The 258,519-nt window shown below is 42.8% G+C and overlaps 2 protein-coding genes and 1 pseudogene across 3 annotated transcripts; 1 reads left to right on the plus strand and 2 right to left on the minus strand.

The window, feature by feature from the left end:
* Positions 1-8,613: 8,613 nt before the first annotated feature.
* Positions 8,614-42,091, plus strand: DPYSL4 (dihydropyrimidinase like 4). Its single transcript, XM_069980068.1, has 14 exons — positions 8,614-8,901; positions 16,016-16,104; positions 17,618-17,802; positions 19,338-19,502; positions 20,270-20,331; positions 20,416-20,496; positions 22,105-22,173; positions 22,264-22,384; positions 26,679-26,835; positions 30,155-30,296; positions 31,592-31,762; positions 34,232-34,411; positions 39,379-39,544; positions 40,224-42,091. The coding sequence occupies exons 1-14, from the start codon at positions 8,863-8,865 to the stop codon at positions 40,313-40,315; spliced, it is 1,719 nt and encodes a 572-aa protein (XP_069836169.1). The 5' UTR covers positions 8,614-8,862; the 3' UTR covers positions 40,316-42,091.
* A 5,298-nt stretch (positions 42,092-47,389) lies between these two features.
* On the minus strand, positions 47,390-230,640 carry STK32C (serine/threonine kinase 32C). 2 transcript variants are annotated; one of them, XM_069978945.1, is made up of 12 exons: positions 230,264-230,640; positions 145,104-145,159; positions 75,478-75,629; positions 70,947-71,120; positions 69,415-69,452; positions 66,248-66,337; positions 65,559-65,662; positions 63,754-63,870; positions 58,559-58,684; positions 56,161-56,292; positions 55,341-55,405; positions 47,390-48,168 (listed from the first exon to the last, which is right to left on the minus strand). In XM_069978945.1, the coding sequence occupies exons 1-12, from the start codon at positions 230,343-230,345 to the stop codon at positions 48,021-48,023; spliced, it is 1,284 nt and encodes a 427-aa protein (XP_069835046.1). In that variant the 5' UTR covers positions 230,346-230,640; the 3' UTR covers positions 47,390-48,020. The 2 variants fall into 2 exon arrangements, with proteins under 2 accessions (XP_069835046.1, XP_069835047.1); XM_069978946.1 differs by lacking the exon at positions 230,264-230,640 and adding an exon at positions 75,740-75,797 and having other exon boundaries at positions 145,104-145,121.
* Positions 211,615-211,692, minus strand: LOC138800256 (U2 spliceosomal RNA; annotated as a pseudogene).
* Positions 230,641-258,519: the final 27,879 nt, after the last annotated feature.

The raw sequence follows: 258,519 nt of genomic DNA on the forward strand, positions 1-258,519 counted from the left end.
ACTACCTGCTGTGTATAGTACATGGGGATGACTACCTGCTGTGTATAGTACATTGGGGATCACTACCTGCTCCTGTGTATAGTACATGGGGATCACTACCTGCTGTGTATAGTACATGGGGATCACTACCTGCCCCTGTGTATAGTACATGGGGATCACTACCTGCTGTGTATAGTACATGGGGATCACTACCTGCTGTGTATAGTACATGGGGATCACTACCTGTTCCTCTGTATAGTACATGGGGATCACTACCTGCTGTGTATAGTACATGGGGATCACTACCTGCTCCTCTGTATAGTACATGGGGATCACTACTTGCTCCTGTGTATAGTACATGGGGATCACTACCTGCTGTGTATAGTACATGGGGATCACTACCTGCTCCTGTGTATAGTACATGGGGATCACTACCTGCTGTGTATAGTACATGGGGATCACTACCTGCTGTGTATAGTACATGGGGATCACTACCTGCTGTGTATAGTACATGGGGATCACTACCTGCTGTGTATAGTACATGGGGATCACTACCTGCTGTGTATAGTACATGGGGATCACTACCTGCTCCTGTGTATAGTACATGGGGATCACTACCTGCTGTGTATAGTACATGGGGATCACTACCTGCTCCTGTGTATAGTACATGGGGATCACTACCTGCTGTGTATAGTACATGAGGATCACTACCTGCTGTGTATAGTACATGGGGATCACTACCTGCTCCTGTGTATAGTACATGGGGATCACTACCTGCCCCTGTGTATAGTATATGGGGATCACTACCTGCTGTGTATAGTATATGGGGATCACTACCTGCTGTGTATAGTATATGGGGATCACTACCTGCTGTGTATAGTACATGGGGATCACTACCTGCTCCTGTGTATAGTACATGGGGATCACTACCTGCTGTGTATAGTACATGGGGATCACTACCTGCTGTGTATAGTACATGGGGATCACTACCTGCTCCTGTGTATAGTACATGGGGATCACTACCTGCTCCTGTGTATAGTACATGGGGATCACTACCTGCTCCTGTGTATAGTATATGGGGATCACTACCTGCTGTGTATAGTACATGGGGATCACTACCTGCTGTGTATAGTACATGGGGATCACTACCTGCTCCTGTGTATAGTATATGGGGATCACTACCTGCTGTGTATAGTACATGGGGATCACTACCTGCTGTGTATAGTACATGGGGATCACTACCTGCTCCTGTGTATAGTACATGGGGATCACTACCTGCTGTGTATAGTACATGGGGATCACTACCTGCTCCTGTGTATAGTACATGGGGATCACTACCTGCTGTGTATAGTACATGGGGATCACTACCTGCTCCTGTGTATAGTACATGGGGATCACTACCTGCTCCTGTGTATAGTACATGGGGATCACTACCTGCTGTGTATAGTACACGGGGATCACTATCTGCTCCTGTGTATAGTACATGGGGATCACTACCTGCTGTGTATAGTACATGGGGATCACTACCTGCTGTGTATAGTACATGGGGATCACTACCTGCTGTATATAGTACATGGGGATCACTACCTGCTGTGTATAGTACATGGGGATCACTACCTGCCCCTGTGTATAGTACATGGGGATCACTACCTGCTCCTGTGTATAGTACATGGGGATCACTACCTGCTGTGTATAGTACATGGGGATCACTACCTGCTGTGTATAGTACATGGGGATCACTACCTGCCCCTGTGTATAGTACATGGGGATCACTACCTGCTCCTGTGTATAGTACACGGGGATCACTACCTGCTCCTGTGTATAGTACATGGGGATCACTACCTGCTGTGTATAGTACATGGGGATCACTACCTGCTCCTGTGTATAGTACATGGGGATCACTACCTGCTGTATATAGTACATGGGGATCACTACCTGCTGTGTATAGTACATGGGGATCACTACCTGCTGTGTATAGTACATGGGGATCACTACCTGCTGTGTATAGTACATGGGGATCACTACCTGCTGTATATAGTACATGGGGATCACTACCTGCCCCTGTGTATAGTACATGGGGATCACTACCTGCTGTGTATAGTACATGGGGATCACTACCTGCTGTGTATAGTACATGGGGATCACTACCTGCTGTGTATAGTAAATGGGGATCACTACCTGTTGTGTATAGTACATGGGGATCACTACCTGCTCCTGTGTATAGTACATGGGGATCACTACCTGCTGTGTATAGTACATGGGGATCACTACCTGCTCCTCTGTATAGTACATGGGGATCACTACCTGCTGTGTATAGTACAAGGGGATGACTACCTGCTCCTGTGTAAAGTACATGGGGATGACTACCTGCTCCTGTGTATAGTATATGGGGATCACTGCCTGCTGTGTATAGTACACGGGGATCACTACCTGCTGTGTATAGTACATGGGGATCACTACCTGCTCCTGTGTATAGTACATAAGGATCACTACCTGCTGTGTATAGTACATGGGGATCACTACCTGCTGTGTATAGTACATGGGGATCACTACCTGCTGTGTATAGTAAATGGGGATCACTACCTGCTCCTGTGTATAGTACATGGGGATCACTACCTGCTCCTGTGTATAGTACATGGGGATCACTACCTGCTCCTGTGTATAGTACATGGGGATCACTACCTGCTGTGTATAGTACAAGGGGATGACTACCTGCTCCTGTGTATAGTACATGGGGATGACTACCTGCTCCTGTGTATAGTATATGGGGATCACTGCCTGCTGTGTATAGTACACGGGGATCAATACCTGCTGTGTATAGTACATGGGGATCACTACCTGCTCCTGTGTATAGTACATAAGGATCACTACCTGCTGTGTATAGTACATGGGGATCACTACCTGCTGTGTATAGTACATGGGCAGGGGCGTAGCTAAAGGCTGATGGGCCCTGGTGCAAAATGTTAGCTTGGGGCCCCCCATCTCACCCGATCAGGCAAAGTCCTATCTAACGTTATATCCAATTACTCTAATGTGCCACCATGTTCTAATGCACTGTCACTGCCTCCACCTCATGTACTGCACTACTGCCCCCTATAATTAATGGGCTCTACTGTGTCATTGTCTAATCATTGTATTCCAATCTTTGACTCTCCAGCTGAAAAACTACAACTCTCATCATGAACTGCCAGTTGGATATGATGGGGGTTGTAGTGCTGCAACCTGAAGAGCCAAATGCTGTAAAACTCCCATAATAAACTGTCAGCAGGGCACAATGAAGTTTGAACTTCTGCAACCTGGAGAAGTCACCTGATATCACCTGCAGTCCTATGTAACACCACAGATAACAGTGATATCCCTCTGAGTACAGATAATGTAGTGGTCACCTGCAGTCCTATGTAACACCACAGATAACACAGTGATATCTCTGAGTACAGATAATGTAGTAGCTGTCACCTGCAGTCCTATGTAACACCACAGATAACACAGTGATATCTCTGAGTACAGATAATGTAGTAGATGTCACCTGCAGTCCTATGTAACACCACAGATAACACAGTGATATCCCTCTGAGTACAGATAATGTAGTAGCTGTCACCTGCAGTCCTATGTAACACCACAGATAACACAGTGATATCTCTGAGTACAGATAATGTAGTAGATGTCACCTGCAGTCCTATGTAACACCACAGATAACACAGTGATATCCCTCTGAGTACAGATAATGTAGTAGCTGTCACCTGCAGTCCTATGTAACACCACAGATAACACAGTGATATCTCTGAGTACAGATAATGTAGTAGCTGTCACCTGCAGTCCTATGTAACACCACAGATAACACAGTGATATCTCTGAGTACAGATAATGTAGTAGATGTCACCTGCAGTCCTATGTAACACCACAGATAACACAGTGATATCCCTCTGAGCACAGATAATGTAGTAGTCACCTGCAGTCCTATGTAACACCACAGATAACACAGTGATATCTCTGAGTACAGATAATGTAGTAGTCACCTGCAGTCCTATGTAACACCACAGATAACAGTGATATCTCTGAGTACAGATAATGTAGTAGTCACCTGCAGTCCTATGTAACAGCACAGATAACACAGTGATATCTCTGAGTACAGATAATGTAGTAGCTGTCACCTGCAGTCCTATGTAACACCACAGATAACACAGTGATATCTCTGAGTACAGATAATGTAGTAGATGTCACCTGCAGTCCTATGTAACACCACAGATAACACAGTGATATCCCTCTGAGCACAGATAATGTAGTAGTCACCTGCAGTCCTATGTAACACCACAGATAACACAGTGATATCTCTGAGTACAGATAATGTAGTAGTCACCTGCAGTCCTATGTAACACCACAGATAACAGTGATATCTCTGAGTACAGATAATGTAGTAGTCACCTGCAGTCCTATGTAACAGCACAGACAACACAAAGATATCTCTGAGTACAGATAATGTAGATATAGACCCCTGTGTAGCCCCCCCATAGTATAGACCCCCTGTGTAGCCCCCCCACAGTATAGACCCCCTGTGTAGCCCCCCCACAGTATAGACCCCCTGTGTAGCCCCCCACAGTATAGACCCCCTGTGTAGCCCCCCCACACAGTATAGACCCCCTGTGTAGATCCCCCACAGTACAGACCCCTGTGTAACCCTCTAATAGTATAGACCCCCTGTGTACCCCCCTCCCATAGTATAGACCCCTTGTGCAGCCCCCCCAGTATAGATCCCTTGTGCAGCCCCCCCGTATAGACCCCTTGTGCAGCCCCCCCAGTATAGACCTCTTGTGAAGCCCCCCCCAGTATAGACCCCTTGTGCAGCCCCCCAGTATAGACTCCTTGTGCAGCCCCCCCAGTATAGACCCCTTGTGCAGCCCCCCCAGTATAGACTCCTTGTGCAGCCCAACCAGTATAGACCCCTTGTGCAGCCCCCCCCAGTATAGACCCCTTGTGCAGCCCCCCCAGTATAGATCCCTTGTGCAGCCCCCCCAGTATAGACCCCTTGTGCAGCCCCCCCAGTATAGACTCCTTGTGCAGCCCCCCCCAGTATAGACCCCTTGTGCAGCCCCCCCAGTATAGACCCCTTGTGCAGCCCCCCCAGTATAGATCCCTTGTGCAGCCCCTCCAGTATAGACCCCTTGTGCAGCCCCCCCCCATATAGACCTCTTGTGAAGCCCCCCAGTATAGACCCCTTGTGCAGCCCCCCCAGTATAGACCCCTTGTGCAGCCCCCCCAGTATAGACCCCTTGTGCAGCCCCCCCAGTATAGACCCCTTGTGCAGCCCCCCAGTATAGACCCCTTGTGCAGCCCCCCCAGTATAGACCCCTTGTGCAGCCCCCCCCAGTATAGACCCCTTGTGCAGCCCCCCCCCCAGTATAGACCCCTTGTGCAGCCCCCCACATCGCAACATTTATGTAAAAATGAAAAAATAAATAAACTCACCTCACCTGGATCCTTGATCTCCCTGCCAGCTTCTCTTCAGTTCAGTGAGCTTCCGGGTTGCCGGCCCTGGCCGGAAGCTCACTGATGCAGGATCGCGGCGCCCGGATTTCTCCTCTATACTGCACGGCGGCTGACATGTGACGTGATGACGTCACATGTCAGCTGCCGAGGAGGAGTCCCGGCGCCGCGGTCCTGCATCAGTGAGCTTCCGGCCAGGGCCGGCAACCCGGAAGCTCACTGAACTTAAAGAGGTCAGGCGGCCGCGGCCATTTAACTGCACGGGGGGACCGGGCCGGGGGGCATATGCCCCCCGGCCCAGCCCGCCCCTGCCGCGGCCCCCCCGGATTGGGGGAGCACAGGAGGAAGTGGCAAGGGGGGCCGTGCGGGCCCCCCTAGCGTAGGGGCCCGGTCGCCATGGCAACCCCTGCGACCCCTATAGCTACGCCACTGTACATGGGGATCACTACCTGCTCCTGTGTATAGTACATGGGGATCACTACCTGCTCCTGTGTATAGTAAATGGGGATCACTACCTGCTCCTGTGTATAGTATATGTGATCACTACCTGCTCCTGTGTATAGTACATGGGGATGACTACCTGCTGTGTATAGTACATGGGGATCACTACCTGCTGTGTATAGTACATGGGGATCACTACCTGCTGTGTATAGTATATGGGGATCACTACCTGCTGCGTATAGTACATAGGGGTTCACTACCTGCTGTGTATAGTACATGGGGATCACTACCTGCTGTGTATAGTACATGTGATCACTACCTGCTCCTGTGTATAGTACATGGGGATCACTACCTGCTCCTGTGTATAGTACATGGGGATCACTACCTGCTCCTGTGTATAGTACATGGGGATCACTACCTGCTCCTGTGTATAGTACATGGGGATCACTACCTGCTCCTGTGTATAGTACATGGGGATCACTACCTGCTTCCCCTCACAGATGTTTGTTTTTATACTGTATAATTGTATAGTGTATAGTATACAGTATACACTGAACATACCTGTCTATCCTTCCACCTCCCATCTCATCCCATCTACCTCTCTCATCTATCCTCAATGTATAGTTCTATGTTTTTATTTTTACATCCATATCTCTTTCTTCTACCTCTTGTCATCTATATATCTATCTCCTATCTATCTATCTATCTATCTATCTCCTATCTATCTATCTCCTATCTATCTATCTCCTATCTATCTATCTATCTATCTATCTATCTATCTCCTATCTATCTATCTATCTATCTATCTATTATCTATCTATCTATCTATCTATCTATCTATCTATCTATCTTCTATCTATCTATCTATCTATCTATCTATCTATCTATCTATCTATCGATCTCCTATCTATTATATATCTATCTATCTATCTTCTATCTATCTATCTATCTATCGATCTCCTATCTATTATATATCTATCTTCTATTTATCTATCTATCTATCTATCTCCTATCTATCTATCTATCTATCTATCTCCTATCTATCTATCTATCTATCTCCTATCTATCTATCTATCTATCTATCTATCTATCTATCTATCTATCTATCTCCTATCTATCTATCTATCTATTATCTATCTATCTATCTTTCTATTATATATCTATCTATCTATCTATCTATCTATCTATCTATCTATCTATCTATCTATCTATCGATCTCCTATCTATTATATATCTATCTATCTATCTTCTATCTATCTATCTATCTATCTATCTATCTATCTATCTATCGATCTCCTATCTATTATATATCTATCTATTATCTATCTATCTATCTATCTATCTCCTATCTATCTATCTATCTATCTATCTATCTATCTCCTATCTATCTATCTATCTATCTATCTATCTATCTATCTATCTCCTATCTATCTATCTATCTATCTATCTATCTATCTATCTATCTATCTCCTATCTATCTATCTATCTATCTATCTATTATCTATCTATCTACTATCTATCTATCTATCTATCTATCTATCTATCTATCGATCTCCTATCTATTATATATCTATCTATCTATCTTCTATCTATCTATCTATCGATCTCCTATCTATTATATATCTATCTTCTATTTATCTATCTATCTATCTATCTATCTATCTATCTATCTCTTTCTTTCTTTCTTTCTTTCTATCTATCTATCTATCTATCTATCTATCTATCTATCTATTATCTATCTATCTATCTATCTATCTATCTATCTTTCTATCTATCTATCTATCTATCTAGATACAGGAGAAAGCCGCACATCCAAATCCTCATGAAGCGGGTGCTGTACAAAGTCAGTCCCCCGGCTTGGAGATCCCCAATAATATGCAAAGATATTCTGCAGCACGCCAGCATACGTGAAAAAAAGTGGTTGTTTACTACAAAGAGTGCAAAAAATAGAGAGATGCGACGTTTCGACCCTCTCACAGGGTCATTATCAAGCATCTATCTATCTATTGGTGCGTTTACACAGGCAGATATATCTGACAGATTTTGGAAGCCAAAGCCAGGAATGGATTTGAAGAGAGGAGAAACCTCAGTCTTTCCTTTATGACCTGTTCCCTGTTTATAGTCTGTTCCTGGTTTTGGCTTCAAAGATCTGTCAGATAAATCTGCCTGTGTAAACGCACCATATCTCCTATCTATTATCTATCTATCTATCTATCTATCTATCTATCTATCTATCTATCTATCTAGCCATCTCACATCTCTCTCTCTCCCTCTTGCTCTTTTACATATTTCTTAAGTATCTTCATCTGACGCCTAGAAAGAATATAAATCCAGGAAACTCAGATCAGAAACCTCCTTAAAAAAAATAAATAAATAAATAATAATAATAAAAGTATATATATATATATATATATATATATATATATATATATATATATATATCTTTAATTCCTACATAGTAACTGAGAATAATGGTGAGTGACCTGGTGAGGATCAGGAGGAGCAGATGAGGACTGTAGTAACCCCTTCCCTGCCAGGCTGGAGCATGGTATCTGGCAGTGAGATAGTGAGGCGGTGGGGGCTCTGGGTGTGAGTTGGTGCTCTGGCCGCTCGGGGGCGCTGTGCTTCCAGCAGAAGGCTGAGGGTGGCTGCCATCCTCCTCCTCCTCCTCTTCTCCGTCCCTGCTCCCTGTCTTTTGTTTGCCCTCTGGAGGGGGAGGTGGGCTGCTCCCGGCCCGAGGAGAGGCCCCTGGCTGCAGCTTGCACCATGAGGCTGGCATTGTAATCCTGGATTCGCTGCTTGCAGTGCAGGGGGAGCCACAGAGCAGGCACAACAAAACGCAGTAGGGGCAGCACCTCCCCCACCCCATCTGACCAGCAGCCAAGCAGCACAATACACAGCAGCACTGCCTGCACCGGGGACCCCTCATCTGCTGGGAAGTTGGGCTCTCAAGCAGCCAGGATGTCTTACCAAGGGAAGAAGAACATCCCCAGGATTACTGTAAGAAGGGGGGGAGGGGGCAGGTGTAAGGATCCATTGCAGAGCTCAGATAAGACAGCCATGGTATCAGCCCTGGCAATGCCATCAGCAATATACACAGGGTGACCCCCCCAGCATTGCTTTCTATGTGGGGGCTATGTGTATGTATGCACTATATGGGGGGAGGGGGCTGAGAATCATCCTATGCATACAGATAGGCTGCATGTATCATCAGCTTCACTATATGGGTCACATCTTGGGCTTGTTTTCCTCCTTCTCACTGTTGTTTTGGTCATGTCTTGCAGGATATCCCTTATAGACCCATGTACCGCTATGTATATAAGTGACTACAGGGCATGGATCCCTTTGGCATTGATTGTAAATTAGCATCTCTAATGGAGAAGTATTCAATCTGGGTCAATGATTATTTTCTCATGAACGGGAATAAATCTGTTCTGTCTGCGCTTTATTATGAGGATCCACCAGATTATTTGGCAATGATGGAACTAAATAAGAGGAAGCCACTATGAGAGGGCACAGGACTCTGTATCATTGTACTGGGGAAGTGAGGGGAAGCCATGGACCCTGATGGTGATGAGGAAGATGAAGTCACCATTACCAGAGCAGGGATGCTTGTTTACCCTCCTCTATAACAATGTTTGTAGATTTCTGGTAGTGGTATTGATTTGTAGTATATGGTATATAATGGCACATTGACCTTCCTCAGGGTGGCATGGACTGGTTTGGCTTAATAGGATGTTGTCCTTTAATGGTAAATTGTATAGTGAAGAATGAATGGTGTGGGGGTATAATATCTCTTTAAATATATAGTGTGAATAGATAGATAGATAGATAGATAGATAGATAGATAGATAGATAGATAGATAGATAGATAGATGGATGGATGGATGGATAGATAGATAGATAGATAGATAGATAGATAATAGATAGATAGATAGATAATAGATAGATAGATAGATAGATAGATGATAGATAGATAGATAGATAGATAGATAGATAGATAGATAGGAGATAGATGATAGATAGATAGATAGATAGATAGATAGATAGATAGGAGATAGATAGATAGGAGAGAGATAGATAGATAGATAGATAGATAGATAGATAGATAGATAGATAGATAGATAGATAGATAACATATCAACCACAACACTATATTTGTTTACTAGATGTTGTGGTGGATACTGAGTAAGGTCCTTGACCTGATAGTTAAATAGATAGATAGATAGTTAAGCTAATAGGTAGATGATTGATTGATTGATTAGTAAATGGATGGATAGGTTGATAGATAATAGATAGATAGATAGATAGATAGATAGATAGATAGAAGTTAGGGTCCATTCACACAGAAAGATTATCTGCCAAAGAAAGCCAGCAATGGATTTGAAAAGAGGAACAATCCCAGATTTTCCTTTTATGACCTGATCTCTGTTTATAGTCTGTTTCTGGCTTTGGCTTAAAACCTTTGGCAGATAATCTTTCTGTTTAAATGGACCCACAGATAGATAGATAGATAGATAGATAGACATATAGAAAGATAGATAGATAGATAGATAGATAGACATATAGATAGATAGATAGATAGATAGATAGATAGATAGATAGATAGATAGGAGATAGATAGATAGATAGATAGATAGATAGATAGATAGATAGATAGATACATAGATACATAGGAGATAGATAGGAGATAGATAGATAGATAGGAGATAGATAGATAGATAGATAGATAGATAGATAGATAGATAGATACATAGATAGATAGGAGATAGATAGATAGATAGATAGATAGATAGATAGATACATAGATAGATAGATAGGAGATAGATAGATAGATAGGAAATAGATAGATAGGATATTGATAGATAGATAGATAGATAGATATATATATAGGAGATAGATAGATAGGAAATAGATAGATAGGATATAGATAGATGGATAGGAAATAGATAGATAGATAGATAGATAGATAGATAGATAGATAGATAGGAAATAGATAGATAGATAGATAGATAGGAAATAGATAGATAGATAGATAGATAGATAGATAGATAGATAGATAGGAAATAGATAGAACACAGTACAGAGATACAAATCGGATAGATACTGTAGATAGAATGTTCCCGTGTTAAAATGTCAGCAGCTACTTCTCTGGGCCACATAAGGGTTTGGGTCCACACCATTATTGCCTCTGTAATGTAATTTACATCTTGACAGCCAGTAAGGGAGTGGCGAGCCTCCATGACATGTGGATAGCTCTGATCAGAGTGACCGGAATAAGTAATGTATAGTCAGCATGGCGTCATAGATCTGCCACATACCAAGACATTATCTGCAAATGTGCTTCTCCCTCCAGCACTGGGGATTGTGGGGATTGATCCCTACGGAGACCCCTCTGTAATAGGAGTGCACACTATTACACTCTCTGAGTAATATGGTGTTATCTGCTCCATGTCATTCATCTACCTTTATAATTTTATTTTAATGTGGTTCTTCTCTTGATCAGGTCCCTTTCTCCCTCTGCATAGCTCGGGGGGTATCTAAGGTCCTATTAGTTTTCCTATAATGATAAGTAGTTTGTTATTATCATCAGTATTTTCTTAAGCGTATCAGCAATCCCCTGCCGCAGCGCTTATGTGCCATACATACTAGTAACCATTGATTGACAGCGGTGATCACATGAATGTGTATGGCATGTGCCCACTCCAGGGAAAGTAAACAAAGACCACCAGGGACCACCAGAGTAACAGGTCTGGCGCAAAGAGGCGAAAAATGTTTGGTTTAAATCGACTCTGTACCCACGATCTGCAGCCCCCCCCCCCCAACTGCTTGTACCATCAGATAGCTGCTTTTAATCCTATATCTTTTCTGGGGTCAACTTTTAAACCTGGGGACAACTTTTAAACTTGCAGCCCTGTGTCAAATTGGTGTAGCCTAGAGTACCCGTGCCTAATTTGACACAGGGCTGTCAAAAGTAGTTTTTTAGGACAATAACTGCTGAACGGACCCCAGGACAGATCTTGGATTAAAAGCAGCTATCTGATCCGGTTTGGGGGGGGGGGGCAGATTGTGAGTACAGAGTCGCTTTAACTCTCAGACAACCCTTTTAATGTGATCAATGTCTTGAGGAAATATATCAAGAAGACAACGCCCTACATGAACATGGCCCCCACTGATCAGCTGACAAGTCCTGGAACTTCCCAGAATGCTGTTAGTACCTGGAGAAGTTTTTATGTGCTACATAAAAGTATTAGGGAACATTCATAGGTAGATAGTAGAGATGAGCGAACCTGGAGCATGCTCTAGTCCATCCGAACCCGAACTTTCGGCATTTGATTAGCGGTAGCTGCTGAAGTTGGATAAAGCCCTAAGGCTATGTGGAAATCATGGATATAGTCATTAGCTGTATCCATGTTTTCCAGACAACCTTAGAGCTTTATCCAAGTTCTGCAGCCCCCGCTAATCAAATACCGAATCGGGTTCGAGTCGATCCGAACCCGGTTCGCTCATCTCTAGTAGATAGGCTTTCCTTTTCCAATGAGAAAGATTAAATTCCTTACCCTTACTTTGTGCCTATATTATCTAACCTGGGGGACCTGGTCGGTTGGCATCACCTGCCACCCAACAACCAATAACTACAACACTGATTAAGAAATGGTCACATGTGCCAGGTTTATTGCAGAGATTTCAGTGATTGTTCCATGTATCCGAATAAGGTATATAATGCACTCCATTCAGATGGAATAGACTTTATAATCTGACCCACATTAACATGAACCCAGTTTTTGCCACCAATATTAAATATAAGTAAACAAGAGAGTTTGTGCAAATTGGACACAGTATTGCTAAATAGGCTTTGTAAACTGTTAGACTTTATGCATATGGCAGAACTATATGTACAGTATGGAGCCTATATGGCCACAAGCATAGTAATTGTGAGTTCTTATTATGAACTTACAGACACTTCGGGGGAGATTTATGAAACATGGTGTAAAGTGAAACTGGCTCAGTTGTCCCTAGCAACCAATCAGATTCCACCTTTCATTTTCCAAAGAGTCTGTGAGGAATGAAAGGTGGAATCTGATTGGTTGCTAGGGGCAACTGAGCCAGTTTCACTTTACACCATGTTAAATACAGTAAATGCCCCCTTTCATGTTGAACTCTATTCTCCTTTAGATACATGAAGAAGAAAAACCCTGAATGGAGCATTAAGCAAAGTGTCATATATGAAATCGGAGGATTATGTAGCTACAGTATAGGTGCCATACTATGTCTATTCAGAACCTAGCTCAATAATATCTAAGGCCATGTTCACATGGCGTTAGACAAGGAACAGCCGGTGTCAGAGAAGATCATCCCAGACGGTACTGCAGAACTTGATGAATTGGGATGCGGGCGCATCCTTGCGTGCCGGCATCCCAATTCGCTGTTGCACACAATAGAGTGCGCACTTCATTGTGCGCACTGACAGGTTTTCTGCAGCCGCTATTTCTCTCTGATAACTCTCTTCTTGACCCTCTACAGTCTGGCTTCCGACCCCTTCACTCCACCGAAACTGCTCTCACAAAGGTGTCAAACGATCTGCTGAAGGCCAAGTCACAAGGAAACTACTCCTTGCTGATTCTCCTGGATCTCTCAGCAGCATTTGACACTGTGGACCACCAGCTTCTCCTCTCCATGCTCAGCTCTCTTGGTCTTAAGGACTCTGTTCTCTCCTGGTTCTCTTCCTACCTCTCTGACCGCTCCTTCAGTGTATCCTTCTCGGGCTCTACTTCTTCTCCCTTACCTCTCTCTGTTGGGGTTCCCCAGGGATCAGTCCTGGGTCCCCTCCTCTTCTCCCTCTATACAGCCCCCATCGGACAGACCATCAGCAGGTTTGGTTTCTAATACCATCTTTATGCTGATGACACCCAGTTATACACCTCTTCCCACGACATCTCCCCTGCCTTCCTGCAAAATACAAGTGGCTGCCTATCTGCTCTCTCTAACACTATGACCTCTCTGTTCCTCAAACTTAATCTCTCTAAAACTGAACTTCTTGTATTTCCTCCCTCTAACAAACCTAAACCCGACATTTCCCTCTCAGTCTGTGGTACTAGCATAACTCCTGTGCATCAGGCTCGATGTCTGGGGGTCATGCTAGACTCTGATCTATCCTTTACTCCCTACATCCAAGCTCTTACACGCTCCTGTCATCTACATCTCAAAAACATCTCTAGAATCCGTCCATTTCTCACCACTGACACTGCTCAGACTCTGACTGTCGCCTTGATCCATTCCCGTCTTGACTACTGTAACTCACTACTAATCGGTCTTCCTTTCTCTAAGCTCTCCCCTCTCCAGTCTATCCTGAACGCAGCAGCCAGGCTCATCTTCCTCTCCAGCCGCTATACCGACGTCTCCTTTCTGTGCCAGTCACTGCACTGGTTACCCATTAAATATAGAACACAGTTCAAACTCCTCACCCTCACCCATAAAGCTCTCCACAACTCTGCCCCTCCATACATCTCCTCCCTCATCTCCACCTACCATCCTTCCCGTGCTCTGCGCTCTGCAAATGACCTCACACTAACCTCTTCTTTAATCCGAACTTCTCATTCCCGCCTCCAAGACTTCTCTCGTGCTGCACCAGTTCTCTGGAACTCTTTACCCAAAGACCTCAGACTTATTTCCAACATCCCCAGTTTTAAGCGTGCCCTAAAGACCCATCTCTTCAGGCGTGCTTATAACATTTCGTAATCTCGTCTCCCTTTGCTATCCCTTCTCCATCCTCTCTATAACTTCTTCGGTGCTAGGTACACTGTCCTTGTCATCTGAGCTTAGAAAATGGCTTGTGACTGGCTTGCCCAGCCGCCTATAGGCACTTAGAGAATTCATGTACAATGACTGGAACATTGACAAATAAAGCACTTGTTGCCTCTCGTGTTACTCCCAGTCATCCTAGCCTGTAAGCTCTTGAGAGCAGGTCTCTAATTTGTTGTTGTAATTTATTCATTGTATAATTTAATATATAACCTGTAATGTATTTATATATATTTAAATAAGCGCTGCGGAATCTGTTGGCGCTATACAAATAAATATTATTATTATTATTATTATTATTATAGCGGCCGCAGATAACTGACATGTCAGTTTTTACGGCGCCGCTTGGCTTCCCGGCCGGAGTGTATACTTGTGTATACTTTCCGGCCGGGATTCCATAGAAGGCAGCACTACGTAAGTTCCATAGTGATCACAGCCATTGTTTCTGCCACAATGGCCGTGATTACTACGGAACTACTTACGTAGTGTGAACATAGCCTTATAGTGCATAACATCCTAGGCCCACAACTATCCAGATCACTCTGACTTATCCTGTTCCCCAAGGGTTAAATAGAAACAGAAAATTGTCGGCAGAAAAAGACCACCTGGTCAATCTAGTCTAATTTTTCCTTCTTATTACCTTAAGATATGCTGCGTTTACAAGGAACAATTATCGTTCGAATTTGCACGATAACGATCAAATTAGAACTATAATCGCACGTGTAATCGCAGCGGACGATCAAAAACGACGAGCGAGAAATCGTTCATTTTGATCTTACAACATGTTCTTAAATCGTTGTTCGCAAAAAATTTGCAGATTGTTCCGTGTAAACAGTCGTTCACCGTTTTAACCTATGTGGGAGATAGGCTTAAGCGATCGCAAAACGATTTTTCCGTACGATATATCGTTCCGTCTAAACGCTGATCTTTATAAAAAAAATTGTTACTTTGAAAACGTTAATCGTACGATCGGGCGAATTATTGCTCCGTGTAAATGCAGCAATAGATATATGTGTATACCAGGCAGGTTTACATTCTGTTATACTGGATTTACCTACCACATCTGCTGGAAGTTTGTTCCGATCATCTCCTACTCTTTCAGTAAAGTAATATTTTCTCACGTTGCTTCTGATCTTTCTTCCAACTAACCTCTCACTGTGTCCTCTTGTTCTTGAGTTCAGTTTTTTATTTAAAAAAAAAACCCCCCAAAAAAAACCTTATTTAGTGCTTTTACAATATTTAAATGTGTCTCTGGATAATGTTGGCAACCACTGGCAACCGTCCTGCATAATATATCTGTTTTCTTTCGTAGAGCGACAGACTTCTTATCAAAGGAGGGAGGATTGTAAATGATGACCAGTCGTTCTGCGCAGACATATACCTCGAAGATGGCTTAATAAAGTAAGTTGTGTCATACAGGTAAAGTGGTTGCCCAGTACATAGTATATATGCAGATCAGAAGACTGATGGGAGTTTTTGCTATAGTTAGTGGCTCCATTTGTTATGGACATGGTTTTAACATGAGGTCCTTTCTTTTGAGGAAGATCTATCGTAGGAACTCCTCTTTGGAATGTAACGTCTATTAGATGTCCTACTCAACAGGTGCCTGTTGGCTCTACACATGAAAGGTGTCGGAAGGCTAGTCACGTGATTTCTTTGGACCAATCAACTTCATAGCTTTGAAGTATAGAAGCCCCACTGGCACCATTTAAGTAGAGCTGTAGTAGCACCTATGGGCACTGGTCACACACATCAGATCAACAGAGGCTAGATTTAGCAGTATCTTCTTATGATGTAATATCTGTGGAGACAGTGTCAAAATAGCAGATACTGTATTGTTAAAAAGACGGATCAGCCAGGTCTCAGAGAGTAGTGTTTCTCATTGTGGAGACTGACATTCGGTGTAGGGATTCTTTTAGGTAATGCTCCTTGGCAAAAAAAAATAACTATAAAAAGAAATGCGCCACTTTACATACATTGTATTTAAAGGGAATCTGTCACTAGGTGCTGCCTTAAATGAGGGCAACATAAACTAGTGACAGAAATGCTGAACAGATCAGTGTATTACATCCATCATTCTTTTCAGCTGTTCTCCTAATATGCAGGAGAAAAGGATTTTTGCCACACCCCTCCAGCTGCTGATTGACAGGTGACTGCCTATACACAGCATGGATAGATAACTGCCAATCAGCAGCTAGTGGGTGGAGTTTTCTGCTTCTCATGAATATCCAGGACTACTGGGCTCATGCACATAATGGAGAGGACTACTTATTGTCCATGTTATTCAGGAGGAGATCTGGATCAGCTGCACAGAACAATGTACAGTAAGTGATACCTCATTCTGTTCAGCTTCTCTGTCACTACTTTATGCTACCCTGAGATAGGACAGCATACACCTACTGACAGAGTCTCTTTAATGTGCATCCTTGGCCACGTATATTTGGTCGGCCTGTATATAATATCTGGTAATCACAGGTTTTCATCCACAGGAAAATATCTTTGAGAAAAACTAAAATAGTTTTTCAAAGATTAAAACTAATGGCAGTGACCCTGTAATTACGAGAATGGAGGTCCCTTGTCCTTTGAGTGAATGGGATGGCACCGCACATGCTCAGCTATTTACTCTGTATGGGGGAGCGGCATACTGCTGCTCTATCCAAATCAGGGACAATGGACCTCCATTATAATGGTCAGTGGGTGGTCAGCAGGTCCATCCTGTGGATAGAGGCTATGTGATAACCCCTGATGCTTCTTACATGCCCTGGACCATCCATGGTGATTGTAGCTGGTCCAGGTTATGTTATGTGGGATTAATAAGAATACTGGACTGGTGATATAAGAAAGTGTTATGGACTGCTTTTGTTCTTCTTTATTATATTAGGAATGTTGTTTAATTGTTAATTGTTTTGTGCAGGCAAATTGGGGAGAATCTCATTGTTCCTGGTGGAGTGAAGACCATTGATGCTCATGGCTTGCTGGTTATACCTGGAGGAATAGATGTTAACACCAGACTACAGATGCCCATCATGGGAATGACAAGCGCCGATGATTTCTTCCAAGGAACTAAAGCAGCGCTGGCAGGGGGCACTACAATGATAAGTGAGTACACCGGCAGAAAATTGTATGACTGGACAGGTATTATCTCTATATACTGAGATGTGAACTTCTCTCATTAAATCCAATGCATCTGAGCTGCACAAGAGATTTATCATATCTTGTGTAAAGGATTAGTGGAGCAGTCGCTCATAGCAATCAATGAGATTCCAACTTTTTACTTAAAGGAGAAGTCTGGGCTCTGACTTCTTTGTTCCAAAAAAGCTGGGGAGGAGGTGGGTGAACATAACAGCATGCACTTACCTCCCCGGCTCCAGCACTGTCATCCGTTCCAATTCCCGATACACGGACGATTCTAGGTCTGAGTGGGACCTGAGATGTCAGCGTCGCTTAACCAGTCAGCGGAAGTGGTGCGTCCTGCCACCACTATGTGGAATTTATTAAGGCCTGTGTACCTGTACATCGATCTTAAATGGTCACTGTCGTTTTAAAAAACTTTTGACATGTCATAGAGACGTGAAAAGTTGTGATTGGTCCCAGTCTGAGTGTTCAGTACTGGTCAGGAGAACGAGTCAGGAGAACACCACTTCAGTGCGGCCTGCTCCTGCTCTGTGTTTGAAAAAAAGAGTTGAGCCCATAATGTAAGGGCCCTATTCCACCGGACGATTATCGTTCGCATAATCGTTAACGATTAACAATCTCAAACAACCGCTATTGCGAAAGACCTGAAATCGTTCACTCATTTCCATGGAACGATAATCGTTACTTATGATCGTATTTGCGATAGTTTTTTCTTTGCTATTTCTTCGCTATTGCGTTCGTATCAACTGCGAACGACCGAACGTCTTATTCAATGCGAACGATTTGCGAACGAGCAACGATAAAAGTAGATCCAGGTCTTATAAAGTCATCAATGATTTCTCGTTCGGTCGTTAATCGTTAACTGCATTTCAACCGAACGATTATCGTTTAGATTCGAACGATTTAACGAAAATCTGAACGATAATTGTCCGGTGGAATAGGGCCCTTAGTCTATGGAGCCCACTCTTTTTTTCTTACACAGAGCGGGAAGAGGATGCCCTGCAGTGTGCTCCTCTCCCAGCTTGTTTTTCTGATTGGTACTGGCCTGAACATTCCTCCTTGGGGCCGTGTGCTGCAGCTTCTTAGCAATCTGTCAGCTCAGACAGGCCACTCTAAAGCTGCAACGTGTAGGACCGGGGATGAAGGAGAGGGCAGGAGGAGCCCTGGACAGTGGACAGATAATGTAAACTGGGCAAGGCCTGCATGGACATCACTAATGATGTCCATGCAACCCTTGCTAAACGATTATTAGGCCGCATTTATCTAGCATATCGGCGCTCGTTTACAGCATTGATCGGGCTGCCATCGGCCTGTGTAATAGGACCCTAAGGCTGACGCATGGCAGGGGAGGAAATCTACACCAGATTGTGCCATGATTTACACCTGCTATCAGCTCTAAATCATGATATATCGGGTGCACTGGTGAGCAGGGCGTACATAGGTGAAAAGGCGCTAAAATAATAATGCTATGACTAATAGAATTCTACATGTTTTTCCAGTTGACCATGTCTTTCCTGAGGCTGGAATGAATTTGGTCTCAGCTTATGAGCAATGGAGAGAATGGGCTGATGGGAAAGTGTGCTGTGACTACTCTCTACATATGGACATCACATACTGGCATGAGAGTCTCAAAGAGGAGATGGAGGCGTTGGTGAAGGACAAGGGTAAGTATGAAGGCCTGCTGGTCTAAACTAGTGGTGGATTGCTAAAAAGTCTTATCAATCGGTTTTATAAGAGGAGCGATAACATCCATAGCCTTTCCCACCATGGATATGTATGACATATGTACGATATGCAACTGATATCTTTAGGGTGGGATCTTAATCTGCTTCCAGAATAACATGGATTTCTTCACCGATGTCTACAGGAGTTATGGAAATAGCCAAGAAAAGATTGTTAGGCTATTTCCATATCTTACATAGGACTTATATGTCCTACAGTACATATGTCTGCCCATGTAGTGTGAGCATCTGGATGTGACTGCCATTGGCACGTCAGAAGTTAGAGGAACCATGATGGACCAATTGGTGGTGGTCCCAATGATGGAATATACAATCTGCCATTTATTTAATTTGGCGCTTAAAGGGCTACTGTGTAAGAACAGTCTATGTGGTCTTTGCAGTAACTTATCATACACCCTCTTCTGTTTCTATAAAAAACCACTATTACAGTAATTGTGATCTATGGAATGTATAAGCTCCATCCCATTTATGCAATATAATAGACAATAGGTATATGCTTATAAGGCAGAAGTGGCCCCTTTTGCTTACCAGGCCACACAGGTTGCACGTATAGTACATCTGTCTTGGTTATACTTGTATATCACCATCCAATAACCCAGAATATGTGACCATTGGGTCCCATTAATGTGAGATTTAGGGAATGTTACACTTCAGAATTGCCTGAAATCCTTTGTTTCATTCTTTTAAAGGTGTGAACTCCTTTCTTGTCTTTATGGCGTACAAGGATAGATACCAGTGCACAGATGCTCAGGTAGAGTACAATAAAAGCAACAACATAGCTAAAATGCTACGTATTCTCAATGTACTCTAAGTAGAACATGTCTTCTGTTTGTAGATGTATGAGATTTTCAGCATTATTCGAGAACTAGGAGCCATAGCGCAGGTTCATGCGGAGAACGGCGACATTATTGAAGAGGTACTGTAACCTATATGTATCTAATGCCTATTATAAGCCTGGGGTGGGCAGCAATGTAGCTTTAGAGAGTCAGTAGGTTTAGGCTTTCCTATCTAAGGGTAGTATACAGTAGTGACAGAGAAGCTGAACAGAATGATGTATCACTTACATTGTTCTGTTCAGCCTATTCTTAGGGTACTATTACATGGAACGATAATCGGCCCTATCCGGCTGATTATCGTTCCGTGTAATAAACACAACGATCAGCCGATGATCAATGTCATCGGCTGATCGTTGATATAGGTTCTGACCTATAATTGTCGGCCACCGACCGCACACCGCTACGTGTAATAGCGGTGCGCGGACGGTGGCTAACTAATGCAAAAAAAAATACATTACCTATCCATGGTCCAGGGCTCCTCCTGCTCCTGCTCCTTAGCTGACTGGACGCTCAGCCAATCACAGGCCGTACCACCGCTGCCAGTGATTGGCTGAGTGGCCTGTCAGCCAAGACAGGCCGCTCTGGAGCTGCAGCGCGCGGGACCTGGAGAGAAGAGGAGCAGGAGGAGCCCTGGACCCGGGATAGGTAATGTATACAAGTTTTGCAAGGGCTGCAAGGACATCGGTAACGATGTCCCTGCAGCCCTTGTTAAACAATTATCGGGCTGTGTAATAGGCCCTGTAATCGAGCGTCAATCTAGCAGATCGACACTCGTTTACATTTATTATCGGGCCCCTATCGGCCCATCTAATAGTACCCTTAGATATCCTCCTGAATAACATGGACAATAAATAGTCCTCTCCATTATGTGCATGAGCCAAGTAGTTCTGGATATTCATGAGAAGCAGAAAACTCCGCCCACCAGCTGCTGATTGGCAGTTATCTATCCATGCTGTGTATAGGCAGTTAACTGTCAGTCAGAAGCTGGAGGGCGGGGATAGGGGTGCGGCAAGAATTCTATTCTCCTGCATATTAGGAGGACAGCTAAAATTATGTAAGTAATACACCAATCTGTTCAGCCTTTATATCACTAGTTTATGCTGCCCTCATGTAAGGCCACATAAACCTAGTGGCAGATTCCCTTTAAGGTTTTGACTTTACATGTGGTTATATGCAATAAAAAAATTTTATATATAGAAAAAAGCCTACACATTTCAATCACTTTAAACTGTGATGTTCATGTTGTCTGATGAAGGTTAATTTGTGTTTGGAGGACAGGTTTATCTATGATTAGACCAAAGGCCTGTTTTTTTTTCCGGAAGCATCACCACTGTATTCTATGGCTATTATATGGTATTAGAAACATAGAAGATTGTTGGCAGAAAAAGACCACCTGGTCCCATCTAGTCCGCCCTTTTTGTAGTTCTTTTCTTATTATCTCAGGATAGATATATGTTTATCCCAGGCAGGTTTACATTCTGTTATTGTAGATTTACCTACCACATCTGCTGGAAGTTTGTTCCAAGCATCTACTACTCTTCTATGTTGGGCTCCAGGAAGCCTGTGTGATATGTCATTGACCATATAGTGCATTAGTTCCTAGCTTGATTATATTAAATATGTACTATAACTGTGAAGCTGATCTCTTCTAAGTAATTTATGGCTATTCTATAATTTATGATGTTTAGGAACAAAAGCGTCTGCTAGAACTTGGCATCACTGGACCTGAAGGCCATGTCCTCAGCCACCCGGAGGAGGTAAAGAGTTCATTGCGCATGGTGTTAGGAAACTTTCTTCAGCTTTAGTTAAGGATTTATTCCAGATGACATGAATGCTATCCCCCCTAGGTTGAGGCGGAGGCAGTTTACCGTGCCATAACCATCGCCAAGCAAGCCAACTGCCCCCTGTACATCACAAAAGTCATGAGCAGGGGGGCCGCAGATGTGATTGCTCAAGCAAAGCGGAAAGGTAAGAAAAATTTACGGGTTCCGTCGTGGACATTTCCATAGACATTTTATTATGTTCTATTTTCTGTGTTCGTTGTAGCAGAAAAATCTAATTTTCTGGTGGCTGCAGAGGTTCTGGAAAGTGTTCAAGAGCAACTTATCACTAAGCCTATATAGGTCTATCTGTATTTGGTCCCCTTGCTTAGAAAGAAAGAGGTAGGGCTTATGCATATGACTATTATGGCTCAGTATAGCCTCAGAAAGAGTATGGATATCTGATACAGCCCCTTCATGCTCCATGTTGTCTTATAGGTATTGTATGTGCCTGTGGGTCCTTAGAACCAAAGCCATAGAAACATATGTGTGCCGCATACAGGTGCCATGTGCATGTACATTAGGAAAACTCTTGTGAAGTGTTAGTTCTTAAAGGGGTTATCCTGGTTTAGAAAAGCATGGCTGTTTTCCTCCAGAAACAGCACCTCTACAGTCCTGGATGTGGTTTTGCAGCTCAGTTCCATTGAAGTAAATGGAGCTGAATTGTAATACCACACTCAACCTGAAGACAGGGGTGGCACTGTTTTTGCAGGAAAGTAGCTGTGCTTTTTTTAATCCTGGATAACCCCCTTTAACCCTTTGAGGACCAGGCCCAAAATGACCCAGTGGACCGCGCAAATTTTGATCTTAGTGTTTTCGTTTTTCCCTCCTCCCCTTCTAAGAGCTCTAGCACTCTCAGTTTTCTATCTACAAGCCATGTAAGTGCTTGTTTTTTACAGGAATAGTTGTACTGTGTAATGGCGTCATTCATTTTACCATAACATGTATGACGGAAACCCAAATATATTATTTATGAAGATATAAATAGGTGAAATCGTAAATAAGAATGCAATATGGTAACGTTTGGGAAGTTCCTGTGTCTACGTAATGCACTATATGGTAACAGCGACATGACACTATTATTCTATAGGTCAGTCCGAACACAACCATATGCAGGTTACACAGATTCTCTAATGTTATATATGTATTTTTTTATGAAATCCTTTTTTTTGGCAATTAAATATTAATAAAATGGGCCTATTGTGACGCTTATAACGGTTTTATTTTTCACCTACGGGGCTGTATGGGGTGTCATTTTTTCCGCCATGATCTCTAGTTTTTATTAATACCATATTTGTGAAGATCGGACGTTTTGATCACTTTTTATTGATTTTTTTAAATATATAATGTAACATAAAATCGGTAATCTGCGCACTTTTTCCCCTCTTTTCGTGTACGCCGTTTACCGATCACAATGACGCTTGTTATATTTTAATAGATCGGACAATTACGCACGCTACGGTATATTATATGTTTATCTATTTATTTATTTTTATATGTTTTATTTATATAATGGGAAAGGGGGGTGATTTAGACTTTTATTGGGGGAGGGGTTTTGGGGTAGTGTAATAGTGTTTTGAACTTTTTTTTTTTTACACTTTTGAAGTCCCTTTGGGGGACTTTTACATACAGTACTTTGATTTATACACTGACCATTGGTATGCCATAGGCATAGCATTGATCAGTGTTATCGGCGATCTGCTCATTGAGCCTGCCTGTGCAGGCTCAGTGTAGCAGATCGCCGATCGGACCGCACGGAGGCAGGTAAGAGACCTCTGGCAGTCCGTTTCAACTATCGGGACCCCCGCAGTCACACTGCGGGGGTCCCGATCGGTAAGTGACAGGGGACTCCCCCTGTCACTTACACTTAAACGCCGCGGTCGCGCCGCGATCGCGGCGTTTAAGGGGTTAATGACACGCGGCAGCGCGATCGCTGCAGCGTGTCATTACCGGTGAGGTCCCGGCCGCTGTTTGCAGCCGGCCCCCACCTGCTATGAAGCACGCTCCGCTCCGGAGCACGCTTCATAGCGGGAGAAACACCCAGGACGTAAGGTTACGTCATGGGTTGTCTGGGGACAGACTTCCATGACGTAACCCTACGTCCAGGGTCGTCTAGGGGTTAAGAGTTTTTACTGACATTGTCTATTAAGTACAATCCACAATAAATTTACTACAACAGCTCTTCTGCCGTCTACAACGATATACCCACCACCCTACCCCACCATTTATTTCACTTATCTCATGACTCACTTTAATGTTCTATGTGTCTACATATATAAAAGGGGAATCAATATTCTACGATTCCTTTTTATTAGAATGCTCCGATTGTCTGGGATCTTGAGAGATCGGCTGTAATCTGCAGGTGATCACTGCAATAGGTGTTCCGTTTTCCTGCAGCACCTCCGCAGGAAATATAGAGAATTACACTTGTTTCCATGAAATCAATAACCAAGCTCTTTAAATTCTGATTTTCTGAATAATAAATTATTATTGTATTTTATATAGCATCAACATATTCTGCAGAATATTCCTTTCCCTCCTGGCTTTTGGATGCCTTGTAACCTTCAAAAACCCAATACAGTATATGGTATATGACTAGAACAGAGTACAATCCAGTATGGATGCAGAATTATGAAAATTAGGTCATTTCTTCAAGAAGCCATAATTTATTCACTGTCGTGCTGCTGCTGCTACATCCCTAGGCTATCCTCCTTCATACAACAATGACTACATTGTCACCGTGCAAGGAGCTTTCTATTCTTTTATATCAGGGTAGTCATTCGCTTCATGATGCTTGTGATATATTGGCTTTGTATTATGATATGATCATGATGATGATGATGATGATGATGAAATCTTTCAATCATGTTTAATTTTGCGTTAGACCAAATGGCAGGTAATAGGTTAGGAGAGATGCCAAGATGCCTGCAGTTCTCTGTCTCTGCTTTGTGGCAGACAGGGCGGCTGGCAGGGGTCCATTCTACATCAGAGGAAATAAAGATTTGGGGCCATTGGGATATTATAGTGTATTGGTTTATAGTAACCAGAGACGTTTCTTGAAGCTCATGGGCCCCAGTGCAAAAGCTGTAAAAATTGTACGCTCCTAGTATACTGATATGTAGTATTAGTATAGGAAATAGACTGAAAGATTGGAGTTAGATCAAGGAGTGTATGAATGTAGGGAGGCAAAGAAATCATTAAGACTGCACACCTATTTGTTAGCAGTTAAAAGGGTATTCCGGTGATTAAAAATATAATAATAATAATAATAATAATTACATTTGAGGAGTGCAGGGCTGCTCAAGCCCTGGTCCTGACACAGTGACATGCAGCTATAGCAATACTAAACCCCCTTAGAATAGATATAACATTTGGGGAAGGAGCCTGAGTCACTAGCGCTGCAGCTTATTCTGCTACACCGTGCTGATCCTGCAATGATACAGGCATCAGGGTAGGTTCAGTATCTCTAGAACTGTATGTAACAGTACCTGGGCCTGTTCAGCCATTGTCATTGTCATAGTGTTGAGTGGAATTGCAGAACTGTTCAGGTTCAGGAACATTCTCCGAATCTGAACACTCAGCATTTGACTTCCGGTGGCTGGAGAAGTTGGATGTCGCCCTAGGGCTGCCAGGAAGACATGGACACAGCCTATGGCCTATGGCTGTATTCATGTTTTCCAAGACTCCCTTGGATGACATCCAACTTAGATGCCAGGAGACAAATGCCTGGCGTTTGGATTCGGGGAACATTGTCGAACTAGAACAGTCCAGCAACTCCGCTCAATAGTACAACCCAGCCATTGGTGGCAGCAGAAGGGCTATATCGAGCCTTACTGTCTGCCAGGAGAGTACATTCGCGTAATTTTTTCTCAAAAAGCACCCATGCAAAATAGGAAGAGATAACATTACAGCTGTATAGTTTTGTGCAGGCATGGGGAGCCTTCAGCCCTCCAGCTGTTGCAAAACTACTATTCCCATGATGGGAATTGTAGTTTTGCAACAGCTGGAGGGCCGAAGGTTCCCCATTCCTGGTTTAGTGGGTGGATTATAAGGGGGCTCACAAAGGCCCACATACCCCTGGAGCCGACCCTTTTCCATTACATGGACAGCCAGTTATATTTAATTGGTCTGCTGTAATGCTTCATTCCCCCTGTGGTGGTGCAGCAGGGGCATTGAGCACTAGCTGCAGGGTTTCTGCACATGGTACGGCTGATCACTGGGGTTGTAGCAGCAGGATGCCCTGTGATCCGATTACTTATATAAAGAAAGATTTGGATCAAGGCAGACAACCCCTTATATTATCCCACAAATGCCTAAAGCATCTATCAGTCTCTTTTATGTCATTCATATTGGAGTGATTACAAGACGATAGACCTAGTAGGAGACATCTGGACATGTATTAGGCCTACGAGTACTTGCTGAACAATCTTTCTCTTCTATAGGCACAGTGGTGTACGGCGAGACAATAACAGCAGGTCTGGGCACCGATGGATCCCACTACTGGAGCAAAAACTGGGCAAAGGCGGCAGCTTTCGTTACCTCCCCACCTATCAGTCCTGACCCTGCAACCCCCGAGTATCTCAGCTCTTTACTATCCTGGTATGTACAGATCAATTCTAATTCTGCAATCTGCTATATACTTGAATCATTGCTCATCTGTATATATTACTATTCAATTGTACAAGTTAAAGTGTACCTGTCGTTTAATTTTTTTATTTTTTTGCAGAAATCAATAGTACAGGCGAGTTTAAGAAACTTTGTAATTGGGTTTATTAGCCAAAAAATGCATTTTTATCATGAGAAAGCAGTTGGAAGCTCTCCCAACTCTTCATTGTTCTCCTATGGAGAGGGGAGGGGTGGAGGGAGATGAGATACCAAAACAGGACAACAAAGAGTTAATTTACAGCTACATCACTTGGCTATCTCCTCTTAAGTCAGCACTGATCTCTCTGACCTCTGAATAGAGGCTTTTACAAAGCTCCCGCTGTGTAATCCTTTGTTCTCTGCTCTCTGCTGCTGACTGATCTCCCTCCTTCCTCCACCCCCTCCCCTCTCCATAGAACAGACAGGGGCATATCTGATGCAACAAGATGAGATGAGAGAGAGGAGGGGGGGGGGGGGACCTGGGAAAAGTCTTTTTGAATGCAGATAATGGAATATTTGCCTAATGAACTCAAATACAAAGTTTCTTTAAATCGCCTGGAACGACAAAAAGAAAAACAATACTTTAAAACCATTGCTTGCAACCAGTGACGGTAATTCTTATATCTGCAGTAGAACTGGTGCTATCATAGGGTGCTCAATAACATTATATTTATGATGTTGTCTCTCAGTGCTTCTATTAAACTAGTACTGTTTATATACAGTGAATATACGGTAATTATAAATCCATCGCTACTAAATCTGATGTAGATGGGTCTGATATAGACTGATCTTCTCACAAAGGTCGTCTTATGGAGCGTTTTCCGGCTAGGTCTGTGCTCTGCACTATATGGCATGGTGGAAGACGGGAAGACGTCATTCTGTAGGTCAGGTGGTGCACCTGTTAGGAGTAGTCCCAGAATAATAGGATAGAAGAAACCCGGCACTCACCTAATGAAGAAATTCTTATTTATTGGTTCTAATCAAGCAGGTACATGGAGGACGCCTTTCGGCTAACATAGTCTTCATCAGCTGATCATTAGCTGATGAAGGAAAGGCTATGTAAGCTGAAACACGTCCTCCATGTACATGCTTGATTTGCACCAATAAATAAGCATTTCTTCATTAGGTGAGTGCCGGGATTCTTCTCTTCTACTATTCAGTATTCTGCACTGGGCTGTCTTTTATTGGTAATGTCCAACTGCTCAGGAATAAGAAAAAAAATAGTTTAGGGTCTTCAGATGAGATCTTTGGACCTCTTCTTCTGGGTGGACCATGATTCTTTGGGTACTTGGTGTAATTATCTATAGTGGTACATATGGCCTCCCTGCAGTGCATTAAAGGGGTTATCTGGGCAGCGGAAGACAGTTATCTATAGCTGCCCCCACAGAACGTGGGCACCAGGAAGGCATCTCTACCTCTTACGTACACATGTGATGCATTCTGCTACGTTACCTATAAATACAACTAGTAAAATGCAGAAAGTGCCTCTAATAGGATGCATGCAAATTAATCCCTTAAAGGGAATCCGTCACCATGAAAATGCCATGTAATCTATCAAGAAAGAAAGCATATGTAAAATAGCTCCCACACCACATAAGAAGAGGCAGTATTCCTTCAAGTCAGTGTTTTACTCCATCTAGGAGTCTTAGAACATTGACTATACGGTAAACAGATCACTGATCTCAGGGAGACCAGCCAAGGAAGATACTGCCGGCTGCCTCATTTAAAGGAAATGTGTCATTAAAATATTATTTATAGTTTAAATAATGTTTTTACGTTAAACATATTTTTAAAGAATTTTGGGGATTTTATTTTCTAATATTTATAGTTTAAATAATGTTTTTTTATTTTAAACATATTTTTTTATGAATTTTTGGTGTTTTTTTTCTAATATTTATAGTTTAAATAATGTTTTTTTATGTTAAACATTTTTTAATGAATTTTTGGTGTTTTTTTATATTTATAGTTTAAATAATGTTTTTTATGTTAAACATATTTTTTAAGAATTTTTGGTCGTTTTTTTCTAATATTTATAGTTTAAATAATGTTTTTGTTTTTTTTTAAACATATTTTTAAAGAATTTTTGGTGTTTTTTTCTAATATTTATAGTTTAAGTAATGTTTTTTATGTTTATTATAAAATAATCCTGATATCTTGCAATTTTATTCTCACCACTGGGGCAAAAACTAAGCTGAGACTACCTGTTCTGTCTGTGGTGATGAGGAGGAGGGTGCTGTAAAGTGATCTGTAAAGCATTGCTGCGCCATGTGACACTGGTAGATATAGGAGACAATAGCAGCTCCCTTTGCAATGACCTCTTCAAAGGTCACAGAGCGTGCTCAGTAATACTTTACATTTATCTCAAGGGGACAGACTCTGTCTATTGTGGTCTATGTCCATGAGTCTTGCTGTAAAGCATGTCACTAAATGCTGTTAAAAACAAACCAGGCAAGATCGCAGCCCCCATAACAATGTACAAATAGTAAAATAAAAAAATACAGATTATAATAAAAGAAGAACTTTTAGTATCCGACTCTTATGAGTAAAAGAAAATTTAGGCAATACATGCCCTTTAAGAGTCTCGAAACACAGGACTAGCCAGATATCCCTCCAGGAAAGGGCCTGGCCAAGGGGTGGCTCCAGTAAGGTTGGCTGGGCCCTTCCCTGGAGGACATTTTTTTTGCAGACTATTGACTAACGATATATGCCAAGCCAATAGTCTATCCAATGGGTCTGACAGATTATTAAGCATTTTTATGGTGACTGGTTCCCTTTAAAAGAGCTGAGCAACCGTGAATATTTTATTGAAAAGCCTATGCAAATTTAGATCCAACCTGTTAATAACAGCAGCTGTTCTTAGCAGATATCCTCAGCCAGAAGCCTTGTCTGTGTGCTGGTTACAAGGTAAAGCAGAATACTCCTATCATGGGGTTCAATGTAACAACAGCCTAGGTATTGGAGTAGTATGGATATAGATAAGTGATGGATAGGGGCAGATCCAGTGCAGGTGCATTATATAGATATTTTACTAAGGACTGATTGTAGCCCTTCAGAAACAAAGGACTTATTCAGACAATGGAAGCCAGAGAGTCTCTCCTGAGTCATTAGTTTCTGTGTGTCCGGGGGAAGAATTTTGTTACAATAGACGGTGTTTTATGTTCATCGTAGTAGAATCACAATGTGCCTTTAAGAAAGTAGAGCAATGATGGGAAATATAATCCCTGACCTGATGGAATATTCACCTAGTCTAATACTTGGCTGTGTTTTCTTACAGTTCGGATCTTCAGGTAACCGGCAGTGCGCACTGCACCTTCACCACCGCCCAGAAAGCTGTAGGGAAGGATAACTTCACATTAATACCCGAGGGGACGAATGGAATAGAGGAAAGAATGTCCATTATATGGGAGAAATGCGTGGTAAGGATAGAAAGGGCTTATATAACTACTCATACGTTCAAGATATTGAAAATGTCACCAGAGTTATGCCAGAGTGCCATTGTATGGCCGATAACAAAACATCCCTGCAGTAAATCTAGTTCTGGGCTGAGATATTGGAGTCTATGCCACTTAATTGTAGGTGCACTCCAGAGAAAAAAAAATGTTCTCGGATCAACTGGTGTCTTAAAATTACAGAGATTTGTAAATTCTATTTAAAAATGTCAAGTCTTCCAGTACTTATCAGCTATTGTAAGCCCTGCAGTAGGTGGTGGATTATCTCCAGTCTGACACAGTTCTCTCTGCTGCCACCTCTGTCCATGTCAGGAACTGTCCAGAGCAGGAGATGTTTTTATGGGGATTTGCTGCTCTGGACAGTTTCTGCCTCAAACAGAGGTGGCAGCAGAGAGCACTGTGTCAGACTGCACCACATCCTGCAGGACTTACAGTAGCTGGTAAGTACTAGAAGACTTGAGATTTTTACATAGATGTAAATTACAAATCATTATAACTTTCTGACCCCAGTAGCCCTTTAATTTTACCAGCCAGATAAATTACAGGCATAAACTATTAGATATAGATATTTTTATGGCCCCAAAATGGACAAGAAGTGTGTGTGGCCATGACCATATTATATGTAGATCCAGTATTATAGACAGCATAGTGGTGGATGGAGGCTGCCAGAATTTTATCATTGACTGTAAAGAGAATTTTAGCTTTGTAAGAAAAACAGAATAGAAAAATTAATTAAAGGGGTAGCGCACCAAAAAAATTTTTCTTTCAAATCAACTGCTGCCATGAAGTGCCAGAGATTTGTAATTTACTTGTATTAAAAAATCTCAAGCCTTCCAGTACTTATCAGCTGCTGTATACCCAGCAGGAAGTGGTATTATTTCCAGTCTGGAGAGCAGGAGAGGTTTTCTATGGGGATTTGCTCCTTCTCTGGACAGTTCGTGACATGGACAGAGGAGGCAACAGAGAGCACTGTGTCAGACAGGAAAGAAAACACCACTTCCTGCTGGACACACAGCAGCTGATAAGTACTGGAAGGCTTGAGATTTTTAAATAGAAGTAAATTACAAATCTCTGGCACTTCATGGCAGCAGTTGATATGAAAGAAAAATTTTTTTGGTGCACTACCCCTTTAAAGAAATAAAAGAAAATTATTCAAGTGTTTTAAGGTGGAACAGAAAGAGAAAGGGTTAACCCTATGTAGCGGGTTATATAATAGCTTCTACTAGACTGATTTATACTTACAGATTTTATCCTAATTTCAGAACCCGGGTAAAATGGATGAGAATGAGTTTGTTGCCGTGACCAGCACGAACGCAGCCAAGATATTCAACTTGTATCCTCGGAAGGGAAGGATTGCCATCGGCTCAGACGCTGACCTAGTTATCTGGAATCCCAAAACTCCGAAAATCATTTCAGCGAAGACCCATAACCTGGTAAGCGGCAGAGCTATACACAGTATTTCTGTCGATTATCTATGTCATTTTGTCATTTACACAGATTTTCTTGACACCAGGTCCTGGTGGGTGTGTATGTGTGCAGGGGTTGTGTGAGGTCGGAGTAGGAAAGGTCTGACAAGTTCCAGAAATAACAGTTCTTTTTTCTATTGGCTGTGTATGAACTATTATCTCATATTATTAATTATATGTGTGATTCAAAGGGTTAGACCTTGAACAACATATCCACATAATTTTTTACTGTCCTCTAAAGTTTAAAGGGGTACTCCAGTCCTTTAAAGGGAACCAATCAGCCCGTTTGGGCTGATATGGTTCCCTTGAGCATAGTATAAAGCACCTGGAGCGGCTCCAGCACGTACCGGCCGCGGCCGCAGCAGGTACTTTATAACGGAGAAAATGACTTTTATTCCCCGGCTCGTGACTAGATACAAGCGGGAAGTAGTCATGGTGGGCAGCTCCCCGCTCGTATCTAGTCACTGCGCTCTGCCTGTCAGCGCGCTCGGCGGGATGATTGACAGGCAGAGAGGTCCGCTACTTCCCCGCTCGTATCTAGTCACGAGCCGGGGAATAAAAGTCATTTTCTCCGTTATAAAGTACCTGCTGCGGCTGCGGCCGGTACGTGCCGGGGGCCGCTACAGGTGCTTTATACAATGCTCAAGGGAACCATATCAGCCCAAACGGGCTAATTGGTTCCCTTTAAAATGTGTTATATGTTGCTGCTATTACATGTAAAATAATAAATATGCTAGTCTTACCTCTCTATGCTGCCTTCGTGTTCCCCTGCGGTGTCCTCGGGTTCCCAGCTGAATGATCCTGCCACCACTTTCGAGACTGGTCAGTAACGGTTCACCCAGCCAATCACTGGTCTCTGTGCTGTCCCGCCTAGCCAGTGATTGGCTGGGGGAGCTTTTACTGTCTCCATCGTTTAGTGGGGAACCTGATGACACTGAGGAGCACAGAGAGGTAAGCATAATATGTTTGTTGTATTGTCCACCAGGGCAGATAGTATGTGCACCTCTATAGAACTAATAGAGATAGCTGAGGAACACATGCTTAATCGTATCTTCATTTAGACTACACACTCAGGACCCAAGAAATATGATCTTGAGGATCCCAGCAGTTGCACCTTTAACAGACATATATCCCCATCCCTAACGGTCCAATGCCTTTAAGGCAGAGCTGTCAGCAGCCTTATGCCGACTAAATTTAAAGCAGTGTACAATGGGGCTTCTTACCCTTAAAGTATGTCCACACTACGGAGTCACTGGTCGCAGATTTCGCAGCTCACCCCTGCTCGCGGCAGCACGCATCTCCGCTGGTCACATAGGCTTCATTCCACGGTTTGGCAGATTTCACCGTCTGCCCGAAGAATGAACCCGCTCATTCTTCGGGCGGATGGTGGAATCTGCCAAACCATAGAATGCGACAAGCCAAACCATAGAAAGCCTATGGGGCGAGCGGTGGTGAGCTGTGGATTCCGTAGTGTGGACATACCCTTGATCAGGAGATATAACTCTTATCTCAATCCATCGCTCCAGTGCTGAGAAATAAGCTTTAGAAGTTTAAAGATACGACCCCCGTTAGATCCCCCTATACATACCTCATCCCGCCGGGTCCCGCTTCCTGAGCCGGTCGGGTGACTGAGATTTCAGCGCCCGAAGCCCGGCGCGCGCGCTCACAGGAGAGTCCAATGCTTTCCCATCTTGGTAAGTAATTGGCTGAGTGGCCTGTCACTTTTGAGATGGCTTGTGCAGTGCCAGTGATGGCTGTGGTCAGAGGGGAATGCTTGGGTTAGGCAGGAGGACACTGGGTAACCTGGAAAGGTAAGTATATTTATTATTTTACAATTATTAAACACTTATTAAACACTGTCAACAGCAAGGGCTTCACAATCATTGCTAATGATATTTATACAGCCCTAGCTGCACAATTTTCGCTAATAATATATATATATACAGCCCTTGCTGCACAATCATCGAGCCAACTCGGTAAGCAAGTGCCAATCTAGCAGATCTGCACTCACTTACACAGTGCATCTTAGTTAGGAGAGAAGGGTCTGAACATTGGATTTTATCTACTAATCTGTATAAATCTACTAAAGCTTATAACATGCACAATAAGTAGTCCTCTCCATTATGTGCATGAGCCCAGCAGTCCTGGATATTCATGAGAAGCAGAAAACTCCACCCACCAGCTGCTGATTGGCAGTGATCTATGCATGCTGTGTATACGCAGTCAACTGTCAATCAGCAGCTGGAGGGGGGGGGGGGGGGATTGTGACAAGGATCCCAAAGGTAATGAAAACATTTCCTAGACTGCAAAATCTTTGGTTGTTGTTTTATGTAAAAGCTTTTTGAAAATCTCTTCTGAGCTATCCTGGCTCCCTGCATGGGTCAAAACATCATAAGTGCTTTACAATACACATTGAAATACCGATTTCTCCATCAGGCTGTGGAACTGAATATATTTGAGGGCATGGAGTGTCATGGAGCACCAGAGCTGGTCATAAGTCAAGGACGAATCGTGCTGGAGAATGAAACCCTCCATGTCAGCCAAGGGGCCGGGCGCTTCATTCCTAGGAAAAACTTCCCGGATTTTGTATACAAAAGAATCAAAGCCAGAAACAGGGTGAGTGATATACAGGCTATACAGGATATACAGGCTACTCTGTATCTAGTGCATTTATATTACTGGATCTTCCCATTGATTTAGAGACAGCAAATCTGGGCAAAGGCCATCATGTTCCTTAGACCCGTGTGGGGTCAGTTATTTCAGATTGGCTTTTAAAATCCATACAGATACATGTAGTAGATAGATAGATAGATAGATAGATAGATGATAGATCGATAGATAGGAGATAGATAGGAGATAGATAGATAGGAGGATAGATAGATAGGAGGATAGATAGATAGATAGATAGATAGATAGATAGATAGATAGATAGGAGATAGATAGATAGATAGATAGATAGATAGATAGATAGATAGATAAATAGATAGGAGATAGATAGATAGATAGATAGATAGATAGATAGATAGATAGATAGATAGAAGATAGATAGAAGATAGATAGATAGGAGATAGATAGATAGGAGATAGATAGATAGATAGATAGATAGATAGATAGATAGATAGATAGATAGATAGATAGATGGATAGATAGATAGATAGATAGATAGATAGATAGATAGAGCAACAAGAGTTCGCAGCACACCAGCATAAAGTGAATAGTGGTTTATTCCATCAATAAGGTGCAGGATACAACATTTCAATTCACTCCACATTCTGGAGTGAATTGAAACGTTGTATCCTGCACCTTATTGATGGAATAAACCACTATTCACTTTATGCTGGTGTGCTGCGAACTCTTGTTGCTCTGTATTTTCGGGATCCTCCGCCAAAGGACTTTCTCTGCTCAGCACCCTCCACTTCAGCCTTGGATGTGCGGCTGTTACCCTGCTATAGATAGATAGATAGATAGATAGATAGATAGATAGATAGATAGATAGATAGATAGATAGGAGATAGATGAGATATAGAAGATAGATAGATAGATAATAGATAGATAGATGCGATATAGAAGATAGATAGATAGATAGATAGATAGATAGATAGATATCCAAAAGCAATATAGAGCAGCACACGAGTAGTCAGCTTGTGGTGCCAGCGGGTAATCCAGACCAAGGATTCAGATAGCTAGTTCAATAATAAATATCCCGCAGCACACAGGATTAAGTGAAAAAAAAATCTTTGTGAGTTTATTCCATCAGTGAAGTAACAAAACACGGCATAAGAAGTGACGTCACTTCTTATGCCGTGTTTTGTTACTTCACTGATGGAATAAACTCACAAAGATTTTTTTTTCACTTAATCCTGTGTGCTGCGGGATATTTATTATTGAACTAGATAGATAGATAGATAGATAGATAGATAGATAGATAGATAGATAGATAGATGAGATATAGAATATAGATAGATAATGGATATATATTTAGAGAGATGATAGATAGATAACAGATAGATAGGAGATAGATAGGTAGATAGATAGATAGATAGATAGATAGATAGATAGATAGATAGATAGATAGATAACAGATGATAGGAGATAGATAGATAGATAGATAGATAGATAGATAGATAGATAGATAGATAGATAGATAACAGATAGATAGATGATAGATAGATAGATAACAGATAGACAGATGATAGATAGATAGATAGATAGATAGATAGATAATTTAGCAGTTTTGTTTCTCTTTATTGTATACCAGTGCTAGCTGTTGTCTGTGCATCTCTGAGATATTTCCCACCCCCTTTAAACAATTTGCTACATGATGAATTGGATGTGATAGTTACTACAGCCCTGCAGCTCTACTAGTCTCTGCATATCACTATGAATTAATGTTACTCTTAGAGATAGAAACAATTTCATGTTTTCTTCCCTTAAAGTTACAGTCCTCACTAGTAAAATACATGTGTGCACAGGAACACAGACCCATTACATTATTTATTTATGGACAAGCGATGCAATAATAGTTTGTCTCATCTGTCGGCTGATCACATCTTATGTGCGGCCAATAGACTTATTATCCACCCTGTGTAAACAAGGGGTGTGCGGTAAATACCATGAAGATGTGTAAAGACTCAGTACACGAGCGTCCAGAACTCGTTATTCTTCCTCCCGTTTGCCCATCTACAAGGACCTAGAGGCCGGAGTCCATATACTGATACATAGCTGTGGTCCGGATATAACAGCTATGATAGGGGAAACCTCTGGTATCCATTTTTAACCCCTTGAATACTAAAAACAACGCAAAGTAGGATCCCCTTTGATAGCATCACAGGGATATTCCATACCCAGACGGCCCAGAGTCCTTTGTTGTAGTGTAGTCTCTTCATGATTCCTCTTGTAAGCTGTCCCTTAATAACAAACTGATTACTAAGTACAAAGACTAATGTGCTTGCATATAGGGACGAATGCAAATAGAGTATTGTGTTAAATTAAAAATAATAAAAATTTAGTTAAAAAATCAGTTTAAAAAAGTAAAAAACAACAACTGTAAAACACTTAAATAAATCTATTACATTGTTTTAATCTTCAACATAAATGTACCCACACGTAATACCAGAAGAAATAACAATTGGTCCCACAAAATAAATAAGAAAAAAAAAGCCCATATATAATCCATAGGTCACCGTAAAATTAAAAAATAAAAGTGATGACAACTTATATACCCCCTCTAGTGGTAAAAGCTGATATGACATTTTCGCAGTCGGTCACATAAAATTTTAGATTAAGGGCCAAATAAAATGTATGTTAATGTCTCTGAATTAGGGATATATATATATATATATATATAGCAAATGGAAAGTCCACGGCACTCACAAGGTTAACAGTGAAAAATCGGTGATTTATTGCATACAGCACTCCAAAATAAGACACGACGTTTCGGTAACCTCACGTTACCATCCTCACTTGAGGATGGTAACGTGAGGTTACCAAAACGTTGTGTCTTATTTTGGAGTGCTGTATGCAATAAATCACCGATTTTTCACTGTTAACCTTGTGAGTGCCGTGGACTTTCCATTTGCTATTTAAACAACGATCTATGGTCAAGATCCAGGACTGCAGGCACCCGAAAGTTCTTTGTGTGCAGTGCTGCTTATATTTTCTGTCTTATGTATATATGCATCAATCCAGGTTACCTTTCTGGGTAGGGCGTCATGGCATGAGGAGTACCACTATTCCTGGCCATTAGATACTTTGCATATGGTATTTTTCACCAGTTTTCAGTTTTTTCGGTTGTCCCTGAACTAGTGGATGGAAACTAGCTGCTATATTGTGTGGGGTCCTTCTGCCATGTATCTTTATAGCACACCCTCAGAAGCAGCAGCATTGAGGACACTATAGAGTAGTTCTGAGCAGTGGAAGTTGAGAATGCAGCTCTGGGGTGAGATCTACTAACTAAAAATTTTACGGATTTCCCTGCAGTCTTTTTGTCTCTTTCTAGCCACACCCCGTGTATCTCCCTCATGCCCCTACTCTCTTCATAGACGTCTATGTAACCTAATCCCCTAGTAAACTAATAGTCCGTCAGCTTCCCCAAAAAGGACTTGAGCTGGGTTCCAGAGGAAATAATGAGTTTAGGAGAGGAGGGTTTAGAAAAGGAGCCTTATAAGAGGACTATTTTCTCTGATAAGATATATTACACATTCTCTATTAGTTAATATTCCCTTTTACTATATTTTTTCTCTAAGTTTTTTTAAATGTCAACATTTGATCAGGAAAAAATACAATATAGTCCAGGATAATCAATAATATTAACTTTTTAAGGCATGATGTTTGCTATCCATATTATCAATGCCAAGTACGTAGTATAACATATATGATATGATTCATATACATTATAATTATAGAACTCCTATTGTAATGATCTTGCTAATAAGTATGTCTCTTTTTTTTAATAAAGACTGCACTCTACCCATTGCTTAGATCTAAAGCCACTTATGGCACAATCAGGAATGAGGACTATACATACAACTGCCTGAACAAGCACTAATGTGGGTGGACCAAAAAGTAGAGGAAATTACCTGAAAGTGAGCTCTCAGTATTACGTGCAGAGCGCTTCCAGGGGGCGGGCAGAACAGTCTATGAGGAGCAGCTTTAAAGGGGTACTCCGGCGAAAAATGTTTTCTTTTAAATTAATTGGTGTTATATTGTTATTAAGATTTATAATGTACTTTCCAGTACTTTTCAGCTGCTGTATATCCTGCAGGAAGTGGTCTGACACAGTGCTCTCTGCTACCTTTACAGGAACTGTCCAGAGGAGGAGAGGTTTTCTATGGGGATTTGCTACTGCTCTGGACAGTTCCTGACATGGCAGCAGAGAGCGCTGTGTTAGACTGGAAAGAATACACCACTTCCTGTAGAACATACAACAGCTGATAAGTACTAGAAGACTGGAGATTTTTAAATAGAAGTCAATTACAAATCTCTATAACTTTTTGACATCAGTTGATTTAAAAGAAAAAACATTTTTTCACTGGCGTTCCCCTTTAAGTCAATAGGTGGCAGTAAAGAGCAAACTCTTGCATGGAGTATTGCATGGCCTACAAACTTAAATCTCTCCCCCAAAGTCACACATGACCCTAAATTGGGGAATTTCAATAAGAGATCAGACACATCAGAAGACTATTCTTGGCTGGATTCCCCTTTAAGGAAGCAGGCTTATTTTCTAAGAGATGAAAACACATCCCCCAAAAAAGCAGCAGTTTTTCCCCCCTGAGAATTGCACCTTCGGGGGGTTAGATGATAGCGTGTTGAGCATAAGTATTTTCACGTTGTATCCAGTATTATGCATTTATACAGCGTTCTGGAGCCGGAGAGAATTAGGTCACTTCATTTACGTTGTAATTATGATATATTCTCACCCGCTCCTGGGGGATTCGGAGGCTAGAACCGCATCCCGGAGGTTACAGCCGCCTAGCGCTCCACTTATTAATGCCATGAAATTGCCTTAGTTCTCAGAAATGGAAATCATCTTTATTACCAATGACTTACCATAAGGATGTTGCTTCTGTATCTTCTTCTTACAGATGGCAGAGGTCCGAGGAGTTCCCAGGGGTTTGTATGACGGACCTGTTCATGAGGTCACAATAACTGCAAAAACAGCAGCACCCGCGCCAAGGACAGCAGCCTGCCCGGGAAAGGTCCAGATGGCGCCAGTCCGGAATCTGCACGCCTCTGGGTTCAGTTTATCAGGTGAATTTTTTTAAGAGATAAAGGAATTAAAGGGATTCTCTGTGATTTCATAGCATAGGCCCTCAATATTGGATTGGTGGGGGGCCCAGTCTTGGCATCCCTAACAGTCAGAAGGAGCAGACAGTATCACCGCTTGCTTCTGGATGGCTGCACATGTTCTGGACCAGAGAATGTGGACTGAGCAGCTAGGCATATAGGGGGAGATTTATCAAGTATGGTGTAAAGTAAAACTGGCTCAGTCGCCCCTAGCAACCAATCAGATTCCACCTTTCATTTTCCAAAGAGTCTGTGAGGAATGAAAGGTGGAATCTGATTGGTTGCTAGGGGCAACTGAGCCAGTTTCACTTTACACCATGTTTGATAAATCTCCCCCATAATGTATACCCCACTGCTCAATATATATAGGGGCAGGGACCATAGGAGAGAAAAACAGTACAATGTAACGTACTGTAAGTAACTTTACTAAAAACAGCATATTTGTCCTCCTTTACATATATGTATGTGGTACACAGCTGAAATATAAATTATAATCAAAGTTTTACTTTTGCTTTCAGCCACAATACATTCTATCGCTGTAATTATCTGTGTGTATAAATGTAGCCCTTGTTATACACTGTATCACATAAAGAAAACTTTTATCTCGGCCTCTAGATTTAACCATTTTAACATTTTCTTTCAGGATCTCAAATGGATGATCATATACCAAGACGCACAACACAAAAAATTGTAGCACCCCCTGGTGGTCGTTCTAATATTACATCACTCTCATAGTACCGCACCAGTGTATGTATAGTTTTGAAAGTTGTGTAACGGCGGAGAAGGGATCACAGGATTCAGCATGATAATTTTGTGAAAATGAAAAAAAAAAATGAATATCTTGAAACACAGTTCCCTCCTGAATGTCATCCACAATTGTGTATGAAGTCTACGTGAGGAGTAATTTCATACTATAGAAGGCACTACGCACTGTATTGTTATGGTACTAGGTATTATATAGTGAAACTGATGAGATATTACAGTTAAGTAGGACCTGCCAGCTCTCCTGATATGTCCATTGTTGTGAATACTATGAAATACTATTGGTGGTCCTGAAAATATAGGAAAAGATCTTGGGCTACACAGCGGCACAGGTCACATGACCAGATATTTCTAGGTTGCGTTGCCCTTATAGTGGCTAATAAAAGTGAATGCAGCTGCTTTGAGGGGTTTGATCCCAGGACCTTGGCAGTGTAACTTAATGGTACTGAGCTACTGTACCCACCTAGGTGACCACATTCACTTCTATTAGCTATGATGGATGCAGGGTGACACATAAATCTCCAATGCCGCAGCTTCAGTCATGGTCAGTGTCACCGTTTAGCCCTAACCTAAATTGACAATCGGAGTCACCATTCTATTAGTCAATATAATGTATCTTTATACAGTCTGAGACTATAAAATTTGTGCCGAAAATGTCAGAGTGTGAATAGACACATCCAATAGACAAGGAGGATGGCTGGAGGAAATTGTCCATTTTTTCATATAATTCCAGCAGGAATAACAGATGAACGCCACAACACAAAAAGCTAAGAAAGATACCCCCAAATTGATATTTCATAGGAAATACTAAAAGTGACATGGCGAAGAGCTGACAGGTCCTCAAAAGTCCACTTATCTGCTACAACCAGCATAGGCAGTCATTGAGTCAGCCGAGACAGAACTGATAAGACTGTAGCCTATTGTCTTATTAGTAACTACTTGGCGCAGCTAACTTTATTGCAGCGACTGTTAGGGGGCTCCTCCACATGGTGGGAAGAACCTGCAGCTGCCATGCTCTTTGATCATTGTTATCGGCACCTGAATTATTGGGGTGCTAATGGTTAGCCGTTGTCCACTAGTGTTCAAGATTCCCTGATACTTGCAGATGGAAAGGCCTATACAGCCCTTAGTGAAAGGCCGGTGTGAAGAGCACCATCTTGGCTGACATCCTTTAAACAGATATACAAACCATTTACTGTCCATTGGCCACACATCACCCTATGCTTTAGGGGCCTTGGGGCCTACAATGAATCAAGGAATCCAGTGATCATTTGTGTGTCCCAGCTCGCATGATAATCAAGACATGTAATAGGCCTCCTAAATGGGCACCGCTGTACGTGATTGGTGCATGAAGCACAAGTCTACCTGTGTAATATTACAAGACCTTGGCATCATGTTAGGCCTATTCCTTCTGTAAACTGGGTGGATACCATTGGTAATGTATAGAAAACGAAAATAGGTATTCCTATTTTCTGAAAGGAAATATGAAGCATGGGGATTAGAGATGAATGAACCTCTAGTAGCTGCAGAAGTTGGATGCTTGCAGTATTTGATTACCGGTGGCTGAAGAAGTTGGATACAGCACTAAGGCTGCCTGGAAAACATGGATACAGTCATAGGCCATAGGCTGTATCCATGATCTCCTGCGTAGAGATGATCGAACAGCGGAAAATCGTAGGTTCTATAGAGCTTGAAACTTGTTGAACCTTCCGCATTTGATTCCCGATCCATGGGGAAGGAGGAGACAGCTCGGGTACCGCCCAGAATTCCGGGATTCAGCCTAGGTAATAGGCTGTATCCCGGGAATTCAAGGCGGTACCCAGGCTGTCTCCTCCTTCCTCATGGACCATCTCTACTCCTGGGCTCCCTAGGGCTGCATCCAAGTTCCTCAGCCACCAGTAATCAAATGCCACACATTTGAGTTTGCTTAAATCTAATGGGGATGTGGATTTAGCTGTGTGCAGGAACAGTGACCATGGATATAATAGGTAAGAGTTCCACCTATGGGACTCCAAGCTATCTTATTTTAAACCATTGTCAGCATCTACTGTCACTACTTAAGTCAATAGAAACTTGTGATTGTCCCTTTCCATTGAAGCCTATGGGAGTTACAAAGAATGCAAATGAATGTGGACCCCTGTAAGCTATGTACTATGGGCATCACCTCCACTATCTTTCATGAACCTATTTGGCAATGCACTTTTAGTGAATACACAGAAACGCGTTTCAAAGTGTTCTGTCTCGGCTCACACAGTGGCTGCCTCAAACTTTGGAGCAACAAGTGTACTTTAAAGTAATTGCACTGAATTATGTTGTTTTATGGTTATATATTGCCAACAACAAAAAAAAGTATTGTATAGTCATAGCTGGTTTAAGAAGAAGAAAAACAATTCAGGTTTACTACATTCCAAGACTGGGACTAGTGATTTAGTCAAAAGCTTTTATGTTGGTGAATTGTAACCAAAGTTCAGTTCTGGAAAGTAGAGATGAGAGGACGGTCAGACTTTTGGTCCGATGGCATCGGTGCTCTCTCATCATGCCTTTGATCCCGGCCGCATACTTGCGCTTGTGCGGGCCGCATATTCCCGTGAGCGCAAGTATGCGGCCGGGATCAAAGGCATGACGAGAGAGCAAACTGCTTTCGGACCAAAAGTCCGAGCAGTTCGCTCATCTCTACTGGAAAGTCAATGATATTCCTTAAAGGACTCCACCTATAACTCTGCTATAAAACATATCATTAGCTCTATACTTTTCTTGCATGTGTCTAACCTAGCGACAACTATGCCATACTCAACAACCTGAAGTATACAGATAGGAATAAGCTGCTTCCTTTATTTTCTGACAACCCTTGGAAATAGAAAACACTAATGAATCTTGTTGGATTGGAAAAAAAATAAGTATTAAACCTTCAAGTCAGGGTCACATCCGAAGCTGCATGGTGTAAAGGTCACAGAGAAGCCGGTCATCCATGATGAAGGTGCCCATTGGCATCGGTGCCAGGCTGATAGAGAAGAACCTTCTGTGAAAGATACATTTCTTTGTCTATTTTGTAAGAATAAACAATGTTGATTCTTAGTGGAAAATCCATATCTTTTTTAGTAGGACTATTATATTAAGAATCCTTAGTGGTCTATTTTTTCTATATGTTTATCAAATGACAGATATAAATTTCATTTAACAGCAAAAAAAAAAAGAGGTAAAACTAAGTTTCAAAAATCACCATTAAAATCACAGTATCTGTACATTGTCATTGCCATTCACTGTATATGACCATTACTATGTAGAGAAGGTGGTCTAGATTTTACTTGTGGCCATGCATTTGTAATTTTCCTAGGGGTAATGTTTTTTTTTTTATTATTATTTTGCTAGTATTTGATAAGGATTTAGTTATGATGACACTTTCTGTATTCTTTACTACTGATATATTTTCTGAAGCACAACCGGACTGGATATCTTCCACTGTTAGCAATGACTCATATATTGTTATTATATTGATACGCTATGCATGTTAGTATTCATTTTTTGTTACAGTATTTGTTATGAATAAAGTTTGTTAAACATTCAATAGTGTGTGATATTATTATTTAGTAAAGGTTGCATAGGAGCAGTATTTGCCCCTAGTGTTATAAGGGAATGATCACATGGGCACTGGCATGGTTTTTGACGGATTTCACAGCAAAACATATCACATTAGTACTGTAGAGGGCCTGAAAACTCAGACCCAGACCGATCACCATTTCAAAAGAAGTCAAAAGTTTTTTTTTTAAGTGACAATTCCAATTTAAAGATTTCTTAAGAAAAGGTTGTCCAGGGAGAGAAATTTCTTCTATTTGGCTGGATGTGTCTTAAATATTAAAAAGAAGCTATACTTACCTACCCCAACCCCCTGCAGCTGCCAGTCTGAGATATCCAGTGCCTGATCTCACTGCTACTTTCTGGTTCCTGTCGATAGATCACCTTAATGGGAAGTGCCTGCTCAGCCACTCACTAACTGCGGCAGGAAACACTGTGGGATTGGGGTAGGTGGGTATTGCTTTTTTATGTTTAACATGATCCCAGAACAACATAAAAAAAAACTTCCCAGATAACCCCATTTAACTAAACTGTTTGCTATATGTGAAAATTAGCACTGCGGTCCCTTAAACACCAGACATGAATTTCATTGCAAACACCCCTCTGACTTTAATTGGGTCTTTTGAGTTCCAGCTTGGTGTCCAGCATTTTACTGAAAAAACAAATAGCACCAACAGAACCTAAATTTGTTGAGTTCAAATGCAAAATGCTTACAACCAGAGCCCACAAACCATCACCTGACATTAATACTTCTTACCAAGAATACCCCCTATAATAACAGCCTTGCTGTAAAAACCAGGGAGGAGGTGTTGGGTGGTGGGGCTCAGTTGTCCCTAGCAACCAATCAGATTCCACCTTTAATTTTCCAAAGAGTCTGTGAAGAATGAAAGGTGGAATCTGATTGGTTGCTAGGGGCAACTGAGCCAGTTTCACTTTACACCATGTTTGATAAATCTCCCCCCAGGCGTCCAGTGTAGAAAGTTAGGCATTCATTCAATTAAACCATTCAAAGTTGTTAATTTTGCAGCAAGAACATTTGTCAGTAAATACAAGGACGATATGTATGTCAACAATTTGAGGCTGTGACATCATGGATTCCTCTAGCATTTCCACGAATTCCTAGTGAAGCATGGTCTAGTTAGTGTCTATATGTCTTTACAAACATTCTCTTCAAAGAGAAATATTACCCCTTTGTTCCCACAGTGATAGGCCTCTCAACAGCCTGCACCCTGCTCGGTACTGACCAGGAGCAAACAGCCGTCTACCGATGAGTAACAACTCCTTCTGGAGAGATTTCCGCCTTTGCATGTATCCCCAGTCAAGTTCTAAGCCTTTTAGTTGGAGTGAAACACTGACTTTAAAGGAGAAGTCTGGAGAAACTTTTTATTAAAGTATTTTGTTGCCCCCCAAAAGTTATACAAATCACCAATATACACTTATTTTACGAAATGCTTATAAAGTGTTTTTTTTTTCCCTACACTTACTACTGCATCAAGGCTTCACTTCTTGGATAACATGATGATGTCACAACCCGACTCCCAGAGCTGTGCGGGCTGTGGCTGCTGGAGAGGATAATGGCGGAGGGATGCTCAGTGTCCCCCCAGTGCCCTGTGTCCCTCAGTGTCCCCCCTGCCATCATCCTCTCCAGCAGCCACAGCCCGCACAGCTCTGGGAGTTGGGTCGTGATATAACCATGTTATCCAGGAAGTGACATCACCATATTATCCAGGAAGTGACATCACCATATTATCCAGGAAGTGACATCACCATGTTATTCAGGAAGTGACATCACCATGTTATCCAGGAAGTGAAGCCTTGATGCAGTAGTAAGTGTAGTGAAAAAAACACTTTATAAGCTTTTCCTAGTGTATATTGGTGATTTGTATAACTTTTGGGGGACAATACAATCTTTTAATAAAACATTTTGCCGGACTTGTCCTTTAAGGAAAAGCTACGTCTAAAAGGTTGCATCACAAAGCTGCTTTGTATATTCTTCTTCCCAGTGGAGCAAGATTGGCCTATAAGTCTCCATAGGTCTTTATGGCTCCTCAAGGTTGAAACATTACCCCTTTGATCCCTCTTTCGATTCAAGCAAACGTTATATACCATCCATGGCCAAGACTATACAGACAGTTCAGAATTCTACTTGACATAATAGAGATGAACCATTAAAATTGAGTTCACCTCTGACTTTTGCTTTTAAGGTCTTATTCACACGTTCAGTGATTTTTCAGTTCCCTCTATTTTTACTCCATAATCCATGACAAATGGTCCATAATCGCATCCGTAGTGCATCCACATGCGCTTCTGCTGAGATTCTACAGTTCTAGTTAATAAAGTTGAACTGGTAACAAAAAAAAAATTAACTAGCTTGCCCATGTGTGATTTTTTCATGGACGTCACACAAAAAACTCGGATCTCACAGACTTCTATTGTCTAACCCATACCGAAATGTTCTGTTTTTGCCATGGAACAGATTACAGATCCTTGAAAAAGCAGAATGTGTTAATAGAACAATAGAAAGCAAAAGATTCTGAGTTGATCTATGTATGTGCATCCGCGATCACGGACAACTTTGTAGGATGTGCGAATAAGGTCTAGGATGTCTTTGCTGAGGCAGCTCCCTGTTCCTACAAACCATTTATTTCCCAGGATGGTGGTGAGTTACTTGCTTGGCAATAAAAAAATCTAAACAAAAAATAAATAAATAAAAAAAAAGGAAAAATTCAATAAAAAAGACTAAATATGCAAATTTATGATATGTTGTGCTTGGATATTGGATAGGGATCTTCAGGGGGTTGTGGGGTTTCCTGGTAGGAAAATATTTCCAAACCAGTGATTTCTAGGGATATAATGTAACTACAAACCCTTCGAATATGAATATCACGCAACTGTCATGTCAATGTTGGATCATGGCGCATTTCACTGAGCTTTAGCCTAAGGCTACATGGAAACATGGGTCGTACAATAGCAAATCACATTTTGCTGTTTGAGTTTACTACAGTCGTGACTCGCTGTTTTACAGAGATGTTGCAGGCATTTGGCAGTCACACGTGACCTGTAACAAAAAACACAAATTTTGTGCAGCCGTCATGTATCATCACGACCCCACTGACCATCGATGTGAAATCACGCTCATCAGGTCACGCACCCAATGTCGCCATGCAGCCCTAGGCTTATTGTGATTGATATGCAGTAGAGTAACTGAATCTTTGCAGACACTAGATGGCAGTATTTTACCAAGTAATTTTTGAGCCACCCCGTAGATCGTTCTACTGTATTTACAATCTATTTCTTTGCTTATCATGTACAGTATATGGTATATATATATATATATATATATATATATATACCGTATATATATATATATATATATATATATATATATATCAAGAAAGAACAGGGGGGACATGCCATCGAAAAACCCATGAAGTCCACACCGTAAAAAGCAGAACTGCAATTTCTGATACTTTATTCAATATTTTAATTAAAAATGTCATTTTGTTTAACAATGTCTTCTCGGAATATACAAGCCAAAAAAAAATGGAGTTAGGGATGAATTAATGCAATTCATGAAAGACCAGAAGGATCGAGAAGATCTTAGATGGGGGTGCAGGGTAGAGTACCTGCTTGTATTACTTATATAAGTAGATGCAAACCTTAGAGATGGGAACGCTTTACAGCCATGTTTCCCGGGCGATCCTGCTGACTCATGACTAGTCCTTTCTGAATGGCTGCACCAGCTAATAACTATGTCCACTCTATTCCTCTAATGCCAGTACATTGCCTGGCTGTATGTCATATTACCCACAGTCTCTTTACAAGACATGCAGCCACAGACATCTCACATGAGGTGCTTGATGGAGTAACAAGGCATTGTTAGTTGTAACGTGACCATATCTGAGGACCGCGACACCCCCGTAAAAATCACGACCGATGTATATAAAGAGTTCAGAATGAAAGAAGCATCAAGGAATTGGATCGGAATCTCTAAGTGCACCTTGTATTTTCAGTTCTTCTGCAGCAATGTTTCGGTGGACTCCACTTATGCAACCTGAGAATGACCTCTGAAGCTTTCCAGATCATGTTCCCAGGAGCTGGAGGACTAGTTGACGCTGCCGGTGGAGGAGCAAACAGAGACGCACATATTGATGGTGGAATTTTCTGCTTCAGTCTCTGCCTCTGCCTCGACCGGTGCCTCTGCCTCGTCCGTGGACTCCACGCGAGCCCCCAGTCCTGGAGTCTTCTTTAGCCTGGAAAGTAAAATATTAATTTTCAATTGTACGTATTAATAACTAGAGATGAGCACAATTCAAACATGCTCGAGTAAGATCATTCAGCATTTGAATACCAGTGGCTGAAGAAGTTAGATGCAGCCCTAGGGAGTCCAGGAAAACATGGATACAGCCATAGGCCATAGGCTGCATCCAACTTCTTCAGCCACCGGTATTCAAATGTCAAACAATCGGACATGAGCAAACTCGAGTTGTGCTCATCTCTATTGATAACACAATAAAGAAACGGTAGAAGATTCTGGACTAAGGAAAGCCCTCAAAGTCTCATGTATTATCCTGTGATAGTGGTGATCTGCTCTCCAATTCTAGGTTTTGGCCTTTGGTTCTAAAGGGGTCATCCAGGATTAGGAAAATATAGTTTTTCCTCCATAAACAGCGCCACTCTTATTCTTAGTTTGCACATGGTATTGTAGTTTGGTTCCTTTTTAAGTTGTAATACTAATAGCTCAATATCAGATTGTTGGGACTCCTACTGGAATAGTGTGAGATGCAATACCAGATACGGCCACTACTACATGTATGGAGCTAAGATTACTCATGGTGATCTTATTCATGGTCATACTACTATTACACCTTGTGCTCTATTTAAAGGGGTAGTGATCACCTTTAATGTCTGAAGCATCAATGCAAAGTGTTTCCAGTTCTGACCTATCATTTAAAGGTCATGGGGTCAATGAAGTCAGTGATGTGTAGCAGATAGTATTATTTATGGCTATGCCCTTGAACATGCCACCTCTCCAGGATTCTGCAAATCTGCCACTTGAGGCAATTAACTCATTTGGCCTAATGGCAGGAACAGCCCTGTTTGTATCCATGTTTTCCAGGACTCCCAAGGGATGCATCCAACTTTATCAGCCACCAGTATTCAAATACCAAACAATCTGCTCGAGTTGCGGTTATCTCTAATATGGACCCCTGTTTTGGAGTATACATTAGTATACTGGCAGAACAGTCACATGTATCAAAACATACCATACCTGTGCTGGGTCCATTGAGTTCAATGGACAAATATAGTCTATTATTAGCTACATCTGATCCAATTCTTGTGCATACTTTTTCAGTACCGCACATGTACAGGGTAAGGTGAGAATTGCAATTTATATAATAAGTAAGTTGGCTTCCCTTTACATTATACCAACATATCCAAAGTGTTTATAAACAATAGTCCCAGTAAGTAACGTATAGAATTACTGTATACAGCCCTGTACAGACCAGTGCTGTAAGTGAGCAGACTACCATCACAGCAAGTCAGTTACTGCAGCCTCCACTATGCTGATAATGTTATTAACATGTCATGCTCGCCAGCACCAGAAACACTGATTAAATTTCCAGGAAACTTGATTTTATTACCAGGAAACATTATTCTATTACCATCCCATTATGAAAGAGAAAGTAGCAGGCAGCCCCGGATACTCATCATTTACATGCAGAACCATTGTAACTAAGAGGCGCTGTAGTCTCAGAGCTGGAAAATAAGAAGCGCTACAGCAGAGCCAGAGACACCCCACTATAATGATCACAGACGGCGGAGTCAGAGAGACCCCACTATAGTGATCACAGACAGCAGAGAGAGACCCCACTATAGTGATCACAGACAGCGGAGAGAGACCCCACTATAGTGATCACAGACAGCGGAGAGAGACCCCACTATAGTGATCACAGACAGCGGAGTCAGAGAGACCCCACTATAGTGATCACAGAAAGCGGAGACAGAGAGACCCCACTATAGTGATCACAGACAGCGGAGAGAGACCCCACTATAGTGATCACAGACAGTGGAGAGAGACCCCACTATAGTGATCACAGACAGCGGAGAGAGACCCCATTATAGTGATCACAGACAGCGGAGAGAGACCCCACTACAGTGATCACAGACAGCGGAGAGAGACCCCACTATAGTGATCACAGACAGCGGAGAGAGACCCCACTATAGTGATCACAGACAGCGGAGAGAGACCCCACTATAGTGATCACAGACAGCGGAGTCAGAGAGACCCCACTATAGTGATCTCAAACAGCTGAGAGAGACCCCACTATAGTGATCACAGACAGCGGAGAGAGACCCCACTATAGTGATCACAGACAGCGGAGAGAGACCCCACTATAGTGATCACAGACAGCGGAGTCAGAGAGACCCCACTATAGTGATCTCAAACAGCTGAGAGAGACCCCACTATAGTGATCACAGATAGCGGAGAGAGACCACACTATAGTGTGCACAGACAGCGGAGAGAGACCCCACTATAGTGATCACAGACAGCGGAGAGAGACCCCACTATAGTGATCACAGACAGCGGAGAGAGACCACACTATAGTGATCACAGACAGCAGAGTCAGAGAGACCCCACTATAGTGAGCACAGACAGCGGAGCCAGAAAGACCCCACTATAGTGAGCACAGACGGCGGAGCCAGAGAGACCCCACTATAGTGATCACAGACAGCGGAGAGAGACCCCACTATAGTGATCACAGACAGCGAAGAGAAACCACAATATAGTGATCACAGACAGCGGAGAGAAACCACAATATAGTGATCACAGACAGCAGAGCCAGAGAGACCCCACTATAGTGATCACAGACGGCAGAGGCAGACAGACAACACTATAGTGATCTCAGACGGCAGAGGCAGACAGACCACACTATAGTGAGCACAGACAGTGGAGCCAGAGAGATCACACTATAGGGAACACAGACCGCGGAGCCTGAGATACCCCACTATAGTGATAACAGCCGGCGGAGCCAGAGACCACACTATAGTGATCACAGATAGCGGAGCCAGAGACCACACTATAGTGATCACAGACAGCGGAGCCAGAGAGACCACACTATAGTGATCACAGACAGCGGAGCCAGAGAGACCACACTATAGTGATCAGAGACAGCGGAGAGAGACCACACTATAGTGACCACAGACAGCGGAGCCAGAGAGACCACACTATAGTGATCACTGACAGAGGAGAGAGACCACACTATAGTGATCACAGACCGCGGAGCCTGAGATACCCCACTATAGTGATCATAGCCGGCGGAGCCAGAGACCACATTATAGTGAGCACAGACAGCGGAGCCAGAGAGATCACACTATAGTGAGCACGGACAGCGGAGCCAGAGAGACCACACTATAGTGAGCACAGACAGCGGAGCCAGAGAGACCACACTATAGTGAGCACAGACAGCGGAGCCAGAGAGACCACACTATAGTGATCACAGACGCCAGAGAGACAAAACTATAATGATCACAGACAGCGGAGCTAGAGAGACCACACTATAGTGAGCACAGACACCGGAGCCAGAGAGACCACACTATAGTGATCACAGACAGCGGAGCCAGAGAGACCACACTATAGAGATCACAGACAGTGGAGCCAGAGAGACCACACTATAGTGAGCACAGACAGCGGAACCAGAGAGACCACACTATAGTGATCACAGACAGCGGAGCCAGAGAGACCACACTATAGTGAACACAGACAGCGGAGCTAGAGAGACAAAACTATAGTGATCACAGACAGTGGAGCCAGAGAGACCACACTATAGTGAGCACAGACAGCGGAGCCAGAGAGACCACACTATAGTGAACACAGATGCCAGAGAGACAAAACTATAATGATCACAGACAGCGGAGCTAGAGAGACCACACTATAGTGATCACAGACAGCGGAGAGAGACCACACTATAGTGATCACAGACAGCGGAGCCAGAGAGACCACACTATAGAGATCACAGACAGCGGAGCCAGAGAGACCACACTATAGTGATCACAGACAGCGGAGCCAGAGAGACCACACTATAGAGATCACAGACAGTGGAGCCAGAGAGACCACACTATAGTGAGCACAGACAGCGGAGCCAGAGAGACCACACTATAGTGAGCACAGACAGCGGAGCCAGAGAGACCACACTATAGTGATCACAGACAGCGGAGCCAGAGAGACCACACTATAGTGAACACAGACAGCGGAGCTAGAGAGACAAAACTATAGTGATCACAGATGCCAGAGAGACAAAACTATAATGATCACAGACAGCGGAGCAAGAGAGACCACACTATAGTGAGCACAGACAGCGGAGCCAGAGAGACCACACTATAGTGAGCACAGACAGCGGAGCCAGAGAGACCACACTATAGTGATCACAGACGCCAGAGAGACAAAACTATAATGATCACAGACAGCGGAGCTAGAGAGACCACACTATAGTGAGCACAGACACCGGAGCCAGAGAGACCACACTATAGTGATCACAGACAGCGGAGCCAGAGAGACCACACTATAGAGATCACAGACAGTGGAGCCAGAGAGACCACACTATAGTGAGCACAGACAGCGGAGCCAGAGAGACCACACTATAGTGAACACAGACAGCGGAGCTAGAGAGACAAAACTATAGTGATCACAGACAGTGGAGCCAGAGAGACCACACTATAGTGAGCACAGACAGCGGAGCCAGAGAGACCACACTATAGTGATCACAGACAGCGGAGAGAGACCACACTATAGTGATCACAGATAGCGGAGCTAGAGAGACCACACTATAGTGAGCACAGACACCGGAGCCAGAGAGACCACACTATAGTGATCACAGACAGCGGAGCCAGAGAGACCACACTATAGAGATCACAGACAGTGGAGCCAGAGAGACCACACTATAGTGAGCACAGACAGCAGAGCCAGAGAGACCACACTATAGTGATCACAGACAGCGGAGCCAGAGAGACCACACTATAGTGATCACAGACAGCGGAGCCAGAGAGACCACACTATAGTGACCACAGACAGCGGAGTCAGAGAGACCACACTATAGTGATCACAGACAGCGGAGCCAGAGAGACCACACTATAGTGACCACAGACAGCGGAGTCAGAGAGACCACACTATAGTGATCACAGACAGCGGAGCCAGAGAGACCACACTATAGTGACCACAGACAGCGGAGTCAGAGAGACCACACTATAGTGATCACAGACAGCGGAGCCAGAGAGACCACACTATAGTGATCACAGACAGCGGAGTCAGAGAGACCACACTATAGTGATCACAGACAGCGGAGCCAGAGAGACCACGCTATAGTGAGCACAGACAGCGGAGCCAGAGAGATGACACTATAGTAAACACGGACAGCGGAGTCAGAGAGACCACACTATAGTGAGCACAGACAGCGGAGCCAGAGAGATGACACTATAGTAAACACGGACAGTGGAGTCAGAGAGAGCACACTATAGGGAACACAGATAGCGGAGTCAGAGAGACCACACTATAGTGAGCACAGACAGCGGAGTCAGAGAGACCACACTATAGTGAGCACAGACAGCGGAGTCAGAGAGACCACACTATAGTGAGCACAGACAGCGGAGTCAGAGAGACCACACTATAGTGAGCACAGACAGCGGAGTCAGAGAGACCACACTATAGTGAGCACAGACAGCGGAGTCAGAGAGACCACACTATAGTGAGCACAGACTGCGGAGTTGGCTCACCAGCCTGGCTAATAAAGGGGTGTTTCCCATTATTAGATTCTGTGCATTAGAAAGTATTAAGGGGGACAAACCCTCCCCCCTATTTCAAGACACAAATTAATATTTTTCCCTGGGTTAGTAAAAGTGTTGGTGGTTGCATTTTTTGTTTTGGGCACCCGTCATTACAATGTTGGTACACTAATCTAGTTCAGGCCCTTTTGGGTGTGGTTCTTTTTTGAAGATCTGTTGACTTTAGTACTAAAGGACAGTGAAAAAAAATGAGTGTGAACAACTAAAAATAAAGTCCATTGTTTGCAAAAAACAGTAATTTGACGTCTGCGCAAGAATCTTTTATTTAATACACACTGGGGGAGATTTATCAAGCATAGTGTAAATTGAAACTGGCTCAGTTGCCCCTAGCAACCAATCAGATTCCACCTTTCATTTCTCACAGACTCTTTGGAAAATGAAAGGTGGAATCTGATTGGTTGCTAGGGGCAACTGAGCCAGTTTCACTTTACACCATGTTTGATAAATCTCCACCTATGTGTATTTGGCGGCCGTCATTCTATTGACTTCAATATAATGTTTAAAAAATGTATTTAAAAAGCAGACAGTAGAACATACAGTAGCCCGCCTATGCATCAGTGTTTCTCCCCATATAACATGACATCACTGTTACACATGCTGATATCACAAAACAGGGTCAACTGTGCAGATATGATGTATTATCACTTTGAGCACTGTTTGGCTATGTTTGCATGACGGGATTTTGTGGGTATCATTGCTGACGGTTATCAAAAAGACACCTGTTGTTTGCCATTAATGGACGCGTATAATGATCATGGTAGATAATGATGATCATGGTAGATAATGGACGTCGTTTTGATAACCGTCAGCAATGAAGGCCACAAAACCCCATCATGCGAACATAGCCTAAGGTTGTGGAGCTTTTTGCAGTCCGTTTACTGGAACAGCTTTTAAATGGTTACATTTAACATACACAAATACACAAAAATGTAGTTGACCATGTTTTTGTGTACACTAAAAAAGAATCCGTTCTATTTTTATAGTCAGTGGAAAGACAAATCCAAATGGATGCGCACAAGATCATCCATTTTTGCATCCGTTTGCAGGAGAGGTTTTCTCTGGGGATTTGCTCCTGCTCTGGACAGTCCCTGTTATAGACAGAGGTGGCAGCAGAGAGCACTGAGTCAGACTGGGAAGAATACACCACTTCCTGTATGACATGCAGCAGCTGATAAGTACTGGAAGACTTGAGGTTTTTTAATAGAAGTAAATTTCAATTCTCTGGCACTTGCTGGCACCAGTTGATTTGTAAGATATTTTTTTTGTGAACTACCCCTTTAAGTGAAGCACAGAATGCTATAATAATTAGGGAAATTGATGTTTTTTTATGTAGCTGTACACAATACAGTAGGTAGTCCTGCCTAAACTTCTATCAATCCCTTAGTATAGGAGAAAGAGAAGCTAACAAGCTTTCCCTATAATAAGTCTTCCTATTACTCCTAATAACAGCACTCACTAAATTACACAAGAATCCAATTAACTAAGGTTCCTGGAATCATTGTATTGCAAGGACTCTGAGATCACATCCTGGAGTGATCCTTATGTATTGTGTCTGGTCGCTCAATGGCAGATCTATCATACTCACTTTTCACGGTTAAAAATGACAAATTCTTGTTGAAGTGCATCCAAGCACTCCTGCAGGTAGTCATCCTGTGGAAAGAAAATCATCGATATGTTCATGTATGTAAAGAAAACCTTATGGCAGAAAATATTGATATCAATTGTTTTGCATTTTGAACCATATTTCAGACACAAGACTCGGACTACCCCATTCCCCCTTTCCCCTAAGTTCAGGAGGGAGGCCAGAATAGCAGGTTGGAATTATGTCTGTAGCTTCTCTTCTCTACAGTAGCTTCAGAAAAATTCTAACTTCCTCTCCACTATCACTTAGAACATCACAGGATCCATAAGTCTGTAGTTTTCCACAGCAAAAAAAATCCTTTATTCAGCCATCACAATATACAACCGACGTGTTTCATATGTGTGACAGCATCCTTATTCATGGTTCTGAGAACCAATTACGGTGAGTACCAAGTGATGAAGCATCTCATTCTTTAGGGAGGGGTTTGTACACACACACTTAGGTCGGGTTCACACAGCATAAGACACTGGCCCTTCTGTGACCCGGCCGTGTCACAGAACGGCTGGTGTCTGTGAAGATCATCCCGACTCGTACTGTGGTACCAGCTGTATGAACTTCAATCACCAGTGTGCACCCACATCCCAATTTACCATAGCACACAAAGGAAAGTGTGGACTGAGCCGCACTTTCCATTGTGTGAACTGACAGTTCTGTGCGGCTGCTATTCAATGAACATCAGGGACCACATTCCATTGAACACTAGGGACCACACAAAGATAGACAGATGCATGCACAGAATGGATGGGATTGGCCGAGCACTTACTGACTGAGAGCTGTCTTTGCTGTTGTCCCTGGACTTGTTCTTGGCGAGCCTTTTCTTCTTTTTATGGAGTGGTCTGGACTCTAAGATCATCTCTTCAAGCTCAAATGTAGGATCACAATGTAACCGGCCTTTCTGTAGAGAAGAAAATACTAATAAAAGGAGCCTAAGAACATGTGATAATGAAGCGTACCTGTCATCAAAAAAACCTAACGTGTCACAGAAAAGAAGTCTACTAGCATCCACAAATCTTCTAGTGCTTTATTTAGTAGCCAAGTGCATAATGGCAACATTTCGACCCGGCAGGGTCTTTATCAAGAATAGACCCTGCTGGGTCGAAACGTTGCTGTTATTTACTTGGCTACTAAACAAACCACTTTTTGCACTATTTTTGGATACTGTCAGATTTCCTTTTGTGACTTTACAAGGATGGGATTGTTGGCCTTCCGGTGTTCATCCTCCCTCAACTATTGCCTTACGGACTCTATTTTGGTGCTGTTGGACCCCTTTATTTGTAGTTCTGCCACAGCTGTCACATACTCTGTGTGTATGTGAGCGAGACAGGTCTATAGACCTACATTATGCAACTGTCTCGGTCAAGTGACACAGAGCCGCAAGAGAACTGAGCAAGCAAGGACTTCTCTGAGCTTGTTCTCCTAATTGTGAGCAGGGAATTCTCCGAGCTTGTTCTCCTAATTGTGAGCGGGGACTTCTCCGAGCTTGTTCTCCTAATCGTGAGCGGGGACTTCTCCGAGCTTGTTCTCCTAATTGTGAGCGGGGACTTCTCCGAGCTTGTTCTCCTAATTGTGAGCAGGGACTTCTCTGGGCTTGTTATCCTAATTGTGAGCAGGGACTTTTACAAGCTTGTTATCCTAATTGTGAGCAGGGACTTCTCCAAGCTTGTTTTCCTAATTGTGAGCGGGCACTTCTCTGGGCTTGTTCTCCTAATCGTGAGCAGAGACTTCTCAGAGCTTGTTCTCCTAATTGTGAGCAGGGACTTCTCCGAGCTTGTTCTCCTAATTGTGAGCAGGGACTTCTCTGGGCTTGTTATTCTAATTGTGAGCAGGGACTTCTCTGGGCTTGTTATTCTAATTGTGAGCAGGGACTTTTCCGAGCTTGTTATCCTAATTGTGAGCAGGGACTTCTCCGAGCTTGTTCTCCTAATTGTGAGCAGGGACATCTCCGGGCTTGTTCTTCTAATTGTGAGCAGGGACTTCTCTGAGCTTGTTCTCCTAATTGTGAGCAGGGACTTCTCCGGGCTTGTTCTCCTAATTGTGAGCAGGGACTTCTCTGAGCTTGTTATCCTAATTGTGAGCAGGGACTTCTCCGAGCTTGTTCTCCTAGTTGTGAGCAGGGACTTCTCTGAGCTTGTTCTTCTTATCGTGAGCAAGGACTTCTCCGAGCTTGTTCTCCTAATTGTGAGCGGGGACTTCTCCGGGCTTGTTCTCCTAATTGTGAGCAGGGACTTCTCCGAGCTTGTTCTCCTAATTGTGAGCAGGGACTTCTCCGGGCTTGTTCTCCTAATTGTGAGCGGGGACTTCTCCGGGCTTGTTCTTCTAATTGTGAGCAGGGACTTCTCTGAGCTTGTTCTCCTAATTGTGAGCAGGGACTTCTCCGGGCTTGTTCTCCTAATTGTGAGCAGGGACTTCTCCGGGCTTGTTCTCCTAATTGTGAGCAGGGACTTCTCCGAGCTTGTTCTCCTAATTGTGAGCAGGGACTTCTCCGGGCTTGTTCTCCTAATTGTGAGCAGGGACTTCTCCGAGCTTGTTCTCCTAATTGTGAGCAGGGACTTCTCCGAGCTTGTACTCCTAATTGTGGGACCCAGTTTAGGCTTATATGGGTGTCTTTCTGTGCCCCGATTAACATAGATGTACTCCTATACCTGAATTACAGTGGCAAGTTCATTCCTGTTTTTGAGGTAAACCTGTCTTTAGTAATAGCTAGATCAGGACAGAATGCAAATGTGGGGGTGGAGCTTAGCATGTGCTATGGGCAGGAGGGAAAGCCTGAGGAAGTATTTCTTCTTATTTCTCACTGTCCATAAAGCTATATGTGCACAGTGCTATAGTGTAATTTCCTCTTCACCTACAGCTTATCATTCTCGCCATCCACCACGGAAGCAGCACATTCACTGCTCCTTGTAATCACTCCTTTGCTTTGCCAGTAGAGCAGTAACCCCTTGTCTCCCTTCAAGCCATCTATCATGTTGTACTGTGCACTTATCCAGTGCACTAGCATTATGTCATGAGAGAAGTAAGTGCTGTGCTTAGAATTTTTTTTTACAGGTACACTATAATGGAAAGAAGCAAGGACATTAATGAGACTGAGCCCCCCCCCCCCCCCCCCCATGATGTAAATAGGAAGATGCATGCCATTATAAACATTCTAAAAAATCACTTGCATTTGGAACAAAACCTGGCTCCACTTTCTTCTCCAGGACATCCTCCCAGACAATCTCCGACAGATACGCTGATGTCTGAATATCCAGGAGGCAGGAGCAGCGATGTTCTGGGTTCACTGTCAATAACTATAGGGGGGAAAAATGATTGGATGTCACTGCAAGACTATGTCATTGCTAATATCCCCCAAAATTTTCACTGAGCGTCTATGCAAATAGTGTTTCAGAAGCGTATTCACCTAGTCCCTAACAGAGAAGTGTGATACATTGCAATTTTTTTTTTATATATATATATATACAGTGGTACCTCGGTTCTCGAACTGCTCAGTTCTGAAACTGCTCGGAACTCAAACGGTATTTACAAGTAAAGTTTGCTTTGGTTCTCAAACTCTCGCTCGGTTCTCAAACACTTTCGGGCACCCAGTCTTAAAGCACTCGGTAACTGAACGTTTTTGCGAGCATGGATAGTGGGTTGTATGTGGTGGGTTTAGCACTGGTGAGGATTCACATACAGTACATAACTGTATAAGACTGCTGGAGTGCATATACAGTACAGTAGTAGTACAGTCAGTGCACCACCATCTCCCATACAGTACAGTACTGTATAAGACTGCTGGAGTGCATATAAAGTACAGTAGTAGTCAGGGCCGATTCTGGGGTCTCCGCCGCCCCCTCACTAGCTCCCGACCCCCCCCCCCCCCAGACCACAATGCGTACCCGGCACCCCCGTATACAAAGAACACCCCCCCCCCCCGCGCACGCGCTCCAGCTCTGCATCCGCTCACCTGTCCTGCCGCAGCACTCCCGCCGCCAAAGCTCACCGTTGTCCCCTGCCGCGCTCCCCCGCCGTCAGTCAGCGGCTGTCATCGCCGCCAACGATAACCGCTGTCCCAGCTCATCGCGGCCCCCGCTGACCCCGGGCACTCACGACTTGCTGGAGGACCATGAAAGCTGCTGACTTGACAGCGCGGGAGTGCGGTGGGGGGACATCGGTGAGCGTTGGTGGCGGGACCGGACGGCTGCCGCAGGACAAGTGAGCGGCTGCAGGGCGGCTATCTGCCGCCCCCTGCATGGCCGCAGAATCTGCCGCCTGAGGCGGAATACTCATTCCGCCTCATGGCAGAAGCGGCCCTGGTAGTAGTACAGTCAGTGCACCACCATCTCCCATCCTGTACTGTATAAGACTGCTGGAGTGCATATACAGTACAGTAGTAATACAGTCAGTGTACCACCATCTCCCATACAGTACAGTACAGTATAAGACTGCTGGAGTGCATATACAGGTACAGGCAGTGCACCACCATCTCCCATACAGTACAGTACTGTATAAGACTGCTGGAGTGCATATACAGTACAGTAGTAGTACAGTCAGTGCACCACCATCTCCCATACAGTACAGTACTGTATAAGACTGCTGGAGTGCATATACAGTACAGTAGTAGTACAGTCAGTGCACCACCATCTCCCATACAATACAGTACTGTATAAGACTGCTGTAGTGCAGTCTTAGCCTAAAGTGTAAAAGAAAAATTTGGAAGAAAACTCCACACTTGCATCAAACTCATAACAATGGCTTACTTAATAAATCCGGTCCATCTGTAGACTGTCTAGTTTCATGTTTGAACTGTCTGGTGCAATTTTAAACCATCTATTAGTTGGCTTACTTTAAGCACAGTGATCACACAGGGATTTTAAGAGGGTATAGTTTTTCATCTTACATCAAAATCCACTCAAAAACCATGTTAAAAAACTCAGTGTGTACAAGGTCTACCACATCACTGCAGGATCAGACTACACAGTGTTTGTTTGTAGTCTGTTACCATGGATACACATAGGTCTTCAGGTGAACTGTGGACAATGATAGGAGATTTTTAATTTAGGTGCACTGAAGCCATATATTGGCTTGCTCTAAGAGCTCAGGGTTATCATACGGACATCTGAAATAGACAGTAATGAGAAATAGAGTTTATAGAATGTTTTCCTATGTCAAAACTTACGATGTTTCCTTGACAACATTCCCAGTAAATAAACTTAGACAAAACAGTTTTGCACAAAACCATCAAGACTGCAAACAATACACCAACTTCTCAAGGCCGGAACATACAGCGGCTATGTTAAGAACACACAATCTATTCACTTCAAAGACTGCTAGACCTTTCTTTAAATCTTTAGTGCCTTGTTTTTTTTTTTGTATTTTATTCCCTATTATAGTATACAGTAAAGTACCTATCGGTATAAAATTCCAACCTAGAGATGGTGATCTTAAAAAAATAAAGGCTGCACTTGAAGAAATATAACCCCCATCTGACCCCTTATATTGGCCACATCATAAGTCTATGGAAGTTATTGAGACAGCAATGCCAGTTGCTCCCTTAAACTTTAGAGACCTGTACACATGCATAGTCTTTTTTTTTTCTTTCATATCAGAAAGTGCCAGAGATTTGTAATTTACTTCTATTAAAAAATCTCAAGTCTTCCTGTACTTATCAGCTGCTGTATGTCCTGCATGAAGTGGTGTTTTTTCCAGTCTGGAGAGCAGGAGAGATTTTCTACTGCTCTGGACAGTTCCTGACATGGACACAGGTGGCAGCAGAGAGCACTGTGTCAGTCTGGAGAGAATATATCACTTCCTGCAGGGCTGAGGGATTCAATATTTTTTTTTAATAGAAGTAAAATACAAATCTCTCGCACTTACTGGCACGAGTTTATTTGAAAGAAAAAATTTGCGCGTCAACAACCCCTTTAAGGAGGCCACGTTTTGACAGTTCCATGGCGGTTAATACCCCTAGGCATGTTCTTTACCCCATTCTTTACAATGCAGCTATGCCTGTAATAATTAGTCCCTTTGCATAAGAGGATGAGTTTGACAAAGTATTTAGTATATGAAAAGCCAATATCCATTGCAAAAATTTTATTGTTTTACAGGTTATAGGCTTAATAGGTTGCCAAGTCCTTAAAGAGTCACTGTCGTATTTTTTTTTTTTGCAGAAATCAATAGTCCAGGCGATTTGAAGAAACTTTGTAATTGGGTTTATTAGCCAAATCTGCCATTATCTGCATGTAAAAAGCCTTTTCCCAGGTCCCCCCCTCCTTCCTCTTTTTCATCCACTCTGAAAAATCTGAAAATTGTGACTTGTTGCAGGAGACGTCCCCTGTCTGTTCTAGGGAGAGGGGAGGGGGGAGGAGGAAGGAGGGAGTTAGCCAGCAGCAGAAAGCAGATAACAGAGGATTACAGGCACGGAGCTGGGTGACAGCTGTAATCTGAGCTCAGACAGGTCAGTGGTGATGGTCAGAAGAGATATCCCGTGAGGGATTTGTAGATTAACTCTTTGTTGTCCTGTTTTGGTCTTTTCTTTAGCTCTCTCCATAGGAGAACAATGAAGACAGGGGGGAGAGCTTCAAACTGCTTTTTCATGATAAAAATGCATTTTTCGGATAATAAACCCAATTACAAAGTTTCTTAAAATCGCCTGGACTATTGATTTCTGCAAAAAAAAATTTCACGACAGTGACACTTTAACAGAATAATCTGTCATTTCAAGAACATCTTTGGACTTACTGTACTTCTAAAATCGAATATTGTCTCATTTCATTTTTTCCTCCAGTTTACTACTTCTCACCATTAGATGGCGCTAATAAGTTACTGCAATTCTCAAATAGCACCCATTAAAATGCAATCTCACAAAACAAACCATCTATATTTTACATGGAGTTTACTCAGGGTTTTGTGCATTGTCTATAAAAATTTTCCTGAAATTTTAACCCATGTAATGCAGTGTTTTTTTTCTCCGCTCAAACTTTTAAATCAAAGAATTCTCTGCTTTGCGAGAACGACTTCTACTTTTTCCTTGTTTGAAGTTGGCATAGTGCGCAACTTCAGAAATCAGTGTCACAGCTGGCTGCCAAAATACTATATTTCATGCTTCAATCACATATTGTAAAACTAGTTATTTCCAGCTTTTAGAGAGCCCGGTTTCACAGTAGTCTACATTTTCCCACAGCGCCGGGAGTATACACTTTATTAATGGACGCACGTCTTGAAATTACACCAGAAGGACTCAGCTTCTATGTCAAAATATATATGGCAGAGAAACATAAACTGCAATGCTATATGATTTGCGAAGCTGGCTGGCATTATTCCCTCATGCTCACTCTTACCCAACCGTTTTTCTTTTTTTTTTAACCTTAAAGGTTTTTTTTTGCCCATATAATGCACACTCACCACCAATATTCCTACAGTGCCATCTGTTTCATTCCAGCTCTGCTGCATCCATAGATTTCATAACTGTACCTGAGTCATGTGACCAGCCAAATTTAAAACATTAGTTAGATGGGAATACCCCTTTAAGGCAGGCAGGGGGGTTTGAGAAATAATAAACAAATTAAACATACCCGTCCGAGTGCCTCTGTAGTGACGCTCCTGGGTCCCATTGATGGCAGCCAGATGTAATTTTTGGCTGGAATTCGGGCATGTCACAGACCCGGCTCTTCCAGCTGCAACGCCACAGCCCGCCTGAGCAATTGCCTGCTCAGCCAGTCAGTGCCTGTAACAATGTCCCACCCCAGTCACTGATTGGCTAAGTGGGCAATCTATCAGTTGGGTACATGACGTTGCAGATGGAAGAGCTACAGGACACTGGTGGCTGTCAGCTGGACCCGGGAGAAGCACAATCCTGCCTTCCTCCCTTTGTGGGACTTCTCCTTAAAGAAGCACTATAGTTGGCTCTAGCTGCCCATTTGATACTGTGCATCATGAGACTGAGATCTGAAAATTAGAGGATTCTGTTTGCCATCTCAAAGTCAAGAGGGTATTTGATTAGAGATCACATGACCCAGATATAGAAATAAAATGTATAGGTGTAGCAGAGCTAGGATGAAACAGTTGACACAGCATAAATTGTGGTGAGCAAGATCCAACTTCCCAAAAATTGCAGTTTTTTCCCTGTTCCACAATTTTTTTTATTATTCATAATAAATTATTTAGTGTAATGAGGAGTGGCAAAAAATACAACCACAAAAAATAAGCTGCGATAAAGCCCATAAAGTTATAATGAGGAGGAAAAGACTAAAAACTTTTTTGCCAAAAAATGCTGTGAAGGGACGGGGTTAAAGGCAGCAGCCATGTTTTTTTTTCTTTTTTCTAAACCTGTTAAAGCATCATATACATTACACATTGTGCATTATCAAGATGAATTTACCTTACGCAAAAGTGCAATCAAATCTTTTGACCAGACGGATGAGTATTGGACAGTGATTGTGCTAAATAACTGGACAAGAGTTTCCACTGGATTGCTTGAATGGATGTCATACGGCCTCTATGGAAACATAAATGAGCACATACATTTCTTAGAAGCATATAGTATCCGATAGAAAGCCGCCCCAAGACATTAGCTTGATTATTGATGCTTTTCCACTGGATCTGCCAATGATCTAATGTTTAGATGTATGATGCGTATGGAAAGTTGGGATGGAAACAGAGTCCAATGAATCATCCATGATGGATTTATTGCTGCTAAGATAAATGGCACCAAAGATATCCGGCTGTTACTTTACCTCTTTTTCCACAGAAAGGCTTTAAAAGACTATTACTGGTGGAAAAGAGAAATGCTTAACTAGTCCTGGTCCCCGTTGCTTCAGTTCATCCTTATCCAGTCCCCCAATTTCTTCTTCTTGCTTCTGAGATCTGCTGGGTCACTGGCTGAGACAGGACACCAATACATAGGCTAAGCCTACCTCTGAGCACCCATCTTGGAAACACGAAGAAAAATGAAGATCGGGGGACTAATTGGAGGCAGACAACAGCACTTACCTCCCTGGCCCCAGCGCTGTACTCCACTCCAGTCCCCCAGTCTTCCTGGTCTAGAGAGGGGACTAGGGGGTGATGTTCTAGGCCCGCTCAACCAGTCAATGGCTGTAGCAGTATCCTGTCTCTGCCGCTGACTGGCTGAGCAGGGCTGACATGTCACTTCTCAGGTTCCCACTGAGACCAGGAAGTGGCTGGGGGCTGGAGCGCTGAAGAGAGCGCTGGAGTCAGGGAGGTAAGTGCATGTTGTTTCTTTCACCCACCCCCTTTCCAGAAGTTTTGAAAAAATGTCCCTGCCTGGAATTCTCATTTAAAGGCAAGATTTTTCTGACACTGCTGCAAATCCTCTTTATAGGGTTTTCCTAAAGTGACACTGTCACCCCTATTTGCATTTTGACTGCTCTCCACAGGTGTAAAGGGTAAATGTTACAGCTTTTATTACTTATTTTATATCACACCTCATGGTGCTTGTTCTGGTAAAAAGTTGTTTTATAACTTGTTGATTGGAATTTGTGGACGGGGCCTTGCCGCCTATGTGCCACATTGCTCCGCCCCTATCGCCACTTAGTCCCACCCCCACCCGCGACATCATCACCTCGTAGGCCCCGCCCCTCTGGAAGGGCCAGTCTAAAGCTCTAGGCCCCACCCCCTAGATTGTCCCACACCAATGGCTGCTGAGGGGGTGAGGCCTATGCGGCGATGATGGGGCGCAAAGGTCGCGAGGCCCCACCCACATATACCAATCCACAGGTGATAAAAACGACTTTTTACCAGAACAAGCACCATGAGGTGTTATATAAAATAAGTAATGAAAGCTGTAACATTTACCCTTTACACCTGTGGAGAGCAGTCAAAATGCAAATAGGGGGTGACAGTGTCACTTTAAGCTTGCTGCATATGACTTTAAATTGAACACAGTAACAAAGCAAAATGCACTAGGCTCTTGAGATCCCTCTACTGGTAGTTGTAGAACGTTACATCACTGAAGTGCCCCAGAGCCCTTGTTCAGTTCCCGTCATGACGCACCCTCTCCCAGTCCTGATGATGTTCCAAGAGATCGGCTGCTGTGGGATTTGAAAGTCATGAGCAGAGCAGGGAGCTCTCATCATCAGGGGAAATAAAACCCCTTTAAGAACCTAATCAGCACGTTTAATGTAAAATGGCACGTTACTAAAAAGTGGTTATTCAACAATTACTTACCCAGCCCCTGAGTAGCTCGAATGACATTATCCCTAGTGACCACCAATCAACCTCAAATGAGTATCCAGTTCCACCATTAAGAAATGACTGGAAAATCTCTGGGGCTAAAAGAAAAATACAACATTACACCATAGTCATATATGGATTAGAATTAAAAAAAAAACAAAAAACACCTCAAATAGAGACAGCAAAATGTTAAAACTGGTGTACTTCAAAGACTTTTTTGTTATGGTTTCAGAAACTTATGCAGGTTTGTAAATTACTTCTATTTAAAAATCTTCAGTACATATCAGCTGCTGTATGTCCTGCAGGAAGTGGTGTATTCTTTCCAGTCTAAAACAGTGCTCTCTGCTGCCACCTTTGTCCGTGATAGGAACTGTCCAGAGCAGGAGAGGTTTTCTAAGGGTATTTACTAGATTACTTCCAAAAACCACATCACACTTGTCCATAGGTTGTTCCTTGGAGTGGGGGTGGGGGGTGTCTAAAACCTGTGCAGGACTGTCTTCTATATAGGAAATGACAAGGGGTAGACGAGAGATGGGAAGCAAACACTACAAAGTACTAAGGATCCAGTCTGATCTATGCAGCGGAGCGGTTTGTGTCCATCACTGACCTTCATGGTATGTTAGTTTTATGGTTACAGAGATTGGATGCATTAGTATAATGGTCACAGTGTCGGCCTTACTTACCCATGTATGGCTTGGTTCCAGCCAATGCAGTTGCCCTTTCACCATCTTTGATTATTGTTGCTACATTGAAGTCTGTGAGATGAGCGTGACCTAGGAATCAAGAACGAACAGGAAGTTCTCAGCCAAGAAAGATTTACTGTCAGTATGGAAACACCCAATTACGTATTCAGAACACCCTTGCATGTGTTACAATCTAATGCTGTGGAAATGCTGACTGATTAAAAAACAAAAAAGGAATAAAAGTAAACCGGATAAACAGCCAGGGAATCAATTAAGTTCTCTATAAGAAAAAGAAAAAGAAAAAAAAACTTGTGTGAAATCTAAAATTCCCAGAGTTCCCTGATAGCAGATGAAGTGCTCTTTATTGCTGTACTTCTAGGCTATTATAAGGGTCATGCTGTGATATGCAAAGCAAGTGCAGTTAAGCTGACCCCTTCCGTACATGAATGCAGCCTTGTGTATGCTATGTCAGTATAACACCCCATAGGATGGCATTGATGCCCTGGTATAATTTGGGTAAGGCAGTATATACTGTAAGTGGTTACAGGAAAAGTGCTGGGACTATTTGCAGCCTCTGTCCTGCCCCTACCACTACTGTTGAGCAAACTTGCCGAACTCTTGGGGTTTGATGACGTTCTCTGAACCCAAACGCTCAGTATTTGACTCCAGTGGGAGAAGTTAAAGTGAACCAATCAGCCAGATTTTACAGGTAACGCTATTAGCAGTGTCTGGAAGACATGACTAAAACGCAGCCTTACCATGTGTTATGTGTCTTATGTAGAAACTTTAGCTGCTGAAACTAAGGGTAGTATTAGAAGGGCTAGATAGGCGCTCGTTTACTGGGCCTATTACACGGCCCGATAATCGTTTAACAGGGGCTGCAGGGACATCGTTACCGATGTCCTTGCAGCCCTTGCTTAAACTGTATACAATACCTATCCACACTCCAGGGCTGCTGCTGCGGTCCGTTTCTCCCCGGATCCCGCGCACTCTAGCTTCAAAGCAGCCTGTCAGCTGACAGGCCGCTCACCCAACCACAGACAGGACGCTCTGAAGCTAGAGTGTGCGGGACCCGGGGAGAAGCGGACCGCAGAAGCAGCCCTGGAGCGTGGATAAGTAGTGTAGATCGTCAGTCGCCGGCCACGCACCGCTATTACACGTAGCGGTGCACGGTCGGCGCCCAACAATTATAGGTTCTAACCTATATCAACGATCAGCTGATGATCGTTGTCATCGGCTGATCGTTGTATTTATTACACGGAGCGATAATCACGATTATTGTTCCGTGTAATAGTACCCTAAGTCTTTTATTCCGGCGCCCGAGACCGGCATAGAGCTGGAAACTAGTCATCTGGGCCGTGACTAGTCACGGCTCTTTGTCTCTCAGCTCGCTCTGCAGGATGATTGACAGGAATTTTCCTATCAATCACCCCCGCAGAGCACGCTGACAGGCAGAAAGTCATGACTAGTCATGGCCCAGATGACTAGTTTCTATGCCTGTCTTGGGCGCCGGAATAAAAGACTTAGTTTCAGCAACTAAAGTTTCCACAGGACACACAGAACACATGGTAAAGCAACAAGGAAAACATGGATACAGCCTAGGCTTGAATAGCACACAGAACTTCTATGAGTACAAGGCAGATTTTTTTTTATTTAGTGGCAGCTCGGTAGTGGGAGAAGTTTCATATGCAAAATCCACTGAAAAGGTTCCCTTTCAAGTGTTAGAGGCAGATACATTTACGTTTTTCAAAAGACAAAGAATGCACTAGGTCTCACTCCTGAGACCTTCTGCGATCCTGAAATATAGCTGGGTAAAGAGCGTGTCTGCATTGTCTGCAATCTTTACTCCCCAGCTGTCAATATTATCTGATTTATTTGCCTCATTATAGTCTATGAAGTAAATGATTTGGATCAGGCGATCGACCAGCGAGTGGAACATGCTGCTGTTTTCTTTACTAACCTATAGCTCAAGATTGCAGCAGGAATGAGACCCATTGCAATCTTTAACTTCATGTCAAAAGTAAATTTATTTGACACAATGTTCTAAGGGTCCTATTAGAGGGGCCGATTTCAGCCCAATCAATAATGTTAACGAGCGCCGATCTGCTAGATCACGGTTCGTTTAATAAGTCTATTACCAATGGCTGTTTATATATATTGTTAGTGATGTCCGTGCAGCCCTTGCCATAAACTTTTCCTGCCCACTGCTTGCTTCCCAGCGCCGCGGCTGTAGCTTCAGAGCGGTCTCTGAGCTGACAGGCCGCTCAGCCAATCACTGACCGGGACCGCCGCAGCCAGTGATTGGCTGAGCCACCTGTAAACTCTCAAGCTGCAGCCACAGCACCATGAGTGAAAGCAGAGGGCAGGAGAAGAACAGGGGTGTGGAGAGGTAATGTATAACAGTTTATGCAATCATTAGCTGTCGGACGCACAGTGCTATTACATGTAGCAATGCGTGGTCGGTGGTCGATGATTTTAGATCCAAACCGTAAGACACAATCAGCTGATGATCGTTGTCATTATTACATGGAGCGATTGGCCTGATTTGGACGTTATAGGGCCCTTAGGCCTTATACAGCTCTCTACAATATCCAAGTTGTATGGGGCTGCAAAACAGAGCCCACAAAAGCCTATGGGGGAAATTTATCAAACATGGTGTAAAGTGACACTGGCTCTGTTGCCCCTAGCAACCAATCAGATTCCACCTTTCATTCCTCACAGGCTCTTTGGAAAATGAAAGGTGGAATCTGATTGGTTGCTAGGGGCAACTGAGCCAGTTTAACTTTACACCATGTTTGATAAATCTCCCCCTATGGCTGTATCCATGTTTTCCAGAACTCTCTAAGGTAGCATACAACTTCTCCATGTGAATGGAGTCAAATGGAAAGTGTTCATAGAAAGTTGCCGAACCTGCACAATTCGGCAAGTCTGCTTAATGCTACTATGCAACAATATGAGCCCTCCTGCCTAACACTCTCATTTACTGTATTGTGACATGTTATAGGACCCTTCAGTGGTAATTTTACAGATGGCTTATATAGTAAATAGAAACAAGAGACAGACAGGACAGAAGAGATAATACAGACAATGCTGATACTGCTGATGTCCATAATAACAAGTATCCTGAGACAGCATGCAATACCAGCTCAGTGGGAGCGTCTGCTGACCTTGTTCATCCAGCAGAATGTTGTCCGGCTTCACGTCTCTGCAACATATTAAAATACATGTAATTTCATTGTTCTGCGTATCATATGAATTCTATTACACTAATCATATTAGGCTCCATTACTGCTCTGTGGATGATCTGATATCATAATCTACAGATTCATTTGGAAAAGAAAACCGCTTGACTCTTATATTCACCAGTAATATGCGTGTTTGGGTAGTTGGATAGTGATGCTTTCAGACTGTACAACAAACTAATGATGGATGGGCAGCATGAACTTAGTGACTAGTGACTGGTTTGTCCAGGATTAGAAAAACATTGCTGTTTTTTTTCTGGAAACAGCACCACTCTTGTCCTGAGTTTATGTGTAGTATTGCAGGTCAGTTGAATTAAAGCGAATGGAGCAAAGTTGTAATACAGTGCCACACACAACCTCAGGTTCATGTTCGTCTGAACCATTCCTTTAATGAACCTCACTAAAACAGCTAAACAATTACAGGCGTTTAGCTGGTCATCATACTTACCTGTCTATGTTCCCCCAGTGTCCTTCTTCTCCGGTCCGGTCCCATCTTCTCCGGTGACAGCCTGCTCAGCCAATCACTGGCCGTGGTGTTGTCCCGTCCCAATCAGCCAGTTATTGGCTGAGCAGGCTGACATTTTTGTCTTAGGAGTGACAACCCACTCAGCCAGTCACAGGCTGACTGTTAAAGGACAGCACTGTGGCCAGTGATTGGCTGAGCGGGCAATCACTCTATAGGCTGCTGAAGACGCTAGAGACTCACAAGGGGAGCATGGGCAGGTGAGAATTTTCTTTTTCTTAGATGTGTGGCCGCCACCTTCCCAAACTTTGGAACGAACCTGGATTTGGGAGGCTCGGCTGGCTCATCTCAACCATTAAACTACTGTTTGGGAATATTACTTGTCAAATGCACTTTTGTTTGGGCACCTATCTTTATGGTATATATATTATTATCCATACACTATATGACTGTACACAGGGTGTTCTCCAACCTGTGGCTACCCATGACTTTCCAGAACCTACAGAAAACAATTATCACTGCCTCCATTGATTGTTTTGAAATAACGGTTGTTATTTGGGTGCAAAGTAATGGCCACAATCTGGCTGCATCTGAGTCTCCCAGAGGTCCCGCGCATGGGGGCCATGCAATGATTGGCTGCGCGGGACCCAGGAGCCTCAGATGCGGCCGGATCGTGGAACAGGTAATTTATTATCCCAGCAGCGGGTGTTAATGGGGCCAGGACTTACATACTCACGCTGCAACACATTGGAGATGTCAGGAGAGATATCCGCAGTGGATTTCGCTGCAAGCTCGCAGCGTGAAATCCGCTGCGGATCCGTTGTGTGTGAAGCTGTTATTTTATAATGACTGCTATTAATAATGATTATGATCATTATTTACAGCGGCCATTAAAAAACACTGGCCATTATTTTACCTTAAAAGACGCCTTCCTGACATTTTTGCATTTTGTGGGACTTCTCCTTTAAGAATACAAGGGTTCTGATTACTGTACCTGTGGATTATATGTTGACTTCTTAGGTAATCTAACGCCAGAGCCATTTCACAGATATACATTTTGACAGTCTCTTCTGTAAACTGAACATTTTGCTGTAGATGGTATCGGAGATCCCCCCCGAGGAGTAAGTCCACAACCATAAACATGTCTTCTTCATCTTGGAAAGAATACCTGGAAATCAAAAATATATTATGATGTGCAATTCAGAAATTTAGGGAGGAATAAATAACTTATTGATAGCAACTACCTGCTGACTCAGCAGGTGTTAAAGAGGTACTCCAGCGAAAAATGTTTTCTTTCAAATCAACTGGTGCCAGAAACGGCCAGAAATGTGTAATTTACTTCTGTTTAAAAATCTTCCAGTACTTATCATGTGCTTTATGTCCTACAGGAAGTGGTGTATTCTTTCCAGTCTAGAAAGCAGGAGGACAATATGATAAGAAAAGGTATTTACTCCCTCCCGCTATCCATAGAGCAAGCGCTTCTGGGGGATCTTAGTGATCTCAGGGAAAATAAACCACTTCTTTGTAAACTTTTGTTTTTGGCACGGTTGGTGATACTTAGGAGGTGAGTTGGTCCAACTGTTCCAACGTGTAAGGAATGGGGAAATCTTGCTGATTTAACCAGAAGATATGAGGGGGTAGAGTCTCAAGGGTCCCAAGCCCCAAGTCTATTAACCCGGAGGGTTATTTATTTATTTCTCTTTTCTTTCTCCGTTCCCGCTGGCTCGCTGGGGGGAGGGGGGGGGTTGGTAGGGGGGAAGGGATGGGATAATAATGTATAAATTGTATTGATCAAGAAGTTCTACGAGGACCAGCTACATGTTTATTTATGCCTAAATGCATTGATGTATTTTCTTCTTTTTAATTTGTGGAATCATGGTGTAATTCTTCATTGTGCATTGATTAATTGTAAACTGGTGTTCTGTTATTGTCTTTTTAAAAAGTTAAAAAAAAAAAAAAAAAAAAAAAAGAATAAAAAAAAAAAAAGAGAGCAGGAGAGGTTTTCTATGAAGATTTGCTAATGCTCTGGACAGTTCCTGACATGGACAGAGGTGGCAGCAGAGAGCACTGTGTCAGACTGGAAAGAATACAACACTTCTTGCAGGACATACAGCAGCTGATACGTACCGGAGGATTGGAGATTTTCAAATAAAAGTAAATTACAAATCTCTGGCACTTTCAGTTGATTTGAAAGAATTTCTTTTCCTGCTGAAGTTCCCCTTTAATTATGCCTAAATCCAGAATTCAGGGCATTAAAGGACAACTCTGGTGATTTAGAAAACAACAACTCACAAACATACTTTTTATACTTACCATCCCTCTTGACATCATCTCTGTTTGAACTTCCCACCATTTGTTGGTCCCTAGAGCTCCAGTCGGTGTCTTTGATTGTCAGATGACTGACAGCTTGCTCAGTAAATCGGAGGTGAGCAAGCTGTAAGTACTCTGATGACCTAGTAAAGGGGAGCTGACACTAGCCTCCCTCGCCAGCAGAAGATTCTGTGGTCAACAGGAATCAGGAAAGTATGAATTTATTACACTTCTCAGGGGGCAGTTGAAGGGGGTAGGGGTGTTACTTGAGAAAGGATAAGCTAATTCACACACTATATAACTTTGCAATGTGTGTTAATTACCCCCCCCCCCCAAAAAAAAAAAAAAAGTGTCATTTGATACTTTGCCGCATGAAACGTTGGTCTATAAAATAAGGATGCTGGGACTAGAGGAAAAATATATGTAAATGGATAAGTAACTGGTTGAGTGATAGAAAACAGAGCCTTCTCATCGATGGGTCATACTCTGATTGGATCAAAGTTACCGGTGGGGTACCACAGGACTCAGTATTGAGTCGACTTCTTTTTAATATGTTTATTAATGACCTTGTAGAGGGGCTACGGAGTAGAACCTCCATTTTTGCAGGTGACACAAAACTGGGATGATAATATCATATTACAGAGGGATTTGGAGAAGCTGGAGGCTTGGGCAGATAAATGGAAAATGAAGTTTATTGTGGATAAATGTAAGGTTATGCATTTGGGCCGTAGAAATAATAAGTACAGTTATGTACTAAATAATAAAACATTGGGTAAAACTGCTTCTGAAAAGGACCTGGGGGTATTGGTAGACAGAAAACTCAACTTTAGTGATCAGTGCCAGGCAGCAGCTGCCAAGGCTAATAAAATAATGGGATGCATCAAAAGAGGCATAGATGCTAAAGATGAGAACATAGTTTTGCTTCTTTAGAAATCACTGGTCAGACCACACATGGAATACTGTGTACAGTTTGGGGCACCGGTATATAAGAAGGACACAGCTGAACTGGAACGGGTGCAGAGGATCCAGGGATTATCCTGATTGCCATTTTGGAGTCAGGAAGGAATTTTCTCCCTGTGATGGAGCAATTGGCATCTGCCTCATAAAGGTTTTTGCCTTCCTCTGGATCAACACAGTAAGGTTTCTGTAGGTGGAACTTGATGGACTCTTTTTTCAACCTAATTTTGATACTATGTTACTATAATACCTCCTATAGCCTAGTCTGCTGAAAGGAGAGGGACACAGTGCCCCTGCTGCCACCTCTGTCCGTGACAGGAACTGTCCAGAGCAGTAGCAAGTCCCCATAAAACTCTACTGCTCTGGAAAGTTCCTGACATGGACAGAGGTGGCAACAGAGGGCACTGTGTCAGAGTAGAGATAGTTCACCACTTCCTGCAGGACATACAGCAAATTATAAATACTGGAAGAGTTACAACTATCAGTACCCCTTTAATTTTTTTTCAGAAAGAGACTGAAAAGCATAGTAGTCTACGCTTTCCTTCCTTTAAATAAAACATTTGCCAGCATTAGGCAGACCAAATCTAGGCACAAATACCCTATGGCTACTCCTCAGCTGTGCCATACCCGCAAGTGGTGACTATAAATGTGATGTGTAAGGGATCTTACACAGACAAATGATTTGATATCCATTTGACGTTATTTCCAAAAACATATTCCATTGTATTTTATTGTTGACCATCAGGTGTAAAGCAACATCAGAAAAGAGCTTATAAACTAGAACGTTGTGATATAAAATAAAAACAAGCGGCAACATGCAATAAATCAGAGACAGCAGTGTATGTGTAGTATATGTAGTAAGTGCTATGTCCCTATGTGTTAGTTTTCTGCCTCCAAACCAGTTATAGGGTACATCATGACTGATGCGCCATGCCACTTTATGCCATGTTAAATAGAGATAAGGGAATATGTATTTCCATGCATTTAATCAATGACGGATGATTTGTACAATCTTCAATTAGAAGTATTGTAATGCTTAATTTCTCAGCTGTCTGGGCCATGATATATTCATGTTTAATGGTGTCAGATGAGACTATCTAGCGAAAACAGGCTGATGAATGATCCATGTAATGTAATCCTGTGAATAGGAATAAGTTACCTAATAATTCATTGTAGAATCTAGACAGGTGGTTATGCAGTGGGCAGCCCATTGGTACGGTGTTCGTGGTGACGGGAGACTAAATGGGTGTAATGAAGATGATGGGACTAGTAGTTACTTTGGGTCATTGCGCAGCTACATTGAGTAGCTCCACTAGCTCTCCTACGCTCCCCTAGACTACTACTGGTGACATGGTAGGTAGCACAAATAGTGGTGGCAATGTATGTATGGTATCTGGGGGTTTGCGGTGCCCATGAAAGTCAGGTGTAAGGATTGGTAACAAACCAACCCACAGGTTAAAAAAATAATTCAGGTCTTGCCTATGAGTTTCCAAGATCCCAGTATTGATGGTCTATCCTCAGACTTAAAGGAGGAACAAGTCTTGCCACCCCAGCAGATCAGCTGGAGACGCATGTTTGGACAGGCGCAGCAGTCCCTTCACTACGATTATTATTGGTTGTGAAAGATACTACATCCTTGTCCAATTCAAGAGAATGGGAATACAGTACCAGACATAACCAATTTTTTTTATAAATCTAGAAAACCCCTTTAAATGGAATCTGTCACTAGGTTTATCCTGCCCTAAATGAGGGCATCATAAACTAGTGACAGAAATGCTGAACAGATTGGTGTATTACTTACATCATTTTGTTCAGCTGTTCTCCTAATATGCAGGAGAATGGGATTCTTGCCACACCCCTTTTCCGTCCTCCAGCTGCTGATTGACAGCTGACTTCCAATACACAGCATGGATAGATAACGGACAATCAGCAACTAGTGGGCGCAGTTTTCTGCTTCCTATGAATATCCAGGACTACTGGGCTCATGCACATAATGGAGAGGACTACTTATTGTCCATGTTATTCAGGAGGAGATCTCTGGATCAGCTGCACAGAACCATGTAAGTGATACATCATTCTGTTCAGCTTCTCTGTCACTAGTTTATGCTACCCTGAGATAGGACACCATAAACCTACTGACAGAGTCTCTTTAAGCTTTTTTCTTATATCATTTGAAAACCCTCGAAGACAAATCACAACCCAACAACATTCCAGGACGGCTTCACAATTAAATCAGAGATTAAATAAAATCAGCTTACCAAAGATTCACTAAAAAGACGTGCTCAATCTCCTGTAGGATTTCCAGCTCTCGGAATACATTCCGGACTTCATCCCGCTCTATACATTGCTGTTTATTCATGTACTTCATGGCGTACATTGTTTCGGTGTCTTTCTTCTGGACAATGCAAACCTATTGAATGAAAATGACACTTATTTTAGACACAGCTCAAACCAATGTGGGAAGAGTCCATCTTCTATATAAAAGCAAAATCAATTGCTCAGACATAGCTTTATACACACCAGAGGTATCACAGCCATGCTTCTGGGAACTGATATTTTCTCAATTGTCACTTTCCTTCTTGTAAATGTGATCAATTTGTCAAGAGAGTACAAAATCATGTTAAAATTTAAGAGATTATTACTTTAAGACTAAAAAAGGCAAACATACTCATACTGATCCCCCACCGCTGCTGTTACAATGACTTTTGGTCTCTGTTGTGCTGTGTTCCTGTGATGTGCTGCCTGCAGTCAGTGATTGGGTCAGTAGGCAGTTCATACAGGGACAAGACTTCAAAAGAAGCAAGAAGAAGCAGTCTTCAGTAGCGGGGGATTGGGGCAGAGGAGTATGGTAGTATTTTCAAGCACCCGGAACAAAATATTAAATTAAATTTTTGATTGCAAGAACACCTTAAAGGGCACCTATGGACTCTTCAATGGCTAATGAAGCATGATATAGGGTGCTGTCTGGTGCTGTGTAATCTATTGCCCCTACAGGCACTTTGGATCCTGTGGTTTTTTTTTGAGACTGAGTTTCCACTAACATGATGGTACAGACACATTTTTGCACCCATTACTGTTGCAAGTCCCAGCCCGACAACTGTCAGCAGTTCAATGCAAAAATATGAATATAAACCCAGCCTAGGAACTGTTTCAAGCAGCCAAATTCATAGCCATTTAAGTTTTGACATAATGGCGGCCTTGGTTTAAAGGGGGAAAAAAATATTTATTGATTTTTCTAAACAATTGACATCTTATGATGTCTATAGGTAACAGTTTTAGAGAAAATGTTAAAAAAATGTTTTAAAAGGGGTTAGCCACTTTATAGTAAAATAGTTCAGTGTACAGAATTAGTAAGTGTTCTCATTGACAGCAGCTCCCTGTGTACCTGATAGAACTAAAATCAGACTATCCTCCTACAGGTTGTGCTGTCCCGCTCTGTGGTGAATCTGTCCATAAGATGGCTGACATGGAGAAGCATGTGACCATGTTCCACCCCCTAGTGTCCTCCACAGGCATATACAGCCTCAGTGGTGGACACTGTGGTGGACACTTGGGGGTGGGGCATGGTCACATGCTCCTCCATGTTAGCCATCTTATGGACAGACTCACCACAGAGCAGGGCAGCCCAGTCTGGAGGAGAGAAGTCTGATTTTAGCTCTATGAGGTACACAGGAAGCTGCTGTGAGTACACTTACTAAGGCTATGTTCACACGGCGTATCAGACCGGCCGTTCCGTGACCCCAGCGGGGTCACGGAATGGCCGGTCTGTGCCCGGATCATTGCATGATCCGTCCGTTCGCAGGGCTTCCCATAGCCCACAGTGAAGCAAGCAGCCGGAGCCGCTTGCTTCACTGTGTGAACTGACAGGGCTTTCTGCGGCTCGAATTCACTGAATTCCGGCCGCAAAAAACTGACATGTCAGTTTTTTCCGGCGCCGCACGGGATCCCGGCCGGAGCCTATACGATGTGTGTACGCTCCGGCCAGGATCCCAGTGAAAACAAGGCATTGTTACACACCGCAAAACTACGGCCGTAGTTCTGCAGCGAGAACTACGGCCGTAGTTTTACGTAGTGTGAACATAGCCTAATACTGTACAGAGAGCAATGTTACCATAAAGTGGGCAACCCCTTTAAAGATCTGCTAACAACTGAGTAGGTCGGAGATGCGTAAAGGCAAGGCCTTGTGTACCATAGAAGAAGGCCTTGCAGATACTATAAAAAATAATTATTATATATATAACATTGTAAGTTATAAGGACAAATTTTGACTAGTGGTGTGTTTACACAGAAAGATTTATCTGACAGATTTTTGAAGCCAAAGCCTGGAATGGATTTGAGAAAAGAAGAGTCTTTCCTTTATGACCTGTTCATGGCTATGGCTTCAGAAATCTGTCTGTGTAAACGCACCGTAAGTGATTGATGAAGCCATCTCTGACATCACTAATACTGAACAAGACTTTTCTTTGGCTGTGGCAGATAGATGGGGCGGATGTGCGGCATGGCCGCCGTTTAGGCACATCCTTCCCCTGTCTTCTGCTGAAGTTATTGGATTGTGAAAATAAGTAAAAACATTGAATATAAATGACTGTAATGTGCAAAAAAAAGGAGCCATCATCCATCAAGTGTGGTGCTCATCGAGAACACTTCCAGAAATATCACTCCTCCAGACTGCTGTGCATGGAACAATGGAGGAGGTTAGTTATTGCACAGGAAAAACATTCATTATTGCACAGTGACAGATACTTAATATGAGTTTTACACTGCACGCCAGCAATAAAACATTCTGTCAGAAAATTAATTGAAAAAGAGAACGATTTTAAGGTGCACACAGTGCCAACGCACCTGTTCATGTACCCGGTTGGGAAGAAAGAGGTGTCTACAGCCTGAAGTTTTCTTTATTGAGTAACATAGCCAACCAAAACAGCTACTATATAATGTAATGAGTACAATATACATCCCAAAATATCAATCCTCCTCCACACGGCAGAAAACTGTCCCTCTACTGACACCTATAGGTGGCGTACCTGTAAGTCAGTACCCCGCTACAGAGATTTTTGGTGATTTAAAGGGGTTAACTCAATTGGTTTTAGAAAGTTAGATAGATTTGAAATTTACTTTTATTTAAAAATCTCCCATACAGCTTCTATATGTCCTGCAGGAAACAGTGTTTTCTTTCCAGCCTGACACTCTGCTCTCTGCTGCCACCTCTGTCCAAGACAGGAACTTCCAGAGCAGTAGCAAAAAATCCCCATAGAAAATCTATCCTGCTCTGGACAGTTCCTGTCTCGGTCAGAGGCGGCAGCAGAGAGCACTGAGTCAGTCAGACTGAAGAGAAAACACCATTTCCTGCAGGACATACAGCCGCTGATAAGTACTGGAAAACTTGAGATTTTTAAATAGCAGTACATTACAAATCTATATAACTTTCTGACACCAGTTGATTTGGAGGAAAAAGAGTTTCGCTGGATAATCCCTTTAAGATGCAGCAGTTGCTACTGACCCCAGTATCTGTGCAAATAAATGAGGGTGGAGTTATTTCTGTCGTCATGGCTGTGTAGGCTGTCAGTTATATAATACGTTGAGCAGCCGACATATATGGGGCAGGCTCAGCTCTTGCTGCATGTCCCTTATCTGACATTTTAATATACAAATAGAAAAGTTAGTCAAACAAGCACCAAGCCATTAGCAAAAGAAGGGAAGAGTTCGATTTGGCTGTGTGCCTATAGGTGGCACCAGAGATACAGTTTTGACTCTTCTGGAAGAGAGTTTTTTTTTACATAACATTCCCCCATGAAGCATTGCTCTAAAAAGTTTCAAAAAGGTAAAAATTTGAAAGAAAAAAAACCTAACTATTTTTACCACAATAACGTGTAAAGATCTCTATTACCAACTGGTTTGGCTGCTGGAGGGTACAAGTCAAATGTACTGCCACTGCCCCGTATACAGAGAATAGAATATGCTCTGATACATCAGATGAAGCCCAGTGAAATCCTAATCACTGAGAACATAGTTATAGACAATCATAATGGAAGTAAATAGATGGGGGCTCCACTGTCCACCTTAAATACATTACATTTATTTGTGTGTTTGTTTTTATTCTAGTCTGTGCTAAATAATTTCTTCATCTTGGATAAGGGTTGTAAAACAGAGTGCTGCATCACCTACACTGACATAGATATAAATATAACATTCGGGATCCCTGCAGCCACCACTAGAGGGAGCTTGCTGCATACTGTTAATAAATTTTATAATTAATTTAAAAAATAAATACATAAAATCGCATACACGTCAAATAAATTAATATAAGACTGCCGTTTAAGACTCCTGATATAAAGTTTTTTTTTTTTAAAGTTAATGCTCAGTGAAAAATATTTGCTTATGTTGTGCATTGAAGTCGGACATTTCCATGTGGTACAGATAAATTAATCCCCCATGTAAGAATACTGCAAAGCTGACAGAAAAGGAAATATGTTAATCACAGTCTTCTTGACAAAATCTGGCAAGTCAGAGGAACAGAAGGAGCAGATCAGTTGGTTACTCTATGATAAGGAGCCCACATAACACCAGAGCCAGCAAAGGCTGGATCACGCATGACGTGGGCATGCCAGACAGACTACTCCGCAGGCCATGTGTATATCTCCTGAGACGGGTATGAGAGTGGAGAAGAGAGCTGAAGGTCTCCGGTTACAAGAGTCCTATACATCATGTGTTCTATAGATGCTCTGTAAGATACTGATGGGGGCTGCAGCAGAATCCCTGACACAGTAACACCAGCAGCCAAGACATTACATTAACTAAGCCGTCAGCTGCTTCTGGAAGACAGAAAACTCTTCACAAGGGACTCCTACAAATGAGAGATTAGTTGTAGAAAAAGCAAGATGGATTTGTACAGTTTCCAATTTCTAGCCAGAACAAAGTATACTTGTCTGAAAAAAGTTATGCTAAAATAAACTCATTTCCCAGGCAATGAGTGATAGAAATTGGCTACAATGCACTCATAAATAGCAAACATTTCATTGGCCCCAGGAGGATTATTATATATTTAAAGGGGACTTGTCATCACTCTAAGGGTACTATTACACGTAGCGATTTTTAGAGATTAACGACTAACGATAAACGATCGCAAACAAGATTTTTTTTCGTTAACCTGAAATCGTTCACCATGTAAGGGTCCACTTACACAGAAAGATTATTTGACAGATTATCTGCCAAAGATTTGAAGCCAAAGCCAGAAACAGACCATAAGCAGAGATCAGGTCATAAAGGAAAGCCTGAGATTTCTCCCCTTTTCAAATCCATTCCTGGTTTTGGCTTCAAACTTTTGGCAGATAATCTGTCAGATAATCTTTGTGTGTCAATGGACCCTTATTCCTTCTGATCCCAGCAAAACAATGAGCAATGCGCAATTACACCGAACTATTAGTGAATAAATGCGGAACTTGAGTGAATGAATGTAGAATTACAGCGAACGATTAACGATAATTTTAGGTTCAGATCTAAATCAACAATCAACGATTTTTCGATCATTGCCTGCAATTACACAGAATGATTATCGTTTAAATTCGAACGATATAACGGATTTTTGCACGATAATCGTCCTGTGTAATAGGGCCCTAATGCTGCCTAATGAACCATGAGTCATAAGGGCGGTCCCCAGTGGCTCCTCCCCACCCCACCAGCCTCTCTGTACCAAAAAATGAAGAGATCAAAGCAGGGTGCTGCCAGCAGGGGTCACCCCAATGGTTTGAGCGATATAAAAGTGATGACAGGTTCCCTTTAATTAAATATTATAATGGGACTTTAACAGTATTGTTTTTCCCCATCTTGGGCCACAATTTCAGAAGCAAGATATTCAGGATGATAAGCTGGTAAAAATACAATTTTACCATTAATACATATGCTGGTAAGGTACGTCACTCGTTCAACAATTTTTTTTATTTCAAAATGCTTCAAATAAGATACCAGGATGTAAAGTAATACTTACCCCAACAGAAGAAGTAAAAGATTGTGCCATCCAGTCCGTGAAATAGTTCTTGTTTCTTTAAAGCAGTGTCGGTATTCTATTCCTTTAATATGACAGACAATTATCACTATACTATTCCTTCACCATGATAAACTGATGTTCCTATACTATTTACTTCAGCATGAAAACAATTGTTCCTATACTACTCATTCACTATAATTAACCAGTGTCCCTATACTGTTTCTTCACCATGATTTACTGGTTTCCCTATACTACTCCTTTACCATGATAAACCATTGTCCCTATACTACTCCTTCACCATGATTATCCAGTGTCCCTATACTGTTTCTTCACCATGATTAACCAGTGTCCCTATACTATTATTTCACCATGATTAACCATTGTCCCTATACTACTCCTTCACCATGATTAACCAGTGTCCCTATACTACTCCTTCACCATGATTAACCATTGTCCCTATACTACTCCTTCACCATGATTAACCATTGTCCCTATACTACTCCTTCACCATGATTAACCAGTGTCCCTATACTGTTTCTTCACCATGATTAACCAGTGTCTCTATACTATTATTTCACCATGATTAACCATTGTCCCTATACTACTCCTTCACCATAATTCACTGGTTTCCCTATACTACTCCTTTACCATGATAAACCAGTGTCCCTATACTACTCCTTCACCATGATTAACCAGTGTCCCTATACTACTCCTTCACCATAATTCACTGGTTTCCCTATACTACTCCTTTACCATGATAAACCAGTGTCCCTATACTACTCCTTCACCATGATTAACCATTGTCCCTATACTACTCCTTCACCATGATTAACCAGTGTCCCTATACTATTATTTCACCATGATTAACCAGTGTCCCTATACTGTTTCTTCACCATGATTAACCAGTGTCCTTATACTATTATTTCACCATGATTAACCATTGTCCCTATACTACTCCTTCACCATGATTATCCAGTGTCTCTATACTGTTTCTTCACCATGATTAACCAGTGTCCCTATACTATTCCTTCACCATGATTAACCAGTGTCTCTATACTATTCCTTCACCACGATTAACCAGTGTCCCTATACTACTCCTTCACCATGATTAACCAGTGTCTCTATACTATTCCTTCACCACGATTAACCAGTGTCCCTATACTATTCCTTCGACATGATTAACCAGTGTCTCTATACTATTCCTTCACCACGATTAACCAGTGTCCCTATACTACTCCTTCACCATGATTAAGCAGTGTCCCTATACTACTGCTCCATCATGGATAGCCTGTGTCTCTATACTCCTCCTTCACCATCATAAACCAATGTCCCTATAATATTCCTTTAATATGATTAACCAGTGTCCCTATACTGTTCCTTCACCATGGATAACCAGTGTCCCTATACTACTCCTTCACCATGATTAACCAGTGTCCCTATACTACTGCTCCAACATGGATAACCAGTGTCCCTATACTACTGCTTCAACATGGATAGCCTGTGTCTCTATACTATTCCTTCACCATGGATAGCCTGTGTCTCTATACTCCTCCTTCACCATCATAAACCAATGTCCCTATAATATTCCTTTAATATGATTAACCAGTGTCCCTATACTGTTCCTTCACCATGGATAACCAGTGTCCCTATACTACTCCTTCACCATGATTAACCAGTGTCCCTATACTACTGCTCCAACATGGATAACCAGTGTCCCTATACTACTCCTTCACCATGATTAACCAGTGTCCCTATACTACTGATTCAACATGGATAACCAGTGTTTCTATACTACTGCTTCACCATGGATAGCCTGTGTCTCTATACTCCTCCTTCACCATCATAAACCAATGTCCCTATAATATTCCTTTAATATGATTAACCAGTGTCCCTATACTGTTCCTTCAACACGTTAAACCAGTGTCCCTATATTGTTCCTTCACCATGATTAACCAGTGTTTCTACTGTATACTATTCCTTGACTATGATTTACCAGTGTCCCTATACGACATCTTCACCATGATTATCCAGTGTCCCTATACTGTGAAGCCATCTATGTATGTATGTCACCTGCTTCTGAACCTGCAGACTGTGTATTTAACCCCTTGCACAGTTGTGTCTTGGAATTTCCTGGGACGCCGTCACATAGAACAACAGACTGATGTGCAGAGAGATTTAACCTGATGCTCCTGGGTCTCCATACTGAATCTCTTATAGGTCCCCCCACCTCCCATATGCCATTTATAATAATAGTAGTAGAGACCCCTCAGCCTCCTAAGTCATCATGGCCCAGATGTGGCTGCTACATGTGCACCCTCCATACCTGCCTCCTGCTGATGTGAAAAAGAAAATTTCTTTTATTCTTAACCCGAAAATGATCTTTAAAAAACCCAGTGTCTTACATACCTTGAAACCCTAGAGAATACAATTAAACTGTACAGAAGAGAATAGCAGCTAGTTTTAGCTATAGAGCGGGGGTGCTGTTACATGTAGCGTACGGGCACCCTGCAGAGACCCATATAGCAAACACTGCATGCACTGAGAATATCAGTCCTGATAACAAGGTACACACTATGAAGAGTACGTATTACTAGGCTGGTGGCTTGGTGCAGTATCTCCCAATACAGGACTGTATCTAATAACAGAGCTCTCAGTGTAAAATACTACAGGAACTCACACAAAATGGGATTTATTTATTGCAAATCCACAAATGTTCATTTGTACCTTGTAATTGTAGAGGTTCTTGTGTGAGTTTAGTTCCAGAACAATGGCTCCCTCCCTGTACCCAAAATATACTTTGTCCCATTGTTTTCCTGTGTGTACTAGATTGTAAGACTTAAGGCCCTATTCCACGGGCCGTCCAGAAGAGCAAAGAGCGCTCTCAGCTATTCAACGTGGCAGCAGCGAGCGGGTGAGTGCAGGAGGGGCGGCGGGGACCTGCGGGGGGGCTGCCCGGGTGATCGCTGATCGTCCGGGCAGCCCATAGGATACAGCAGCGTCTGCTGCCAACGCTCCTATTCAACGGAGCGACGGCAGCAGATCGCTGCTATATCAGTCGCTTGTTTTTAACATGTTGAAAAACAAGCGACTGCAACGATCAGCCAACATGAACGATGTAGGCTGATCGTTGCACTCTATTCCACGGGACGATTATCGTCTGTAGCGGACGATATCGGCCGAATACGGACGACAATCATTCCGTGGAATAGGGCCTTTAAAGATATAAATATAATTCATTATGTATTGTCTAATTACTACTGATACGGATTTCACGATCACTGTAGAGCTACAACTGTGTAGCCTGCAATGATCTGTGTTAAGATCTCTTCTGAAACTACATTCAGTAAATGTTACTGTGAGTATCAAGGGACCAACCATATTGATGTAGCTAAAAAGCCTCTGCTGACAATCTATTTACATTCATATAGCGCAGAAGCCTGCACCATAGGTCCCTCTACCATCTAGACAATTTTGCCACCTTCCATAGGTCCCTCCACCATCTAGAGGCCATAATCGCCCTCCAAAAGGACCCGCTACCATCTAGAGGCCAACATAGTACTTCCTTGGACTCTTCACCATCCAGTGGCCTACATTACCCTTCACAGGACCCTCCATCATCTAGAGGCCTACATTACCCTTCACAGGACCCTCCATCATCTAGAGGCCTACATTACCCTTCACAGGACCCTCCATCATTTAGAGGCCTACATTACCCTTCACAGGACCCTCCATCATCTAGAGGCCTACATTGCCTTCTGCCATCTAGAGGCCTACCTTGTCTTCCATAGGACCCTCTACTATTGTGAGGCTTACATTACCCTCCCATAGGACCCTCCACCATCTAGAGTCTTACATTGCCTTCTACCATCTAGAGGCCTACATTGCTTTCTGCCATCTAGAGGCCTACCTTGTCTTCCATAGGACCCTCTACCATTGTGAGGTCTATATTAACCTCCCATAGGACCCTCCACCATCTAGAGGCCTACATTGCCTTCTACCATCTAGAGGCCTACATTACCCTCTATAGGACCCTCACATTTCTAAGGGCCTGCATTGCCTTCCATAGGACCATCTACCATCTAGAGGACTACATTACCTTCTACCATTGAGAGGCCTGAATTGCCTTCCATAGGACCCTCTACCATCTTCAGGCCTGCATCAATTTCCAAAGGTGCCTCCACCATCTAGAGGCCAATGGATGCTGGGTTTAAAACACTGGGAGTATGGCACTGTTACTGCCATTTAGCCATGGTGGTGATATATGGCACTGTCCTTAAGGCACTACATAGATTGGTTATTTAGGCATTTTAGGGATATGTATTGCATGTGTGCTACCACTTTAAATCTTTTAAGATGCTGTAGCCTCTGGGTTGTTGTTTTTTTTTCGTAGCATGCTTTCCTACCCTTCCTTCTAAAATAACTACCTAGTGCATACGACTTTTTACAGCTATTAAAGTCATCTATTTTCTGTCAGCAAGGAGCTGCAACCCAATAAAAAACACTTAATGTATTTAATTATATAGTACTTCTGTTCATGCCACTTATTACTTGGTTTTGTGGCGCTAAATAGCAAGCACAAGACAGCACCAGTCATCTCCACCCCTGGGCTATGCTCTAACGTTATTAGTACTTATGCCTGGCTCTTTGTTATCTCATTTATGGACTATCGACCATTGTAATGTGACGTCTGCTTTATGTTTATTACAATACAAACAGATTTGATTTAAAGAAAGGAAAAGTGAATGAAAATAATCAGAACATAAAGGGTAAGCCCCGACTGACGGAAGACTTAAAGGGGTATTCTGGCAGAGAATAAAACTAGAGATGAGCAAATTTTTTAAAAGTTTGGTTCTTTAGGTTCGACAAAAGTCGAAGTAAAGTTTGGGTTCATCCATAACGAACCGCACTGAAACAGCTAAATAATTGCAGGCGTTTAGCTGTTTTAGTGTGGTTCACAAAGTTCGCTCATTAATACTTACCTGTCCGCTCTTTCAAGAGTGACAGCCTGTTAAGCCAATCACAAGCCATGGCACTATCCTGTCTCAGTCAGTGATTGGTTGAGCAGATTTGAGGCAGCTATAATCAGCGGGGAAGCGGGAGGAGGTGGACACTAGGGAGTGCAGACAGGTGAGCGGCCATGTTTTTGCAGCGCTGGATAAGCTTTACAGCCACAGTAACCCAATGGAAGGGGCCTGCTATCACAGCTCTTTAAGAGACTGCACCCACAGTTGGCAACAAGCTTTATCTGCTCTCCCTGGACAGGATTTAGCTGTGTAGCTGTATCCTGGCCAAGGCTATTGGGTACAAAAGTGTTGCTATCAGCTGTGCTGCTGTTAACTGTTCAGGACCTATACAATTCATTAACATTATCGACACTGTCCCTAATGAACCACTGAAAGGGAGACATATGGGATTTAAATGGTTCGTATGGCTGCTAAGTATGTTTGAATGCAGAATCAGTCACTTATATATCCTACTGCTCTATTTAGTCTATGGCGCAGGTGAAAATAGGAAACTAAATTATGTGGGCAGCTCATGGAACATGTAAATAGGCACTGTCACTTTAAGAAAAAAAAGAATGGCATGTCCTAAAGAGAGTGCTAAGAGAATCCAAATAATTGTTAGGTAAAGCAAGGAGAAGTGGCCAGCTAAGCGACTTTCTCCCTGGCTGCAGGGCTGTGGAGTCGAAGTCATGGAGTTGGAGTCAGAGTAGAAGCTAGTTTTGGCTGGAGTAGGAGTTGGAGTCGGAATAAAATGTACTCTAGCTTTAAAAAAATCTTTAAAAAATGTTGAATTAAGTTTTGATATGAATTTTACATTTTTACACATGAATATATATTATGAGCCAAATTCTAATAGGACACTGGCCCTATTACATAAGGGGGGTCATGGAAAAGTTGTCGGTCACTATTTGGCAGCTTGTTTCTGAGCTGGAAGAGTCCATTGAGTGGGGGGAGTTCCGTGCTGTTCTCTTCCTGGATGCTGGATGACTGTATATGAGCAGTAGTGTAATATGAAGATATCCTGTGTAATATAGAGGAGGAGGAGAAGACATAAGTAGTGTAGCAGTAACCTCTGTCCTCAGTGTGGTGTTTTCTCTCTGGGAGAAGATTGTGTGTTTTTCTTCAGTGTTCTATGGCTGCAGCTGTGTGTGTGTGTGTGTGTGCGCGTGCTATGGCTGCAGTAGGTTGTGTGTATGCTATGACTGCAGCAGGCTGTGTGTGTGTGTGTGTGTGTGCGCTATGGCTGCAGTAGGGTGTGTGTATGTGTGCTATGGCTGCCGCAAGCTGTGTTTGTGTGTGTGTGTGTGTGCACTATGGCTGCAGCAGGCTGTGTGTATGTGTGCTATGGCTGCAGCAGGCTGTGTGAATGTGTGCTATGGCCGCAGCAAGCCGAGTGTGTGTGTGTGTGTGTGTGTGGTGTGCGCTATGGCGGCAGCAAGCTGTGTGTGTGTGTGCTGTGGCTGCAGCAGGCTGTGTGGGTAGGTGTGTGTGTATGCTATGACTGCAGCAGGCTGTGTGTGTGTGTGTGTCTGTGCGTGCTATTACATGCCCCCACAGTGACCTTCTATATCACTATGTGTGTCCCCTCTCTATATCACTATGTGTGACCCCTTGTATATCACTATGACTGACCTCTATATTACAGGGATCTGGCATTGTTAGCAGTGTTTCTTTAAGTATGGTGAATATTTAGTTAGATACATAGAAGACTGTCAGCAGGAAAACACTACCTGCTCCTTCTAGTCTAGTTGTAAGTAGTTCAGGACATGGAGGCTGGAGACTGTCTGGAGTCGGAGTTGGAGTCGGAAAAAAATGTACCGACTCCAGCTTTAAAAAAATCTTTAAAAAAATGTTGAATTAAATTTTGATATGAATTTTACATTTTTACTCATGAATATATATTATGAGCAACATTCTAATAGGACACTGGCCCTATTACATAAGGGGGGTCATGGAGAAGTTATCGGTCACTATTTGGCAGTTTGTTTCTGAGCTGGAAGAGTCCATTGTGTGGGGGGGGGAGATCTGTGCTGTTCTCTTCCTGGATGCTGGATGACTGTATATGAGCAGCAGTGTAATATGAAGATTTCCTGTGTAATATAGAGGAGGAGGAGGAGGAGGAGAAGACACAAGTAGTGTAGCAGTAACCTCTGTCATCAGTGTGGTGTTTTCTCTCTGGGAGAAGATTGTGTGTTTTTCTTCAGTGTTCTATGGCTGCAGCTGTGTGTGTGTGTGTAAGTGTGTGTGTGCGCGTGCTATGGCTGCAGTAGGTTGTGTGTGTGATATGACTGCAGCAGGCTGTGTGTGTGTGTGCGCTATGGCTGCAGTAGGGTGTGTGTATGTGTGCTATGGCTGCAGCAAGCTGTGTTTGTGGGTGTGTGTGCACTATGGCTGCAGCAGGCTGTTTGTATGTGTGCTATGTCTGCAGCAGGCTGTGTGAATGTGTGCTATGGCCGCAGCAAGCCGTGTGTGTGTGTGTGTGTGTGTGTGTGTGTGGAGTGCACTATGGCGGCAGCAAGCTGTGTGTGTGTGTGCTGTGGCTGCAGCAGGCTGTGAGGGTGGGTGTGTGTGTATGCTATGGCTGCAGCAGGCTGTGTGTGTGTGTCTGTGTGTGCTATTACATGCCCCCACAGTGACCTTCTATATCACTATGTGTGACCCCTCTCTATATCACTATGTGTGACCCCTTGTATATCACTATGACTGACCTCTATTACAGGTATCTGGCATTGTTAGCAGTGTTTCTTTAAGTATGGTGAATATTTAGTTAGAAACATAGAAGACTGTCAGCAGGAAAACACTACCTGCTCCTTCTAGTCTAGTTGTGAGTAGTTCAGGACATGGAGGCTGGAGACTGGCTGCATAAACTGCACACACAGGAAAATCTGCTTTATATACAGTATTACTTCTTTTATCTTTCCCCTCCCTGGCACTTGTGAAAAAAGAGATCTGCTCAGACTTCTCCTTTAATAAGACAGATACGTTTATCCTTCACAAGCTTCTACCAAAGAGACATAACAGAAAAGAGAGTGTACACATACACTCTATACAGCTCCCATTAAACTCAATAGTAGACCCATGGTAAATTGGATACTATAACTCCCTCATCCCTCTCAAGCTTCAGACTATTATGGAAACAGAAAAAACTATGCCAAGAACAAATAGGAAAAGAACCTCTGCTCAGGCCGTCGTTCACACTCTATTTATTGTTCCTTACAGATAAGGACCAATAAGGATAAGGATAGACGTTTTTGCAAAATACGGATGCATTTGTGTGCATTTGGTTTGATCCATTTTTCCATTGACTTCCATTATATAAAAAAAAAAACAGATCAAAAACGTATAATTTTTTTTAACGTACACGAAAATAAGATCAAGTACCTTTTTGTGTATGTTAAAAAAAACATAAGTTTTGATCCTTTTTTTTTTTAATGATGGAAGTCAATGGAAAAAACGGCCGATTATCATTCCGTGTAATAAATACAATGATCAGCCGATGACAATGATCATCTGCTGATCGTTGATATAGGTTTGAACCTATAATTGTGGGGCGCCGACCGTGCATCACTACGTGTAACAGAGGTGCGTGGCCAACGGCTGACGATATACATTACCTCTCCAGGCTGCAGGGCTCCTCTTGCGGTCTTCTTCTCCCAGGTTCCGCGCTCTCCAGCTTCAGAGCGGCCTGTCTCAGCTGACAGGCCACTCAGCCAATCACTGTCCAGGACCGCCGCGGCCAGTGATTGGCTAAGCGGTCTGTCAACTGAGACAGGCCGCTCTGAAGCTGGAGCATGCGGGACCTGGGAGAAGAAGACCGCAAGAGGAGCCCTGCAGCCTGGACAGGTAATGTATAAAGTTAAGCAAGGGCTGCAAGGACATCGGTAACAATGTCCATGCAGCCCTTGTTAAATGATAATCAGGCCATGTATTAGGCCCAGTAAACGAACTCCGATGCGGCGCTCATTTACAGTTATTATCGGGCCTTCATCGGCCCGTGGAATAACACCCTATGCCTCTGAAACGTGTTATCTGTGAGAACCAATAAATAAAGTGTGAACGACGGCCTGTGCAGATGTTCTTTTTCTATTTGTTCTTGGCATTAATTCCTGACCCAGAAGTGGTGTGCGGTGTTGACTCCTTCAGATTCATTGCACGCATAAGGTTGTTAGGGTGGCTATACACAGCCTATTCAGGTTAGCATTATCCTGGAAGTCTTATTATTCACATCTTATACACCCAATGAGGCACTCTGCCTCTTCTTTCTCGCCTTTTCAATACAGAAAAAAAATCATATCCAGGTTCCTTGATTATGAAAAGAATCCAGATACAATAGTCATTGTCATACTTTCGGTCTAGTACTACCATCCTAGCACGGATACACGGGAAGAAGAGAGCTTCTTTCTCCAGAAAATGAATAGCATATTTATAGAGATGCAGCTCAGCATTTTAACACTCAGGGGTTTTGGTTGTAATTGTAAAGTAAAATGAGTTTGTGCTCAAAAAGATGCACCTCATTGAATTTCATCAGTTTGGCAGATTACTTGTAAGCGTCGAGGAGTAATATGCAAATTCCCAAATATCTCCACTTGAAAGATCTATGCGGGAAGAGATATGCTGCAGAAGAACATTTTTCACTTCTCAAGTTTCATTGACCCGACCGGCTGAAAGTGAAGCATAAATTATAGAGTATTTTCCAACTATTATCTGAAAGGTACAATATCTGTGGCGCTTAGAGCCTTCCTAGTTAATAATGCTGACAAGACGATTGTTCAGGAACAAATCTCAAGACACAAGGGAAAGAGAAAAGAAAAGTAGTCGCAGGGAAATTAAAGCCACACTTCAAGCTTATTCTTTATACGCGGATTTTCATAACGCTCATTATGTGAGGCTGGATGGCTTGTTTCATTAAACAATGCCATCCGCTCTTTAGTGCCGATTCTACACGTGTAAAGCAATTATTATTGTTGTGATAGATCGGTTATTCTGGGCCAAAGAACTGATAAGTCTACAATACGTACTGCAAACTAAAAAGCAAAGCAAAAACTGAGAGAGGAATAGAAAATGGAGATATTCAATGGACAAGTCAATTCTTTTGGCGGATTGAGCTTCACAATATCATTGTGTCTATTGGACAGGCGGAACTTCAAGCGGAAACCGCTGCATGGACTCTGCTTAAAATTCTCACCTAAATTCCGTAATGTGCACATACCCTTAGGGTAGCATAAACTAGTAGCAGAGAAGCTGAACAGGATGATGTATCACTTACATTGTTCTGTGCAGCTGATTCAAAAATATCCTTCTAAATAACAAGGACAATAAGTAGTCCTCTCCATTATGTGCTTGTGCTCAGTGGTCCTGGATATTCATGAGCACCTGCACACTCTGCCCACTAGCTGTTGATTGGCAGTTGTCTTTCTATTCTGTGTATAGGAAGACAGCTGTCAATCAGCAGGTGAAGGGTGGAGGGAGTGGTGTGGCATAAAGCCCATTTTCCTGCATATTAGAAGAACCATTGAATAGAATGATGTAAGTAATGCATTGTTCTGTTCAGCGTTTCTGTCATTAGTTTCTGCTCCCCTCATTTAAGGCCACATAAACCTACTGACAAATACCCTTTAGTGGCATAGTTGCTGAATTTCATGTTTCTAGAAGCTTGATTGTTGTGCATCCAGGGCTGCACAAACAGTCACTAAATTTCCTATGTGGTCCTTTGATTTATTTAGCCGTCAGCCACATATCTACTATAACATTTTATTTTTTGACAGGTTGGAATTGAGCAACCAGCTGAGGAGAAAGTGTTTGCTCATTAGTCAGCTAATCGCTGGTCCTTTGACATGGGGGACTGATTTGACAAATAAGTGGCCCATGTTATAAGGTCTTAAGACTAGGTTCACACTTCCATAGGAACTCAATGTGAGAACCCCATTACAAGTTTCATTTAAATAATTAGCCAAAAAACTATGCACGCTGCAATTTTTTTCTGTCTTGCAAAATGGTGGACACTATATAGAATGCTGGCAGACCCCATTAAAATCAATGGGATCTGTTGTAATTCCAAGCAGACTGATCAACCCCATTTACTCCTTGTATGTATCCAATACATGGTGTTCACAAGATTTGGGTGACAGTTTCACCGTTAGTAATATCAGTGTAGTAATAAGTAGTAATAATAAGTAATATATAGTAAATAAGAAAGTATATACCTTACCTCTCTACACTCCCTGGTGTTGTTCTTGCTTCTGCCTGCTCCCTGCAGCCACCACTGGAACTTCAGAGACGGTCTCTTAAGTGACAGGCCGCTCAGCCAATCACTGGCTGAGATGGGACAGCACTGCGGCCAGTGATTGGCTGAGCAACCTGTCACTTTAAAGACTGGTGTAGAAGCTTCAGCGGGGGTTGTGGGGAGTGGGCAGAAGTGTTGAGCGGTATGAATACAGTTTATTTTTATTTTTTTTACACAGTCATCAGCCACCGGCCGCACATCGCTATTGTAGGTAATGATGTGCGTCCAATGATTTTGAGGCAGGATTAAACAACACGATCAGCCGATGATCATTGTCTTTATTACACAGACCTATAATCTGCCAAATCGTCTCTGTGTAATAGGGCCCTCAGGCGGGCCCTCGAAATGTCTCTCCGTTGAAATGCAAAAAGCATAGCCTACATCTGCTGACTGCAGCTCTTTCTAGCTGAAGATGACAAGGTGAACGGCTATGGATTTATTGATTGAAGTCAAGGGAAGCTCACAGGGGCGTACAGTCATTTCCATTGTGATTTGCATGTACGCCCATGCTCTGTGTTTTAGGGGCTTATTTAAGATGCATCGTTTACCCGCTGCTTATAGGAAGTTCTCCTGCTGCTTTTCAGCTGTCTTCCATATATCATATATCATCGCTAGCAGCATAAAACGCTACGGTATAACACAGTCAATAGAATTTGGCAGATATCTTTTTAATCTTTTTTTTTTTTCAAGGAAGTGAAAGTATAAGCTTGCTGTTTCTGTATGTACACATATGAATATTTCAGTATTTACTTCCATCTCCATATACAGATACATTACACTGCTGCAACTGCCAGACAATATTTCTCTGCTGGCTGTTAACACGCTTCCCTTATAGCAACTCGCCATTGATTTGTATCTCTATACCCCTCCAGTGTGACTTCTGGTTAACCCCTATACTATTCCTTTCTGATAAATTATTCAGGATTTATAGATTCAGCCCCATTACACAGATATATGATTTTGCATTTGTATAATGGAGAAGAAAGTCTGCAGCTTGAAAGTAGAGTTACACTGACAGCCATTACTGCCGGACGTAGGAATTGTAGCTTTTATAAATGAGGAATGAACAGTCAGATTTATTGTACATCTGCAAAAAACAATCACAGCTCAGCACGAGCGGCGAACCACTGAGGTAATCCCTGTCGCTCGTATTACTGCCATATGTAGAGTACAGCAGGTCGCATTGTCACAGTGTTGGGGAGGAGCAGTGTCATATAATCAGAAATTTTATGGTTTGTCTGTAATTTTGTAGGGGAGCCGGGAGTAGACCCTATTCAGTGGCTTAGCTACCATAGAGGCAGGGTAGGCAGTTGCTATGGGGCCTGTGCAGGAGGGGGGCCCGGGGGAGAAGGTAAGAGCATGTGTCTTTCTGCTTAACCCCTTATGTACTGCAGTGTGTAAGTAACCCAACTTACATAACCTCTGTTCTCCAGCTGGCAATCAAGTAGGAAAGGAAAATGTGCACAGCTCCATGCAGAGGTCAGGGGTTATCAGTGCACCAGCAGTAAAGCAGATAAATATATATATATATATATATATATATATATATATATATATATATATATGTGCAGTGCTTAAACATTTTTGCTATGGGGCCCCGTGAATTCTAGCTACGCCACTGACCCTATTATTACATAGGTTCAGTCACAGACACAGCTCTGCCTATTTACAGAAAGCACAACCCTGACACAAAATATTTGAATCTCAAAAAGTGCAAATAATTCCCATCATCTTACTGCAAAAGGAGAACAGAATTCAGATTCAACACCCTAATTAATTACTCCATAAACAAATACAGGCCCCAGATCAGACACCCTAAAAAATACAGACCCTAGGTCATACACCATAATCAAATACAGGCCCCATATCAGACGAAATGAACAAATATAGATCCTGATCCCTTTTCACAAATACAACTTTTAAATGCCCTAAACATATACTGAACAGTTTTTTGTTGTTGTTGTTGTTGGTTTGTTCTTTTTTTTTAAGTTTGTTTGCCTGGGTCTGCATTCGAGAGAACTTTTAAACTTGGCAACATTTTGCAAACTTTGTAGAACTGTTAGATCAAGATTTATTATTTGTCAGTGGGAAAGGCAAAACAAGCCCCCAAACTCCAGATGAGCCCCATAAACTTATCCAGGCCCTAGATAACACCCTCGGGACCCCCAAAAGGACTCATACAGACCTTAAACCAGGCCTAAAAATGACCAGACCAGATTCAGAAAATAATTCTGACTCCAAAAATAATCAAAATCAATAATCAATATAATAAAAAAAAAAACGGCAAACCTTGTGGGAATCACAAGGTAACATATCAAGTATAAACATTTCTTAAAATAACTTGTGCTGATGTAGGCAAGATTAATATCTGTCTAGACCTTTAGTCGACAACCTGCAACTCTTCAGATTTTGCATAACTTTGTCATCGGAGATATAAACTGTAATCAGAGATATAAACTGTCATCAGGGTTATAAACTGTCATCAGAGATATAGACTGTCATCAGGGGTATAGACTGTCATCAGAGGTATAGACTGTCATCAGGGGTATAGACTGTCATCACAGGTATAAACTGTCATCAGAGATATAAACTGTCATCAGTGGTATAGACTGTCATCAGCGGTATAGACTGTCATCAGTGGTATAAACTGTCATCAGAGATACAAACTGTCATTAGAGATATAAACAGAAATATAAACGTCAGAGGTATAAGCTGTCAGGAGAGTTCCGGAATGAAATTCCAACAAATAAACTAAAACAGAGACATACACTAATTAGTTTGGCTTTGAATTTTTTTTTAAATGCAAATGAAAAAGCCATTAATAAGTTCAAACATTTCAGTCTGGCATAAACAACTTTTACAATTTGACATTAATTGGCTAAATTATTAAAAGTTGTTTTGTTTAATTTGACCTTTGCAGAAATATCACTTTGAAACAAAACACAAAAACAAAGCTATTCTACCCTTTCATAAGGACAAACAAATCAGAGAGACGCTTTGGACATATGCAACATAATGTTAAAGGAAAATTCCCATTTTAACCATTTATGGCACATGCACAGGAGGTGTATGTTCTGTCACTCCTCTTCATCAATTCATGGCGGCCACTTTACACATAGAAATCAATAACATTGTATTTATGTGAGGCTTTTTGCACTTTATGGTAGTTACAGGAAGAGCTGCGTGTTAGCATGTGCCCCAATGTATGAATGCTTATTCAGACCTTTCCTTTCATACACAGTTAGCATCTGGATGCTTCACTTTTACAATTTAAACCTATGTTCACACACTGTCTTTTTCTGGCAGTTTGACAGAGTTTGGAGTCCAAATAACGGCCGTTATTCTGTAATGATGGCTGTGATTATACAACTAAAGCCGGTCATTATTTTTATAAAAAAAAGACCGTTATTTGACGGCCATCCTAAAAGACGTGAGTCAAACAGCCAAAAAATTACAATGTATGAACATAGCCTTAAAATGCAGAGAAATCATTTAAGTTATGCAGTCAGCCCCCTTACTATCACTTAATTTCATCAGTAGACAGTGTCACCTAGGCAGAGTGTCACAAAAGATGGTCCCCATCTCTCCTGGCTAGGAGAGGGCCAGAGAAGATTTCCAGGAAAATGTTTGACTATGCATACTTACCTCCTTACTCCTCCAGCCTGCAGCTTTCAGATCCTCAAGTCCCTGCTCCTGTGCTGCTCTTGCTTCTTCCAATGACATCCTGCCCTCCTACTGTGCTCTATTATTGTTAGTGTGTGTGGGGGGGGGGGGGGAGGCCATCAGAAGAAGAAGCAAGAACTGGACTTGAGTAGTGGCTGGAATATCTCAAAGCTGCAGGATAGGGGTAGGTAAGTATGCAGTCTTTTGCTTTATGGCACAATGAGGCACACATTAAACAATTAGATTTTCCTGGAAAACACCTTTAAAACTTTGGGTAAGGTAGAAAAATCATAATCATCAAAACAAATTCAAAAGGTCACTGTTAGACATGAGCGAATTTTGAGTACATTTGGGTTCGTCCTGGTTTTCTGTCTATAGGAACTTACTGTCTATAGGAACTTACAATCTAGATGTAATGGAAAGATGATGATCACCAGGATCAGGCCTTGTTGGAGTAGAGGTGGTAACAGTCTGAGTATCTTTAAAGTCTATGGTCACATTTGAAAAGCAATATTTTTAATTCTTGCATGATACCTATTATGGTTAATTAATCATTTTGCCTACTTTTGCCTGTACAGCTTCTGTAGCTCGCTGTATGAATTCTATTTTCCCTGTATACTTAAAATATCAAACTCTCTTATAATAAGATTCTTCTCTGTTGTCCATAACGACCAATCACAGCTCAGATTTTACCAGAGCAATATGAGAAATGAAATCTGAGCTGTAATTTTTTGCTATGGGCAATAAAGACCCTTACTATAGGAAAACTTGATATATCCCCCCCCCCCAGTCTACATGATTCTTTCCAGCAAACTGCCCTGTGTCTGCAGTTCTCCCTCTTTCCAGTCTGTGTGATCCAGATTTTTCTCTACTTTTATTACTATTATCACCTTCTTCCATCCTTTTCTCTCTAACACTAAGTAAACCGAAGGTCCATCAGAAGTCAGGTAGGGTCCTGTTACATGGGGCAATTATTGGCCAAACGGGCCAATATTTGTCCTGTGGACTGGGGCTAGCGATCAGTGGATGAACAAGCAGTCTTTGTTTTCTCATTCATTGTCTCATTAGCAGCTGAATGGTAAGAAATTGTTAATGAAGACTATTTAAAATAAGTACAAAGAAGTCCATAGCTTTCAAAGTGAAAATGAAATCTTGAAAAACCCCTTTCAGCTACACTGAATTTAATTTTTAAGGTTTGAGGTACCCAAACAGAAAATTATTCAAGTTAATTTAATTAAATGCCCAGCCCTTGGCACATTATTACAATGCAAGATTCCCCTGTAACATTTATCTATGTCAGATGCTCTTTGATTATATGCAGGTTGAGGATGACTTTTATTTATTTATTTATTCATTTAATTGTAGGACTAATTATTAATTATGTAATTTTATATTTTCCTTTTTTATATTTAATTTTTACAAATGTATTTTTTCCAATTATTTTACACTTCTTGCCCCGGGGCTGAAGAAAACAACTTACTCCCCTTATTCTTCTGTATTCATATCATAGTGATGTAATGCCTCCACCAGCAATAATCTACAGTATATAAAGAGGACTGTGGTGCAGACAAAGTGTGGTATCCCACCACAGGTGGTTTTATCTCTCCTCTGCACCTCTCAAAAACCTTCCTCCTTAAGGTTAACAGTGGTGATGAAGTAGTCTGAGGTTTTGCCACTAAATGTCAGTCTTTTGTATTTCTATGTATTGCACAGCTGAGGAAGGTCATGGGTTAATGTTTTATGTGTACCATTGTTGACCAATAGGAGGTGCGCTCTACTTCCAACCAATCCTTTCTCTTCTGTCTTATGCACACACTCATCCCCACCACTCACAGGGAAGTTCACTTTAGGCCCCTGTAGGAGGAGACACTGGTGGAGGAAGTGCAGTCTCAGTCTTATCCAGATTCTCAGAGAGGAAAGACGCCAAACCTACTGTTCCTGCTGTAGTTAAGCCAGGGCCTGGCTGATCCAAGGACCCCTGATAGGGACAAAAGTCAGTTTAGTCTAGAAACTCAGGTGTGTAGATGCAGAAAACCAATTCTTTTAGTACTATTACTACGTTCAGTATGCAGTGCTAAGACAGGTCACTCGACACTGAAGGGCACAAGGTGGTCAGACACAGTCTAAACACAACTACAAGTACAAGTATTTCACTATAAAGTATATCTTCAAGTTCCGGCAGAGTACACAGCTACATTGGGTATGGACTCCTTCGACAAACTCTTTTCCTCTATTCAACTCTCCAAGTACCGCTATAACTACCTCTCTTCTACTCTACGCCTCCAAGCACCTCCATAAGCACAACGAGTTTAAGCTCTAAAGTCTGTATCAAAAGATTTATTTATTCTACCAAATTGTATTGTACTGCTGAGAGACTTTACTGTAAAGCTGTTCAATTTTTTTTTAACACTGGGACTCTTCGTACGCACCAGCACCCATACACACCCATACACACCCATACAAACAGTTTACCTTGGGTTATTTTTACCCTTTCTGTGGGTGGCAGTACCGATAGTCCGGGTGGGTCAGTTACTATTCAGGACTACAGTGACAAAAGCCCAAGGGACCCAGAAAACCTGGCAGGTCACCGACCATGTTAGGGACACAAACCGGCCATCTACAAAACAGGGACCAACATCACACCTGTGTGCTGGACAAGCACTGGCGTCACGACATTAACATTACTAGCCATACAGGGTTGGCATCAGGGTTAGCTCAACTAAGACAAAAGAGTATACTCCCTGCAGGTTTCTTTCCTGCATGTCATAGTTGGAAGCTCTTGACATTGTCTAATGTCACAAGTTTCAAAGGAAATGGTTAATGCAGGAAGGAGGTTTCCCTCCTTCCGCTCTCAGTAGGGCTGACAAAGTCTCTTTAAAAGGGTGTTCGCATCTGAGGTAGTTATGCCCTATCAAGGGTATGTAGAGGATAGAACCAGACTAGAAGATCGCAGAGAGTTCAACTGCTGTTAACCCCTGTTTACACTATTAACAACTTCTGCTGGTAAGGTGGCTGCCGTTAGGGCCCTATTCCACCGGACGATTATCGTTCAGATTATCGTTAAATCGTTCGAATCTCTACGATAATCCTTCGTTTGAATAGCATTTAACGATTAACGACCGAACGAGAAATCGTTGATCGCTTTATAAGACCTGGACCTATTTTTATCGTTGGTCGTTCGCAAAACGTTCGCAAATCATTTGCATTGAATAAGACGTTGTTCGGTCATTTGCAGTAGATACGAACGCAGTAGCGAAGAAAAAACGATCGCAAATACGATCGTAAGTAACGATTATCGTTCCATGGAAATGAGTGAACGTTTTCAGGTCTTTCACAATAGCGGTCGTTTGAGATCGTTAATCTTTAACAATTATGCGAACGATAATCGTCCGTTGGAATAGGGCCCTTACAGCATTTCTAATCTTTGTGGGAAGTCTTGTGGCTCCAAGGGGTTTCCTATTTCTTGGTGGATGCTTTTTTAGGCCTTGTGCACATCCTGATTTATGGACATAAAAAGGACCCATTGATTTGTATGGGGTTATCCACAAATTTCTTTGTAAAATCGATTAGTGTCAGGCCACTGATCTGTGAAAAGACCAGCACTTATACGCTCCATTTATGCATCACAGAAATTCCCATAGAAGTCAATGGATCATTTTCAAAACAGACAACATACGAATGGATGTACCATCCATATTTACTGATGCAATGCCTGCCAAACCCTAAGCAGGGTCCTCCCTGTGGTCATATAAAACCTGTTTTACGCTTTCTCCAGACAATCACTGGTCCTGATTTCTGAGTCTGAAAAGTAATACTTCTGTGTGGATGAGCACTTAGTAAAAGTGGTGCATCAAAGACCGTGCTTAAACAGACACTGTCGTTTCAGAAAACTGTGCATAGATCAATAGCACAAGTGAATTTAAGAAGCTTTGTAATATATCTTATCAGACAAAGATGCTTCCTTCTCCTGTTATCAAACATCTTCTCTTTTAACCCCCCCCCCCCAAAAAAAAACAAAAACGGGTTAAATATACTCCCTGCTGTGTTGATGAAACATTTCATGTATAGAGCTTCATCTTACAGTGTGCAAATTCCTTTTATGAAATAAAGAAAGGATTGCTTCACAACAAGCAGATGGTCGCAGCTAATAGGTTATGTTCCATATGTGTGAGAAAAATGTAATTATATTACATGCCGGCACCATGAGACCAGTTCAAAGAAGCAACATAATACAGCTGTGTACGTCAGGCGAATGTTGAATGCGAGCTTATTAAATACCTACTAACTCCAGCATAAAATATTCATGAAAACCTGAGTTGGGAACACAGCAAAAGTTCAAAACAAAAAAAAATTTAATAACGCATTTGTGGGAACATAATCAGAGTCAAGACTAAGGGATTAAAATATGCTCCTCTTAGTCCTGCCATCTGCTGCTGTCCCCATGCTGGAGCTCTCTTATACAGACATGTTGGTGAAGCGCACTCACATAAGTGATCCAAGACTGCGCCGCGTACAAATTAGCTTTTTATTCCTTCAATTAAAATCTGTAAACGTAAATCCTACTACTGTAGAGACGAGATGGCTTTTAATGCATACTGACTTGTGTACGTTCCTGGCATTGGCATGCTTTGCTGCATAAATATACATATATCATTAAAAGAGGGTAAAAAAGTACCCTAAAATTCTGTTTTTTCAGCCATGCAAACTCCATGCCTTAGGGAAGCCTTAAGGTCCCCATACATCAAAAACAGTGGGTTTGGCCGTCGGTATAACGTGTATGGGGTTCACCTGATTGACCACCAACAGATGATGTCAGCGGCCTCACAAAATTGACTGTGCAGACAATGTAAACTGCGGCTTCGCCCGTACTTTACATTGTCTCCTATGGCACACCCGAAAGTGCCTGTATTCCAATTCAAAAGAAGTGATGTTCATCTGGACGGTATTGCAGTACCGACCGGGATGAACTTCACAGACAGTGGCCATTTTGTGACATGCTCGTGTCTCAGAACGGCCGCTGTCTTAGATTCAAAATGAATCTCAAATAGAATTTTTTATTTTATTTATTTATGTATTTCTTTTTTTTTTTTTTTTGCACTATTTTTAGGCACATTCTTTACAGGCCCTTTTAATTATTTATTTATTTCTTTTTTTTACCAAGTGTTTAATGGGATCTAACAAGCATTGATCTAAAGCAATGTGCTAAGCCTGTATGAAATGAAGTGTGCCAACAAGGTGTCATAAGTAGCTCTCCAATCAATACATAGCCTAAGTATATGACAGTATCAAGACAGTGTGCTATTACAGTATCAAGACAGGGGCACTTTTGTCTTTGACAGGAGTCCATACTTTTCATAGTGCATTATGCTATTAGTGCAAGATGCCATGGAAACAGAATCAGACTCATTGGGACAAGCAAAGAAGGACCATCATAGTAAATCTACTGGCAGCAAGCTGGTGCATAAACTGAGTTAGATGGCTTACTGTACAGGAGTCCCTGCTCCACTTAAGTAGTTTCCATGGTTCTCTACCCTAGTAGTGTACGGCATAACGGAAACAATTGGGTAAGAGACTGACATGTCTGTATGCATTAGTCATGTACACAGTTCTATGTAAACATGTAGAGCAAACTGCGGCCCCGAGATATGCCTCCACCATATGTTTGACAGCGTCTACATCTATATATCTAAAGGTAGTCATCAACTCTAACCAAGACCTTTATCAAGGTTTTACATCATACATAGTGCCATCATGGATCCACCATATTTATCCTTCTTCCACACTCTTTCCAAGACTCCCCGCAGTTACAATCACTTCCTTATATTTAGTGGAAATGCTCTTTGGTCTCCAAAGCTTTGTCCAAGACTTATATGTTAGTTATTTGTTTTATGTCTATATGCCTTCGATAGTCCATTCATTATATTGATGTTCTTTATTCTTCCGTAGTGTCGTGACCTTCATGTCTGAAGACATGATGTTCTCTTATGTAACCGACATTTATTGCTGAGGGTTATGGGTTTGTGCTGTAGTGACTTTTTGGTTCTGAAAAATTGAATAAAGAAGTTTTGAAACTAAAAAGTGAAAAATAAAAAAATAAAGGGTAAGTCTCGTCCCATTTTTTGATCTCTCCAGAGATTTTCTATTGGGTTCAAGTCGGGACTCTGGTTGGGCCACTCAATGACATTCACATGCAGAGTTTCCCCTTTGGCCCTCCTGTGATGTCTCGGTTGTCTTGTGCTTGAGGTCATTGTCTGAGGTCCAGAGAACGTTCTGGTTAATATTAATATAGTCAGCCTTCCAGTCCCCTCACAGCAGGATGCTGCCACCACCATGCTTCACAGTAGGGATGGTACTGGGCAAGTGATGGACAGTGCCCCATTAGGGCCCTACTACATGGGATGATTATCGTTTGAAAAATCGTTATATTGTTTGAATTTAAACAATAATTTTCTGTGCGTATGCAGGCAATGGTTCGTGTGTCATTGATTGCATCTTTTAAGCTGAATCGTGCAGTGTATGCGCACATCATTGGTTCTTTTGCTGGGATCAGAAGGGGTAAACGATTGCACTGGCCATCATGGTTACTATCGTAACTAACGACTATTGTTAAGTCTGTTACGATTTCAGGTCTTTCCCAAAAGCGCTAGTTTGCAATCATTTATCCCAAATTGATGAAAAATAAAAATCACTATGATTAATAGGACCCTTAGAATTGAGGCCATAAAGTTCAATATTGGTCTCATCAGACTATAGATTTTTTCCCCTCAGAGTCTGAGAGTCCTTTAGTCATTTTTTTGTAAACTCCAGGTGGCTTTCATGTACTTTTACTGAAGAGTTGCTTCTTTCTGGCCAGTCTGACATAAACGCCGAATTGGTGGAGTGCTGTCATGATGGCTGACCAGGGGCGCCGCAATGATGAGGCGACCTGAGTCGTCTGCCTCAGGCTGCGCCACCAGCTATCTTCATGGGGGCGGCATTCAGTGGCAGATTATAATATGAGCGGTTCGGGCGGCCGCCCACATTATAATCCGCCACTGACTGTACCCAGGGCCGCTTTAACCAGAGGGCACATGGTGCACGTGCACCGGGCCCACTGGTTAAAGGGGCCCCCCCCGAGCAGGCCGGCCGTTGCTATGTGCGACCAATGCGGTCGCACAGGGCTCCGGCCACCAGCCTGTCATGGGGGAGCGCCATGGATGGGTAATCTACTTACCCCTCCATGGCGCCCCCTGCAGGGCCCCCCCGTCCGCCGCTGCCCCAGTCCGCTGCTGCTGCGGCGCTTCAGCGCTGCAGCAGCAGCGACACTGACAGAGAGAGAGCCATTGGCTCCCTCCCTGTCAGTCACTCACTCTTGTGGCCGCACTTCCTGCGATCACAAGAGGCCGCGCTCTCCCTCTAGCGCCCGACGTCACTAGAGCGTCGGCGCGAGGGTAAGGGGAGTGCAGCCTCTTGTGACCGCAGGAAGTGCGGCCACAGGAGGGAAGAGAAGAGGAACGCGTGGACCCAGGTGAGTAAAAGTGTTTGTTTTTTTCAATGTTATATGGGAGGGGGAGCTATATACTATGGGGGGGCACAGGGGGCTATATACTATGGGGGAGAACAGGGGGCTATATACTATGGGGGAGAACGGGGGCTATATACTATTGGGGAGCACAGGGGGGCTATATACTATGGGGGAGCACAGGGGAGCTATATACTATGGGGGAGCTATATACTATCAGGGAGCACAGGGGGGCTATATACTATGGGGGAGAACGGGGGCTATATACTATTGGGGAGCACAGGGGGCTATATACTATGGGGGAGCACAGGGGGCTATATACTATGGGGGAGCACAGGGGAGCTATATACTATGGGGGAGCACAGGGGGCTATACACTATGGGGGAGCACAGGGGAGCTATATACTATTGGGGAGCACAGGGGGCTATATACTATGGGGGAGAACGGGGGCTATATACTATTGGGGAGCACAGGGGGCTATATACTATGGGGGAGCACAGGGGGCTATATACTATGGGGGAGCACAGGGGAGCTATATACTATGGGGGAGCACAGGGGGCTATACACTATGGGGGAGCACAGGGGAGCTATATACTATTGGGGAGCACAGGGGAGCTATATACTATTGGGAAGCACAGGGGGCTATATACTATTGGGGAGCACAGGGGAGCTATATACTATGGGGGAGCACAGGGGAGCTATATACTTTGGGGGAGCACAGGGGGCTATATACTATGGGGGAGCACAGGGGGCTATATACTATGGGGGAGCACAGGGGGCTATATACTATGGGGGAGCACAGGGGAGCTATATACTATGGGGGAGCACAGGGGGCTATATACTATGGGGGAGCACAGGGGAGCTATATACTATGGGGGAGCACAGGGGGCTATACACTATGGGGGAGCACAGGGGAGCTATATACTATTGGGGAGCACAGGGGAGCTATACACTATTGGGAAGCACAGGGGGCTATATACTATTGGGGAGCACAGGGGAGCTATATACTATGGGGGAGCACAGGGGAGCTATATACTTTGGGGGAGCACAGGGGAGCTATATACTATGGGGGAGCACAGGGGAGCTATATACTATGGGGAGTACAGGGGGCTATATACTACTGGGGAGCACAGGGGGCTATATACTATGGGGGAGCACAGGGGGCTATATACTATGGGGGAGCACAGGGGGTTATATACTATTGGGGAGCACAGGTTAGCTATATACTATTGGGGAGCACAGGGGCTATATACTATTGGGGAGCACAGGGGAGCTATATACTATTGGGGAGCACAGGGGTCTATATACTATGGGGGAGAGCACAGGGGGCTATATATTATGGAGAGCACAGGGGGGCTATATACTATTGAGGGGGAGCACAGGGGGGCTATATACTATTGGGGGAGAGCACAGGGGGGCTATATACTATTGTGGGAGAGCACAGGGGGGCTATATACTATTGGGGGAGAGCACAGGGGGCTATATACTATTGTGGGAGAGCACAGGGGGCTATATACTATTGTGGGAGAGCACAGGGGGGCTATATACTATTGTGGGAGAGCACAGGGGGGCTATATACTATTGTGGGAGAGCATAGGGGGGCTATATACTATTGGGGGAGAGCACAGGGGGGCTATATACTATTGTGGGTGAGCACAGGGGGCTATATACTACTGGGGAGAGTGCACAGGGGGGCTATATACTAATGGGGGAGCGCACAGGAGGGCTGTATATAACTGGAGGAGCACATGAGGGTCTATATACTACAGGGACACCTTAAAACTATGGAGGCACAGAGGGGTGTAACTATGTAGGAGTACAGAGGGGTGTAACTACTGTATAGGGGTACAAGGGACCTAACTACTGTATGTGTTGGAGCCTAAAATATTTGTCTGGCAGATTCTGGAGAGAAGATTCACAGCCAGGAGAAGACTTCAAGGTGGCCCAGGCTGGATGGAGAGAAAAAGAAAAGGTGACAGACTCTGATCGGAGAAGACGCCTCCGGTGAGTCACTGGATGTAACTTCACTCTGTTATAGGCTTGTACTGATAGGGGTCATGGTGTGGCGGTATTATGTAATGGTATCAATGGTGATATCTTTCTGTTTTGTTTAGTGCAGTTTTTATGTAATATGTAATCACTGAATGGTGGAAATAGTGTTATAAGGTAACTACTGTATGTACTGGGGCTCTTGATACAGTGTGGGGGCAAATTCAGTACATTATACAATGTGCAGAAAGGTAAGGGGGGGCCCACTCTTGAGGGCTGTGCACTGGGCCCACCAATGTATTAAAACGGCCCTGACTGTACCATGTACTGGAGCCCCCCCGCCCCCGGGCAGTATCTGTAATGAGATGCTGTGAGCGGGGGAGACTGTATTCATAAGCGCCGCGCTGTACTAAATCAGCCGCGCGGTGCTGATACTACAGCGCGGCGCTTATGAATACAGTCTCCCCCGCTCACAGCATCTCATTACAGATACTCCCCGTGCGCCGGAAGTCACAGGCACAGGTGCACGGGGAGCTCTGTGATGCGCGCGCTGCCGGGGACAGGACGGGACACCCCGGGCAGCCGCACATCAGCCGGGACCAGACCAGAGAGGCTCGACGGGGGAACGGATGGCAGGTGAGTTGTGTGCTGTTTTTTGTTTTTGTTTTATCTGCTGTGCAGGGGGGGGGGGGGGAGAGGGGGACCATCTATAAGGTAGGGGGGGGGAAGGGGGCCATCTATAAGGGAGGGGGGAAAGAGGGGGACGATCTATAAGGGAGGGGGGAAAGAGGGGGACGATCTATAAGGGGGGGGGACCATCTATAAGGGAGGGGGAGAGGGAAGAGGGGGACCATCTATAGGGGGGGGCATCTATAAGGGAGGGGGGAAAGAGGGGGACCATCTATAAGGGGGGGGCCATCTATAAGGGAGGGGGGAAAGAGGGGGACCATCTATAAGGGGGGGACCATCTATAAGGGAGGGGCGGGAGGGGGACCGTCTATAAGGGGGGGGAAGAGGGGGACCATCTATAAGGGGGAGAGGGGGGACCATCTATAAGGGAGGGGGAAAGAGGGGGACCATCTATAAGGGGGCATCTATAAGGGAGGGGGGAGAGGGGGACCATGTATAAGGGGGGGAGGGGGACCATCTATAAGGGAAAGGGGACCATCTATAAGGGAGGGGGAGAGAGGGAAGAGGGGGACCATCTATAAGGGGGGGGGGAGAGGGGGACCATCTATAAGGGGGGGGAGAGGGGGACCATCTATAAGGGGGGGAGAGAGGGAAGAGGGGGACCAACTATAAGGGGGGGGGAAGAGGGGGACCATCTATAAGGGGGGAAGAGGGGGACCATCTATAAGGGAGGGGAAAGAGGGGGACCATCTATAAGGGAGGGGGGAGAGGGGGACCATCTATAAGGGGGGGGAGAGGGGGACCATCTATAAGGGGGGGAGAGAGGGAAGAGGGGGACCAACTATAAGGGGGGGGGAAGAGGGGGACCATCTATAAGGGGGGAAGAGGGGGACCATCTATAAGGGAGGGGAAAGAGGGGGACCATCTATAAGGGAGGGGGGAGAGGGGGACCATCTATAAGGGAGGGGGGGAGAGGGGGGACCATCTATAAGGGGGGGAGAGGGGGACCATCTATAAGGGAGAGGGGACCATCTATAAGGGGGGGAAGAGGGGGACCATCTATAAGGGGGGAAGAGGGGGACCATCTATAAGGGGGGAAGAGGGGGACCATCTCCTAAAAGATCAGCACCCTCCTCTCCTGACATCCTCTGTGCTGCTGGGACTTCTCCTATAGGATTAGCACCCTCCTCTCCTGACATCCTCTGTGCTGCTGGGACCTCTCCTATAGGATTAGCACCCTCATCTCCTGACATCCTCTGTGCTGCTGGGACCTCTCCTATAGGATTAGCCCCCTCCTCTCGTGACATCCTCTGTGCTGCTGGGACCTCTCCTATAAAGTCAGCCTCCTCCTCTCCTGACATCCTCTGTGCAGCAAGGGACCAAACATTATGTTTATTGGGGACAGCAGTGGGGGGGGGGGCAGTAGTGGATTATAATGTGGGCGGATTGACGGGGGGGGGGGGGCGTCATTCTATAGTTCGCCTCGGGCAGCAGAGAGGCTAGAATCACCCCTGTGGCTGACCCATCTGAACACAGGATCATTGGAGCTCAGCCACTGGGTTCTTGGTCACCTCTCTTGACAAAGCTCCTCCCCCTCCCCCATTACTTAGGTGAGCCAGAAAGTTCTAGGAAGGTTCTTCTAAGGGCCTTATTACAGGGGACGATTATCGTGCAAAAAATCGTTATATCGTTCAAATTTAAACGACAATCGTTCTGTTTAATTGCAGGCAACGATCGAAAAATCGTTCATATGTCGTTGATTGTTTTAGATCTGAACCTAAAATTAGCGTTAATCGTTCGCTGTAATTCCACATTCGTTTGCTCAAGTTCTGCATTTTTTTTCACTAATCATTCAGTGTAATTGCACATTGTTCATTGTTTTGCTGGGATCAGATGGAATAAACGATCATATTAACGATCACAGTAACGATCGTAGTAACTAACAACCATCGTTCTGTGTAATATGGTGAACAATTAACCCTTAGAAGACAGGGCCAATTTAAATTTTTGCGTTTTCGTTTTTTCCTCCTTGTGCTTAAAAGGCCATAGCACTTGCATTTTTCACCTAGCGACCCACATGAGCCCTTATTTTTTGCGCTACTAATTGTACTTTGCAATGACAGGCTGAATTTTTGCATAAAGTACACTGCGAAACCAGAAAAAAAATTCAAAGTGTGGTGAAATAAAAAAAAAAACAACGCATTTCTTTTATTTGGGGTTTTTATGCCGTTCGCCCTGGGGTAAAACTGACTTGTTATGCATGTTCCTCAAGTTGTTACGATTATGACGATATGTAACATGTATAACTTTCAAATATATGTTCCTAAACAAACAATCGGAAAGAAAAAATACGGCACTACAACTAAACCAGGCAGGATTAGATGCACATATGGATATCCGGCATATAGTAATAATGGTGATGGCTGATCGGTGGTGCTCTATGTATAATAAGGTGATGAACGATGTACATCAAGCAAAGAGTAAAGACATGGCACTCACCCGTCAAGATCTTCACCGTATCTTTATTAAATTACTGCAAACATAGTAAAACCAGGTATAGCGAGAGGACGCCTAGCGTGTAGCAGCGACAGCTGTTTCCTGCCTGTCCGGCACTTCTTCACGGCTGCGTATGACGTCCTACGTGATCTACGTAATTAAATAGTGCCTATCTATTTACATAAAAAACCAATCCAATCCTGCGAATTTCAACAGGTCTTTTTTACCATTACCACACGGTACATAATGGTAAAAAAGACCTGTTGAAATTCGCAGGATTGGATCGTATCTTTGCACCAGAAGGGGGCGGAGACCGACATACTCTTTTGTTGCAACGTGAAGCTTACCTTATTTCCCACTTTGATGCTACCGGACCAGTGGGGTTAAATGACAGAAATGAATTTAATGCCTTTATTTAGTTGTTTTTAAAGTTTGTTTAAATGCACTATTTCATTGTGTGTTTTTTATGTAAATAGATAGGCACTATTTAATTACGTAGATCACGTAGGACGTCATACGCAGCCGTGAAGAAGTGCCGGACAGGCAGGAAACAGCTGTCGCTGCTACACGCTAGGCGTCCTCTCGCTATACCTGGTTTTACTATGTTTGCAGTAATTTAATAAAGATACGGTGAAGATCTTGACGGGTGAGTGCCATGTCTTTACTCTTTGCTTGATGTACATATGTTCCTAAAAATCGCTCCATTCCAAGGCTTATAGCGCTTTTATCGTTTGGTCTATGGGGCTGTGTCAGGTGTCATTTTTTGCGCCATGATGTGTTCTTTCTATTGGTACCTTGATTGCACATATGCGACTTTTTGATCGCTTTTTATTACAATTTTTCTGGATTTGATGTGACCAAAAATGCGCAGGAATAGGAATAGGATAAATTAATAGTTTGGGCGATTACGCACACGGCGATACCAAACATGTTTGTTTATTTATTTATTTGTTTATTTTTATTTATAACATGGGAAAAAGGGGGTGATTCTGACTTTTAATAGGGGAGGGGGCTTTTTATTAATAATTACACTTTTATTTTTACTTTTACACTTCCGTGTCAGTTTTTACTGTCAGGAAATCCTGATCAGGAGACCTCAAATGTCATCAGGATAGTATCAGGATTTCCTGACAGTAATCCGTTTTTACCATCAGGAAACCATCAGGAAAAACCTTCAGGATTTCCTGATGAGATAATATTGTCTAGTATGCCAACATAAATCACAGGTACCCATGTACCTGGATGGCCACAGGCGGCAGAACTACAACTCCCATCATGGCCTGTCAGCAAGGCATGATGGGAGTTGTACGTCTGCAACCTGGATGGCCACAGACTGCAGAACTACAACTCCCATCATGGCCTGCCAGCAGAGCCATGATGGGAGTTGTACTTCTGCAACCTGGATGGCCACAGGCTGCAGAACTACAACTCCCATCATGGCCTACCAGCAAGGCATGATGGGAGTTGTACTTCTGCAACCTGGATGGCCACAGGCTGCAGAACTACAACTCCCATCATGGCCTGCCAGCAAGGCATGATGGGAGTTGTACTTCTGCAACCTGGATGGCCACAGGCTGCAGAACTACAACTCCCATCATGGCCTGCCAGCAGAGCATGGTGGGAGTAGTACTTCTGCAACCTGGATGGGCACAGGCTGCAGAACTACAACTCCCATCATGGCCTGCCAGCAGAGCATGGTGGGAGTAGTAGTCCTAAGGGGTAATCTCACCTGTCCTGGATCCTGCTCTGTCGGGGCCGCGAGATTGGCGTCCGGGTCCGGGTCAGAGTGCAGTGCTGAGGTCCGGGCGGCGGCGGCGGTCGGAGGTGCGGAGCATCCGGCGGGCGGCCCGGTGGTGAGTTCCCGGGGGGGGGGGGCGGGGGCGGGAGAGGGTCAGATGACAGAGAGCCAGAGTTCCGGTGGTGAGTGGCGGCGGCGGCGGCGGGGGGCGGGGGGTGCAGGGGGATTAGTGTGCGGTGCGGTGCGTTGCGGTGCGGGGGGGATGGGGGTGTGCGGGTGATCCGACGGCTGCAGCCGGAAGCAATCGAGTGCCAAGCCGGTATCAGCGCCATTACGGCCCTGACCCTGGACAACGTCTCAGAGGAGCGATCCTCCCCACTAGACACCAGAGAACGGCTGCATTCGGTAATCGGATGCAGCTGTCAACTTTGACAGCTGCATCCGATTACTCTATTAGCGGGCACGGCGATCGGACCATGCCTGCTAATAGCCGCGGTCCAGGGCTACGAGCGGCACCCGGGACCGTGGTGGTTCAGAGCCCCGCTCTGAACGCGTGAAGGCGACCCTGGACATACTGGTACGTCCAGAGTCGCCTAGGGGTTAAAGGTTAACGATAAACAATCTTGTTTACGATCATTCATAAACTCGCTCCAACGACCGCTCGTTAACGATCACTGAACGATTTTTTTTAGCAAACGATAACACATAACACACGTGGGAATGTGAATGATATATGTAGTGTAACGATTATTTTGCGGTCGTTACATGGTCGTTTAAAACGTTCACCAGGGTGATCATGACCATACGACACACCTACTTTTTTTAAACCTTTTTACGAACGACTGAAAGATTTCTAATTTTACGAACCGATTAGCGAATTATCTTTCAAAGACCAACAATTTTTTTTTCGAACGACAATATAACAATTTCGCCTTTGTCATTCGCTCGTTTACACCAATTCCACAAAGCGATTATAGTTAACGAGCGGTCGCTGGAGCGAGTTTATGAACGATAATCGTTCCATGGAATAGGGCCTTAAAGGAGACCTGTCACCCCCCCGTGGCGGGGTGACAGGCTCCCGACCCCCAGCTAGATCTACTTATACGTACCTCATCCAGCCAAGTCCCGCTGCCGGAGCCGGTCCCAGGACGGAGATATCCCAGTCAGAAGCTGCAGAGATGAGTCCAGCTCCATTCATTCTCTATGGACGCCGGACCTCTCTCCAGATATACATTGTTAGCAGTGAGACCCTCAAAGCTCAATTTGTTTATTTTTTCTTTCAAATCTTATGTTCATTAACAGTTTTTTAACACATTTGAAAAAAATTCTGAAATTCGGTTCGCACATTCTTGTTATAAGGTAATAATGAAAGGAATTAGATTTTTTGTTCCTATTATGACACAAGGCCACAACATAACCAAATGTGTAAAAAGTGAAAGGCTCTCACGTGTATCATTGTCTTGGACCACTAGGCAATACAAATCATTGTCACCTGAGAGACTTTTACTTGTGTACCATGCGTACCATGTGTAGACTACTCACTGTGCTCCATCAAAATTAAAGGGATTATCCAGCGCTACAAAAACATGGCCACTTTTCCCCCTCTCTTGTCTCCAGTTGTCTCCAGTGTGGTTTGCAATTAAGCTCCATTTACTTCAATGGAACTGAGTTCCAAACCCCACCCAATCTGGAGACAAGAGAGGGGGAAAAGTGGCCATGTTTTTGTAGCGCTGGATAACCCCTTTAATTTCACATCTATCAACATCTTCATCTGATTCTATTACCTTAAGTGAACACAGCACAAGAAAACACAGAAGCAAATCCTAACTCTCTATACATCTAGATACGTCCAGGCACTCAGTGTATCTCTCCTAATGCCGCAGGGAGCTCCTGGATGACTAACCTGTTGCAATTAAAGCCATTTCTTTGACATTTTATTCTATACAGAAAAATAACAGGTTGTTGTGGATGATATACAGCAGTAGATGATACACGGCTGATACAGATGTCTAGAGCTCAAATAGCTGAAAACAAAAATCACTTAAATAAAAAGGAAAAATAAATAAAAAAAATACATTGCATTTTCCATCAGACACAAATTTTGCATGGCGTTTTTTTTAGACTGGAAAAATAGCCACAAAAAAAATCTTCTTTTCAGCTTTTTGGCAGTTTTTCTGGCATTTATTTTGTGTTTTTTATTATTATTATTATTATTATTATTACTATAAGTCATGTGATTCTTTCATGAAGTGACTCTAGTATTTCTATTGAAGTTTGGAGAAAAACACAAAAAACAACAACATGTATAGAGACATGGCATTTTTTCCTTTTGTTTTTCCTTTTTTTTTTTTCCTTAGGTTTTATTTTTCACGATAAGTAAGTTTGTTAGGATTGTAACTCTATATACTTCCAGATATGTCCAAACCCATTTCTCTACTTTGCAGCACTGGGGTTCTAAGTTTGAACCCATTCAAATCAATAACTGCATAAAGTTAGTATATTTTTCCAGTCCTTATATAAAGGATTTACTCTCGATACTCCAGTCTGCTCATCACTACTAAATGGACTCAATAGGTGGCTTGGATTCCTATGAAACTGGCAATAGTTTATGTATATCTGAAATAGAGAACTACTGTGACTACATCACTCCCTCTTAGCACACTTTTTTTCACTATATGGCTGAGTTCCCAGCTACAGTGTCCTGTACACAGGAACAGGAAGTCTATTACAGGATGTACACCAAACAGGAAGTTGCTTCAAAAGCAGAATACAAGCCTGAAAGACCACAGATAGGTAATGAAATAGCTTTATTTACCAATGTATGCTCATTTATTATAATAGGTTTTATCATATGACAACCCCTTTAAGAAACTGTCTTTCACAGTATTCAAAACCAGTAGTTTCTTTTCTAATAATGATGTTTTTTGTATTACAGGTTCAGGTAACAGAGAGCAAAAGTATCACCTCCTCCCTTCTCCGGCGTTGCTCTCCTCAGCACACCGCACTATGACAGTCCTTGGAGGGGAAAAAACGTGTAAATTGCTTCGTAATGAGTGACACTTAATGTACATGATGTCACTGTGTAATTGTATAAGCATCAATAATTGGATAACACCTCCTCGGCACATGGACTTAACAGATCCTCTTAGATCTTAACAGCCACATTATGCGGTTCAGTTAAAGTGTTATCTAGAATCATTGTGACAGAGGACTAAGCAACAACAGAAGGGTTTATGTACTCTAAATTGCTTTAATGTAGCGTCGAGTCCAGCTCATTACTGGAAAAGATAGTAGAAGACTGGTGCTTTTCAGTGCAACCCCAAACTAATATCATAAGCTGTACAATGACACTGGACAGAGCTTAAAGGGGTCAGAAAATTTTATAAATTACTTCTATTTACTTCCAGTACTTATCAGCTGCTGTATGTCCTGCATGAAGTGATATGTTTTCTTTCCAGTCTGACACAGTGCTCTCTGCTGCCACCTCTGTCCATGTCAGGAACTGTCCAGAAAAGTAGCAAATCCCCACAGAATACTTCTCCCGGACCGTGTTATGAGGATGCTTTTGTTTAAAGAGCACAAAAAAAAATTCAAATCAACTGGGGACAGAGATTTGTAATTTACTTCTATTTAAATAATCTCCAGTCTTCCAGTACTTATCAGCTGTTGTATGTCCTGCAGGAAGTGATGTGTTTACTTTCCAGTCTGACACAGTGCTCTCTGCTGCCACCTCTGTCCATGTCAGGAACTGTCCAGAAAAGTAGCAAATCCCCACAGAATACTTCTCCCGGACCGTGTTATGAGGATGCTTTTGTTTAAAGAGCACAAAAAAAAAATTCAAATCAACTGGGGACAGAGATTTGTAATTTACTTCTATTTAAATAATCTCCAGTCTTCCAGTACTTATCAGCTGCTGTATGTACTGCAGCAAGTAGTGTATTCTTTCCAGTCAGGAGAACAGAAGAGGCTTTCTATTGAGATTTGCTACTGTTCTGGACAGTTCCTAACATGGATTGCGGTGGCAGCAGAGAGCACTGTGTCAGACTGGAGAGTACACCACTTCCTGCAGGACATACAGCAGCTGATAAGTACTGGAAGATGAGATTTTTTTTTTTTAAATAAATCTGTGTAACTTTCTGTCACCAATTGATTTAAAAATAAATAAATAAAATTCTCTGGAGTACCACTTTAAAAAAAAGTGTCTTTTATTAATTGGACATCATGTTTCAACTGAGAATTTTCTTCTTCCTCAGGTCCTGGAAGCTTCACTCACCTACTGCTCCAGCTCCATCACACTGATCCACCTTGTAGTACTCCACTAAAGTCTGGGAATAGCTGCAGTGGTCACATGGTATATTCAATAAGGACCAGCATGAAGGACCAGAGTTATGTGCAGCAGGAAGGGAATTAGTGGATGAGATTTTCTCTTTTTCTCTTTTTTTTATGCAGATTTTCCCCCTTTAGCAAAATTGTTTAAAAACTTGGAAAACCCCCTTTAGCCCCACCCATCAACTATTGATAGCTTATTGTTTTTTTCCTGGCCAATATCTTTAGGTTTTATTAGTATTTTACAATACAATATGGGTGGACTACACATCAAAAGTAGTTACCTAAGGCTGGGTTCACACTTTATCTTTGCAATCCGTTTTTTCATCTGTTTTTTTTTTTTTGCAAAAAACGGATGCATGTGTGTGCATCCGTTTTGATCCGTTGTTCCATTGAATTCCATTATAAAAAAAAAAACGGATCAAAACAGATCCGTTTTATTAACGTACACAAAAACGTAGTCAACCTCATTTTTGTGTCCGTTAAAAAAAACTGATCCGTTTTGATCCGTTTTTTTTTATAATGAAATTCAATGGAAAAAACGGATTGCTAATTGTTTAGGTTTTTATTAGTGTTTTACAATACAATATGGGTGGACTACACATCAAAAGTTGTTACCTAAGTAAGGCTGGGTTCACACTTCATTTTTGCAATCTGTTTTTTTATTTGTTTTTTTTTTTTTGCAAAAAAAAAAAAAAGGATGGAAAAAACGGATGCACGGATTGCAAAAACGTAGTGTGAAACTTCTTTTTACACCTGTAAAATTTGCACATGATTAAAAAAAACAAACAAAAAAAACACTGAATTCAATAGACAAAGTTGCAATGTATTTTAAAGTCCCATGCATAACGGATGTAAAACAGGTGTATTTTTATGTGTAATACATGCATTTCACGCTTCAAACTCCATCGACAAATACGCTGCGTGAGCACCGCCTTAAACGTGTTAAACGGCTAAATTTAACCATTCCTACTGATTACCTATAGAACAACTTAAGCAACAAACAAGTCTAAAATAATCCCAGCAATCACAAAGTTTTAAATAGGAATCAGAAAAAAGAAACAGTGTTGCCATGTCTACAATAGTATTCTCTAGAACCAAGTAATCCCCAATTTTAGATGTCCTAGCTGTGGCACTAACTATTCCCTGGTAATTGCTATCTATCTGCCTGGAAGAAAGGATTTGTCTTGCAGATAGACACAATAGTTTGTTTCAGAGGGGTCAATGCATCAAGTCATGTACTGAAACTTCAGCTCCCACCCCCATAATAATACGGAGCAAATTACAGCTCTCGGGCTCGGTGCACTTGATTATAGTGTGTTCACGAACTTGCAAGCTCTTAATTAAAAAGTCATATTGTAAAAGCAATACAAACCCCGTACGAGAACTTTAAGCTTAGTACTAAGTAAATAAAACTGTTTTGAAGCTAAAGGAGTGAATTTCTTGGAACCTGCACTCAAAATTAAAGGTGAAAGGGGAAAATCCTATTAGTAAAAAAAAAAAAAAATCATTAAAATCGAAATGTATAAAACCAATGACAAGGTGTATGCCAGGATGTCACATCAAAAAGCCCAGGTAGGCAAGGCTCATTCAGGCAATCTTTTTGCATAAAGCTTATTTGTGCAAAACTTTGCAACTTTTCCACTATTTTCCCACTTTAGAAACTTATTGGGGAACACACACAGTGCTCTCTGCTGCCACCTCTGTCCAAGACAGGAACTGTCCAGAGCAGTAATAAATCCCCATAGGAAACCTTTCCTGCTCTGGACAGTTCCTGACATGGACAGAGGTGGCAGCAGAGAGCGCTGTGTCAGACTGAAAAGAAAACACTATTTCCTGCAGGACTTACAGCAGCTGCTAAGTATAGGAAGGGGGGGCGATCGGAGCGGCGGCAACGGGGGTAGTGATCAGAGCGGCGGCGGGGGTGGCGATCAAAGCGGCGGGGGTGACGATCAGATCGGCGGCAGGGGCGATCAGAGCGGCATGGGTGGCGATCAGAGCGGCGGCGGGGGGGGGCGATCAGAGAGGCGGGGGTGGCGATTAGAGTCGCGGTGGGGGTGGAGATCATAATGGCGGCGGCGATCAAAGCGGTGGCGGTGGGGGTGGCGATCGAGCCGGCGCAGGGTGCTGCGGATGACCGGGGGGCCGGGCTGCGAGCGGGAGGGGGCCGACAGCCGGACTATCGCGCAACGACTGTTTACATGGAATGATCGGCAAATTTTTTGCGAACGACGATTTGATAACATGTTGAAAGATCAAGATTTCTCGTTTGTCGTTTAATCGTTCGCTGCGTTTACACGTACGATTATCGTTCGAATTCGACCGTTATCGCGCAAATTCGCACGATAATCGTTACGTGTAAACGCACCATAACTTAGATTAATTATATTAATAACTTTTACTAATTTGATTATCAACTTGGCAAGTTACCAAGAGAGAATGCTCTTTGTAATGCAACAATTCAGTCAGTATAATGTCACTGTGTGGTTACTGAGGTTTTGGTGCTGTGTGAAAGGAGAGCTGACCATACAATGCAAGAACCCCCAGGATTCTGTTCTACTAAATGTGGACGCGCAGCAGCTGTACACATGTGCAGTGAATGGAGACCTAGTGGCCATATGTATAATGTTGATTTATACATAGGAGAAGTAGCCAAAACTTCAGCGCTGGTGGCCGAATTTTGCTGATTTGGTCCCCGGGTCCCATGTTTCTTCCTGGTAAGAGTCAGGACTTGGGTCCTGACATGTCAGGTCCACTCAGCCAGTCAGGGCCTCGAGGTGGTCCCGGTCAGTGATTGGCTGATTGGCCTGCAGTCGCGGTGTAAGGAGTAAAAGCAGAGGGCAGAAGGGGACTGTTACATACAGAGGTAATGTGTAACAGTTTAGGCTTAGGGCTGCACAAACATTGCTAATGATGTCCGTGCAGCCCTTACTAAATGATAATCAAGCCGTGTAATAATCTCAGTAAACAAGCACCGATCTAGCAGATCGGCGCTCATTTACATTATTGATCGGGCCACCATCAGCCTGTCTAATAGGATTGTAAATCACTTAACTGGTGGGGGAAAAAATATGCAAAGTGGCTCCACTCTACAAGCAAAGGAGCCGACTCTCTGGTGCCACCTATTGGTGGAACTATGTAATATCATGTTAAATACAGTGAAACGCAGATGTGCAATTACAGGAAACAGGCCTCCTGCTCCCCAACAGCTCCCCATAGAGCACCCCACTATGTTTCTCTAACAATCCACCATGCGATCTAATGGACATTATACCAGTAAACCACTTTTAAGGTATCAGTGATGACCTCAGCTTCCGAGTACCTGTATAAATGCACAGGTTGCAAATATACTCTGTCCGCCTCCGTATATGACAACTTTACATTTCAGAATTGCAGATAATACTGAGAGAGATGCCCCGAGGTTCTGCAGCAATGTAATCCATCAGACAATGAAAGACTCGATGCGGGTGCGAGAGCGGCAGCTTCTATAACAGCCTATAACTAAAACCGCTTTAGCCTCTTTGAAGCTCCAGGAACACAGAAGGTCAGAGGATGAAAAAAGAAGGTGGAAAGCAAGAACCTTTCTACTGCAAAGGAGAAGCTGTTGGAAACATTTTTTTCCGTGTAGTGACAGATACTTCAAAGCACATTTTTTTTATGCCCAAGTTTTGATTAAGCCGGAGGCCATGAAACATTCAGCGCACAGCACATTAAATACCGGCCCTATTAGCATTTACTCCACTCTCAAAAAAAAAATATAGGAATTTTACAGGAATAAAGTAAATCTTCAAAGAGTAATATCACTATGTTGATGGGCCAAGTAATGCACCAACTATAGATTATAGCACAGAGTATCAAGTCATAAGGACAGCATGGCGGATATGACGGAATCTACCAGCCATCCGGCTATAGGACCACCAAGGCTCACGTTACTATTCTAGTTTTTATTGTCTAATGATTTCTTACACTTTTTTTGTATGTTAATTGTACCATACCCTGTAAGGTTAGGTTCACACTATGCAAAAATGACGGCCATCTTTCATAACAACAGACATCAATGTGCAAGTAGTGTCAGTTATTTAAACCTAAAAATCTAAGGCTCCCTTTGCTCGTAAAGCAAGAACATTTTTAAACCTCTAAATACCTTGTGTGAATACAGCCATAGTGTTTTTCCAATCTTGAGGAAGCAGTGATTGGTCATGTTGGATCTCACTACGTCTGGCCCTTTGCTTCTCGCGTTCACCTGTTGCCCATGATACAAGCCTGCTCAGCCATGTTCCTGGTGAAGTCAGTATAAAAAGGGACAGTATTCTGTATGTATAATAAGTGTAACGCAGGCAATGCTCTGTCCTCAGGAACTTAGTGTGAGGGGTTCTCAGGAGAATATCTAAATATATGAGGAGGAATTGAGGCAAAGTAACACTCTATGAAGAAAAAAAATGAGGTGGCAGAAGCAGATCTTATTACCAGGCAGATGCTCAGCCAATTGCTATACCAGAAGACAAGACGGGAGAATGGTGAACCACAACTAGAAACACAAGTCACATACTGTTAGTCACATAGTCAAAGCATAAAAGTATAAAAAAAACACTAAAAATATAGATATAACCGTCACCACTAGAAATGGTAAAATAGCGGCTGCTGAATTTTTACTGGCCTGATGGGCTTGTGGCCACATTGTAGATGGGAGCCCAAAGGCCTCCCTGCCACATAAGGAATCACTATTGTAAATTGCATATACTAGGTGGGAGCACGTTACAGACTCTGAAGCTGATTTGCTAAGATTGTCTGGTTTTCAACAACCCTACGCCTTATGGTTTTAGCACCCTTTTACATGGAGCGATAAATGGTTGAATTAGGCCGATTTAGCTTTTATCGCTCTGTGTAATATCGACAATAATCAGGTGAAGTATAGGCTCCGGCGGCCAGGGGGTTAACGGGGCGGGCTGCGGACAAACTCGCAGCGGGATGTCCATCCTGCTGCGAGTTTGTCTGCCCATAGAGTTCACTGGGCAGGGATGCACAGCGGATCTCACTGCTAATTCGCAGCAAGAAATCCGCTGCCGATCCGGTACGTGTGAACGTACCCTTTAAGTGGATTTTTTGAGACTGTTGGGTCACTGTCATGGTCACTTGTTAGTAGCAGTGCAACGTTATTTACATAATCTAGCTGTAATGCAACAGTCTTTGGCCGCATGACCCCTGATGTAGCCGAAATCTCCATGTAGTCCTAGCCCAAAACTAACTGCATAAGAAAAAATTCAAAGCATATACATGGAACCCTACTGGTACTTGATATGATGATTTCACATAAACCTGCCTGTGAAAGAATGTCTGCATATGTGGAACTGTCCCCCCCACCCCATGTCATGTGTAGTCACAGAATCCTGTACTCTATAGGGACTCCATCAAGTCCTGACAGTAACAAGAATAATGATCATATCAGAAGTGCACAGGGAAGAATACAGGATCAGCAAATGCAGAAGGAGATGCTGCCAGAGGAGCACTTAGACTACAATAGATGATTACTGCACACAGGAGAGGTACCCTGCACATAACATGGCCGCTTACAGAATAATGTGTGCACAGGAGTCAGGGAACCTGAGGCGTAACCTAAATGGCATTTGTCACATTTTTAATCAAGTTTTTTTTTTTAATGTACACACAGATCCGTGCACAATGACTTCTGCACAGGTAACAGAGCATGCCTAGAAAACTAGTTAATGAGTCTATTCCAGATTACTGGTCCATGTTACTGCAAAAAGTAAAACAACAACAGATGGCTTGGGTTACAATGGAAATTATGGAGAAAACAGAGTCTTAAGTGGCAAATTCAGATGTTACATCCATATGCATAACACCATGTTGGTTTTCTTAGAATATGTTGCCACAATGTAAAAATAAGGGTAAATGATGGATTTTATTTGCCCATATTTTACCTTATGGGAATATAGCCTTTATGTGAATATTAAGATGATCAAGTGAACAAGAACTTAGAAGATGTAGTCAACATCTCCAAAATTACAAAATACTTCAACTAAAGATTATACAAAAGTGGAGAGCTAAGTAAAATGCAAGAAATAATAGACAGACAAATCTAGGCCTAAGGTATCTTAAAGGGGTGTTCCTATATTATTTTTCTGTTAGATTGAGAGAAAAAAATTCAATTAAGCCTATTATAAAAGTTTTGATGTTGCTGTTGTGTATTTGTTATGTTCATTTGATTCCTTCTTAGAATGTCCATCTAACGTGTCCACGGCTGGGGGTCGCACATGCTCAGTAGTCCATCACCTGAATTCTTTTAAAGGGGAACTATCAGCAGGTTAGAGGAATATAACCTGCTGATTGCCCCATATAGCGCAAGGAGCGATAAGGAGGAAGTTATGTGTCCCACTGTCCTGCTCCAGAGCACCCTCAGGAGCACTGCCACGTCATCCAGCTGGCCTCTTCTAATAATAGTCAATGGTGGGGGCAAGCCAGATGACGCAGCAGTGCTCCTAAGGGTGCTCCGGAGCGGAGTTCACCCCGACAACAGTGCGTGACCGGCGCTGAGGAGGAAGGTAACACACACACAGTGTCCCCGGTGCTATACGGGCCTTAAAATCTTCTAACCTGCTGATAGTTCTCCTTTAAACACATGCAGTGAATTGATCCCTGCTGTACATAGTAAGAATCAGCGCTCTAGAAGCAAACCCCTACTCACCAGCACTGGTCAAATTAGCTGGAACAATAGAAACAACAGGGGGCACCATAACAAGTATGTAACAGCAATATCCAGACAGAGGAGCATTGTTTTTTTAATTATTCCATTTGACATAATAAGTAGAATTATCAACCGGTGAGAAGAAAATTAGTCTTTTATCTGAAGCTCTTTGTCTGCTATTCTTCTGCAAACTCCTGTCTAGCACGTCCTACTAACAAATCACTCAGCCCAGGCTGCTACATATGGAACAAAACAAGTGTGAAACACCTAACCTCATATTAGCACTGAGAAACATATGTTGGGAGTGTGAGTAAAGCCTGTGAATCATGACAATGAGACGTCACCGCCATCAGTGTAATGTGGCGTGCTGTACTTACATAATCTGTGCTCTCTACTAAGGCCGGAGATGTATGGCACTTGTTATCACACTGCAATAAATGTAAATAGCTAATGGTACTGATGACAGGCGGTGTTCCTATTTTATGTTCCACAAATACAATGGGAACGTTCCGGACACATGTTTACATAGACCCCCATTCACTTGATCCTGTATTTGTGCGACATATACACTATAGATGTCCATAGGCTTTCATTGCTAGAGACCAAAAGAATGTCCCCTTGGCCTCCACTTGGTCATTATACATTAGAATACAGCAAATAATGGAGTCTGGCATACTAAACTACTTTATTCAGTGTCCCTTAAACAGATTAAATATTGGCCTATAGGTGACACATGCCAAAGCTTTACATCCATTATAGGAATTTGTTAACGGATACCTTAAAAGGCTCCAGCAACATCATAGTCCATTTAAGGACACTATCACTGGAAGTGCTTAAAGGGGTATTCCACTTAAACATAACTTTTCATATGTTGCTGCTCATGGTGAAACAAACTCCTATTCAATCTCCTTCCCCCAGTTTTGAACTGCTGCTTTCCGCTGAAGACACAAAAAGCTGTGTGTGAGCTTTTCTCTTCGTCTCTCCTTCCCTTCCAAGACGGCTCATGTAACCAAGACCCTGGCAGGCTTTATCTGCAACATTGTAGCTTCTTTGTAATGCTGGGAGGGTTAATCTATGGTCAAGTTGCTGATGAACTCACTGTAAATAATCCTCCCTGCATTAATATGTTGCTACAACGTTGCAGATAGGGACTTGTTTACATCAGCCATCTCGGAAGGCATGGTGGAGGAGGGGGAGATGGAATGAAAAGCTTACACACAGATTTTTGTGTTTTCAGTGTTTACAGCAGAAAGCAGCATCTCAAAAATAGGGAAAGGAGACTGAATACAAAATAAAGTGTGGAAAATAAGTAATAGAAAATAAGTAAGGAATGAATTGCTACTGTCACCAAGGGCAGCAACATATGAAAATTTATGTTTGAGCGGAATACCCCTTTAATGTAGAGTTTCCCCCCACAGCGGTGGTTCTACACACAGCTACTCGATACAAATTTTCCATTGAAATATATGTTGGGTGGCTGCCAGTAGTACCACCACTCTGGAGGAAACTCAGGGGTAAAAGGTTCTCCACAGAACTGATCTACCTGGCCAAGCAAACCCTGGTGGTGTAACTGTCCATATACTGATGGTTACTGTACCACACTTGGATAAACCATATATGGACAGTTACATCATCAGAGCCTCCCCTGGGCTTCCCTTCTGGAAGGGGGCAATGTATACCAATGTCTATGAATAAATCCAGATTGCAGATCACCTAGTAACATCTACTTTTATTTATTCTTAATTCATCACGGGCCTAAAAAAAGCATAGGACAGACAGAATCCGAACATTTCAGGGGTTACAATTGGTCCTACTCACTACAAATGCTCGGCTACTATATCTTTCAAATCCGCTAGTTTCACTTCCCTCTCTCATGTCTGAATTAGAGGTCTATTCTCACTTTAGTAATTACAAAATTAATTTCTCGAAGAGTTCTGCTCTAAATGTGTCCCTGTCATCATCATTGGTTGGTCAGCTGAAGCGGTCCTTCTCCATCACATGGCAACCCTCTGCTTTGAAATACCTGGGTGTGTACATACCTGCAAATCTATCTGACACGTTTTCTTTGAATTTCCCACCACTGCTACAACTCCTCAAGTCGGATATTGCGCGGTGGGAGAAGAAGGATTTTTCTTGGTTAGGTTGTATCAACATTCATAAAATGAATCATCTCCCGAGGCTTTTGTACCTCTTTCAGACCATACCACTACACCTCCCAAACTCCTTTTTCTCCTCCCTAGCAAGACTTTTTTTGGGCTTTGTTTGGTCTGGTAAAAAGCCGCGTATTGCTAGCCTCCACATAGACGCCTCTTCACAAGTAATGGTCCACTCTCCCAGTGGCGCCGCAATGATGAGGCGACCTGAGTCGTCTGCCTCAGGCGGCGCCACCAGCTGTTATTATGGGGGCGGCATTCAGTGGCGTAGCTACCACGGTCGCAGCGCCGCGACCGGGCCGCTACTGTCTGCCACTGTACTGCCCGCCTCCCACTCCTTCTTGTGACCGCAAGCAATGTTTTGCCTGCGATCACAAGAGGAGGCTGGGACGGCCCCCGGCTGACTTGCCGGGCTGGGAGCATCTTGAGGGCAAAAAAACAGGTCCCGCGAAGCTCCGCCCCCTCCGCTGGAAGCCCCGCCCCCAGCCGCGGTAAGCCCGCCAGCGCGCGTGACAAGAAGACTAGAGGAACCATTCAGGTGAGTAAAGATATTTTTTGTTTTAAAGGGAATGATGGGGGGTGTAGTGGTATGGTGGTGGAACAAGAGGATGATGGGGGGTGTAGTGGTATGATGATGGAACAAGAGGATGATGGGGGGTGTAATGGTATGATGATGATGATGGAACAAGAGGATGATGAGAATGTAGTGGTATGATGATGATGGAACAAGAGGATGATGGGGATGTAGTGGTATGATGATGATGGAACAAGAGGATGATGGGGGGTGTAGTGGTATGATGATGGAACAAGAGGATGATGGGGGGTGTAGTGGTATGATGGTGGAACAAGAGGATGATGGGGGGTGTAGTGGTATGATGGTGGAACAAGAGGATGATGGGGGGTGTAGTGGTATGATGGTGGAACAAGAGGATGATGGGGGGTGTAGTGGTATGATGATAATGATGGAACAAGAGGATGATGGGGGGTATAGTGGTATGATGATGGAACAAGAGGATGATGGGGGGTATAGTGGTATGGTGGTGGAACAAGAGGATGATGGGGGTGTAGTGGTATGGTGGTGGAACAAGAGGATGATGGGGGGTATAGTGGTATGATGATGATGGAACAAGAGGATGATGGGGGGTGTAGTGGTATGATGATAATGATGGAACAAGAGGATGATGGGGGGTATAGTGGTATGATGGAACAAGAGGATGATGGGGGTGTAGTGGTATGATGGTGGAACAAGAGGATGATGGGGGGTGTAGTGGTATGATGATGATGGAACAAGAGGATGATGGGGGGTGTAGTGGTATGATGATGATGGAACAAGAGGATGATGGGGGGTGTAGTGGTATGATGATGAGGGTGTAGTGGTATGATGATTAAGGAACAAGAGGATGATGGGGGGTGTAGTGGTATGATGATGAGGGTGTAGTGGTATGATGATGGAACAAGAGGATGATGGGGGGTGTAGTGGTATGATGATGAGGGTGTAGTGGTATGATGATGAAAGGGCAGGAGGATGAAGGGGGTGGTAGTATTATGATGGAGGTGTTTGTAGTATGATTATGAAAGGGCAGGAGGATGAAGGGGTAGTAGTATGATGATGGAGGGGCAGGAGGATGAAAGGGGTAGTAGTATGGTGATAAAGGGGCAGGAGGAGGGGACAACATGGGGGGCATCTGTAAGGGGGATAAAATGGGGGGCCATCTATATGGGGGATAACATGGGGGGCATCTATAAGAGGGACAACACAGGGGGCCATCTATAAGGGGGAAACATTGGGGGCCATCTATAAGGTGGACTACATGGGGGGTGTATACAATAGGGCATGCACAGAGGGGGGCATGTACTTTAAGGGGGGTCACATAGTGTCCGGGCTACCTACTAAATGAGGGTGTAAAGGGGACAGTACAGATGTGCAGTTTTTAGAGAGATGATGGTGTCAGTGTGAGGAGCCTAATATGTCTGTCTAGCAGATTCTGTGGATTCGTGGCCCAGAGAAGTTCTCAAAATCGCCCACAACAGATGGAGAAGATGAAAAGGGAAGAACTCCGATCAGAGAAGACGTCCCCTGTGAGTCACTTGATATAACTGCACTGTAATGTATATGGTGTATAGATCCTGTGTACAGTTAGTCCACCTCTATATGACTGTATGAAGTGATATTGGTCTATGTACAGAGGATTATATTCAGTAGCAGCGGTGGTGTTAGTCAGTATGTGGTGGTATTAGTCAGTAGCAGCGGGGTGTTAGTTAGTATGAGGTGGTATTATTTGTTACTTGTTATCTGGTACTGTGTTTTATTGGATTTAGTATACTGGATTTGGTCAGTAACAATATGGTGGTGATGGTTGTGGTGTGGCGGTAATATTTCCCCTTGTGTACTGGTAATATTGGCAATATTGGTCTCAGTAAACAGGATTTGTTTAGTAACAGTATGGCGGTGATAATATTTCCTGTATACTGGTATTATTGGTAATATCAGTCTTGAGATATATATATATATATATATACCAATAGCATCGAGAAAGGGGGGGGGGGCCAAGTTGACCTCTTGCACCAGGGCCCAAGAGACATTAGCTACGCCCCTAGGGGCGGCATTCAGTGGCAGATTATAATATGGGCGGTTCGGGCGGCCGCCCACATTATAATCCGCCACTGATTGTACCATGTACCAGAGACCCCTGCGCCCGGACAGCATCTGTAATTAGATGCTGGGAGCGGGGGAGACTGTATTCATAAGCGCCGCGGTGTAATGAATCAGCCACGCGGTGCTGTTACTACAGCGCGGCGCTTATGAATACAGTCTCCCCCGCTCCCAGCATCTAATTACAGATGCTGTCCGGGCTCGGGGGTCTCCGGTACCGGCATTCCACGGAACGTGGGAATGCAGCCTTTAGTCCCCCGGCTGATGTGTGGCTGCCGGAGGTGTCCTATCCTGTCTCCGGCAGCGTGCACATCAGAGAGCTCCCTGTGCACTGGAAGTCACAGCCACAGGCGCACGGGGAGCTCTCTGATGCGCGCGCTGCCGGGGACAGGACGGGACACCCCGGGCAGCCGCACATCAGCCGGGACCAGACCAGAGAGGCTCGACGGGGGGACGGATGGCAGGTGAGTTGTGTGCTGTTTTTTGTTTTATCTGCTGTGCAGGGGGGGACCATATATAAGGGAGAGGGAAGAGGGGGACCATCTATAAGGGGGGGGGAGAGGGGGACCATCTATAAGGGAGGGGGGGAAGAGGGGGACCATCTATAAGGGGGGGGGGGAGAGGGGGACCATCTATAAGGGAGGGGGAGAGGGGGACCATCTATAAGGGGGGGGGGGAGAGGGGGACCATCTATAAGGGAGAGGGGACCATCTATAAGGGGGGGAAGAGGGGGACCATCTATAAGGGGGGGAAGAGGGGGTCCATCTATAAGGGGGAAGAGGGGGACCATCTCCTAAAAGATCAGCACCCTCCTCTCCTGACATCCTCTGTGCTGCTGGGACTTCTCCTATAGGATTAGCACCCTCCTCTCCTGACATCCTCTGTGCTGCTGGGACCTCTCCTATAGGATTAGCACCCTCCTCTCCTGACATCCTCTGTGCTGCTGGGACCTCTCGTATAGGATTAGCACCCTCCTCTCCTGACCTCCTCTGTGATGCTGTGACCTCCCCTATAAGATCAGCCCCCTCCTCTCCTGACATCCTCTGTGCAGCAAGGGACCAAACATTATGTTTATTGGGGACAGCAGTTGGGGGGGGGGAGGCAGTAGTGGATTATAATGTGGGCGGATTGACCGGGGGGGGGGGGGCGTCATCCTATAGTTCGCCTCGGGCAGCAGAGAGGCTAGAATCACCCCTGCACTCTCCCCCGTTCTAGGAAATCCAATATTCCCACCGGCTATGGGGGCCTCGGTTTATCTGGGCTTCTCATGTACACAAGGGTGTTGTTTTAATGACAGAGTCATGGATGGTAACCTTAAATCTTACGAGGAGCTAGTGCCTGTTTCCCTACATTCCCCTAATAGATATTTGGAATATATGCAATTGCATCATTTTTTTGTTACTCAAAAACAGAAATTCCATCTTACTAGATCCTTGACTACTTTTGAAAAGCTTTGTATGCAAAAAGACCCGTATAAAGGGGTGATCTCTCTCCTCTATTCTATGTTGCTGGAATCCCTTCACTCCATGCCACTGAAGTACATGGCAAAATGGAATAGAGACTTGGGAGGAGAAATATCCGTAGCGGACTGGGACAAGTCCGTGACTATGTGCTTTAAGACATCCATCTCTTGCAAGGCACAGGAGACGAATTACAAGCTATTGACGAGATGGTACAGGGTACCTACTCTTTTGCATACAATGTATCCAACTGTCTCTGAAATGTGCTGGCGGTGTGGCACGGAGAAAGGATCCCTAACGCATATTTGGTGTTAGTGCACACCAATCTATGATTTCTGGAGCAAGGTCATAGATCTCATTTACAAACTGACAGGCTTCCATCTGGAACATGATCCTGCCCCCCTACTTCTTTCCATAATACCTTTGCCTGGGCAGCGTTTACAGAAATCCCTTCTTTGTTTCCTTTTAATGGCCGCACGCTCAGTTATCCCCCGGTTGTGGAAGTCTACACAACCTCCTACTATATGTAGTTGGCTGTCGGAAGTGGCTAACATTTGTAGAATGGAGGAGCTGATAGCGGATTCGCAACGCCAAACTAAAAAACATACTGCCACCTGGTTTCGCTGGTTTGAGTTTGTCGCTACAGATGAATATAAATTGCTGTGTGTCCCTCATCGCTCCGACCCACCAGAGACGGGGGACCTGGAAACTGATCTAAATGACCTTTCTCGAGACACTTAAACCCCCCTCTAGTACAAGGTTTGACTTATCTTTAATAATTCTGAGTGGGTCACTTTTCCTTGGTTGGGTAAGGGACAGTGGACGCCACCTTTTTGTTATTTGTTATTGTTGTTGTTCCAGTGAGACTTGGTTGTTCAGTTTTGCTCTAGAACTCTTACGATGTTGAGTCTATTTTGCAGTTTATTGCTTTTCGATGCTTATCTGTCTCTCTTCACATACCTCACCTGGATGCCTAGCATATGTTCTGTAACCCCCTTCTTTCCCTATTTTTTGTTATCCTTATTTGATTTGTAAAATCTTTAATAAAAATTTTGAATATGAAAAAAAAAAAGCATAGGAGGGTAAAAAATACCACTGCAACGCATTTCAATCTTTATCACACCATATACTATTGGACCAACAAAGGAGCAAGAGATTTGGAGGTCTCTGTAAGATAAATAGCTAATAAAATACAGAATGCAGATTGACTGTAGATGTAGATGCTATGGGCCATCAAAAGTGACAGCCCTGTGCACCAATGCAACAATTAGGCTGCAATGACAATGCGTCATGTCATGGTGTGACTGCACCATTGAATGGCTAGAGGCGGTACGGGGCCCGAGGACACATTGCTGGGGGGACATGACAAGTCTCAGTCCTCCCTTTCCCAAGGACGAAACACATCACAGTGATCCCACCATGTTCCCCTTTGTTCCGTGACCTGGATTCTGCACAGTTATAACGTAGCGGAGCAGATGATGATGTTTGCTATGACCTCAACATCCTTGATTCAGGACACTTCTATATCTAAGCCTTTTGTGATGTATGATAGTGAGTCACTAGTTTCAAGGTTATCCAAAGAGCCATATGCACAAAAACATGATCAAGGTTAGCCATCCTTTATCCTGCTATTCAGCTATTCATAATCCATTTATTATGTATTAATATGTTCTAATACAATGTATAACGCCTCTACTACTATGTAAGATTATTATTGGAATAACTATAAAGACACTTTTAAAAGCGTTCATAAAATCCACAACGTTTTTTATGGGGATTTGCTACTGCTCTGGACAGTTCCTGACATAGACAGAGGTGGCAGCAGAGAGCACTGTGTCAGACTGGAGAGAATACACCACTTCCTGCGGGACATACATCAGCTGATAAGTACTGGAAGACTGGACATTTATTTATAGCAGTAAATTACAAATCTATAAAACTTTCTGACATAGTTGATTTGAAAGAAAAAAAAATTGCATGAGTTTTAAGGAGTTTCCTGCCTTCACATGAATAAAGAATACTGTATAATTGAAGGTTATGAAATGAAATAATTAATGTATCAATTCTTCGGGTTTTTAAGATCTCTGCTTTTTATCATTGGATGGATTGTATTATATATAAAATGCTATTGTATTCATGCAGGGTTGGAAATTTGCAGATGATAAAAAAAGATGTGTCAGCCTGTGACAAGAAAGAAAGCTCTGATACAACAATCTAATAATATACTAGGATCGTGTAGCATAAGAGTTTACAGAAAGTTTCCAAAACTTTTTAGAACTTTGTACAATGTTGCCTTCTCTATATGCAGGTATGTAGGCAGTGCCGCCCGCACAGTAACAAACACGCATAGCCGTTCTGCCGCTGAATTTCAATGATTGTGGGGGTCTTAGAATTAAAGGGAATCTGCCAGCTGTAATTCACGTTCTGAACTGCTGACATTGTTAGACAGCTGTTAGGTGAAGGAGACACATAATACCTTTCATATATCTGTCTGTTTCCAGAACATAAAAAAATATCTTTATATTTCCATGCAATGTGTCAAAGAGACTTTCGCAAGTTACTAAAGTGCTGAGGGCTGGAATCCCCCCTCGCTCCCCCTCCCATCCTTATTTCTGCAAAAGAGACGGTCAGCTGGAAGCCAAGGCTCATGTAGGGTCAGAGATGGGACAAGAAATGATAAGGTATTCAAGGCAGCAGAAGTTCAACAGCTTGGGAACGCCTCAGAGACACTTTGCACTGGAGGATGAAAGCCTTTTTCCACATTCTGGAAGCACAGACAGATATATGAAAGGTACCATGTGTCTCCTTGGCCTAACAGCTATCTAACAGTGTCAGCCATTTAGAGCCTGAATTGCATTTTACAGGTTCCCTTTAACCAAAACGTCAAAACTTCTGACATGTCACTATGACATTTGTTAAAAGGAACCTGTAAGGCGAAGGGGGCCTCAGAAAATGGCTTTGGGACCATAAAAGAGTAGGAGAACAATGTTCCGATGAAGTTCTTTCGATTGGCAGGAGGGGGGGTTGCGGTATTGTGACCGCTCGCTGTGACTACAATAAAACAGCCATAGTGAACAACGTTCTTTTCTCAGGTCCTGGAGACAATTTGTGAGGCCCTGAGGGCCTGACAAGTTCCCTTTAAAATAATATTTGTCTTTTAACAGTAAACGGTACATAAGTAACATATGCTGGAGGAAGGAGGGCAAACGCATGCACTGTTCAAGACAACTTCATAAAGACAAACTGGTGTAAAGTGAAACTGGCTCAGTTGCTCCTAGCAACCAATCAGATTCCACCTTTCATTTTCTAAAGAGTCTGTGAGGAATGAAAGGTGGATTCTGATTGGTTGCTAGGGGCAACTGAGCCAGTTTCACTTCACACCATGTTTGATAAATCTCCCCCAAAGTGTAAAGTGTAAAGTGAAACTGGCTCAGTTGCCCCTAGCAACCAATTAGATTCCACCTTTCATTTTCCAAAGAGTCTGTGAGGAATGAAAAGTGGAATCTGATTGGTTGCTAGGGGCAACTGAGCCAGTTTCACTTTACACCATATTTGATAAATCTCCCCCACAGTTTCCTTGGGCACACCTTACATCATCCCCTGGGTACACCTTACAAGGAGGCCTTTGCCTATTTAAACTGGCCATTGCCATGGCAACTGGACATCCTAGACAGCAACAACATTGATAAGCGTTGGTTACCATGGCAATGTAGTGCACCTGTCAAAAATAGGCAGGTTGAAGACACTGGATTGAGGAGCAGGGCCTTACACTGAGCTGATAGACTCAATGATAGACTTATCAAAAGCTGTGCAGAGGGACAGTAGAGCAGTTGCTCATAGCAACCAATCAGTTTTCATTTTTCAGAGGACTTCTCAAAAAAATCTGATTGGTCGCTAAGGGCAACAGCTCCACTGTTTCTCTTCACAAGGTTTGATAACTCCCAACTGTATTCAATGTTAAAGTTGAAGTATGGCGCACATAAACAGTAAAAAATATATATGACCTTAATGTCCATAGAGAGACATATCCTAAAGTAATACTGACTACACCCTATGTATTAGTGACAGATACTCAATGGAGAAAAATATAGACAAGATATAAACGTATCACTAATCCATCTGCTTCTCAGCACCATTTACTACTAACATCAGGAGTCAGTTACAGTGCATAAGCCCACATACCACTTCAAAGCTCCTGATACATGTAGTAGGTCCCCAACTTACAAATGGCTCAGCCCCACGTGGCAATCACCACCGCAACAAAAGCGCCAAAGGGGGGGGAGTGATCCAGTTGTCTTGCAGTCCCAGTGCTGCCAGACAGAGGCAATTACTCATTAAAACCACCTGGCTTGCGCCATTTTTAAGTTGGGGACACACATGTATATTTTGGCTGAAAACACAGGGTGAGTGTATTCCATCAATTGCTGCTCTGTGGGGTCTGGCTACATGCGCCGGCCATTATAGAGACAGCGCATGGTTGGGGCCCAGAGGGGGGGAGGGGGGGCTAAGTCTGGCAACACTGGGGCTGCTGGAAAACTGGGTCACTTTTTTAATTAGGGACCCACACGTATCAGGAACCTTGAAGTGGTGTGTGGGCTTATGCACTTTGATCAGATTGTAACTAACTCCTGGTGTTCGTACATAGTGCTGAGAAACAGATGGATCCGTGATAAGTATATGGATGTGCGGCCATGTCTATATTTCTCTCCATGGAATTAGTGACAGATACATTTTACAGCAGAAAAAGAAAGTGCTGGATCCTGTGGTGTTTACAGCAGTGTTTCTGAGATACGTTGTAGGAGTGCCATTCACAAATAGCAACATAGAACACGTCTACTGTACCACAACAAGCACAACCTATAAGAAGCGTATTATTATACAATCATCTCTTAATATTTCCATTAAGCAAATTCAAAGGGAAAAGAAAATTAGGAGTGAGAGATTTCTCTTTCGGTGACAGACTCTGAATGTGTCTATTGTCGTGACACTTACATAATTATACGGATCCCTTACATCAGAGAATTCTAATGAAAAACATAGTCAACGGGTCACGGTCATTCCATTCCTATTCCGGAAATTCTAAAGGTAAATACCAAAGAGAAAAAATAGCAGAAGAAATGTCTAAATCTAGAGCTTAAAGAGGACCGGTCACCCCCGGTGCTGAGGTGACAGGCTCCCCACCGCCCGCTAGAGTCCCTCATACTTACTTGATCGCGTTGGGTCCCGCTTCTTCAGGCCAGTCCCAGAACGGAGATATCCCCGCGGGAAGCCCGGCGCGTGCGCCGCTAGGATGGGCCCGACGCTCATAGAGAATGAATAATGAGTCCGACGCTCCATTCATTCTCTATGAGTGTCAGACTCATCTCAGCGACGCGTGCCGGGCTTCCCACGGGGATATCTCCGTCCCGGGACCAGCCAAGATCAAGTAAGTATGAAGGGCTCTATACCGGGGGGTCGGGAGCCTGTCACCCCGGCACCGGGGGTGACAGGTCTTCTTTAAAGCGAATGTACCACTAGGTGTATTGGTCTGAGTTTTTTACATAAAGAGACCAGTGCTGGCGAGAGGATGCTGGCGCTGTGGTCCTTTTTTTCAACTGCCGCTGCTTTATTCCTGAGCACCAGCCCGATATGAAGCACTGGGGGCCGGCGGGCTCGCCTCCAGTGCTTCATGCCAGACCAGTGCTTGGGAATAGACCAGCCGTGGTTAAAAAAAAAAAAAGGACCACAGCGCCAGCATCCTCACACCAGCACTGGTCTATTTATGTAAAAAACTCAGACCAATACACCTAGTGGTACATTCGCTTTGAAAACAGACATAGGGGGCTTTCACACGTTCTTTGCGGGGTCCCTAAATAAGGACAATGTGCTACAGAGCTAAATTTAGACACAGCATGTCAGCACAAAGATTTAAACAGTTTTGTATCTCCCGGCATCATAATGAATGACAATGCCGTGAATTGTATTCCGTAGCACATCATCCATATTTACAGACAGTGCATGGAATGTGTGACTGCCCCCTAAGGGATCATGACCACAGTAAGGCTGGTTTTGCCCACATGCAGTAGCAACAATGTAGGACATACCCTTATAGCGTACAGTTAATTTGTTTTTGTGTATGGACATATAAACCTCCTTAAGGCTGGGTTCACACTACGTATATTTCAGTCAGTATTGTGGTCCTCATATTGCAACCAAAACCAGGAGTGGATTAAAAACACAGAAAGGATCTGTTCACACAATGGTGAAATTGAGTGGATGGCCGCCATATAACAGTAAATAACGGCCATTATTTCAATATAACAGCCGTTGTTCTAAAATAACAGCAAATTATTGCCATTAAATGGCGGCCAACCACTCAATTTCACCATTGTGTGAACAGATCCTTACGCCCGAAGTCTACTTACGCTTCCCGAGCGCCCTACGTAGCAATCTGACAGCGGTCTTTAACTTGGAAATCTTCGCCTAGCCCCGGACACCCCACAGAACCTTTTGGATCGGCACAAAAAAATGAAGAAATCACCACTATGTACGGGACCGCATGTTACGCTATTGGCGCAAGTTATGGCATTTTCGTCCTCAAACAATGGTCTAGTTAATTTTTTAAGGCGCTGCGTAAGTTCTTACGTAGTGTGAACTGTGCCGCCGTACATGGTATACTTTCTATTGTACGCAAACTACGTAAGTCTCCAGCCGCTTATTCACGGAACGCGCTACGTCCGGAGACGTACGTAGTGTGAACATAGCCTAAAGGTGTATTGCCATCCCAAATGATAGATATACAGTACTCGTCCAGTTAAATAATTTTGCAAATACGTTAATAATTTAGCAAACTTGCCTCTTTCTCCTGATATGTTATTCTGCCCCCCCCCCAACTCTATGTGCGGTTCTCCGCACCATCCACAAACTTAGATGCTACATTTGATATATACCTGTATATAACTTGTCTCCGTCTTGTTTCTGCTCTAAAATGGCTTCATTTCATTGGTGGACAGTGTCACCAAGGTGGGGAGATAGGGCGCAACTGCCGTGAAGTGCCACCTAGGTGACACTGTAGGGGGGTGGCAGTATCACTTTAATTGGTGGGGGGGGGAGGAAGGAGAGGGTAAAATACAATAAATATATTATTATAAATAAATAATATAAAAAATAAAATATTGTAATCACTCCCTTTTTATTTACGATTTCTTATATTTTTAAAAACATTTGTTTTTTTACACTTTTTTTTAGTTTCTTATGGAAGTTAAAGCAAGTTAGTTAGACAGTCCTATATGTACATACCAGAAAAACAAAAAGAAGTCCAACAGCACCTTGGAGATTCTCCTGATAATGGAGATAAAGGATGCACGCAGGTATGCTCACAATCCTAGGTATGAGCACTACTAATTTCAAAAGAAAAGGTTTCCCACAGCATCCAGGATGAAAGTAGTGTGTTTATTCACACATCCGGGTACACAAAAAATGCAACGTTTCGGCCTACTCATGTTTGACAAAGGCCAGTAGGCCGAAACGTTCCATTTTTTGTGTACCCTGATGTCTGAATAAACACACTACTTTCATCCTAGATGCTGTGGGAAACCTTTTCTTTTGAAGTCCTATGTGTACAGACTTAAATAACCTGTCATTAACTTAAGACACACAGATAAAAGGGCACTTTGTACCGCGTAACAGGCAGTTAACTTCGGTAACTTACACAGATTTAGCACTGTCAGCATAACAAGAATCAATTATTTAATCTCAACCCACACAGGTATAGAAATAGATTTGTAAGCCTGCGCAATATGTACACTTGTGAGTGGAAATGTTTTCTTTGTGTGTGTGTATCTCCACTATGGAAGCCCTGCTCTGTAGAGGTGTGTGGGAGTGGAGAAAGGTGAAAACACTCTAAAACAGGCATTGCCTTCACATGGCACATCGGCTCTCAGTATAGTACACACACCTTATATGCAGCATGCCACCAGAAAGTACGTGGGTTGTTCTGATAATGTGTATATTAGATAAAAGTTCTTATACTAAGTGCTTCCAAATAGCTGAATACTCTAATCATACTGAATTATTCCAGCCGGCTTCATGCACTATACTGCCCCCAAGATGCAATGCTAAGCACTGCTCATCCTAAACTTCCTGGTGCATGAACAGAAGTCTATGCCTTATGACCATAGCAGAGTTAGAGTAAGGGCAGTATTAAAGGGGACAATTATCGTTCGGAAAATCGTTAGATCGTCCAGATTTAAAAGATAATTGTTTTGTGTAATAGCAGGCAACGATTAAACGACCAACGAGAAATCGTTGATTATTTGATAGACTCTGGACCGATTTTCATCATTCACAAATCGTTCGAACATCGTCTGTGTAATAACGCGTCGTTAGGTTGTTCCCTGGTCTATCAGCCAGGAAAGGAGGAGCGCAAGAAAGACCGTAAGTAACGATCATCGACCTGTGTAATAGGGTGAACAATTTAGGATCAGTCGTCATAGCGGTCGTTTAAGATTGTTTTTCGTTAATCGCTGAAAAATCGTTCCCATGTAATACCACCCTAAGTTCACATCTGCACTGAAGCTCCACTTAGTAAGATCTGAATGGACTTCATTGAAGTCAATAGGATCTGTTGGTGTCCAATGTAAACTCAGCCTTACAAATCCCCATAGTTGCTGACATGGTGCATCTGTGAGAGGATACACTGAATGACCATTTTATTTGAGCCTCCCCATCTAGTAGGTTGATGTCATGACTGAATGAACTTTGTCAATCACAATGCTTAGGTAAGACTTAAGCCCGTATTCCACGGATCGTTGGAGGAGCAAACGAGCGCTGTCAGCGCTCGTTTGCTCCTCGTTCGCCGCTCGCTGCCGCCGCTATTCATCGCGGCTGCAGCGAGCGGGTGAGTGCGGGAGGGGGCGGCGGGGAGCTGCGGGGGGGGGCTGCCCGGGGGATCGCTAGATCGTCCGGGCAGCCCATAGGATATAGCAGCATCTGCTGCCGATGCTCCTATTCAACGGAGCGACGGCAGCAGATCGCTGCTATATCAGTCGCTTGTTTTTCAACATGTTGAAAAACAAGCGACTGCAACGATCAGCCGACATGAACGATGTCGGCTGATTGTTGCACTCTATTCCACGGAACGATTATCGTCCGTAGCGGTCGATATCGTCCGAAAACGAACGATAATCGTTCGGTGGAATAGGGCCATTACTATCCAAACATCTATCCACAAGAATCAGAGGACACAGCTTGTACCAAGAAAATCCTCCCCACCATTACACCACCTACACCACCTCACCAGGCAATGTTTTTCCAGTGCTCAGTCATTTTTGCACTTTTCTGCCCACTGGGTCACGTGTCTAATTGGCTCGCTTTCCCCATTTCTTTTTACTTCTTTGTTGCACTTGCTACTTCCTATTTGGCTTATCAGATAGTACCCCATATCTATTTGTGCGTTCTTAGAAAAATTTTAATGCGTCCAATAGAACATGCCATGATATTTTTCTTACAGATTCTGCAGATGGATTTGAGAAAAACTCTCTGTATTCTGCTACAGGAAATCAGAGACAAAGAGAAGAACAGTATGGGTCTATAGAGTTCTGCAGGTGACGTAGTATGGAAATTGTTCAGAGCTGTGATATGGCTTTGTAAATGACGTCTAAATGGGATGCCTGGCTAAAATGAGTAATAGAAAGTACCCCAGGGGTAATTAAATTATTCATTCAGGGTCCCGTATAAAATCTACATAACACTTATGAACAATGTAACAGGTTTTGTAAGTGGTTGTCACTTCCCTTGATACTTTATCACAACCTCACATGGGAAACTACAGCCGGAACCATCTCTACCTGTGTAATACTCCCCTCTCATCTCCCCTAAATTCTTCTAAATAAGTTGGGAAACCATAAGTAGACAATCAGGGCCAGAACCACCTAAGATGGTAACTATGAGATCATATGACCCCGCTGAAGAGATGTATTCCAGTCATTTAAGGAAAAGATACTACAAGCTGAAATATATATATTGGGTAACTGGCTACTTAGTGAACTAAAGGGAATCTGCTGGATGCTTTTACATAGTGTAGCTCAATGATGGGGAACCTTTGGCCCTCCAGCTGTTGCAAAATGTTTCCCATCATACCTGGACAGCCAAAGCTTTAGCTGCCCAGGCATGATGGGAATTGTAGTTTTGCAACAGCTGGAGGGCGGAAGGTTCCCTATCCCTGGTGTAGCTGATCGCAGCACCAGGTAGAGGTTATAAGCTATGTAATAGGTATACCTTTGAAGTTAATCTCTATATACTTACAATCAAAATAAACATTGGTATCATTGATCCAGGTAACACTTTATTCCTTTAGGACATCCTCTATTCATCCTCTGGCTCCTACTGGTTTACTGTCACTCACCTCCACCTCCTCTTGGCCTATACCCCAGTCGATCTACCCGGGCACTGCCAGGCTGCATCTTCTTCAGCAATTCTTAGTCTGGCCTGTAGGGTGCACCTGCACATACTCTGCTACTACTTAATGTGCTAGTGTGCACACTCCTAATCTGTCCTCCACCTACGTCCATCAACAATCCTGTGCTTGGCCAAGTCTCCACACAATCTGTGTCTGACCCTTCTGTAGTGTATTGACTCCAGTCAATATTGGCCATTATCGTCTTGTGTAAAAGATGTCGGCTGATTGTTTATATAGGGGGGATCCCCCTGCAATGACCCCCCCCCCCTCACACACACACACACACACACACAAACACAACACTAATGGCCTAAAAATTCTATTTTCAGAATGTTTTCAAAATGTTATGTCAGTAAAGGAACGACCAGAGGTGTACCATGAAGTTGCAGGATCCTTTCTACTATGTGCTAGATATAATATATAATAACATAATATATAATATGCCATAAGCACTAGGGCAGGGGTGTCATACTTGCACCCCTCCGGTTGTTGCAAAACTACAATTCCCATCATGCCTGGACAGCCAAAGCTAAAATAAGAATTGAAGTTCTGCAACAGCTGTAGGGCGGCGAGTTACACATGTGTGCACTAGGGCATGGGTATAGTGGGCATGGGCATACAGTAAAGATCAATGTGTTCAGCCTGGCAGGTTACATAATTTCCCCCTAATCCAAATAATAACATAAAAATACACATTAAACAGAACTAAAGAAAGAAACGTGAATTTCTGAATTTAATCATAATATTTTTCCTTCTCCCAGGCAAGGTGTGAAACACTCTGGATGGTCCCTAGCACGCACCAAGTAAACATTTTGTCTCAGAAGCGACGCGGATATAAACATACAATGATTCATAAGAGCATAATTTCAGCTCTGCATTATAATGCGTAATTGAATTTGCTAAATGTATCATAGATAGCAATACCAGTCAATGTATTCAGTAATCACAGTGCACTCAATTATATTCCATATTGACTCACTGCTAGCCCACAGCGAGCTAGTTACATTTCTATAGCATTGTAGCTCGCATTATAATTTCACTAAATCATATGGTGTGGCTGCCTTTTATACCTGTCATTTAGCTTCTATTTACCTTTATTTGTAACCACAGTTTGCTAAACGTATTGTTTATGGGGATGCTGAATATATGGATTTGGAAAATTAAATTTGGAGTTTATAAGTAGAAGTCTGCGAATGTATGACTGCGGAGGAGCCAGGGAAAGGTTCATGATGGATAGGAGAAAGGCCATATACAGCCAAGGCAGTCAAGCATCTAGGCAGCATACATGTCAGCATACAAGTCGAACGTCACCCATCAATGTGCAACGTTTCGATCTCTCCTTGAGATCTTTTTAAAGGAGCCTCTCAAGGAGAGATCAAAACGTTGCACATTGATGGGTGGATAAAATCACTTTTTCTTTCCTTTATACTGGAGTGCCGCCTGTTCGACTTCTTGTGGATTTGGAAGCCTGGGTCTGGCTACCTGAGTTCGTGCACCCACCTGAGCCTTTGAGTCTACACAGTGCCGTCTAGCAACTTTCTTCTATAAATATATATATATATTAGATTGTAAGCCCTCGCGGGCAGGGTCCTCTTTACCCCATGTACCAGTCTGCCATTTGCCTTCATGTAATGTGTTTTGTATCTTGTATTCTTCCTGTTTGTTACCCCTATCTATTGTATACGGTTCAGGGAAGAAAAAGAGCGCTGCACCTCACACCTATGGCTGACACTAGTGCCTCTCGGCTGCATAAAAAACAACAGAATTTTGTGTATGAATTGATCAAGCCACACTGCCCCATGTACCGCGTGCAGGTATCTGATACACATGGGTCCCTACACTAAGTCCACACTGTGTCGGTCAGTGACCACCACCCCCGCAAACGTGCATGGGCAGGGAACAGGGGCGGATTAACTTTACCATAGGCCCCCGGCTGTTCACCAAGCCTGGGTCCCCCACCCCACTGTAATTATGGCAGCACTAGCATGGTGTTCATAGTACAGGACAGATAAGGTCATGATGTCCTGATTTGTGCAAAATTGCCATAAAAAAAACAGTGATTTTTTGCAAATCATGTCGGAAGTGTGGCCTGGAGACAGTACACCACTGAAAGTATAAGTCTTTTTGGGTGGTCATGGGCCCCCCAGGTTCTCAGGGCCCCGGGCTGCCGCCCGAAACACCCCTATTATAATCCACTACTGGCAGGGAAGGGGGGCCATGGAATGACCCTGCAACCCCCATGCCACAGGACCAGACCCAAAATGCCCCCCCAAAAAACTCCCAGCCAGCACCGCCGGCGGAGGAAGCTGCCCCCAAACAGCACAAGTCTGGATAATCTATCTATTGTATAGCGCTCTGGAATTACGGGCACTTTATTAATAAATAATAATAATAATAATGATATATACCAACAAAACACAACAATCACTGAACTCAGGGAGATCAGTGAAAAAAGCCTGAGGCTTTCAGTTTCCATGGCTGCCATCGGGGTTCTGCGATCAGTTTGCAGAGCCCCGATGGACACCGGAGAGAGAATTCTCCCTCTATAGAGGAAGAAGACCGCAGCATCTATAGGATTAACTCTCAGCACCGAAGCGCGGCTCCGCTGCTGAGAGTTGCGACGCGTCCCCAGCTATCACTGATAGCCGGGACCCGCCGCGGATGACACAGGCGCAGCTTCTATGTCTGTGTCATCCTAAAGCGTTAATTAACGTTGCTGCAGCATCGGGCATAGGCTGCAGCGACGTTAATTAACAGTGCAGCGGGGGGAGAGGGTTAAGAGTCTACACTGATTGCCCCCTATAAAAATTTTAATATGCAAAGAAGGGGTCCTTGGAGCCTCAGTTGCGAGTGTGAAAACACAGGAATAGCCAGATATCCCTCTCTCCAGAGAAGGAAGGTTTACCAAGGCAGGCATCCTTCCACAGACAGTGGTTTCGGGGTATTTGCCCCTCATCAGTGTGGAGCAGGATTCTGGCTACCAGGGGCAATGTAAAATAGACCAACAAAACACACCAATCACTTAACTCAGGGAAATCAGTAAAAATACCATTGGAGTACTCATTTAAGAGTATATATTTATAGCTATACTGTTGGTTAACATAATAAACATGTTGGGGGACATTTATGAAAGTTGTGCCTGAGGCCTACACTAGGGGGAAGGGGCAGATCCCTCCCCCTTAATGAGATATAATACATTATACCTCCCCTTAATGAGACATCTCATTTATGCAGGGGGAGTCATAGTGTATTATATCTTATTGGAGGGTGTATAATACATTATATATTACATCTTATTAAGCAGGGTGCACACTGCATTATGGAGGCACAGTTGATTATACCTCATGGGGCATTGCAGTGCATTATACATTATTGCAGGAATAGTACATGAAGAGGGGTTGCAGTGCATTATACTTATTGGGTGGGGGGGGGGGTGCAATGCATTTTACCTTATTGGATGGGGATGCGTTTTACCTTATGAGGGGGCCAAGTTTATTAAGGGGGGGTTGCACTGTACACCATTAAGGAGAACACAGTGCGCCAAACTTAAGGACACAATCAATTAGCTTGAAGAAGCAGAACACAAATACATTTGCAACAAATAATTTAGGCTAACTTGTATTGTTTAGGACTTACAATTTTTTTAAAATATATGTATAAGATTCAATGGACCCCCCCCCCCCCCCCCCCTTCAAGGGCAAATGAGCGTAACAATATTGTCCCAGCCAAGTAAGTTCACACTATAGCACAAGACTTAGCTTGTCAGCTTTCCAGGAAGGCTTTATAAATAATTTTACACAGTTCGAAGCTGGTTAGTGTAGCCATAGAAACAAGGGAACGCTGTCAAGTTAAATTCTGTTACATATTTTGTTACTTTGTTCTACAAATAGAGCCAAAGTCATTGTAGGAAAGCAAACGGCAAGGTTTTAAAGGGAACCAATCACCAGCCAATAGTGTCTGCAGCTATAAACACAGTGTAATAGGACCAGTAGTGTAATAGGACCAGTAGTTTAATAGGACCAGTAGTGTAATAGGGCCAGTAGTGTAATAGGACCAGTAGTGTAATAGGGCCAGTAGTGTAATAGGACCAGTAGTGTAATAGGGCCAGTAGTGTAATAGGGCCAGTAGTGTAATAGGGCCAGTAGTGTAATAGGACCAGTAGTTTAATAGGACCAGTAGTGTAATAGGGCCAGTAGTGTAATAGGACCAGTAGTGTAATAGGGCCAGTAGTGTAATAGGGCCAGTAGTGTAATAGGACCAGTAGTGTTATAGGACCAGTAGTGTAATAGGGCCAGTAGTGTAATAGGACCAGTTGTGTAGTAGGACCAGTTGTGTAATAGGACCAGTAGTGTAATAGGGCCAGTAGTGTTATAGGACCAGTAGTGTAATAGGGCCAGTAGTGTAATAGGGCCAGTAGTGTTATAGGACCAGTAGTGTAATAGGGCCAGTAGTGTATATAAATCATACTTAACTAGGCATGTTGGCAGTCCTCAGTGGTGAAGTAGTCCTCCTGTGTAACCACGCCTTTTGGGGCATGTCAGCCCCTCTGTGACTCTTCCAGCTCCTACAGTGAGAATCTCACCCATAGAGGTGTGATTACAGAGCACTTTCCCTCCCAGCAGTGACTACTTTGCTGCTGAGGACCGCCTGCATGCCTAGTTAAGTATAATTTACATACAGCACTTCCTTTTTGGGGAATATACCTATATGTCTTTTTTTAAATATAAATTCTTTACTTATAGAACAACGACCTTGGCAGGTCAGCAAAGGGGGTGCAACCCCAAAGGAAAAAAAGAGGGGTAACTACGGCACATGAGAGACCCAGAGGGAGCCTTGGGCGAACCCACTTATATGTTTGCAAACAGCACTACTGGCCCTATTGCACTGTGTAGCTGCAGACACTATTTGCTAGTAACTGGTTCCCTTTAAAGGAGACGTCCCACAAAAATAAAAGCTCACAGGCAGGCAGGGGGGTGCGGGAACATTAAAAAAAAATGTTTACTTACCCGTACCTATTCCCCCATAGTGACGCTGTCATCGCCTTTGGACAGCCACCGCATTTCATTTTCTCCTGGCTTCCTGGTACGTTACAGACATGGCTCCTACAGCTGCAATGGTACAGCACGGCTGATGGATTGCCCGTCACTGTCACGGATTGGCTGAGCGGGCAATCCATCAGCCGGGTATGTAACATTGCAGCAGCAGGAGCTTCAGAAGGCAGGTGGTTGTCAGTGGATATTGGTTAGGCAGTGCTGTGGGGGCATGGGGCTGGGTAAGTATACATTCTTTATTATGTTCCTGCACCCCCTGCCTGCCAGTGATTTTTTATTCTCATGGGACTTTTCCTAGTTCCTTGTTCCTTTAAAGGGAACCTGTCACCCCCCGTGCTGGGGTGACAGGCTCCCGACCCCCCCGTTAGAGCCCCCTATACTTACCTAATCCCTCCGGGTCCCGCTTCTGGATCCGGTCGGGTCACGGAGATATCAGCCGCTGCAGCCCGGCGTGCGCTGAGAGATGAGTCCAACGCTCATAGAGAATGACGGAGCGCTGGACTCTCCTGTCATTCTCTATGGGTGTTGGACTCATCTCTTAGCGCGCGCGCCGGGCTGCAGCGGCTGAGATCTTCATAACCCGACCATCTCCAGAAGCGGGACCCGGTGGGATTAGGTAAGTATAGGGGGCTCTAACTATATGCTGCAGTTCCCACAGGCTAAAAGTGACCATACACATTAAGGAAAGGTAGCCAAACCTGGCCGGACAGGCCTGCTGACTACTCTGTATGGGTGAGCTTCTGGCAGATGATTTCAGGGGACGAAAGACTCGGGCATGTTGGATTTCAACTTTCCTACCCTATTGACTCAAAGAGAAATGCTGGAGCAAAAAGAGACTGGCAGCGGCTTACCCCTCCTACTTGGATTTCAACTTTCTGACCCTATTGCTCTTACATAGGAAAGCCGCTTATCCCTTCTCTCTCAACAGAGAACACATGAACTATCAATGTTACACTTAGTCGAGGTTTACACTGTGTTTTTGCATCCATTCCACTGTATCTACTTAAGGCTATGCTCTCACTACGGGAACATATCGGATAAAGAACATGATCACCTCCACCCGTTATGTTCCGGAAGTGAAAACAGCCTTAGAACACTTAATTTTGATGGACAGAAAAATGTGGCACATTAAAAAATAAAAAAAAAATAAAAAAAAATCAGTTTCCATTATTTTTTTATTAGTGTAAGTCAATAGAAAACGGATTGGATGGCAAAGTTTTTACCATCTATTTTCACATCTGGTTTTTTCCCTTTAATGGTTATGTTAAATGAACAGCGAAAACACAGTGTGGCCCCGCCGTATAAAAAAAAGTAATTTTTGAAGACCATTTGATCCCTGTAAATATATTGTGTTATCCATGTGTTTTCCATGCTGTTCCTGTTTTACAGTCTGTATTAAACCAAGGGTTGCATCAACAATTTTGTTGTGGTCTACAGGAAACGGTCAACAAGCAGGTGACAGATGCCCCCTAATAGCCTAGCTGAGCTCCTATAATGCAGTGTTATAGCTATATAGGTATAACTATCAATTCAGTAATAATGTAAATTAGACTACAGTAATTGAATGGGATGAGCCAGATTTTGTCACCCTCACAGATTAAAAAACTAAAAAAAACTAATTTAGGCACAAAAGGTACAACAAATAACTAATAACATTACCCTTCATCGCAGAGCTTCAAAGCCCACAGAGAAAAAAAAACTGCATAATGATCTTTGGTCGGGACAGTTTACAATGTAGTCAAAACCACAAAGTCACCCCTAGGACTCAGCTTATGCATTCACGCTTTCAAGAAGAAAATAAAAATGTTCTTACCTTGCCAAAGCTTCCCTTACCAATCGCCCGGAGAATTTGAAAATGGTCCAAGTTCACTACAAGGAGAAAAAAGCTGAATTAATAGACTGTAAACACTCTCTACAATGGGCTTCATGCTACAGCACTACACTACTATAGTATTATATTCCTATGTACTGTGAAGGCATCATTAGGAAGAAAACATTGTAATATGAGATAGATAATACAATAGATAGATAGATAGATAGATAGAGATAAGGATAATATATTTTGTATATTTAGTAAAGCCATAACAATATGGCGCTGACCTTGTAAACACGTAGAGATTTTTACATTCCTGAAAGCTTATATAAGTAAACACTACTGCTATGCAAGTAACTCTTTTCGTACCTCAGCCAATGAAGTACTGACACGAGTCTTAGTAGAAGAACCCCCCCCCCAGGATATATATATATATATATATATATATATACTGGCTGCCATCTCTGACTAAACAAGATCCACTTTGACCATCAGTGTGTCAGTGTGGTACTTCCATGCACGAGGTAATACTTTTAACTTGTAATTTGGAACAGACAGTCAATATGACAGCACTCATGAGATGCATCCGTATCCATAGATAATAGATGGCAGACAGAGAATATACAGATATGCGATGGAAGAATAGATATATCTTAGATAGATAGATAGATAGATTCAAGGCCCCTATGGCACTTATGACAATTTTCTCAACTTGGTACTGCTGCTTTCCTATGTGGGAAGACAGATAGATAAATATGCTGTTGCCCAGGGCTCTTGATACTGGTGTTTAACCAGCCGGTGGGCTCTGGTGTTTTAGGGTGACTTGTCACGGTGGCCAGGGGAAGTGTGTGACTTGAAGAACTCACATTTAGATAGCTTCTGCCTCTCAGTATTTGTGACCGCCCTGATAGGTAGTACGAGTCCCAGGTCTCTGTTTCTGGGTGAAGCTAACTAGTAGAAACTTTCCTACGTAGTGGAGCATAGTCAGTAGAAAGTGGCTAACTTGCATTTGTGCTCTACTGGGGATCAGTCTTTTTCTCTCTCTCCTTCTCAAGGGGGTTGACTGTCCTGAAGTGGGAATCTAAAGCGTAGGGAAGGTGGTTACTCTAACTCCCGTTACCCCAGTGTTGGGTTCAGCAGTTCTTGTCTCTTCTCTAGCTTGAACACAACCAACTAACTCTCCAGGAAGTGGTATATGAGTGTGTGTAGCAGGCTAAACCTTCCTTCCTAACTGCAGCTGTGCACAAGGGGAGTGAGAAACCCAGTGGCTGGAGAAGGGCACAGCAGCTAACTGTACTGTGGCACCTGACAAAACTAGTTTTACCTAGGTGTGTAAAGAAAAACCAGTAAAGGGACACTACAAATAGGTAATCAGATATTAGCTAGATAGAAAAATATATGGGAGACATTGAGACAGAGAGAGACAGAGAGAGAGAGAGATAGAGAGAGATGAGACTGACAGCTAGATAGATAGACAGATAGAGAGATAGATCCTAAAATGCTCATTTTTTCGACATTTTTTCGACATTATTCTGGGATGACCATAAAGAAATCATTATTTAATCATTTTTCAGCAGGTGAGTTACATTGTCAGCCGTTCTCCAGCCTCGTCTAACAATATCCACAGAGGAAGCCTTTGTTCAAAATTCAGAGACCCAAGGATCACAGATTTCAACTCTCCCCCCGGGGGATCCCTTTACTAGCTCCATTTCTCTACTAGTGCAGAATTTCCGCCAAGTTCTTAAGGCAGACAAATACATGAAGAAAAAAAGAAAAGTCTGCGAAAGTTTTAACCCTTTGCTGTATCCTATACGCAATTTATTTTTATGTCTTGTTCCCGCTTAATTTTTTATCTAGTTTTTGGAAATTCACAAAGATTCACAAAGAGAGGAGACTCCAAAGCCTTTTTGGCTATTCTTTTCTATGAATACTGAGATTGGTAAGCTTGGCCTGCAGCATATTAACAGGTAAAGGCAATAAGAAGTGACAGATGAAACGCGAAAGATGAACAGCAATAAAAATGTTGCCCTATCTATACATATACTGTGGAACTTACCACTGGTTGAGGGTGTGAAGGGGGAGTGAGGGGGCTGGTTGAGGGGTTGAATGATAAGTGAGGGGGCTGGTTAAAGGAGTGAAGGGGGAGTAAGAGGGCTGGTTGAGGGGATGAAGGGGGAGTGAGGGGGCTGGTTGAGGGGTTGAAGGATAAGTGAGGGGGCTGGTTGAGGGGGTGAAGGGGGAGTGGGGGGGCTGGTTAAGGGGATGAAGGGGGAGTAAGGGTAGGCTGGTGGAGGGGGGAGTGAGGGGTTAAGTGGGGGTTGGGTGAAAGGTGGAAAGAAATAGGGATGCTTTTACTTGGGGGAGGAGGGGGGGTTGTGGTATTTTGCATTGGGATTCGATTATAGTTTTGTTTTTTTGTTTTTTATAGTCCGGCCCTCCGACGGTCTTAGGGACAGTGAACTGGACCCCTGTTTGGGGACCCCTGCTCTTAAAGGTCACCTCTAAAAAAGCCCCTTTTAGGCTGAACAGAATAGTTTGAAATTAAAGGAACACTCTAGGTCAAACAATATTTTTTGCCTGATGGGTATGTGAGGTAGAACACAGACAGACAGACAGAACTGGCTCTGTAAGTCTCTGGCTGCACAATGTCTATCCCCTTTAAGAGGCACATCAATGAGACTGTTCTGACTGTCGGAATTGTATTGCTTTTCTTGACAATATATTGTTATTTGTGCATAAAAGGGGAACCATCAGCAGGTTAGACAAATCTAAGCTGGTGATAGCTCCCTATAGCTCCCGGGATGCTGAGGAGGAAGGTATGTGTCTTACTTTCCTCCTCGATGCCGGTCCCACACTGTTAGTCAGCTTAATCTTTGGTTGGGACCACTGCCCAGCCTCCAAAGCGTCATCCAGTTCGTCCGCTCCATTGATTATTGCCTTCCTCCTCGTCTAACCTGCTGACAGTTCCCCTTTAAACCTTTAGTATACAGTACAACCATGTTCAGGAGGCTGTTTGCTGATATACAGAGCCCCATTTAGAAAATCCAAAGCAGATAATTGCTCCATAAGTCATCTGAGCAGAAATTAAGGTATAACTGTCATGTTTTTTTTTTTTGCACAAGTCACTAGTACAAGCGATTTTAATAAACTCTGTATTAGGTTTTATAAGGCAAAAAAGTCTCTTTCTGTACTCAAGAAGCAGTTTCCCAGCCTCCCCCCTCACTTCTTATCTGTTCATTATCAGGCAAATCCGTCTTCAATACGGAGAAGCAAGTGAAGACGTGTTATGCTGTGTTCATTATATCCTATGGAGGGGGGAGGGGCTGAGGAAGATGAGTGAGCAGGAAGAGGAGACAAGAAGGTCAGCTGTTTGGAGACTGTCTGGGCATCTAAAATGCTGGATTCAGAGGTCACAAAGGTCAGTGCTTAGCTAGGAACTTGATAAGAGAAGATTGCAGAGTGTTGTGCTGTGCAGGACTGATATTTCTCTCCTTCGTGCTCACTCTTCTCAGCCCCTCCCCTCTCCATAGACACATAATGGACACAGAAATCCTGCTTCTTCTGAAGTCAGGGGGGAGCTAGGAAAACAGCTTTTTCAGTACAGAAGGAAACTCTTTTGCTAAATAAAACCTATTACAGAGTTTCATAAAATCGCTTGTACTACTGATATTTATTGTTTTCTGAAAGATGACCCTGAAATGACAGTTACGCTTTAAAACTTTGCATGCTTCAAGGTAAGGTATGGTTCCATAGATGTTGCTCTAATTTGGTCCAATGCAAATTGGACGTTGTTTGGACTATCGCCAATGACCACCAGCTCTCCAAATTGAGGACAGTTTTATTTTCGCTCCCAGTATGTCACTTAGAGGCAGAAGATGGGGCTAAGGCTAGATTTACATCAAAATCTATGCCACAATATCACATATGGCTGTTGATGTATCCGTGCTTAGATAAACACAGGCCCCATTCATTTCAATGGGCCAAACTTAAAGGTTCAAGCAATTTTCTGAGCTTATATATGTTTTGGCTCAGACTAAAAAGCTTTCTGCAAGTAAAAACTTGTATGACATGAACATAGTTGACTATGTTTGGACCACTGAACTAAATGTGACCCATACCTATTAGGTAAAGGATACCTGGCACCCCAATTTGAGATTTGTTGGGACCTTGGAGACACAAACTGTAATGTGAACATAGTTGTAGCCAAAGTTGACTATGGAATATTCACAGAAGGGCCTTCCTTTCTATTATTTAAGGTAAATTACTGAATCCAAGGTTAGAAAACACAAGCTGTCAATTACCAAACACTCATTAATTCATTACATATTAAAACTGGACGGTGTTAATGAAGCTTAATGAAATGTAATAAACTGTCTGGGAGAAGCTGGCCGGATGCCATCCACTCTTCTAACTCTTAACTCCAATCTAATTCTAACCCAGTCCTGAAACTTCCAGGACCCAGCAATGACAATAATTTAAAGACCCTGAACGTCAATATGTTGGCACGAGCATCATTGTCAATAGGAAATACATAAATTACTTGTTATTGTACTATCCTATAGAAATAATGATTGGAGTGCCACTGTAATGACATTCAATGCATAAGGGAAATAAGAATAAGAGGAGTAAAGGAGTGAATTCCCAATGATCAATGGCACCACTGGCCATTAATTCTGCTGATGAACAGGGGTCCCAGGGGTCAGACTATCTATGTTTAAAGTGTTACTGTCAACTTAAAAAAAATATTATTTGAAACTTTTGACACATGGGTTTTTAGTTTTGAGACCCCCACCAATCATTAGATATAGTACATAGCAGCACACTTCATTTCCCGGCTCGGCACTCAATCTGTCTCATTGCGGGAGTCACGCTCTATAAACTTATGATGCGGTGAGGTTGGGGGTAAAGAGCACAGTTGTGCACTTATCCTGGCTATATCTATTGATCGGTGGGGTCTGAGCACTGAGACACCAAAAGACCAAAAATATTGAAATGTCTGCATGAAATATCAAAAGATGTTTTTAAATGTCAGTAACACTTTGAATGGTCACTGTCGATTCAACAACTTAACATAAATCAATAGTAATATATTGTATCAGCAAAGAAAGCCTCTTTACTGCCTTATCAGGTTGTTTTCCTGACGCCCCCTTCTAAACTCATCATTCTCTCTGGAAAAACAGCTGAAGTTTGGCTTAAAGGGGTTATCCAGCGCTACAAAAACTTTCTTCCAGAAACATCTCCGCTCTTGTCTCCAGTTTGGGTGCAGGTTTTGTAACTCAGTTCCATTGAAGTGAATGGAGCTTAATTGCAAACTACACCTGAACTGGCGACAAGAGTGATGCTATCTCTGGATTAAAGTGTCCATGTTTTTGTAGGGCTAGATAACCCCTTTAAGGGAAGAGATGGACTTTCAGAGCACATGTTGCCCAAAAGAACATAGAAGTTTATGAGTAGAAAGGGACCACCTGCTCCATCTAGTCTGCCCTTATATTATTACCTTTCTTATTATCTCAGGATAGATATATGTGTATTCCAGCCAGGTTTACATTCACTTACTATATATTTACTTACCACATCTGCTGAAAAAATGTTCCAAGCATCTACTACTCTTTCAGTACCATATCTTTCAGTAAGATTTTCTCATGTCCCTGATCTTTTCCCAACTAACTTCAAATTGTTTCCCCTTGTTCTTGTGTTTCTTTTCTCCTGAACCTTAATAAGGCCTTTAAAATATATAATGGTTTCAATCGTATCCCCCTTTTCCCTTCTTTCCCTAGACGATACAGATTTAAATCCTTAAAGGGGTTATCTGGCTAGGGAAATTATATTGTTGAACGTATATAGAAAACAATAAAGAAGCTAAACTTACCCCTCCTCCTATGGGTTGTCATTGTCCCCGGCTGAACAATCCTGTCTCCACTTCCGAAACGGACTTGAGTCCATTACGGAAGTGGAGACCTGTAACAGGGATCTGTGGAAGGACATGGGGGAAGCGGGGAGAGCATAGCTTCTTTATTGTTTTTTATATACTTGCAACAATATATATAACGTTTTCCCTAGCCAGATAACGCCTTTAAATCTTTCCTGATAAGTTTTATGCTTTAGACCATAGGTGTCAAACTCTGTCCTTCCTACTGTTGCAAAACTACAATTTCCATCATGCCTGGACAACCAAAGCTAAAGCTTTAGCTGTCCAGGAATGATGCAAATTGTAGTTTTGCAACAGTTAGAGGGATGAAGGTTTGACACCTGTACTCTAGACCCTCCACCATTTTTGTAGCCCGTCTTTGGACCCGTACTATTTCCTTAATATCTTTATGTAGGTGAAGTCTCCAGAACTGGACACAGTATTCCAGATGTGATGTCACTAGAGCTCTATACAGCAGGATCACCTACTGGTTATACCTCTAGTTATACAGTACAGTCCGGTAAGATCATTCATGTGGCCCGACAGCTGGATTAGTTGTGCCGTGTAAAGGCACCGATCAACATTTGTTTGCCTCCGTAGACGGCCCCATATCCTTACAGTTTACCTTTGATGAATCTATACGTATAGGAGATGCATCAACAGCTATTTCTTTATAAATGTGGCCAATAACATGGTGGCATATAACAGATGTAGATGCAAAACACTTTGTTCATTTACTAGTTCAGGTGGATTGGAACAAAAAAAAATAACGCTGTAAACATCCCCTGCCATACTAGCTTATAGAGAATAGGACGCTAAAGTTCAAGCTTCCCAATGATGCATTATAGTCTATTATACGCTGTTCATCCATAGCACATTTACACCATGTATACAATGCCTGGGTTCCTGCTCAATCTCTGCAGCTATTTCAGTCTTTTCCCAGCAAACAGTCATGCCATACCATCCCGATCCATTATTTTCTCTGCTGTCAGAGCTTCAATCATATAGAACAATTGTTCCTAAGTCTTTGTTACTTGTACAGCACAGGTATTATATATTACACAGTCTCCTAATAATAGGATGCACTCCATTTTTTTTATTTCATGCAACAGATAGAGAAATCTTTTCCTTGATGCTAAAATATTCACTTCTGACCATGTAATAAAGGCCAATCTAAAGGTTACAGCGGAAAAAACTTCAGAAATCCACGAATCACATTTAGAATTCTGCCTACGGCACTGTGTTAATGTAGCAAGTTGTGAACAGACAGTTGCCTCTTTTTGCCTGCGTTCACATTGTGTTTTGGGGGATCCAGTATATACGGCTTCACCCAAAAATTGCCGCTTTTAAAAAATTGAAATCTTAAAAAAAAAAAAACTAAGGGGGACCATTGTCCCCGCTGTCCCCGCTGCTCCGAGACTACGGAGATTTATGTAGAGGCGGACTGCCACTACATAAATCCTGTACGCACCGATGTGCGCGGCAGGAAACCTACGCCAGCTCAGAGGTGGAGTAGGTTTCCTGACTATTTTTCCGCTAAACAAATGCTGAATAGAGCGGACTCTGAGTCCGTGCCCCCCGTTCCGCCCCCTCCACACCCCCTCCCCGCCCCCCTGGTGTACCGGGCGGAAAGGTGCCACATGCAAATAATTTATTCGCAAAATGGCCATTAGCGAATAAATTTATTTGCATCTGGCCCCTTTCTGCAAAAAAAAAAATGCTTTTTTACTTTGATACATGTCCCTCTAAATGTGTTCAAAACTGCTCTATTCCCATCCTTATAACGCTTTTATCCCTTGGTCTATGGGGCGCCATGATCTGTAATTTCTATTGGGACCTTGTTTGCGTGTATGCGACTTTTTTAACACTATTTATTTTTCTGGATTTAATGTGACAAGAAATCTGCAATTTTGCACTTTGGCGGTTCTCCCCTCTGCGATCGCATCGTGGGGGGGAGATCCCCCCACTAGACACCAGGGATAGAGGCACATAATACATTTAAATGCAGCTTTCAGTTTTGACAGCTGCATTTAAATGTCTAATTAGCAGGCGACGGCGATCGGACCGCGCATGTTAATAGCTGAAGTGGTCTCAGGCTGCAGAAAGGTTCAGAGCAGGGTTGCCGCATGACCCTTCTCTAAATTTTCACCACCTGAATCCGAAGGTACATTTACGTGTTGGGGAAGGGATTAAAGGGGTACTATGATAATAAAAAATGTTTTCTGACTGGTGTCAGAAAGTTATATATTGTACTGTACATTTAATATTACTTCTATTAAAAAAAACAAAAAAAAAGTAATTATTAGCTGCTGTATGCCTTGCAGGATGTGGTGTTTATTTTTTAATTTTTTCCATCCTGACATGGTGCTCTCTGCAGCCACCTCTGTCCGTGACAGGAACTGTCCAGAGCACCAAATCAAAAGCATGGGCAAATATGATAAATTTGGTGCATTTTCTCACTTTCTAATCTAGGTTTGGATGGTGTTAGTAAATGTGCCCGAGGGTATCTACCAATGGGCAAGTCTTTAAATTTCTAGACATACCCATTGGTAGACACAGTAAAACTGTAGACAAAATATAGATCTAGACATAATAAAACAATGCAATTACCGATAGCCAAAGACCCTGTCTACAAACTACTGGTGATTTACTTGCACCATCCGCCTCTGCTACGCTGGTACCAGTAACGCCGCATAAGTGTTTATATTGCTGAAGCCTTAGTAGGAAAGTTCATTTTATTTGAACAGGAAATGACTTTGTGGGCTGCAATCACAGCATTTTATGTAGGATTGTGTTTAATTGAGTAAATCAGAGTCATCTTATGCATTACAGTCATGCTATATGACTCATGTAAAAATGAGCCATTGTGTTCTCGATGACATTGCATAAGCAAAAGATCCGAAGGAAGACAAACAGCCTTGGATATTATACTGGAACAAATAAAGAGGAGGGGGGAGGTTAGAACTGTAATCTTCCAAAGAGCAGCTCTAACTCGCAGGAATGCATTCAAAGAAAACAACACGAGACTGCACCGGAGGCTCCATCGCCTGCACATGGTGCTGGGTACTGTGCCAGTAGGTGGAGTGACTCAGCCTGCAGATGTTGCTTTATTTTGCCCCTCAGGGGTGTTTTATTGTAATACTCCAGTTACGTTCTGTAGGGATTCACATGAGTAAGTACAGACGCTACCAGGTTGTTCACGCACCCCACCCTCATACTAAACTTGTTAACCCTTTCATCATAATATCTTTCTCTACACTTTGCAAAGCAGCTAGTGTATGACTCTTTTTCCATACAAGGTTTAGTTAACTTTCTCTTAGAACCATAAATGACAAGTCCCCTAAAATTTTATTTAAATATATATATATTTTTAAATTTTGCTTATGTTTTTTTTTTCTACTTTGACATTTTATTATGTATAATATAAAATAATCCTCAAATCTTTCAAAGTTTTCGTTCTGGCCACTAGGTTTAAAACTAAGCTGTGACTTTCTGTTTTGTCTGTGATCATAAGATGCTGGAAAGTGAACTGTACAGGATTAGGCTATGTTCACATGTTATATAAACAATGGCCGTTGTTTTAAATGCAAATTGCATTGAAGTCTATAGACAACAGCTGGAAATAATTCACATAAATCAGTATATCGACAGCTGTAGCAAACAATAGCCGTTTCATATTTCATTATGAAAAAAATGTCCGTTGTGTGAATTGAAAATAACAGCCATTCTTTTCATAAAAAGTACATTGTGTGAACACAGCCTTACAGTGAAAGGTGTAGATATGAAAGACCAGTAGATATCAAAGACAATAGATAATGTTCACAGCTCAGCCTCCCCCTCTTTGTAGTATGACCTCTGCACAGGTCACAGAGCATGCTTACAAATAGATTCCATTCAAAGAATAGGGTCTGGAAATTTTATTGCATCTATGTGCATGAGGTTTGCCATTTAGCATGTCACTAAAATTGTTAAAACAGCCCAGGCAAGGTGGCTGCTTATATTCTACAAAAAGATAAAATATAAAAAATGACAGTGAGAAAATAGAAACAGATTTAAAAAAAAGAGTTTCATTTTCTGGATTTATAGGGGACTCCAGCAAAAATGTTTTTCTTTCAAATCAACTGACACAGCGCTCTCTGCTGCCACCTCTGTCCTTGACAGGAATTGTCCAGAGTAGCAACAAATCCTCATAGAAAAAATCTCCTGCCCTGCACAGTTCCTGTCTCAGACAGAGATGTCAGCAGAGAGCACAGTGTCAGACTTAGAAAAAAAACATCACTTCCTTCAGGACATACAGCAGGTGATAAGTACTGTAAGACTGAAGACTTTTAAATAAAAGTAAATTACAAATCTATATAACTTTATGAAACTTTTGAAAGAAAAAGATTTTCCCCAGAGCATCCCTTCAATCAGTAATATCTAGGCGATACATTCCCTTTAGGCTAACCTACACCGACCCCTATAATGCAGATATAATAGCTAACAACATAACGCAATTATGATGGGATATGTAGCGGTAATGCACCATTATAAGACAGTCATTGCTCCTCCGGTAGATAACATTAGACTGATATGGCCAAGGTCAGGGTATACAGTTAAATAGCCGCCAAAAATCATCATCTGCGCCCAGTACAAGCAGATCCCTTCCAGTTCTTCTTGGACTGGAAAGTGAATGCAGCGTCTCCCTGTTCATTACCTGGATCGTGATAATTAACGCTTGGGTTAATTATAGTAAAACTTAATCCGTATTTTCCAATTCTGTTCAAGCAGCAGAGCAAAAATAACAGCTGCGGACTTCTTAAGCTCTATTCCAATATCGCTACTTACTTCCAGGCATACAGGTCCACCGACATTACTAATACAGATAAAAATAAAAATCCTACATCATTTTGAAATGTAATTTCGAGACGCTCTTGTGGCGCAGTTGTATATATATCGCGCCACATAAATGGATTACAGGCTCCGAGTCACATACTTGAGAACCATTATAATAATGCCACAGGCAATTTAGATCCTAATCCTATGATGAGTGTGAACCTGGCGCAGTCATTACCTTCACAATCAGAAATGATCGTCGCTTTTCATCTGACACTAATTTCGAGGCTAAATCGCTAAATTTCTATATTGGGTCAAATTATACAATTATAGAAAGTCGTGAATTTAAATCTGGAATTAGTTCTTATAACAATTGGGGCTTTGTATGCACTTAGATCTGCTTTTTTTTCTCCAAAAATAGTTCTTATGCAATTCAGTCGTATTGCTGTTTAGCCCCATTCAACAAGAAAGAGCTGCAATCCCAGACGTAGCCCCTGAGCAGGAGTGGTGCTGCTTCTGGAGAAAAAGTAGATCTTTTTAATAGTAAGTGCAGTGTCCCACTATGGGTGGTTCTCCTTGTCTTACACACACCCAGGTAAAACTAGTTCACCCAGGTGCCACAGCCAGTGAAGTTTGTTGCTGTGCCCGGCTCCAGCCACTAGGTGTCTCACTCCCCCTGGGCTCAGCTGCAGTACAGGTAGGAAGGTTAGCCTGGTTTTACTCTCTCATGCACACACTTCCTGTCACACGGCACTATATAAGAAAAGGGTTTCCTGGTTGGTTGAGTTCAGTGAACAAAGTTCAGTGAGCAGGGTAGCTTCAGAGAGAGTTGAAGGAGAAGTCCAGCAAAAATTTTTCATTAAAGTATTGTATTGCCCCCTAAAAGTTATACAAATCATCAATATACACTTATTACGGGAAATGCTTATAAAGTGCTTTTTTCCCCTGCATCAAGGCTTCACTGCCTGGATAAAATCCCTCCAGTGCCCTGTGTCCCTCAGTGTCCCCCTGCCATCATCCTCTCCAGCAGCCACATCCCGCACAGCACTGGGAGTCGGGTCGTGACATCACCATGTTATCCAGGAAGTGAAGCCTTGTTGCAGTAGTAAGTGCAGGGAAAAAAGCACTTTATAAGCATTTCCCGTAATAAGTGTATACTGGTGATTTGTTTAACTTTTAGGGGGCAATACATTACATTAATACAAATTTTCACCAGACTTCTCCTTTAAGAGAGGAGTTCAGAACAGTTCCAATAAGAGAGACTTCAGCAGTTATGCACTGCTGAACTTAACCATGGGGTAACCGGAATAACAGGAAACACCCTTGCCTACACCTTGGATCTTCACTTCAAGACAGTCACCCCTTAGAGAGAAAGGGCAGGGCGACTGATCCACAGTAGAGCACAGATGCAAGTTAGCCGCTCTCTACTAACTACAATCAACTATGTGGGGAAACTTCTCCTAGCTTCACTCAGAGACAGAGGCCTGGGAGTCATACTACCTCGCAGGGTGGAAACCGATACTGTGAAGGCAGGTGGTCGTGACCTCGGGGAATGGTAAATATACTTTATTCCCCCTCCACTTGGCTTAGAGTGCCCCTGGAGACATGTGGAACCTCAATGGGAGACACTGCAATGCCGAGCTGATTCAGCTCAGCACCGCTGCTTCCTGCCCTTGCTCCCCCAATGACCAGGAAGTAAGTGACGAGTTAAATGCTCATCAGATGGGAATAACCCTTTAACAGCCATATTGGATGCAATCACATATCCTTGAATTTGTTCCTTACTTTGTGCTGATGCGCATTTGACAGGTATAGATGGAAAGAAGTATGATTGCAGTATCAGACAACAAACAGTTTGTTTGTAGTCTGTTACCATGGAGACACATAGCTCTATATAAGAGCTGTTAAACACAAAATGAGAATTTTTTAGTAAAGGTTATAGGTAAAGTTGTTGTAAGTCTTGCCCCCACCCCTCCCCATCATTAGTCTAGGGCTATTACTTTAGCTGTACTGAAAGGAATTTTCTTGGGGGTAGATTTATCAAACATGGTGTAAAGTGAAACTGGCTCAGTTGCCCCTAGCAACCAATCAGATTCCACCTTTCATTCCTCACAGACTCTTTGGAAAATGAAAAGTGGAATCTGATTGGTTGCTAGGGGCAACTGAGCCAGTTTCACTTTACACCATGTTTGATAAATCCCCCCCCCCTCCTTATGTTTAAAAAACACTTTTCGCCCTCTTTACACAACATTTCTAAAATATTCTGCTGGCACCAGCACTTCAGCCGCTGATGCATGAAACTCTTACAGCATATGCACACTATTTATATCCATTAATTAAGCCCTTTGTCTTCATTTTCTAATGACACTAAATCAGCCTTATTACTGCACAAACGTTTCATCTTTCCTGTTTTGATGTCTTAAGCCTGGAAATGAGATGCCGCACTTACATGAAGAGAAGACTTCAAGTGAAAAGATGAAACTGCACCTCATAATACTGTATTCCACAAAGTAACATACGATTCAATTTACCTAACTGGATTATTGGGGTTTAATACACTGGGAGACTAAAAAAACCAACCCTTGTTTTCCTTCATGCCTATTCTACATGCCAATGACCTACCATAAATATCTGAGACAATATGGTATCAATATAAATCTATCTATCTATCTATCTATCTATCTATCTTTTACTTCTATTTTAAAATCTCAAATCTTCCAGTACTTATCGGCTGCTGTATGTCCTACAGTAAGTGGTGCATTCTTTCCCAACTGACACAGTGCTCTCTGCCGACACCTCTCTGTTTGAGACATTAACTGTCCAGAACAGTACAGAATCCCCATGGAAAACCTCTCTGGAACATTTCCTGACACGATCAGAGGTGATAGCAGAGAGAATTGTGTGAGACTGGAAAGAATACACCACTTCCTGCAGGACATACAGCACCTGATAAGTACTAGAAGACTTTAGACATGTCCTATCACTAGTTGATGCCTCAACTTACTGGTCAGTGGGGGTCTGACTGCTGAAATGATCATCCATCAACTTGAATGGCTTGCATTCAATATCATTATTTTTTTTTATTATGAATTATGCCAGAGCTTAATTTATTGGTTTGACAGCCGATTCTAATTATATGTCAATCAGCACTTTATTCTTGGGAAATCCTTTTAAAGAAAAGCTAACGGCAGGTTAGAAGGATCTAATCTGCTGTTATGTTACTATAGCGCACATAATGCTGAGGATGAGGGCAATTGTCTTACCTTCATCCTCAGTGCTGTGTTCACTAAAATTTTAATTATTCTGTTAGGATCCGGACAGCAGGACAAGACAAGTCAGTGAGCCCTAAGCTCAGCCCCGCCCACTGTCCTCTACCTACTTGCCACAATCCGCCCTAAGATGGCGGCGAGCAACTGGGCGGCAGTCCCTTCACTGGCTAGGTGGGACACAAAGACAAGACAGACAGACAAAACACAATAAAGAATAGTCGACAGTCCGGGTCACAACAATCAGGCAGCACAGTACAAAATCACAATCCTATAATCAGAGTCAACAAACAAGCGATATGGTCAGGGGCAGGCAGCTAGCAAGGATAGTCAGAATACCAAGCAGTAGTCAGGAGATGCAAAGAAACAGAATCCACAAGCAGGCAGAGACTAAGTCAATAACCAGCAATGATATCCAAGACTGAGGTAGTTATATAGGAGGCCAGGGTTCTGATCCAGAACATAATTGGACCATCTCCCTGATCTCCAAACACAGACAGCTGAGAACAAAACAGATCCACTGGCAGGAAGACCTGTCAGTCACAGCAGAACCAAAACACAGATTAACCCTGACATGGCCAGACAGAACTCAGCAGGTGAAGTCGGGTGTGTCTCCCAACCCAGGTGCAATAAACCAGAGTTCACACACAGCAAAACAAAACACAGAAACAGGATACAAGAAAATCAGTGCCTTCTCGGCCGAACAGCACGAGCCGAGGGGCGCATAATGCTCTGCAGAGATACCATCCTGACATAATCAATATGTAAAATATGATGGCCGAAAATCCTGATCCACAAAGGTGGCCTTATAGCTTTAAAGTGAAGAATTGTAAGACTGGCTTTTTAAAAGAATAACGAAAAAGAATACATGCACTTTCATCCGTGTTAAACAATAGCGGATGGCTTCAGGTCTCTTCTCCGGGGCTTTCAATGATCAAGGTCTGGAAGAAGTCAACTCAACTGAACTAGAAGGTTGAACCTAAAACCGTGGCTGATCATTCCTCTCTGATGGTCAATCAGTAGTTGTTTTCTAAGGTAAAAATCCATGAACCTTACTGTACAAAAAACATCAAATAGAACACGGTAAAAGTAAAAATGTAGAAGCAAAAACTTAACCAAATGCGTAAATGAATTTTAGCAATCAAGCAATTGAGAAGCTGGAGTTCAGTGATTAATTGTATTCCAATAGACGGACCACCATGGCCGCACCCCTTTTAAACCATGCTCAACTCACTGTCAGCACATTGAGTCAGGTTTGGGTGCTGACAGATTTAGTTGGTTTCATTCACTGCATAGTGGCCAGACCAGGTCACTGCAGCTCAGCTGTCATTCACTTGAACAGTAGCTTAGCTGCAGTTACACATCACTACCACTACACAGTGAACACAGCCAACTGCTTCTCGCCTCATTACAAATGCCAAACAGAGCTAGTGAGGAGGCAATCAGAGCTAGAGAGGAGGCAATCAGGAACTCGGGGGAAAAATAGTTCCGGCTAGGAGCCTGTGATGTGGTGCTTCAGGGGCACAGTGACACAGTATTGCAGCACCACAGTATTGCACGTTAATTGTTTTCCCCCATCCCTGCCTGTTGGAAAAGTTTCAATTTTGGCCACTTTCTTCCAGGTCTCCAGGTCAGGTATGGTTTGCAATTAAGCTCCATTCACTTCAATGGAGCTAAGTGGCAAACCCCACCCAAAATGCAGACAAGAGCCTTGAAAAAGGTGGTCATGTTTTTTTAGTGCTGGATAACCCCTTTAAAAGACTTTGCATTTCAGGCTGGAGTAAAAAAACTCAGTGACTGTAAGACTTAGTCACAGACTATATCAAAAACACAAAATGTGAACTTATGAATGGGGAAAACTCAGCTTTGTCATCTAGCTCTTTGTTTGAGGATTTCAATTAGGAGAAGCTTTAAGCTATGCGGCTCTGTCACCCAGACTTTGTGATTTTGATAAACGTCATGTTTCCTCATTAGCGACAGGAATGGAGAAGAGGATGACAACCCAGACAGGATCCCCATTACTGAGGTAGAGACTGTGCCGAACAGGTAAGTGACATTTCCTGCACATGACATATCCCATACAGCTGCATAGTCTTCACTGTTATAATTGAACTTTCCTATACAGTATATGACTTTAGCCATTTTATACTTTTTCAAACTTGTATATATATATATATATATATATATATATATATATATATACCGACACCATTATTTTTGAATATCCTTTATTCATTGTAAAAAAAAAAAAAACAAGGCTTCTTGACACCATATAACTAAGCTAAAAATAGTTCCATTAATTCTCTCGGCAATGATGGATACACTGTAATATAAGTCATCTATTCTTACAGTATGTATGAGTTTCATTAAGAGGAGACGAGTTCAGCAAGGAAATTGCTATGGCCTAAGGGTTCTGTTAGACAAAGCAATTTTTAACGATTAAAGGGGTTATCCAAAGGGTTTATCTAGCGAAAATCTTTTTCTTTCAAATCAACAGGTTTCAGAAAGTTATATAGATTTGTAAATTACTCCTATTTAAAAATCTCAAGCCTTCCCATACTTATCAGCTGCTGTATGTCCTGCAGGAAGTGGTGTATTCTTTCCAGTCTGACACAGCGCTCTCTGCTGCCACCTCTGTCCATGTCAGGAACTGTCCAGAGCAGTAGACATTTTTTAAGGGAATTTGCAGCAGAGAGCGCTGTGTCAGACTGAAAAGAAAACAACTGTCTTAACCCCTTAAAGGACAACTCCGGCGGGACCCCCCCAAAAAAAAAAAAAACACAGACACACACAGACACCATACTCACCATCCCTCCGGTGACGATCGCCACTCCATTCGCCCGCCGTCCGCCTCACCGTCACCTGCCTCCGCCGTCCAGCGATGTCTCTTGCTTCCGGGTCCATGAGAGAGAAAAGGCTGCCAGTGCGCTTGCGCACCGGCAGCCTTTTCATTGACTGGAGCGCATCACATGGCTTCCAGCAAGCTCAGCCAATCAGGGCTGAGCAAGCTGGAAGCCATGTGATGCGCTCCAGCCAATGAAAAGGCTGCTGGTGCGCATGTGCACCAGCAGCCTTTTCTCTCCCATTCACTCTCAATGAAGACGCCGAGGAGGAAGAAGACCCGGACCGCCCCCAGCTCTGACATCACCCGACACCAGAGAAGAGGACCGTGACGACAGTAATAGGTAATGTATACATTCTTTAACTTCCGGGGTGGGGGGTCGGGGGTCGGAAAGTGGGGGAAGGGGGCCAGACCGGGTATTTAACCACATTACAAAGTTATATAACTTTGTAATGTGTGTTAAATAAGCCAAAAAAAAAATTTCGCCGGAGTTGTCCTTTAAGGACAGAGCCAATTTCGATTTTTGCGTTTTAGTTTTTTCCTCCTTGTGCTTAAAAGGCCATAGCACTTGCATTTTTCCACCTAGAGACCCACATGAGCCCTTATTTTTTGCGTCACTAATTGTACTTTGCAATGACAGGCTGAATTTTTGCATAAAGTACACTGCGAAACCAGAAACAAATTCAAAGTGTGGTGAAATTGAAAAAAAAAAAGCATTTTGTTTATTTGGGGGAAATGTGTTTTTACGCCATTCGCCCTGGGGTAAAACTGACTTGTTATACATGTTCCTCAAGTCGTTACGATTAAAACGATATATAACATGTATAACTTATATTGTATCTGATGGCTTGTAAAAAATTTAAACCATTGTCAACAAATATACGTCACTTAAAATCGCTCCATTCCCAGGCTTATAGCGCTTTTATCCTTTGGTCTATGGGACTGTGTGAGGTGTCATTTTTTGCGCCATGATGTGTTCTTTCTATCGGTACCTTGATTGCGCATATACGACTTTTTGATCGCTTTTTATTACAATTTTTCTGGATTTGATGCGACCAAAAATGCGCAATTGTGCACTTTGGGATTTTTTTGCGCTGACGCCATTTACCGTGCGAGATCAGGAATGTGATTAATTAATAGTTCGGGCGATTACGCACACGGCGATAGCTTGTTTATTTATTTATTTATTTACTTTTATTTATAACCTGGGAAAAGGGGGGTGATTCAGACTTTTATTAGGGGAGGGGGCTTTTTACTATTAACAACAGTTTTTTTTTTACTTTTACACTTATACTAGAAGCCCCCCTGGGGGACTTCTAGTATAAGTGCTCTGATCTCTCATTGAGATCTCTGCAGCATAGATATGCTGCAGAGATCCATGAGATAGGCACTCGTTTACTTCCGGCTGCTGCAGCCGGAAGTAAACGAGTGCCGAGCCGGGGACGGCGCCATCTTGGAGCGGTCCCCGGCCGGCTTCAGAAACGGAGATCGCTCCTCCGGGATAACATCCCGGGGGAGCGATCTCCGCCACTAGACACCAGGGAACAGCTGAATCCGGTAATCGGATGCAGCTGTCATGTTTGACAGCTGCATCTGATTACTGTATTAGCGGGTACAGCGATCGGACCGTGCCCGCTAATACATACGGTCCCGGGCTACATGTGGCACCCGGGACCGCCGCGGTTCAGAGCGGGGTCGCCGCGCGGCCCCGCTCTGAACGTCCTTACCGGCATCAGGGCGTAAATATACGCCCGATGTCGTTAAGGGGTTAAAGGGCCTTATGGAATAGGAGAAAGGCTAATGCTGGGTTTACACGGAACGATAATTCACCCGATCGTACGATTAACGATGTCGGAGTAAAATTTTTTTTTTTCATAACGATCAGCGTTTAGACGGTACGATATATCGTACGGAAAATTCATTTTGCGATCGCTTAAGCCTATCTCACACATTGGTTAAATCGGTGAACGACTGTTTACACGGAACGATCTGCGAATTTTTTGCGAATGATCAACGACCATTTGAGAACTTGTTCCAAGATCAAAACGAACGATTTTTCGATCGTTTGCAGCGTTTACACGTACGATTATTGTTCGAATTCGACCGTTATCGCGCAAACTCACACGATAATTGTTCCGTGTAAACGCAGCTTAGTCTGCACATTGACTTTGACTGTAAGGGCCCTATTCCACGGGACGATTATCGTTCAGATTATCATTAAATCGTTCGAATCTAAACGATAATCCTTCGGTTGAATAGCAGTTAAAGACTAACGACCGAACGATAAATCGTTGATTGTTTAATAAGACGTTAATAAATCGATTGCATTGAATAAGACGTCGTTTGGTCGTTCGCAGTAGTGACGAACGCAACAGCGACAACAAGACGACTGCAAGAACAATCATAAGTAATGATTATCTTTGCCTGTAAATGGGTGAACGGTTTCAGGTCTTTCGCAATAGCGGTCGTTTGGATTGTTTATCGTTAACGATTATGCAAACGATAATGGTCCCGTGGAATAGGACCCTAACGCACATCCCAAGGCCAAAGACTGAAGTTGTGCCAACTGTATTGCAGTGAGTAGCAGTTAAATAGAACTGCATGAAGTGGTATTGTAATGGACCACATTCACTTACATCTCAACACCGTAATCTTTGGCCGTGTGATTTAAATAACCTGTCATGTGACCTAGCCTTATGGAGTATCATTCTTAGCTGACATCCCCCCCCCACACACACACCTTCCCCAAACTACTGGCACCATTCTTCAGGTGAAGTCCTCATCTATGCTGCCAGTGCCGTCTTTTGGGTGATAATCACCAATCCCACAGGAAGATGCTTGGGGAGTAAAGCCCCCTTCTAGGAACCTGATTTAAATGTAACTTTTAATATATCATTTTAAATTGATAATTTAAGTAAACGGAATAATAAAAACGCAATCCACAAAGCTCTAGTACATGGGTCTCCAAACTGCGGCCCTCCAGCTGTTGCAAAACTACATTTCCCATCATGCCTGGACACTAAAATCCAAAGCTTTATCTGTCCAGGCATAACGGGAGTTGTGGTTTCGCAACAGCTGGAGGGCCGCAGTTTGGAGACCCATGCTCTAGTATATATGCTGTGTATACAATGACCAACTGGTTCAATAAAAGCAATATCAACAGCCAAGCATGGTGTGATCGCTAGCTAAAAGCTCTATAGCCCTTTTCACCCTTTTGGGTCAAATATCATCTTTTATTCAACAGTAGTAGTGTCAATGAAGCAGGGCCTAGAGCATGAAATCCCTAGGCCTGCACCGCCTTTGTGGTAGTATACTACACACCCCCTTGATTCTCGTACCACCCTGGGATGGATTTCTGGTCTCCAATGCTCGTTTCTTTGATTGTGCATGCGCTATAGCAATCCTAGATGGTGCAGGCGCAGTGACTAGAGATGAGCGAACCTGCCGAGGTTCGGGTTCATATGAACCTGAACTCTCGGCGTCTGATTCTGATACAGCCAGAGGAGCGCCTGGAAAACTGGGATACTGCCATAGCCATAGGCTGTATCCCAGTTTTGCAGTCGGTCCTCCGGCTGTATCCACCCTCATCACGGAGCCTGCAGACAGCGGGAATCAGACGCCGAGAGTTCAGGTTCATACGAACCCGAACCTCGGCAGGTTCGCTCTTCTCTAGCAGTGACGCACTAGCGCGTCTTCGCTACGGTGGTAAGGAAATCAAGGAGGGGCGAAGAATACCACCACAGAGACAGCACAGGCATAGGGCAAGAATGCTCTAGGTCCCACCTCATTGGCCCCACTACTGAAGATTATAAGATGATTTTTTCAGCCAAAACATGGCACCAGCAGAAATTTGTAAAAGACATCCGTGAAGGAAGGATACCAGTAGTTTGGAGGGGGGGGTCAGTGGTGAGTAGGGATTCACTTTTAAGGCACTGTCTTACCCCAGAAAACTTTCCTTTCAGGCTGGGCTACAAATAAAAAATAAGCAATACTCACCTGCCTGATCCTCTGCCGATACCATCCCAACAGTACATAATCCCCACTGTTTAGTACTTCCTACTTTTGTCTTAACACACAAGAAATGCCAGCTCATCCAAGCTCTGGCTAAAGAGGTGTCCAGCATAAGGGCCCTATTCCACAGGAAGATTATCGTTCAGATTATCGTTAAATCGTTAGAATCTAAAAGATAATCGTGCGGTTGAAATACAGTTAACGATTAACGACCAAACGAGAAATTGTTCATCGCTTTATAAGACCTGTACCTATTTTTATCGTTGCTCGTTCCCAAAACGTTCGCAAATCGTTCGCATTGAATAAGACATCGTTCGGTCGTTCGCAGTAGATACGAACTCAATAGCGAAGAAATAGCGAAGAGAAAACTTGCAAATACGATCATAAGTAACGATAATCATTCCATGGAAATGAGTGAGCGTTTTCAGGTCTTTTGCAATAGCGGTCGTTTGAGATTGTTAATCGTTAACGATTATGCGAACGATAATCGTCCAGTGGAATCGGGCCCTAACCTGGAGGTTGGCTGGGCAGTGATCGCTTACATATTTAGATAAAGGCATAAAGCGTGGATAGAAGAAGATCATGCGTCCTTGGGACAGCATCTGCAGGGAATTTTGCAGGGGAGTATTACTTATTTTCATTTTTAAGCCAGACTGACTCTTTAAACAAAAAAATCTAATCCTGGAAACCCTTATAATTTTAGGCTTTGGAGACAATTTCAGGTAATGAAGAAAAGAAGAACTTTAGTAAAACACACAAATTCAGAAACTGCTAAAGAGTTTAAAGCGTTCATACGGTGGAGCAATTAGAGGTAAAACTGCTTCCTGTATACAGCGGTATAGTGACAGGTTCCCTTTAAGCAGAGAACATTTCTGAAGTTATGGATTCATCAGATAAGGCGATGGACTAGATTTCTAACATTAAACAATTCTTTAATTAGAACTGATAAATTCCAATCTCAGAACTGGATCCGCACATTCTGATAACACACGATATAATTATAATTGATTGAAAATTACAGTACAGAAGCAAAATGCCGGAATTCAGGTCCGATTCTATCTACTGGCTTACGAGCCTTTTATCTCAAAAAGGCCAACACCATCTTATCGAAACAGAGCAGTGAAGAAAGATTAAGTACTTGGGCATCAAACTACGCAAATTAATTGCTCAGATTAAGATGATGATGACTTAACGCAGTCAAGGTATAAACAAATATGCATCAGGCGATCTGTAGAAACTAGAGACCCTGGCAGTAATGTCTAAGGGACCCAAAAGGCCCCTCTATCCTATATGAAGACCCCAGTATTACAAAGAGTAACATGGTGGATCAATGGATTAGCACTTTGAGCGAACATGGTGGTTTAGTAGGTAACATGGTGGCTCACTGGGTTAGCACTAGAGTTGAGCGAACTTCCAGCATGCTCGAGTTCGTCTGGACCCGAGTGTTCGGCATTTGATTAGCGGTGATGGCTAAAGTTGCATGCAGCCCTAGGGGGTCTTAGAAAACATGGATACAACCATAGGCTGTATCCATATTTTCCAGGCAGTCCTCGGGCTGCATGCAACTTTAACCATCATCGCTATTCAAATGCCGAACATTTGGGTCCAGATGAACTCGAGCATGCTGGAAGTTCGCTCAACTCTAGGGCTAACCCAGTGAGCCACCATGTTACCCATTGACCCACCATGTTTGCTCAGCTCTAGTTTACCCTGTTGCCTTTCAGTATTGGGGTCCTGGACAACAACAGCAACATCTCCTGGTGTTCGCACCCACACTTCACGTACTGAAGTTAGATTGTGATTCCTTTGGAACATGTGCTATGTGAATAAATTAGATATCTACATCATAGTTTTGCCCAAATAACCTATTAGATGTTGTTGATGATATATCCTGTGTACAAGTGATTAAACATACCCCTCACCCACAGGATGGGGGACAAGTGACTGATGATGGAGTATACACACTCTTCGACCCCCAGCAGTTGAGAGAACGGAGACCCAAGTCTCTGTGCTAGGAGCAATGGGCTGGCGTGTGCCCAGCCACTCAGTTCATCCTCTGTGGAGTCATGAAGATAGCAGAATACTGTACTCAGCTATCTCTGGTGGCTCCATAGAGAATGACTGGAGTATAGGCGGACCCTCAGCTCCATTTAGCGCAGGCATGTCCAAAGTCCGGCCGGAGGGCCATTTGCGGCCCGCGTTCTGAACTTTTACGGCCCCCCAGGTTTCCAGCTTGCTATTATCTGCCTGTGTTATAAAGCATATAGCATGTAGCATGTAAAATGGTCGGCCCTCGCACATGTTCACTTTATCAAATTTGGCACTCTTCGAAAAAAGTTTGGACATGCCTGATTTAGCGGGAAGAGTCTGATCCCTATTATTGCAATCACGGGTGGGTCCCAAAGGTCAAATAGGGACCTAACTCCAGTAACTCAAGGATACATTTTTATCACTGGAATATCCCTTTAAAATTGAATATTCACCTGATCTGCATAGATGGAGGGTGGACCCACCGAATTATCCTCTCATGAACTGAACGGGAGACTTATGTTATTTTCCCAGTGCAACATTCTAATAAGTTGCTGATTGTCTTTCTTGCATTGTTTTCTGGTGTTATATTAGTTTGGCAATGAAAACGAGCGTTCTTTTCTTAATTAGAGCCCTGATTGAACATTACAGGCATTAGGCTTGAGAATCATGAATCAGGCGACAATAAAGGTAATTGCCTTGGCTGATAGTTGTGATCTGCATCTGGATTACACATTTACCAATGTACTTTCTGCTCCGAGCAGGAACAAACAACTGTGTTATAGCAAATTATCCGAGGTCATGAAACAGCTTCATAACTAAATCTTGTGAAAACGACTCTTTTAAAGTGGAGAGCATTGTTGTCTTTTCAAAACAATTGTGTAAAAGGTGCATTAGGTGGAAACATATAATAATGGAGTCTTTCACATGTCCTTATTCAGTAAAATTTGTTGTCTCTAACTGTGCTTATTAAACATCCCCATGAACTTCCTATTGAGGGATGCAATCTAAGGCTATGTTCACACAACGTATATTTACGTACAAGTACGGCCGTTGTTGCAATCAACAACAGCCGTACTTTTTATGAAAATATATTTTGCCCTGCCTTCTATGGAATCCCGGCTGGAGTGTATGCACATAGTATACTCTCCGTCTGGGATCTCTTGCGGCGCCGTAGAAAACTGACATGTGAGTTTTCTGCATCCACTATTCAGTGAATAGCGGCCACAGAAAACCCTGTCAGTGCACACTATGGAGCATGCGGCTCTGGCCGCACGCTCCATAGTGTGCTTTGGGGAGTTCTGATGCGGGCGCGCGTGGATGCACCCGCATCAGAACTCTTCGGCCCTAAAGATCATCCGGCCAGTACTGCAGTACCGGCCGGGAAGATCTTTTCAGAGACCGGCCGTTCTGTGACCCGGCCAGGTCACAGAACCGCCGGTCTCTTACGCAGTCTGAACATGGTCTCAGAGAGTACGTACCTTCAAGCAGACCATGAAGTCCCTATTGGGTCACCAGAGAGATTTCAGCTTTGCAGGTTCCAACCCAATTGCTACTGGAGTTGCCTTTCCAGGGGGATAATATTGGGGGTGAGGAATTGTACCAAGGGGCACTGAAGTGGGGTGCACCTAAGATGGCCAAGAATAATCTCTCCTCATATACAGTACATGCACATTTGATCAAGAATACGTGATGAGTATCTCAGGTATCCCCATATTTCAGATCAGTGGTCCCTAATAAGTGTCTCAGGAGCCAGATGTAGCTTACAACCCCAGGTATTGAGGCACACCACAGAAGTCTTGAATTATGGCCATATGTATTAGCAATTGATATTATTACAAACACATCTTATCTACCAAACAATGGGAAGTTGGATGGTCAGCAAATGTTTAAACATTCTTGATTTTGTTTTTAGTCTACATTAAATATATATCTCCTCCATTTTTATGTTTAATGTGGCTCCCGACCATTACTCCGAGTTGAAAGTGACTCTCAATGTCTTATAGTATGGGGACCTATGGGAACCAAGCTGTTCCTGAAGAGTCTTGGCTAATGTATGAGTAGAACTCCTAGGTAGCACAAACTGGTATTGTAATAGGAGGAAGGGGGTGTATTTTGATTTTAATGTTATTTAGCTCGTGAAAACTTACATACTGTAGATCGTTACAGGTATATAAACAACAATAAAGAAGCTATGCTTATTTTATTTCTTCACACTCCTCCGGTGTCCTCCTAAGGCGCCTCAGGGTCCCCACTGAATGCTCCCGCCTCCACTTCCGAGGCCAATGATTGACTGAGACAGGACATTGCTCTGGCCAGTGATTGGCTGAGGAATCTGTCTTGGAAATGGAGGCAGGATCATTCAGTGGAGGACCTGGAGACAATGCAGAGGACACCGGGGTAGTACAGAGAGGTAAGATTTGTTTCTTTATGGGTTTCTTTATACCTGCAACTATACATAATTTTTCCCCCCCTAGTCTTTAACAATCTCAATTTTTGTTCTTTAAAAATTGAAGGGTATTGGGGTATCTACTCGTACACTGGTGGGCACACATTTGCTGTATTTATTGGGAGATGTCTTGACACATATGGAAAGTGTAACCATGGACTGCATATGACAAATGTATCCATGGACCCCTTTACCTTACTTTTAGCCTCCATGCTGTTGTTTTCTATCAGGTTTCCATATAATGTTGTACGTAACAGTTTAGACCTCTGCACATACCATAGAGAAGGAGTCATTTAAAAGAAAAAAAAAATCATATAAGCCACGTTATATGTTTTTTTTTTCTTTTTTTTTTTTTTCTTTTTTTTTTACATGGGAGTTGTATGATGGATACTGCAAAGACACAATGTAAAGAGAGCCTTATTACTGGCTGATATTACTCCGTGTAATAGGGAAATTATTGTTCGATGGCTGGTTGAGCCTTTTTGACATGCTAAAAAAAATTTATTAGTTGTCATCTGCACATCTCCCTGTATAGTAGGGGATTGTGTGGCTGACAGCTGATTGCAGGAATTGAGCTGTACAAATGATCCAGCGAACATTTGTGTATCTCAGCTGTACGACTGATCAAGCCTTATGAAATCAGAACTATTTACAGACTAGCTTGGCCACGTCTAGGCATTACACAAACATCCCATTGATTTTATATTCCCTGTGCATCCACTGCAGCTTAGGGGTGGGAAAACATTGTGATCAAATTGTTGTTGGGGGGTCCTTATAACTAGTGTTTAGCAGACTTGCCAAACTATTTGGATTCGGCAACATTTTCCGAACCTGAGCGCTCGGCATTTGACTTCCGGCAGCTGGAAAAGTTGGATGCCGCCCTAAGGAGTCCTGGAAAACCTCTATACAGCCATAGGCTTTATCCACGCTTTTCTGGCAGCCCTAGGGCAGCATCCTACTGGATCAACAATACACTCATAACAAAAAGCAGTGTTCAAAGCAACTGTAGTTTCTCAAAGAATATTGAACTATTAATAAAACAACACAGGTCATTGAAAGGGCCGGGAAGGAGGTGGCTGAGCATAACAACATGCACCTCCCCCCCTCCCCCCCTCTGGTTCCTGGTCCCCCGGCCGCTTCCTGGTCTGAGCAGGGACTTGGGGCTTGACGTGTCAGCCCTACTCAGCCAGTCAGCGGCCAAGGCCAGATCCCGCTATGGCCACTGACTGGCTGACTCGGGTCCTCACTCAGACCAGGAAGTGGCCAGGGGTTTAAGAAAAAAGACTTCTCCTTTAATCCTATTTGCTAATATCACATTGCCTATATTTGGACCTTAAAGGGGTAGTGCGGCGGTAAAGAATTATTACCAGAATAACACACATTACAAGGTTATACAACTTTGAATAATGTATGTTATGTCTGTGAATGGCCCCCTTCCCCATGTCCCACCGGAAGTGTGGTGCACTATACATACCTGTCACGTGCCGACCTCCATCTCACAGTTATGCTCAGCCAATCGCCGCTGAGCATCGGATGACGCTGCAGAGGGCGGGCTCCCAGGCATTCGGGAGAGTCGGAGCTGTTCGCCGGCCGCCCGAAGAAGACGTCACTGACTGAAGATCGGAGACAGAGGTCAGCATGTGACAGGTATGTATAGCGCACCACACTTCCGGGTACACCGGTGGGGGTGGTGGAACACGGGGAAGGGGGCCATTCACAGACATAACATACATTAGAAAGTTGTATAAGTTTGTAATGTGTGTTATTCTGGGAATAATTCTTTACCGCCGCACTACCCCTTTAAATAAAAATTAGTCTAACTTGATTTAGGTCTGCACTAATATAACCTAATAATGTATAACCCTCTCCCTTTAAGAACAGAAGAAGGTTATGGTATAATGGTTGATATTCACATAAACTGACTGCGTTAAATTCTTCATAATACACGTCCCGGAGATAAAATAAGCGCACAATACAGAGTGTGCTAAATGTTCCACTTCCATTTGTTCCACTATCAGTGTTTGAGTATTCTTGACAGTCTGTTGATACATAAATTAGAGTCTGGAGAATTCCCATTAATAATTCATACAGCTAACATCTGTCCTCCTTGAGTTTTTAGAAGTTCGGTGTAAAGTGCTTTATTATTTACTAACATTCTTTTTACGTAGTTTGCATTCCCGAGCAAATAGCGGAAAACCTTTTCACCTACCATCTCTAGCTGAAGGTAAAGCCACTTGCTGCACTCAGACTGTTCATAATGATTCATGTTCTTGCATCGCGTCCTCCTTACCCTGCTTGTTTTATATGCCAAAGTTATGTAATTTCTTGCGTATTCTTCTTATTCCATTAATCATGACTGTGTAGCACAGAGGCAGTGCAGTATAGCGTTTCCTAAAACTGACATTTCATACCCTATCTTAAGTTAAAACTACACTAGGGTGAGATGCGCCAAATGTATTAAGAGGAGTGTTCCATCACAAGTGGGTAGTGTTTGGGGTAATGTGTGCCTTAATATGTAATATTCATTTATACTGTTGAAATGTCTTAGGGTCCTGTTAGAGGAACTGATGGGGACCCGATCAACCATGTAATCGAGCTACGATCTGCTAGATCGGCGCTCGTTTACTGAGCCTATTACACAGCTCGATGATCATTTAGCAAGGGCTGGATATATATTGTTGGTGATGTCCATGCAGCCCTTGCCCTACACTGTTATACATCACCTCTCCACACTGCCGGTCTTCTCCTGCCCTCTGCTTTCACTCTTGGCTGTAGCTTCACTGCAGCTTTTCTGAGCTGAAAGGCCGCTCTGTCGGGACTGCCACGCCAGTGATTGGTTTAGTGGACTGGCCACTCTGAAGCTGCAGCTGCGGCACTGGGAATGAAAGCAGAGGGCAGGAAGAGACCGGGACGTGGAGAGGTAATGTATGCCAATGATTTTAGGTCCACACTTACAGACACGATCAGTCGATCATGGTTTGACAATACTTTGACAATAAGCCTTTTATTTTTCCATCCCTAAAACTACAGGAATAGAGATGAGTGAACCTGGAGCATGCTCGAGTCGATCCAAACCCGAACTTTCGGCATTTGATTAGCGGTGGTTGATGAAGTTGGATAAAGCCCTAAGGCTATGTGGAAAACATGGATATAGTCATTGGCTGTATCCATGTTTTCCAGACAACCTTAGAGCTTTATCCAAGTTCAGCAGCCCCAGCTGATCAAATACCGAACGTTCGGGTTCGGATCGACTCGAACCCGAACCCGGTTCGCTCATCTCTATACATGAACCTTCTGGAAAGGAGGTGGAGCTATGCCCAGCCCTGTCCAGTGAAAGTTAGTGTGGTCAGAGCACTGCATCTTTTCAGGATCTACAGTGAACAGCAGGGAACTGCATTGCCTAAGATTGTGCACCCTGCATTACAAAGGAGCTACAGGCTATGTTCACACAATGTTTTTTCCTGTTTTTGAAAAGAAAAAATGACGTCCATCATTTTGAGTCTTAAAATGACGTCCATCATTTTGCCGTTTGGCCGCCGGTCAATGCAATGACGGCTGTTGGTACATTATTGTAGTTTATGTGGGCCACTCGCCTTTCGGTGTGTCTTTAATTGAAAAGTCAATTGAATTTAAGAGTAAAAACGGTGAAAGGACGGTGAAAAGAGAAAAACTGTGTGTGAACAAGTAAAAAATAATCCCTGCCTGAGAAAGGCTGCTCCTATAGCTGAAACGTTGCACTGGTGTGATTAAAGTGAAGATTTTTTTCGGATGTGCAGTCTCCTCTACACTTCTTTGGATTTCTACACGAACCTAGGTCCGGTCAGGTGAGACATGCACCCAAGCTCATATATTGCCTAAGGGCCCTATTCCACTATCCATTCTATTCCATTATCGTTTAGATTATCGTTAAATCGTTCGAATCTAAACAATAATCGTTCGGTTGAAATGCAGTTAACGATTAACGACCGAACGAGAAATCGTTGATTGCTTTGTAAGACCTGGACCTATTTTTATCGTTGCTCGTTCGCAAAACGTTCGCAAATCGTTCGCATTGAATAAGACATCGTTCGGTCGTTCGCAGTAGATACGAACTCAATAGCGAATAAATAGCAAAGAAAAAACTATCGCAATTACGATCATAAGTAACGATTATCGTTCCATGGAAATGAGTGAACGTTTTCAGGTCTTTTGCAATAGCAGTCGTTTGAGATCGTTAATCGTTAACGATTATGCGAACGATAATCGTCCGGTGGAATAGGGCCTTAACTGGTGCTGCTTAGACTTTTTTCTAGGACAACTTAAAAATAAGGTAGTGTTTTTTTACAAGACTTTCGAAAATAATTGTCATGATCATTATTTTGACATCGGCGTAGAAAACGTCCGTTATTTCATACACTGTGCGCATTGGACGTCATCATTCCATTGATTTCAATGTGTTGCATTGAAGTCAATTAAATGTTGGCAAAAACGGACACCTTTTTAAATAGAAAAAACTGATGCCTTTTCTATTTTTTAAAAATAGTGTGAGCATAGCCACAATGTTGAAGATAAAGCCTGCCAGAGACTTATTAACATGTTGGAGGGGGGAGAAGGGGGGAGATGGAGAGAAAAGCTCACACACAGATTTTTGTGTCTTCAACAAAAAGCAGCATCTCAGAACTGGGGGAAGGAGACTGAATAGTTAATAACGAGTATGGAATGAATTATTAGTCTCATCATGGGCAACAACATATGAAAAGGTATATTTGAGTGAAATACCCCTTTAATAGTTTTATTGAAACGACCCAGAGAGCCCACTAGAACCTTCTGTTCCATAATCTGGCTTCTTTGCCTGTACACATAGTCATCAGCTTTGGCAGTACACGCAGGTCACAGAAGGTTGCTCTAACAAACCCGTAAATCTTTTGTCCGTGTTTGTTAGCACATTAAATACAAATTCAATCCAGGTTATTAAATATGGTACATTATGTTTACACAAATGAATTGTATGCCCCGGCTAATTATGGTTTTCACTCCAACAAAGTGTGGCGAAAGATAGAGAGGGAAAAACTAATCTGCTCCATAAAACTGCAAGAAGAGATAAGTAGACGGGTAAATCTGATCTTAAAAGCTCCTTTGTATTCACCACTATCTTAAAACGACTGGAAACGTCGGTTTCTCTAACTATTATACATTTGGGAACGAAAATAATTAGAATAAAAACAGTGAAATGAAAAACGACCTTGCTAAATGTTTGCAAATGATATAACTTCATATCCTTCATAATTAAAATATTAATAGTGCAGTCGATGGAAGGACTGGAAGACGTCATTTACTAGAATGCAGATCTGGATCTATAGATTTATCTCAACCCAAAGGAATTACCTGGATTTCTGCATTGATTGCTAATAAAATGTGGTCTGATTGTTCTCAAAGTCACATGTAGACAAACACAAGCTAGATAAACCAGAGATGGGAAACCTCTGGCGCTCCAGCAATTGCAAAACTACAATTCCCATCATGCCTGGACAGCCTTCGGCTGTCCAGGCATGATGGGAATTGTGGTTTTGCAACAGCTGGAGGGCCCATTCCTGAACTAAACCGTAGGGCTGCTCATATCTTCTACAGATGAGCGAACCTCGAGCACATTTGGGTTTGTCCGAACCCCAACTCCTGGCATTTAGTTACCAGTGGCTGAAGAAGTTGGATGAAGCCCTAGGAAGTCCTGGAAAACATTGATATTGCCTAAGGCTTATAGCTGTATCCATGTTTTTCAGGCGGCTTTAGTGCTGCATCCAACTTCTTCAGCCACCAGTAATCACATGCCAGGAGTTCGAGTTTGGACAAACCCAAACGTGCTCAAGGTTCACTATAATGTGTAATGACTGGAGTTGTGAATCTGCTGTACCACCGCTAGAGATGGCGTAAGCCACACCAGGGAGTCGAGTCTAAGGAGCCGCTGGTCTTCAGCAGTGCCCGCCGCAAGGTGGGATGGGCTTGGCTTCCTGCGGCAGACGACCCCCAGGTCGCTACTGCTGCCTAGGCTTGCTAAAGGCAGCGGGTGAGGTGCAGTTGGAGACACATAGGCAGGCAGGTACACAGCAGGACTCCTGTCTGGAACCACAGGCTACAGGGAACACAGCAGGACTGATGGTGGGAACAATAGACAGGAACCACGGGCAAGAATGATGGAGAGCTGGGACCACATGCTAAGGGAAGCATGCAGAGGCTCCAACAGGGAATGTCAGGACAGGTGCAGCTTTATAGGGAGTAGATTAGGTGCACTTCCAATCAGGGATGCATTTCTCCTTTAAATCATAGAGAGTCTGCGCGCGCACCATGGGAGGCGGGGACGTGAGCGCCAGGCAGAGCAGGAGGAGACTGGAGCGTGGCAGGGTAAGGTGCCCTGTGGGGCCGAAGTGACAGCTGCACCGGGCTCCTGTACACAGGCATCGGCGCCCGCTGTGAGCGGAAAACGAACTATCATTGCGGAAGTGGCCTGAAGCACGGGACGCCGCCATAGCTGTGACATATTTTCCTATTGAGCACATTGGTCCAGATTTACTTTATAAACTGACTGTAGCTATCGATTGCAGCTGATTTTTTTAGCCCTGGTAAAGCTGAGCTGTGATTGGTTGCCGTGGGCAGGTTACACCAGTCTTTATTTTACACAGTTTGAGACATCTATACCATTGAGTAAACATCCACGGTGCAGGGAGAAAAGGGAAGTAAGTCTCTATGCTAATGACTTTTCCAACTAAGCGGCAGAAGGTGCTTTAGTTTAAGGAAAACTATCGGCAGGTTAGAAGCGCCATTAGATATGTAAATGTGCTGGTTTGGTGAACTGGGGGTAGGGCTGCCACCCCCAGTGTACCCATCCGCTTGGCTGGCCCACCCCCTTCTAATGAATATTTATCTGTCACTCTGTAGTGATTTACATATCTAGCTTCTAAAAGATGCTTCTAACCTGCTGAAGGACACATATTGTGAGCTGTGACATGTGATGTGTAACATGATTTTCACACATCTTAGGTTTGGTTCGTACTGATGTAGACGTTAAACAAAGGCTGTGACAGGTGCCTAATATGGGATCCATTAAACAGATTATAGACTATGGATGACAGATGCCGCTGTTAGACGGCTATTTAATGCATCTAGGACCCATGGGCTATACTTGTATCAGTTTGAACAGGTGAGTCATACTAAAATCTATAAAAAGCTCCTGACGTATCCATTAAATGGATATTTATGACAAATTCCATATATTGGCATCCATCATCTATTGGGTAACATGGTATAAATTTAAAGGGGTACTCTAAAAAAAACTGGTATCAGAATGTTAAATTCAACCACTTGGAGGTCACCAAATGCCCCATGAAACCTCCCTAAACGATACCAACACCTCCGGAATGACACTGGGACATTAGGAGGAGCATGCCTGGGTGCACCCAACACCCCATAATCGCAGTATAATGCCACTCTCCACAGTTGCAAAGGAAAAATATTTGCAAACGCTTTGCGAACGTTTACGGCAATGTTCACACATTTCCTTCTTATTTCTTGCGCAGCGTTACATACATGATTCCAATGTGCGTCTGTAGAGCGTCATGTTATTCAGGCGTATCACGCGTCATGCTGTACGAACGTTATTGGAACAGTATGTATGACGTGCCTTTTTCTGGGCTACTGGAACAGTATATATCAGGTGCCCTTAGTGGGCTACTGGAACAGTATATATCAGGTGCACTTAGTGGGCTACTGGAACAGTATATATCAGGTGCCCTTAGTGGGCTACTGGAACAGTATATATCAGGTGCCCTTAGTGGGCTACTGGAACAGTATATATCAGGTGCCCTTAGTGGGCTACTGGAACAGTATGTATGACGTGCCTTTTTCTGGGCTACTGGAACAATTTGTACCACATGCCTTTTACTGGGCTACTGGAACAGTATATATCAGGTGCCCTTAGTGGGCTACACCAGGGACACTATAAGTCACTTGTACACACAGGGTACTGGAATGAATACACCTGCTGATGTTGCTGCTATCATCTTCTTTCTTTGGATTCAGAGATGACCTTTTTCGCTTGATCTTAGCCCTGAAAAGGACTTTTGGGTTCTGTAGTAATCCTGCCTAACCAAAACGCTACTAAAACCTATCTCTCCCTGCTCCAAGATCTTTCCCTGGTTAAAAGCGCATCTGCGGTCGAAAGGCCAAATATTTAGGATTCAAGGTCATGTGGTTCAGCCATCTTATGATGGTAGATGCCGTTTTCGCGCTGCGTGCATACTCCCAGGGTCCCTCACGGCCTCCCTGCTTGGTGATTGGATTTTTAAAAAGCGCCAACTACGATGGGAGGGCTTTTGAATGTTTCCCGCGTATTCGCCTCACTACTCAATTGAATTTGAATCTTTCAAATACCTCAATATTCGATCGAATACCATCTCGATCAAATTGTATTCGCTAATCTCTAGTGTTTACTTCTATTTACCATGCTCAAATCTTCCATTGCTTATCAGCTGCTGTATGTCCTGCAGGAAGTGGTGTATTCTTTCCAATTGGACACAGTGCTCTCTGCTGCCACCTCTGTTTGTGACAGGAACTGTCCAGAGCAGTAGAAGATCCTCATAGAAAACGTCTCCTGCTCTGGACAGTTCTTGGCAGCAGAGAGCACTGTGTCAGACTGGAAAGTATACACCACTTCTTGCCGCACATACAGCAGCTGATAAGTACTGTAAGGAATTAATTACAATACAAATGTGTATAACTTTCTGACACCAGTTGATTTTAAAGAAAAGAAAAAATCTCTGGAGTATCCCTTTAAAAGGACACATTTTGTAGAGGATACTGGCTATGTAATGTCGTTCCGACTTAATACACTGACACTCTTTTAGCCTCTGACTAGTCAGACCCTAAGAAGACTTAGCTTGTGTGTTACGAGCTTTCCTGATATACACTCTAAACTTAGGGGTAAATCACAGTGTGAACCCAGCCCTATACACATCAATGAGCTTCACAGTAAAAACATAGCAGTATGACTGATAGGGGGCAAGTATGGGCACTGGCAGTACTCGTTCCTTACACTCTTGTTTGTAGTCATTCTGCTGTGCCTATTATTACACTAAGGGATTGACATACAAAGGGAATATAAAAAATAGCTTTACTGTACTGCAAACCCCATTTATAAAGGACACATAGAAAGACTATGTGCCGGCTACAGAATAAGGAAAATAATGAACTGAGAAAAACATTGGATTTCTCCAGCAGCACAAAGCCCATGGCTGCATTGTAGTGGATAGTTTTTATAGATTCCGGACATGTCCTGGACGTCTTCAGCTGATAAAATGCTCGTCTTATAAAGGACTAGACAAGAAACTCTTGATATTGATCATTTCATTAAGTCGCTTGTTATTTATAGAATCAGATCCCAATAAATACTCCTTCTACAAACACTATTATCTGCTTTTAGACACAATGCCACAAGCCGGCCTTCTGATCGGCACCATCTATACTTACCAGTAAGCTTCCTATAATGGAAAAATACAATAACCTATTCTGTGTGTAACATGAGACACGGAAATGACGGACTTCACAGTGACCCTTCAGACTGACAATGGCTAAAAAGTACTGCAATATAATACCTGGGATTTAAAGGGGTTGTCTCACCTGGACACCCCTTTTCCATCTACTCCACTAGGTATACAGATGTCATATATGGGGACAGTGTCGGACTGGAGTAGCTTGGGCCCACTAGGTAATTTGATTTGAGGGGCCCACCCTACATACACTAGATATAACTAGCTCAAAACCTTTTGCATTACTATAGTGACTTTGCACAGAGCTGTGTATATGTACAGTATATAGCTTACTGCTAGCAAACAGCATAGCGGGACACTTAGTTTCATGGGACTTCTCCTTTCAAGAAACCTAACAAATCTCAAGCAAGCAGGAGGGTGTGGGAAGCTAATAAAGAAAGTATACTTACCAGTCCATGTGCCCTGTAGCACTTCCTTAAAGGAGTTATCCCGCGCTACAAAAACATGGCTACTTTTACCCCTTCAGGTCAGGTGTGGTTTGCAATTAAGCTCCATTTATTTCAATGGAACTTAGTTCCAAACCCCACCCAATCTGGAAACAAGAGAGGAAGCAATTTTCCATTGACTTTCATTATAATAAAAAAAAAAAATGAATCAAAACAGATTGTATGGTTGACCACATTTTTGTATACATTAAAAGTAAGGCTGGGTTCACACTGAGTTTTTGCAGTCCGTCTAACAAATCAGTTTTTAAAATGTTTACTCAACGTACAGAAAAATGTGGTCAACCATGTTTTTTAATCTTTTTTTTTTTTTAATAATGGAGGTCAATCACTTAATGCTGCTAAAAACTGATCAGGTAAGATGGCAGCCCCCTTATAATAATGTAAGGCTGGGTTCAGACTACGTTTTTGTAATCAGTTTTTGCATGCATGTGTGCATCCGTTTTGATCCGTTTTTCCATTGACTTCCATTATAAAGAAAAACGGATCCGTTTTTTTTTTTTTTACAGAAACAAAAATGAGGTTGAATACGTTTTTGTGCCCTTCAAAAAAAACTGATCCGTTTTGATCCTTATTTTTCATAATGGAAGTCAATGGAAAAACGGATCATCAGTTCATCAGTTTTTCATCAATTTTTTGGGGCAAAAAACGGATGAAAAAACGGATTGCAAAAACGTATTGTGAACCCAGCCTTATACAAATAGAATTTTTTCAAAAAAGGATTAAAATCAAAATTTGAAAAAAAAAATTGAAAAAAAGAACGTTTCAGATTTATCTGGAAGATTTTGGAAGCCAAAGCCAGGAATGGATTTGAAAAGAGGAAAAATTGCAGGTCTTTCCTTTTTGACATGTTCCCTGTTTATAGTCTGTTTCTGGCTTTGGCTTCAAAAATATGTCAGATAAATCTGTGTAAACACACCATCAATGATGAGTGTAGGAGGCAGTGGGGGAAGGATAAGAAGTGGCTCACATGAAATTCACTTTGTATTGACGTATGCTGAAATATAAGGATAATGGTGTGAGCCACAGCTCCATTCGGCTGGCATTTTGGGGTCACTGTACTTGAGTTAGGGAGGGCCCCAGCATTCAGACCCCAACCCCCACCAACACAATCTCTTAGTTATGCCTATGGATCCTATGCCTAGGGAATAACTAGTCCAGATAGGAATACCCCTTTCATTCCATAAACACAATCTAAAAACTATGATTGGACAAGGTTTTTTTGCCACAAAATGGCTTGTAAAAGTTTTTTACATTGTACATTAACTGCTCCCCTTCAAAACTCATCCTATCCTACAAAAAACAAGGCCTCATATGGCTATGTCAATGGAGAAAAATGACTCTTGGAAAGCAAAAATTCCTTTGCCAGGAATGGCTATGGCAGAAAGGAGTAAGTTAGGTGTAATAAGCCATAAAGACTAATACCCTGTAGTTCTGCTACTTTTCAAAGTCTACTGGTTACACATTAATGACCATACGGGACGTCTTGGTGGAGCAGCATTGGTTGCTATAGTTTATACCTGACTAGTCAGGCAATAAATATACATGGGATGTGACTTCTAATAAACATTTATAACAAACCTCGAGAAATAAAGATTATAAATGTGGAGGGCGGGCAGGCACAAAAATAAAAGGGGTTCCATTAAAAAAAGCTTCTTTCTCAGGTGCTTTGTCCTGGAAGTCCCATTACTTAGGCTTAAACAGTTAATATCTAACTAAAACTAATGGTGCATGATACCTGACCTGGAACCAACAAGACACCTCCAGCTAAATAATGGAATCTCACATGGTTCATATCAATATCATCTTCCCTCCTCCTAAAAAAAGACATCCATCCAGTACAGCCTATAACATGGCAGTGTTGATCCAGAAAAAGAGAAAAATTAAATGAGGTTGAAACCAATTGTTTTACCAATTATTAAATCAGACTTACTGGCAGGCTTATCCCTAACAAGTCTTCAAATGAACCCTCTTACCATTGAAGGGAACCAGTCATGTTGAAAACGCAGTCCAATCTGAAGGAGTTGAGTAGAGTGATATATAGTTTAGTGGGAAAAATTCAAGGATAACCTCTTTTATTCATGGTAGTCTCTACTAGTCTTGAGTGACCATGCTTGTTCAAGTATACTGTAGTGTGATCAGTTGAGTATTGAGCTTCATCAAGCATCAGGGTGCTCGAACAAGGTGCTTGGTCGAGTAATTTTTTGTATATTTCGTTTAAACGTCCCTTTAAGGGACAAAGTATACAAACATTAGAACGAAAAAAAATGCAAGAGGTCAACCAGGCCCCCTTTGTTCTGCCAAGCAGGGGACACCTGGTTAAATGCTTGAGCCTATAATTGATTTTAATGGGGTTCGTTACTCAACTCAATATTGAGCACTTGAACATTTAAGTGCTCGCTCAACACTAGTCTATACTTATTCTGGGCATGGTGGTCAAATGGGCAGTCCTTCTCAGTGGCTGAAAGCTCTCTCAATAACTTCTTATAGAAAGATAGCAGTTAATCACTGATAAGGCCCGCCCACTTGACTACTTAGCCTAAAATAAGTAGAAGTTTATATTAATAAATAAAAAGTTAACCAGGAACCCTTCCAAAAAAACTACATATCAATCTGCTCCTCCTGCAACTACTTTTCAGTTAACTCTATAGCACTGTCCAACATACACTGGGTCATATACATATTTAACAAAAACTCAGGTGTGTCTCACACTTCCCCAGACTCCATTTAGTCACTGAGCTGAAAGAATGTATAACATGTTGGAACTATAGGAGAGTAGAGAGCAAGCACAGCAGAGACAGCAGAGTTTATCATTTTCACCAGGTCTTATTCAGCTCTGTCGTCTCTGCCATGCTTGCACCCTCATTCTTTCTGTCCATTTCCACACTTTTTCCTTTAAGGGGAACTGGCGAAAATGTTTTTCTTTCAAATCAACAGGTATTAGAGGTTATACAGATTTCAAATTTAAAAATTCTTCTAGTACTTATCAATTGCTGTATGTCCTGAAGGAAGTGATGTATTTTTTCCACTCTGCTGCCACCTCTGTCCATGTCAGGAACTGCCCAGAGCAGTTAAAAATCCCCATAAAAAACCTCTCCTGCTCTTGACAGTTCCTTTAACAGAAAGAGGTAGCAGCAAAGAGCACTGTGTCAGACTGGAGAGAAAACATTTCCTGCAGGACATACAGCAGCTGTTAAGCACTGGAAGACTTTAGATTTTTAAATAGAAGTAAATTACAAATTTATATAACTTTCTGACACCAAAGCACCCCTTTAAGCCCAGCTAATATGGGAATTAATGTTGAAAAGGAGCATGTGCGGCAGAGACACTTTGAAAACGATAAGAGTCCATAGTTTCCTGAAAAGCCGGAGTGCAGTAAAAATAAGACACAAGATAAATTAAAAAAATAATATATATATATATATATATATATATATATATATATATATATATATATATGTTACAACATTATATAACTTTTCCCAAGAAACTTATTAAATAATAATTTAAACTGGACAATAAGAATACCCTGACTGCAACATACTAACAGCACACTTGTGCCATAATGTTTTTATTACTTTTGGTGTGGTTTTCTGTATTTCTTTATATTTTTATTAGTCACTTCCCTTCCTATAGATGCTCGGTGTCGCTGTTGCCTCCCGTTTGCAGCATACTCAGTGACTGGCATTATTTCCCTCCTGTACCAGTCTGCTTTCAGTCGCTGTTGCTATGACAACCCAAGGTAATTGTGAATAACCTACAAGTCAATGCACTCTACGATATATGGAAGGCACTGGCGTCACAGCCTACGTTGGCTATGTTGTGAATTCATCAATATTCCCGGTTCCAGCCTTGCGTCTATCTCTTGTCTGGCATAAGCTCTGTGCCCAATGGAGACAAACTGTCCAGAATAAAAGACACATTGTAAATCCATCCAATTAAATCCGTGTTTTGTTGGCAGATTGAGGATTTGCTGCAATGGGCAGGAAATATTTAATAAGTGAACTAGATTTTGCAAGTAAAGTTATGGGAATAGCGGCTACAAGACGGGGGATGTGTGATGGATGCTGTCATGTTCTGCTCACATACAACATGTTTTAACTACCCAGAGAATAATATGAAGAAAGACAGGTTTACCCACAGTCTCAGGGAACAGCTGCCATCACAGTCCTCCGGTTCCCGGCATCACTAGCAGCGCCGATTGCGCAAGAGCCAGTTACTTTTAAGCCAAAAGCAACTCAATCTTGATGAAAATTTCACATTTCCACATACTTACACTATGTGGACAATCTTCTATGTTTCTATGTAAAATATATATATTTTTTTAAATAAAGTTACATCTTCCTAAAAGCTATGTATTAGCAAAAAGAATAAATAAATAAATAAATTGGGGGGGATCATCTCCGGGGTACCACTTTAAGGGTATGTTCACACACAGCCTATAGGTTGCAGATTTTGTAACATCTGCAGCATGTACTATTCTAGTTTTATTATTCACTTTATTTTCACTCATTGGATGAAGCATAAAATCCCCAATAAAATCCTCAGCATCAATTCCACAACACTGAAAAGTTTATGCAGTAAATCTCGCTGTGAATAGCTCAAGCTTCTATGTATTATGTGCAGTTCTCTACCAGTTCATGTAGACCCACCCACTGGACTCTTAAAGGAGAAGTCTGGCGAAAATTTTTAGCAAAGTATTGTATTGCCCGCCAAAAAGTTATATAAATCACCAATATACACTTATTACGGGAAATGCTTATAAAGTGTTTTTTTCCCTGCACTTACTACTGCATCAAGGCATCACTTCCTGGATAAAATGGTGATGTCACTTCCTGGATAACATGGTGATGTCACTTCCTGGATAAAATGGTGATGTCACTTCCTGGATAACTTGGTGATGTCACTTTCTGGATAACATGGTGATGTCACGCCCCGACTCCCAGAGCTGTGCGGGCTGTGGCTGCTGGAGAGGATGATGGCAGAGGGATGCTCAGTGTCCCTCCAGTGCCCTGTGTCCCTCAGTGTCCCCCTGCCATTATCCTCTCCAGCAGCCACAGCCCGCACAGCTCTGGGAGTCGGGTGGTGACATCACCATGTTATCCAGGGAGTGTCATCACCATGTTATCCAGAAGGTGACATCACCATTTTATCCAGGAAGTGAAGTCTTGATGCAGTAGTAAGTGCAGGGAAAGAAGCACTTTATGTGCATTTCCCATAATAAGTGTATATTGGTGATTTGTATAATCTTTAATATTTTGCTGGACTTTTCCTTTAGGGTAAGGTCATACAATCCTGTCCACTAACTGTTGTCAGAAGAATTCTGTCTCTGGTAACGAGATCATAAGAAAATTTAATAAGGGCGAGGCTTAGTTAGTGCTATGTGCAGGGGAAAGAAAGAAAGCCTGGACTGTGTGCTTGCATGCTGCCTACTTCAGTGTTCCTCAAAGGTAAATGAAGGCTTCCCTTCCATGTCTCATCATACATCAAGTTCCAAGCAGTAGTGTACCTACTGCTGTATGTCCCCAGTATTACAGTGTAATCTCCCACTCCCCTCTCCCTTTAGCTTGTCTTCAGTGGCGTAGCTACCATGGAGGCATGGAAGGCTGTTGATATGGGGCCCTGGCTCCAGTGTGGCCTGTCTCCCCTGTCTCCATGGTGCTACAGCACTGTCAGTACTGTCCGAGCCCCCCCTCCTCCTCCTCCTCCCTCCCTCCTCCCCCTCCTAACCAACACACACTGTTCGCCAGCCGCCTGAAGGGAGCAGCGGCAATCCCCCCTCAAGACCCCGCATCTCCCTCAGACACATTGTCCGACAGCCGATGGCAGGGATGTCCCCTCTCCTTAGTTGCCAACAGTCCCGGGTATGTCTGACAATCCCTGCCCCCATCACGGCAAGCCCCGCCCCCTCAGCGCACCACGGGTGATACATTAACTCACTGGTCAGAGTGCAGAGGGCCTGATGAGAGAGCCATGGACAGCAGAAAGGATGGTAACTATTTGTGCCACTAGAGGTCACCCATCTTCCCAGGCCTCCTATATAAAGGGGTCACTCAGCTTTCCCAGCATCCTGTATAATGGGGTCACTCAGCTTCCATAGCATCCTGTATAATGGGGTCACTCAGCTTCCCTAGCATCCTGTTTAATGGGGTAACGCAGATTCCCTGGCATCCTGTATAATGGAGTAACTTAGCCTCCCTGGCATCTTGTATAATGGGGTCACTCAGCTTTCCTTGCATCCTGTATAATGGGGTCACTCAGCTTCCCTAGCATCCTGTATAATGGGGTCACTCAGCTTCCCTAGCATCCTGTTTAATGGGGTCACTCAGCTTTTCTTGCATCTTGTATAGTAGTCAGTATAGTGGCGTTCACCCAGCTTTCCCATAATCTTGTATAGTAGTCAGTATATGGCGGTCACCCATCTTTTCTAGCATCTTGTATAGTAGTCAGTACAATGGAGGTCACCCAGCTTTCTCAGCATCTTGTAGTCAGTATAATGGCGGTCACCCAGCTTTCCTAGCATTTTGTAAAGTAGGCAGTATAATGGCGATCACCCAGCTTTCCTAGCATCTTGTATAGTAGTCAGTATAATGGCGGTCACCCAGCTTTCCTAGCATCTTGTATAGTAGTCAGTATAATGGCGGTCACCCAGCTTTCCTAGCATTTTGTATAGTACGCAATATAATGGTGGTCACCCAGCTTTCCTAGCATCTTGTATAGTAGTCAGTATAATGGAGGTCACACAGCTTTCCTAGCATCTTGTATAGTACTCAGTATAATGGAGGTCACCCAGCTTTCTTAGCTTCTTGTACAGTAGTCAGTATAGTGGCGTTCACCCAGCTTTCCCATAATCTTGTATAGTAGTCAGTATATGGCGGTCACCCATCTTTTCTAGCATCTTGTATAGTAGTCAGTACAATGGAGGTCACCCAGCTTTCTCAGCATCTTGTAGTCAGTATAATGGCGGTCACCCAGCTTTCCTAGTATCTTGTATAGTAGTCAGTATAATGGCGGTCACCCAGCTTTCCTAGCATCTTGTATAGTAGTCAGTATAATGGCGGTCACCCAGCTTGCCTAGCATCTTGTATAGTAGTCAGTATAATGGCGGTCACCCAGCTTTCCTAGCATCTTGTATAGTATGCAATATAATGGCGGTCACCCAGCTTTCCTAGCATCTTGTATAGTAGTCAGTATAATGGCGGTCACCCAGCTTTCCTAGCATCTTGTATAGTACGCAATATAATGGCGGTCACCCAGCTTTCCTAGCATCTTGTATAGTAGTCAGTATAATGGAGGTCACACAGCTTTCCTAGCATCTTGTATAGTACTCAGTATAATGGAGGTCACCCAGCTTTCTGAGCTTCTTGTACATTAGTCATTATAGTGGCGTTCACCCAGCTTTCCCCTAATCTTGTATAGTAGTCAGTATATGGCGGTCACCCATCTTTCCTAGTATCTTGTATAGTAGTCAGTATAATGGCGGTCACCCAGCTTTCCTAGCATCTTGTATAGTAGTCAGTATAATGGCGGTCACCCAGCTTTCCTAGCATCTTGTACAGTAGTCAGTATAGTGGCGTTCACCCAGCTTTCCCATAATCTTGTATAGTAGTCAGTATATGGCGGTCACCCATCTTTTCTAGCATCTTGTATAGTAGTCAGTACAATGGAGGTCACCCAGCTTTCTCAGCATCTTGTAGTCAGTATAATGGCGGTCACCCAGCTTTCCTAGTATCTTGTATAGTAGTCAGTATAATGGTGGTCACCCAGCTTTCCTAGCATCTTGTATAGTACACAATATAATGGTGATCACCCAGCTTTCCTAGCATCTTGTATAGTAGTCAGTATAATGGAGGTCACACAGCTTTCCTAGCATCTTGTATAGTACTCAGTATAATGGAGGTCACCCAGCTTTCTTAGCTTCTTGTACATTAGTCATTATAGTGGCGTTCACCCAGCTTTCTTAGCTTCTTGTACATTAGTCATTATAGTGGCGGTCACCCATCTTTTCTAGCATCTTGTATAGTAGTCAGTACAATGGAGGTCACCCAGCTTTCTCAGCATCTTGTAGTCAGTATAATGGCGGTCACCCAGCTTTCCTAGTATTTTGTATAGTAGTCAGTATAATGGCGGTCACCCAGCTTTCCTAGCATCTTGTATAGTAGTCAGTATAATGGCGGTCACCCAGCTTTCCTAGCATCTTGTATAGTAGTCAGTATAATGGCGGTCACCCAGCTTTTCTAGCATCTTGTATAGTACGCAATATAATGGTGGTCACCAAGCTTTCCTAGCATCTTGTATAGTAGTCAGTATAATGGAGGTCACACAGCTTTCCTAGCATCTTGTATAGTACTCAGTATAATGGAGGTCACCCAGCTTTCTTAGCTTCTTGTACAGTAGTCAGTATAGTGGCGTTCACCCAGCTTTCCCATAATCTTGTATAGTAGTCAGTATATGGCGGTCACCCATCTTTTCTAGCATCTTGTATAGTAGTCAGTACAATGGAGGTCACACAGCTTTCCTAGCATCTTGTATAGTAGTCAGTATAATGGAGGTCACCCAGCTTTCTTAGCTTCTTGTACAGTAGTCAGTATAATGTGGTCACCCAGCTTTCTCAGCATCTTGTTTAGTAGTTGGTATATGGAGGTCACCCAGCTTTCCTAGCAACTTGTATAGTAGTCAGTATAATGGAGGTCACCCTGACTCAGAGCAGCCCCCAGTGTCAAACATCCCCCACCCCACCCCTGGACTCCGAGCAGCCTGCTACTCCGCACCCCCAACCCTAGGACACAGCGTCTGAGAGCAGCCGAAGGGGGGACAGCACCATATTACTGGGACAGGTGAGCATGTTGGGGGGCCCCATACAGTTTTTTGCTATGGGGCCCCATGAATCCTAGTTAAGCCCCTGCTTGTCTTAGTCATCACCACTAGCAATAGTTTACTGTAACCCCTTCCTGTGATCTCACTGTTTCTTTAATTTCTGTTCACAAAGCACATTGCAAACCCAGTGCATAAGTGACTCCTCCTTCATCTATATTACATCTAGTATTATGTACGTCATCAGCCAAGCACAATGTCATCCCATTCAGTGCACTTTCACTAGCTCAATATCAAGGCATAGTAAAGAGAAGTATACACTGTCATTGCTCAGAGAAGTAAGGGAAAGGAAGTCTTGTATGTGCACTGCTGGCGAACCACCCAACTTTGGTCAAGCTCACTTACCGAGCCAAGTTGGCAGTCACACCAAAGTATCAGAAGGTCATCTGTCGGTTTAGGGCAACATTTTTCTCTTCTAGTTAAATAGATTTCACATACTGTATCAAAATAACAAAAAATAAAGACCTGACATAGCTACGGAACTGACTATAAATGTTATTTGTAGCCAATTTTCTTTGTTCTCTATTGGAAAATGTATCCTGCAGTATATAATCTGTCCCTTTAGCTTTTAACAGAGCTGCTTGTACAACCTGTGCCCTGGAGCAGTGATTGCATAGCCTTCCTATATCAGGAATATGACATTTGCATGACCTTGCAGTACACTTCACAACTTGTCACTTTGATAAGCTATGAATTTGTTGAAGAAATATAGAAAGCCTATACTATGTACCAAGTAATGGATTTCCTCTAGAGAATGAAACCACAATAGGTCTCTCCAGGGAATATAACCAAAGGTAAAGCAGATGCATATCAAGTAAGACTTGTAGATATGAAACCTGCCAAGTTTTAGCTTTGTTTGCTATTGTTACTGTGTCATATGGCAATAAGAAGACTGACCAGTCCATCTTGGGAGCCATGTGGCTGTGAGGTCAGAGAGATAGGGGAAGCCGTAAGCAAGACTGTTCCTCCATGCCCAAACAAAAAAGCGGTTTTCCCAATAGGCTTGTATTGTATTTCATTATGAGAAAAGTATATAGATGCCTAAGGTATCCCTAGTTTCAAAGAACTAAGACGGTGGTGAGTATGACCCTGGTACAATGGTTGATCATTAGAAGTCCCAACAGTGGCAAACCCATTAAGTAGCTTTTTTTGTTGTGGGACTGTTTTAGAGCTGCAGGAGAACCTTTGTTCCTCATGGGCGGGATCTTGTATGTTTGGGCTTCACTGCCTATAGCTATTTCTGTTTTTCATTTTTAGCATCTGTGCTAGTTTGTATTGTTGCATTACATAATTAAAGGCTAGTTTATTACTTTAACATGTCAGTACAATACAATGGGCCTGACCTATGCCAGAGATGTGTTCTTTTGACTAGTGTCAAGTAGACCTGTCAAACTGTTTGGGTTCAGCAACATTCCCCGAACTAGAAGGCTCAGCATTTGATTCCCCATGGTTGTAAAAGTTGGATGCTGCCTTAGGGAGTCCTAGAAAACATGGATATAGTCATAGGCCACGTTCATACAACGTATAAATTAAATAAACAACAGCAGATGTTGCAGGTTGCAATAACTGTTATTGAATCACCGCGGCCGATCAATTTACTTACTATAAAATCCCGGTCGCAGTGTATACACTCTGTATACACTACGCCAAGATTTTCAGGCGGACCCACAAAAAACTAACATGTCAGTTTTGTGCTGACGCTATTTATTGAATAGCGGCCGCACAAAACTGACAGTGCAGACAATGTGAAGTGCGGTCCCCACCTTAGTTTATATTGTCTACTATGGGAATGTGGGCACACCCGAATGCGCCCCAAATCCAATTTTTTTTTAATGAAATTCATCCGAGGTGAACTTTAATGACAGTGGACATTCAGTGGCACGGCCGTGTCACAGAACGCCGCTGTCATACCTTGTGTGCACCTGGCCATAGGCTGTATCCATGTTTTCCTGGCAGCCTTAGGGCTGCATCCAACTCCGCTGAGGGTTCTAGTTCAGAGACAGCTGCCGAACCCAAACAATTTGTCAGGTCCGCTCAACGCTACTTTTTTTATTTTTATGCAGTATACATTTTACTTTCAATGCAAGTTAATGGGCAACATAAGCAACTGCACTGCCTACATTGGCATATGTATTGCCGCAATATCTACTGTATGGCTATCATGTTGGCCGCATCTCCTGGTACAAATGCAGTTTTATTGATTATTTTATTTGTTTATGTAGCGCTGTCCTATGTCACAGCACTATACAGAGGTTATCACATCAGCCCTGGTCCCCATTGGCGCCCACACCATTCCCTGACTGGCAAATCTTCTTATGGAACCCCATATCCTCCATGCACATTGAACAGTATTTTAGCCTAGGTTACCTTTTATTTCTCAGTCATTAAGAAGATATTTCTAACACAAAACTTGATTATAATCACTAGTGGCAACCGCAAAATAACTATTAATTTCTTACATTTTGCCAAACATCTCTGTCCTGTTATATAAATATAAGTACATCTTTCCCTATATACATATATACAGTATGTATACATGTCACAGAATTTACAAATTCGGATGTAGATAGGCGGTGACCTCTGCCAATAAATGAGAGCAGAAGCCGGTGAGTACCACGAGCCCTAGGTGTAGGAAGTGCCCTAATGATCTTTATTTAGTTTTAATTTTGTGCTCGTGAAAACTAAAACGTGGAGTTCATTCATCTTCCTAGCAGTTCAAGACATAACAGACTATAAATATCTTCAATGCTGGAGCCAAGGACAGGCTGCTTAAAGGAGCCGTACACCTTGACACATTGCACTTGTATTTTTGTGCCATCTACCCTATACATTTAAAGGCAGTTCTAGTTGTAATACAGCATAGATGGTTTCTTGTTTACTAGAAGAGAGTGAATACAGTGAATTTTTGGGCATTCAATTTCAGTACTTACTGTAGGTACTGGTGTCAAAGGCAGTGCCAATATTTCTTGGTGTAAGTACTGCTTCCATATAGGCATACATAGAGACCTTCTTAAAGGGGTACACCAGGTATTTGTTTTGTTTTTTTTGTATTGCATAGAAAATAATAAACAGCCTATTCTCACCTACAATGTTCCCCCACAAGGATTATTCTGTTTCATCCTAAGATCCCACACTTAACGCCCCTGCCACTATTTCCGAGACAAACTCTACTTGGCAGTGACATCCCATTTGCTGGCCAATGACCGGCCGTTACATTGTCCCACTTCAGTCATTGATTGGCTGAACAGTCTGTCACTGCCGAGACAAGTTTGTCTCAGAAATAGCATCCAGCACGTTAAGATGGGGACTTAAAGACATGTCAGGAGTATCCTCAAGGGAGCATGGTAGCTGAGAATAGGATTTTTATTATGCAGCTCCAGTAATATCTAATAAATATATATGCCTGGAGTAACGTTTCATGAAATTTACTCTAACAGCCTAATTATTGAGTCAGAATAGGCCATAAAGGGGAATTATCAGCAGGTTAGATTTGTCTAACCTGCTGATAGTTCAATTTTGAGCATGGAGCGCCGAGGAGGAAGGTATGTCTCTTACCTTCTTCCTCAGCGCCGTTCCCATGCTGTCAACAGTGTAATCCTCAATCCAGAGCATCGTTAGGACCACTGCCCCATTCCCAGCGTGCGAGCCAGCCTGTTCCTTTTAATGATAATCAACGGAGTAGGTGGGCCGACTTGTGCTCTGGGGGAAAGGCAGTGCTCCTAATGGTGCTCCGGACAAAGGATTAGACTCCTAACACCACAGGAATGGAGCAGAAATGTCTAATTTTTCATTAGAAGGTTTTCTCAACAATAAGTTTATCACCGTTGGGAATCCCCATCCCCAGACTTCTTGTAGTTTATTGAGGCAAAAAAAAAAAGTCGAGATATTTTGCAGCATAAGTATTGTAGTGTATCACTGCATACCTTGGAACATTTAACATCTATAAATCTAGCAAAGTTAGATGACAAATAGAGTTTAGGAACCTTTAATAAGGTTTGCCAACCCCAAATCTAATGAATAAGCCATAGACAGTGTTGAGCGGATATGTCAAAATGTTTGATTTCGGCAACGTTATCCGAACCTGAACACATTAGAATCCCTGCAGAAGTCAGAATGAGACAGTCCTTCAGGGACAGTCACATACACAACTGTATTTATGATACTAAGAATATAGTTACCACAGTCCCTAACCTCAAGTGTTGGTTAAAGTCTTGGCCACATTTATGGAGTTACAGAAGAGTTATCAGAGCTCTGCATTCAAATGTGTGATCACATGTTCAGGCAGATTTTTATCCACTAGAACAAGAAAGGTCCTGAAGGAAATCAGAAGGAATTTATACAGAAAGTATATTAGAAAAACATTTATCTGAATAAACCATTCTAGCCCTATAAGTTTATAAAATATTAGCAAATTACAGCATTTCCCACTCTGATTTTCACTCCTTGTAATCAGTGTCGTCTCTTAAAATCAGGGCTTAGTAAACATGGCCACTTCCTTCCAGAAACAGCACCCCTCCTTAATTTGGATGTCGATTTGCACCTCAGGGAATAGAGCAGAATTTTAATACCATACACAACCTAAGGACAGGGGGTGGGGCTGTTTTTCCTTATCCTGGGTATTTCTTTAAAAACGGATTTACTTATTTTTTCAGATATTGTATAATTCAATGGGGGAAAGCAGTCTTTAATTGCCAAGTCAAGAACCTTTCTGTATTCTTGGAAGTTAATTAATTTACCATAAGGTATTTAAAAACTCATGTGAGCAGAGGGCGATGATAGAAGATGTGCTACTATATACTGAGGTGACCGCTGTCCTGACAGTGCCGCCTGACTGAGCATTCTGCAAAGTGGCCAAAATTATTCTTGCAACCAGAGATCTATTCTAGCTACATCTGTCCGTTTTTCCAGATTTATTTTAATCAATGGTGCGACCTGCTCTTAATCCTAAATGATGTTGTACTGATCTAATGTGTATTTTGCACTATGAGAAGGTCATAGACTCCACATATAACTCACACTGTATTTCTTCTGAATTTCTTCTGTGTATCTTCAAAGTAGCACCCCTAGAAAAAATTTACTGTCAATGACCTGTATGGTGTACAATGCTGTGTGCATTATATAGTATATGTACCTACCTAGAATATATATCTCAAAGGAGAAGGACAACAGTTAGGTCAGGCAGATTGCAAGCAGTAAAGCAGAGGCATGTTATGTTTAACCTCTCTGTGTATAATTCTTTTAGTGTTTTTGCTGATCTAGATATGGATGTTGTTGCTTATGGAGAAATGGCTGCTCAGGCACACGATAGTGTGATTCCCAATGGGGAGAAGGAATCCTCTATCTAAGCACTGTATGATATTGACAATTCTGTATTAGCAAAGACTTCAGAAGAGAAGGATTTAGGGGTAGTGATTTCTGACAGCCTTAAAATTCTCTACTGCAGCCAGGCAGTAGGAAAAGCTAATCATATGCTGGGCTGTATAACTATAGGTATAACCAGTAGGAAGAGGGAGATTGTGGTCCAGCTGTATAGAGCTCTGGTGATATCACATCTGGAATACTCTGTCCAGTTCTGGAGACCTCATCTAAAAAAGAACATTGATAAAATAGAACAGGTCCAAAGACGGGCTACAAAAATGGTGGAGGGTGTGAGGCATAAACCATATCAGGAAAGACTTAAGGATTTGAATCTGTATAGTCTGGAGGAAAGAAGGGAAAGAGGGGACATGATTGAAACCGTTAAATATGTTAAAGGACTAAATAGAATTCAGGAGGGAAGTGTTTTTAGAAAAAAAAAATGAACTCAGGAACAAGAAGACACGCTCAGAGTTTAGTTGGGGGAAAGATCAGAAGCAATATTAGAAAATATAATTTTACTGAAAGAGTAGTAGCTGCTTGGAACAAACCTCCAGCAAATGTGGTTGGTAAATCTACAATAACTTAATTTAAACCTGTCTGGGATAAACATTTACCTATCCTAAGATAATAAGAAGGGAAATACTAAAAGGGCAGACTAGATGGACCCAGTGGTCTTTTTCTGCCAACAATCTTCTATGTTTCTATGTACCAATGCCTTTGTAAGCAGGTTGTCGGCTCCATTCTATAAGTAGGGATGCAGGGTGCCAGGCTCTCACCGATATAATATTCATGACTTCTCACGAGGTTAGGCCAACAATAAATATTGTCTTGAAAATCCCTTAAACAAAATCCCGGGTGGACGTCTCGTTGCTTGTCACTAGTGCCACTTCCCTATCCCTAAGCAATTAGCTATTACTGCCGGGAGAAGCTGACGGCCTGTATATCCTAATGCAGAATTATATGCAGATCATTCAGATGATGCATCTCTCCCCTCTGGCACATAGACACTGTCAGTGAAACATCTAATCCAGAGCTTTTCAAGAAAAATGTTCTTATATAATCGCTCTTGATTTCCGATTACTGTTCCAGGAGAAAACTAAGTGCATACTAAGTGGGAGAAGCAAACATATATAGCGTACTTAGGAAAAATAATTCATGTTCTTGTATCACTTTCCCAGCATTTTTCTTGTAATAGGGAAATATAAAAAGGCATTGTTGCCTGTTTCGTAGGTAATATACTGTACGTTTGCAGAATGACAGAGCTGCATCCTTATAATTTCTCTATAGGCTTTGCAGACCACGTAAGTGATTGAATATTTTCTCTGATTGTAGTTGTTCATGCCCAGTACCCCATGCAGACTTCTTCCAGCTACTTGATTCTGTAGAGTTTTTCACCCAGACACATGTGGCTCCTTGCTTTTCCAGCAGCCTCCCTACCCAATCCCTACTCTCTACACCAGGGGTGTCAATCAACGAATATTGCCGCAAATAACGTTCATGATCATTATTTGAGGCCGTCATTAACAAAATACGGATGTCCAGAAAGATGCCAGCAAAATCCAATTGTGGGAACATAGCCTAAGTATGGCCTATAACAGATTAAAAAAAAAAAGTTTTTTCTTTTTCAACCAATGCATAGAAAAATGTGATATTTTTTGCGTAGAGAGCGTAGAAGAGTGTAGAGAGCAGGCGGGGATGCAGACTGCTAGAGGAAGAAGGGGAGAGAGCAGGCAGGGATGCAGACTGCTAGGAGGAGGAGAGTAGAGAGCAGGCGGGGATGCAGACTGCTAGGAGGAGGAGTGGAGAGAGCAGGCAGGGATGCAGACTGCTAGGAGGAGGAGCGTAGAGAGCAGGCAGGGATGCAGACTGCTAGGAGGAGGAGTGGAGAGAGCAGGCAGGGATGCAGACTGCTAGGAGGAGGAGCGTAGAGAGCAGGCAGGGATGCAGACTGCTAGGAGGAGGAGTGGAGAGCAGGCAGGGATAAGGACTGTTAGGAGTAGTAGTGGGGGAGCAGGGGGATGTAGACTGCATGGAGGAGGAGTGGAGAGCAGGCAGGGATGCAGACTGCTAGGAGTAGTAGTGGGGGAGCAGGGGGATGCAGACTGCTAGGAGGAGGAGTGGAGGCAGGGTGGGGATGCCGACTTCTTGGAGAAGGAGTTAAGAGAGCAGGCGGGAATGTAGACTGCTAGGAAATGTAGTGGGGGAGCAGGCAGGGATGTAGACTGCTAGGGGGAGGAGTGGAAGGAGCAAAGTGGGGATGCAGACGGAGGAGGAGGAGTAGAGAGAGCAGGGTAGGGATGTAGACTACTGGGAGGCGTAGTGGAGAGAGCTGGGTGGAGATGTAGCCTGCTAAGAGGAATAGAAAAAAAGGAAAAAATGGCAGTACCAGAGAACTACTGTCACTGCCCCAACCAGTAAGTGTTTCTGAACAATTTACAGCTGAGCTGGAGTAATGTGGAGATAAAAGAAAGCACCCAAAATACATTAAGGTATTGAAATATCTTAATTTATTCATGTATTCACATTGTGTAGCACTTTTATGACTTCTTAATCTCTTGGATAACCCCTCTAAGAATATTGATTTGCTTCTTAAAGTGCTAGTTCTGTTACATAAGATGCATTTGAAGCCTTCATTCATTGATAAGTTATTGTCCACTTAATCATCATAATTATTTCTTGAAAGAATCCTGCTGCTGGCCGTCCCACATTTCCTACTAGGCTCTAAACAAAAACAATGGAAAGTTGATCTGCCAGTAATGTTGTGTGACGGCAGCCAAGAACGCCATTACTTTATATTCTTCTTATTACTAGACCATTACCAAGGACACCCTTCTGAATCATTAAAGGAACGGCAATGTGTTTTACTGAGTATTCACTCCTCACAATCCCGTCTACTACATTATTTAGGTTATTTATGTGTTTATTAGGAATACCTAAAGGCTTTATAATGTATCTGAATTATGCATGTCGCATTGAACTAGGCATATGATTTAACTTTGGCAGCTGAGTAAACCCTTTTTAAATCACTCGTAAAGGAAATTTTATCAAACATAATTTTTTAATTACATAACATTTCCGATAACTGAAAATTATTACACTGGGAAAGAGAAGTGCATTGAAACTAAAGGTTCATGGCCGCTGGAACGTGTCGTCTCCATTGCACTAAATATGAGATTCCATAGGACGAAGTGGCAAAAGGCAAAAGGCATGCAAAAAAAATGTGCAATGAAACTATATGCTACATGGTAACATGGACTTGGCTTATGAATGCGCTTTATAAATAGCCTGTTATAAATCTGGAACCATTCTAGACTGTCTAGACTGAAGGCCCTATTATACGAAACGATTAATTGGGCATACTAGGCTGATCGTGGTCTTTGAACATGCTGAAAGCTTCCGATCATGTCAGCAATGATCTGGTGCTCGTTGCCCTAAAGAATAGAAGTGGCAATAGCAGACCGCCGTTGACTTTAATGGGCAGCCCAAACGATCTAAGGATTGTTTGGGTGGCCCTTCCCGCTGCTCCCCGCAGCCCCTCCCGTTACTCCTCACTTACTGTCTGTTAGTGTAATAGCACAGGTAGCGAGCGTGGAATGCTGCTGTTATACAGCCTTAGGTTTACACTGTCTAAGAATTAGCACCCTGTTACACAGGGTGATAATTGCACAAATTGCCCTGTGTAACAGGGCCAGCAATCACGCACACCTAGCTACATCTCTATTTATTACCTATCTGGACAGAGGCTGAGAATCCCCAGTTCTTAAAACAAGTGCTATACCTACTTCTCTCAGGATTGAGGTAGGACTGACACCTATCTGACATTTATGCCAGAAATGTCAATAATAAAGCTAAGTTCATAGACAGAATAATATAATTAGAAGTAACATGATATATAGTAACAGCTGGGATATATAATAATCATTAGAAATCGACAAAGCTCACGAAATTCATTTCACATACACAGTACAGCCAGGCCTTCAGTTAACATTTGCTGGGCCAGGCAAGGCAATAGGCGACAGGGATGCTATTAGGTACAGCAACAGGGGACAGGGATGACTATTAGGTACAGCAACAGAGGACAGGGATGACTATTAGGTACAGCAGCAGGGGACAGGGATGACTATTAGGTACAGCAACGGGGGAGAGGGAGAACTAGGTAATAGTAGGTACTAGTAGGGAACAAAGTTCAAGCAGGGTGGTTACCAGTACTCAGTACACAGTACTCTGGGCTCTGATGTGGTGATAGTTTTTTTCACATAAAGACAGCCAGGCAGTGAAGTATACAAGAAAAGTAACCCAGCAATCCACCAATTACAATCCAGTATTTTATTGCAAATCCATTAAAAAAATCGCCTTGATCGCTCTGAGCCAGCTTCCTCTCCATAAAAATCCATGGAAAAATATTATTTCGATACTTTAAGTAAAGCAACTTGTCTTGAAACCTATCCAGTCTTGGTGTAAAGAAATGAATAAGCTATATAAATATACCAAACCCTATAAGTTTTGTTGTGTGTTTCACCATGATTATAGTGTTTTACTTCTTCATAAAGGAATTATTTAAATTAGAACTGTAAATGACCATGGAGCAGTGGCATGTTGTCATCTCCACATGCATTGCATTACATTTACAATATAGGGTGTAATTTTTCTGCATACTTTGTAATGGAGAAGCTTATGCTGACTAATCAGCTGTAAAAATCTTGTCTTCCCATACTTAGCAGCTGTTGTATGTTCTGCAGGAAGTGGTGTTTTCTTTTCAGTCTGACACAGTGCTCTCTGCTGCCACCTCTGTCCATGTTAGGAACTGCACAGAGCAGGAAAGGTTTTCTATGGGGATTTGCTGCTGCTCTGGACAGTTCCTGTCTTGGACAGAGGTGGCAGCAGAGAGCACTGTGTCAGACTGAAAATAAAGCAACATTTCCTGCATGACTTACAGCAGCTAATAAGTATGGGAAGACTTGAGATTTTTTAAATAGAAGTAAATTACAAAACTATATGACTCTCTGAAACCAGTTGGTCTGAATGAAAAAGATTTTCGCTGGAGTACCCCTTTAACTTATTACCATGACACCCAGGCTTTTTTTTCCAGTGGAGACACCCATGCATTTAAAGTCTAATGTTCTTCTGTACACATATATAAGAAACATACGTAAAGCAAAGTCTAATATGTCATGATAAAAATGTAGGAAAAGAGCTTTTATTTATCAACTTTACACAAGGAAAAGTTTGAGAAGATGCATCTTCAGGATCAATCGCTCTAGAGAACAGTCTGGATGGGGGGATTCTGCAGAAAGAACCTGACCACAGGCAAGTCTGTTAGTAGTTAGCTGCAGTATTCTGCTTTCATAGCCTTTGCCTAAAGGTAAACTTGTTCTTTAGGCTACATTTACACCTGTATTGGGAGATCTGTTGGGAGCTTTTATCGCAGTTTTTGCCAAAAACAACAAACAGAAAAATGCAGGATTTATTTGTCCAGTCAAATGACAGACACCATGCTGGAAAACTGATGGACCCCATTAAAGTTAATGGGGTTTGTATCACACCAGTAGTGTCCAATGTGCAGCGTTCTCCTGGGCTGCAAAATCCCAGCAAGGTTTGGCCCCTTCTCTTCTAACACTCATATGTCTGCATATGCCTGCACTGTTTGGATTAACAGGCCCAATATTGCTGGGCTTTTGCAGCCCAGGGTAACACCCCATTGACTTTATCTCCAATTTGCATTAAAAAAAAATAATAAATAAACAACCATAGGCAACCATTGTCCAATGCATGTAACCATGGCTCCAGCCACATTTGGTACCAGCAGTATTAGGACACTCACACTCTTAGGGCAACTGTTCTCAACGCTTACTTAGGCTAACTCCAGCAAAAAAAATATATATATTCTTTTAAATCAACTGGTTTCAGAAAATCATATAGATTTATAATTAACTTCTATTTAAAAATCTCAAGTCTTCCAGTACTTATCAGCTGTTGTATGTCCTGCAGGAAGTGGTGGATTCTTAAATAGAAGTAAATTACAAATGTACTATTTTTTCCGGTGTATAAGAAAACTTTTTAACCCCCAAATATCTTCTTAGAAGTTGGGGGTCATCTTATACACTGGGAGCTAAAAAATGCCGCATCCCCACTGTATGGGGGCGACCTCTCTAAAAAAAAAAATTCTACTCACATGTAACCCGTTCCGGGCAGCCACGTGTCTCCTGATAAGGCTCTGTCATTCTCCCAAGGCTCTCCCGGCAGCCAAGCTTCTCTGATCAGATGCTCGGCTGTCTGGGAGAGCTTCGGGGACCTCCGGCGCAGGCAGTCTACATCACACTGCCTGTGCCGGGAACAGGACAGGAGACACGCGGCTACCGGCAATGGGTCACAGGTGAGTTTATTGTTGTTGTTTTGTTTTGTTTTTCTTTAGCAGCAGTTAACCCCTGCCTGACTGCTGCAGGGCTTCAGCTAGTAAACCCTGCTGCGGTCAAGCAGGGGTTAACATTTTCCGACGTATAAGGCCTGAACCCCTGAAAAAGTCAGGGGTCGTCTTATACACCCAGTCGCCTTATACGCCGGAAAATATGTCTGGATTCTCATACAGAACACTTTATAATGTTGTGGGGTTTTTTTAGTTAAAAGAACCTGCAGGTTTAGGTTAAAGTCAATAATAAAATATAAAAATTCTGCATACTTATTGATTCGATTTGGTTGTTTTTGGGGCCAGCTATGCTATGTTTTAAAACACAGTATTCATGGTATGGTGCCTTTTCGGCCTCTTTTTTCATATGCTTCTTTATATGATTTTAAAAAAGCACAAAAAGTGCAAAAATACTATAATATAAAATTTAGAACCATTCAAAACATTAGAAAAGTAGGATGGTCTGGAAAAACTAAAAAAAAAAAATATAAAGGAGACCTTAAGGGAAAGACACAGCTGTGCATCTGAGATTAAGACATATAGGCTGCTATGTACTGTATGTAGTGATTTCTCGCAGGAGAGGATCTGGCATATCCATTAATATCAATAGACTGCCATTGATTTTAACAGGGCACTGTATAATGATGTTTGATTCCTGCAGAGATGTCTGCGGCAGTGGGTCACCTCGCCAATAGGGATGATTGAACATCAGGATTTTTCAAGTTCAAAAAGAATGGGAAGCCAATGTTCGAGTTCGAACTTGAAAAATCCGTCTGTTCGATCATCTCTACTTGCCAATGACAGAGGAATATACAGTAGGTGAAGCCAACAAATATATTAAACACTATCAAGTAGAGTTTGTCTAAAATTCTCAATCCAAAATCCGAAAACTTTTGACACTGTTAGATAGCTGTTATATAGCAACTATGTACAGTGGAGGCAACTTTCCACCTTCTGGGAGAACATGAACACTGGGGGGCACCTATATTCACTGGAATATCTATCTAACCACTGGTTGCATTTATTTTCCTACTGGGAGTACCTGTCTAGTAGGGATACCTACTGTATCTACCTACTTACTGGTGATAAATGCCTGCCTATGGGGACAGCTATCTACCAAGTAGGGACACCTATAGTACCTACCTACTCTGCCAGCTGCAATTCACATTCCAATCTACTGACACTGTTAGATAAGGAGCTACTAGGACAAGCAGGCATATGTTACTCTTCATATATCTGTCTGTGCTTCCAGAGCGTAGAAAAAGCTTTTCGTTAGAAAGAGTCAAAGAGGCTTTCCCAAGCTCCTGAAGTGCAGCAAGTTGTAACACCTCCTCCCTCCCCCTCCCATACGTGACCCAGCTTAGGAATCAGCTTCCAGGTGTCAATCGAGCAGAAGAGGAGACATTCCAGATTACACTAATGCACAAGCTTGAAAAGACTCTTTGTACCAGAAAATAAAATCCTGTTTCTATGTTTTGGAAGCAAAAAATTGTCCCTGGGGCCTTGTGAGTCTCAAAACACAGAAAATAGCCAGAAATCCCTCCAGGGAAGGAAAACCTGTTGCCAATGGGTGCCTCCCAGTGGGGAGATCACCAACCCACCCTGAAACGTGGCCCCTTAAGTCCTACTCGGATGCGAGTATTGGGAAACCAATAGGGAAATAACCGAGGTGGCCCCTTTTTTATGTTCTGGAAGCACAGACAGATATATGAAAGGTACCATGTGTCTCCCTGATCTAACAGTGTCAGCAGTTTGGAATTTGAATTACAGCTGAAAGAATCCCCCTACTTGGGGCCACCCATCTACTAAGAGGGGCATTATTATCATTGGGGACACTATTGATGGGGAGAATGAGTGAACATGGAAAAGTGCAGAGTCTAAGATATTTGTCTATGTATACAATTCGTGACAGAGAGAAGTCATCATGACCGTTTGTGTTGCGCATAGAAGAAAGGGAACAAAAGCACTCAGATCAGTGAAGATGCCCCCTATGAGTTACTGGATGTAACTTCACTGTAATCACTCATACAGTCTGTATAATGCCTGTGTATATATAGTCACTGTATAGGAGTAATATTGGTCTGTGTATACTGTGACTTCTATTATGGGTTGTGAATGATGTGTTTGTTTTCCTGCGGAACAATCTGCATTCTATAAGGGTCAAAGTTTCTCTGTGCAAATTTATATATGTAGAATGAGTTCAAACCTTGGAGCAACTTCTACAGTGTCACAATTACAGGCAGCACAAGTTATATGGCACAATTCAGCAAGGAAAACAAACACACCACTATTCCTTTAAAGTTAGTCTTGTGAACAGATACTGGAGAGATAAACAGGATTTGTGATGGTTTTTATTTTGTCCTCTCAAGGCTCATTAGCACAGATGCTTGGATGGTGAAACAAGATAAAGCTGAAGACGAAGACCCCAGCCAAGAACGAGAACATAATGTTAATAGGGAGAGTTTAGTAATTTTGCCCACACAGAACAATATAAAAAATATATTAAAAAAAATCTTGGCAATGATCTAACAACTAATAAAGTCCAAACTTACACTTGGAATCAGCGGATTGTTTTACTTTCTTTATATAACGTTAAAGTGTTGTATATGATTATTGCAGCTTATTATTGTATACGTTTTACCTATATGTCTAGCAGAGTTCAGTTTATGATGTAATATTGACTATGGGTGCTAGGCATAACATATGTGATGGGGCCTGGCAGCAGAGAGGACAACCTCAAAGGTACAGGATGCTGGATAATGAAAGGGTAGAAACTAGTGTTGAGCGAGTACTAAAATACTTGCGTGTTCATTACTCAAGTAAAGCATTTTTCAATACTAAATAACTTGACTTGACCAATGAATTCCATTAAAGTCAATGGGAGACTTGAGCATTTAACCCGGTGCCCCCTGCTCGGCTCAGCAGAGGGCGCCTGGCAGTAGTGGATTATAATAGGGCCGTTTCGGGCGGCAGCCCGGGGCCCTGAGCTCCTGGGGGGCCCATGACCACCCAAAAAGACTTATACTTTCAGTGGTGTACTGTCTCCTGGCTACACTTCCGCCATGATTTGCAAAAATCACAGTTTTTTTATGGCAATTTTGCACAAATCAGGACATCATGACATTATCTGTCCTATACTATGAACGCCAGGCTAGTGCTGCCATAGTTACAGTGGGGTGGGGGGGCCCACGCTTGGTGAACAGCCCGGGGCCTATGGTAAAGTTAATCCGCCCCTGGTGCCTGGTGCACCTAAAAACCTCAGAAAGTGACAGTCGGGGCAGTGGCAGTAAACGTAACCCCCTAGGGGCCAGACTTTATTATTTCATGGGATTAGGCAGTTGCATACAGTTTTTGTACCATTAGCTTTGACAGATAGGATCACCACTAATGCAGAGTTCTTCCTCCCCTGCCAGCTTCTTTTGTGTATATTCACTTATCACAGCAGGTTTTCATTTCAATGTTGTTGTTTGAAGTAAATAAAAACAGCAACATTGGAATGTAAACATCATGTGATAAGAAAATATACACAAAAGAAGCTGGCGGGACAGGAAGAAATTTTCATTTGCTTCTATGTAGGATATTCTAGGCCTTTACTGCATGTTCATTGGGTAATTAAAGCTGCCAAACATGCAGGGAGGAGACTTGTACTTTGCACCTTGGCGAGCATGCTCATTTAAAACTAGAAGAAAAAACATATTGGACTGTAATGGCGATGATGATGGTGGAGGGGGCCTCTACTCAAAGTTTTTCCATAGGCCCCACAGCTACTTCTTCTTTCTGCACAAACAATCAAGTGTTCAGTGTTTTTCTAGATAACATTTTTTATTGTAATACTGAATGCTATATTTATATTTCTCACCGTTTTGCTTGAACAGTTCCTTTTGTCTTGAGTCCCTATGGCTTACAAGGAACCATTATTGCTGGGATAAAACTAGAGAACGGTTATTGGAGGAGCACTGCCAGGAGCTGCATACACTATACACTGCAGTTACAAGAAGAATGTCCCCACAGTCACAATCTGGTAACTATGATTAACATTTATCTCCAACTACACAGCCACAGATTTTTATTATGCTGTATTTTGTAAAGACTAAAGAAAGCACAAAAATAAAAATAAAAAAGACTTACTCGAAATTTTTTGGAAGTAATCAGAAATGTTTCATCTGGAATATAAGTAGAGAGTAAATCAAAGCAATCAGAATCCGTCTTTGGGATGAACACGGCAGGGGCACGTACTGTATATCAAGGTGAATGCAGCAAAAAGAATAGAAAACCAGCTTTTACATCAAATATGTCATGATAAAGGCAGGTGAATCGCAAGTCTTCTAGATTGGTCCAGTCTTTGTCCCAGAAAAATGGCCATATTTATCATATTATAATGCAGAAAATAGACAAAAAGTGGGGAAAAGTTTAATTTGCTGGCTAGTTAGCTACAATAAATGCTTCCACCGCCTGGCTGTCTCTGCACTCTGTGATGTCGGCCAGCCCCCTCTGAGGTCAAGTTGCTGGTGACCCTGCTGTGATTAACCCTCCTGGCATTACAGAGTGCAGAGACAGCTGGCTGCAGATACAGTTTACATGAGGGGGGGAGAGGGAGTATCAGAGCTAGGCTACATTCACACACCGTACTTTTTATGAAAAGAATGTTCATTGTCTTCAATTAAAACAACTGCCTTTTTAATTATGCAATGATTTGCAGTGAAGTCAAGGCAAACAACGGCCATTGTTTTACACACTGTATTGAACAACAGCCTTTCCGGCCAGTGCCCATAGACTTCAATGCATTTATTCATTTATATAAATTTTACATAACTTCCGTTTTTATACGAAATTGGAACATAGTCCAAGAATAGAGAAACAGCTCACACACAGTTTTCACAAGCAATCTAGCAATTATTGAGCCGTGTAATGCTGCGTTTACACGGAACGATTATTGTGCAATTTGCACGATGACGATAATCGAATTCGAATGATAGTCGTACGTGAAAACGCAGAGAACGATCAAACGATGAGCGAGAAATCGTTCATTTTAATCTTTGAACATGTTCTTAAATCGTCGTTCGCAAAAAATTTGCAGATTATTCCGAGTCGTTCACCGATTTTACCTATGTGCGAGATAGGCTTAAGCGATCGCAAAACGAATTTTCCGTACGATATATCGTTCCTTCTAAACGCTGATCGTTATTTAAAAGAAAATCGTTACTTCGAAATCGTTAATCGTACGATCAGGCGAATTATCGTTCCGTGTAAACGTAGCATAACAGGCTCATTAAACGAGCGTCGATCAACAAGATCACATTTACAATTCCTATCATGCACAGGTGATGAGAATTGTCGTTTTGCAAAAGCTGTAAGGCCAAACGTTTCCCATCCCTGTTTAACACTCTCAATATAACATGTTGTCAGTGGCCTTCTTTGGCAGCCGTTGATATGAAATAAGACTGAATATTGGATTTAAAGGGGTGATCCAGTAAAAATCTTTTAAATCAGCTGGTTTCAGAAAGTAATATTGATTTGTAATTTACTTCTATTTAAAAAGCTCAAATCTTCCTATACTTACTAGCTGCTTTATGTCCTACAGGAAGTGGTGTATTCTTTTAAGTCTGACACAGTGCTCTCTGCTGCCTCCTCTGTCCATGTCCAGAGGTTTTCTATGGGGATTTGCTGCTGCTCTGGACACAGACAGAGGTGGCAGAAGAGAGCACTGTGTCAGACTGAAAAAAAAACACCACTTCCTGTAGGACAAACAGCAGCTGATAAGTACTGGAAGACTTGAGATTTTTAAATAGAAGTAAATTACAAATGTATATAACTTTCTAAAATCAGTTGATCTGAAAAAAAAAGAAGCACCCCTTTAAATTTCCAAACAGTTGGAAATACAGGTGTTTGGCAGCCGCTTGTTTCTAACTTGTTTTTATTGTGTTTATGGGTGCCTTCACACCTAACATATCGCAGCAGAAAATCCGCTGCGGATCCGCAGCAGATTTAACTAAATGAATGAACACAGTATCAAATCCGCACTGACAAATCTGCTGCGGATCCGCAGCGGATTTGACAGTGCGTATTTGATGCTGTGTTCATTCATTCAGTTAAATCTGCTGCGGATCTGCTGCGGATCCGCAGCAGATTTTCTGCTGCGATACGGTAGGTGTGAAGGCACCCTATCAGCAGATCTAGGCTTCCAGGTAAATGAGCAGTTTTCTTGTTTTTATTTCTTCTATTCAGGTAAATTTTTGTTGTGTGTTTTGAGTTTCTGTCATTTCTAAGCAATTTCTTTCCCAGATTGCTGGGATTTGCAGGCAGCGCATTTTTAGCTTTTTAATAATAGCTCTCTGCTCAGACATATATTAGCATGGCTCTCAAATTACAGTATCTGGCAAGGAAACAAGTCTACGTATAATGTGTGTATATGCCGCACAATGCTTTTATTTTACCAACTGTCACGAGCGACAACAAAACATTACAGACATCAACACGTCCAAAGAAGTCACATCATTTACTGCTATTGTTTTATCTCATACTTATTCGAGGACCGTCTAAACATCTCCATAGCAACAACATGAGCCACAAGTCCTGCCAGTGAGCGCCAAAAAAAAAAAACGGAGAGGATGATAATAGGACTGTTAATTATTTGCTTCTCTCTTATCTCCACTGCTAGAACAATGAGCAACTTAGTAAATGAATACTTGAATGTCAATGCAGGACATGATGTTAGAATTGGTTATTAAGGGTGCGTTCACACGTACAGGATCTGCAGCAGATTTGATGGCGCAGATTTGAATCTCCAGCAGATCCGCAGCAGATTTGATGGCCCAGAATTGATTTGCTTTGAATCTGCAGCTTCAATTCTGCGTTATCAAATCTGTTGCAGATCCTGTATGTGTGGACGCACCCTTAGGGTGCCTTCACACGTACCGTATCGCTGCGTTTTTAACGCTGCTTATTTATCGCTGTGTTTTTATCGCTGCTTGTTTGGTGGGATTTTTACATGCGAGTTTTGATTTTCACATGAAAATGTGTGCATCCCGCTGCGAGTTTGTCTGCCCATAAGTGTACAGGGCAGGGATCCGCTGCGGATCCGTTACGCGTGAAGGCTCCCTCAAGGAGTTATCAAGCGCTTCAAAAACATGGCCACTTTCTTCCAGAGACAGCACCAGTTTTCTCTCCAGGTCAGCTGTGGTTTGCAATTAAGCTCCATTAAAGGGGTTATCCAGCGCTACAAAAACACGGCCACTTTTCCCCCTACTGTTGTCTTCAGTTCAGGTGCAGCTTGCAATTAAGCTCCATTTACTTCAATGGAACTGAGTTTCAAAACCCCACCCAAACTGGAGACAACAGTAGGGGGAAAGTGGCCATGTTTTTGTAGCGCTGGATAACCCCTTTAACTTCAACGGAACAAAGTTGCAAAACCTGCACCCAAACTGAAGACTAGAGTAGTGCTTTTTCTGGAAGAAAGTGGCCATTTTTGTATTGCTGGATAACCCCTTTAAGGTACAGCTGGGATCAGTGCAATGTCTATTGGGGTCTGCAGCAGTCTGACATCCACCTCCTGTCTGGTGAAACGTTTTTATCTCTCTCCCCTATTCATTTTGGTGCAGCTCTGCTTTTCCAGTTTGTTAGCTGAGCGTGAGCACAATTCCAAAAAAAGCTCAGCAGGATATAAATCCATAGAAAACAAGATTTCATAGCAGCAAATAATTCTGAACTGAACTCCCACACTAAATTGCCAATGGGAAAAAGACCACATAAAGTAATAAAATTTTTTAAAAAAAGTAATAAAATGGCATTTTGCATAGGAACAAAAAAATGTTTATTTATCCCTAATTAGTGGCTTTGGGCTGAAACTATTTAACTGTTTTTTTTAAAAATGTTTTGTTTAACTTGTTTTTTTTTAATGGGTCTAATTTTATTGTGGTTGTAAATGCTGTAGAGATCCCAAAAAGATTTGTGCATCCAAAATATTGTCACAAGTGCCTAATACCCTGCCCAGGAGTGTAACTACCACCATCGTGGCTACTATGGGGCCCTTCACATTAGGAGGCCCGGTGGTTCTCACTAAGGAATAGGCAAGAAATTGAAGAGGAAAGTTTTCTGCTTGGATCGGCATAGGTGTGGAATTCGAGCAGAATGCAAGTGGAAAGCATAAATTCAAAGCCCCAATGACTTCTATGGGATTTCTCTAGCGAAATCCACCCAAAAGAATTGACATGCCAATTCCTTGGGCAGAAAGTGGATCCACAGCAGAACATTCTGTGCGTAAATTTCACTGTGTGAACAACAGAGCGAAAATCCCATTAAACACAATAGGACATTACTCTGTACATATTTTACGGGCGTAATTTCAAGTGGAAAATGCGTAAACTTAAGCGTGGATTCCACTTGAATTTCCTTGCCTATTCCTTAGCGTGAACATACCCTTGTGCAGAAGGCTGTTGGAAGGGAGACATGGAAAAGTGACAGAGTTGTGGGAGAAAAAGAGCTGTGGGTGGGCTAGCAGGTAAAAAACAGTGACAACCCATAAAGTAGGACTGACATAATGACAGATCATTTGATGGATAAAGTCATATGATTTCTACAGCTCCATAACAGAAGGCAACTTTAAATAACAGTAAAAAGTAGCCAGAGAGCCATTGGGAGTTTAAAACCAAGAAGCATTCCCCTTTCTAATAGAGAGAAAACATTATGTCATCTATCTATGTCATCATGGAGAGAAACCATGCTCACACTTGGTGGCCACTTTCTCCGTCGGTGGTGCCTGCTGGATTTGGTGGGGGCCCTTGAGGTTTGGTCCTGTGACATTGGGGTTGCAGGGCCATTCTATGGCCTCCCTTCCCTACTTCCCGGCTGACCGACACAGTGTGGAGTTAGTGTAGGGACTCATATGAACCAGGAGACCTACACGTGGTACATGGGGCAATATGGTTTGATCAAATTATATACCAACATCCTGGCCTTGGTTTTTAAATGTAACTGAGAGGCATTAGTGTCAGCCATAGGTGTGAGGTGCAGCAGCTCCTTATCTCCATGTCTGTATTATATCATCTATGCTTATTATACAAGAGAGCTTCAGACTCCTCTTTGTCTGATAGTATGTCCCATGATCTACAGCTTTCATTTAACATATTTTTTTCTATTTTCCTTTTAGGGAGAAACTTGTGTAATACTAACTTTTTCCTTTTTTTATAGCTTTTTTAGCCTTTAGGCAATGTTGGAAACTGCCAAATTGATAACTGTACCCGGAACCTACAATCTCCCACTTGCTGTAATAAGAAGAGATAGAACTTTTATATACGTCAATAACGGTGCATGATCTAAGTCCTGCATAGTATTTTTGGCCAGTTTTGTAGGGCTGAGTTGGTAAATATAGGAGATCAGGTGCAGAATGCCTCATATATACACATATTCTGAAAATTCTACAACTTGTGACTAGGGATGGTCCGAACCTGCCGTATGAACCCGAACGCTCGGCAGCAGATTGCCGCTGTCTGCCCGCTCCGTAGAGCGGGTGGATACAGCGGGAGTAACGCCTGGAAAACTGGGATACAGCCTATGGCTATGGCTGTATCCCAGTTTTCCAGGCGGTCCTCCCGCTGGATCCGCCCGCTCCACGGAGCGGGCAGACAGCGGGAATCATTACCGAGGGTTCGGGTTCGTACAAACCCGAACCGAACCCGGTTCGGACCATCCCTACTTGTGACTCATAGATGTATATGAAACAGTTGCTCTAGTGCAGAGACACCCGACTGGCAGACTATGGTTAATTTCTGGGTCTGAAAGACCAGTCAAATGAGAACACTGCTGGCTGCCGGTCAAGGCGCTCAATGCAGTGAAATCCTCGTTGCATTGCTCCCTGGGAAACATGAATATGCAAAAGAAAAGCCCGTGGAGCCTCATTTAAGTCTCAAAACACAGGACTAGCCAGATATCCCTCCGGGAAGGACCCAGCCAAGGGCTGGCTCCTGTAGGGAAACCACCAAAACCACCATATTAAGTGGCCCTATAAGTCAATGTAATGACAAGGGAAAAACCAAGGCCAGGTGTCCATCCACATACAGCTATTGTGAGGTGTTGCCCCTCATCAGTGTGGAGCAGGGTTCTGGCTAGGTGGGAGCAATGCCTAGTAAAGCCATAAGAGAAACAGATCGCTGATTTCAGGGAGACCAGCCAAACGATAACACTGCCGGCTGCCGGTCAAAGCGCTCAATGCAGTGAAATCCTGGGTGTATTGTTCCCTGGGAAACATGAATATGCAAAAGAAGACCCTGCGGAGCTTCATTAGGAGGGCAGCATCTCCATACTGATTGGCTTTTACAGTAGCACTCCGTTCCCATTTACATATTACATACTGTATGTTTTAGGGTGCAAAAAGCAACAATTCCATCATATTTGACTGTAAGAATATATTTGATGCAAAAAAAAAAAAAAAAAGATGCCAAATATAATATATAAACCTAAGCATAAAAACCCTTTAAAAAAAAATCCATAAAATCCTTAAAAATTTTAATGTGATTTAGTGATCAAGTTTTTCAGAAGCCGTTTTAGAATTTTGAATTAATTAATTTATTTATTTTATTACAAACACTACACTTGATCTTAGCCAAAAGGCCGAGAAGCGATGCAAAAATGCATTTTTTTAAATATTTTTATTAATTTTTTTTTTAACAACGTGATTGCAATTCTCGATTGCAGACAAGTTCTTATAGTACATTTGTAACTATAACATTAATGCGAGAACTCCCTCAGGAAATCATTGGGCAGTTTCATTAAGTTCTCCTTTTATGTGATGTGATACAGAAACAAATCCTGCCATTGTGTTTCCTCCGCTATTTGGCAGCAGGAACTCACCACTTGACATTTCAGTTCCCAAAAGAACCAACAGGGCTTGAAGTATTAGCAGCATCCTACCAAAACACGCTAACAAACAAAGCTTAACTTGTCCTTAAAAAAAAAAAAGACTGATAAATCTAAGGACTGGCTTATTATCCAGCTGTACCTCTATCGAAAACAAAATCTTGAACGTGTTCCCAGAAAAACAGAGGAACATCTTTTCAATAAGTTGGTCAGGTCCTATCAAAACATTGCTTGTTTTCCTACTTCCATGCAAAGAAAAACATATTAAATCCTCACAATGAGGAGCACTAACACTAGACTGGATTAGCAGCGTGCTTCCTTCAAAGGTTTCCCTGCACATCAACACTACCAGCCACCAAATGTGCCTAAACTGCAGCAGAACCCACTTAAAGGGGTTATCTAATGAGTCCTGGTAAGTCCTGGAAAGTCCTGAAATAATACACACCACTCCATCAAAAACATGCACACTGCAATGTTATTTTCACCCTATTTTCAGACTATTTCTTTGTCTCTCTTAAAGTGACTCCAAGATCTGTCCTGGGGTCCGTTCAGCAGGTGATGCAGTTATTGTCCTAAAAACAACTTTTAAACTTGCAGCCCTGTGTTAAACTGGCGTGGCCTAGAGTGTCTGTGCATTAGGCTGGCACAACCTCTCTGTCTCTCCTCCCCGCCCTCCTCATCATTAGGAATGCTCCAGGCAGGTTTTCTTTTATTCATCAGCTGTGTGAGCAGGGCACATGGGCTGGATCGTTAAGGCACCTGTGCAATGTTCACTGCAGAGGAATAGGAAAAATCCTGCCAGTGGCATTCCTAATGATGAAGAGGGTGGGGAGGAGGGACGGAGGGGTGGTGCAAGGTTAGGGCACAGATACTCTAAGCCACAGTTTGACACAGGGCTGCAGGTTTAAAAGTTGTTTTTTAGGACAATAACTGCATCACTGCAAACAGGTTTGGATCTTGGATTAAAAGCAGCTATGCGAAGGTACATAGCTAGAACGGGCAGACCATAGAAGATAGCGGCGGTGTACTGCCGCTGCTCCTAATACACAGAGCAACGGCAGCATATAGGCTGCTATCACGATCGTTGAGTTTTCAACATGTTGAAAGACAACGATCAGCCAACATTGTGCCAACAAGACTATTATCAGCCGTAACGGCCAATATCAGCTGAATACGGCCGATAATGGTGTAACGATGGCCAGGCATCCTAGCTGCCGTCCTCTTACCACCTTGCCCGTCTTCTCCCATCTGTGGCAGAAGGTGTCCTGCTTTTCATCATGGCCTGTTAATATGCCTGGGTCCTGCCTGGATATCTTGTGAAGAATGGAGGATATGCTTAGACAATGCCCTAAAGGATAGACGGTCACGTGGCACAGTGGGCTTATGTCCGCTGATCCTATCTCCTTCCACTGGTCTGTATTAAAAGTAGTCCGTAAAATACAGCTCCAGATATCTCACAAATACATATTGTTGTCTGATTTAACTTCCTGTATGCACTTCTATAAGCTTGTATATGAAAAGAGGAAGAAATGTAATTCTACACATAGATCTATTCTATTTTCTTGTATCTTCACTACTGGAGGCTACAGGAGGTGGAATCAGAAAATCAGCAGAAGAAGGCGCAGCGGGGGACGGAACCACTGAAATCACTGTAAAAAAATGATTGCAAATTATTGTATCTTTCTACGAACAGTTTACATACACACAATATTTTTCATAGGACAACCCCTTTAAGACAACTGGGCTGCACTGCATATACTACTCCTATCTAGTCTATGTCTACTATTTTTCTGAATGAAGAGGAAAAGAGCAGGTGCATGAAGGGTATGATATAAGTATCTATGGGCATCCACATGTTATGACGCCTACAGTAATATGCAATGACTTACAAAAACTTTTAATCAATAAATTCTCATTGAATGTAGCCACCACTAGGGGGAGCTTAATGCATACAAATATATAACGCTCCTACTGAATACAGTAGATGTTGTATTACATGTATGTTGTGTTACACTTGATTCCCGTACTGATGTAAAATATAATCTGTACAGCTGCACAGGTTGCATAAAGTATATAGATTGCCCCCCCCCCCCCCCTCCATTTGCAGAGAGTGATTTTGCAATTTTTGATAGTCTTCCAGAGCATTTGGAAAAATTGCTGTATGTATCTGCACCTTAATAATACATCTCTCTCTCTCTCTCTCTCTCTCTCTCTCTCTCCATGTATTTAAGATAAATAACAGCCATCTGAGTAGCAAAGAGGTCAGATTAGCATGCATGCACACACAAGTACTTACATACACATGACGCAAGTGTTTAGATTAAATACAATAAATAGACATCACTTTTGATTTGGGATAATTCTGTGTAATGTTTGCAGTGACCTTGTACAATGCAGCAACTCATATCTGGGCTATACATATTATAAGATTCTGACAAGTATACTACAATTGCATAGGTGGATCTCTGCCTATGTACAAGATCATATAATTCATCAAATGATTAGGTGTAAGGGATAAAAAGGTATTTTGGTGTCCATAAAAACTTTGCATAATATTACGGCTGTAGAAAATGTTGAGAAAAAATAGTGATACTTACCACTTCTTGTTTCTCACAGCTTCGGTTCAGCTCCTTCTGATCCCTGATGCTCATCTCTTCTGCCTCACAGCAGGACCTGCCCACTACACCAATCATGGACAGCAGTGGTGTCCTGGAAAAAGATTGGTTGAGTGGGCCGGTCATGCTACAACCTTTCGTTTCAGAAACAGGTTGAAGAGATGATTAGCAGGAGACCAGAAGAAGCAAAACTGAAAGCTGCAGGGGACTGGGGTAGGTAAGTATTGCTTTTTTTTTTTTTTTCTACATCCTTAGCTTTATATAACATTTTTATGCACACTGGAATATCCCTTTTAGGAAAACCCTATATACACTCCTGAACAAGACTTCAGGTGAACTGTTCCTCGATTGTTAAAGTGTCACTGTCATTATAACTTTCAAAATATAAATCAACACTAGATATAAATTATCATTATTATTTTAAAAAAAAATTGTTATCATGGAAAACACTGCACTTCCTGTGTTCTGACTCTAAACACAGGAAGTCCTGTGTATCCCAGGTCATCTGAGCACTCACAGAGAAGGCAGTCATGTGATTGATGGACACATTGAGCAGTAACTCTTTGTACTGGCTGAAATTCCTGTGTTTAGTCTGTTTTTTTCAGCCAGCACAAGACTAAAAAGCTTCCGGAGACTGGACCTGGATTTCTGGTAAGTTCAGCTTTGTTTTACAGCATGATAACAACAACAAACATAATGAATGTATATGGCAAACTTGCTTTATATCACATCTACTGTTGATTTATATTTTGAAAGTTACCACGACAGGTACACTTTAAAGATAAAAACTATAGAGCAATGGAGCAGATAAACCTTATAGTCTAGATAAAACCAAACAATATGGGGCTTAAAGAAAAGACAGCCCTAACGCCTAAATACTTTCAGTTTAATAACAATGTATACATAGATGTGCAAGGAATCTGCCAAAGTTTGTATGAAAGAAACTGTAGCATTGAAAATGAGAATGTTCTGAAGCCTTGGTGGTGCACATTTTCCTCCAGATATATGTGCCACTAGCCCTCTCATAATATTGGCAATAGGTTGGTGGAGCCTAATTCTTGCCTTATATATGATATAATCCTTCTGCTTTGCTCTGATTCTTACTGTATTAAGAGGCCAATAATGGAATTAGCAAAGAGTAAAGGGATGTTCCCATCTCAGCTAATATGGTTATACGTGTAGGGCTCGTCAAGTAATTTTTTTTGCAAATACATTCATTTGGAAAACTTAGCTCCTTTTCCTGATATGCTGCTCTTTCCCTCCCATTGTTGTCTAGGTTACCGGCCACCACTCTGCTCTAAAAGCAATGGTCTGGCTGGTGTATATATAGCTGTAGTAAACATATTTATATATATTATGCAGTATATTTACACTGTATCTCTATACATTTACAGTACAGACCAAAAGTTTGGACACACCTTCTCATTCAAAAACTTTTCTGTATTTTCATGACTATGTTAATTGTAAATTGTAGCGGCATGCTATTCCATCTGGTTTGCGTCTACTTGGACTATCATTTTTTTTTAATTCAAAAGGACAATGACCCCAAACATGCCTCCAGGCTGTGTAAGGGCTACTTGACCAAAAAGGAGAGTGATGGGGTGCTACGCCAGATGACCTGGCCTTCATAGCCACCAGAGCTGAACCCAGTTGAGATGGTTTGAGGTGAGCTGGACCGTAGAGTGAAGGCAAAAGGGCCAACAAGTGTTAAGCATCTCTGGGAACTCCTTCAAGATTATTGGAAGACTATTTCAGGTGACTACCTATTGAAGCTCATCAGGAGAATGCCAAGAGTGTGCAAAGCAGTAATCAAAGCAAAAGGCGGCTACTTTGAAGAACCTAGAAATCGTTTCACACTTTTATGATAAGTATACTGTATAATTCCACATATGGTAATTCATAGTTTTGATGCCCTTAGTGTGAATCTACAATTTTCATAGTCATGAAAATACAGAAAACTCTTTGAATGGGAAGGTGTGTCCAAACTTTTGGTCTTTCCTGTACATTATGGCTATATATATACACACCAGCCAGACCACTGCTTTTAGAGCAGAGTGGTGATTGGAAACCTAGACAACAAGCTGTCAACAATGGGAGGGAAAGAGCGTATTATCAAAAGAAGGAGACAAGTTTGCTAAATAATTGTATTTGCAAAAATACTTAAAGGGGTACTCTGGGCTGGGGTGCTTTTTACTGTATGGCCGGGGAGGGGGTGGATATAGATGGCGCCGTTCCCTTACCTCCCCGGTTCCAGCGCCGGGTTCCCTATTTTCCTGGTCTGAGCTGCGGCTTGAGACGTGACATCTCAAGGCAGCTCAGCCATTCAGCGGCCGAGGCGGGACCCTCCTACGACCGCTGAATGGCTGAGCTGCCTTGAGATGTCACGTCTCAAGCCGCAGCTCAGACCAGGAAGCAGGACGGGAGAACGGGGAGGTGCGATCCGGGAGCCAGAGCTGGAACCGGGGAGGTAAGTGACCGGCACCTTCTATATCACCCCCCCTCCCCGGCCATACAATAAAAATACCCCTAGCCCGGAGTACCCCTTTAACTTGAAAAGCTCTACGAGATAACTATATTTGATGAGAATCTTCCTGTAAAACGATTTAGTCTTTCTCTGGAGGAGTCTCTTCAGATTACTCATATATATTAATGAATATGTACAGTATTTCTGGATTTTATCCCATTGAGTTGGTGTGCTTATTTTGTCTATGCGAGAATTGAATACTGAACAACTGTTTCTATCAAACTACCTAACCTGCTTATTATACTGCAAAACCCTGGTAAAGCAGATGAAAGATGTGAGAAATATCCTCTATTCTGGCTTCAGCTATGTGTTCCTAAGCCTACATATTCCTCCTTATGCCGCATACAAGTAATTATAACAGGGGTATTTTGGATGGTGGCCAGGGACCAACACAAACACAAACTATGCACATGCATAACGGCTATGAACACCTTTGAAAATCAGACTTTAATTCATGCTTTGTACTTATTATCACGCAAGAACAATTTCTCCAGAGGTCTTTATTAAAACTTTAGCTTGGGTTCACTTCTATAGCCTTTAGCGTTTGCTCTGTTCTGTGTTTTCTCTCTACACATGTACAAAGCTTTCTGATTATCCCCTGCAAACTGTATTGGGTGTGCTTTTCTCCCCATTTACAGCCTGTGTGAGCTGCCCTCCATCCATGGTCTACCTTCTGTCCATAAATGTAGTTTGGAGCTGAAGTTTAAAGAGGTTGGCCACTTTATAGTAAAATAGTTCAGTGTACAGTATTAGGCTGGGTTCACACTACGTATATTTCAGTCAGTATTGCAACCAAAACCAGGAGTAGATTAAAAACACAGAAAGGAGCTGTTCACACAATGTGGAAATTGAGTGGATGGCCGCCATATAACGGTAAATAACGGCCATTATTTCAATATAACAGCCGTTGTTCTAAAATAACAGCAAATATTTGCCATTAAATGGCGGCCATCCACTCAATTTCAACATTGTGTGAACAGAGCCTTTTTGTGTTTTTAATCCACTCCTGGTTTTGGTTGCAATACTGACTGAAATATACATATACTGACTGAAATATACGTAGTGTGAACGCAGCCTTAGTAAGTGTACTCACTGTATATACTGACAGCAAATCCCTGTGTGCCTCAGAGCTAAACTCAGACTCCCCTCCTCTAGGCTGTCCTGCCCTGCTCAGTGGTGAGTCTGTCCATTAAATGGCCGGCATGGAGGAGCATGTGACTATGCCACACCCTCAGTGTCCTTCATAGACATATACAGGCTCAGTGCATGCTCCTCCGTGTCAGCCATCTTATGGACAGACTCACCACTGAGCAGGACAGCACAGCCTGGAGGAGGGGAGCCTGATTTTAGCTTTATGCAATACACAGGAAGCTGCTGTCAGTAAGTGCAGTGAGTGCACTTACTAATACTATACACTGAACTATATTGCTATAAAGTTGCCAACCCCTTTAAAGTGGTAGTTCAGAAAAAGTAAAAAATCTTTCAACTCAACTGGTGCCAGAGATTTCTAATTTACTTCTATTAAAAAAATCTCAAGTCTTCCAGTACTTATCAGCTGCCATTATAACGATGTGCGAACATAGCCTTAGGTCCACACTAAATTTTTCTTATCCGTTAAAAAAAAAAAAACGGATAAAAAAAACGGATGGAAAAACAGATGCATTTGTGGGTATCTGTTTTGCTCCACTTTTCCATTGACTTCCATTATGAAAAAAAAAAATGGATCAAAAGTTTTGATTCAAAACCCATCCATTTTTTTAGCACACAAAAATAAGGTCAACCACATATTTGTGTTCATAAAAAAACAGATGCATTTTGATCCGTTTTTTATAATAAAGTCAATGGAAAAGTGGATCAAAATGGATGCAAACATCCACTTTTTGCAAAAACGATGAAAAAAAACGTAGTGTGAAGAATCTTGTATATACTAAACTAAAAAAGTTCTAAGAAGAATGACATCACATAGGCCAATGGTAATTATGCACATAAAACAAATTTAATTTTACACATCATTACAACTAGTGACATGGAATATTAAACTAGTTTAATATTTAATGAGCGTAATAAAGCCTAACAATCCTCTGATGGTTTCATCACTAAGTCTTTCCGCCTGTACGCCACAAGCATGGGTGCATGGAAGATTTTCACACACACAAATTAAGTATCTGTACCTTCGAATATCTGATGCTCTAACGCCACAGGGAAGATAAACTGTCTGCCTTTGTTTACTGATCTGTGTCAGGCATCCACCTTATACTCAATCTGTTCCAAAAGTTATATAATAGGGTGTTAATGTACACACTGTCTATGATCCCACCTACTGAATATAGGGTTTAAAGGGGTAATTCGGAAAAGAAGAAAAACATTTTTTTAAGTCAAATTGTGTCAGAAAGTTATACCAATTTTTAAATTACTTCTGTTTAAAAATATCAAGTCTTTCAGTGCTTATCAGCTGCTGTGTGTCCTGCAGGAAGTGGTGTATTCTTTCCATTCTGACACACTGCTCTCTGCTGCCATCTCTGTCTGTGTCAGGAACTGTCCAGAACAGTAGCAAATCCCCACAGAAAACTTCTCCCGCTCATAGAACACTGTGTCAGATTGGAAAGAATACAGCACTTCCTGCATGACATACAGCAGCTGATAAGTACTGAAAAACTTGAATTGTTTTTAAATAGAAATAATTAAAAAATCTGTATAACTTTCTGACACCGGTTAATTTGAAGGAATCTGATTTCAAACAACTTTTTTCACTGGAGTACCCCTTTAAACATACTATATAATTATAAGTATGACTAGGACAACATATGAGATGCATGTCACCAATGATATATGTACTATTGTTGCCAGCACCATAACAGCTGCCTCTTTGATCTTTGTTATGGGGCCCCCTCTTTTGTATACTCGCCACTGCGTATAACCTAGTGATACTTCTACTGTATATACAATATAAGGGAATTTATCAATGTTTTAGGCTATTCATGGCATTTTTTTCCAAGCCTACCAGCTTTGACTAATAGATCTCTGCCTCTTTGGGTACAGAAAGATCTATCACTCAAGAGGGTTGGGGCGGGGAGAAGCCACCAAGGACGGCCCTGATGACTACATTTTATGTGATGGGACATTGACGGCCATTTTGGCCATTTTGGAGTGATGGGGCAATTGGCCTCATAAGGGTTTTTGCCTTCCTCTGGATCAACACAGGGGGGGAGATTTATCAAACATGGTGTAAAAAAATTATCAGGCCATGTCATAGGCTCAGTAAACAAGCACCAATCTAGCAGATCAGTGCTCATTTACAATATTAATCGGGCTGCCATCGGTCTGTGTAATAGTACTCTAACGGCCTTCCTAATGCACAGCTACTTCCCACTGGGCCATGTAATAGGGCTTCCCTTGATATCCCCTGATAATTAATATGGCCGCACAAAAATTAAATCTTTTACTGGGATCATCATCAGGTAAATGAGCGTTCCTAGGAAGGTGCTAACAGTGCTAGGACAGGGCTTGTGCAACCTGCAGTTCCCGACACAGCCACTGGTGGCAGCAGAGAGGTCATGTCTTGCCAGTCAATGTAAAAATTACATTTTCTCTAATAACGTTATATTTAAAACTTTTTTTTCACTTTATTGTACAAATGTTAAAAGGAAAATAAAATACATTTTTAAACCGAATGAGCGATCGTGTCATCCTATAACATATCCTAAAGTCTTCTTTTAAGAAACGGAAATAAAATGTAGATTTTATCTCTTAAAGTGGTGTACGGATCCTTTATTCTGGTGACACCGGCGCTTAGCCCGACTACCCTCTGCTTGGATACATAAGGTCGAGGTAGGATAGAAACAACCTAACTGCAATGTCAACCATAGTGACAGTCAGCGGGATGGACAACAATCCCTGTCCTACCTGTCTTTTTGACGAAATCTGTTCCTCTGTGCTATACAGTATACTGTCAGAGAGGAGAGGGACTTTACCTATCATTTTCATTGAAGAATAAGGAAAATAATGATGTTAGAGTGAGATGGTGTCACATCTGACACAATGAAGTCAAGATGCTCATCCTATGAGCTCTCATTAGTTCAACATCACATGAGGCTACACAAAACCATTAAAGCGCTTAACACAGCGGGTCACATCACTAGCGGGCACCGGTATACAAGCGCCATAAAAATGGATTGTGTCGGGCACTTCAAATCTAGTGTTTCACTTTGTCAATGTCATCTGCAGATAACAAGAGAAAGTCTAAATTGATGAAAAAGACGCTTTCCCCCTATGTCTATTCGGTATGACATGGGTTGTTATCTTTACTACAAGAAAGAACGAGGAATCTAATGGTTTACAGCAATGAAAGGAGACGCCGAACACCTGCAAGGATATGTGCATGTATGAAACAATTGTTAAGGGCTCCAATGCCCAGAAAATAGCGCAATGACGAACACATGTACTTGTTCACCTTGTTCAACTGATGAATGTTCACCTTGGGAACTGCATGGCTGTCTAAGCCCTGCAGTTCCCATCCCCCACTCTTATACAGCGCTGTTACTGAGCACTACAGAACAGGGTCCCACGTGTACTGTATATTCTTATTAGTATATACGATACCTAGGGGGGGAAGCTGCCTGTCACTATTGCAACAGCGGACCCTGCTCTGTATTAGTAGCACTCTGAGGCAGTGCCGGATCAGAAAAGGGACCAAGGCTTAGACAGCCCTGCAGTTCCCATCACATGCATTGGTAGCAGCAGAGGGGCTCTTGTTTTCCTTTTACTGCTGCCACTCAATGTATAAATATATATATATATATATATATATATATATATATATATATATTAGTATTAATAATGTATAAATAAAAACATTTACATAAGGGTATTTTACAAAGTGATCTAACTTTATTAAAGCAGTGAACTACATAAATAAGAAGTTACTCTCCAGAGTACCCCTTTAAACTAGACTAAAACTATCCTACAGGATTTTGTGTATCCAGCTGCTATGCAGAACTATGTACTATACGTCCATAGTTAAAGGGGTTGTCCGAAACTTTTTTGTTGCATTGACTCTTGTGGGTGTTGTTTGGTCTCAGTACACATTATTTCTTTTATTTTCAGCACTTCTTGTGTTCTCATACTTAGCTTAGCTTACTACTACTCCTATAATGACAAAACATATCATCATAGGAGTTGTAGCTGTTCAAGTTGTTCTAGTAGCCTGAAATACATTCATGTACTACACTACAGCTGCTGTGGCATCATAGGAATTATATATGTGCTACATAAAAGTCCACTCCTCACTGCAAGAAAACTGAAACTTTACCAACCTCGTCTCCTTCAAAACTGGAAATACCTGGTACCAAAGTCAGTCTTAAAGGGAAGGCACAAACGTTGCTCTTAAAGGGATGGTACAAAAGCCGCTCTTCAAGGGCAGGCACCAAACTTGCTATTCGAGGGCCAGCACAGAAGTCTCTCTTAAAGGGGCGGCACCAAAGTCGCTCTTAAAGAGACGGCACCAAACTTGCTCTTACAGGGAAGGTACCAAATTCACTCTTAGGGTATATTCACACGGGCGGGCTCGCAGCGAGATTCTCGCTGCGAGCCCAGCAGGTCCTGGCAGTTCCCATACATTACATACTTGCTGCGGTCTAAACGACCGCAGCGAGTATGTAATTATACCGCCCTTAATCCCTTCTGCTCCCGCCCGGCTCCCCCGCTGTAAGCATACATTACCTGTCCTTGCTGCACGGGTCCGGCGTCCTGCTCTCCCGTCCGGCCAATCAGTGTGTTTCCCAGCCGCAGCCACTGATTGGCCGGGCGGGAGAGCAGGACGCCGGACCCGTGCAGCGAGGAGAGGTAATGTATGCTGCTTACAGCGGGGGAGCCGGGCGGGAGCAGAAGGGGTTAAGGGCGGTATAATTACATACTCGCTGCGGTCGTTTAGACCGCAGCAAGTATGTAATGTATGGGAACTGCCAGGACCTGCCGGGCTCGCAGCGAGAATCTCGCTGCGAGCCCGCCGTGTGAATATACCCTTAAAGGGACGACACCAAAGTTGCTCTTCAAGGGGCAATAGCAAATGCACTCTTAAAGGGACAATACATAAGTCACTCTTTTAGGAACAGCACCAAAGTTGCTCTTAAAGGGACAATATCAAAGTTGATATTAAAGGGAGGGCATCAAGGTTTAAAGATTCTCTTAAAGGTTAGACACTGTTAAAGGAGCGCTCTTTTCAAGCACTATATATTTTCTCCTGGAAATGCACATCTAGTTACCTTTATTGTAACATCTTACCAACAGCTCGGCTGTTTTACCATGTTGATTTATTCTATGCTGTTATGGCACTGCGCAGCCATTACTATGTTGTCCTTATTTTTTCTTAATAAAAAAACAAAAAGAGCGTGCATAACCGAAGTAACTAGGGTGCACAGCACCAACATACTGGAAAACCATGAGCTTGCAAGAAAAAAAGCGTAGGTATGGAAGGATGTATGTATGTGTGTGTATGTACGGGAGCGTGCACTTGTTTATCACCAGACTCCCTGCTCCTGTACAGTACTGAGCGGTGGTGCATAGGTAGTGTATACATTACTGGTCAATTCCCAGCCACAAGGCTGGGAGCATTAATGCTCATGTTAATGTATACATTACCACTCACTTTACTATCGACCAGGAAATGTAAAGTGAGCGGCAATGCCTATCATATATACAGTGCTGCTAAACATATACATTTGTCTGGATTGCATGCCATATCCGCAAATGTGAATGAATTTCCTATAAGGGCCCTGTTGGCCCTCTCTCTCTCTCTCTAAATATATACTAAATTACCCCTTTAAAAACTTAAAGGGGTGCTCAAGTAAAAATGTTTTTCTTTTAAATTAACTAGTGTAATATAGATTTTTAAATTGCTTCTATTTAAAATTCTCAAGTAGACTTGTAGGAAGTGGTGTATTCTTTCCAGTCTGACTCTTTCCAGTGCTCTCTGCTGCCACCTCTGTCCATATCATGAACTGTCCAAAGCAGTAGCAAAGCACTGCCACTTAGTACTGTACGGGAGCAAAGAGTCTGGTGGTAAAAAAAAGTGTACTCTCCTGCTCTGTACAGTTCCTGACACAGACAGATGAGGCAGCAGAGAACACTGTGTCAGACTGAAAAGAATACACCGCCTACTGCAGGACATACAGCAGATCATAAGTACTGGAAGACTTAAGATTTTTAAATAGAAGTAAATTACAAATCTATATAACTTTCTGACACTAGTTGACTTGAAAAAAAAAAAAAAGACATCTTCGCTAGTATACCCCTTTAAGAGACCTGATCAGAGACAATATCATTTATCTTCTTTGTCAAATGCAGACAGAATAAAAGGCCGTGTAAAAGGGGCCTGGACTCTGGATACAGTGTTCACAGAATTGTATGGACTCATGCTGAATGTTTCTCATGAAATTGTTATAAATTCCCCTCAATAATGACAGCATGCTCCATAGCATGTCATACTCATCTGGAGTATGCTGTTCAGTTCTGGGCACCGATTCATAGAAAGGACGTCCTAGAGCTGGAGAGGGTACAAAGACGGGCAACTAAACTATAAGGGGAATGGAGCATCTTAGTTATGAAGAGAGATTAAAAGAATTATTTTTTTTAGTCTCGAAAAGAGATGTATAAGGGGAGATATTGATTAATTAATATAATTAATTTATTTACATATATAAATGGCCCCTGCAAGAAATATGGGGAAAAGATGTTTCAGGTTAAACCCCCTCAAAAAACAAAGGCACTGCCTCCGCCTGGAGACAAAAAGGTTCAATCTCCAGAGGCGACAAGCCTTCTTTACCATGAGAACTGTGAATCTGTGGACCCCAGGATCTGGTCATAGCAAAAACAGTAGAGGGCTTCAAAACAGGCTTAAACAAGTTCTCAGACCAAAATAACATTAATACATATGTATAGAACCTATCATCACCCACCCCCCTTCCCTGTATCCATCCCCTCCTTGTATATCCCCCTACCCTCCATCCATCACCTCCTTGTATATCCCCCTTCTCTCCATCCATCACCTCCTTGTATATCCCCCTACCCTCCATCCATCACCTCCTTGTATATCCCCCTTCCCTGTATCCATTGCCTCCTTGGTTAAACTTGGACATGCGTCTTTTTTCAACCGTATTAACTATGTAAGGCCATGTTCACCTAACGTATATTTTCGTAAAAGTATGGCCATTGTTGCAACCGTGATTAATACGAAAATATGCGTTACCTTGCCGTCTATGGAATCTCGGACAGAGCGTATACACATAGTATACGCTCCAGCCGGGATCTCTAGTGGTGCCGCAAACAACTGACATGTCAGTGCACACAGTGGAGGGAGCGGCTCCGGCCATACGCTCCATTGTGTACAGTGGGGAGTTCTGATGCGGGCACACACGCTAAAGTACCGGCCGGGATGATCTTTAATGAGCCTGGCCGTTCTGTGCTCCAGCCGGGTCATGGAACGTCCGGTCTCATGTACCATGTGAACATAGCCTTACTATGTAAGTTGGTGGTATTGTTACTTCTAAGACAACCTGGTGCCTCATAGAGAATATGGAGTCCCTAGCACAGTGCATGGTCCCTATTACTGATCAAATCCCAATATTTTTTCAGTTGCTCCAATTTAGCATCTAAGGGACCATTTTGCCATAAGGATCATAGCACGGTATACAGCAAATGACACAGAGAACAGTTGACCCGCTACCACAGTTTCAAGTGTCATTAGGTGTAATTGATGGCTAAATACTTGATACAAGGAGAAGGCATGCTGACTAATCCACCGCAGTTTCTGGTTAACAATGTAACATGCACATGCGAGATTTCACCTAATCCATTAGTGTTACACATATAAATGACTAATTCTATTAGTCATTACGGCTTTAGATGTGTTCCCTCCAGCAGCATTTAAGCTGAGTGTTATACACAGGGGATGGTTCATGCCGAGCTCTCTGGGAGATGGAGCTCCAGACACATTCTAGTACAGGGGAATGATGCATCTGACCCATACAAACACACAGATACATTAGGGTTATTAGAGTATTAGTGGACCAGCTCATCTCTTTGTTGTGTCTTCTAGGTTTATTGATATACAAAGGACACTGGGAAAGAGAATCCAAAGATATTATATGGAATTAAAAAATTTTTACAGGACAATTGTATTATAAGAAAGACTCCAATAAATTCCTTCAAGATTTATTTCTGTTGTTTAAAGGGACCCCATCACCATGAAAATGCTGCCTACGCTATCAGCATGATGTTATAGAGCAGGAAGAACTGAGTGGTTTAATATATATCTTTATAGGAAAAGATTCAGTCTTACTCATTACAATCTCCTTTCTAAAGAGTCCAGCCCACTGAGTGTCACCGCCCACTGGACTCCTTATCACAGAATGAGCAGGGATTTTAACCAATTAGTGAACAGCAATATGCCTTTTTTTTAGCGCACACAAAAATGTGGTCGACTACGTTTTTGTGTACACTAAGGAAAAACGGATGCCTTTTTTTCCCTTTTATTGATCCTTTCTTAATAATTAAAGTCAACGGAAAAACGGATGCATACAAATGAATCTGTTTTGTGTTTTTTTTTGCATAGTACGGATGAAAAAAAACAGATTGCTAAAACTCAGTGTGAACCCAGTCTAAGACCTCATAAACACAGCTGTACAACAGATCCAAACAAGCTCTGATTTATGTGAAATCTGCACCATGATGGAAAAACTGATGTCATCCGTTGTCCGATCCATGTCCGACCATGCAAAACAGGTATCCTAAAAAATAAAGTTATGAACTATCTTTCTAACAGTGCATGTATACCAGCTCCATACAAGCTCGACTACATATGGAATCCGTACCATCAGTCGAGTAATATCCAATAACCTCGGGTTACAGAGTATTAATCCACGGTGTTTGTGTGACGTGTGGTGCTCTCTGCTATAAGGCCAGTGGGGGGTCCCGTACCTTCCCAATATAAATCTAGATAAATTTGAAATATATAGGCATTAAGTGCCACAATCTAGCTATGGTCCCAATCAATATACAGAGTTATCAGTTGTGGATAGTAGAACTCTTAGATGGTCTGCAGTGTCTGGAGCGTGCTGGTTCCACTGTCTGGTCTTAGGAATAAAATTGGTATGCACTTCCAGGTAGCAGAGTTTTGCAGGGAGCGTACCCCAGTCGACGGTACCACTACTACCAGTTACAGTGTTCTACTTGCGTTCCAATTGGCGACACTTGTTTAAACTACGGAATCTCAAGAGGGTCAAAAGACAATCCAATGCATGTCAGGGATACTTACCCTGATGAAGCCGAAACGTGTTGGATGGTCTTTTGAACCTCTTGAGATTCCGTAATTCAAACAAGTGTCATCACTTAGAAAGCAAGCAGAACACTGTAACTGGCAGTAGCGGTGCCGACGACCAGAACACACTCCCAGCAATAATCTATTACCTGGATCTAAATACCAATTCCATTCCTAAGACCGGAAGGTGGAACCAGCACGCTCCAGACACTACATACCATCTGAGAGTTACTTCTACTATCTGCAATTAATAACCCTGTATACTAATTGGGACCATAGCTAGATGGTGGCGTTTAATGCATACATATTTACAATCTTTACTATGGTTGAAATATTGATTAGTGAGCCGTCCAATTAAAAGGGCAGTGCCGGACAAAAAAAAATATTTCGGGATGGCGGTGGGGGAACATAAAAAAGAAGCCAACTGTCTTCTTAGCTCCCCTCCGGCTACATCACAACCAGGTTAAGAGATGCCCCGCTCAGCCAGTCAGTGACTGGGGAAGGACACCGATGCAGTCACTGATTGAATCCCCCCACTAGTGACATTCAACCAAGTAAAAAAGAATATACCAAGAGAATATGTAAAGTTACAAAGTAACTTTACACCATCAAACCTAATAAATAAAGCTCCAGATGAGCCCTGATTCATGAGGGATCTGTGCCACAATGGAAACATTTATTAGTGTTGTCATCTGTTTTTCTATCCATTTACAGCCAAGAAAAACAAAAAAAACAATAAGTGATGTCATTACTAATCACAAAACTAATCACATATTAACAGCTCATGTACAAAAGCTTCATGCAAGACTCCATTCAGGGCTGTATTGGATGCACTATACTGTAGCACTTACAGTTTTCCTTAAGAACACGGTAGAACACTTTAAGCCAATAATACTATGGCTCAGCGGGGGACCCCTATATTTTCACAGCTGCAGGAAAGCAAGTAAACCAACTCCGATGTTATTATACACAGACCTATACACCAAAAATACAGTACATGTAAGGGAAGGGATTTCGCTGAATCCTATTGGCAAGTTAGGGAAAATTCCCACAGTGATTTCAGGGTTTTCTGCTGGAATTCAAATCTGGGAGAGAAATATTGTACTTTATATTCAGCTGTTCGGAGGTGCAGCAATTTTCTTCAGACAGCAATCTCCCACCATGCATTTTGTTTAATTACAGATCTTGACATCTTAATTAAAAGGTGGTTTAGCTTTCTACTGCCGTCTTATAAGGAGCAGCATGACTGTACTCAAGCAGAATAGTAACGGCGAAAATGAGGTCATGTGGCAACGGTGTGTAATGGATCACATCGAAGCGTAGAAGCACATGGTCCATCTAGTATGCCCATATACTAATATACTAGCATGTTTACATGTAGCAGATCACTTGCAGAACATCAAAGCATTCATTGTAATCTGAGTTGCAGAAAAAAAATCGTTACCCTATATGCATGTGTGTATGTGTGTGTGTACAGTATGTGTGTGTGTATGTGTGTGTGTGTGTATGTGTGTGTATGCGTGTATATGTGTGTGTAGTTTTACTTGTTGTTGTTTTTCCAATCACATTCCGTAAAATAATATTTTCTGACATTTTCTTATTCCCAGCTCTTGTCCCCCCAACTATATAACTACATTTGAATTGTGCCCCAATTTCTTACTAACTTGGTAAAAGGGGTGTTAAAGGGGTACTTTAACAGTCTTCCCATACTTATCAGCTGCTGTATGTTCTGCAGGAAGTGGTGTATTCTTTCCAGTCTGACACAGTGCTCTCTGCTGCCACCTGCTATAAAAGGAACTGCACAGAGTAGAAAAGGTTTTCTATGGGGATTTTTAATTGCTCTGGACAGTTCCTGACATGAACAGAGGCAGCAGCAGAGAGCACTGTGTCAGACTGAAAAAAAAATAAACCACTTCCTGTAGGACATACAGCAGCTAATAAGTACTGAAAAACGTGAGATTTTTTTAATAGAAGTAAATTACAAATCTATATAACTTTCTAACACCAGTTAATTTAAAAAATTACTATGAGTTGTAATATAATCCATATATTCCCATAGTACTTTTATCGGGCTACTTCTATACTGTATGTCTGTGATTTGCTATGGAGATAGTACAAGGCCATACGGACTCTCTGTTTCAGGAAAAGCTGGATGACAGCCAATATGGCTGCTGTTGAAGTTTATAGAGGGATTGTGATCCAGCTTTTCCAGACTCCTAGCCTGCCTTGTTTGCAGTGATCCCACCACCCTACAGCTGCCTATCTGGCCATTTATGTATCTGTAGTGTTCAGTCTACAGTCCTCCTCTGTTATAATTCACTCTCATGACTAGAATAAAACTATGATATAAACATACATATAAAAACATATAAATATTAACAGAATTTCTTACAAATATTTACATTAAAAACAAATAATAAACCTTAGCTTTTTCTATTGGCCATATGTAATGTACGGATGTAGCAGAGTTAAACGTGTTGTTCAACCCAATGGAACTGCATTGCTTACACACAGCGTTTGCCTAGGCTAACCTTCTTCAGCCCTATAGCTAAACGGAGATAACTTATAGAAATCTCAGCCTGCATACAGACTCAGCTCTACTACATCTGCACTTCATACTCCAAATTACATCTACTATGTTTTCACTATTTGGGCAAATGTTTAACACAGAGACATAGCAGCTGTGCCGCTATCACACCTGCAAACTAGGTGACAGTGGTATGGTGTGACACGGTTAATAGGGTATACACCCATATACCCAAACTCAGGAAAGTTGTCCAAAACAGATGTTATGTATGGCTATGATGAATCTGCAACTTATACAATGTGAGAAGTCTAAGGGTAAGAAGACATCTAGTGCATCCCCTGCACCCCTCCTGTACTCACCATCCTCCTTCTCATCAAACACTGGTCTTTTGGAGGAAGTGTTAGCCCCCATCCTCTTCTTCCACTTGTTCCAGTGAAACATTGATGCAGAGGTGGAGATAGCATTCCCTATCTCCTGGAAATAGAAGAGAGAGATGTCCAGAAGGAAGCCTCAGACCCCAGCAAGAGACTCTTGTCTTCAAGGCTTCATCCAGGGGGTCCTATTGTGCACTAGGTAGGAACTCCATTGCAGGGCTGCACTTCTACATCCTGATCAGCACCATGGACAGCTGTGATGTACAGAGGTGCAGAGACAGGGGGATCCCTGGCAGAGGGGAGAAGTAGGACCCTTGTTTGCTGTGCTCTGAAGTGCGCTGCATCCAGATCCTTGCTGCACGTTGCTTCCTCCTTATAGTGGGATTTAATGCAGCCGGAATCTTTCGAGGCTCACTCATGCCACCGCCAGGCACATAGGAGAACTGCAACCTGCTTTCGCAATGCTGGATATGGAAAATTTTAAGTTACATTCCTGAAAATTTAACAGCTCCAAGATTTATCCATATAAACATTTCTGCAGCTTTTAAAGTTTAAATGGAAGGGGTTTTTCGGTCAGATACTGACCTTAACCTAATTCTGGCATCAATAATTGTTATATCTCAGGTCCCAAATGTACCAAAACCCACCTGCAGCAGATCTGATGGTGCAGATTTATTGCTGTGTTCAGTTATTTAGATCAAATCTGCTGCGGATCCGCAGCAGAAAGTTTGCTGCGATATGGTGCGTGTGAAGCTACCCTTAAAAAGTTTTGGATGTTCACACTATTTGTGTCATGTGGTGGTTCATAATTCACGGGAACATAGTATTTGTTAATAAAATTGTTCAGTATTTGATGGATCAATATATGTGACAATTGGTTATTTCCATGTATCTCTGTGCTGCTGCTTCCTCCTTCCTCTGTGCTGCTTCTTTCTGCATCCTCTGCTCTCCCCTTCAGCTGAAGCTTCTCCCTGCTGTTATGAATTACTGCGATCTCTTTCTGGCTTCTATACTATGTGAGTCGCCCTTGTTCGGGTCTATATTTTGCTGCATTCTTGTATAGTTTGTTTTGTTGCAAGGGTTTTGCACAATTTTGCATTTCAGGGTCCTAGAGCCTGCTTCTAGTTTTTGCTAGAAATGGTTTACTAGTGTTTGGTGCTAGCTTAGAGCAGGGATGCGGAACCTTTGGCCGCCCAGGCATGAGGGGAATTGTAGTTTTGCAACAGCTGAAGAGAGCCGAGGTTCTGTATATCTGTGCTGTCAGTTTTAAGAAAGTGTCATAGACACTAAGACAGGCATGTCCAAAGTCCGGCCGGAGGGCCATTTGCGGCCCGCGTTCCGAACTTTTACGGCCCCCCAGGTATCCAGCTTGCTATTATCTGCCTGTGTTATAAAGCATATAGCATGTAGCATGTAAAATGGTTGGCCCTCGCACATGTTCACTTCATCAAATTTGGCACTCTTCAAAAAAAGTTTGGACATGCCTGCACTAAGACATCACGTCATAGAGACATCAAGACTTGTAAATGTGGATAAGGATGAGGTCAGCAGCATCAATGGACCCTGGTAGGTAACTGTGGAGGGATGCACGCTGGAGAGCCCAGAATCCCACAGAGGGCTCACGTAGTAATTAGGAAGGAGGTCTAACAGCATCCATTGATGAATTTCAATATTTATTGAAGATTTCATTTAATTTATTCAAGATTTCCATAAGCTGGACTAAATATTGAAATTCATCATTGGATGCTTTTTGACTTCCTTCCTAATGTCATAGAGACATGTCAAAAGTTTTGATCATTCCGGGTCCTGTGCCGATCGTGAAAACAAGCGTGGAGAGGATCGTGCAGCAGCTCCTGCTCTGTGTTAGAAAAAAAAAATGGGCTCCACAGACTTACATTAGGACACGACTCATTACGTGACACAGAGCCGGGAGAGGACCCTGCTTAGCGCAGCCTTCTCCCGGCTCATTTTCACAATCAGTACAGGTCTAAACACTTAGACCCAGATCAATCAAATAATATAATGACAGGTACACTTTAGGGTCACACAGCAGTACATACTTACCTAGTGTGCTGCTGCTGTGATCTGGAATCCTCTTCTACAGCTCTCCCATCCACCTCTGCATCTTCAGGCCACCTCCTCCAGAATGATTGACACTTGGAGGAGGGGGGGGGGGGGCCTGAATATACAGCAGTTGGACAGGAGGGCCCTAAAAGAGGATGCCGAATCCAAGCAGCAGCGCACTAGGTAAGTATGTACTGATTTGTCATCTGGAAACTCCCCGCACTGCTATATGTATATCTGAGCTGTCAGTTTCCACGGCTGCACAAACCATACATGGATCGTTCATGCAGCCTGGCCACTCAATTTCACATGACGTGTAAAGGCACTGCAAACGAAAGCCGATCTCTCTAATCAGTGCTCATAGGCGGCCACCTGCGGCCAAGAAATTGGGTAATGTAAAAAGGATCCTTACCCATGGATAAAAAGTCAGCCATCAGATGGACTCAATATCACTTTCTAAAATGTAAACTTGTATGCAATTTTGTAACAATTTTGTAACAACTTGTAACAATTTTGGTACATTTTGTTTGTAATTTGAAGGAGTATTCCCATCACCTAAACTTTTCTTAGGTGATGGGAAATGCAAAAGAAAGCAATTTTGCAAATGCATCGCAATAGCAAAATAGCTTTCTTTTGACGTTCAGCCTCTTTCTTTCACCTTCATGTTGACAGGGCTTGCCTAGGATTCCGACCACCACTGTCAGCTATGAGAGTGGTGGCTGGACAGTGACGAGACTGGTAAGTACGTTTTTAATACTCTTACACCTCAAGTCTCCAGCACTTGGATATGTAATGTCAGAGGGAGACACAGAAGTGATGAGCTCATTCAGCTCGGCACTGCTGTGTCCCATCCTCGTTCCCCCCAAGCTGAAAGAGGGAAATGAGACAACCCCTTTAATATGTATGGGGGAAACCTATAATGTTCTCCACTTTATCCTGGCATTTGAGCATATTTGCTGGGGGAGTCTCTCTGTAGGTAACTAAACATGCATGCTCGGCCTATCTGAGCATACATACTTAAGGGAGATAGTAGTTGGGTGATAGCCCAGAGCCATATCGTATTTTGAAGCCGTCATTATTACAGGCACCATTACTTAGTATTCCAATGTCAGACTGAGAATCATTTGTATTAAACATTCCCACTATTCCCCATGCTGGACCATCACATTCTTCTTTCTTATGATCTATTCATTTGTTCTAATTAGTAAGACGTCTTGTATCACTGAATGCACAATTAATATTTTAGGGAAAGTAAACCTCACTTTAAATCCTGTATGGCGGCTTCAATCTCTTCCTTGGCCGAGCTGTTTTGCACAATATCGCTGGATACAGGTGCTTCTTTGAAAATGCAGATGTAGCGGTAATTTATCTCATTAAAGCATAAAAAACCACATCAAGGGAAATGAAATGCAAAGAGATGAAGCAGCTGCACATAATGTTATTTGTTATATTGCTTTCTGTTTGATACGAGTGTTCAGTCAGACCTGATCCCTTGATGGAAAGTCTTTCATTTATCGGTATTCGAAAACTGGTTAACCATAAAATACCTTGACATAATAGAAAAGGATTTTATCACTCCCTGCCGATGATGCCCTAGATTATATAACATGCTCACACACAGTGCAGGGAAAATACTATACTATAACAAGAAACAACCTAGTAATCCAAAAGGCCTATGTGCTAAAGTCCCCATGTTAATGGGAGAATCCCGCAAAAGGGGCAAGTTTATGCAAATCCTATGCAAAGTGGGGCATTCTGGGGAGCAGGGCAAAAGCAGCAGTAGATGTGTATTTGTAGCTGGTAGACACGCCAGGACAGTTTCATGCCATAGGCTATGTTCGCATTGGGGGGGGGGGGGGGGATTTACGAAGACCGGTCTTTTATTAGGCCCTGCCACCTTTTCTCCGGCAGGATTCACTAAGAGGCGTACGCCTTTTAGTGAATCCGGCCGGGCGCACAAATCTGCTTCCAGCAGGTGTAGATTTGTGTCATGATTTGCAACTGCAAACAGGCGTAAATCATGATAAATGAGGCGGGGGGTAGGCAACGCCTCCTTCCCGCCTTATCACGCCCCCACAAGCTCCCGCAGCCCGCCCTTTAGGCGAGCGGGGCGTCCGGGAGGTGTACGCCAGGGACAAGGGGCGAATCTGCACCTTCTCCCTGGTGTACGCCTTCGTAAATCCCCCCCATTATGTTTAACAGCGTCTGTGGGTATGTAGCGGGCGTTAAAATAACAATGTGCATACAGCGAACGGCATTGCATTGATTTCAATGCCGCCCCTGCAGTAAAGAACTGAAACTGATTTTATTGAAATCAGTGTCCGTTCTTTAATTAAAAACAACGTTGTGTGAACGTAGCCATATGCTGTCCTAGCTCTTCCCTGGACCTTTGTGGCAATTAGCCTAACCTTGTCTAGTGGCTACTGACAATGACCATACTTGCCACATTATATCCCTGACTGTCATACAGGCCTTTGGTGGTACTTCTCCTCCCTTGGTAGAAACTCCTCTTAAAGGGATACTCAGCTGAAAAAAAATATATTTTTAAAGTCAACTGGTGTCAGAAAGTTATATAGATTTGTAATCTACTTTTATTTAAAAAAGCTCAAGACTTTAAGTACTTATCAGCTGTTGTATGTCCTGCAGGAAGTGGTGTATTTTTTCCAGTCGGAAACAGCGCTCTCTGCTGCCTCCTCTGTCCATGTCAGGAAATGTCTAGAGCAGTAAATCCCTATAGAAAACCTCTAGTGCTTTGGACAGTTCCTGTCACAGACAGAGGTGGCAGCAGAGAGCACAGTGTCAGACTGGAAAGAATACACACCACTTCCTACAGGACATACAGAAGCTGAAAAGTACTGGAAGACTAGACATTTTTCAATAAAAGTAAATTACAAATCAATATTTCAGAAACCAATTAATTAAATAAAAAAAATCGCTGGAGTACCCCTCTAAACTATCTATTCTTTAGTTGCTTCTAATAGTAAGGTGCACTTTCCCAGCATTTGATCAGCTCCTAGGATGACACTGGATCCAAGATTAAAAGGGTAGTGCGGCGGTAAACAATTATTCACAGAATGACACACATTACAAAGTTATACAACTTTGGGCTATGTTCACACTACGTATATGTCCGGCCGTAGTTCGTACGCGGCCGGACATGTGCGGCTGAAACTACGGCCATGGGAAAAATAGACATGTGGCCGGATTGGGAACATGCGGGCGAACCGCGAACATACGCCCTTAATACAGTTATGCTTCCTAGCTTGTTTCGAAGCGATCTGAAACAGGTTATTTACTTGGAAATCTTGGCCCAGCCCAATAAAACTCACAGAACCTTTTGGATCTAAAAATCAAGTTCACTTTGGCTGAAATAAGTACTTCGTACGGGACCGCATGAAAATCCACGGCCGTGAGTTGGAACAGTTCCGGCCCCAAACAATGGTCTTTTTCATTTTTCACGGCGCCGTATACGATCCGGCCGTAGGCTCATGCGTAGTGTGCATTGTGTGGCCGGAAATCGTATACTTCCAAGCGTACGCATCAACCTCAAAACTACGTGCGTATATTCGCGGTTCGCACTACGGCCGGAAATATACGTAGTGTGAACATAGCCTTGTAATGTATGTTATGTCTGTGAATCGCCCCCTTCCCGTGTCCCACCACCCCCGCACGTGTACCCGGAAGTGTGGTGCATTATACATACCTGATCCGTGGTGCGCATGTCCGCCATCTTGTGCCAGGACGTCCTCTTCGGACGGACGGCCGAACCGCTCTGACTGCCTTCTGCAGTGTCATCAGCTGCTCAGCCGTGATTGGCTGAGCACAGTCATGGCTGAGCACAGTTATGCTCAGCCAATCGCGGCTGAGCATCTGATGACGCTGCAGAAGTCGGCCGGCACTAGGGAAGGTCGGAGCGGTTCGTCCGTTCCTCCGAAGATGACGTCCTGGCACAAGATGGTGGACATGGGCGACACGGATCAGGTATGTATAATGCACCACACTTCCGGGTACACATGCGGGGGTGATGGGACACGGGAAGGGGGCGATTCACAGACATAACATACATTACAAAATTGTATAACTTTGTAATGTGTGTTATTCTGTGAATAATTGTTTACTGCCGCACTACCCCTTTAAGCTTGGACAGCACTATAACATAGAAAACACAGCATTAACCCTTAGCGTCAAGAGTGTCAAGAGAGACGCATTGGCAAAAACTGATCTCATCTCTTTATCGGTATTGTAACCTGCTTAGCTAATCCTAAATGTAGCTAAACCAATGCAAGAGTGAACAGAGTTAAAAGCGTTGTATGCACAGCAGAAGTCACCACCATGCACCCATACTGAAGGTATGAATGTACACAATATAGCTGCTTCAGGGCTCTTGAAGAAGGAGGGGTTCTGCCTTATTTGGTCCAGTCCCTCACAATACTGGGTGGTGACAAACTGTGTAGGACCATAGGGGACCACTTTAATCATTACCATGGGGTCATCTCTTCTGAAGGAGAGATAAAGTGAGCAGAAAGGAGAGAACAGGGATGTAAGATGTAAAGATAGCTTTATTTTTATTCTGGTCCAGGGGTACTCAACAACTTTCATGGTCCTTTTACACGGAACGATTTATCGTTCGAATTTGCACAATAACGATCGCATTTGAGCGATAACCGTACGTGTAAACGCAGCGAACGATCAAGCGACGAGCGAGAAATCGTTCATTTTGATCTTTCAACATGTTCTCAAATCATCGTTGATCGTTCGCAAAAAATTTGCAGATCGTTCAGTGTAAACAGTCTTTCAACAATTTCACCTATGTGTGAGATAGGCTTAAGCGATCGCAAAACGATTTTTCCGTACGATGTATCGTTCCGTCTAAACGCTGATCGTTCTAATAAAAAAACGTTCATTCAAAATTGTTAATCGTGCGATCGCGCAAATTATTGCTCCGTGTAAAAGTACCATCAGTGAAGGTCCACTTACTGGGATCTATTGTCAGGTGAAGGTCCGAGCTGAATATCATTAGTAAACATGTTGCGCTCCCCCAGTAGTATATAGACCCCTGTGCACTCCCCCAGTAATATATAGACCCCTGTGCACTTTCCCAGTAATACATAGACCCCTGTGTGCTCCCCCAGTCGTATATAGTCGCCCTGTGCGCTCCCCCAGTTGTATATAGACCCCCTTCGTGCTCCCCCTCCCATATAGCCCCCTCTGCGCTCCCCCAGTAGTATATAGCCCTCCACTGTGTGCTACCCCAGTAGTATATAGACCCCTGCTTTGTGCTCCCCAGTAGTATATAGCCCCCCTGTGCTCCCCCTCCCATCTAGCATATAACGTACAAAAAACAAACACATATACTCACCTGGGTCCGGGTGTCTCCTCCTCTCTTCCCCTCTTGTGGCTGCACTGCAGTGGTGACAAGAGGCCGCTCTCCCCTTGTCCTGGCACCGGGGCTCCAGTAACTTCACTCGAGCGCCGAAACCAGACACAGGACAGAGCGGCCTCTTGTGACTGCCTCTTGTGTCAGTGCTGCTCCTGCACGGCAACTATAAGTGCTGGTTATGAGCGCTCATAGTTACTGTGCAGAGGGGAGCAGCACAGCTCAGTATACAGGTATACTGAGCTGCAGCAGGGGTCTGGATAGCTGGCCTCCGCGGTCCGCTAGTTGAGGACTTTTGTTCTAGTCCTTCAACAATGACCCCCGAATCAGGAATGTGGTCACATCATATTCCATACTTGTATTCTGTACAATGGCTTGTGTGATGTTTTCTACTGAAAAAGAGGCACTTGGTGCCTATACTGGGTTGTTGTGCATTACAATGATTAAGTACACAAAATGCCAGATCCTCGATATCACTACTTATCATAGAATGAGTCATTTGTGGGGAAGGGATTTCATGCCAGACTCATTACACAAAGGGTAAACGTTCTTCAATGCACAAGTGTAAGCAGCGTCTGAACACTTATGATAAGCTTTCAGGCCGTAGATTAAGTGGGTCCCTTAGCATAAGATAATGTGAGTATGTAGCAATGCAAAGGAAGTGTCACTCTATCTTCTCTTGAGTCTTTAGGGTTGTCTTAGGAGGATGCAAGACTGGACCACTGTAGTCAATGACCCTGAAACGAGGACAGGCATGTCTTGTTGCTCCCATAGCACTGCTACCAATAATTCCCTAGTGAATGGCACTTGGCACATTGGTGTCCACAAATATGCTAGAAAATACAAAGGCTGATACTAATTGACAATGCACAGTATTACCAAATATATACAATATATTAAAGTGTCACTGTCGTTTAATTTTTTGGCAGAAATCAATAGTACAGGCGATTTTAAGAAACTTTGTAATTGGGTTTATTAGCCAAAAAATGCATTTTTATCACGAAAAAGCAGTTTGAATCTCCCCCCCTGTCTTCATAATTGTGTATGGAGAGGGGGAGGGGTGGAGGGAAATGAGGCACCAAAACAGGACAACAAAGAGTTAATTTACAGCTATATCACCGGCCATCTCCTCTGAGAGTCAGCACTGACCTCTCTGTCCTCTTAATAGCGCTTTCAGGCAGCGCCTGCTGTGTAATACTTTGTTCTCTGCTCTCTGCCGCCGACTCATCTCTCTCCTTCCTCCTCCCCCCTTCCCTCTCTATAGAACAGACAGGGGCATGTCTGATGCAACAAGACACAATTTTCTGATATTTTGCAGTGAATGGAAAACAGGAGGGGGGGGGGGTCACATAGGAAAAGTCTTTTTGAATGCAGATAATGGCATATTTGCCTAAAAAAAAACAATTACAAAGTTTCTTAAAATCGCCTGTGCTATTGATTTCTGTGGAAAAAAAAATACAACAGTGACTCTTTAAATATAAAACTTACAAACACAATGCTGTTTAGTTCTATATCATGCTGGGAGCTCATGTGTCAAGGAGCTTGTACTGAGCTGCAGCATGCATGCCTCCTCCCTCCTCCACCCTGCATGATTGATATACAGGGCTCTTCCCTCTCCTGGCATGATGGATGTACAGGGATGGGCTTCTAGCATTGAGTCCTGTACATCAATAAGTCAAGGTAGAAAATGCTAAGGGAGGGAGAGAGGAGGCATACATGCTGAGACTCAACAATGTCTCTTGGACACTTGGGCATGATCTAGAGCTGAGGATTCTTGCTGGACATGTGCTGCATATTTACCACGCAGACGTACCTATAAGCACTATAAGCAGTAAACCTGTACCTAGATGCTCAAATATATATATATATATATATATATATATATATATATATATTAAAGATGGCAGAAAAGGGGCCCTGCGACAGATACTGCACAGGTGCACAGAAGGTTACAGTCACACTTGCGGAATAAATCACATCGAATGTACCATTTGAGTTTTTTACATGAATGGATCGGTGCCGGTGCAGGGATGCTGGTGCCATGGTCCTTCTTTAACCGCCACCTGGTTCCCGGTCTATTCCCAAGCTGCGGCCCGGCATAAGGCACTGGGGGCAGGCCTTCCGGCCCCCAGTGTGATGAAACCCCCTCCCCTCTGTAATATGGCTCTATTGATTGTAATGGAGCCCCGCAATGATCCATTCATGTAAAACGTACATTCGCTTCTAATGTTCTTAGTATTTTAAAGTGTCACTGTAGTTCACATTTTATTTAATTTTTTTGCAGAAAACAATAGTACAGGCGATTTTAAGAATTGTTGTAGTTGGGTTTATTAGCCAAAAAATGCATTTTTATCATGAAAAAGCAGTTTGAAGCTCTCCCCCGTCTTCATTGTTCTCTATGGAGAGGGGAGGGGTGGAGGGAGATGAGATACCAAAACAGGACAACAAAGAGTTAATTTACAGCTACATCCCTGGGCTATCTCCTCTGACAGTCAGCAATGAACTCTCTGACCTCTCAATACAGGTCCGGCTGTATAATCCTTTGTTCTCTGCTCTCTGCTGGCGACAAATCTTCCCCCTTCCCCCCTCCCCTCTCCATAGAACATACAGGAACAAGACATGACTTCCTAATAATCAGCAGTGAATGAGAGAGAGGAGGGAGGGAGGGGGGCCTGGGTAAAGTCTTTTTGAATGCAGATGGCATATTTGCCTAATAAACCCAATTACAAAGTTTTTTAAAATCGCCTGTACTATTGATTTCTGCAAAAAAATAAAAGGACAGTGCCACTTTAAGCCACACATGAGCTAAGGAAGAACTTGGAGCCCTATTACATGGGCCGGTGTATGCACCGAACATTTAGCCAGCCTATTACAAGGCTCGACTATCATGCATCACTTAATTGTTCAAGTAATGCCCTGTTGCTGTCAAGGTAAGACTATACATCCCCTATTACACTGAGAGCTATGTTGCCAATGAACAATGGTTTTCCAAAAGGTCAGAACAAAGTGAATGTTTGAGTGTGTGTTTGGCACTGTTACCATGAGAATAGGGCCCTTATACATGCTAGGCTTCCAAGCTCCTTAGAAGTAAATCTGGTATTTTGCATATGTATATGGAATGGCGGCACCAATTGTATGTTTGTGACGTACACCAAAGGTACCATTGTGCATGCCATTTAATGGAAAAGGAAAAGACTGATCATCGTGTCCCGCTAGGGTCCTCAGTAAATGATCAGATCTGTGCGGAGAATTGTTGACTCACCTGCTTGTTAAGGCAAAGGGATACAAGAGCTCCATGAGATAGTAACCTAAGAATCATTCGCTTCCATAAATAAAAGCAGATGGGGCTTCTAAGCAAGAGGCTAATTACAGTTTGGCACCAAGAACGCAGTGAGTCAATACAATGTTTCTGAGCTTCGCAATCTACTAATTGTGGTTTGGTCACGTTGGTAAACTTTCTCTATAGGATTGTATGGAACAAGTAATATGCAGGCAAAAAATAAACTGACTTAATCTCCCGCCGGCCCTGATATCGCACTTACAGGACAATTTTAAATATAAATGGTCATTAACATCACTTAAATATTTAGGCATTAGACTTACCCCTGCATATGACACCCTATATGCTGCCAGCTATCCACACTTGTTTAACCCCTTAGCGACCCATGACGTATCTGATATGTGGGGGGTGTTCAGAGCAGGGTCCCGACGGTCCCTGACATGTGCAGCCGGGCAGTGCCTCTATTAGCCGGCGCGGGTCCCGCTAATCAAACCTGACAGCTGCACTTAGATGCTTACATCCACATGTCCCTGGTGTCTAGTGGGACGGATCTCGCAATGAAGCTGATCCCAGCTCGGCAATAGATTGCTATGGCCTGCAGCAGGCCATAGCAATCTATGACCGATCTGATCGATCTTTGCTGTGTATATACACAGCATTGATCTCTATGAGAGATCAGTGCTGTCTATATACAAGTCCCCCAGGGGGACTTCTAGTTAAAGTAAAAATAAAAGTAAAAATGTTTTTTTATTAATAAAAAATCCCCTCCCCTAATAAAAGTCCAAATCACCCCCCTTTTCCCATTTTATAAATATAAATAAATAAATAAACAAATAGATAAACATATTTAGTATCGCCGCGCGCGTAATAGCCCGAACTATTAATTAATCACATTCCTGATCTCGCATGGTAAACGGCGTAAGCGCAAAATTCCAAAGTGCAAAATTGCGCATTTTTGGTCTGATCAAATCCAGAAAAAAATTAATAAAAAGTGATCAAAAAGTTGCATATGCGCAATCAAGGTACCGATAGAAAGTACATGTCATGTCGCAAGAAATTACACCTTACACAGCCCCATAGACCAAAGGATAAAAGCGCTATAAGCCTGGGAATGGAGCGGTTTTTAGGAACATATATTTGTTAACAATGGTTTGAATTTTTTACAAGCCATCAGATAATATAAAAGTTGACTTGAGGAACATGCATAACAAGTCACTTTTACCATAGGGCGAACGGCATAAATGCAAAACTCCCCGAAATCAAAACAAATTCCTTTTTTTCAATTTGACAGTGCAAATGATTTTTTTTCCGGTTTTGCAGCATATGTTATGGAAAAATAATGCCTGTCATTGCAAAGTACAATTGGTTTAGCAAAAAATAAGGGCACATGTGGGTCTCTAGGTGAAAAAATGCAAGCGCTATGGCCTTTTAAACATAAAGTGGAAAAAGCAAAAGTGCGAAAACGAAAATTGGCTTTGACCTTAAGGGGTTAAGGACATTAGAGCCCTTTTGGGGAAATGGACTTCCCAATTTATCTCACTTCTGGGTTGCATTGCATCGGTGAAAATGACCATTCTCCCAAAACTCCTTTATTACTTTGAAACCCTCCCGGTTCAGCTGGGTCCCCCTGAGTGAGTTGAGAGCTCTCCAATGAGCGATTTTCCGCTTCATATGGGCTAACAAGCACCATAGAATCCCGAAGTCGGTGTTAATGAGTAGTAAGATCAAGGCCTGTCAACCCCCAACATTCTACACTATTACTGAGCCACTCACCTGCGCCAGATTTCGGGATGGGCCTCACCATCTACATTTAAGTTATGGGCCGTGATAGAAAAGCTGTGGTTGGCTCCTATCCATCCGAACTCTTTTCTGTGGACCCCTGCACCTCCTCCCTGTCCTCCCTCACCCATGCTTGGCCCGATCCTTTTTACGAGACACATATGGTCCACATGTGCGTCCAAATTCGGTCTCTACTCCCGTAATTCCCCTCTTATATCCTTCTTACTAACACTCTCATTTACTATAGGCCAGTCACCTTTGATGGTGCGGCATTGGATTGGTAGGAAGCTGTTTCAACTTGCTGACATAGTTGACCCTCTTACGCGAACTCTTCTGCCCTTTGAGCGACTACGAGAGAAGTATGAAATACCTAGGTCGGAATACCTCTCCTATCTGGGTATCAGACATTTCATGCAATCATCCTTCGGTTCCCTCACAGTCTCGAAACCCACATCTTTTGAACAGCTGACCGGGCGGGTGGTTCCAACAGAGGCCTAATTTCGGCTATATACCAAATTCTGAACTCGCCTATGGGAGACTCGACAGTCAGGCATGAATATATGGACAGTAGGATGATCTCACCTGAGCTGTGGCAGGTGATATGGAGCAGGGTGGCTGTGCTGTCGGTTCCCTACTCCATATCTTCTGGGATTGCCCCCTAATAACGGGATACTGGACACAGGTGGCTGCGTTGTTTGCCTCAGTCCTGGATACCCCTGTCCCTGTTGAACCTATGACCCTACTGTTTAATGTTACGCCTAAACGCCTAAGAAAAAAGTCCACCAAACTAATGCTTCGGATACTGACGGCTGCTAAGTCGCTTATCCCCCGTCACTGGAAGCGGACCTCTCCCTCGTCCTTTAAGGACTTGTTAACTAGGGTAAAGGGATGTTAGAGGACTAGAACGACTTACTGCCTCACTGAACAATCAGCTCCCGCTGTTTGACTCAGTTTGGGCCTACCTACCTGAACAACTCATGGCATTGGACCGCTGATCCGACTCTGTTATCCCCTCCCCTACCCTCTTGTCTCTTTCCCCATGTGTGTATTTGTGCTATGTTCCCCTTGTTTTCAAAGTGGGGTTGAGTTTTGCGTTACCTAACCATTACTTTCTTTTGATACTGGTCGTGACATGTTGTTTACTTAGGTTCTGTCTGTTATACTACTACCTGTGATGTCTTTCTTGCCATTGAATGGGTTTGTTTATTATTGGCGGGTTATGTTTACCTTCTTATAATGCTATCCACTCCTTATTTGTATTGTCTATATACAAAAAATGTTAATAAAAATTTACATAAAAAATAAATAAACTGACAGCAAAGTTTCCAGCAGAAACTTAGAAATACGTGTTTACTTTTCAAATTCAGTACTTAAAGTGATTTTGCCATTAGTTTTAAAAAGTTTTATCCTTAGGCTATGTTCACACACGGCTGTTGTAGTAAGCATCAAACAACAGAACTTGTTGCACTGAAAATTGCATCAATTTCAATGCACAATGGCCAGAAATAATTGACATGTCAATAGTTTTCACGGCCGTTGTTCAATACATTGTGTAAACAACGGCCACTGTTTGCATTTACTTCAATGCAACACTTTTTTTCATGACAAGAACGGACCTTGTTTAATTTGCAAACAATAGCCGTTTTTGTCACAAAAAAATACATTGTGTGAACAGAGCCTTAAAGTAAATCTGTGATCCCCCTGACTGCCTACTAAGCTGGTGGCACCACTGGATAGATATAAATGAAAGCATTCAGAACATACATTTGTTGCCTCTGTCTGTGTTTTTATTTTTAAAAAAAACACCTTTATTTGAGCTGTGAATGGTGTCAAAGAGGCGGAGCCTATTATTTCCTGGGCCTTACTGTGTTGTATGCCTGCCCCTTGCATAATCAGTCACATACCGTCTGCATACAGCACAGTGAAGTGTATAGTATCTAGGGTCCAGGGAATAATAGGCCCCGCCTCTTTGACACTATTCACAGTCAAAATAAAGGTGTTTATTTTTTAAAATAACGACACAGACAGATGCAATAATGGTATGTTCTGAATGTTTTCATTGATATCTATCAGATTGGTCTGCATACAGTATACATCGGACATGCCACATAGAAGCGTATCATTGTATTATAGCCATTAAAGCACAAAAGAAGACGCAATAGTAGCAACAACACGATGTAATTTTCCATGTCTAATCTTTAATCTAGGCTATGTAGGTATGTTATAAATATAACTGTCAGACTCAATGCCATCAATGAACTATATAGCTACATAAGCAATAACTCAATAAGGATAAATATAACATAATTATAGACAACAAGAATAGTCGTGAAAGTGAAAAACATCAAAACCATGACATGCAGCGCATAGGTCCCATGTGATTAGACAGTATAAGCTCCCCCCAGGAATAAGCCTCCTCCAAATAAGGCTGCAGATAATACAAGAAGTCCTCTTTATATACATTATAATAGTTTAGTCAACATATACACTGTGTAAATATTTAAAGGGGCTTATTACTGGGGGCAGCTCGAAGAATATAAGTGACAAGCTGCATCATGTCAGTACAGTCCTGTGAAGACTTAAACACTTTTGGCCCTCCCAGCTTCATAATAATATATGATGCCTGGAGGTCTGTCATTCCACTGCGCAGCTTTACGCTCCGTAGCTTCCATGATTTACCAATGCGCCTTAAGGAAATCTGCTTTTCAGAATAGTTAGGCTCAGTAATGAGCGTAGTCTCTAATATCCCTCTGTTAGGATAGGGACAGTGAAACACAAGGACAGGTGAGCCCTGAAGCTGGCACCCGCCCCGCTGTCCCTACCTACTTGCCTCACAAGCTCTAATTAGCAACGGACAACTGGACGGCAATCCCTGATCTCACTAAGTGGAACGCAGAACGAAAGAAGACAATACACAACACAATAAAGGTAAAGTCTGGAGTACAAGTCAGAAATCAACGGAGCAGCGAAGTACAAAATTGCGTCCAAAGGGGTAGTCAAAGGGTTAATAGCAGAAGTCAGGTAACCAGAGAATAAATGCAGAGAAACGCTAGGTCAAGTAACACTAGTGACTAGGTACTATCGCAGGCAAGGAACATGAGACAAGTGCTGGTACTTATGGAGCCTGGAGTCCCAGCCCCAGGCGTGATTGAGGCCAAGGCTCTAGGTCCTCCCCAGAAACCGACAGATAACTGGTGAGTCAGCTGTCAGTCAACAATCAGTGAACACACTACACCTATGCTGATCAGCCAGGGAGAGAATACTGTCCACTGCTACGACAAGAAATAGCAGAGCAGAGCAAAAACACGAGAAGCATTCTGGCTGCTATGTACGCCAAGCCGAACGCATGGCCCTAGTCCTAACACCCTCCTTGTTCTTCCCTACGATGAAGATAAATCTTAAAGGAGTTATTCAGGCTTAGAAAAACATGGCTGCTTTCTTTCAAAAACAGCACAACTCTTATCCTCAGTTTGGGTGTAGATTTGCAGTTCAGTTCCATTTAAAGGAGAAGTCCGGCGAAAGTATTAAAGTATTGTATTGCCCCCCCAAAAGTTATACAAATCACCAATATACACTTATTACGGGAAATGCACATAAAGGGCTTTTTTTCCCTGCACTTACTACTGCATCAAGGCTTCACCTCCTGGATAACATGGTGATGTCACTTCCTGGATAACATGGAGATGTCACTTCCTGGATAACATGGTGATGTCCCTTCCTGGACAAAATGGTGATGTCACGACCCGACTCCCAGAGCTGTGCGGGCTGTGGCTGCTGGAGAGGATGATGGCAGCGGGACACTAAGGGACACAGGGCACTGGAGGGACAATGAGCATTTCTCTGCCATCATCCTCTCCAGCAGCCACAGCCCACACAGCTCTGGGAGTTGGGTCGTGACATCACCATGTTATCCAAGAAGTGACATTACCATGTTATCCAGGAAGTGACATCACCATGTTATCCAGGAAGTGACATCACCATGTTATCCAGGAAGTGACATCACCATGTTATCCAGGAAGAAAAGCCTTGATGCAGTAGTAAGTGCAGAGAAAAAAGCACTCTATGTGCATTCCCCGTAATAAGTCTATATTGGTAATTTGTATAACTTTTGATGTGCAATTCAATATTTAATAAAAATTTTCGCTGGACTTCTCCTTTAAAGGGGATTATGCTCAAACATAATTTCTTATATGTTGCCCATGGTGAGACTAACAATTCACTCCCTGCTTGTTATTATCTATTCAGTCTCCTTCCCCCAGTTCTGAGCTGCTGCTACTGCTGCTTTCTAATGACGGCTGATGTAAACAAGTCCCTGGCAGACTTTATCTGAAACTTTGTAGCTTGTTTGTAAAGCTGGGAGGGTTAATCTGAGGTCAAGTTGCTGATTAACTCACTGTAATTAATCCTCCTGGCATTACAGAGTTGCTACAAAATTGATAGGGACTTGTTTACATCAGTTGTCTCAGAAGGGAGGAGGGGGAGACAGATAGAAAAGCTCACACACAGTTGTTTGTGTCTTTAGCAGAAAGTAGCAGCTCAGAACTGGGGAAAGGAGACTGAATAGATAACAAGTATGTAATGAATTGTTAGTCTCACCATGGGCAGCAACATATCAAAAGTTATGCTTGAGTGGAATACCCCTTTAAAGTGACTCTGTACCCACAATCTGCCCCACCCTCCCCAAACCCAAGCTTGTACCACCGGATGGCTGCTTTTAATTTAAAATCTGTCCTGGGGTCAGTTCGGCAGGTAATGTCAATATTGTCTTAAAAAACAACTTTAAAACTAGCAGCATTGCGTCAAGCTGGCATGGCATAAAGTGTCTGTGCCCTAGGCCTATGACGTCTCTTCATCCCTCCTCCCTGCCCTCCTTATCATTAGGAATGCCCCTGGGCAGGATTTCTCCTAATCATCACTTGTCTGAACACTGCACATGTGTTGGATTGTTAAGGCCCATGTGCCGTGTTTTGACAAGCGGTGATTAGGAGAAATCCTGTCCAGGAGCGTTCCTCATGATGAAAGAGGAAAGGAGCAAGAAAGGAGAGGCACCGCAGGCCTAGGGCACAGACACTTTAGGGTCCATTTACACAGAAAGATTATCTGACAGATTATCTACCAAAGATTTGAAGCCAAAGCCAGAAACAGACTATAAACAGAGATCAGTTCATAAAGGAAAGCCTGAGATTTTTCCTCTTTTCAAATCCATTCCTGGCTTTGGCTTCAAATATTTGGCAGATAATCTGTCAGATAATCTTTCTGTATAAATGGACCCTTAGGCTACACCAGTTTGAAAAAGGTATATGAAATATTCCAGTGTAAGAACTCAACCTAACAGTACTGTTAGGAAGAGGGGTGTACAGCGACAACATATTACTGAGGAAAGAACGGAGCATCGTTCTGAAACGCGTTGCAACGTTATATAGAGCATAAAGACGCATTGTGCACAATATATCACTAGTCCGCACTTCAGATCTGAGCACCCAGCCAGGGGTGAACACCCAGCCACATTGGGAGAGGCAATCAGACATGAAACATACCTCCTGAAGCTCCACAAATGTGAGAGACAAGATCTGTGTGGAATACTCTGGGGAGAACCTCCCGAATAAAGGATCTTTGAGCAGGAGAAGTTCCATATCCATCTACATGCTCCTCACTAACTGCGGCCGCAGATCCTGCAAACACAGAGACTTGGGACTGGTGAGAGGTGTACTTTCACCGCTTTTATTCTATTTTAACTGTATTACCTCTGCATATACGGGAATAAGTGATATACTATATCTCGAATCAACTAACAGAGGAACAGTTCTATATTTACCATAAGCACAGTGACTACAAACCACTGCGACCTGCAAGGGCCCTGCATAGACCGGAAAGCAGCTGGTGCCCGGAGGCTGGAGCAGCGCGATGCAGGACCCAGAGCTGCAAGTGAAGGAGGTAAGTGGACATCATTGCTTTAATCCACCCTCTTCGTGGCCATTGTGAAAAAATCCCTCCCGCCCGAAGTACCCCTTTAAATTTATTGGCTGTATGTTGTTGGCCTGCTGGATCCAATCAGACGCCTTCCTGATGGGTCTTATTATGCAGCGTTTTTTTCTACATCTGCCGAAAACTTTTTCACATTACTGTAGTTGGTTATTTATTTATTTCTTAAAGGGGTTATCCAGTGCTACACTCCTGTCTCCAGCTCAGGTGCGGTTTGCAATTAAGCTCCATTCACTTCGATGGAATTGAGCAGCAAAACCCTGCCAAAGCTGGGGACAAGAGTGGGGCTGTCTCTGGAGGAGAGTGGCCATGTTTTTTTAGCCCCTTTAAAACAGTCAAGAGGGCAATGGAGATGGTCCAAGGCCATCATTCAGTTATTTCATCTAAATAGATCTACTATGGGTAGACAAGTCATTTTAACACGTATTCCATTGTTTTCTTCTCAACAACTCACAATGGCGTTTACAGATACTCTGAGACCCCGGTTAGTGCCCCCATGTCTAGCTCCATATACAGATCGCATATGAAGCCATACAGGACCCAGGCTGTATATATATATCAGTGATCAGACTTGCTTGGTGGTAGCTGTAAACCTATAAACATAAATAACTTGACAGGAACGGGAAGCTCTGCAGGTGAAAAACAATTCAACAGTCCATTATCCTTGCATAGATGGCCGCTCCTGGAGAAGCATGACAATGAGCCAGATGGATACATAGAGAAATATATCTACTCGCGTACTGTTTGTCCTTGTAGAATTGTATTCCTTTATTCTATTTCTTCCCACTCGTATATGAAAAAAATAACAATAAAATGTATAGAAAAAGTAAAGATAGTATGAGTTAGTCACTGCGGCTCAGAAATATTTCTATTTGTACCGCACATATACTGCACTGCAGTCACATGGAGTAATATGCAGATATCACTATTATACCGCATCAATAATGTATGTAACTAATGAAGCAAATACATCCGGAGGGAGAAAAATAGAAGTTATATGAAGAAAAAAGAATCTATCACTAATAGTAAAAGCATAAAGAGCCATGCATGTGTATAGGAGGTATGGACATGTCTATGGTCCCCCTGACCAGCTTGGCCTCCATAAGGATACAGAACCCGCTTAACCCCCCCCCATTGGTCAAAATTAAGAGGAATCCCGTACCAGCAAGGAAAGGGGTTAAGTGACACCCTTCCTTGCTGCAGCAGATGCAGTGGAATCTCTATGGGGGGTGGGTGGGGTGTCTGGTGGCCCTTGCTGTCTGTCTGCTGTGTGTGTGTATGTGTGTCTGTCTGTATGTGTCTGATGTGGAGGGCTGGCCACTTACCTGCGGCTGCTACCTACAGTCCCGGTATGTCCCAGTAAGCCCAGCCCCCTGGTGGGATCCTGAGTGAGGGGCGGAGCTTGTTGTGTCATACAGGGGCTGGAGGTAGCAGTAGCAGGTAAGCGCCTGTGCACTCATTTAAAGGGGTTTTGTCACAACTGCGTCTATAATGATGCATTATGGTAAATGAAACACATTTCAAATATACAGGCATTGCTTAAAATGTATTGTTTCAGAGATATAGACTCAGTAATTCCATCATGTGCTACTTAGTTTCACCCTAGGTAACAGTCCGCCAGGCATCCTCTTTCTTGTGTTGCACATGCTCAGTTCAGTCACAGTCACATGATCTGTATCATTAGTACTGGCCGTTGGTTTTCACTTCACTTGCAGGCAAGGGGGATTGTGGAAAAGCGAATTCACTGTTGCATGGCAACAACGTGTCAGAACATACTCATGATATGACATCAGAACAAAACAAGCAATGACATCAAGTAAGTGACATAATTGGTAATGTCATCTCAGGGCCCTAGAAAAGAAGTTGCAGGGCAGCCAGGTGCAGGGACTCCGCACTAGCGATCACACTATCTGTACTGCCTGTGCATTCTGCCTGCGTATACTGCCATTTTGTTTCTAGTGCTTCTGATTTTTGTCAGAACATGGATAGAGAGGAAAGGATTGACAGGGGTCTTGCCATTTTTGGCAATCTTCTGTGCTATGTGTTTCCAATCCTGGTGGGCTGTCTCTCCACCAGACACCCGTTCATCTTGAGCAACCTGCTGAGCTGGGGCAATTCCATCAGCAACCCACTCAGCTGGGACAACATCACCAGGAACCTACAGAGGCTGAATTTTACCATCAGAGACCTGCCCAGGTGGCACACTACCACCACCAACCTGCAGGGTCCCAGCTTTACCACCAGAAACTTGCAGAGGCCAAGCACCAGCAACATACAGGGTCCAAACAAGAGCACTGGTGACCTGATCAACTGGAATATGACCATCGGATACCCAATCAGCCTGATCTCCATCATTAGCCATCTGCACAGCATGGAAAGTGCCTTCTCTGCCCTACTCAGTTGGAAAACCGCTATTAGTGATGTGCTCAGTTGGGTGTCCACCACCAGCCGCCTGCTGAGCTGTATTTTGACTGACAGCCACCTACTCACCTGGATTACTGCCACTGTTTAGCAGCTGAGTTGGATCACCATAACCAATGATATCATGTCTTGGATCTGCAACACCAGCAACCTGATCATCTGGACCACCACCCTCACCCGCAGCAGCTACCTGCACATCTGGACAAACGCGACCAGCTGGATCACCACCACGACCACCGGTGAGCTGCTAAATTTGATGAGCAGAGTCAGCGAGAAGCTAGTCTGGATTGTCACAACTATTCAGCTTATCACTTGGGTGACCAGCCTCTGCAACAGGTGGGTCTGGCTCATAACCACCAGTAAGACCTTCAGCTGGATCAATTCCACCTGCAGAATGCTGATCAGCTGTATAAACACCACCAGACTGATACTGCGAAGCTACACCAGCAGATAGCACCTTGTTTGCACGGCCGGTCACTTGCTAGATGGAAGGGTATCGCCACTACTGTAGTGGATGGCCGAGATACAGCCGGGCCTTTGGGTTTTGTCAAGTGACGCCAGTGCCTGGTGGGCACACAGGTGTGATGACACGCCTGCTTTTAAGTAGTAAGGTCGGTTGTACTCTTCTCCCCTGTGGTCGGTGTCCTGTCGGGTTGCTGTAGGGTCCCTTGGGATTATGTCATAGATGGCCAGAGTGGTGTAGTAACCCTCCCGAATAATGGTAGGACCCGCCATCCACAGAAAGGGGATATGTCCCAAGGTTGCAGTGTATATGCTGTGGTAGTGAATAATCACAGACTCAGGTGATAAAGTTGACTTGGTTTACTAGCTGTTAATGTGCGGCAGGTAATACAACGAATCTTGGAATACACTTGATACAGTTCCAATAAATACAAGAACATAGAACCACCAGATCTGTATGAGAAGTGCTGAGTAGGATGTAGTAGAGTTGATAAAGTTGTACTGAGGTAGTAGAGAGGAGAGTGCCGTTAGAGTGTCAACCCAATTAGTAATGTGCTCTACCGGGATGTTGGAGTGTAGAGAAGAATACTTTGTAGAAGTAGAAGAAGAAACAACAACCTGTGCCTGTGTTTTGACCTTTCCTATAGTCTTCACACCACCTGATGCTTACTAGTTTTGGCGGAACCGTACCAATGAGTGACACAGGCCCCAGACCCTGTTACCTGGGTTGAGCGGAATGGTTAGGATTTCCTAAGTACACCCGCACTGCAAGATGGAGTTCATAGACTTTACGTAGCTTTGCTGCACCCAGATCAGTTCCTAGCTCTTTGGCAGTTACTATCCTGCACTGTAGTTACTCCTTGTCCTCGGCGTGGGTTGAGGTTATCTGTTGGCTAGTCCTCTCTTGAAGGGTTTAACAGTTCATTACACAGCTTGTGTGGTGCTTCAAGAAAAAGGTCTGTCTGAGCTCATTGTCTGCGTCCTACTCCTGCGGAGTACTGACTAAGAACTGGCACTACTTGTGCACTCCTCCCCTTCCCGTCCAACGTGCATGCGAAGTGCGCTGTGGTTGGGTGGAAAGAGTGCAATAGACAAAGGGGATAGAAAAGGGAAGATAGGAGAGAAGAAAGGAGAAAACCTACTGGATAACAGAATCTGGTATACACACACAAATAACCCTTGAAATACTTTAGCTGTGCAACTTCTGGGGCTCAGTTATACTATACAGTGACATCAAGTGGTCATCTTTGGTAATACAACAGTTATAACAAAACCACAAACAAGTACAGACTTTTACGACGGGCGTAAAGGATAGCAGCACCCGTGGTGGGACACCACAGCTGCTCCAGGCATCCGGCACTAGTACCAGCAGGTACCGGCACCAGCAGGTTTGCAGCCACCTGGGTTGTTGTGTGTGGAGGGAGAGTTGACAGTTTAATGCCTTCTTTACTGATACCCTGTTCTTTATTGATATGGAACACCTTATTTTTTGGTCTGTGGAACGAATCGTCTGAATTTCAATTATTTCTTATGGGAACATTCGCTTTGATATACGACTGATTTGGATTACAAGCACGTTCCTGGAACAAATTATGCTCCCAATCCAAGGTTTCACTGTACCAGATATCAGAAGGCAAACAGGGCAACCGGATCTCAGCAAGCAAACAGTAAAAAATGTACAGTGAAGTAGATAGAAAAATCCTAGATACTGTATGCACATGAATAGATCTAACAACAACCTCATTCCAATTACTCCAGTTCAAGTATGGAACAATCTTTCTACACGTCCAAGCCATATGCCATAGATTGGCCTTTACATAAGCAATGCTCATCCTCCTGCATTTGTCAGCGGTAAAGACCACTAACAAGTATTCCACAATGTCTGTGAGAACTAAAGCAAATAAACCCTCTTCCACACGCTTGACAGCCCGCAGCAATTTACTGCACAAAATGTGCGGCTAGAGACGGAGACGCCATGGTCACCGGCACAGATTCCTATCCAGTAATAAAGGCCTGACGGTTTATTATTAAATTCCCCATCAACTTTTGCGAGTCAACATGACCCCTGTCATTACACCTGGAGCAGCTAGGGCACCACAGAATTTTTTGATTTTTAGATTTCCATCACTTGTAATTTTTTTTAGGCTTTTTGAGTCTTTTTTATTTACTCATGTCAAAAAGGACAAATAATCCCAAACTGCCGGGCACATTGCTCAGCGCACAATCATCCATTTGACTCAGCATTTCCATGACAACATTGTTAGATTGCTAGGTATTTTTTTCCGAGTGTATTTTTTTTTCCATCTATCTCTTGGCTTCTCCAACCTATAATAGGATTCCACTGAAAATTGATATATATGCCTGTGGCATAAGTACAAGGTTTGTTCTAAAGCCCAGAATATGTATTATATTACTAGAGCATGTTGCCCGGGATGCTGATGGTTCACACGGATGACAATTACTATTATTTAATGTTTTGTTATGTCTAAGAGATTTATTGGAGACAGTCACATTTCTAATAAAAGTTGAACAAATGTATTTGTTCTATATGTATGCCACTGGGACATAGATTATGATTTTTTTTTTATGGGTAGTGAATAGAGATGAGCGCTTATGGCTGTATCCATGTTTTACAGGACTCCCTAGGGCTGCATCCGACTTCTTCAGCCACCAATATTCAAATGCTGAGCAATTCGACTGACGCACGCTTGTCTCTAGCAGCGAATACATCAGTGTTTTTCCTATATGACAGAGGTCCCCAACCTGCTGTACCTTATAAGCCACTTTAAAGAGACTCTGTCAGTAGGTTTATACTGTCCTGCTCTCACAGTGCTGCCACCTCTGTCCATGACAGGAACTGTCTAGAGCAGGAAAGGTTTTCTATGGGGATTTGCAACTACTCTGGACAGTTCCTGTCTCGGACAGGGGTGGCAGCAGAGAGCACTGTGTCAGACTGGAAATAATACACCATTTCCTGCAGGACATACAGCAGCCGATAAGTACTTGAAGGATTGGGATTTTTAAATAGAAGTAAATTACAAATCTATATAACCAGTCACAGTACCCCTTTAGCACACATAAATACATGAGTAAAATGAGATCTGCCTTGTTGCAACTAATCTTGCTGCATTTTACAACTATTTTGTAAAAAGATTTTGTAATTTTCATTAATAAATACATATGTAAAGAATAAATAAATGAATATATAACCTTTAGACAATATAAGAATATTATATAATATTTAATAACTTGCATGCTATATTTATATACTATAACAATATAATAGTTATTTGTGTAATATTAACGTCTGATAAAACATTTGGACTAGATTCTTCTGGCTCCAGCTTGTTAGTCAGTGTCACTGCACAACCCTAAGACTAGCGCTCCGCCGCACAATGCCTGCGACACAGCAGATCCATTATGCTATGGTCACAATAAATTGCAGATGATTGCAACTTTTGTGTGATACAATACTGCTGTGCTACAATACTACTCAATGGAAATCTATTCAAACCCCTCTCTACCAATACAGTAATTGTTATTATGTGTATAAGGGAAATAAAAAGGACAAATCTCAAATACTCAAACTGTGCAGAAGTCACATCATACAATTCCAGAGAGGGGGAGAGGGACACGGAGAAGAGAGAACTAGAGAAAAGACAGAAGTGGGGGAAGAGACAACGACAGAAGAGGGGGAAGAGACAGTAACAGAAGAGGGGGAAGAGACAGTAACAGAAGAGGGGGAAGAGACAACGACAAGAGGGAATGGGGGAGAGACAACGACAGAAGAGGGGGAAGAGACAACGGCAGAAGAGGGGGAAGAGATGACAGAAGAGGGGGAAGAGACAACGACAGAAGAGGGGGAAGAGACAGTGACAGAAGAGGGGGAAGAGACAACGACAAGAGGGAAGGGGGGAGAGACAACGACACAAGAGGGGGAAGAGACAACGGCAGAAGAGGGGGAAGAGATGACAGAAGAGGGGGAAGAGACGACAGAAGAGGGGGAAGAGACAGTGACAGAAGAGGGGGAAGAGACAACGACAAGAGGGAATGGGGGAGAGACAACGACAGAAGAGGGAGAAGAGATGACAGAAGAGGGGGAAGAGACAACCACAGAAGAGGGGGAAGAGACAACGACAGAAGAGGGGGAAGAGACAACCACAGAAGAGGGGGAAGAGACAACCACAGAAGAGGGGGAAGAGATAACGACAGAAGAGGGGGAAGAGACAGTGACAGAAGAGGGGGAAGAGACAATGACAAGAGGGGGAAGAGACAACGACAGAAGAGGGGGAAGAGACAACCACAGAAGAGGGGGAAGGGACAACCACAGAAAAGGGGGAAGAGACAACGACAGAAGAGGGGGAAGAGACAACAACACAAGAGGGAAGAGGGGGAAGAGACAACAACACAAGAGGAAAGAGGGGGAAGAGACAACAACACAAGAGGAAAGAGGGGGAAGAGACAACAACACAAGAGGAAAGAGGGGGAAGAGACTACGACAGAAGAGGGGGAAGAGATAACGGCAGAAGAGGGGGAAGAGATGACAGAAGAGGGGGAAGAGACAACCACAGAAGAGGGGGAAGAGACAACCACAGAAGAGGGGGAAGAGATAACAACAGAAGAGGGGGAAGAGACAGTGACAGAAGAGGGGGAAGAGACAACGACAGAAGAGGGGGAAGAGACAACCACAGAAGAGGGGGAAGAGACAGTGACAGAAGAGGGGGAAGAGACAACGACAAGAGGGGGAAGAGACAACGACAGAAGAGGGGGAAGAGACAACCACAGAAGAGGGGGAAGGGACAACCACAGAAAAGGGGGAAGAAACAACGACAGAAGAGGGGGAAGAGACAACAACACAAGAGAGAAGAGGGGGAAGAGACAACAACACAAGAGGAAAGAGGGGGAAGAGACTACGACAGAAGAGGGGGAAGAGATAACGGCAGAAGAGGGGGAAGAGATGACAGAAGAGGGGGAAGAGACAACCACAGAAGAGGGGGAAGAGACAACCACAGAAGAGGGGGAAGAGATAACAACAGAAGAGGGGGAAGAGACAGTGACAGAAGAGGGGGAAGAGACAACGACAGAAGAGGGGGAAGAGACAACGACAGAAGAGGGGGAAGAGACAACGACAGAAGAGGGGGAAGAGACAACGGCCGAAGAGGGGGAAGAGATGACAGAAGAGGGGGAAGAGACTACGACAGAAGAGGGGGAAGAGACAACGACAAGAGGGAAGGGGAGGGAGAGACAACGACAGAAGAGGGGGAAGAGACAACGGCAGAAGAGGGGGAAGAGATGACAGAAGAGGAGGAAGAGATAACGGCAGAAGAGGGGGAAGAGATGACAGAAGAGGGGGAAGAGACGACAGAAGAGGGGGAAGAGACAACGACAGAAGAGGGGGAAGAGACAACCACAGAAGAGGGGGAAGAGACAACCACAGAAGAGGGGGAAGAGATAACAACAGAAGAGGGGGAAGAGACAGTGACAGAAGAGGGGGAAGAGACAACGACAAGAGGGAAGGGGGGGGGGGAGAGACAACGACAGAAGAGGGGGAAGAGACAACGGCAGAAGAAGGGGAAGAGATGACAGAAGAGGGGGAAGAGACTACGACAGAAGAGGGGGAAGAGATAACGGCAGAAGAGGGGGAAGAGACAACGACAGAAGAGGGGGAAGAGACAACCACAGAAGATGGGGAAGAGACAACGACAGAAGAGGGGGAAAAGATGACAGAAGAGGGGGAAGAGACAACGACAGAAGAGGGGGAAGAGACTGACAGAAGAGGGGGAAGAGACAACGACAGAAGAGGGGGAAGAGACTGACAGAAGAGGGGGAAGAGACAACGACAGAAGAGGGGGAAGAGACTGACAGAAGAGGGGGAAGAGACAACGACAGAAGAGGGCAGGGAGAGAGGAAGGAAAGAAAAAGACAGAAAAATATTGAGAAATAAAGGTAGAGAAGAGCATTGAGGGTCCCAGCAAAAGGGATGAGAAGGAGAGAGACAGAAAAGATTGAAAGAAAAGAGAGAGGGAAAAAGAAGAAAGAGGGAGGAAAGAGAAAATATGGAGGTTATAGACAGAGAAGGGTGATGGGGGAAAAGAGACAGAACAAAGAAAGTAGGAGAGAACTGAAAAGATAAAAGTGGGGGAAGAAACAGAGAAAGAGGGAAGGAGGAAAAACAAAAAATAAAGACAGGCAGAGAAAAGAGGGGAGAGACACAGAAGATAAGAACATTGAAAGAGAAGCAGGTGACAGAGAAAGACAGATAAAAAGAAGAGAGCTACAGAAGAGAAAGCAAGAGAGAGAGAGAGAGAAGGTGAGGGAAGAAACAGAGAGAAGGAGACTATAGAGATAGGAGATAGAAAGGACAAAAAAGAAAGAAAGAGGGAGAGCTAGAACAAGAAGAAATCAAGAAAAAGAGAGAAAAGGACAGTATATAGGGGGGGGGGGCACAGAAATGTCATAGAAAGGGAGAGAGAAAGAAGAGCTAGAAAAGGGAATAAGAAGAGAACTAGGGAGAAAAAGGAAGTGTAAAACAGACATAAAAGCAAGGAAACACTGCTAATAAAGACGGGGGGGGGGATGCTGAAATAGAAAGGTGTGAGTGAGAAAGGGTGGAGGAAAAGAGCTAGAAGAGACAGAAAGAAAGAGAAAGAAGAAAAGATAACAGTAATATAGAGACAGAAAGAGAGAAAAGACAGAAGGAGGAAGAATGAGACATGGGGAGGTATCACACTACAAAAAGAGAGACGTACATGCTAGAAAGGGGAAAATAAAAACAGCAAAGAAAGAAAAAAAAGAGATAAAGAGAGGGGAAAAGAGAGAACTCAAAGAAAATAAAAAAGAGAGAAAAGCTAAACAGAGCAATAAAAGACAAAAGAG

This window comes from Dendropsophus ebraccatus, chromosome 8 (genome assembly GCF_027789765.1).
Source record: "Dendropsophus ebraccatus isolate aDenEbr1 chromosome 8, aDenEbr1.pat, whole genome shotgun sequence".
Classification (NCBI taxonomy): Eukaryota; Metazoa; Chordata; class Amphibia; order Anura; family Hylidae; genus Dendropsophus; species Dendropsophus ebraccatus.

Coding starts and splice junctions, on each gene's coding strand:
- STK32C (XM_069978945.1), bottom strand. CDS start 230,345: ATGTTTCACTGGAACAAGTGGAAGAAGAGGATGGGGGCTAACACTTCC. Junction 71,121..75,477: donor GTCTTTTTAGTGAATCTTTG/GTAAGCTGATTT, acceptor TTTGATTTCCAG/GTATTCTTTCCAAGATGAAG. Junction 56,293..58,558: donor AGCCAGGTTTTGTTCCAAAT/GCAAGTGATTTT, acceptor TCTTCTCTACAG/AAAGGCCGGTTACATTGTGA.
- DPYSL4 (XM_069980068.1), top strand. CDS start 8,863: ATGTCTTACCAAGGGAAGAAGAACATCCCCAGGATTACT. Junction 20,497..22,104: donor ACGGCGACATTATTGAAGAG/GTACTGTAACCT, acceptor TATGATGTTTAG/GAACAAAAGCGTCTGCTAGA. Junction 22,174..22,263: donor TCCTCAGCCACCCGGAGGAG/GTAAAGAGTTCA, acceptor TATCCCCCCTAG/GTTGAGGCGGAGGCAGTTTA.